Genomic DNA, 288,358 nt, shown 5'->3' with positions numbered 1-288,358 from the left:
GAAAATCCAGTTTGGGGAGCAATTTAAAGCAAAAGTAATACAGTATTTTTCTAGTGTCCATGCCAGTTATTTCATATTCTTGTTTTACTACATTTACTAAAACCTCCAAAAAATATTAATAATGGCGATAGGCATTGGTGTTTCATTCCTGAGGTTAACTGAAATGATTTTTTTTTTTTTTATAAGATACTCTCTGATAGTTTGGGGACAATCTAGGCGTTTCTCCTGTAACATCGTTTCCTGAAGTACCTTTTCTTCTGTAAACACTGCGCACAAAATAACGGGGCTTACCAGAGAGGAATGCCAGGACCTGCCCGGCGGACGCCGGGCCAGCGGCTCAGTCTGCGGCACCTGGACCCTCCTCCCTCGGGTGGGGGTTGGGCCGGGGCGCCCCGCTCAAGCGCGGAGCAAGGCGGTCTGGCGCCCCCACCGCAGTTCTCTGCGGTATGCAGCTCCCCCTGCGTGGGCGCTCCGGCCCGGGGGCAGCCTGTACCCACCAACCTTCTCCGGCATCCGGGGCGCCGCTTCCTGGGGCGCGCGGGTCTCGGCCGCACCTGGCTGCGGGCTCCGCGCCGAGGACGCGGATGGTGCGGGGCCTGCGGCTCTGGGACAACCCAGATGGCCGAGATGTGCGACCTGGGGCGGCGTTGATGTGACGCCTGCATCCGGCCCCTCCTGTTAAGAAACCCCCTCCGAGCAGAACAGACGGTCGCCTTTATCACAGCAAGAATTACCGAGTTTGGCTGCCGACTTCTAGGAAATGCCTTTTCAGCATCTGTTGATGCGTCCATGTAGGTTTTTCTACTTTCGTTTATTGGTGTTTTCATCTTTGTTGAAACAGGTTGGCATTCCGGGAACTATCTGCTTGTTGTTGACACATTACTGGATTCTCTATGCTAATACTTTGTTTAAACTTTTGACTCCATATCAATATGTGAAATCGGCACCTAGTTTCCTTTTTGCTGAATTTATTAGCCTTTGGAACTCAAGTTATTCCGGCTTCAGAAAGACTGGTTGGGTAGGGAGGAGGGTGGAGGATGGGGTTCATTTTCTTGCCGTTCTGGAAGAGCTTAACTATGGGAAATTCAGCCCGCTCTCTAAAAGGCGGATGGTGCTTGAGGCTCCCCCTCCTCTGGGCAGTTCCTCCTTCCCATCTTTACTGAGGCAATTGCTCACTTCAAATGCTCCTGTTGTTCTTGGATCCATCTGGGGACTTGGAATTGCCAGGAAATCACCCATTCCCTGCAGAGTCTCACCTGTACTGCCACAGGATTTGCATGCTGGGAGTCTTTCATCTCCACTGAAAGGAGACTCCCTTACGTCTGTAGCCGTTCTAGTCTGACTTTTCACCAAGCTGACACTCAAAAAATCTCACCATCTATTTGTGATGTGGTCAACCTTTGTTTGCTTTAATTTTGTGTGTGTGATAGTTTACTATTGGTTTTCAATTTTTCACCTAATCTAACAGTCTTTGTCTTTAATGAGTTTATTCAGCTCATTCATAGTTAAGACTGATTTTATTCTCTTACTCTGTGCTTATTACTTTAAGGATGGTTTCGCTTTTTCGTTTACCTTATTTTTCTCAGTTTAATAGAGTTGTTAATCATTCCACTTCTTCCCCTTTTATGTTCCTTTGTATGTTTTCGTCTCTTTAATCACTACAGTCCCTTTTCCCCTGCTTTTTATTTTTTGTTTGTTTTGTTTTTGTGTTTTTGAGATGAAGTCTCCCTCTGTTGCCCAGGCTGGAGTGCAGTGGCGCGATCTCACTCACTGCAACCTTCCCCTCCTGGGTTCAAGCAATTCTCCTGTCTCAGCCTCCCAAGTAACTGGTGTTACAGGTGAGTGCCATCACACCTGGCTAATTTTTTGTATTTTTAGTAGAGATGGGGTTTCGCCATGTTGGCCGGCTGGTCTCGAACTCCTGACCTCAGGTGATCAGTCCGCCTCTGCCTCCCAAAGTGCTGGGATTACAGGTGTGAGCCACCATGCCCAGCCTTCCCCTGCTTTTTAAGTCTTATCACACATGACTCTTGTTTTATTTGTAGACGAAAATACCAACTATTTTCCTCCATTGAGAACACCCCTAACACACTAATTCTTCCCTATTCCTTTTCTCTACCCTGTTCTTCACAAATGGACCCATTTACCACCCCCACCTACACACACCCCCATGGCACTTCTCGGACAACCCCAATACTTTGCAAGCAAACTTTAGCGTTATTATTTTCCATAACTCTGGATGACCATCTATTTAAATGTATTCTGATGGTGGATTAAGTGCTATAATCTTTATTTGGTTCTTTATTATCGTTTCTCTTTCTCTACTGAGATTTCCTACATGTTCATTCAGTGAGCACGTACTTTTATGTCATTCAGTATCACGTTCAAATCCTTTTCTGCTGATCCCAGTCATTGCTCCTTCTCAGGGTCTTCCCACAGATCACCTTTTCTCTTGTCTATGGCTCACATGTTCCTGTTTGTTGTTGTTGTTGTTTTGTTTTGAGACGGAGTCTTGCTCCATCACCCAGGCGGGAGTGCAGTGGTGCTATCTTGGCTCACTGCAACCTCTGCCTCCCAGGTTTAAGTGATTCTCCTGCCTCAGCCTCCTGAGTAGCTGCAATTACAGGTGCGTGCCACCACGACCAGCAAATTTTTGTATTTTTAGTAGAGATGGGGTTTCAACATGTTGGCCAGGCTGGTCTCAAACTCCTGACCTCAGGTGATCCACCTGCCTGGGCCTCCCAAAGTGCTTGGGATTACAGGCATGAGCCACCTCGCCCAGCCTCTGATATAGAGATTCTTTTAGCCTAAATTTGGCCCCTTGGGGTCTGCCCATTGTAGGGGTACAAGAGTCAGAAATGTGGGCAAAGTTTGTACACAGAATTTGCCTCCTGTTCTGAATCACTCTGCTTTCCAGGATTCCCACCTCCTCCTTTACTTTCCACCTGCTGTTTTCCCTCTAAACTGTATTGTCTGATTTTTCAAGTCAGTAAGACTACAAAGTTCTATCTGAGATTTAGTTGCCCTGGGAGTGTGATACACTTGGAAAGTGAATTTTATTTGCCTTGGTTTATAATACCTGCATCTGAAAAGGCTTTGAAATCTGTTAATTCTCAGAAAAAGTTCCCAACTTTCATGGGTTTATGGCCTTTACATACAATAGGAATGAAGGATTATGTATGTGTGTGTATGTGTGTGTGTGTGTTTAATCTTTGTAGTTAGCAAAGATTCTGTGTGATGCCTAGGTCATACAAATCTATGATTAACTTTATAACAGCTTTTCATACTGTCTTCCAAAATGACTGTACCAGTTTTTTATTTCCATGAATAATGAGTGAGAATTTCTGTTGCCCCACATTCTTAAGCTATTTTGATATTGGTCTCAGGCAGTTTTAGCTAGTTGTTGTTTTAATTTACATTTCCCAATAACAAATGATGTTGAGAACATTTATATGTTTATTTTCCAACTTCATAAAACATTTTTAGTAAAATATCTGTTCAGATCCTTTGTCTATTTGGTATTGGATTAATTTTGTATTAGGTTGATTTTTTTGTTGTTGAGTTTTAAGAATTCCTTATGCATTCTAGATATGAATGCTTTATCAGATAAATGATTTGCAAACATTTTCTCCCAGTCTGTGGCCGGTCTTTTCATTGTTTCAACAGTATCAAAAAAAGCTAAAGTTTTCCATTTTTGTAAAGTCCAATTTATATATATATTTTTTCTTCTGTGGATTGGGCTTTTGAAATTGTGTCTAAAAATTTATAACCAAAACTAAGGTCATGAAGATATTCTAGATGTTTTTCTATAGGTTGTGTAGTATTATGTTTTACATGTAAGCCTATGATCCATTTTGATTTAATTTTTGTATAAGATGTAAAGTATATGAGGTTTGAGGTTTATGTGATTTGGGTTTTTGTTTTGTTTTGTTTTTTTCAAATGGATGGTCATTTGTTTTAGGACAACTTTTTCATTACTGACTTTTCTATTCTGTTCTATTGATGTGTGTATTTATCATTTCACCAGTCTCACACTATCATAATTACTGTAATAGTCTTGAAATCAGGACACATGCATGTTCCAAGTATATTTTCCTTTTTAAGAGTTGCCTTGGCTATTCCTTTGGTTCTGTGTACATTACATAGATTGTATATATTTTATAATCTACATATTGAAACCTAGTAAAAAGTTTGTTTGGATTTTTATTTGTGTTGTGTTGCATATCTAATTTGGGAAACATGGACACCTTTCAAATATTAAGTCTTTCAATCCATGAACTTAGTATCTTTCTTCAGTCACCTAGATCTTTGTTGCATTGGTATTGTATAGTCTTCTACATACAAATCTTCCACATATATTATAAGACTTATATCTAAGTACTCTTTTAGTGTTATTGTAAATAGTATTTTTTTAAATTTTAGATTCTAGTTTTTATTAGTGATGTATAAGATTAAAAATGGCTTTTGTATGTTAACCTTATATCCTGTGACCTTGCTAAACCCACTTATTAGTTCCAGGTAGGGGTATGTGTGTGTGTGTATGTGTGTCTGTATGTGTGTGTGTATGTGTGTGTGTTTCTTCTCTCCTTTCCATTGTATATGCCTTTTATTCCTTTTTCTTGCCTCATTGAACTAGCTAGAACTTCCAAGATGATGTTAAGTAAAAGTGTTAATTGAAAACACCTTTGCCTTTTTCTGTATTTTTATAGGGAAAGTATTCAGTATCTTGCCATGAAGTATGATGTTAGTTGGAAGTTTTTCATGAACATCTTTTATTAAGTTAAGGAAATTCCTTTCAACTTCTAGTTTGTATGAGTTTTTTAAAATTATGAGTAGATGTTGAATTTTCTTGAGTGTTTTTTCTTCATTTACTGATAGGTTTTTTCTTATCTAGTCTACTCATATAGTGAGGTACATTGATTAATTTTGAATGCTGAACCAGCCCTATATTCCTGAGATAAGCCTGACTTCTTTGTGCAGTATTATCCTTTTTTATGGACTACTGGATTTTACTTGCCAATATTTTTTTTTTTTTTTTTTTTTTTTGAGACGGAGTCTCGCTCTGTCGCCCAGGCTGGAGTGCAATGGCCGGATCTCAGCTCACTGCAAACTCCGCCCCCCAGGTTTACACCATTCTCCTGCCTCAGCCTCCCAAGTAGCTGGGACTACAGGCGCCCGCCACCTCGCCCAGCTAGTTTTTTTTGTATTTTTTAGTAGAGACGGGGTTTCACCGTATTAGCCAGGATGGTCTCGATCTCCTGACCTCGTGATCCGCCCGTCTCGGCCTCCCAAAGTGCTGGGATTACAGACTTCAGCCACCGCGCCCGGCCTACTTGCCAATATTTTGTTAGGGCTTTTCATATCTGTGTTCATGAGAGATGTTGATCTGAAGTTTTCTTGTGAATATAGGAGAAAACGTGTGTATGTATGTGTGTGTTTATCTCTCTATGGATATAGAGATATATATACACACAGGTAGATATATCTCTACCAGTGCATAGTTATGCATAGGCAAATTTTAATACAACAACTCAGAGTCCACTCTAACCTTCCTCCTTTTCATATATTAACTCTCTTCTCCAGGTTCTTATTATCCACAATATATTTACTTACCCAATTTTATAATATACATAAAAGTACTTCATAATTGCTAACCCATATCTACTCACAAGAGCATAATATTTGTTTACAGTTCTTTTGGTCTTTAACCTGAGGGCATGTAGTCAAAATATTGTGTTCACTATTACTCCCATCCTCTTTCAGTGTGGTCATGTTATCCATTTAAAACAGAGCTGGGTTCGAGAGAGATTCCAAGATGGCCAAATAGGAACAGCTCTAGTCTACAGCTCCCAGCGTGAGCAATGCAGAAGATAGGTGATTTCTGCATTTCCAACTGAGGTACCAGGTTCATCCCACTGGGGCTTGTCAGAAAGTGGATGCAGCCCACAGAGCGTGAGCCAAAGCAGAGCAGGGCATCACCTCACCTGGGAAGCGCAAGGGGTCAGGGAATTCCCTATCCTAGCCAAGGGAAGCCGTGACAGACGGTACCTGGAAAATCGGGACACTCCCACCCTAATACTGCGCTTTTCCAATGGTCTTCCCAAAGGGCACACCAGGAAATTATATCCAATGCCTGGCTCAGAGGGTCCTATGCCCACGGAGCCTCACTCACTGCTAGCACAACAGTCTGAGATCGAACTGCAAGGCAGCAGCGAGGCTGGGGGAGAGGGGTCCACCACTGCTGAGGCTTGAGTAGGTAAACAAAATGGCCAGGAAGTTCAAACTGGGTGGAGCCCACCGCAGCTCAAGGAGGCCTGCCTGCCTCTGTGGACTCCACCTCTGAGGGCAGGGCTTGGCTGAACAAATGACAGCAGAAACTTTTGCAGGCTTAAACGTCCCTGTCTGACAGCTTTGAAGACAGTAGTGGTTCTCCCAGCATGGAGTTTGAGATCTGAGAACGAACAGACTGCCTCCTCAAGTGCATTCCTGACCCCTGAGTAGCCTAACTGGGAGGCACCTCCCAGTAGGGACCAACCGACACCTCATACGGCCAGGTGCCCCTCTGAGACAAAGGCTCCAGAGCAAGAGGAAGGATCAGGCAGAAACATTTGCCATCCTGCAATATTTGCTGTTCTGCAACCTCCACTGGTGATACCCAGGCAAACAGGGTCTGGAGTGGACCTCCCGCAAACTCCAACAGACCTGCAGTTGAGGGTGCTGACTGTTAGAAGGAAAACTAACAAACAGAAAGGACATCCACACCAAAACTGCATCTGTATGTCACCATCATCAAAGACCAAAGGTAGATAAAACCACAAAGATGGGGAGAAACCAGAGCAGAAAAGCTGAAAATTCTAAAAATCAGAACACCTCTTCACCTCCAAAGAAACGCAGCTCTTTGCCAGTGATGGAACAAAGCTCGATGGAGAATGACTCTGAGGATTTGAGAGAAGAAGACTTCAGACAACTGATAATAACAAACTTCTCTGAACTAATGGAGGATGTTCGAACCCATCGCAAAGAAGATAAAAACCTTGAAAAAAGATAAGACGAATGGCTAACTAGAATAAACAGCATAGAGAAGACCTTAAATGACCTGATGGAGCTGAAAACCATGACACGAGAACTACATGACACATGGACAAGTTTCAGTAGCCAATTCTATCGAGTGGAAGAAAGGATATCAGTGATTAAAGATCAAATGAATGAAATGAAGTGAGAAGAGAAGTTTAGAGAAAAAAGAGTGAAAAGAAATAAACAAAGCCTCCATGAAATATGGGACTATGTGAAAAGTCTGATTGGTGTACCTGAAAGTGACAGGGAGAATGGAACCAAGTTGGAAAACACTCTGCAGGATCTTATCCAGGAGAACTTCCTCAAGCTAGCAAGGCAGGCCAACATTCAACTTCAGGAAATAGAGAGAACACCACAAAGATACTCACTCCTCAAGAAGAACAACTGCAAGACACATAATTGTCAAATTCACCAAAGTTGAAATGAAGGAAAAAATGTTAAGGGCAGTCAGAGAGAAAGGTCGGGTTACCCAGAAAGGGAAGCCCACCAGATTAATGGAGGATCTCTCAGCAGAAACTCTACAAGCCAGAAGAGAGTGGGGGCCAATATTCAACATTCTTAAAGAAAAGAATTTTCAACCCAGAATTTCATGTCCAGCCAAACTAAGCTTCATAAGTGAAGGAGAAATAAAATCCTTTACAGACAAGCAAATGCTGAGAGATTTTGTCACCACCAGGCCTGCCTTACAAGAGCTCCTGAAGGAAGCACTAAACATGGAAAGGAACAACCAGTACCAACCACTGCAAAACCATGCCATATTGTAAAGACCATTGATGCTAGGAAGAAACTGCATCAACTAACAAGCAAAATAACCAGCTAACATCATAATGACAGGACCAAATTCACACATACCAATATTAACCTTAAATGTAAATGGGCTAAATGCTCCAATTAAAAGACACAGACTGGCAAATTGGGTAAAGAGTCAAGACCCATCAGTCTGCTGTATTCAGGAGACCCATCTCATGTGCAGAGACACAGATAGGCTCAAATTAAAGGGCTAGAGGAAGATCTACCAAGCAAATGGAAAACAAATAAAAGCAGGGGTTGCAATCCTAGTCTCTGATAAAACAGACTTTAAACCAACAAAGATCAAAAGAGACAAAGATGGCCATTACATAATGGTAAAGGGATCCATTCAACAAGAAGAGCTAACTATCGTAAATATATATGCACCCAATACTGAAGCACCCAGATTCATGAAGCAAGTCCTTAGAGACCTACAAAGAGACTTAGACTCCCACACAATAATAATGGGAGACTTTAACACCCCACTGTCAACATTAGACAGATCAATGAGACAGAAAGGTAACAAGGATATCCAGGAATTGAACTCAGCTTTGCACCAAGCGGACCTAATAGACATATACAGAATTCTCCACCCCAAATCAACAGAATATACATTCTTCTCAACACCACATCACACTTATTCCAAAACTGGCCACATAGTTGGAAGTAAAGCACTCCTCAGCAAATGTAAAACAACAGAAATTATAACAAACTCTCTCTCAGACCACAGTGCAATCAAACTAGAACTCAGGATTAAGAAACTCACTCAAAATCCCTCAACTATATAAAAACTGAAGAACCTGCTCCTGAAGGACTACTGGGTACATAACAAAATGAAGGCAAAATAATGATGTTCTTTGAAACCTATAAGAACAAAGACACAACATACCAGAATCTCTGGGACACATTTAAAGCAGTGTGTAGAGGGAAATTTATAGCACTAAATACCCACAAGAGAAAGCAGGAAAGATCTGAAATTGACACCCTAACATCACAATTAAAAGAACTAGAGAAGCAAGAGCAAACACATTTGAAAACTAGCAGAAGGCAAAAAGTAACTAAGATCAGAGCAGAACTGAAGGAGATAGAGACACAAAAAAATCCTTCAAAAAATCAATGAATCCAGGAGTTGTTTTTTTAAAAAGATCAACAAAATTGATAGACTGCTAGCAAGACTAATAAAGAAGAAAGAGAGAAGAATCAAATAGATGCAATAAAAAATGATAAAGGGGATATTACCACCGATCCCACAGACATACAAACTACCATCAGAGAATATTATAAACACCTCTATGCAAATAAACTAGAAAATCTAGAAGAAATGGATAAATTCCTGAACATACACACCCTCCGAAGACTAAACCAGGAAGAAGTTGAATCCCTGAATAGAGCAATAACAGGCTCTGAAATTGAGGAAATAACTAATAGCCTACCAACCAAAAAAAGTCCAGGACCAAACGGATTCACAGCCGAATTCTACCAGAGGTACAAAGAGGAGCTGGTACCATTCCTTCAGAAACTATTCCGATCAATAGAAAAAGAGGGAATCCTCCCTAACTCTTTTTCTGAGGTCAGCATCATCCTGATACCAGAGCCTGGCAGAGACACAACAAAAAAAGAGAATTTTAGACCAATATCCCTGATGAACATCAATGCAAAAATCCTCAGTAAAATACTGGCAAACCGAATCCAGCAGCACATCAAAAAGCTTATCTACCATGATCACGTTGACTTCATCCCTGGGATGCAAGGCTGGTTCAACATATGCAAATCAATAAACGTCATATAAACAGAACCAAAGACAAAAACCACATGATTATCTCAATAGATGCAGAAAAGACCTTTGACAAAATTCAACAGCGCTTCATGCTAAAATCTCTCAATAAACTAGGTATTGATGGGACGTATCTCAAAATAATAAGAGCTATTTATGACAAACCCACAGCCAATATCATACTGAATGGGCAAAAACTGGAAGCATTCCCTTTGAAAACTGGCACAAGACAAGGATGCCCTCTCTCACCACTCCTATTCAACATAATGTTGGAAGTTCTGGCCAGGGCACTCAGGCAGGAGAAAGAAATAAAGGGTATTCAATTAGGAAAAGAGGAAGTCAAATTGTCCCTGTTTGCAGATGACATGATTGTATATTTAGAAAACCCCATTGTCTCAGCTCAAAATCTCCTTAAGATGATAAGCAACTTCAGCAAAGTCTCAAGATACAAAATCAATGTGCAAAAATCACAAGCATTCCTATACACCAACAACAGAAAAACAGAGAGCCAAATCATGAGTGAACTCTCATTCACAATTGCTTCAAATAGAATAAAATACCTAGGAATCCAACTTACAAGGGATGTGAAGGACCTCTTCAAGGAGAACTACAAACCACTGCTCAACGAAATAAGAGAGGACACAAACAAATGGAAGAACATTCCATGCTCATGGATAGGAAGAATCAATATCGTGAAAATGGCCATACTGCCCAAGGTAATTTATAGATTCAATGCCATCCCCATCAAGCTACCAATGACTTTCTTCACAGAATTGTAAAAAAACTACTTTAAAGTTCATATGGAACCAAAAAGAGCCCACATTGCCATAACAATCCTAAGCCCAAAGAACAAAGCTGGAGGCATCACACTACCTGACTTCAAACTATACTACAAGGCTACAGTAACCAAAACTGCATGGTACTGGTACCAAAACAGAGATATAGACCAATGGAACAGAACGGAGCCCTCAGAAATAATACCACACATCTACAACCAACTGATCTTTGACAAACCTGACAAAAACAAGAAATGGGGAAAGGATTCCTTATTTAATAATTGGTGCTGGGAAAACTGGCTAGCCATGTGTAGAAAGCTGAAACTGGATCCCTTCCTTGCACCTTATACAAAAATTAATTCAACATGGATTAAAGACTTAAATGTTAGACCTAAAACCATAAAAACCCTAGAAGAAAACCTATGCAATACCATTCAGGACATAGGCATGGGCAAGGACTTCATGACTAAAACACCAAAAGCAATGGCAACAAAAGCCAAAATTGACAAATGGGATCTAGTTAAACAAAGGAGCTTCTGTACAGCAAAAGAAAGTACCATCAGAGTGAACACGCAACCTACAGAATGGGAGAAAAATTTTACAATCTACCCATCTGACAAAGGGTTAATATCCAGAATCTACAAAGAACTTAAACAAATTTATAAGAAAAAATTAAACAACCCCATCAAAAAGTGAGTGAAGGATATGAACAGATACTTCTCAAAAGAAGACATTTATGCAGCCAATAGACACATGAAAAAATGCTTATCATCACTGGCCATCAGAGAAATGCAAATCAAAACCACAAGGAGATACCATCTCACACCAGTTAAAATGGCAATCATTCAAAAGTCAGGAAACAACAGGTGCTGGAGAGGATGTGGAGAAATAGGAACACTTTTACTCAATCTCAAATACATATGGCCTAGATTTACTGTTGGTGGGACTGTAAACTAGTTCAACCATTGTGGAAGACAGCGTGGCGATTCCTCAAGGATCTAGAACTAGAAATACCATTTGACCCAGCCATCCCATTACTGGGTATATACCCAAAGGATTATAAGTCATGCTACAATAAAAACACATGCACACGTATGTTTATTGCAGCACTATTCACAATAGCAAAGACTTGGAACCAACCCAAGTGTCCATCAATGATAGACTGGATTAAGAAAATGTGGCATATATATACCATGGAATACTATGCAGCCATTAAAAAGGATGAGTTCATGTCCTTTGTAGGGAAATGGATGAAGCTGAAAGCCATCATTCTGAGCAAACTATTGCAAGGACAGAAAACCAAACACCACATGTTCTCACTCATAGGTGAGAACTGAACAATGAGAACACTTGGACACAGGAAGGGGAACATCACACGCTGGGGCCTGTTGTGGGGTGGGGGAAGGGGGAAGGATAGCCTTAGGAGATATACCTAATGTAAATGACGAATTAATGGGTGCAGCACACCAACATGGCACATGTACACATATGTAACAAACCTGCACGTTGTGCACAGATACCCTAGAACTTAAAGTATAATTAAAAATAAATAAATAAATAAATAAATAAAGTATAGCTGGGTTCATTTGTTTTTGTGTTCTACTTTTTTTAATTCCCTGTCCTTGTTGATGTTTTCTTTGAGTATATTTTCTTTTTTTTTTTTGTCTTTTTTTTTTTTTTTTCCTTTTTGTAGAGAATGGGGTCTCGCTGTATTACCCAGGCAGGTCTCGAACTCCTGGGCTCAAGCTATCCTCCCACCTCTGCCTCCCTGAGAGCTGGGATTACAGGCGTAAGCCACCACGCCCGGCAAGTATATTTTCTTTAATTAAGTATGTGAAACATTAACATGGTTCTAACATTCAGAATATATTTTTAAACTACGTCAAAGAATTGCCACTTCTTCATCATTTTTATCTTATTCTCATACTCTCACATTTTCTACCCACATCTCACTGATCAGCTTTGGTAAGCAATCTCATTAGTTTCCAGTCTATTCTTCCTAAATTTCTTTCTTTTTTTTTTTCACAAATAAGCAAAACATATATATTTTCTTATTCCCCTCCCCCACTTTTTACACAAAAGATGTATTATGGGATATATATTGTTCTATGTTTTGCTTTTTCATGTAACAATATATCCTGGAAATCACTTAAAGTCAGTCCATAGAACTCTTCCTTGTTATTTATTATACTGCATAATTTTGTCTTCTGTGGATGTAGCATAGCTTATTTAACCACTCGCCTATGTATGGACACTTAGATTGTTTCACATATTTTGCAATTGCAAATAATGCTGCAATTAATAACTGCATATGCATTTTCGCATTGTTAGCAGTGTATCTTCAGAGTAAATTCTAGATGTTCGATTGCTGAGTCAAAAGGTAAGTGCATATGTAGTTTCGTTGATTCTCCAAGTTTCCCTCCAAAATGGTTATATGAATATGTATTCCCATTTATGTTGCTTTTAACAAGTTATTTTTCTCTTTATACATTCCCCAACATCTGTAGTTGTTTTCATGGAAAGGTGGGTCTGAATAAACTATTTCAGCATTATACGGAATAATCCTTTGTGCATCACTCTTTTTTTTTTTTTTTTTTTTTTGAGATGGAGTCTCACTCTGTCACCAGGCTGGAGTGCAGTGGCACGATCTCAGCTCACTCCTACCTCTGCCTCCCGGGGTTCAAGCAATTCTCCTGCCTCAGACTCGTGAGTAGCTGGGACTACAGGCACATGACATTACACCTGGCTAATTTTTGTATTTTTAGTAGAGACTGGGTTTCACCATGTTGGCCAGGATGGTCTTGATCTCTTGACATCGTGAACCGCCTTCCTCGGTCTCCCAAAGTGCTGGGATTACAGGTGTGGGCCATAATGCCCGGCTGCGCATCACTCTTAAATATGAAATCAATCAGTGACCACTGGATGTTTCAGGCAACATTCCACATGAAGGAGACAGAGACCTAAATGGCAAAAAAGAAAAGTGGAAGCACAGATGAAACAAAGGCAATGAGGAATAGAAAATAATTTTTAAATCTTGTCATTAATATTCTGTATAAGAAAGACTATTTTGTCCACAAAGAAAAAAAACTTTATTTTTTCTTAAAAAAAAGCAATGTGTATATATATGTGACATAGAGATATATGTATATACACACACACAAGCATGCATATGCGTATTTCCTAACTCTGCCATCTGAGCTGGCTTAGAAGCAGTGATAGCTAGTAGTAATGAGCACACTAAATACCCAAATCTTGGTTTCCAAGTACCATTCTCCACTAAAACATTCAGGGCTGCTTCTAGGGGTGTGGCAAGTAAAGTACAAAACAATCCTCCAACATATTGTTATACTAGACAGTAAGGAAATCCTTAAAGAATGATGGGAGAACATGTGAAACAGGACACAGAAGCCAACTTCAAGGGGCACCCACTGGCTTCACTTGGGCAAAAATAAATAAATAGTGATGGTAATGGATTATAATCCACAGAATAAGACAAGAATATATGAAGCCATGGTGATAAAAATAAAATGAAAAATTAGCTGGGCATGGTGGCATGGGCATGTAATCCCAGCTACTCAGGAGGCTGAGACGTGAGAATCACTTGAACCTGGGAGGTGGAGGTTGCAGTGAACCGAGATCACGCCACTGCCCTTCAACCAGGGCGACAGAGTGAGACCGTGTCTCAATAAATAAATAAACAAATAAACAAATATGTATATAAGTAGAGAAGTAGAATTCCATCTAATAATTGTAGAAAGAATGATGAAATTGCCAAGCCAGGAACTGGCAACTATGAATCATCAGTGGATACCTACTAATGGGCAAAACTATGTTGTTGAGAATCAGGTTATTTACCTAAGATTAAACTATTTCCCCATGAAAGCTAGAAGTGAAATAGGAAGCCTATTCTTATCTGATAGCAAAAAAGTTATAGATCACCTGAATAAAAGTTTAACCTGAATTATAAAAACAGGCAGTCACAACCCCTCAGTCAGTTCCCAGACTTACAGAGCCAGTTTATAGGCCCAGAACCCCTTGAAGGAAGAGGCTGAGTCTCCTTGAAGAAGGACCCCAGACACTGCCAAGAATTTATATTGTTAATCTTTTTTCCCAGACTTCCCTAAAAAGACCTATGGCCTTCTATCAGGGTAACTGTGCATGGGGGAAAGGAAATAATCAGACTTTCCAGAGACTACTAGACACTGGCCTTGAGCTGACACTAATTTCAGGTAACCCACTATGTCATTATACTCCACCAGTCAGAGTATAGGTTTAGGTCCAGTGATCAATTGAGTTTTAGCTCAAGTCCAACTCACAGTTGGCTCAGTGTGTCACTGAACCCATGCTGTGGTTGTGTCACAGGATCCTTGGAGTGTCGCTTCGCCAGCCAGAAACCTCTGTGGCTGGTAGTGCCTTTGCCCAAGTTTGGCTCGGGCCCACTGGGCTCATTCCACCCACTCAGCCAGGCAGGCTGTACTTGGCTTCTGCTACCAGCCCAGATCTCATGCCTGCCAAAGGTGAGCCAGGCGCAGAGTGGCAAGGGGTATGTGAGTGAGCATGGGGTCTGGCCACTGCACACAGCCAGGCATGCCAGCTGCAGTGAGACAGGCAGGTACGGGCACTCGCACAGGTGCTGGCTCCATGCGAGGCTGCAGCTGGACCAAGCATACTGCAAGTGGCTTCCACTATGGGCACCGGGGAACATGGTACTCAGAAGCTTGGAGATGCCAGGAACTGCAGAGCCCCAAAGAAGGTGTCACAATCCTGACCCAAGGAGCTCCTAGGTCTGGGCTCCTCGACGTCCCGCAGCTCTTCTTTCCTTCTTGTCACCTGCAACATGGCAAGTGATGGGGTATGTTTCAGCCCTGTTTGTGTTACAACTTTTTCAGTCCTGTCATTTGGCACCTCCCAAGTTCTTATCCTGCATCCAGGAAGAATGAGGTATGCAGACAACTGGAGGGTAAGCAAGGCAAAGAAGTTCTTTATTGAGCAACATTACAGCTCTCAGGAGACCTGGAGTGCATAGCTCCTATCTGCACGCAAGTCATCCCAACGAGTGTCAGCTCTCAACAGAGGGGAGACCCAGAGTGGGTAGCTCCTATCCACAGGGAGGTTGTCCTGACCAATGTGCAGCCCTCAGCAGAGAGGAGACCCAGAGTGGGTAGCTCCTATCTGCAGGCAGGTCATCATGTTGTCTCTGTGAGTATGACTGAGTCTAGGGGTTTTATGCGGTTCAGAAGGGAGGAAGTGCATGCTGATTTTTTGATAGGCAGCCATGGGTGGGCCCAGAAGAAGCACCATAAGTTCTCACTCCAGGCTGCAGACTCCACTCAGCACTGACAGCCCAACCCCCATGATTCAGGTGGCCCCTGGCTTGAAGGGACTTCACCAGGGACCTGTCTCCTTCCGCCCAGGAGCCTGCCTGCCTCCTGCCACCATCTACATGTCATCCATGACACCCAGGCTGTTTGGACCAAGGGGCACCTGCAAGCCTGTGTCCACTCACCCTCAGCACTCCCTTGGCCTCCCTCCTGAGCTCATCAGTAACCAATGTCTGGAGAAGGCTGAGGCAGCAGGGGGCTGGCATGTCAGCACCACCCCAAGTGTGTGCACACCCAGCTGGGTCAGACAGCATCCAGGACTCAGCCAGAACTTTGCTCCAAAATCGGAGCTGGCACTGGGAGCAGGGAGAGGCCAAGCAGCAGGACCAGGCACTTCTAAGCCTGTGGGGAAAGGGGGTTTCCTGGGCCCCAGAGAGTACAGGGATGCCCAATATGCAGCCATGGATGAGCAGCTGCAGCTGCACCCAGGAGGGCAGTGCTCTCACCTGCCAACTTGGAAGTGGACGGGGCTTCCACCTGTTCCCGGGTCCCTGTGGCTCCATGGAGCATGCAGCCCTAGCTGGGCCTCCCCTGCTGCAGCCAGTGTCATGGCAGCAGCTGCTCCAGACAGGCTGCTGCTGCTATCAGGTGTACATCTGTTCTGGAATGCATAGTTGAAATAGATATACTCAGCAGTTGGCAGAATCCCCACATTAGTTCCCTAACCTGTGTAGTGAGGGTTATTATTGTGGGAAAGACCAAATGGAAGCCATTAGAGCTGACTCCACCTAGGAAAATAGTAAATCAAAAACAGTACTACATCTCTGGTGGGACTGCAGAGATGGTGCCACCATCAAGGACTTGAAAACCGCAGAGTGAAAGACTGCTGCCTGGCCACTGGGGATCTCCATGCCTCTGAATCAATAGACAAAAAAGGGGAGTTACTGATCTGGCTAGAGTGATTGATCCTGACTACCAAAGGGAATTGGGACTACTACTCCACAATAGAGCTAAGGGAGAGAGTGTCTGGAATACAGGAGATACCTTAGGGCTTCTTTTAGTATGACCATGCCCTGTGATTAAGGTCAGTATAAAATTACAACAACCCAATATAGGCAGCACTGCTAATGGTCCAGACCCTTCAGGAATGAAGGCTTGGTTCACCCCACCAGGTAAAGAATCACAACCAGTTAAAGTGCTTGCTGAAGGCAAAGGGAATGCAGAATGGGTAATGGTATTTGTAAGTAGTTACATATACCAGCTACAATCATGTGATCAGTTACAGAAATGAGATTGTAATTATGAGTTATCTTGCTATGAATATGTTTGTGTGCATTAATATACATATACACATATATGCAAATACTTCTGCTTTATTCCCTTTCTAATTCCCTTATGTAACATAACATGAATTAACTTTATATCATAATATTTAAATGTGATGGTTAATTTTATATATCAACTTGACTGGACCATGAGATGCCCAGTTATTTGATTAAACATTTCTGGATGTGTCTGTGAGGATGTTTTTGGGTAAGATTAACATTTGAATTGATAGACTGAAGAAAACAGATTGTCCTCCCAATCGTGGGTGAGCCTCATCCAATCCATTGAAGACCTGAATAGAATAAAAGGATGAGTAAGAAAGAATTCTTTCTCTCTGCCTGACTATCTCTGAGTTGGGACATTGGGCTTCTTCTCCCTTTGGACTCAGCCAGACTCAGACTGGAACTTACACCATTGACTCTCCTGGGTCTCCAGTTTGCCAGCTGCAGATCTTGCAATTCTCAGCCTCCATAATCACATCAGTCAATTCCTTATGGCAGAGGTGTGTGTGTGTGTGTGTGTGTGTGTGTGTGTGAGTGTGTGTATTCCTGCTGGTTCTATCTGGAGAACCCAGACTAATATGTATATATATTAAACATAAAGCTTAAGTACCAGTGTGAATGCAAATGTAATGAATGAGTTGCATTCCCCCATAAAAAGACATACACTGTCATAATGGATTTTTTTAACTTACACAAGTTGTTTACAAGAACCACACTTAAAGCCAAGGGACAAAATAAGATTTAAAATAAATGGATATTCCTGTTCTAGTATCCAGAAGATTGTTCAGAAACAAAGAAGGAATTAGATTATGGACATAAAAAGAAGTGACCACTGACAAGGTAGAAACATGTTGGAGAAAAAAACAAGCTTTCAAGTCTGTAATTTCACGTTTTTTTTAACCACATGGGAACGAGTGGAAGTTGTGCTAGAGGCATTTTGTCATGTGACTGCTTGCAACTATAATTTTATTGTGATTTAAGAACAATTTTAAAATCCTGGCTCCCCTCCTATTCAACATAGTATTGGAAGTTCTGGCCAGGGTTATCAGGCAAGAGAAAGAAAAAAAGGGTATTCGGATAGAAAGAGAGGAACTCAAATTATGTTTGTTTGCTGATGACATGATCCTATATCTAGAAAACCCCATTGTCTCAGCCCAAAAGCTTCTTAAGCTGATAAGTAACTTCAGCAAAGTCTCAGGATACAAAAATCAATGTGCAAAAATTGCTAGCATTGCTATATATCAACAACAGACAGGCAGAGAGCCAAATCATGAATGAACTCCCATTTATAATTGCTACAAACATAGTAAAATACTTAGGAATACACCTAACAAGGGAAGTGAAGGACCTCTTCAAGGAGAATGACAAACCACTGCTCAAGGAAATCAGAGAGGACCCACAAAAAAAAAAAAAAAAAAAAAAAGGAAAAACATTCCATGTTCATAGATAGGAAGAATTAATATTGTGAAAATGGCCATAGTGACCAAAGTAATTTACAGATTCAATGCTATTCCCATTTAACTACCATTGACATTCTTCACAGAGTTAGAAAAAAATTATTTTAAAATTCATATGGAACCAAAAAGGAGCCCGTATAGCCAGGTCAATCCTAAACAAAAAGAACAAAGCCGGGGGCATCACCCTACCTGACTTCAAACTATACTACAAGGCTACAGTAACCAAAACAGCATGATACTGGTACAAAACAGACAAATAGACCAAGGGAACAGAATAAAACACTCAGAAATAAGACTGCATCCCTACAACCATCTGACCTTCAACAAACCTACCAAAAACAAGCAATGGGGAAATGATTCCCTCTTTAATAAATATTGCTGGACGAACTGTCTAGCCGTATGCAGAAAATCGAAACTAGAACCCCTCCTTATACCTTATACAAAAATTCACCCAAGATGGATTAAAGACTTAAATGTAAAACCCAAAGCAATAAAAACCCTAGACTCTAGGCAATACCATTCAGGACACAGGCACGGGCAAAGATTTCATGACAAACACACCAAAAGCAATGGCAACAAAAGCAAAAACTGACAAATGAGATCTCATTAAACTAAAGAGCTTCTTCACAGCAAAAGAAACTATCATCAGAGTAAACAGACAACCTATAGAATGGGAGAAAATTTTTGCAATCTATCAATCTGACAAAGGTCTAACATCCAGAGTCTACTAGGAACTTAAACAAATTTACAAGAAAAAAAAAATCCCATTAAAAAGTGGGCAAAGGACATGAACAGACACTTCTCAAAAGAAGACATTCATGCAGCCAACAAACATGATAAAAAGTTCAATTAGAGAAATTTCTCATTAGAGATATGCAAATCAAAACCATAATGAGATACCATCTCACACCAGGCAGAATGATGATTATTAAAAAGTCAAGAAACAACAGATGCTGGTGAGGTGTGGAGAAAAAGGAAATATTTTATACTGTTAGTGGGGATGTAAATTACTCCAACCATTGTGGAAGACAGTATAATGATTCCTCAAAGATCTAGAAGCAGAAATACCATTTGACCCAGCAATCCCGTTACTAGATATATACCTAAAGGAATATAAATCGTTCTATTATAAAAATACATGCACATGTATGTTTATTGTAGCACTATTCACAATACCAAAGACATGGAATCAGTCCAAATGCCCATCAATGATAGACTGGATAAAGAAACTGTGATACATATATAGACCATGGAATACTATGCAGCAATAAAAAGGAATGAGATCATGTCCTTTGCAGGGACATGAATGGAGCTGGAAGTCATTATCCTCAGGAAATTAACAAAGGAACAGAAAACCAAACACTGCATGTTCTCATTTATAAGTGGGAGCTGAACAATGAGAACACAAGGACATATGAGGAGGGAAGAGCCCACACTGGGCCCTGTCTGGGGTGCAGGGCAAGGGACAGCATCAGGAAGAATAGTTAATGGATGCTTGGCTTAATACCTAGGTGATGGGTTGATCTGTGCAGCAAATCACCATGGCACGTGTTTACCTATGTAACAAACCTGTACATCCCGCACATGTACCCTGGAACTTAAAATAAACATTGATGTTAAAAAAAAAAAAAAAAAAGTGCTGGCGGTCCACCTCAGCCCCCAACCAGAGTATTTCTTATTTGATGCTTCACAGTAGCTTGTTTTCTTGAAACACTGTATATATTTTTAGATAACAATAGTAGGAAAATAAAAATAAACATGCTTTTCACTCAATACTTTATGGGTTCCAAAATAGTAATGGTGTAAATATTCTATCTGGTATTGTCAATGAGAATGGGCAGGTGTGTGATATAGTTATGTGGGAATAGTAGACACAGCCCACTGCTAATGATTAAATTGGTTAGAATCATAATCTAGATAGATAGATAGATAGATAGATAGATAGATAGATAGATAATGGATAGAAGATAGATAGATAGATAGATAGATAGATAGATAATAGATAATAGATGTGGTCTGCCCAGAATGTATAATTGAAGTCAGAGAGCAACAACTTAGGCAGGTCCACAGACCCAGTAGCAGAATGAACAATATTTGTTATATGTGTAGTTCTTTATGATTTACAAAACTCTCCCAGCCATTATCTTCTCTCAGCCTTATAAAAGAGCATATTTTATTATCCTCATTTACCTTCTCTAGTAAGGCTTTTTTTCTTTTTTTCTTACTAGAGATATAAGGCTTAGGAAAAAAGTGAATACTACAATAAATGAATACTAGCAAAAAGACATCACAATCACAAATTATTAATATCTGAAAACATAGATTTAAGATTAAATATCCAAAAAGAAACACATAGATACAAATAACATTAAATGAACAATGTTTAAAGAAAATATAATAAACTTGGCAAGGTGCAATGGCTCATGCCTATAATCCTAGCACTTTGGGAGGTTGAGGCAGGTGAATCACTGTGCTTAGGAGTTGGAGACCAACCTGAGCAACATGGTAAAACTCTGTCTCTACAAAAAACACAAAAATTATCTGGGCATGTGCCTATAGTCCCAGCTACTTAGGGAGCTGAGGCAGGAGGATCCCTTGAACCCAGGAGGTCAAGGTTAAAATGAGCTGAGATTGTGCCACTGTCCAGCCTGTGGGACAAGGTGAGGCCCTGTCTCAATAAATAAATAAATAAATAGGAAAATATAGTAAACAAATTTAAAAACATTACAGGTAAATATATAAATGGAAATTATTAGAAATGCAAAAAATTCTAAAAATTATATTAGAATAAGGGAATTTAATAAATCTTTCAGAATTAGATATAAAAGACAAAAATAAGAAAAGACATAATGTAATCAATCTTGTGTATAGTTATTAGATAAATCTTTGTCATTTGAAAAAGGAATATATACACACACATATATGTGTCCAGGTATTACAAAATTCCTTATTCATTTGGTCATAAACACATTTGTCTAAGTACACATTTTAGGGACACATTCTCTTAACAAACAGAAATAAATAATCAAAATGTGACTTTAAAAAATACGTAAGTATTTGAAAACTAAGAAACATCCTCCAAAATATTCCTTCAAGAAGAATTCCAAACTGAAATTACAAACTAGCTAAAAGAAATACACAATGAAAAGGAGGCTGTGTCATACCAGAACCTCTGAGTCAAAGAAGTTGTTCTGGAAAAAAAATCATTGTTTGACATTTCTTCATTATTAAAGAAGAAAGACAGAAAATATAGGCACTTCATGTTTATCTAAGGAGGAAATGGTAGCTATCCTCCAAACTCCATTCTCTCCTTTTACCACAGTGAAAGAATAGTAGGCGGGCCATGGTGTGTGTAGCTGATGCCCAACTAAACTGCAGTCGCCAGACTCCCTTGCAGCTAGATGTGGCCATGTGACAGTTTCACCAGTAAAATGTGAGTGGAAGGCTGTGTACCACTTCTTGGTACAGTAGACATGACTTCTCCACATTTCCTTTTCTCTCCCCACAAGCTGAAAACAGCCAGGACGTGTTGGTGACCCAGTTTTGATTATGCAGACTGGACACTGCCTTAGAGCAGCATCAGCAAGCTCTTCTGAAAAAGGCCAGAGGGAAAATAATTTCATTTTTGTGAGCCATAACTACTCAACTCTGCCATAACTCTCTGCCATAACTACTCAGTTCTGCCATTATAGATCAGAAGCAGCCACAGGCAACATGTAAACAAATTAGCATGGTTGCATTGCAATAAAACTTTATTTGTAAAATAAACCACAGGTAGAATTTGTCTGTATGCTGTAGCGTGCTAATCCCTATCTTAGAGAGTGGCAGCATTGTCCTGTTTGCCTGTGTTCCTGAAATAAATGTGTAGAATAGATCACCTACCCCTCCTAGACTGTTCCATGAAAGAGAAATAAAGAGGTTTTGGGATCCTTTTGCTACAACAATTTAGTCTTCATCATAACGAATACATAACCTTAAGAAATTAGGGAAAAAAGACAATAAAATGAATCCGAATAAGTAAACAAAAATAAGGTGAATTCAATGAGGTAAAAATAAACAAAAATAAATGCAAAATTAATTCATTAAACAAAAAAATGATAAAGTAGAAAACTCATGTTGATCCTTATAAAGAAGAGATTTAAAAAGATAGAGTAAAAGAATTATAAGAGACTACTAAATCTATGGAAATTATTTTCGAAATGTAGAGGAAGCTGATAGTTTTTGAGTGAAGTATTAATTACCCAAGGAGTAGAAAACTGAACTAAATTACTATAGACAAAAAAGGAAAAGTGATTTAAAAATCTATTATTTTAAAAAACCAGGACCCCATGGATAAAACTCACAGCTGAGTTCATCTAAACATGCAAGGGCATGTATTCATTCATTCCACAAATATGTACTGAGTGGTTACCACCAGCCAGGCACAATTCTGGTCCTGGTGAAAAAGCAGTGAACAGAACCCAGGGTTCCCACCCACATAGAGATGACATTTTACTGGAGCGGGACAGACAATAAAGAAACAAATGAATACATGATACATACTGTGATGATAAATGCTGTAGACAAAGACAAAGCAAGGTGTGAGAGAGAATAAATATTCCTAATGAAAGTGAGTTTCTCTTATAACACATCTTTGCATGTGATTGTCATCTGTACATCCTCATCCATGAAATGTCTCTTTTTGTCTTTTGCCTATTTAGATTGAGGGTTTTTTTTTTTAACTGCTAAGCTTTGAGAGTTCTTAATATATTCCATAGACTAGTTCTTTGTTGGATATGTGGTTTGAAAATATGTGGTTTGTGGATATGTGTTCTCTCCCAGTCTGTAGCTTATATTTTCATCCTCTTAACAAGGTCTTTTGTAGAGCAAAGGTTTTAAGTTTTTACAAAGTCTAATTTATTAACTTTTTCTTTTGTAGATCATGTTTTTGGTGTCCAGTCTAAGAACTTTTGGCATAACATTAGTTCTTGCAGATTTCTCTTATGATTTTTTCCCTAAAAGTTTTATAGTTTTACATTTTATATTAAGTCCTTGATCCATTTTAAGTTAATTTTTGTATAAACTGTGAAACTTAGGGAAACACTTTTTTTTTTGTCTGTAGATGTCCAATTGCTCCAGAAATCATTCATTGAAAAGGTAGTCTTTCCTGGGTTTTTTTTTTTTTTTTTTTTTTTTGAGATGGAGTTTTGCTCTTGTTTTCCCAGTTGGAGTGCAGTGGCGCAACCTCGGCTCATCGCAACCTCTGTCTCCCGGGTTCAAGTTATTCTCCTGCCTCAGCCTCCTGAGTAGCTGGAACTACAGGCATGTGCCACCACACCCAGCTAGTTTTGTGTTTTTAGTAGAGACAGGGTTTCGCCATGTTGGTCAGGCTGGTCTAGAATTCCTGACCTCAGGGGATCAGCCCACCTCCGCCTCCCAAAGCGCTGGGATTACAGGCGTGAGCCACCGCACTCAGCCATCTTTCCTGTTTTTAATTACTTGTGAATCTTTGTCAAAAATCATTTGGGCACATTTGTGTGGATATCTTTCTGGGTTCCCTATTCTGCTTTATTCATCTATGTGTTTATCCCTCTGCCAATACTACACAATCTTAATTGGTAAAGCTATAAAATCAGTCTTGAAATGGAGTAGACAAATTCCTCTCATTCTTATTCTTGCCTTTCAGAATTGTCTTAGCTCTTCTGATTTCTTTGCAGTTCCATCTAAATTTATAATATTCTTGTCTATATCTGCAAAAAAAGTCTTGCTGGAATTATGTTACACCTTGAATATCCATTTGGGAATTGAAATATTTACTATACTGAGTCTTCCAGTCCATAAACTATGGTATGTCTCACCATTTACTTAGGTCTTCTTTGATTTCTTTCACCAGTGATTTCAATTTTGCAGTATACAGTATACAAGTTCTGTACTTCTTTTTAGATTTACACTTTAGTATTTTTTTAATGATTGTAAGTGGGACCATATTTTTAATTTTGGTGTGCACAGGCTCATTGGTAATTACCAATGAACAATTGAAGTGCAATCGATTATTTTATATTTATCTTGTATTATGTGACCTTGCTGAACTCACTTATTAGTTCTAGGGTTTATTTTTATTTTTTGTAAGTTTTGAGGGGATTTCTACATATCTAAGTATGTCATTAGCAAATAGGAATAATTTTGTTTCTTCCTGTATGATCTTTTTGACTTCTTTTCTTGCTTTACTGTGCTGGCTACAACTTCTCATGCTATGTTGAATAAGAGTGGTAAGAGCAGACATCCTTGTATTGTTCTTGATCACAAGGGGAACATATTCAGCCTTTACCATTAAGTATGCTATTCAGTGTAGGTTTTTATAAATACCCTGTATCAATTTGAGAATATTCCCCCTCTATTGCTAGTTTTTAAAGAGTTTATCATGAATGGGTGTTGGATTTTTCAAATAGTTCTTCTACATCAATTGCTATGCTGATTATGCACTTGTACCACCTAAATCTATTTTTTAAAGTGGTCTGTTAATGATATGACATGTAAAATTGAGAGACCTTATCCATTCCCCTCACCCTGCACTGTAGTGATAAGGAAGAAATCAGGAAATCATTGTGGATAGAGCCTTGCACTCAGAACAGGGGCCTAAAATAGATGAGTGCATTGTTCCTAAGTACACAATGCATTGGCCAGCTTGCAGGTTCTCATACTGGACTTGATGAGTAACACAATCACATACATGGAGCTGAGGAGGGCAAAGCTAGAGCTGCCTTCGTGTTTCCAGAGCTGCCTAAAAGTGTCCCCTTCATTTAAATTTCAAATGAATGTCCCAAGGTATTTCTGGGGCACCTGTCAAATTCCAGCAGTTAATGGAAAAGTGATTGGGGCTATTAGCTATCTAGAATTATTGGTTTGTTTAGATGAAAACCAATTTTGGCACAATAAGTCCAAACACTAAGCAGCTCAATCCCTGCGGGTGGGAGAAGAGAGAGTTCAGTTGTCTCTAGAAAACAGCAATTTTAACGTCTATGAAACACATGTGTGTTAGTGCTGCTCCATTGACTGAGAGCTGACCCTGAAAAAATGCTGTGGTTACCACTTGTTCCTGAGTTCTATTAATTACAGGAAATTTATGATTTAATAGCAATTATAAGAGATTCAAAAGGATTATTTCCCAATTCTTAAACCTCTCAGCAACTTCACTTAAATCATCACACGAAGGCTGTGAAGACTATAAACACAGCAGTGCACACTCCTGGGGGCCACCTCTGCTCCCCACTGTGGCCTCTTGGACCCTCTGGTATAAGATGGGAAAGGGACTCTGCAGACACTCAGGGCACTATCTGTTGAGTGCAAGTCCCAAATTTAGCCTCCCTTACTCTGTAAGTACTTATTCTCCATATGGACATCAGCTTTAAGGGGTTCTGTAGGAGCTCTTCTGAACTGCCATGAGGAAGGAGAATGAAGAGAAACTGCATTCACTCAATTAGAATTGCGAGATTCCCAAATGAGACTTTCTGTCCTTTTGTTGTTGTTGTTAAATTCAGGGTCTCACTCTGTCATCTAGGCTGCAGTGCAGTGGTGTGATCATAGCTCACTGCAACCTCAAACTCCTGGGCTCAAGCAATCCGCATGCCCGAGCCTCCTGAGTAGCTAGGACTACAGGTGCGTGCCGCCATGCCTAGCTAAATTTTTTTACTTTATTTATTTATTTAATTATTTATTTATTTTGAGACAGGATCTCACTGTGTCACGCAGGCTGGAGGGCAGTGGCACAATCTCGGCTCACTGCAATCTCTGCATTCCCAGCTCAAGCGATCCTCCCACCTCAGCCTCTTGAGTAGCTGGGACCACAGGCACATGCCACCACACTCAGCTCATTTTTGTACTTTTTTCTGTGGAGACAGGGTTTCACTATGTTGGCCAGACTGGTCTTGAACTCTTGACCTCAAGTGATTTGCCTTTCTTGGCCAATTTTATTTTATTTTATTTTTTGTAGAACCAGGGTCTCACTATACTGCTCAGGCTGGTCTGAAACTCCTGGCTTCAAGCGATCCTCCCACCTCGGCCTTCCAAGTGTTGGGATTATAGGTATGAGCCACCATGCCCAGCAGAATTCCTAATCTTTTGGGCGCCGTTATCTATCTATTCCCAGTTGTGTGAGGTCATGTATCAGCATGGAATGTAAGTAACAGGATAGCTAACTTTGACTTAAGCCATAACAGCAATCAATTATTTAATATTACAGGAAATATGGAAGTAGGCAGTCAGAGCTGTCAGAATACTTGTCACCTTAGTGTGCGACTTGCTGGTTGGAAGGTTTTCGCAGCTTCAGACAGCACATCTACATCCAGGGCAGGAAGCTAGAGGGTGCAGCTGTCCCAGAAGTGGCCTGGAAGATTATCCTACATCTCTCTCATTTGCCACAAATGGGTCCTTTGACTACCATTAGCTGCAAGGGTAGCTGCAAAATAAATAAGTAAATAAATAAAAATGGGTACGTAGCCTTTTTCAGCTCCTAGACAGAGGCAGGCAAGAGGGTTGGAAATGAGTGTGTGGTTGTGCAGCTCACAGTGCCTGCCTTTGGGTGCATTTTCAAGTGTGAACCTACAATTGTATAGTTTTTAGTATGCAGATCTTACACACATTTTGTTAAATTAATCCTTATGTTCATGCTTTCTGATGCTACTGTAAATTAAATTGCTAGTACACTGCCCTTGTGTCCTGCTACCCTGCTAAACTCATTTATTTATTTATTTATTTATTTATTTTTTTTTTTTTTTTTGAGACGGAGTCTCGCTCTGTTGCCCAGGCTGGAGTGCAGTGGCCGGATCTCAGCTCACTGCAAGCTCCGCCTCCCGGGTTTACGCCATTCTCCTGCCTCAGCCTCCCAAGTAGCTGGGACTACAGGCGCCCGCCAACTCGCCCGGCTAATTTTTTGTATTTTTTTAGTAGAGACGGGGTTTCGCCGTGTTAGCTAGGTTGGTCTCGATCTCCTGACCTCGCGATCCACCCGTCTCGGCCTCCCAAAGTGCTGGGATTACAGGCTTGAGCCACCGCGCCCGGCCTAAACTCATTTATTATTTCTAGTAGATGTTTTATAGATTTTGTGAGATTGTTTATATACATGATTATTTTTTCCTAGAATAAAGTTTTACTTCTTTCTTTCCAATCTCTATGACTCTTTTTTTTTTCTTTGCCTTATTTTGCACTGCATAGGTGCTCCAGTATTATGTTGATTTAAAGACTGAAAGCAGACATTTTTGCCTTGTTCTCAATCTTTGGGTAAAATAATAATAGTCTTTTACTATTAAGCATGACGTTAGCTCCAGGTGTTTCGCAGATGCCCTTTATCAGGTTGAGGGAGTTCCCTTTTATTACTAGTTTGCTTAGACATCTTAAATGGATTTAAATGTTATGTGCTTTTTTTTATCTATTAAAATGACAATACAGTTTGTCCCCTTTATTCATTAACTTAGTGACTTAATTAGTTGACTTTTTAAAGTTAATTCAACCTTGGATTTCTGGAATAAACCCTATTTGATTATAATGTAGTCTTTTTTGTATATATTACTAAATTTAATTTGTTAATACTTTTTTTTTTTTTTTTTTTGAGATGGAGTCTCGCTCTGTTGCTCAGGCCGGAGTGCAGTGGTGCGATCTAGGCTCACTGCAACCTCCGCCTCCTGGGTTCAAGTGATTCTCCTGCCTCAGCCTCCTAAGTAGCTGGGATTACAGGCATGTGCCACCATTCTCCGCTATAGAGACAGGGTTTCACCATGTTGGTCATGCTATCCTGTGTTACTATGTTTAGACTCCACTCTAGCTCAGCACCCTCTGGTCTTGGGTAGGTATCAAAAATTAAATCTTTTTGTCTAGCCTCGGTTTCACACCTCCTTCCTTATATCTTTCCTATAACATCCAATAAGAGGATATCCTGCTTTCCTCCCTAGGCTAGATCGACTTTCCATGGGCACCACCATGTCTAAATGTCAGCAGGGCACTTCCAGCCTTCCTCAGTTTGCAACAGACCATTATAGTGCATGGTCTTTTAAATCTGCAATAGGTACACCAGGGGTGACCCCAAATTTTAATTTCCCCTTTGTGGATCCTGGAACTATGATATCCTGAAACATTTAAAGGAGGATTGTTTCATGTATACATGGAAAGATTAGGTTCTGACACAAGTTGCGAAGAATGGAACCAAAATCTCACTAAAGATGTTGAGAGAACCACTGGGAAGTCCTGTCAATTTCCTGTTCAAATGTGACTCACTAAGACCATACCCTGTCCCCATCTCACAACAGCTAAAGACCGAATAATTGACTTCCTCTTCCTCTGCCCCTAGAGTCACCTAAAATCGCCTTGAGTAGAGTTCCAACAAGTGTCCTGGTGTTCCACTTTCAAAAATGCCAACTGGAGATGCCCAGAGCTTTGCTATAGAGTGCCTCTTAATCTCATATAAAACTCAGCCTCACCAAGACTCAAGTCACATTCCGAGTGTCCTGGTGTGCTAGGGCACTTGCAGAGAACCTGCTGGTCTTGATTTACTGGTGCAGGTGATCGGTGCCCCGATTAGAAACATGCCCTACCTGGGGTTTTACAAAGTGGGCTGGCAGTCATCTTTCCTCATACCTATCAGGCAGATGGTACCTGCCATGGTGTATTGTAAAGTTTTAAAAAATAAAAAAATTAGAGCAAAGAAAAATTCAGCCTCAAAGCATTAGCACTGCAATCCTCAAGCCATTAAGAAGGCACATCCTAGAAATAATTAGAATATTTTTCCATCTAGAAAAGGCAGAATATGGCCGGGAATTGTGGCTCATACCTGTAACCTCAGTATTTTTGGGAGGCCGAGGCAGGTGGATCACTTGAGGTCAGGAGTTCGAGACCAGCCTGATTAACATGGTGAAACCCCATCTCCACTAAAAATACAAAATTCGCTGAGCATGGTGGTGCACACTTGTAATCCCAGCTACTTGGGAGGCTGAAGCAGGAGAATTGCTTGAATCCAGGAGGCGGAGGTTGTAGGGAACCGAGATCATGCCATTGCACTCCAACGTGGGCAACAACAGTGAAACTCCGCCTAAAGAAAATAAAAGAAAGAAAAGGCAGAATATTTGAACATTTTAGAATGACTGAAAATAAGTTAAGTCTCTTCTCAGATAACTCTAGACTGCAGAAGGCCAGGTGAGAAAGGAATTGTTTGTATTTCAAAAATAAAAATCTTAGTCGACTAAGAAGCATTATGAAGATACATTCTATATACATAAAGAGAAACTAGAGAAAGAGGAAAATTAAAGATTTGGGGACTAGGTTATGATAAAATCAACTTAGAGAATCACTTGGATTTATGCATTGTAAACTTTGGTATAATATAATAATATGTTGGTAGGAAAATGTTATATATTATACAAGGAAGCTCAAAGAAGAGAGAGAATAAATTGTAAAGGCTTTAATATCATTACTATTTACTAAATTAAATTGTAATGAAATACATGAAGCTATGTGGGTTCTAATATTCCCAGAAGTTGAATAGTAGAAGACAGAATTGGGTGCCATCCAGAACCTGTGCATATGAACCTTCTGCGTGTAATGTTGCACCTGGTCACTACGTAATGATCAGATAATGGCTAAATGAAATTTTCATACAGAACTGGGGAAATTCGTTTGCTTGATTTTCCCTTCACCCACGTTTCATAAGGTAGACTCAGAACAGTTTTCTACCATACTCAAAGGTTTATTATCACAAAAGAATAAAACCTTTTGGCTGAAAACTGCCACCTTCTAGGAAAACTGCCAGCTAGTTATACTGACAACCTCCCAGAACTGAAAACAAATTAATCATACATGATTTATATAAAACAAAGTCTCACAGAATGAGCTATGAGGCATGACTCTACAAGAAAATAATTTGATTACACATCTTAGTGGCATACAGTATAGGGATAAATAACTGCAAAGAAATCTTAAATTTTATTTAATAATTTTATCAGATAAATTAGTAATTAGATTAATTTGTTTGAAATCAAGCTTTCAAGTATAAGGAAAGAGAAGGAAAATAATAAAATTGAAATGCTTTAATTGGGAATCATACTGTCAGAACTGAATTAGAAATATCAATAGAAACCTATGCTTTTTAAAAGAAAAAAAAGAGTATATGTTTTTCCAATTCTGTCAGTTAAAACGAACTAATAACAAGAGAATGAACCTAATATGTGCACTTAATGCTGAGATTATGGCATCTTTCCAGGATACGCTGGAGAAATGACTGATTCTAGGAGCTATTATGAGCCTGAGGCAACTTGCTGTGTGTACCAAGAGGCAAGAAATAATTCAGATCAATGGGACTGTGTCAAAAGAACACAACAGGGCCCCCCACTGGCCAAAGTGTGTCAATTTGAGCAGCAAAAATAATTATTGCAGTTGATTAAATCACATTCAATCTATAAGAGGCCAAGAGTCCCTAATGATACGCACGAGACAATTTTGCTTAAAATTGAGTAAAGATGGTGAATTGAATAGAGTGTATTACTTTTGGATCCTTTATTCAAACATCCTATTATTTTGACACATTTATCAGTGAAAGATACAGAATTTAGTAAATACTAAATACAAAGTTAGAAAGCATTTTCTGAGGCCAGGCGTGGATCTCACGCCTGTAATCTCAGCACTTTGGGAGGCCGAAGTGGGAGGAAAGCTTGAGCACAGGGAGGTGGAGGCTGTAGTGAACTGTGATCGTGCACTCCACTCCAGCCTGGGAGACAGAGTGTGAGATGCTGTCTCAAAAAACAAACAAAACAAAACAAAAACAAGCAAGCAAACCTAGTCTGGCTTGAGGGAGGATGCCAGTGTGTGATCATAAATTGGACAAAATCATTCAAGATAGCCGCATTTCAATCAGATCAAATTTCAAATTTTCAAATATCTATAAGCATTTTATGTTCTTAAAAATATGAGAAAATTGCAAGATATCATTAAATTCAAAGGTTTCCAAAACCAGTTTGAAACATATTTGCATGTCTTAAAACCTTTTGTGAAGTTTAGCTGTATTTAGAGAAGTAAAAATGTATTTGCATATCTCGAGTCAAAATACAAAATGCAAGCGATCAGGGCAAAGTGGAAGCAACCAATCCCAACCTCCCCGCATGGAAACAGAGAGTGTGCGCTGGTCACAGCCAGGGACGTGCTCCATGCAATCCACAAATTTAGGTCTGCCCCTGACCATATTATATTGACCATATAAAAATTAAAGTAGCTTTATATGTACTTTACTGATATACAAACAAGTCTGTTATATTGCTAAGGATAAAATTCAAATTTCAGAATGTCAATAGTATAATCCCACTGAAGTAAAAAAATATATATATATGTCTCAAGTTTGACTCTATAATCTTTGTATGGGAATTTTTAGTAAAGCGTACATATTCATCGACAGCTTAACTTTTTAGTCTTAAAAAAGGCAAAAATGAAATTTCGACCATGAAATTCACGGTTGTAACCAGCAATACTAATCTCGCACGGTTGCAATACTCACACTCTTCGCACTGTAACCTCTGGAATCCACTGTAACCTCTGGAATCCGCTGTAACCGGAGATCGCTTAACCGGGCCGTCCCCTGCCAGGACTCGGGCGGCGGTCAAGGGTGCGCAGGCGCAAGCGCGGCCGCCGTCGGTGGGGTTCTGTGCGCGGTTGAGACTGCTGTGGAGTTTCACCCCTTTTAAGACTGCCTTCCAGAAGGCGACGTGATGACTCCAAAGAAAAAGGAAAATTTGTTGCGTACGCAGAAGGGCAGGCTGGGCGCACTCTGAGCGTCTTTCGGGGACCGACGGCCTCGCCCACGTGCTTCCGGGCACCAGAGCGCCGAAACCCCGTGCTCTAGGAAACGCAAAAACGCCCCAGCGGTCGAGGCCACTGGCAGCGAGGCCAGGAGGCTGCGAGGGTGGCTTGTCTTCCAGAGACTGGGGAATCAAGAAAGGCAGAGCCACCTCCTCGGCCCCAGCGCAGCAAGTGCAGGGGGCAGGGAGACCACAGCGTCCCGCCGTCCCCGGTACCCGTAGAACCCGGTGCGCGCCCAGGAAGCTGGGGCGGCTCAGGCCCAGCGTGCCCAGAAGGCCAACCACGTTGGTCAGGAGGACGCTCTCCCACGATCCGCGATCCTCAGGCTCTGATTAAAGTCCAGTTAAAAGGAGCTATCCGTTCTGGTATCTGTTGTTACTCTTGTGATAAATATGATGTTTAATACGGAAGTATCTTTATAGTCATGCTGCCAATCAAAAAACAAAACACGTAAAGCCTGTGCGCTAAGCACACGAGAGCATTTCGCTCCTCAGGAGGTGCAGTTTCTCTTTTCTCTTCCTTTGTTTCATATGTAATTCCAAGGAGAATTCCCTGTTATCAACACATTTTGCTCTTTGCCTTTGTTTAGGGGATGACATAGGCTCATTGCATTTGATCGGATTAATGTTAACCCCCTCCCCCCACTCACGTTTTTACTATATATTCTACCAGTAATACAGCAGGATTTTATATCTTTAACCTCAAAATTCAAAAGCAGAAAAATACTCACATTTTATGTTAGTTTAACGTGAAAACGAGTTACTTCAGCCCTGACAGGATACGTTTAAACCAATACTACCTAACAAATCTGTTTCTTATTCATATAAGCCCATACACATGGTTTTTTAAATGAGTTTTATAAATGATAATTAGCATTGAGGGCCTGATCTAAGTATTTGAAACTCCGTTACTCTTCACAACAATCCTGAGGTGGGCATATTTTCCTCATTTTGCAGATAAGGAAACAGGCACTGGGATGGTAAGAAACCCAGGCCATCTGGCCCCTAAGAGCCTTTTACCACCATGCTTAAAGCTTTACCCACTTTTGAGATCCAAAATATTACACAGTGCACACATATTTGGTAACCAAATCAGGATTAAACATTAAACTTAAGGACCGAGCACAGTGCCCTGTAATCCTAGCATTTTGGGAAGCTGAGGCGGGCAGATTACTTGACCTCAGGAGTTCAAGACCAGCCTGGACAACATGGTACAACCCCATCTCTATTAAAAAAATACAAAAATTAGTTGGGTGCAGTGGTGTGTGCCTGTGGTCCCAGCTACTCAGGAGGCTGAAGTGGGAGGATCTCTTGAGCCGAGGAGGCAGAGGTTACAGTGAGCCAAGATCACACCACTGCACTCCAGCCTGGGTGACATAGCGAGACACTGTCTCAAAAAGAAAAAAACAAAAGTAAAGTAAGAACATAATAAGAAATATGTTCACTGTGTTACAGGGGATAAAAAATAAATAGGGAGATAGATCCTGCTTTCAGGGTAAGTGCAATTTGCTGAGTAAAATAAATATTTTAAGATACCTTAAAAAAGAAAACAAAGGCTGTTGTAAATTGGATATTCAATTAAATATTCTTGGGCAGATTGGCAGATGATGGATCTAATGAACTTGGGGTTTATAAATACACAGAATGCCACATTTTCACCAATATCTTATGTTTTGTGTAAAGATTAAAACCAACTTTGAAAATGAATTGTTTATGCGATTATCTTAAAAATAAAGATTATATAATAAGTCACATTATCTTGCATTATGTGACTTATCTAGGGGGTTACGGCACTCTTATTCTGCTAATATTCACAGCACTATTATATAATCATTTCAGAGCCCTGAATTATAATCTCAACCCTGTGACAGTTACTGAGTAAATTTTGCAATGTAGATTTATTATAGAATATAAGTGTATTACTTTATTTTTCTCTATTCATTGGCATCCTTTTATATTTAGGATTTGACACGATTGCACACAACAATCTTTCTACTAAAATATTCCATAGAGTTGGCCAGGGATGGTGGCTCACGCCTTAATCCAAGCACTTTGGGAGGCTGAGGCAGGTGGATCACCTGGGGTCAGGAGTTCGAGACCAGCCTGGCCAACATGATGAAACTCTGTCTCTACTAAAAATACAAAAATTAGCTGGGCATGGTGGCACACGCCTGTAATCCCAGCTACTCGGGAGCTGAGGCGGGAGAATCACTTGAACCCAGGGAGTGGAGGTTGCAGTGAGCCAAGATCATGCCATTGCACTCCAGCCTGGGCAACAGGAGCGAAACTCTGTCTCAAAAAAAAAAAGATTGAAGCTCAAGCAGGTTAAATATTATAATACTATATACACACTAGATCACATACTAAGCCACACAGGTAGTACAGAATAGAAATCCTATTCCAGGGCTTCACAGACCTCAAATTGCTTCTGTAAATGGTTCATGTTTATTAATTTACCTTCTCAAAGTCAATATACTTCAGAAACATACAACTGCTATCATTAAAATGTGGTTACACATAACCTAGCACATAGGTACTTTAGAAGAAGGGAACTTTACCATTTGAATTTTTTTTTTTTCCTCCGCTCTGTCGCCCAAGCTGGAGTGCAGTGGCACGATCTCAGCTCACTGCAAGCTCCGCCTCCCGGGTTCAGGTCATTCTCCTGCCTCAGCCTCCTAAGTAGCTGGGACTACAGGTGCCCGCCACCACGCCCGGCTAATTTTTTGTATTTTTAGTAGAGATGGTGTTTCACTGTGTTAGCCAGGATGAGTCTCGATCTCCTGACCTCATGATCCACCTGCCCCGGCCTCCCAAAATGCTGGGATTACAGGTGTGAGCCACCGTGCCAGGCTACCATTTGATTTTTTAAAATATCCTAATATTTGTGTGTGTGTGTGTGTGTGTGTGTGTGTGCGTGTTTCTCATGAATATGGTATTATTGGTCCTTTTTCCAAAAATATGGTATGAAAATTAATTTTTTGCTTAGAGTCAGGGTCTTGCTCTATTATCCAGCCGGGTGTGCAGTGGCACAATCATAGCTCACTGCAGCTTCAAACTCCTCAGTTCAAGTCTCCTCCCACCCCAGCCTCCAAAGTAGCTAGGACTACAGGAGTGCACCACCACACTCAGCTAACCTTATTATTACTTTTTGTAGAGGCAGGTCTCAAATTCTTGGCCTCAAGTGGTCCTTCCACCTCAGCCTCCTAAAGCACTAGGATTATAGGCATGACTCACTGCACTTGGTAGAAAATTAATTTTCATTATAAAAATCAGAAAGGAAAAACTTCTTGTTTGATGACCAATACCCTGAATTTCATTCCAACTTCTGGTTTTCTACATTATATGTAGGTACCAGTGATTTTGTGCCATTTTTATTTCTTCAGATTTTTCCTCTTCTACAATTCTCCCATATGTGTTACTATTTGAAGCCCTGATCACAGCTCTGAATCATTTCTGTTCTTTTTTCTCCCCCAACTCTGGTTCAAAACTTCTGTAACTCATTCACTGCAAACTCTAGAATCTCTCTTGCAAGTGAGCTGACCGGGTGGGCCAAATCACCTTGGAAGGGAAGGATTGTTACAAAGTCAGTATATTGCTAAGACTTCTTGCTAATTTGCTGTGTGAGCTGCATAGACTGTCAGGGGATTCTCCTTGCCACTGATGAATTTAGCTGTGTGTTATGACCTGTATCAGTGATTCTATTTGGATTGATTAAGGTTGCAATTTTTTATCCATATGAATGTTGCACCTAGTTTTTCCCTGTAATTGGTTAAACAAATGTCTGCTGTTTGCATTTTAACTCTCAGCCAATAACTGCTGGAAGTGATTTAATGCAGCTGGAGAATGACACTAACAATCATTATAGCCTGCAAAGTGTGAAACAATTTCATTGTGCTTTGTGGTCTCTTTAGTCTGAGGACTAATAATGTGCAGCGGATGTGACTTGAAAAAAAGTATTCATTATAGTTAAACAAATAATGTAAAAGAGGGGTGAGTTCTGGGGCAGCTCCATGCTGTTTATCTGGCATGAGCTTGTTTTTATAAGAATTCACTTCAAGTGTGGAAGGGAAATGCTTTCATCTGAAAGGGATTGCTGTGCTTCATTCCGGTTTCTCCCTCCATCTGGTAAAAAGTCTTGCTGAGTGACAGCACAGATGTAGCTCATTTGAAACAAATGAAGGAAAAGGAGAAAAGGGATAGGGGTGGAGCCAAGGAGTAGTCAGTCATGTTTCCAAAGTCCCGCGGTTTCCCCTGGTCTTTTCATTCACCCCAGCGGCCCTGGTGTCCCCCTGCAAAGTGCGATGCCCTCGCCCCTGGCCCTACGCCCCCACCTCCCCAGCGAGTTTTCCCCGTCGGTGGACGCGCGGCCCTGCAGCAGTCCCTCAGAGCTCCCTGCGAAGCTGCTTCTGGGGGCCACTCCTCCTCGGGCCCCGCGGCTGCCGCGCCGGCTGGCTTGGTGCTCCATTGACTGGGAGCAGGTGTGCTTGCTGCAGAGGCTGGGAGCCGGAGGGTTTGGCTCGGTGTACAAGGCGACTTACTACGGTGTTCCTGTGGCCATAAAGCAAGTGAACAAGTGCACCAAGAACCGACTAGCATCTCGGCGGAGTTTCTGGGCTGAGCTCAACGTAGCAAGGCTGCGCCACGATAACATCGTGCGCGTGGTGGCTGCCAGCACGCGCACGCCCGCAGGGTCCAACTGCCTAGGGACCATCATCATGGAGTTCGGTGGCAACGTCACTTTACACCAAGTCATCTACGGCGCCGCCGGCCACCCTGAGGGGGACGCGGGGGAGCCTCATTGCCACACTGGAGGACCGTTAACTTTGGGAAAGTGTCTCAGGTACTCCCTAGATGTTGTGAACGGCCTGCTCTTCCTCCACTCGCAAAGCATTGTGCACTTGGACCTGAAGCCCGCGAACATCTTGATCAGTGAGCAGGATGTCTGTAAAATTAGTGACTTCGGTTGCTCTGAGAAGTTGGAAGATCTGCTGTGTTTCCAGACACCCCTATACCCCCTAGGAGGCACATACACCCACCGCGCCCCGGAACTCCTTAAAGGAGAGGGAGTGACGCCCAAAGCCGACATTTATTCCTTTGCCATCACTCTCTGGCAAATGACTACCAAGCAGGCGCCCTATTCGGGGGAGCGGCAGCACATACTGTACGCAGTGGTGGCCTACGATCTGCGCCCGTCTCTCTCCGCTGCCGTCTTCCAGGACTCGCTCCCCGGGCAGCGCCTTGGGGACGTCATCCGGCGCTGCTGGAGACCCAGCGCGGCGCAGAGGCCGAGCGCGCGGCTGCTTTTGGTGGATCTCACCTCTTTGAAAGCTGAATTCGGCTGACTGAAAACCTGGGTCAAGATAAGCTTGTGTCTGATTCTGTTTGTTTTTAAAGGAAGTGGAGATGTCGAAGAAAACATATTTGTGGGATGGAGTTTTAGAAAATAAAGTTACTAAAAACTCCTTTAGTCTGCAATGCTTTTTCTACGACACATTGCAAAGCCACAAATCTAGTACCTGTTGTCTCAGTACTGTTAGTAACTAATCTTATTCATATAGTCATGTGCTTTGCCTTCCATTGATAGTATTTCATTTATTCAAATTTGTTGCTGATAAAACACTTTGTCCAAAACAGAACTCCACTGCAGAAATGTCAAAATTTTCTATAAATCCATATATATCCCATACCTACCACATAAATTCCAACTATTAACGGTGTACTTGCTCCCACACCAAATCAGTAAAAACTTTTTAAAAAATAAGTAATGCTTTCCTACTACTCCCCCCAGTAAAACTTCTTGTTTGTAATGACCTTCACACATAAAATTCATACACTGAGGTACATTTACAGTCAAAGGAATTATAAATGACTTATTGTAATATTTTTAACTTGTGCATTGCAATGAGTAGAAACACTTTACGAAAACACTTCTAAACTGGGTCATTTTTACCTGGTATTGGAACTCAGAAGTAGAAGATAAAGATTATATGATGTGAGGGGAAAATGAAAACCCTGAGGAATCATGAAATTTAACATTTGGATGGAAGAGAACAGACAAATAGAACTAGATTGCCCACTCTAGACATCAAAACAATGGGTGTTGGTACATAGGTTTTAAAGGACGAGGTGATTGGATTTTGTCATTGGGACAACTTTGACTTTCTTTTAGCAACAGCAGTTTCTGTGCATGGTGGAAGGCAAGGCTGATGCAGTGGCTGGCAGAGGGAATGGCAAGGCCCTGAAGCAGAGGCTGTGCATGCACTGTTAAGGAGGGAGAGGCAGGAACCTTAAAAGGGGGTCAGAGACACAGAAATGTTTTCAGATTTTTTTATCTGGTTTCATTTAGTTTTAGGTTGAAAGAAATAATTTTATTTGTAAAATGAGCCACCAGAGGCAAAGATAATTGATAAAGTTTAGATACTTGTAGAAGGGATGAAGCGTAGTACCTAGGGGAAGAGATTGTCATCTTGGAGAGAAAGGACATCTCTTCCCAAGATGGGAGCCAAGGGTGGGGGCACAATGACTTTACAGACACATTTACAATAGGAAAAAGGGGACTGGGGAAGCCCACATCTGTGAGCTTCTATTTTTTTCTGTTAAGAGTGGTTGAGGGTAGGGGGGTCTACAGAGTGACACCATGGTTTGGAACTATTATTGAGAAAAGCAAAAGGGAGCTATCTGTGGCCATGTATAACATTGACAGAGTGCTGCTAATTCTGTCCAGGTAGTTGGGGGAAAAAACCACCTATATACCAATAAAGAATTCCCTTCTCTGATTATTATTATTATTTGAGATGGAGTCTCATTCCATCACCCAGGCTGGAGTGTAGTGGCACGATGTTGGCTCACTGCAACCTCTGCCTCCCCAGTAGCTGAGATTACAGGCATGTGCCACCACACCCAACTAATTTTTGTATTTTTAGTAAAGAGGTTTCACCATGTTGGCCAGGCTGGTCTCGAACTCCTGACCTCAAGTGATCCCCCTCGCCCCATGTCAGTCTCACAAAGTGCTAGGATTACAGGCTTGAGTCACTGTGCCCTGCCCCCTTCTTTGACTATTGTGGCAATAGGAATTCACGTTGGTAAGTTTAAATTACAATAGTGTCCTCCCTTCACCTGGAGACCACATAGAATGACAAGGTGAAGAAGGGGGAATAAACACTGTAGGCTCCATAATCAGTGAAACTGGGAGAGAGAAAACAAACCCTAAAATGTGATAACTAAAGACTGAATGGAGCCTTAAGGAAAGAGAGCAGGAAGGGTAAGGAGTGGCTGGCCTCCGGGCAGGGGGTGGGGACCAAGGGACCCAGCAGTGACAGATCCCAGAGAGACCTGCAAAATTAGGTTCCCTGGAGAATAAGAGCCCACTGGGAAGTGTAAATGTTGGGAAAGAAATCAGAGAACAGGAATGAGATCAAACAGTGCTGAGGTTAGACGAGTTGCTAGAAAAAGAAGGAAGAGCAGGTGTTACACAAGATTCAGCCATGCAGAGCTCAGAAATTGGTGGCAAAATTCAGCTGCTGGACAGGAGGGGGTCACCCTGGGGACAGGGCAGGGTATACTGGACAGGCACAGAAGCCTCCTGGGCCTGGTTTGCTTTGGAGAGAAAGAAGGTTGTGGCTGCATGAAGAAACCCACAGAAGTGCCATATTGGAAGGAAATAAGCAGATGAAAGAAGTCTGAGTTGTTGGAAAACCACCCTGGTGAGAGGTAGAACAGGCACATGACTGCTCCCTCTGTAGCAGCTAATAGTCAAAGTATGCTCTTTGGCATACACATCAAGTCATACTTAATATGAAGTAAAGGCATACTTAATAGTGCAAAAACAAGTATTAAGAAAGATAATATGGGCAGGTGCGGTGGCTCATGCCTGTAATCCCAGCACCTTGGGAGGCCAAGGTGGGTGGATCACCTGAGGTTGGGAGTTTGAGACCAGCCTGGCCAACATGATGAAACCCCATCTCTATCAAAAATAGAAAATTAGTCAGGCGTGGTAGCACATGCCTGTAATCCCAGCTACTTGGGAGGCTGAGGAAGGAGAATCGCTTTAACCTGGGATGTGGAGGTTGCAGTGGGCCGAGATGGCGCCATTGCACTCCAGACTAGGCAACAAGAACGAAACTCCATTTCAAAAAAAAAGAATAACATTTACATCAAAACCCGATAAAGATTGCTTTTAAAGAAGAAATGACAGGTCAATCTTGTTTAAAACTATCAGTGTAAAAAACTATCACTGTCCTAAGTGAATATTAGCATACAGAATCTAAGAGTTAATTTTTATAATCATGCACATGTTATTTTTAATCAAGTGAATTTCTTCCAAGATGCAAGAATAGTTTCCTATTAGAAAATCTATTGTCTTAATTCATATTAGCAGGTTAAAAGAGTAAGAACATATGCTGAGAATACATTTGACAAAATTAAATGTTTATTCTGGGTTTTTTAAAAGAGACTCAAAAGAAGGAGAAATAGATATTTACCTAACCCACTTAAAAAAATACATAACTAATGTTAATTTCTTATATGACTTATTTTTTATAAATGTATAAATACCATGGTTATATAACATAGGGAAAACTGAATAAAGGATATATTATATAAGAATTCTATGTACTGTCTTTGCAATTCTTCTATGTCTAAAATTATTTCAAAATAAAAACTTAAAAATATATAGAACACCACACATTTCCGCCCAATAGCCACCATATTAACAGGAAATCATTCCACTACAGTCATGAATAATGTAAGAATGCCCACTACTGCTCTTATGATTTAATGTTTTATTGGTCAGTGACGTTTAAAAAGAAAATTAAACTTGAGGTCTAAAGCTGTAAAGAGAGAAGAAAAACAAATTCTGTTTGTAGATTCTGTTTTCAGGATATATACTTGGAAAAGAAACACAATTAACAGAAAAACTAAAACAATAAAATAATTATGTAAGTTTGCAGGATATAAAATTAACATACAGAAATCAATAGACTTCAACTATGTCAACGAAAATCAGCTAGAATTTATAAAAGAAAGATTCCTTTTACAATACCATTGAAAAAGATAAAATATTCCCTTTGACACAGCCACAGACTGCATGTTTCATGATAGCAGGGCTGGAGGATGAGATACTTGGCTAACATGGTGGGGACATTAGTCATATACAGGAGGGTTAAACAAGTAAGTAAATACATTGAGGAGAATGGGAGCCAGGATTTGTAAGTGTTAGAAAAGGAAGTCACAAGTATAGAAACAAGGAAGTCTTGAATAAACTCTATTGAAATTGAAATAGGAAATGTCAGATTGAGTTTAGAAGTATCAGTGTGAACATGTAGTTTTTAATAGAGGTAGATGAAAGGAGAGAGAGGGATAGACATAGAAACAGACATTAATGTGTGTGCATCTGTGTGTGTGTGTGTACACACATACATGTATTTCCTAGCTCTGTCCTTTGACAGGGCCTAAAGTAATGACACCCTGGAGCAGATTAACACCAAACTTTAGTTCTGAATTCTGACTTTTTAGTTTCTGAATTTTTAATTATTCACAACAGGAGGAAACGGGGGCCTCTTGGAGAAGCGGCTGATTCCAGAGCAGGGAAAATATAAAATGAACCAGAACATCTTGTGCCTCCAAATAAAGAAATGCTCAGGAATGATAGAAACCTGTTATAAGGACACAGGAGCTGGCTTGAATGATCTCTCCTACTGGCTGACCTGAGATAATTTTAGCATTAAAATGATTAATGATGGTAAATCAATTAGAAATGAATAGTCGTAATGAAGGAAATAGGAATCCATAATGATATAAATAACTATATAAATAAATGTTGGAGAAAGGAAAGCTCTACCTTACAATAGAATACCAAATAATATTAATTGTGAATAAGCACAAAATAATTATCCTTACAGTGAAGAAGTCATACTGACATTATCTTACAAGTGATGTAGACAAATATACAGAAAGATATCTTACTCAAGTTAATATCACCAGTAATGGGGCAAATTGATAAACATTACACGCCTCCTGATATGATGCACTAAGAAGAACATAGCACCACTTCTGTGGTAGTGCTGCAAAAGACACATAACCTTACCCAAATCAAGAGGAAACAATTACACACTCAAATTGGCCTGCTCATGTCAGAAGTATCAAGGTCATAAAAGACAAGGAAAGACTGAGGAACTGTTCCATATAGAAGGACATGACAACCCAGTCCAACACAAAATCCAGGATTGGACTGTGGTCCCATAACAAACATTATTAGGACAACTGATGAATTTAAATGGGATCTCTAGATGATATGCGAGTATTATATCAAAATTTCTTGATTTTGATAGTTACACTGCAGTTATGTTGGAGAAAGCCATTGTTTTTAGGAAATACTCAGTGAAATGCTAAAAGAGTAATAAGGTATTACGTCTTCAACTTACTCTCAAAGGGTTCAGAATAAGAAATAATTGTATGTAGAAAGAATAAAGTAAATGTCAAATTTAACAATAGGGAAACCATTGCTGAATGAGGAGTGTCACACACATCAGTGTGAAGAGACCACCAAACAGGCTTTGTGTGAGCAATAAAGCTGTTTATTTTACCTGGGTGCAGGTGAGCTGAGTCTGAAAAGAGAGTCAGCAAAGGCAGATATGGGTGGGGCTGTTCCATAGGATTTGGGTTGGTAGTGGAAAATTACAGTCAAAGGGGGTTTTTCTCTTACAGGCAGGGGTGAAATTCACAAGGTGCTCAGTGGGGGAGCTTCTGAGCCAGGAGAAGGAATTTCACAAGGTTAATCGCTCAGTTAAGGTGGGGCCGGAACAAATCACAATGGTGGAACATCATCAGAACCGGCCATTTTCACTTCTTTTGTGATTCTTCACTTGCTTCAGGCCATCTGGATGTATATGTGCAGGTCACGGGGATATGATGGCTTGGCTTGGGCTCAGAGGTCTGACGTTCCTGTCCTCTTATATTAATAAGAAAAATAACATAAAATAGTGTTGAACTGTTGGGGCAGGGAAAGTTTTGGGGGGGTTGGTATGGAGAGATACTGGGCAATGTTTCTCAGGGCTGCTTTGAGTGGGATTGGGGGTGGCATGGGAACCTAGATTGGGAGAGTTAAACTGAAGAAAGATTTGGGGGTAAGGGGTGATATTGTGGGGTTGTTAGAAGGAGCATTTGTCATATAAAATGATTGTTGGTGGCCTGGATACAGTTTTGGATGAATTGAGAAACTAAACAGAAGGCACAAGGTCTGAATAAGAGGAGAAAAACAGGTATTAAAGGACTAAGAATTGGGAGGACCCAGGACGTCCAATTAGAGGTGCCCAAGGGGTTCAGTGTAATTACTTGCTTGGTTGGTGGGTTTTTGGGCTCTACCCTTAACGGAGTCCTTTTTTTTTCAAATTGGAGGCTGAGCTTGGTGAGGTGTGTTTTTAAAAGACCATTAGTCCGTTCTACCTTTCCTAAAGATTGAGGACGGTAAGGAGTATGAAAGTTCTACTGAATACCAAGAGCCCAAGAAACTGCTTGGGTGATTTGACTAATAAAGGCCGGTCCGTTATTAGACTGCATAGAGGTGGGAAGACCAAACCGAGGAATTATGTCTGACAGAAGGGAAGAAATGACTGCAGTGGCCTTCTCACATCCTGTGGGAAAAGCCTCTACCCATCCAGTGAAAGTGTCTACCTAGACCAAGAGGTATTTTAGTTTCCTGACTCGGGGCATGTGAATAAAGCCAGTTTTCCAGTCCTGAGCAGGGGCAAATCCCCAAGCTTGATGTGTAGGGAAGAGAGGGGGCCTGAACAATCCCTGAGGAGTAGTAGAATAGCAGATGGAACACTGAGAAGTGATTTCCTTGAGGATAGATTTCCACAATGGAAAGGAAATGAGAGGTTCTAAGAGGCAGGTTAGCAGCTTGTAACTTACATAGAAGAGGTTGTGAAATGATGACAGAATAGAATGGGCCTGTGAGGTTGGAAGGAGATATTTTCCTTGGTCCAATAACCATTTGCCTTGTGTGAGAAGAGATTGATAGGTGGAAGTTTCAGTGGGGGAGTAGGTGGGAGTGACCGATGAGAAGGAGAAAAACTGCCGTGAGGGATAGAAGTTGGAACCTAGCTGCTTTTTTAGTTACCTTATCAGCATAAGCATTGCCCTGAGTGGTGGGATCTGATGCCTTTTGATGGCCCTTGCGGTGAATGACTCCAGCTTTCTTTGGAAGTAAAGCAGCCTTGAGAAGAGTTTTTATTAAAGAGACATTAATGATGGAAGACCCTTGAGTAGTGAGGAAACCTCTTTCAGCCCATATAACAGCAAGGTAGTGTAGGATATGGAAGGCATATTTAGAGTCAGTATAAATATTGACACGTAGTCCCTTTGCAAGAGTGACGGCTCGAGTTAAGGCAATGAGTTCAGCTTGCTGAGAGGTAGTGGAGTGGGGCAGAGTGGTCACCTTAATGATAGATGTGGAAGATATCGTAGCATAGCCTTCCTTTGCTGGTGAGTGATGATTAGGCCTGGTGGAACTGCCATCAATAAACCAAGTGCGATAAGGGTGAGGAACAGGAAAGGAGGAAATATGGGGAAATGGAGTGAATGTTAGGTAGATCAGAGAGACACAGTCATGGGGGTCAGGTGTGGTATCCGGAATAATGTGGGAGGCCGGATTGAAGTCCAGGCCAGGAACAATGATAATTGTAGGAGACTCAACAAAGAGTGAATATAGCTGAAGGAGCCAGGGAGCAGAAAGTATATGTGTCAGGTGTGAGGAAGAAAATAGATTTTGGAAGTTATGAGAACTGTAGAGAGTGAGTTGAGCATAGTTTGTGATTTTGAGAGCCTCTAAAAGTATTAAAGCAGCGGCAGCCGCCGCACACAGACCTAAGGGCTAGGCTAAAACAGTAAGATCAAGTTGTTTGGACACAAAGGCTACAGGGTGCGGTCCCAGCTCTTGTGTAAGAAATCTAACCACATAGCCCTGCACTTCAGCTGTGTGTAATGAAAAAGGTAGGGATGAGTTAGGGAGAGCTAGTGTGGGAGCAGCTTTTAAAGTTGTTTTTAAGGAATGGAAAGAGGAATGGGGAATGGATTTGAGATCTATGGGGTCAGCTAGGTTTATCTAGAATAGAATAATGTGTTGTGGAGGGAGGATAGGAGAGTATATGGGTTTGGCACCACGGGGTGGATAGGCAAGACAATTTGGTTGATAAAGCACAGATCCTGAACTAACCTGTAAGACTTGTCTGGTTTTTGGACAGGTAAAATGCAGGAATTGTAAGGAGAGTTTATAGGCTTTAAAAGGCCATGCTGTAACAGGTGAGTGATAACGGGCTTTAATCCTTTGAAAGTGTGGCGGGGTAAGGGTGATTAGGTTTTAATGGGATGGTAAGGGGTGCGTGATCGGTCACCAAGGAGGGAGTAGAGGTGTCCCACACTTGTGGATTAAGGTGGGGAGATAAAGGGGAGGATGCGAAGGAGGCTTTGAACTGGGGAAAAGGGTAGCAATGAGGTGTGACTGTAGCCAAGGAACAGTAAGGGAAGCAGATAATTTAAAGTGTCTTGACCTAATAAGGAAGCTGGACAGGTGAGGATAACTAAAAAAGAGTGCATAAAAGAATGTTGTCCAAGTTGGCACCAGAATTGGGGAGTTTTAAGAGGTTTAGCAGCCTGGCCGTCAATACCCGCAACAGTTATGGAGGCAAGGGAAACAGGCCCTTGAAAAGAAGGTAATGTGGAGTGGGTAGCTTCTGTATTGATTAAGAAGGGGACAGACTTACCCTCCACTGTATGAGTTACCCGAAGCGTCTGTGATGGTCCTGTAGGCTTCCAAGGTGATTGGGCAGTGTCAGTCTTCAGCTACTAAGCTGAGAAGATCTGGGAAGGAGTCAGTCAGAGAGCTTTGGGCTGGAGTTCCAGGGACTCGGGGAGTCGCTGCTGGGTTGGACAGTCCAATTTCCCGTGGGGTCCCACACAGATGGGACATGGCTTAGGAGGAATTCCAGGCTGTGGGCATTCTTTGACCCAGTGGCCAGATTTCCAGCACTTGAAGTAAGATCCTGGGGTAGGCGATCCTGAAGGAATGCCTGGCTGCTGTGGTTCAGGCCTTTGGAAGTTCTTGTGTGCCGGAGATGTGTCTGGGGTTTGTCCCACAGTGGAGGCAAGGAATTACAATTTAGAAATACATTGCTACTTGGCTGCCTCTACTCTATTATTGTACACCTTGAAGATGAAGTTAATTAAGTCCTGTTGTGGAGTTTGAGGGCTGGAATCTGATTTTTGGAGCTTTATTTAATGTCGGGAGTGGATTGGGTAATAAAATGCATATTGAAAATAAGACGGCCTTCTGACCTTTCTAGGTCTAGGGTGGTAAACGTCTAAGGGTTGTTTCCAAATGGGCCATGAACTGGGTTGAGTTTTTATATTTGATGAAAAAGAGCCTAAATGCTAAATGATTTGGGAGAGGTCAGATAAAGAAAAAGAAGCATTAACCTTGGCTATGGCTTCAGCTCCAGTCACCTCTTTAAGAGGAAATTGCTGGGCAGGTGGGGAGGGCTAGTCGTGGAAAGAAACTGTAAGCTGGACGGGGTGTGAGGAGGGGGTGATAAAAGGATTATAGGGTGGCGGAGTGGAGGCTGAGGAGAAATTGGGACCTGGCTCAGCCTGGCGAGGAGCAGCCTGGGGAGGAGGCGAGAGGTCAGATGATTCTGTAGAAAAGGAGGATTCAAAGGACTCAGAGCTTGGGGTGGAGACTGAAGGAACAGGCAGGAGAGAAAGAAGAAAGCTTTGTGACAAGTCGCATTGGGAGCAGAGACTAGGGAAGGACCAATGTGTAAAAGAATGCCTGGACGTCAGACACCTCAGACCATTTGCCCATTTTTCAACAAAAATTATCTAGATCTTGTAGGATAGACAAATCAAAAGTGCCATCCTCTGGCCACTTGGAACTACTGTTGAGTTTATATTGGGGCCAAGCGGTATTGCAGAAGAAAATAAGACACTTAGATTTTAGGTCAGGCGAGAGTTGAAGAGGTTTTAAGTTCTTGAGAACACAAGCTAAGGGAGAAGGAGGAATGGAGAGTGGAAGTTTGCCCATAGTGAAGGAGGCAAGTTTAAAGAGAAGGGTAGAGACACGGAGAAAGGGGGTGGGGAGCAGCCCTGGGCTGCAATGTGGGTGAGCAACCAAAGCAGTGGGTCCCCGCAATTGACTTGCCACCAAGGGAATGTGGGTGAATGATCAAGGCAGGCATCTCTGCGGTGATCAGACATCAGTAGAACGTGGGTGAATAATCAGGCAGGCATCCCCGCAGTGATTAAATACCAAGGGAAGACTGTCTTCCCCAGTCTGTGACTGGCGCTGGAGTTTTGGGTCCACAGATAAAATGTATCTCCTCTGTCTCTACTAGAGAGGAAAAATAACTGGAATTGCAAAGGACAGGGAAATTGAAGGGTAGCGAGAGAGGGAGATTGAAGGGTAGTAAGAGAGACTGGAGAAGAAAGTGAAAAGACTGCTTACCCGATTTGAAATTGGTGAGATGTTCCTTGGACGGGTTGGTCTGAGGCCCGAGGTCGTAGGTGGATCTCTTCACTGAGTGAGGGTGAGGACAGGGGACTGGTCTCCCAAAGGAGTCCCTCTGACCCGGGTCTTCCGCACCACATATCATACATGTCCGTGTGAAGAGACCACCAAACAGGCTTTGTGCGAGCAACAAGGCTGTTTACTTGCAACCAGTCTGCATTTGGGTGCAGCGGACTGAGTCTGAAAAGAGAGTCAGTGAAGGGAGATGGGTGGGGCTGTTTTATAGGATTTGGGCGGGTAGTGGAAAACTACAGTCAAAGGGGGTTTTTCTCTTATAGGCAGGGGTGAAGTTCTCAAGGTGCTCAGTGGGGGAGCTTTTGAGCCAGGAGAAGGAATTTCACAAGGTTAATCGCTCAGTTAAGGTGGGGCAGGAACAAATCACAATGGTGGAATGTCATCAGAACCGGCCATTTTCACTTCTTTTGTGATTCTTCACTTGCTTCAGGCCCTCTGGATGTATACGTGCAGGTCACAGGGGATATGGTGGCTTGGCTTGGGCTCAGAGGCATGACAAGGAGAATTTGGGAGATCTTTGCAATAACCTTGCAACTTTTCTGTAAGTTTGAAATTATTTCAAACTGAAAGAATACAAACACCTAGGTAAAGTTTAGTAAAAATGTGCAAAATCTTTAGGGCAAAAACTTAAAAATACTAGAAAGGTACATAAGAGGCCTCAAAGAAATGAAAAGCCGGCTATATACTTGAATAAAGATTCACCATAGAGATGACTACTCACCCTAAGTTAACATATATTTAAAACAATTCCAATTTTATATATAAATTAATATAAGCCAGTATTTATATGTAAATACAAAACTGATGTGTTTAATTTGGAAATGAGACAAGTTGATTGCCAATTTTTTTTTTTTTTTTTTTTAGAGACAGGGTCTCACTCTGTCACCCAAGCTGGAGTGCAGTGGTGCGATCTCAGCTCACTGCAACCTCTGCCTCCCAGGTTCAAGTGATTCTCCTGTGTCAGCCTCCTGAGTAGCTGGGATTACAGGTCCACATTATCACACCCAGATCATTTTTGTATTTTTAGTGGAGATGGTGTTTCATCACGTTGGCCAGGCTGGTCTCAAACTCCTGACCTCAACTGATCACCCACCTCGGGCTCCCAAAGTGCTGAGATTACCAGTGTGAGCCACTGCTCCTAGCCATAAAATTTATATTAAATAATTTATTTGTTTAAAAAGATCAGGAAAGTTCAGAAAGAGACAAGCAATGAGTGAGCACTAGCTCTATCAGATATTAATATGTTCTATAAAACCTAGATAATAAAAATACTGTGGCATGCTATATGAATAGACAGATCATTTAAAGAGAATAGGTTGACCATGGTGACTCATCTCTGTTATCCCATCACTCTGGGAGACTGCGGTGGGCAGATTACTTGAGGCCAGGAGTTTGAGACCAGCCTGGCCAACATGGTGAAACCCCGTCTATACTAAAAATACAATACAGGAATGGTGGCGGGCCCCTGTAATCCCAGCTACTCAGGAGGCTGAGGCATGAGAATTGCTTGAATCTGGGAGGCAGAGGTTGCAGTGAGCCAAGATCGTGCCACTGCACTCTAGCAGAGTGAGGTTCTGTCTCAAAATAAAAATAAAAATAAACAGAATAGAAGTCCAAGAAGTCAGTCACAAGCACATATGGGAATTCTGTCCACAATAAAGATGGTGTCTTGAGTCAGTGGAGAAAAGATGGACTGTCTTTTTTTTCTTTCTTTTTTTTTGGAGACAGGGTCTACCTCTGTTGCCTAGGCTGGAGTGCACTGGCACAATCTCAGCTCTGTGCAACCTCTGCCTCCTGGGTTCAAGTGATTCTCCCACCTCAACCTCCCAAGTAGCTGGGACTATAGGCACACGCCACCACACATGGCTAATTTTTACATTTTCTGTAGAGACAGGGTTTAGCCGTGTTGCCCAGGGTCGTCTCAAACTCCTGAGCTTGAGATCCTCCTGCCTCAGCCTCCCAAAGTGCTGGGATTACAGGCACGAGCCACTGCACCTGGCCAAAAAAGATGGACTGTTTAATAAAATTATTCTGGGAAACTTGTGTGACCAACTACCAAAATTAGATCTAGACCTCACATCACTTATTAGTGTATTAGTCTGTTCTCACATTGCTATAAAGAAATACCCAAGACTGGGTGGTTTAAAAAGAAAAGGTTTAATTGGCTTACAGTTCCTCGGGCTGTACAGGAAGCATGATGCTGGCAACTACTCAGCTTCTGGAGAGGCCTCAGGAAACATACAATCATGGTAGAGGCGAAGGGGAAGCAGGGATGTCTTACATGGGTAGAGCAAGAGCAAGAGAGAGACTGGGTTGAGGGGTGGGTTACATACTTTTAAACAACCAGATCTCATGATAGCTCACTCACTTACTGTCATAAGAACAGCACCGAGAGGATGGTGCTAAACCATTTACAGAGGATCCACCCCTATGATTCAATCACCTCCCACCAGGCCCCGCCCCAACTCTGGGGATTACAATTGAACATGAGATTTGGGTGGGGACATAGATTCAAACCATGTCAATTAGGATAGGTTGTCAATGCATCAAAGACTTCAGTGTCAAAAATGAAGTCATAAGAAGTACCAGAAGAGAACAGTAAATTCCTTTATAACATCATAGTAGAAAAGTCTTCCTAAAGCCATAAATAAAACAATTGATGCTTTCAACTACAAAAACAAGGAACATGTCTTCATAGAAAGAAAATTAACAATATAAATAAAGATTAACGAGAAATAACAAACTGGAGGAGAGGATTTGTACCTCATATTACAGCAAAGGGTGAATCCCTCTAGTGTAAAAAGAGTTTCTGGAATTGGACAAGGAAAAGATCAACAGATGAATGATTAGCTGACAGACATAGAAATATGAGTGATTCTTAAATATATAAAATTGCTAATTAAAACTACCTTTCAATACCATTTTCCATTATGGCCAAAATCCAAACATTTGACAAATATAATTGGTGAAGTATGAGGACCATGGAGAAATGCCTAGGCACTCTTGGATATTGCTGGTGGAAGTACAAACTTTAGGGAAAATAATCTGGGAACATCTATTAAAATTACAAAATCGCTGGTGTGATTCTGTACTGCATGGCTGCTCTCTTGAGCTGTGGTCATTGATCTCCATCCACCTTCTCTCCCACCTAAGTGTGTGCTGCCACCTGATGGAAGATTTGATGGACAGGGACATGAGTCCCCTGAGGCCCCAGAACTATCTTTTCAGTTGTGAACTAAAGGCTGACAAAGATGATCACTTTAAGGTGGATAATGATGAAAATGAGCACCAGTTATCTTTAAGAACGGTCAGTTTAGGGGCTGGTGCAAAGGATGAATTGCAAATTATTGAAGCAGAGGCAATGAATTACGAAGGCAGTCCAATTAAAGTAACACTGGCAACTTTGAAAATGTCTGTATAGCCAACAGTGCTTTGAAATAACACACCCAGTGGTCTTACGGTTGAAGTGTGGTTCAGGGCCAGTGCATATTAGTGGACAGCACTTAGTAGCTGTGGTAGAAGATGCAGAGTCAGAAGATGAAGAGGAGGAGGATGTGAAACTATTAAGTATATCTGGAAAGCAGTCTGCTACTGGAGGTGGTAGGAAGATTCCACAGAAAAAAGTGAAACTTGCTGCTGATGAAGATGATGATGATAAAGATGATGATGATTAAGAAGATGATGATTTTGATGATGAGGAATCTGAAGAAAAAGCACCAGTGAAGCAATCTATATGAGATACTCCAGTCAAAAAAGGACAAAAGTCAAATCAGAATGGAAAAGACTCAAAACCATCATCAACACCAAGATCAAAAGGACAAGAATCCTTCAAAAAAAAACAGGAAAAAACTCCTAAAACACCAAAAGGACCTAGTTCTGTAGAAGACATCAGAGCAAAAATGGAAGCAAGTATAGAAAAAGTGCATTGAACAATCCTGGGCACTACTGGTAAATTAAGCCCAAAGATGGGGAGAAAGGAAAAGGAGAGACAAAAGATGGGGAGAAAGGAAAAGGAGAGACAAATATAGTCCATATTCAGTGTCAACAATCCAGACTGAAGTCTTCTATTTTAATCCCAATCCACTTCTCTGATTTGCTGCCCATGCCTCTTCAGGTTGGAAACAATCTCACTTTCAGTTCTCTAAAGCACTTTCTTCTGACTACTGTGATTTGGCGAACCTTGCCCTTTGCTTTCTATTACTTGCACATTTGCCTCACCTCTGACCATGTTTTTTGTTTGTTTGTTTGTTTGTTTTGTTTTTTTGTTTTTGAGACATAGTCTCGCTGTCTCCCAGACTGGAGTGCAGTGGCAGGATCTTGGTTCACTGCAAGCTCTGCCTCCCGGGTTCACACCATTCTCCTGCCTCAGCCTCCCAAGTAGCTGGGACTACAGGTGCCCGCCTGCACACCTGGCTAGTTTTTTGTATTTTAGTAGAGATGGGGTTTCACCCTGTTAGCCAGGATGGTCTCGATCTCCTGATCTCGTGATCCACCCACCTCGGCCTCCCAAAGTGCTGGGATTACAGGCATGAGCCACCGCGCCCAGACCTCTGACCATGTTTTAAACCACCTTTGCATCTCCTTAGCTGCTCAATAAATATTTGAATGAATAAAAAAAAATTACAAAATTATTTACCCTGTGATCCAATAATCCTACTTCTGGAGATTTATTTATGTAGACATATGAACAAGTTTATTCATTGCAGCATTTTGGTAAGAGCAAAATGAGAGCAGGTCAATTAATAAGAACTGGTTAGATGGTGATATATCCATATCATAAAACACTGTGTACATGAGAAGAAATAAAAAATAAGCCTTTTAGTGTTACTGATAAAGCTGCATAATATATTTTTAAATTAAAAGCAAGATGTAAGATGATAATGAATGCAACTGAGTATGTTACAATATGCTTCCTTTTGTGAAGGAAAGAGGGGAAATAAAAACAGGTATTCATAATTTTTGCACTTGCATAACACCAGAAAGGAAAAAAAAAAAAAAAGTCATTATCTGTGGTAAGGAAAAGAGACAAAGCAAGGAAAGGAATGAGAGTTTTCACTGCATACCATTTATATTTGATTTTATGTCAAAGTATTGCTTGCTCAAAAAGAATAGAATGTAATAGTAACAAATATTGAAATGTAAAGTTAAGCCTCAATCTGAACAAGCCTGCCTTAAAGTGCCTTTAATCCACTTCCCTAACTGTTCCTTGCTCCCGTGTATCACACTACTTGCCTTCCCTTTCATCCAGTTTTCTCAAGCTAACTGAATCATGGTAAACATGCTTTTAACTGTGCCAGGAATTCACTTTTCTCCAGCCACTTTCTAAAGTTGAAAGTAGAGGGCAGCAGGCCGGGCATGGTGGCTCACGCCTGTAATCTCAGCACTTTGGGAGACTGAGGTGGTTGGATCACCTGAGGTCAGGAATTCAAGACCAGCCTGGCCAACATAGTGAAACCCCATCTCTACTAAAAATACAAAAATTAGCAGGCATGGTGGCAGGCGCCTGTAGTCCCAGCTACTCAGGAGACTGAGGCAGGAGAATTGCTTGAACCTGGGAGGCAGAGGTTGCAGTGAGCCAAGATCATACCACTGCACTCCAGCCTGGGTGACAGAGCAAGACTCTGTTTAAAAAAAAAAAAAAGGCAGAGAGCAGCTAACAGGGCCATGAGGGAAAAAGACTAAAATGCACCCGTCTAAGTTATGCCCCTCTGGTAAATGTTTCTGTGACACTACACTTCTCCTTCATAACACCCATCACTCTTGTAATTACTGTCCTCACGGTTCAGAAAAACTCATCTCTTTTTGTTATTGTCATAGCTAAAATTTATTGAGAGTATTATAATCCAAAAACTGTAAAGTGTTTTACATAGACTAAAATCTCACAACTAACCTATTTACTATGATTATTTATTTAAAGATTAGGAGATTGGGCCGGGCGCGGTGGCTCAAGCCTGTAATCCCAGCACTTTGGGAGGCCGAGACGGGCGGATCACGAGGTCAGGAGATCGAGACCATCCTGGCTAACATGGTGAAACCCCGTCTCTACTAAAAATACAAAAACTAGCCGGGCGAGGTGGCGGGCGCCTGTAGTCCCAGCTACTCGGGAGGCTGAGGCAGGAGAATGGCGTAAACCCGGGAGGCGGAGCTTGCAGTGAGCTGAGATCTGGCCACTGCACTCCAGTCCGGGCGACAGAGCGAGACTCCGCCTCAAAAAAAAAAAAAAAAAAAGATTAGGAGATTGATACCCAGAAAGAGTAAGTAACTTGGCGGAGGGTCACGTAGCCAAATGACAGGGCAGAACCTACGTCCTTAATCCTTACACTCCGCCACCTGGGATAGTGATGGTGGCAGGAAATACCCTACTTTCACTTTCATTATTTTAAATATTTAAACAACTTATTTTATCTAATCCATTAAAAAAAGAAAATTAGTGTCTAAGGCATTACTTGATACAAATATTAGAATAGTGTAATTGAGAAAAAGAAGTTACATGAGAAATATAATGTGGTGCCTGAATTAGGCCATTCTTGCATTGCTATAAATAAATGCCTGAGACTGGGTAATTTATAAGAAAAGAGGTTTGGCTGGCTCATGGCTCTGCAGGCTTTACAGGAAGCACGGTGCAGGCATGTGTTCAGCTTCTAAGGAGGCCTCCGGAAGCTTACAATCATGGCAGAAGAGAGAGCAGGCCCTTCACGTGGTGAAAGCAGAAGCAAGTGAGAGAGTGTGGGGGAGGTGCCACACACTTTTAAATGAACAGCTCTTGTGTGAACTCAGAGCAACAGCTCACTTATCACCAAGACGATGGTCCAAACCATTCATGAGGGATCCATTCCCATGATCCAAACACCTCCTACCAGGCCTCACCTCCAACATTGGTGACTACACATTTTAACATAAGATTTGTGTGGGGGACAAATACCCAAACTATGTCAGTGCCCTATGCTGAAAAGGAAATAGTTAAGTGTATACTTATTCCTTTCCTTCACATAAATCTGATCATGGCCAGGTGCGGTGGGTCACGCCTATAATCCCAGCACTTTGGGAGGCCAAGGGAGGCAGATCACAAGGTCAGGAGTTCGAGACCACCTGACCAACATGGTGAAACCCCATCTCTACTAAAAATACAAAAATTAGCCAGGCGTGGTGGTGGTGCCTGTAATCCCAGATACTCAGGAGGCTGAGGCAGGAGAATCACTGGAATCTGGGAGGCGGGTTGCAGTGAGCCAAGATCGTGCCACTGCACACCAGCCTGGGTGACAGAGCGAGACTCCATCTCAAAAAAAAAAAAAAAAAAAATTCTGATCATAAAATAAATCTTATTCCCATATTCAGCAAGCATATATTTCATCACCCACTATATCCTTAGCATCATGCCAGGAACACTGGGGAAAAGCAAAAACATACATAGACCCAAGATTTGATATTACAGTCTAGTATTGAAGAGATCACACAATACTAAATTGAACTTAAGATTTTTATAGATACTTATTTAAGTTTAAATTCACAGGATCTGGCAACCAAGCTAACACCCTCCAGGCAGGAAAATATGAATAGTCCAAGAAAATAGACATAAAGATACTGATGATGGATGCTCCCCAGCAAAACAGTAGGATAACTGACAGTGAAGCTTTCATTCTTAAAGGTCCGTCCACATGTGCAGAGTTAGCAATCAGCTTTTAATGCCTTACTTTGTGTGTGTGTGTGTGTGTGTGTGTGTGTGTGTGATGGAGTCTCGCCCTGTTGCCCAGGCTGAAGTGCAATGGTATGATCTTGGCTCACTGCGACCTCCGCCTCCTGGATTCAAACGATTCTCCTGCCTCAGCCGCCTGAGTAGCTGAGTTTACAGGTGCTGCCACCATGCCCAGGTAATTTTTGTATTTTTAGTAGAGACAGGGTTTCACCATTTTGGCCAGTCTGGTCTCAAACTCCTAACCTTGTGATCTGCCTGCCTCGGCCTCCCAAAGTGCTGGGATTACAGGCATGAGTCACCATGCCCGGCCCACCTTACTCTTAAATAGAAGCAACCAGCCTAATTTATTTCTGAGTAAAGGCTTTAATATTAAAGAGGAAGATTTTTTAAATCTTAACCATCCTTGGAGATATGTAAAAGGAATGTTGACTATGTGAAACAAACATAGTATTTTTTAAATCTAGGAAATAGTAAAGAGCTCTTGGAAGTTAACACTATAATATAAATAAATAATTTGTTAGAAAAATTGATACATAAAGGTAAGGAAATACCTCAGAAAGTAGAGGAAAAGTAAAATAAATTGAAAATAGCAAAAACAAGACAATCGGAGGATCAATCTGAGAAGTCCAACATCTAACTAACAGAAGTTCCAGGAAGAGAAAATATGAAAAACAGAAGAAAATTATTAAAGAACCATTTAAGAAACAAATGTTTTCCGTTTGAAAGGATGTACTGATTGCCCAAACAATGAATGAAAACAGACTATGAGAAAGTATATAATCATGAAAGTTTGAAACAGTGGAGACAATAGCAAAGTCCTAAAAGTTTCCAGAATTTAAAAGCAAAAACAAGTCACATACAAAAGATAAGAACACTAAAAGACAGTGGAGAGCATTGCTTCCAAAATTCTAAGCAAAAATCACTTTCAACTTAGAATTCTATACCCAGACAAACTATTGATTGTATGTGCAAGTTGACTAAAGACCTTTTCAGACATGTCTGGTCTCAAAAATTTGTATCTGTGTACCCTTTTCAGGAAGTTACTTGATGGGGTTCATTCCACCAAAGCAAGAACATAATCCAAGAAAGAAGAAAACAGGAACTAGGCAACAAACAGGACTCAATAAAGAAACAAAGGGAATCCCCAAAGACGATGGCAAATAAAACCATGAGCTGTCAGTTGTGCACCAGTACAGATTAGAGCAGGTCCAAAGACTGAAGATAAAACTAATGAATCCCTGTGTTTGAGTGGACTGAAAGAATATTTCCAGAACTTGAGGCAAGTTGGGGGTTAACTTAATGATGAGTATAGAGAAAACAAAGCAAATGAAACAAAAAGTTTATTAACTTTAGGAGAAACAAAAAGTTGGGCAACAAAAGGAAAGCAAACATTGCATAAGGAATGGAACGATCCCAAACGGCTTTACATAGATGTAGTACTGTAACATCATATATTGATCTAATCAAAGTTATAACTTAACTATGATGGAAAGATGGAGGGGAATTGTGACCAGATGTACTGGGGATAGGAGTGGAAAAAAAGTAAATCCTCATTTTCCAAAGAGGAATGTCAATAGATAATGCTGAAAACTATACTAATAGTAATAATAATAATGATGAAGTAGTCATATAAGCATGCTATATTTAGAGGTATGAAGTTAAGTATCAAAACCAACAGCACAAAGGAGTTGAGCGTGGTTGGGAGACTCTAAGAATTGGTGTGGCACCCTAGAGGTCAGCTTTTCTATGAAATAATTGGAGTGTAGCTATTTGACTCTTTAACTGATATTCACATACAACTGATGAAAATTAAAACTAAATTTAAAGAATTAAAAGAGGAAAATGTATGTATGGGTATGTTTTTTAAAGCAAACAATATCAAAAACCTTAAATTTTTTTATTACCTTGATATATGTGAATCAACTCACGTGAAATTTATACTTTCCTTATAAAGAATATTGAAATAATACAAGCTCCCATGAAAGGGGAAAACTGAAAAGATGAAACAAGCCACACATTCAGCTAAGGAAAGCAGAAGCAGTTGAGAAGGACTAAACTAAAGCAAGACAGCTTCCTGAATACTGCTGAATAGGGCATCAAATTACAAAGAGGGAAAACCTAAAGGTCTATGGAATAATAGAGTGCAGCCAGGAGAAATTTAAACAGAAGGGAGAAAAAACTTGACAGAATAATGGCAACCAATGCCAGAAGCACATCCCCTCACAGAGGGGTCAAGTTACAGAATTTCCCTGACTGAAGAACTGGAAGTAGATTTTCCCACTTTCAGAAATGGTGAACCATATTAGAACATATTGTACAGTCAGTCTGAGCAAACATTTGTCCAACGTTGAGTAATCTTTACTTTAAGGCCTTAAGAAATTTTAATTCTGCCACAAAACAATCTGAAGAATAAATTGTTTAAAAAGAAAGAATAACCTGCCTTCTCTCATATTCAAGTGAATGTTGTGACAAGGGTCGTGCTAGTCTACTATGGTAGATGGTCTATTATTAAGTGTCTACTGGAGTATATCTTTCCATAATTATCTTATAATTTCCTGCTCTTTTAACTTGAGCTAGGATAAACCCACGGCTAGGACAATTCTGTTTCTGAATATAGAGTCAATTGAATGTAGGCTTGAGTATGCAATTAGTGGATTGTTCAGGATTTTCCCTGCTGGCTCTCTTGCCACTATGTTTTGGCCATTCTGGTACTCAGTACTTCTGCCGGGGTGGTAGGAGAGAAAATAATGTAGATACATTCAACAATTTGTTTTTCTGTTTTCTAACAGGACTCATCTCCAGTGTTGGCTTTAATTAGAGTTGAAGACTACTTGTAGGTTTCATTTATTTGAACTCTCCCCCATCTTCTTTTATAGATTCCTCCTTAGGGACAAAAATTCAATTTTAAAGTTTTATGTTTTTTTCTTTTCTTTTTGAGACAGAATCTCTCACTGTCGCCCAGGCTGGAGTGCAATGGTGCGATCTCACCACACTCCAACCTCCACCTCCCGGGTTCAATCGATTCTCCTGCCTCAGCCTCCCAAGTAGCTGGGACTGCCACCATGCCCAGCTAATTTTTGTATTTTACTTGGGACAGCGTTTCTCCATGTTGGCCAGGCTGGTCTCGAACTCCTGACCTCAAATGATCTGCCAGCCTCAGCCTCCCAAACTGCTGGGATTACAAGCGTAAACCACCGTACCCGGCAAAGACCTGTAATTCTAACTCACAAGCTCAGGCATTAGTGTGAACAGCAGGAAATCCTCATTGGGATTTTATTTGTACAAAGCTTCAAAGACTTCCTGGGCGGGACGCGGTGGCTCACACCTGTAATCCCAGCAGGCCGAGGGGAGCAGATCAATTGAGGTCAGGAGTTCAAGACCAGCCTGAGCAACATGGTGAAATCCCGTCTTTATCAAAAAGACAAAAAGTAGCCGGGCGTGGTGGTACATGCCTATAATCCCAGTTACTTGGGAGGTTAAAGTAGGAGAATCTCTTGATCCCAGGAGGTGGAGGGTGCCATGAGCCGAGATCAGGCCACTGTACTCCAGCCTGGGCGATAGAGCGACACCCTGTCTCAAAAAAAAAAAAAAAAAAAAAAAAAAATGGGGCTAATAGTCGGCCTCCAACCACAATCCCTCTGCCTCTCCATATCTAAAAAAGAAAAAGGCAACCAAGAAATAATGGCTTCTCCTTAACTGAGGAGGAGCTGTTCAAATGAAGAAGAAATTTACCCTCAGAGCAATGTCAGAGCAAATTAGCCTAAACTACCCCAGCGACTGAATCAGTTCTTTTGAGGCGCCTTCCAGGAAAAATGACCAGTAGAGAGCGTGGAGCATTGTGTGAACAATTAAAACGAAAAAGGCGCCAGGGGGCGCTGCTGGCTCAAGGCTGGGCAGCCCCCGGGAAGGTAGCCGTTTCCGTGCTTCTACAGAAGCTCATGGGGGAAGATGTCTACAAGGGACAGGAGACCAGCAACCCCTGGGAGATGTCATGACACCAGCAAGGGGACAGGTGCTTGGTGTCTTCCAGCAGAAAGAGCAGATGGAGGGAGTGGAGACCCATGTTTTCTGAATGCAGCTTAGGCTGCTGGAGCCTGAGGAAACAAAAGCTGCCTTTAGTGATTCTTCTGCTTGGGAAAGTCAGGGAAACCCAAGAGTGAATAAAACATGTTTCCTGTTTGCAAGGAGTGTTTAGCCTTCCACCATTGGTTTTACTAAAATTATATGTTTTTTCAATAAATACTTTACATACCACACACCAAAATCGCTTCCAGATGGATTAAAGAGCATATATAGAATTGAAAAGTTATTCAACGAACAGAGAAACTTCAAAACAATGAAAAAAACTATGAAGGAGATTGCCAGATTTAATTACAAAAAATGGTAACTTCTGATTATTAAAATATGAATAAACTACAGACAATGGGTAGAGAAAAATATTTGGTCAAAATGTGACAACAGGTCAATATTTTTATTATATAAAGAACACATACATGGCTGGGATCAGTAGTTCACGCCTGTAATCCCAGCACTTTGGAAGGCCGAGGCAGGTGGATCACTTGAGATCAGGAGTTTGAAACCAGCCTGGCCAACGTGGCAAAACTCCGTCTCTACTAAAAATATAAAATTAGCCTGGCGTAGTGGCACGTGCCTGTAATCCCAGCTACTTGGGAGGCTGAGGCAGGAGAATCACTTGAACCTGGGAGGTGGAGGTTGCAGTGAGCTGAGATCGCACCACTGCACTCCAGCCTGGGTGACAGAGCAAGACCCTGTCTCAAAAAAACAAAAAGAAGAAAGAAAAGAGAAAGAAAGAAAGAAAATAAGAAAGGAAGGAAGGAAGGAAGGAAGGAAGGAAGGAAGGAAGGAAGGAAGGAAAGAAAGAAAGAAAGAAAAGAAAGAAAGAGAGAAATTAAAGTGTTACTTTAATACTGAGGAAATCAGATTACAATAGTCCCCCCTTATCCAAGGAGGTTTAAGTTAGGACCTCAGTGGATGCCTGAAACCAAGGATAGGACTGAGCTCTGTATACACTGTTTTTTCACCCATGTATACATACATATGATAAAGTTTAATTTATACATGAAGTACAGTAAGAGAATAACAACTTCTCTTTGGCCAATGATGTGAGATTTTATCACGCTACTCAAGATGGCATGAGATTTAAAACTGACAAATTGTTTATTTCTGGAGTTTTCCATTTAATATTTTCGGGGTGCAGGTAACTGTAACCATGGAAAGCGAAAGGGCAAAGAGGGGGACTGCTGTATAATGGACTCTCAAAGGGACCTGGGCAATGCGTGATTCGACGGTGCTTCTGTTTTGCCTATGCTCTTGCAGTGAACACCTCCCAGGTTCAAGTGATTCTCCTGCCTCAGCCTCTGGAGTACTGGGATTACAGGCACCTGCCACCAAGCCCAGCTAATTTTTGTATTTTTAATAGAGATGAAGTTTCGCCATGTTGGCCAGGCTGGTCTTGAACTCCTGACCTCAGGTGATCTGCCTGCTTTGGCCTCCCAAAGTGCTGGGATTACAGGCATGAGCCAACACGCCTGGCCGTGTCTTGTCTTTCATTGTATTCCCAGTGCCTGGAACCCTGCCTAGACACTGTAGCCAGCCCATACATGTCTGTGAAAATAATAGTCTTATTAAAAGAACTAGAAAAAAAGGCAATCGCTAAACTTTAAGTGGGTTTCGGGTGACATGTCTGTGAAAATAATAGTCTTATTAAAAGAACTAGAAAAAAAGGCAATCGCTAAACTTTAAGTGGGTTTCAGGTGACCAAGAAGTTAACAGTGAAGAAGCTCAGATTATGATTAAGAATTTGACTTTAAAAGAACTGTACCAGAGGTATTGAAATGACTCTGAGGTCACCCCCCAGCCTACCGTGAAGTCGCCAGAGACGGACAAACTGGAGGACGACTCTGCACCTGATGTTTAAGAGGAAGTGCAGCCTCCATGCTGCTGGAAGGTAAACAATGTTCCAGAAAGGCAGGAAGAAGGAACTCCAAGGGTGAGTTCTCACACCATCAGCCTGCAGTCCAGTGTTCCTATTTCTTTACACCAGCTTGTGACATGTAAAGCCTAGCTCACATAGTCAAAGCCAAGCTGCAAGGGAGTCTGGGGAAGTGAGCATCTCGCCTTTTTAGCTGTGTAACAGAAGAGAATAACAAATGTCTACAGAGGGAAGAGGTATTAGAGGAAAGGCGGAATAACCAGGAGGAACCAGCCATGCAGTAATCTGGGGGAGGGGCTTCCTAAAGAGGAAAGAGCAGATGCAAAGTCCCTGGGTGGAGCTGAGCTTGCTGTGTTTGCAGAACAGAGAAGGCCAATGCAGCCGGGCGCGGTGGCTCAAGCCTGTAATCCCAGCACTTTGGGAGGCCGAGACGGGTGGATCACGAGGTCAGGAGATCGAGACCATCCTGGCTAACACGGTGAAACCCCGTCTCTACTAAAAATACAAAAACTAGCTGGGCGAGGTGGCGGGCGCCTGTAGTCCCAGCTACTCGGGAGGCTGAGGCAGGAGAATGGCGTAAACCCGGGAGGCGGAGCTTGCAGTGAGCTGAGATCCGGCCACTGCACTCCAGTCCGGGAGACAGAGCGAGACTCCGCCTCAAAAAAAAAAAAAAAAAAAGAAGGCCAATGCAGTTCAGCACAGTGAGTGAGAGGAGGGGAAGGAGATGAGAAAGAAAGAAGTCAGGGGCCAGGTAATGTAGTACCTTGTGAAGTAGGATTGGGAACTAAGCACAGTGGGAAGATGCCTATACTAGTTTCCTAGGATTACTGTAAAAAATTACCACAAACTTGGTTACTTGAAACAACAGAAATTTATTCCCTCAGAGTTGTGGAGGCCAGAAATACAAAATGGAGGTGTTGGCAGGGTTGAGCCTTTTGAAGGCTTCTGAGGGATAATCTGTTTCATGCTGCTCTCCTAGCATCTGCTGGCTGCTGGCAACACCTGGCATTCCTTGGCTTGTAGACACATCACTGCAATCTCTGCTTTCATCTTCACAGGGCCTTTTCCGTGTGTGTCTGTGTCAAATCTCTCTCTCCTCTCTAAGGACACTAGTCACTGGATTTGGGGCCCAACCTACATCTAAGACTGAACTCATTCTGAGATCCCTAACCTAATTAAATTTGCAAAGATCATATTTCCAGGCCAGCTACTCAGGAGGCTGAGGCGGAAGGGTCCCTTGAGTCCAGGAGTTTAAGGCTGCAGTGAGCTGTGATTGCACCACTGCACTCCAGCCTGGGTGAGAGAGGGAGAGCCTATCTCTAAACAACATAACACAGTATAAAACAACACAACACCACACTGTGCAAAGACCATATTTCTAAATATTCATAGGTTTTGGATGTGAGGACTAGGACATGTCATTTGAGTGACACTAAGGATTTTTGGCAGGGTGGGTGGGGGATGTGATTATATGTAATTTTAATTTTTATTTATTTGTTTTGAGATGAAGTCTCACTCTGTCGCCCAGGCTGGAGTGTAATGGTGCGATCTCTGCTCACTACAACCGCCACCTCCTGGGTTCAAGCAATTCTCCTGCCTCAGCCTCCTAAGTAGCTGGGACTATAGATGTGTGCCACCATGCCGGGCTACTCTTTTTTTTTTTTTTTTTTGGTATTTTTTTTTTTTAGTAGAGACAAGGTTTCACCATGTTGGCCAGGCTGGTCTTAAACTCCTGGCCTCCAGTGATCTGCCCACCTTGGCCTCCCTAAGTGATAGATTATAGGCGTGAGCCAACACGCCTGGCCTGGTTTACATTTTAAAGAGATGAACTATAGGAGGATAAGAGTGAAAACAAGAAGGTAGTAGCCTTTTGCAGGGATGTAGGTGAGGGGTGACCTTGGTGAGGGGCACAAAAGTGGAAACCTTGAAGGTAGAGATAACTAGAGATTGGAAACATTGTTTGGATGTGTATTCCATATGCTTTGCTAATGGGTTGGATGTGCATAGTGAGGAAACAGGAGGAATCAGCAGTGACTTTTGGGTTTTGAGCCTGATGAACCAGGCCATTTACCAAGATGGGGAGGCCTGAAGCAGGGACAGATTGGGGGTGGCAAATGGAGGGTTCTGTCTTTTTTTTTTTTTAAACTGAGCTTGCTCTGTTGCCAGGCTGGAGTGCAGTGGCGCGATCTCGGTTCACTACAAGCTCCGCCTCCTGGGTTCAAGTGATTCTCCTGCCTCAGCCTCCTGAGTAGCTGGGACTACAGGCACACGCCACCCCGCCCAGCTAATTTTTGTATTTTTAGTAGAGACGAGGGTTCACCATGTTGGCCAGGATGGTCTTGATCTCTTGACCTTTTGATCCACCCTCCTTGGCTTCCCAAAGTGCTGGGATTACAGGCATGAGCCACTGCACCCAGCCAGAGAGTTCTGTCTTAGACGTGTTCAGTCCAAGATGGACATTAGATATCTAAGTTGTGTGCACTGTGGTTACTGAAAACTGAGGAAAAAGGAAAAGTGAGTAATACTGATGCCGTCTTCATTTAAAATTGTGTTTTTGCTTGTCATAGCTTGTTTTGCCTTGATTTTGACGTTTAAGAGAATGCATTCCAATATTATTTACCTCTGTTACTGGGTTTCTTGCCACCCCCTTAACTACTAAGCCCAAAGCCTCATCCTGGTCCTGGCTCTGATGGGTGCATGTAAGAGAAGCTGCCTTAGTGCAGCACAGGGGACCCTGGGGAGAAGTTGGATGACGTGCTGGAGTGCTGGCTCAGCCCCTTATTGGGCATGCCCCTCACAAGAGTCATCATCTCCATGGGTCCCCATTTCCTCCTTTGTGAGAGGAAGGTGATCAATCAGATGATCTCCCAACTTTGAAAGGCAAGGCATGGAATTGAACAGATCCAACGGTAGCTCCCCACCACCAACATACTGCTAGACATGTGAGATGCCTTCTGCCTTCTCTGTCCCTCCTTCCTGCTCCCCAGCACTAGAGTTAGGTTTAGGATCCACAGGGGGAGAGTTTTGAAATAGCAGAAGAAGCTCCATTCTCCCTATTTCAAGTCCTTCCACCTAGGGTGACCATTCATCCAATATGGCCAGGGTAGCCTCAGCACATGACCAAGGTATCATTATTATTATTAGTGCTGACTTTCACTCAAGTGTGTCCCAGTTTCTATTTTAAATTATATAGTCTATTTACTCAAGCCACAAGTGTAACCACTGATAGTGGAAAGGAAAGCATTGAACTGGATACCACTTTAGGGTTTTAAACTGAACTGGACTGGGTTGTAATAATCTAAAGTTACCAGAAAGTATAATAATAGATTTCTTCCTAGATTTTTATTAAGGGATGGGAAAAGATGCTTTGATACAACATAATTCGAACCAGTAATAGGAAAAAAAAAAAAAAAAAAAAGACTTTTTTTATGGTGTTCCATGAAAAAAGAGGCTGGTTCAGCTTGCAACTCAGGTCACTAGTGCTTTTCCTCCAAACAATCATAAAACAGCTTGTAGCAAGCACCGTATGTGTTCTTCCCATTTGATCACATAGACTACTAAAAGGGCAAGAATCAAGATTTAGCAAAATCTGACCAGGTGTGGTGACTCATGCCTATAATCTCAGCACTTTGGGAGGCCAAGATGGGTGGATCACCTGAGATCAGGAGTTTGAGACCAACCTGGCCAACATGGTGAAACCCTGTTTCTACTAAAAATACAAAAAATTATCTGGGCATGGTGGCAGGCGACTATAATCCCAGCTACTTGGGAGGCTGAGGCAGGATGATCGCTTGAACCTGGGAGGTGGAGGTTGCAGTGAATCGAGATCATGCCATTGCACTGCAGCCTGGGCAACAAGAGAGAAACACTGTTTCAAAAAAAAAGAGATTTAGCAAATGTCATGGCTTTTACTGCTTGCCACTAATTTTAGCAACCACTCAACCACCCAAAGTTGTGTTTCTATTACTCAGAGTGAATTAAGCATCGTTTCATTTATTTAAGTCATTTATATTTCCTTTTCTGTGAATTGTCTGTTCATATCTTATACCAGTTTTTTTCTATTAGGTTATTGATATTTCAACTCATTGATTTGGTAAGCGCTCTCTGATATGGAAGTTAGCTCTTTTTTTTTTTTTTTTTTTTTTTTTTTGAGACGGTGTCTCACTCTGTCACCCAGCTTGGAGTACAGTGGTGTGATCTCGGCTCACTGCAACCTCCACCTCCCGGGTTCAAGCAATTCTCCTGCCTCAGCCTCCTGAGTAGCTGGGACCACAGGCGTGTGCCACCACACTCAGCTAATTTTTTGTATTTTTAGTAGAGACGGGGTTTCACAGTGTTAGCCAGGATGGTCTAGATCTCCTGACCTCCTAATCCTCCTGCCTCGGCCTCCCAAAGTGCTGGAATTACAGGCATGAGCCACCACACCTGGCCGAAAATTAGCTCTTAATCTGTGATCTGAGTTGCAGAAATTTTACTTCAGTCTGTCAGTCTGTCTTCAATTTGTCAGTTGCTCATCATGATTGTTACTATCAAGAAATTTTATTTTTGTTGTTGTCAAATTAAATAATCTTTTCTGCTTTGGGTTTTGGGTCATCTTTGTCTCTCACAACTTCATTTTTTAAAAAATCACCATAGTTTTGTTATGGCACATCTGAGTTTTCATTGTCTACGTTAATTTCATTGATCTTTCTGACAAGTATTCTGGTGTAAGATATTAGGAGATTCAAATTATTTTTTCTAGATGTTTATCTAATTGTTTCCACTCTATTTTTGTAAATCTTTTTTTTTTTTTTTTTTTTTTTTGAGACGGAGTCTCGCTCTGTCACCCAGGCTGGAGTGCAGTGGCCGGATCTCAGCTCACTGCAAGCTCCACCTCCCGGGTTTACGCCATTCTCCTGCCTCAGCCTCCCCAGTAGCTGGGACTACAGGTGCCCGCCACCTCGCCGGCTAGGTTTTTGTATTTTTTTAGTAGAGACGGGGTTTCACCATGTTAGCCAGGATGGTCTCGATCTCCTGACCTCGTGATCCGCCCGCCTCGGCCTCCCAAAGTGCTGGGATTACAGGCTTGAGCCACCGCGCCCGGCCGTAAATCTTAGAATTTATTGTGCTGTCGCCGGGCGCGGTGGCTCAAGCCTGTAATCCCAGCACTTTGGGAGGCCGAGGCGGGCGGATCACGAGGTCAGGAGATCGAGACCATCCTGGCTAACATGGTGAAATCCCGTCTCTACTAAAAAATACAAAAAAATTAGCCGGGCGAGTTGGCGGGCGCCTGTAGTCCCAGCTACTTGGGAGGCTGAGGCAGGAGAATGGCGTGAACCCGGGAGGCGGAGCTTGCAGTGAGCTGAGATCCGGCCACAGCACTCCAGCCTGGGCGGCAGAGCGAGACTCCGTCTCAAAAAAAAAAAAAAAAAAAAAAAAAAAGAATTTATTGTGCTGTCTTACGTATGAAAAAAACGTCGTCAGCAGTTGATGGCTAAACTCTGAGTGGTGCACAGGAGTGTGCTATGTGTTACGTGCTTTTCTGTTTAAAACATGATTATCTTTATCTTACCAGTGTTGACTTAAAATAGTGATTGAAATTGAGCCCGTTGATGTGCATTTATTTTTGTTTTTGTTTTTAACAGCTTTATTGTGGTATAATCACATACTGCACATATTTACTAGATTATTTTATTTTAAAATTTCACAAGTAGACATTTCCTGGTTCTGTCCACTGAAGAGGCCTAGGGGTAATGATAACCCAATAGCCCAGAGCACAACTTGTGTCTGGATTGGAGTCTCTAAATAGCATTTCCCACTAAAAACATTAGGGCACACTGGAGGAATGCTTGATTCTAAATCTGGGTAGGAATTTATAAGATGAGTTAGGGACATATTGTTGTGTCAAAAAGCAAGGAAGATTTATGGATTATGTCCAAAGAACAGGGGCCAATATAAAGAAACTACCATTAGACAATTATGAAACCATTTAAGCATCAAAAAGAATTAAGACTAGAATTGATAGATATTGAATACATAAAAGATAAATAAATTTATGATAGAATGATATCAAAAAGAGAAGAATAACTCTAATAGCTCATTGGATGCCACAGTAAATAACTAGGACACCAATTCCTTACTCTGAAATTTGATAATTAAAAGGAGAAAATTAGCATTTACCTAACTTTCTTTCTTTCTTTCTTTTTTTTGAGACCAAGTTTCACTCTTGTTGCCCTGGCTGGAGTGCAATGGCACAATCTTAGCTCACGGCAACCTCCGCCGCCTGAGTTCAAACGATTCTCCTGCCTCAGCCTCCCAAGTAGCTGGAATTATAGGCATGCACCACCATGCCCTGCTAATTTTTTGTAGAGATGGAGTTTCTCCGTGTTGGTCAGGCTGATCTCAAACTCCCAACCTCAGGTGATCCACCTGCCTCAGCCTTCCCAAAGTGCTGGGATTACAGGCATGAGCCACCGTGCCTGGCTACCCTAACTTTCTTGTACATACTGCATATCCACCAAATAGCTCTATTTTATGTGGAAGAGTTTTTTTTTGTTTGTTTGTTTCTTTAACAGATTTCCAAATACTAAATAGGATAGGAATGATAAAATTAGGATTGCCTCATTTTGTAAGTCCTAAATAGTTGAGTCATGTGATATGTAATGGATGGAACCATTACATGAGAGAAAGCTGGAGAATGCCCTTACAATAGACAGATTTACGGAACCCCTTGATCCATCTCATTATCTCTGAAGGCAGAAAAACTAATGTATTCTTCCTGAGGTTAGGCACACAGCACCACATATGAAGGATTCTTCCCCTAAATGTTGAACCTGAACTTAGTCAAGTCTCTAAAATCAAATGGGGGCTAATAGAAAGATTTCAATGTCACCACAAAGAAGCTGACAAAGTTTGGATGTTTTGTCCCCTCCAAATCTCATGTTGAAATGTGACCCCCAATGTTGGAAGTGAGCCTAGTGGGAGGTGTTTGGGTCATGGGAGTGGATCCCTCACAAATAGCTTGGAGCCATCCTCATGGTAATGAGTGGGTTCTTTGAGTTCATGTGGTATCTGGTTATTTAAAAGAGGCTGGCAGCCAGGTACGGTGGCTCATGCCTATAATCCTAGAATTTGGGGAGGCCAAGATGGGTGGATCACCTGCGGTCAGGAGTTCAAGACCAGCCTGGCCAACATATTGAAACCCCCTTCTCTACTAAAAATACAAAACTTAGCTGGGCATGGTGGTGGGCACCTGTAGTCCCAGCTACTTGGGAGGCTGAGGCAGGAGAATTGCTTGAACCCAGGAGGGGGAGGTTGCAGTGAGCCGAGATGAGACCACTGCACTCCAGCCTGGACTACAGAACAAGATTCTATCTCAAAAAAAAAAAAAAAACAGAGGTTGGCACCCTCTTCCTGGCTCTTGCTTCCTCTCTCACCATGGGATGCCAGCTTCTCTTTGCCTTCAGTCCTGAGTGGAAGCTTCCTAAGCCCTCCCTAGAAGCAGATACTAGAGCTATACTTCCTGAATAGCCTGCAAGCCTGTGAGCCAAATAAACCTCTTTTCTTTATGAATTACCTACTCTCAGGTGTTCCTTTACAGCAATGCAAAGGGACTAGCCCAGAAGCCAATAGGCAAACCCAGTATGTAGGACATTTAATAGAAAATAAACCTGGTTTGGCCAGGTGAGGTGGCTCACACTTGTAATCCCAGTACTTTGGGAGGCCGACGTGGGCAAATCACTTGAGGTCAGGAATTCGAGACCAGCCTGACCAACATGGCAAAACTCCATCTCTACTAAAAATGCATTACTTGGGAGTGGTGGCTTGTGCCTGTAGTCCCAGCTACTCGGAGGCTGAGGCAGGAGAATCACTTGAACCCGAGAGGCAGAGGTTGCAGTGAGCCGAGATCATGCCAATGTACTCCAGCCTGGGCGACAGAGCAAGATTCCATCACACACACACAAAAAAAACCATAAGAAAAAAGAAAATGAACCTAGTTTCTGCAAACAGGCAAACAAACAATTGGGTGGGGGGAGGAATCTAGATTAAAAGAATACCTAAAAGAAATGTGTGCATCTTATTTAGATCTTGATGTAAATAAAACAACCATAAAACATATTTTGAGGCAATTAGGGAAATTTGATTATTGATAAATCATTTGATATTAGTGAAAAATTGTTAATTAAGAGTGATAATGACATTATGGTTATGTAAGAAAGTGTCCATATTTTAGAGATGCTAACAGAAGGATGAAGAAATAAAATGATGTGACTTTTGTGTTTGTTTAAGTTACTTTGGTAAAGAAAGAAATAATAAAAAAGAACTAAATGAAACATTTGTTGAAGATCATTTGACCATATACACAAGAGTTTATTTCTGGGCTCTATTTTATTCCTTTGGTCTATTTGTTTGTTTTCATGCCAGTACTACACTGTTTTGATTACTATGACTTTGTAATATACTTTGAAATCAGGAAGTGTGAGTCATTTAACTTTGTTCTTTCTTTTCAAAATTGTTTTGGCTATTAAAGATCTTTTGATATTCCATATGAATTTTAGGGTAATTTTTTTTTTTCTGCAAAGAAAGACATTTAGATTCTGAAATAGGATTCCACTGAATCTATAGGTTGCTTTGGGTAGTATGTACATTTTTACAATATTAAATCTTCCGGCTGGGCACAGAGGCTTATGCCTTTAACCCCAACACTTTGGGAAGCCAAGGCAGGCAGATCACCTGAGATCAGGACTTGGAGACCAGCCTAGCCAACATGGTGAAATCCTGTTTTTACTAAAAATACAAAAATTAGCCATGCATGGTCGCGGGCACCTGTAATCCCAGCTACTTGGGAGGCTAAGGCAGCAGAATTGCTTGAACCCGGGGGGCAGAGGTTGCAGTGAGCCAAAATCGCGCCATTGTACTACAGCCTGGGCGACAAGAGTGAGATTCCATCTTCCAATTCATAAACACAGAATGAGGCCGGGTTCGGTGGCTCACGCCTGTAATCCCAGCACTTTGGGAGGCCGAGGCGGGTGGATCACGAGGTCAGGAGATTGAGACCATCCTGGCTAACACTGTGAAACCCCGTCTCTACTAAAAATTACAAAAAATTAGCCGGGCGTGGTGGCGGGCGCCCGTAGTCACAGCTACTCTGGAGGCTGAGGCAGGAGAATGGCGTGAACCCAGCAGGCGGAGCTTGCAGTGAGCCAAGATCATGCCACTGCGCTCCAGCCTGGGCGACAGAGTGAGACTCTTGTCTTAAAACAACAACAAAAAAACCACACACACAGATGTCCTTCCATTTATTTGTGTCTTTTTTCAGCAATGTTTTATGGCAATGTAAAAGGCTTTCACCTCGATTAGGTTTATTCCTAAGTATTTTGTTCTTTTGATGCTATTGTAAACGGAATTATTTTCTTACTTTCTTTTTAGATTGTTCATTATTAGTGTACAGAGAGGCAAGTAATTCTTGTGGCTTTTTTTTTTTTTTTTTTTTTTGAGACGGAGTCTCACTCTGTCGCCCAGGCTGGAGTGCAGTGGCCGGATCTCAGCTCACTGCAAGCTCCGCCTCCCGGGTTTACGCCATTCTCCTGCCTCAGCCTCCCGAGTAGCTGGGACTACAGGCCCGCCACCTCGCCCGGCTAGTTTTTTGTATTTTTTAGTAGAGACGGGGTTTCACAGTGTTAGCCAGGATGGTCTCGATCTCCTGACCTCGTGATCCGCCCGTCTCGGCCTCCCAAAGTGCTGGGATTACAGGCTTGAGCCACCGCGCCTGGCCTCTTGTGGCTATTTTTTAAATTGGTGTTTATATTATAAATAATTTCTAGAAATTGGAAAACAAGAAAAGTTTTTTTTTTAATAAATAAATCCACAGCCTTCCAGACAACTAGTCCCAGACAAACAAAACTTTGCTTTCAGTCTTTTCTCTGTATGTTTTAAGAAAAATTTGATTTTTAAAATACACTTATATCAAACAGTGTATAATTTTGTACTCTGTCCCATTTATTGAACACTATAGTACAGCCATTTCTGTTATCACAATCGTCATATCCTTTGGAACCAACTGTTCCATTGCAATTTATTTAGCTAGTTTAAAACATTTATCTTTCTTTGAATTTCTTACCAGAATAAATGGCTCTTGGTGATTTTTTTCAATTAAAATTCTTATTCTGTAGTATTTCATAGGATGGATGTCCAGAAGCAGAATTACTGAATCAGTGAATATAAATATTTCTGAGGTTCTTGATACACTGCCAAACTGCAGTTATTTTCCAAAAAGCTTTAATAATTTATGTTGTCATTAGCAGTGGCGAGATCTTCTTTTACCACAACTTCATTCAAATTAAGAATTGTGTATGTAAGGGTGTTTCAAAAAAAGATACCTTAAATTTGCAATTCTTCAAGTACTTGTGAGATCACATTTTCCTGTTTTTCATATTTGTCTCCTAAAAGCATATTCTTTATTATGAATTGACTTTTCAAGATTTTTGTTCATTTCTCTATTAGGGCATGATGATTTTTCATTTGTATGTGTTCTTTTTCAATTATTCTTTTCTTTTTCCTTCCTTCCTTCCTTCCTTCCTTCCTTCTCTCCCTCCCTCCTTTTCCTTTCTTTCTTCTTTCTTTCTTTCTTTCTTTCTTTCTTTCTTCTCTTTTTCTTTCTTTCTCTTTCTTTCTTTTCTTTCTTTCTTTCTTTCTTTCTCTTTCTTTTCTTTCCCTTTCCTTTCTCTTTCTCTTTCTTTCCTTCCTTCCTTCCTTTCTTTTCTTTCTTTCTCTTTCTTTCTTTATTATAATCTGATTTCTTTCTTATTGTAATCTGATTTCCTCAGTATCAAAGTAACAAATTACCACAAATTTAGCAACCAGCACACATTCATTACCTCACAGTTCCTGCGAGTCACGAATCCAGGCATGGCTTAGGAGGGCCCTCTGCTTCAGGGTCTGTCATTAGGGCTTCAATCAAGGTGTTGGCCAGTTCTGAGGTCTCATCTGAAGACTCAAGGATCTGCTTCCAAAGCCATGTCATTGTGGGTGTAACTTCAGTTCTTTTCAGGCTGTTGGGCCGAGAGCCTCAGCTCCTTTCTGGCTGGGCCACCAGCCACCCTCATGTCCTTGCCACATGGGCTTCTCCACAGGGCAGCCTCCAACATGGCGGCTCCTTCCTCAAGGCTAGCAAGGGAGAGTCCACTGGCAATACAGAAATCAGATTCTTATTTAATCTGTTTGTGGAAGTGACATCCCAGTACTGTTGCCAAATTCTAATGTTTGGGAGTAGTCACGGTTTCTCACACTCGGAGAAGGAGTTTTCACAAGGGCATGAAAAGCAGGAAGTGGGGACTCTTGGGGCCATTTTTGAATCAGTCCGAAGCACAAAAGCAACACAGCAGAATTAGTATGTGGGGAGAGCCATAAAGTCCAGTCTTCTCACAAAGGAAGGCAAATAGTAGAAATATTTCCTAAAGAGTTGTATTAATTCTGTAGAACATGAAAAGCACAAGCCCAGCAGAAGTGACTGGTAAATCACATATCCCTAGCTTTCCCACATGGTGTCAGGATCACAAAGCTGTGTCGTGGAAATCTTCTGCAGGTTCTCTGCTAGAGCTAGGAAGCAGTTCTAGCTGGGACAGGAGGAGACCAGTGACTTTTCAGATTTTATGCAGGCGGGGGAGCAGGACAAAGAGAGGGGACAGGAGGTACTAGTGAGGCCTGTGGGCAGGACATTCAGTTCCCACCCCCACAGAGAATTCTGTGAGCTCTGCCACTAAATATGATTGTAAATTACTAATCTATCGTATGTTCCATATGAATCATTCTCTGTTGAAAGATGTTATTGTATCCCTAGTTCTGTTCTTTTGGTCACTTTATTTAGTAAAATGATTTCAATGAGCAAATAGGGTTGAATGGCCTTGGTATCTATGGAACTTCAAATGAAAGGATGAGAACATTAAAATGAGCATTCTACCTTACAATGGACACAATAGTAGCTCAATAAAATTTCTAACCTCATCGCTTCTCAGCCTTTTGGCTAAGATCAAGTGTAAAATTTCTAACCTCAGCCATAGGGAAATGTATAAAGCCCTTCTATGCCATGTTCTTTAACACAACAGGATTCTGTATCTCTCAGACATACTGCCACTGCAAATGATAAAGATGACTTGCTAACAGCCGGGCGTGGTGGCTTACGCCTGTAATCCCAGCACTTTGGGAGGCCGAGGAGGGCAGGTCACAAGGTCAGGAGATTGAGACCATCCTGGCTAACATGGTGAAACCCCATCTCTACTAAAAATACAAAAAATTAGCCAGGCGTGGTGGCGGGTGCCTGTAGTCCCAGCTACTCTGGAGGCTGAGGCAGGAGAATGGCATCAACCCGGGAGGCAGAGCTTGCAGTGAGCTGAGATTGCGCCACTGCACTCCAGCCTGGAGGACAGAGCAAGACTCCGCCTCAAAAAAAAAAAAAAAAAAAAGATGACTGCTAACGTACACTGACAGTACAGAGGCTAAGAGTGCAGGCTCTAGAGTTGGACTGCTTTGATCCAAACACTAGCTGGGACTACAAGCATGAGTCACCGCACATGGCCTGGTGCTGGCTACTCTCATATGCTGAGTACTGTTCTAAATCTTCACATACTCTCTCTGGTTTTTATTCTTAAATTTCAGACTGAAGAAGTTTAATACAAAAAAATATGTATTTAGATAAAAAATTCTGCAAATAAAGTACAGGAGTTCCCCCTTAACCACAGAGGTAGTGCCAAGCCCCCCAGTAGATGCCTGAAAGCATTTCAGACTGAAGAAGTTTAACATACAAATGTTGTATTTAGATTTTTAAATTCCACAGATAAAATACAGGAGTTCCTCCTTATCCACAGAGCTGGTGCCAAGACACCCTGGGTGCCTGAAACCACAGATAGAACCAAACTGTATATATACTACATTTGTTCCTGTACATACACACCTATGATAAAGTTTAACTTGTAAGTTAGGTACACCAAGAGATTAACATTATTTTAAATATTTTAATAATCAAATAGGACAGTGGTAGTCATATACTGTAATAAAAGTTACATGAATGTGGTCTCTCTGATTTCAAAGTATCTTATTGAACTGTGCTGCAGGTAACTGAAACCTCAGAAAGTGAAACCAGGGATAAGGTGGGGACTACTGTTGTGTCTAAACAGACTCATCCACATTCATTCAACAATTTACCTTTTTAAATGTGATTCAGACATTTCCACATGTGTACCATGAATTCAGTAGTTTTTGACCGCCGTAAATTTCCTTTTGGAAAAAGTAGGATGACACTGTCATTGCAGTGAAAGACCAGTAGATGGCCATCCACAGACCCACACAAATACCTGCAGTAAAAGTCTTTACAAGATAATTTTAAAAGATCTGCAAACATTAGTAAAGAAAGGCTATAGATAGAGATATTGAAAACACAAATTTCATAAAGTTGTTAGGAATATTTCAAAAGTTAAAATGAACCTGATATCTAATTCAATGTTTTTCACACTGAAATCCTCATTTGGCTGTTGGAGGAAATATCTATTTGGGTACAACCTTCCCAGAGGGCAACTTACTTAATACCAAAGTATTTAAAATGTGCTTATTCTTTGATTAAGCCATCAGAGGATAAGTTATTTAGTAACTGACCTAAGGCATTAAGTAGGAGCTAAAATATTCATCTACAATAGTGGCTGTCAACCGGGCATGATTTTTACCCACAGGGACTATTGACAATGTCTGGAGGCATGTTTGATCGTCACCAGTGGAGGAGTGGGGTTGCTCCAACACCTAGTGAGTATAGAGGCCAGAGATGTCGCCAAACCTCCTAAACGCATAGGACAGTCCCCCAAAGCAAAGAATTATCCAGCTCCCAAAATGTCAATTGTGCTGAGACTAAGAAACCCTGATCTACCGGAATTTACCTCATGATATTGTTTATAAGACCGAAAAATGGGAAAACAAGCCTAACTGCCTAAAAACAGAAGACAGGTTCAACAAATCCTAAAAGAACCATTCATACAATTCATGATAACACCGTCATTAAAAGACATGTTGGTCAGGTGCAGTGGCCCATGCCTGTACTCCCAGCACTTTGAGAGGCTGAGGCCGGTGGATCACCTGAGGTCAGGAGTTCGAGACCAGCCTAACCAACATGGCAAAACACTGTCTCACCTGAAATACAAAAGTTAGCCGGACGTGGTGACAGGTACCTGTAATCCAGCAACTCAGGAGGCTGAGGCAGGAGAATCACTTGAACCTGGGAGGCAGAGGTTGCAATGAGCTGAGATCGTACCACTGCACTCCAGCCTGGGCAACAGAGTGAGACTGACTCCTTCTCAAAAAAGAGAAGAAAAGAAACATACATTGAATGATGGAGTTATGTATTTTCTTCTTATTTTTGGCTTATTGTTGTTACTTTTTTCTCCAATGGATAGCTCACATTTAGTATTCAAACATAACTGTTTTTTTTTTTTTTTTTTTTTGAGACAGAGTTTTGCTCTTGTTGCCCAGGCTGGATTCCATGGCGTGATCTCGGCTCACTGCCACCTCCGCCTCCTGGGTTCAAGCAATTCTCCTGCCTCAGCCTCCCGAGTAGCTGAGATTACAGGCACCCGCCACCACGCCCAGCTAATTTTTGTATTTTAGTAGAGACAGGGTTTTACCACATTGATCAGGCTGGTCTCGAACTCCTGATGTCAGGTGATCCACCCACCTCGACCTCCCAAAGTACTGGGATTACAGGCGTGAGCCACTGCATCTGGCCCGAATATAACATTTTAAAGAGAAATTGGGGGCCAAAGAAGCTGCTGGTTTTCAAGAGAAAAATATGGCAAAGTATTTGAAACTTAAACTAATAAACTTTAAAATTCCCAAACCCTACTAGATCCCACCTCCTGACTCTAGTAGTCTACTGTCTGTTTCTACAAATTTGACTTTTTTTTGACTCCACATATAAGTGAACTCACACAGTATATTTACCTTTAGTAGAGACAGGCTTTCACCATGTTGGCCAGGCCAATCTCGAGCTTCTGACTCCAGGTGATCTACCTGCCTCGGGCTCCCAAAAAGCTAGGATTACAGGTGTGAGCCACCATTCCCAGCCAGAATTTTCTTATTTTTTGAGGCTGAATAATATTGATCCATTCAGGCTGGGCACGGTGGCTCACGCCTGTAATCCCAGCACTTTGGAAGGTTGAGGTGGGCAGATAACCTGAGGTCAGGAGTTCGAGACTAGCCTGGCCAACATGGTGAAACCCTGTTTCTACTAAAAATACAAAAATTAGCCAGACATGGTGGTGCCCACCTGAACGTCCAGCTACTTGGGAGGCTGAGGCAGGAGGACTGCTTGAACCCAGAAGATGGAGGTTGCAGCGTGCCGAGATTGCACCACTGCACTCCAGCCTAAGCAACAGAGTAAGACTCCGTCTCAAAAAAAAAAAAAAAAAGATCCATTCATCTGTTGCTGGATGCCTAGGTCATTTCCTGACCTTAGCTACTGTAAATAATGCTGCAATAAAGTGCAGGTATCTCTTCAAGATACCAATTTCATTTTCTTTGGGTATATACCCAGAAGTGGGATGGCTGGTTCATATGAAAATTCCATTTTTTAATTTTTTGAGGACCCTCCATACTGTTTTCCAAAATAAAAAATAAAAAATTTCCATTACTTTTGTCTAATATTAACTGAATCATTTGTTTCCTTAGTTCTAGTCACATCAGCTATTTTTCACATACCTGCTGAGCCACATTTTGCTTTTCTCTATAATGAAATTTCCTTATTTATGATCAAAGTAGTTAACTTGTTCACCAGTTCCTCAAATACTTAAAGGATGAGGTAAGCCTAAGAAAAAGATGTACCAGATTTGTTTTTTTTTTTTTTTTTTGAGACGGAGTCTCGCTCTGTGGCCCAGGCTGGAGTGCAGTGGCCAGATCTCAGCTCACTGCAAGCTCCGCCTCCCGGGTTCCCGCCATTCTCCTGCCTCAGCCTCCAAGTAGCTGGGACTACAGGCGCCCGCCACCTCGCCCGGCTAGTTTTTTGTATTTTTTTAGTAGAGACAGGGTTTCACTGTGTTAGCCAGGATGGTCTCGATCTCCTGACCTCGTGATCCGCCCGTCTCGGCCTCCCAAAGTGCTGGGATTACAGGCTTGAGCCACCGCGCCCGGCCCAGATTTGTTATAAAAAAAAAAAAAAATCACACTTGTACAAAAATTACAATTGTACTTCTCAATGAAATTCCTTCATTGAATTTCCAGTCATCTTTGAGCATTAGAAAACATGAATGCTGCTGTATATGTTCACTTAAAAGATGCACAGTCACCTCCAGGCAGTACTACAGTGGTGGCTGACCACACCCCAGGGAGCAGGGCAATTGTGCTTTTGTCTATTTGTTGCACATAGCCATTCCAATAAGTTAAACCTCTAAGTTATGAAGTCTCAATTAGGTTACAGCTAGCACAATAAGAATGCAGGCTTTCAGATTTTCTGCTAAAAATTCTACTAAAAGAGTACTTACAGACAATGGATTACATTTAAAAATAACTGAACTGGGGCCGGGCGCAGTGGCTCACACCTGTAATCCCAGCACTTTGGGAGGCCGAGGTGAGCGGATAAAGAGTTCAGGAGATTAAGACTATCCTGGCTAACACGGTGAAACACCATCTCTAGTAAAAATACAAAAAATTAGCTGAGAGTGGTGGTACGCACCTGTAGTCCCAGCTACTCGGGAGGCTGAGGCAGGAGAATCGCTTGAATCGCTTGCGTGAAAAGCGTGCCACTGCACTCCAGCCTGGGCGACAGAGCGAGACTCCATCTCAAAAACAAACAAACAAACAAACAGAAAACCCAAAAAATGGAACTGGAAAACATCCAAATTTGAAAATTTAAAGTAATTGTTAAAATGGCAGCAAAAACCCTCATATGTATCGTGAGCCAAAGAAACCCAGTTATTAGTTATGTTCCAGTTATCACCAAATAAGACAATGCTATTATCTGATTAAAGTTTCAAAAATAATTTTCTACCAAGGAACAGAAGACAAAACCTCAAGAAAGAGCCCTGATGGGCCGAGCGCTGTGGCTCACGCCTGTAATCCCAACACTTTGGGAGACCGAGGTGGGCGGATCACCTGAAATCCTGAGTTTGAAACCAGCCTGACCAACATGGAGAAACCCCGTCTCTACTAAAAAACAAAACAAAATTGGCCGTGCACGGTGGCGGATGCCTGTAGTCCCAGCTACTCGGGAGGCTGAGGCAGGAGAATTGCTTGAACCCAGGAGGCGGAGGTTGCGGTGAGCCGAGATGGCGCCGTGGCACTCCAGCCTGGGCAACAAGGGGGAAACTCCGTCTCAAAAACAAACAAAAAATAACAACAACAACAAAAACAGGCCTGGAGGGAGGCATCAGAGCTCTGTCCCTCCCCAGTTCCAAGTGTTTGAGCAAATAACTCTTTTGGCTCAGAGCTTCAGGTGGAAAGTAGTATGAGATTATTTTACTCTTCCTTCTGCCCTGTATCAAAATCCATCTCAATGATTTCCATGTATTACCCCCGGCTTCTTGCTCAGGTGTAGGTGAGCTCATCCTGCGCTCGCTCCCATTGCTCAGCCCGGTTGACCATTCGAGTTTGCGAATATTTGGTCACTTATGTGATTATGAACAGATGTTCAGTATTAAGAAGACCCTGGGGGATCTTATCCAATGACTTTATCCAACAGAAAGGAGATGAGGTATCAGGACTGGGTGGCTAGCCAGGTACCAGGCCGGGCCTCAGGGTAGCTGCGCAGCCTGGCATTTTCACCTCACTTTCCAGAGGGACGAGAAGCCAAGTTCAGGTCCTTTCCAGAAATAGATGTAGATACCTCTGCTGGACTGGGAAGCCAGGAGCTGAAATATCACAAAAGGACGTTTCAGGCTATGAAAAATAACTGCTTACTAATGCTAACGTAAGGTGTCCAGTTTACGAGAAGCATTTCTGCCATTGCTCATGTCAGCTAAACTCAGAGAAGTTACCTCATCCTCAGAGAACAACGAGTGGTATGGTCTGTGTAGAAAGCAAAATTTGCAACGTAAAAACCAGAGTTCGTGTGCGCTTTACGAGGGAGAGGGTTAAGTGCACCAGACAGAGGAGTTTCTCAGGTTTCCGTCTTGCCTGTTCTCTCGGCCGGGTGGCCATCTCCGCGCAGGCGGGGACTCCACTCTGCGGGACTTCGGTTCCTCCGTGCGGACAGGGGGCGCACGCAGCCGTGCCTTTCCTGCCAACTCCACGAGTGCTCCAGCTCGGCCTTGTGCGACCGCCTCTAGGGTCCGGGACATTTCCTGTTCCGGGGCGTGTGGGACCCGGATGTAAGCGTGCTATATAAGCGTTGCTCAAGTCCCACCCCTTTCTTTTCGAGGAAGACGCGGTTGTGGGACTTGCGGATCTTTGGTTCGCACGCTCCTGCTCCTGACTCACCGCTGTTCGCTCTCGCCGAGGAACAAGTCGGTCAGGAAGCCGCGCAGCAGCCATGGTGAGGCGGCAGTCGGCGGCGGGCTGCTCAACGCGGGGCTCGGGCGCCTGGGGGACTCCGGTTTCGAGCTCGTGCTCCTGTAGGGCAGATGCCGGGGCGTGTAGGGGCGGAAAGGCGCTTCTGAAATGGTGGGGGAACCCGGGAAGCTTCCGGAAGCTGCCGTTCTCCAGAAGTGGCAGACCATTTTTGGTTTATTGTTCTTATGTGTCTAACAATAGGCTTTTAAGGATACCGGAAAAACACCCGTGGAGCCGGAGGTGGCAATTCACCGAATTCGAATCACCCTAACGAGCCGCAACGTTAAATCCCTGGAAAAGGGTCAGTGCAGTCATGCGGTGGGGGCGGGAATTGGACAAAAAGCGACGAGCTTTACTCGTTAATGTTAGTGTACAAGGCGGACTCCAAGAACTGAAGTGACAAGTTGCTTGCTTAAAAAGGTAAAGCATGGTCTAAAACTGCTTTCATTGTCATACAGCTGGCGATGAGGAGGTACCTATTGTGTTGAGTAACGGTGATAGTTTTATACGCTATTCTGAGCCAGTAGAAGTGAAGGTCTTAAGCCGATTTTAATTGTTTTGCTTGTACTGAGAGGTCTTTTTATTTCCTGCAGTGTGTGCTGACTTGATCAGAGGCGCGAAGGAAAAGAATCTGAAAGTGAAAGGACCAGTTCGAATGCCTACCAAGGTAAAGTAAATCGGAGGGGCAGGAAGTAGGAGTTGCTCCTGGATGTTGCCTAAATTCAGGTTCTTTAAGGGGTTTGGCTGCCGAAATTGTTAACCCTGATGCTATCTACAAACGCGTGTAGAAATTGGTGGTAGATTTCGGTTCCTAGTAAGTATCTAATGTTTAGATATGATCGTTTAATTATTGCTGTTGTGTTCTTGGTGTGGTTTGGTGCTTAACAGGCGCAAGCTCTAAGGGTGGTGTCTAGTACAGTGAAAACAGACCTGGCATTTTCAACCCATGGTACTTGAAAATCTGTTAGTGTAAATAGGAATCATGCCAAAGGGAAACTAATGAGATGATTAAAAGTGTTTTTCCAGATGTTCTAGGGATAATTATAAAGCCATAAACACTTGGTTTCCTTTGTCTTTTGTTGCAGACTTTGAGAATCACTACAAGAAAAACTCCTTGTGGTGAAGGTTCTAAGACATGGGATCGTTTCCAGATGAGAATCCACAAGCGACTCATTGACTTGCACAGTCCTTCTGAGATTGTTAAGCAGATTACTTCCATCAGTATTGAGCCAGGAGTTGAGGTGGAAGTCACCATTGCAGATGCTTAAGTCAGCTATTTTAATAAATTGATTACCAGTTGTTAACTTTTGTTGGTTTTTATTCAGAATACTAGCAGATTTTAGGAATATAAAAGTGTACTATGAGACTGGAATATATGGGTATCTTAGAATGGTCTATCCTGTTTTCATTGTCGTTTGAGTCATTTGAAAACTGAATTCCGTTAACTACATAATAATGTGAGACCTGACCACTTGTATTGGACACTGTCGGTTTATAACATTGGCATACCCTAGGAATTCTGATTGGTCTGGGGCGTTTGTAATACACAGCCGTGACTGAGAGCCTAGTGCACTGGTAGGCAGGTGCTGAAAATTAGTGACTAATATTTTTAAATTAACCAAGCTTATCGTCTTTAAAAAAGAATTGGCAGAGGCAGGACTAAAACTAAGTTTTAGGGTTTTAGGAACTAAAACTTAGTTTTAAAATACTTACATTTTCAGTGTTTTATATTTTAAATATAAAAGTTTCATGGCATCTTGCTCTGTGGCCCAGACTGGAGTGCCATGGTGTGATCCTGGCTCACTGCAACCTCTGCCCCCCGGGTTCAAGCAATTCTCCTGCCTCAGCCTCCCAAGTAGTTGGGATTACAAGTGCCTACCACCACGCCTGGTTAATTTTTGTATTTATAGTAGAGATGGGGTTTTGCCCTGTTGGTCAGGGTGGTCTCAAACTCCCGACCTCAGGTGATCCCCCTGGCTGGCCTCCCAAAGTGCTGGGATTAGAGGCATGGGCCACCATGCCCGGCACATTTTCACTTTTATACTTTTTAAAAATACATTTTCAGTTTTTGAGACGGTCTCACTCTGATCCAGGCTGGAGTGCAGTGGTGGTGTCACTGCAGCTTTGACCTCCTGGGCTCATGCCATCCACCTCAAACTGCCTAGTAACCAGGACTTAACAGGCATGTGGCTACTATGCCCAGCTAATTGTTTTTTGTAGAGGTGAGGTTTTGCCTTGTTTCCCAAGCTGGTCTAGAATTCTTAGACTCAAACCATCAGCCTGCATTAGCTTCTCAAAGTGCTGGTGTTACAGGACTGAGCCACCCACCCAGCCTAGAATTTATAATTAGATACCCTTACACATTTGCTAAATGTATTGGGGAAAGTTTCTGTAGATTTATTTTGGAAAAATAAAACATCTATAAACTGTTAAGATTGCCTTCAGAAAATTTTTGAGATTTTTAATAGGATCAAAGTTGGGTAATTCAAGTTTGTCTTTGGATTTGGGCCTAAGCTTTCATGCTGAACTCTTCAAATTGACCTTCAATTGAGATTTCTGTATACAACCAACTGCATCCGAGGAACCTGCAACTCACAGCTGAAAAGCTAATGTGTCTGAAATGAAATCTTCCCTCCCAGAAGCTCTGTTGTGTGTTCCGTGTCTCAATCCATTGTCCACTGAAGTCTTGACAGTTCAAACATTGGAGTTACTCCTTGCCCCTCCCCTGCTATTACCCAACATCCAATTCTTTTTGAGTCTACTTCAGATCTCAAGAAGACAAACCCAGTTAACATCAAGGATTTGAATGGAACTGAGTCTGGAATGAATTATGCCACATTGCTAAATTTAAACGAGTTTATCTTTGGGAGCTGTTTAGGTAGCAGTTAATAAGACCATTTTAAAATGGAATACCTGTTCACATGTGGCCCCCAGACAGAAATACCTAAGAACTTTTAATGCAGCATAGCAGTCTTTGGAGCACACGTGTCTTGAGAACTGACTGAGGAAATAATTCTGAAAGCAATGTCACTAAAGTCCAGAGAACATACACTGAAAAATAAGCTTCAGTAAATCAGTAGTGGAAGGACAGCTTCATGGCTTTCCCTAAATTGTGAACTTTCACAATGGTGAAAGTGTTGAATTAAAGTTGTATGTAATTGAGAACCTGTATTACAGCTAAAATAGCACTTAAATATTTGAAACTGCTACTCTCTTCAATTTCTCAAACACTTAAAAATACCTGCATGGAAATAAAACTGCAGGGCCTTTGAATATAGGGAATTAAGGGTAGATTAAATAGTGGTAACGATGCCAATAATTCTATGCAAGTTACAGGCTGTCTTGTATGGATGGGGAGTTAGGAAGGTTGAAAATAGGATATCTCTCCAGTGCTTGCTTTATTTGGATTTGGAGAGTCGTGCTTCTGGTGTAGAAATGTAAACTAGCAATAACCAAGGGAACAAACCACCATAGCTGTTCATTGCTGGGTCAGATTTCTTTTTTTTTTTAATTTGAGACAGTTTCGCTCTGTCACCCAGGTTGGAGTGCAGTAGTGTGATCGTGGCTCACTTGAACTCCCTGGCTCAACCGATCCTCCTGCCTCAACCTCAGGTAGGTGGGACTACAGGCTCGCACCATGACACCATGACGCCTGGCCCGGCTAATTTTTTTTGTGGAGATGGGGTCTCGCCATGTTGCCCAGGCTGGTCTCAAACTCCTATGCTCAGGCGATCCACCCTTCTCGACCTCCCAAAGTGCTAGGGTTATAGGCAAGAGCCACTATACCCAGACTGGATTAGATTTCTTCGCATGACATGGATAGAGTGCCTGTGTGTATGCTCTGTGGATATAAAATGAACAGGCAAGAGTATAGAAGTAGAATCTCTAGCCATGCAGTCAGACAGACGGCTCCAAAATTAGTTACTTGGTTAGGGAGACTTTTATCAGGTTACTTGACTTTGAGCCTCAGTCATGTGCCAAATGAGCATACTAATAGTATCTCTCTCAAATGCATATATGGGTGTTCACTGTCCCTCTGGGAGACATTTTCCAAACAAACCAAGACTAACGTGTTAAGGGAATAGATTTCTCTCACTGGCACAGGATGTGCTCTAGCTGACCCATGATACTGCATTGAATTACAGTGTTTCTTAGGTATCTGTGTGGGATCAGTTCAGTACCTCTCTTGAATACCAAAATTGAGGAAGCTCAAGTCACTGATACAAAATGGCATAGTATTTGCATATAATCTATGGCATCCTCCTGTATAATTTGTCATCTCTAGATTGATTACTTGTAATACCTAATACAATGTAAATGGTATGTAAGTAGTTGTTCTGCTGTATTTAGGGAATAATGACAAGAAAAAGAACGTCTATATATGTGCAGTAGAGACTATTTTTTTTCTATATATTTCTGACCTACAGTTGATAGAATCTACCCATGGATACGGAGGGCCAGCAATACACTTTGAGAAGTGTATTTGAATCCCCGGGGACATGTCCTTTTCAACTGCATTCTCCTCTGCCAAAAAAGTGACCAAGCAGGTTTTGTTTAATTGTACTTCAGTCGATGCAAATGAAATTTTATCTTTTGAAAGTAAGAGGAACTACGGCTGGGTGGGGTGGCTCACGCCTGTCATCTCAGCACATTGGGAGGCCAAGGTGGTTGGATCACCTGAGGTCAGGAGTTCAAGACCAGCCTGGCCAACATGGTGAAACCCCGCCTCTGCTAAAGATACAAAAATTAGCCAGGCGTGGTGGCAGGCACCTGTAATCCCAGCTACTTGGGATGCTGAAGCAGGAGAATCTCTTGAACCTGGGAGGCAGAGGTCGCAATGAGCCACTGCACTCCATCCTGGGCAATAGAGCTAAACTCAATCTCACAAAAAAAAAAAAAAAAAGGAAAAAGTAAGTCAGAGGCACAAAATCGATCCTTATTTCCTTTATCCTAGGAATAATAGCATATTTCACTTTCATAGAAAAACTCTTCCTTTAATTTGTGGAAACGAAGATTAAACCAAATCTTTCTATACCATTTGTTGTGTAGACTGCTCTTTATTTACTTATTTTTGCCTTACATATTGTGCATATCTTTCTAAATTAACTTAAAAAGAACTCACCCCATGGATCATCTGAGGGCAGGAGTTCGAGACCAGCCTGACCAACATGGTGAAACTCCATCTCTACTAAAAAATACAAAATTAGCCAGGCATGCCTGTAGTCCCAGCTACTTGGGAGGCTGAGGCACGAGAACCGCTTAAACCCGGGAGGCGAAGGTTTCTAGCCTGGGCGACAGACCGAGACTCTGTCTCAAATAAAAAAGATATTTTCACCAGAGAATATGGAAATTTTTAATTTTAAGAAACACTATCAAATTGAGGCTTTCAAGCAACTGTGCACATTTGTATTCCTCCCAGGAGTCAGTACAATATCATATATCTGATGTACAAAACAAATTGCTCATTATTTTAGCCCTACCCTCCATTTGTCTCTTTTCTTTCTGGGACTCCTATTGATTGCATGACCTTCTGAAGGACTTGTGTGTTTCTTACCTTTCTTTCATAACTTCTCTTTTTTTTTTAGACAGAGTCTTGCTCTGTCACCCAGGCTGGAGTGCAGTGGTGTGATCTCAGCTCACTGCAACCACTGCCTCCTGGGTTCAAGTAATTCTCCCGTCTCAGCCTCCTGAGTAGCTGAGATTACAGGTGTGCACCAGCGTTCCCAGCTGATTTTCGTATTTTATGTAGAGAAGGGGTTATACCATGCTAGCCAGGCTAGCTAGTCTCAAACTCCTGAGCTCAGGTGATCCACACACCTCAGCAAATCTTTTAAATTATACATTTGTGATATTTCCTTGACTTTGTTATCCAGCACTTCTATTGATTATTTTTCATTTTGATAATTTTGGGTTTTTAAAAACTCCTTTATGATGGAAAATTCCAAACATACACAAAAGTAGAGAGAGAATGGTATAATAAACCCACTCAGTTTTAAAGATTGCCAATTAATACCAGTTTTATTTCATGTGTGACTCCACCACCTTCCCCAACCAGCCTTCAGATTATTTGGAAGCAAATTTCAGACATCATATTTTACTCACACATTTTCTAATATCTAAATCTGAAAGATAAAGACTCTTTTTTTAACAGTTCTGTAGCATTAATTATACTCATACTGTTGTGCAACAAATATCCAGAAGTCTTTTATCTTGTGAAACTGAACCTCTTACCCATTAATCACTAACTCCCTTTTTTTTTTTTTCACCCTGAACCCTTGGCAACCACAATTTTACTTTCTTTTTCTATGAGTTTGATTACTTGATACTTCATGTGAGTGGAATCATATAATATGTGTCTTTTTGTGACTGACATTTTATTTAGCTTAATGTCTTCAACTTTGACCCATGCCGTATCATGTGGCAGGATTTTTCTTCTTTTTTAAGGCTGAATGATATCTCAATATATGTATATATACCACTTTTAAAAAATTCATTCATCTGTTGGACATTTAGATTGTTCCTACCTCTTGGCTGTTGTGAATAATGCTACAATGAACATGAATATGCAAATATGTATTTGAGATTTTGCCTTGAATTATTTTGGATATATACCAAGTGAGATTGCTGGATCATATGGTATTTCTATTTTAAATTTTTTAAGGAATCTCTGTACTGTTGCACCACTTTGCATTCCCATCAGGGGATCCAGTTTCTCCAAATCCTCACCAACACTTGATTTTTTTTTTTTTTTTGTAGTAACCATCCTAATGGGTGTGAAGTGATATCTCATTGAGGTTTTGATTTGTACTTCTGTAATAATTAATGAAGTTGAGCATCTATTTATATGCTTGTTGGCCATTTCTTTCTTTTCTTTCTTTCTTTTTTTTTTTTTTTGAGACAGAGTCTTTGTCTCCCAGGCTGGAATGCAGTGGCACGATCTTGGCTCACTGCAACCTCTGCCCCATGGGTTCAAGCAATTCTCCTGCCTCAGTCTCCCAAGTAGCTGGGATTACAGGTGCATGCCACCATGCCCAGCTAACTTTTGTATTTTTAGTAGAGACGGGGTTCACAATGGTGGCCAGGCTGGTCTTGAACTCCTGACCTCGTGATCTGCCTACCTCTGCCTCCCAAAATGCTAGGATTAAAGGTGTGAGCCACTGCTTTTGGCAAGCTTGTGGGTCATTTCTATATCTTCTTTATAGAACTACCTATTCAAGTCCTTTGCCCTTTTCTTTTCCTTTTTTTTTTGAGACAGAGTTTTGCTCTTGTTGCTTAGGCTGGAGCGCAATGGCGCGATCTCGGCTCACCGCAACCTCCACCTCCTGCGGTTTAAGCGATTCTCCTGCCTCAGCCTCCTGAGCAGCTAGGATTACAGGCATGCACCACCACACCCAGCTAATTTTTTGTATTTTTAGTAGAGACGGGGTTTCACCATGTTGGCCAGGCTGGTCTCAAACTCCTGACCTTAGGTGATCCACCCGCCTTGGCCTCCCAAAGTGCTGAGATTACAGGCGTGGGCCACTGCGCCTGGCTGTTTGCCCATTTTTTTAAAGTGGGTTGTTTTTGTTTTTGTGAATTGTATGAGTTCTTTATATTTTCTGGATATTAAACCCTTATCACGTAGATGATTTGCAAGTATTTTCTTTCATTTTGTAGGTTGCCTTTTTACTCTCTCAGCTATGTACTTTCATGGACAAAAAATTTAAAGTTTGGTATAATGTAATCACATCAAACTTTAAAATCTTTGATTTCGTTGCCTATACTTTTGGCATCATATCTAACAAATCATTGCCAAATCTCATGTCATGAAGTCTTTCCTCTATGTTTTCTTCTAGAAGTTTGATAGTTTTAGGTCTTACCGTTTGGTTTTTAATCCATTTTGAGTTTATTTTTGTATATTGTGTAAGGTAAGCGTAATTTTTGTGTATCATGTAAGGGTTCCACTTTATGGCTTTTGCCTGTAGATATCCAGTTTTCCCAACGCCATTTGTTGAAGAGACTGTTCTTTCTCCATTCAGTGGACTTGAAACCCCTGCTAAAGACAATTTTACCACATACACAATGATTTATTCCTGGATTCTCTATCTTATTCCACTGGCCTATTTGTTGTTATGCTCATGCTACCTACAAGAGCTTTAATAATTGTGGCTTTATAATATGTTTTGAAATCAGAAGTGTGAGTCCTCCAATCCTATTCTTTTTCAAAACTGTTTTGGCTATTTGTTACCCCTTGAGAGTCCACGTGAATTTACAGATACATTTTTCTATTTCTGCAAAAATGCCATTTGTACTTTGATAGGTATTGTGTTGAATCTGCAGATGGATCTCTTTGGGTAGTATTAACATCTTAACAATATTCAGTATTCTAATCCATAAACATAGGATGTCTTTACATTTATTTGAATCTTATTTCTTTTAGCAATATTTTGTGGTTTTCAGTGTGTGAGTCTTTCACCTCCTTGGTTAAGTTTATTCCTATGCATTTTATTCTTTTTGGTGCTATGGAAAATTGGATTGTTGCCGGGCGCGGTGGCTCACACCTGTAATGCCAGCATTTTGGGAGGCTGAGGCAGGGGGCTCACAAGGTCAGGAGTTCAATACTAACCTGGCCAAGATGGTGAAACCCCATCTCTACTAAAAAATACAAAAAAATTAGGCGGGAGTGGTGGCAGGCGCCTGCAATCCCAGCCATTCAGGAGGCTGAGGCAGAGAATTGCTTGAACCCAAGAGGCAGAGGTTGCAGTGAGCTGAGATCACACCATTGCACTCCAGCCTGGGTGACAGAGTGAGACTCCATCTCATTAAGAAAAAAAAGAAAAAAAAAAAAGAAAATTGGATTGTTTTCTTAGTTTACTTGCCAGATTATTTACTGTTAGTGTATAGAAATGCACCTGATATTTGTATTAATTTTGTGTGCTGCAATTTTGCTGAATTTGTTCATTAGTTTTCAATCTTTTGTGATATAATACTGTGTCGTCTGTGAATAAAGATAACTTACTTCTTTCCTTTCAGTTTGGATGTATTTTATTTCTCTTTCTTGGGTAATTGCTCTACCTAGGACTTCCACTACTATGTTAAATAGAATTTGCAAGAGTGAGCCATCCTTGCCTTGTTCCTGATCTTAGAGGAACAGCTTTCAATTGTTTACTATTGAGTGTAATATTAGCTGTAAGCTTTTCATATATAGTTTGTATTACGTTGAGGTAGTTTCCTTCTATCCTAATTTATTGAATTTTTTAAAATCTTAATTCTCCTTAAAATGTTTTGTAGAATTCAACTGTGAAATCCTCTGGTCCTGGGGTTTTCTTTGTTGGGAGGTTTTTGGTTGCTGATTCAATCTCCTTACTAGTCATAAGTCTGTTTGGGTTTTTTATTTCTTCATGAATTAGTTCTGGTATGCTGTATATTTCTAGGAATGTGTCCATTTCTTCTAGATTACCGAATTTGCTGGTGCATAATTGTTCATTGTATTCTTGTAAATCCTTTTAATTTCTGTAGCATCATTTATAATGTCCCATATGGCATTTCTAATTTTAGTTATCTTCTCTCTTTTTTCTTGGTTAATCTAGCTAAGAGTTTGCCAATTTTTTGACCATTTCAAAAAACCAACTCTTAGTTTCATTTTTTAATTTCATTTATATCTCTGTTCTAATCTTAGTTATTTTCTTCTCTCTTTTACTAACGTTGGGTTTCATTTTTTCTCCTTTTTCTTAAGGTTTAAAAGGTTTTCTTGAGGTATAAAATTAGGTTGTTTCTTTTGGCCATTTCTCCTTCTCTTTTCTTAGACATACAGTATGGCTCTGTCACCCCAGATGGAGTGCAGTGGAAGGATCACTGTTCACTGCAACCTCGAACTCCTGGGCTCAAGCAATCTTACTACCTCAGCCTCCTGAGCAACTAGAACTACAGGGCCACTATGTCTGGCTATTTTTTATTTATTATTTGTTTTTTGTAGAGATGGGTACTCACTATGTTGCCAGGCTGGTCTTGAACTCGTGGTTTTAAGCAATTCTCCTACCTTGGCCTCCCAAAGATCTGGGATTACAGGCATGAGGCACCACACCTGGCCTGTTTCTTCTTTTTTAATGTAAGCATTTACAGCTATAATCTTCCTTCTTGATAATGCTTTCACTGCATCCCATAGGTTTTGATATATTGTATTTTCATTTTCATTTGTCTCAAGATATTTTCTAATTTCTCTTGTGATTTTCTTTCTTTTTTCTTTTCTTTCTTTCTTTTTTTTTTTGTGGCAGAGTCTCACTCTGATGCCCAGGCTGGAGTGCAGTAGTGCAATCTTGGTTCACTACAACCTCTGCCTCCTGGGTTCAAGCAATTCTCCAGCCTCAGCCTCCCGAGTAGCTGGGATTACAGGTTCCCGCTACCACACCCGGCTAATTTTTTATATTTTTAATAGAGACGGGGTTTCACTGTTAGCCAGGCTGGCCTCGAACTCCTGATCTCAAGTGATCTGCCTGCCTCAGCCTCCCAAAGTGCTGGGATCACAGGCGTGAGCCACCGTGCCTGGCTTAGAAATGGGGTTTCACCATGTTGGCCAGGCTGGTCTCAAACTCCTGATCTGAGGTCATCTACCCGCCTCAGCCTCCCAAAGTCCTGGGATTACACGCATGAGCCACTGTGCCCAGCCTCTTGTGGTTTCTTCTTTGACTCATTGGTTGTTTAGTAGTTTGCTGTTTAATTTCCACATATGTGAGGATTTTCCATTTTCCTTCTGCTGCTGATTTCTAGTTTCATTCTATCGTGGTTGGAAATGATACTTTGTATGATTTCAGTCTTCTTAAATTTGTTAAGACTTGTTCTGTGGCCTAACCTGTGATTTATTCTGGAGAGTGATCTCTGCGCTTGAGAAGAATGTGTATTCCGCTCTTGTTGGATGGAGTGTTCTCTATATGTCTATCAGGTCTAATTGGTCTATAATGTTCAAGTCTTGTTTCCTCATTGATCTTCTGTCTGGATGACTTAGTCTACTTTGTCTGACAGTAGAATGGCCACCTCTGCTCTCTTTTGGTTACCATTTGCATGGACTATCTTTTTCCATTTTTTCACTTTCAGCCTATGTGCATCCTAGATCTAAAGTGTAAAATTGTATCTCTTATATGAAAGCATATAGTTGGATCTTGCTTTTTTTTTTTTTAATTCATTCAACCAATCTGTGTCTTTTGATTGGGGAGTTTAATTCATTTATATTTAAATTAATTACAGATAATGAATGACTTACTATTGCCATTTTGTTGTTTTCTGTGTATCTTATAACTATTTTTTCTCTCTTCCTCTTGTACTGCCTTCCTTTGTGTTTCATTAATTTATTATTTATTTATTTATTTTTGAGATGGAGTTTCGCTCTTGTTGCCCGAGCTGGAGTGCAGTGGCACGATCTCAGCTCACTGCAACCTCCACCACCTGGCTTCAAGTGATTCTCCTGCCTCAGCCTCCACAGTAGCTGGGATTACAGGCATGCACCACCATGCCTGGCTAATTTTTTGTTTTTAGTAGAGACGGAGTTTCACCATGTTAGCTGAGCTGGTCTCGAACTCCTGACCTCAAGTGATCTGCCCACCTCGGCCCCACCAAAGTGCTGGGATTACAGGTGTGAGCCACCTCGCCCAGCCTCATTAATTTTTGTAGTGACATGCTTTGATTCCCTCCTCTTTTCCTTGTGTGTATCTTCTATAAGTATTTTCTTTGTAGTTACTATGGGGATTATATAAAACATCTTAAAGTTATAATAATGTATTTTAAACTGATACAACTTAACTTCAATCACTTACAAAAACTCTACTTTGTTACATATTTGTCTGCTGGTGAATTTTTCAGTTCAGCTAGTTTTCTACTCCAGATTGTGTGTTTTTCTTTTTTATAGTTTTCATTTCTTTATTGATATTCTCATTTTATTCATGCATTGTCTTTCTGACTTTGTTGTCTATTTGTATTCTCTTTTAGCTAATTGAGCTTCTCTATAATGATTATTTTTAATTGTTTATCAGCTAATTTATAGTTCTCCACTTCTTTAGAGTTGCTTGCTGAAGATTTATTTTGTTCATTTTATTGGGCCATTGTGTTGGTCTGTTTCTGTGTTGCTACATAGAAACACCTGGGGCTGGGTAATTTATATAGCAAAGAAGTTTAATTGGCTCATGGTTCTGCAGGCTGTACCAGCATGGATCCAGCATCTGCTTCTGGTGAAGGCCTCAGGAAACTTAATCAGGGTGGAAGGCAAAGTGGGAGCAGGCACATCACATGGCAAAAGTGGGAGCAAGAGAACAAGGGGAGAGGTGCCACACACTTTTAAACAACTAGATGTCATGTGAATTCAGAGTGAGAAATCACTTATAACCAAGGGGATAGTGCTAAACCATCCATGAAGGATCCACTGCCATGATTCAGTCACCTCCTACCAGGCCCCACCTCCAACGCTGGTAATCACATTCACATTTCAACATAGATTTGGAGGGGACAAACATCCGAACCATATCAGCTATGTTTCCCTCTTTTGTATGTCTTGTGACATCTTGTTGGGATTGTCTCTTCCAGCCCATATGGACTGGCTTCATATAGGAGATCTCCACAAGAAGCCTGACCATAGATGGTGGGCGACTTCTCAAACTTTTCTTGGGGATGCATTTTCTTTCTTTATTATTTATGTATTTATTTATTTATTTTGAGATGAAGTGTCATTCTGTCGCCCAGGCTAGACTGCAGTGGCATGATCTCTGCTCACTGCAACTTCTGCCTCCCAGGTTCAAGAGATTCTTCTGCCTCAGCACCCCCGAGTAGCTGGGACTACAGGCATGCGCCACCATGCCCGGCTAATTTTTGACTACAGGCACGTGCTACCATGCCCAGCCAGGGTGTGTAATTTTCTTTTATTTATTTTTTATTTGTAGAGACAAGTTCTCACTATGTTGCCCAGGCTGGTCTCAAAACTCCTGAGCTCAAGCCATCCTTCTGCCTTGGCCTGCCAAAGTGTTAGGATTATAGGCATGAGCACGTGTGTGTGTCTCTGTATGTGTAATGTTCTAGTTAAAAAGCTTGCCCCTGTTTTCTCAGGAGTTCATGATCTCTTACTCCCTCTGGTGTCTGTCTTCAGTACTGTAGCTTTCCTGTAGCAACTCATGTGACACTTAGTTTTGTTCAGTGGTCCCCAACCTATCACCCAAACTATGCGTCTTCTGCTCTGAGTTCACTGAGTCAGGCAAGGCAGAAACCAGCCTGTTGGACGGCCCCCAGAAAGCCAGGATGTTGTGCTCATGTTTCATTCTTCTTTATCCCTTGGCTGGGAGTTGGGAGTTTTCTTCCACTCCATGTTGCACTGGGAATGGAGAGGGGTTAGGGTCAGCTAAATGTAAGACATTTTCCTACCCACTTTGATGGAGTTCTTCTTGGCTTTGTACGCACCTGAGTGCTGCGACCTCTTTGGTTTCTGGAGCTGTCACAAAGGCTATTTGGTCTGCATATTGTTGTTAAGTTGGTGTCTCTTTGGGAAAACGGGACTGGGGTTTCCTATTCTGCCACCTTGCTATTATCACTCTAATGACCTTTTTTTTTGAGACAGAGTTTCACTCTTGTTGCCCAGGCTGGATTGCAATGGCGTGATCTCGGCTCACTGAAATGTCCGCCTCCTGGGTTCGAGTGATTCCCCTGCCTCAGCCTCCTGAGTAGCTGGAATTACAGGTGCCCGCTACCACGCCTGGCTAATTGTTTTGTATTTTTAGTAGAGATGGGGTTTCACCATGTTGGCCAGGCTGCTCTTGAACTCCTGTCCTCAAGTGGTCCGCCTGTCTCGGCCTCCCAAAGTGCTGGGATTACAAGCGTGAGCCACCGCACCTGTCTCGAAGGACTGTTTTAAAAACATAATTGCATATCATTATAACAGCTAACAGTAACAATTCTTAATTTTTTTTTTTTTTAAATGAGATCGGGGTCTTGCTCTGTTTCCAAGCCTAGAGTACAATAGTGTGATCATAGCTGACTGCAGCGTTGACCTCCCAGGCCTCCTGAGTAGCTGGGACCTCAGGCGTGTGCCACTATGCCCAGCTAATTTTTTTTTTTTTTTTTAAGAGATGGGTTTCTCAGTATGTTGCCCAGACTGGTCTCAAACTCTGGCGCTCAAGCTATCCTCCCACTGTGGTCTCCCAAAGTACTGGGATTACAGGCATGAGCCACTGTGCAGGGTCAACAATTTTTTTTTTTTTTTTTTTTGAGACGGAGTCTTGCTTTGTGCGCAGGCTGGAGTGCAGTGGTGTGATCTAGCTCACTGCAACCTCTGCCTCTCAGGTTTAAGCAATTCTCCTGCCTCAGCCTCCCAAGTAATGGATTATAGGCGTGTGCCACCACGCCCGGCTAATTTTTGTATTTTTAGTAGAGACAGGGTTTTGCCATGTTGGCCAGGCTGGCCTCAAACTCCAGACCGCAGGTTATCCACCCACCTCAGCCTCCCAAAGTGCTGGGATTACAGGCATGAGCCACTGCGCCTGGCCCTCAACAATTTTTAATATCATGAAATATCCAATAGTGTTCAAATTTCCTTGAGTGTTTTTACTTCTTATTTGTTTGAATCAAGACCGAATAGGTTGATGTGTTTCTTAAATCTCTTTTAATCTAGTAGTTTCTTTCCATATAAGAAGGCATATAGGTACAGACAATCCTCATTTTGCTCAGTAGTAGGAGACCAAAGAAGATAACTATACAGCCAGGCGCAGTGGCTCATACCTGTAATCCCAGCACTTCGGGAGGCCGAGGCAGGGGGATCACGAGGTCAGGAGTTCGAGACCAGCCTGGCCAACATAGTGAAACCCCCGTCTCTACTAAAAATACAAAAATTAGCCAGGCATGGTTGTGCTCGCCTATAGTCCCAGCTACTTGGGAAGCTAAGGCAGAAGAATCACTTGAACCCGGGAGGCAGAGGTTGCAGTGAACTGAGATCACACCACTGCACTCCAGCCTGGGTGACAAGAGTGAAACTCTGTCTCAAAAACAAAAACAAAAAGCAAAAAAAAAAAACCATACAAACTGAGAATATGCAAAAGGATCATAATAATAGGGAAATTTTTTATTGTTCTATGACCTGTAAAATTTTTGTGAAAACATTAAAAATCCTCTTACTAGGAGGGGGGAGGGATAGCATTAGGAGATACACTTAATGTAAATGACAAGTTAATGGGTGCAGCACACCAACATGGGACATGTATACACATATAACAAACCTGAACGTTGTGCACATGTACCCTAGAACTTAAAGTATAATAATAGTTAAAAAAAAGTCTCTTACTGTGAGTTATCAATGTAAAGGGAAATGGAAAATAATAAAAAAGTAAAACTAATATTTAACACACTGTCATCTAATACGTTAGCAATATTGAGAATTAAAGCATTATATTTCTTTTTTTAAAAAATTCAGTTTTTTTTGAACAGTGTTTGCTTTCTCTACTCATCGTGTAACTTATAAGAGTTTTTTAGGCCAGGCGCGGTGGCTCATGCCTGTAATCCCAGCACTTTGGGAGGCCAAGGCGGGTGGATCACCTGAGGTCAGGAGTTTGAGACCAGCCTGGCCAACACGGTGAAACCCTGTCTCTACTAAAAATACAAAAATTAGCTGGGCATAGTGGTGTGTCCCTGTAATCCCATCTACTTGGGAGGCTGAGGTGGGAAAATTCCTTGAACCCAGGAGGTGAAGGTTGCAGTGAGCCAAGACCAAGCCATTGCACTCCAGCCTGGAAGTTTAAAAAAAAAAAAAAGAATTTTTTTCCATGCCTTGATGAACCATCATACTATTAACTTTGAATCAGCTTCCAACGTTTTATCCTTTGTGCTTTCAATGTCATGAAATATTTCTAGATTTTCATTAATATAAAGTTTGCTGATAGTGTCACTTCTTCTGGGTCATTTTCTTTTTTTTTTTAGAGACAGAGTCTTGCTCTGTTGCCCAGGCTGCAGTGTAGCAGTGCGATCTCGGCTCCCTGCAACCTCTGCTTCCCGGGTTCAAGCAATTCTCCTGCCTCAGTCTCCTGAATAGCTGGGATTACAGGCATGTGCCACCACTCCTAGCTAATTTTTGTATTTTTTTTTTTTTTTTTTTGGTAGAGATGGGGTTTCACCATGTTGGCCAGGCTGGTCTCAAACTCCCGACTTCAGATGATCCACCCGTCTCAGCCTCCCGAAGTGCTGGGATTACAGGCGTGAGCCACCACACCCAGCCTCTTCTGGGGCATTTTCATTCTTTTTATCATAACAACTTTCCTCATTCATGTCAATAAATCTGCCCTCACTAAGTTCCTCTGGCTACACATCTAGAATTTCTCAGATGTTAGTAGTATCCACATGCTCATGGTCAACTATTTTTCCTAAATTCCATTTACATTTGATTTAAATTTCACTTCCAGCATTATCACTTTTTGTTTCTGAGATATGCCTTTGTCTTTGTTGTCCAGTTCCCTGTTCTGTTCATTTTTGTGAAATGTTGTGTGGGTTTATCACTAGGAGATAAGGAGGTAACACAACTACATGCTTTTCTATCTTTGCCGTCTCCATGAGAACTGAATGACAGATGTGTGATGACCAGATTTGAAAGAAGTGACATGATCATGATTGATCACTGATCGTTATGTGTATGTTATTTACTTAGTGATTTGTGGACTGAAAAACTAGCCATGAAATTTGTACTTTATGCAGTTACTCATAATTAATATACCATGCTAACTGATGTTTGAAATGTGTTGTTGAAGGACAGGTATTATTTACCTAGACTATTATAATTGAAATTCATGTTTATCAGAACTTTGAAAAGCAAGGAGTGCCTGTTTTAGGATTAGCTTTGATTCTTCAGGGGCAGTTGTCTCATCTGGCTTTTCTCTCTAAAGCTGCTGTTTTCCCTATATTTCTGAGAATCTTGCATTTCTTTTATTTATAATTAAGCATTAAAATTAAATTTTTCTTTCTAGGAACAGGTTTGGATTTTCCCTGTCCTTATGTAGATATACCAGGTTCTCTTATGTGTCCTCCTCCGACATTAGGATTTGCATGGACTTCCCTTTCGGGTACACCTGTAGGAAGCTCTATGGAGGATCCCTCACAACAGACACCATGAAAATACTAAAATGAAGAGCAACAGTCCTCACACTTGAGACTTAGCCCTTCCCAGGGTTTTTTCAACTTATAAATGGGCACAGCTTCCTTTAACCATGGTGAGGCTGGGTCTTGTGGCACAGGCTACCTGGCATAGGTATTTCATTAACACACTGCAAAATCTTAATGTAAGCCCCTGTTTTCAGCCTCCTTCTAACTCCTACATTCTGCACCAGACTTATCCCCACCTAGAGCTGCCAGAGCCCCAGGAAAAGCACTTCCCACCACCACAACCCAATCTGAGCACATTCTCGGGTGTGGCCTCCTTCGCTCTGTTTCATCTTTCACCAGGCCTTCCACAACTTTTGAATTCCAGACAGTTGTTGAAATCACAAGTCTGTATCCATTCTCTTTGTTACTGATTTATTCCTTGGTTTTCCTCTGCAAGAATTTCAGTGAGGTCTCCAGGCAGAGAGAAAGCAAATATCATTACTGAGTCTGCAATTCTAGGCTGAGATTTAATTGATTCTTAAAGTTTCTCAAGTGTCTCTTTTATGTAGATAACTCCTCTAGGACCCTTCTCATTATGAAGAGAGGGAGGGTAGCACAGTGCTTAAGGGTAGAGGCTCCTGAGCCAGACTATGTGGATTTCAAATTTGACTCTGCTCTGTCTCAGCTGAGACTTTGCCTATGTTACTTACAATCTTGTACCTCAGTTTTCTCATCTATAAAATAATGCCTCATGGAATTGCTTGAAGAGTAAATGAGCTAATATTTTTAATGTTACCAAGGACAGTGCTTGGCAGAGAGTACGAGCTATGTAAGTATTTGAAAATGAGGCTGGGCCAGGTGGCTCACGTCTGTAATCCCAGCACTTTGGGAGGCCAAGGCGGGTAGATCACTTGAGGTCAGGAGTTCGAGACCAACCTGGCCAACATGGCGAAACCCCATCTCTAGCAAAAATACAAAAATTAGTCGGGCATAGTGGTGCATGCCTGTAATCCCAGTAACTTGGGAGGCTGAGGCAGGAGAATCTCTTGAACCCAGGCCGGAGGTTGCAGTGAGCCGAGTTTGCACCACTGCAGTCCAGCCTGGGTGACAAGAAGAAAACTCTGTCTCAAAAAGAAAAAAAGAAAAAAAAAAGAAAATCAATGAATTTGAACTTAAAAACAAAATGTATCTGAAAATGCAATGCCTTGAATTTCTTGTCTTGCTCCTATCTGGTACAGCATTCACTGAACACAAGAAGGTTACATTTTTTCTTTCTGCTTAGAAATCAACCTGGGATGACTGCTTTTGCAGTTAAGTAGGTGGTTAATAAAAACTAAATTTTTCTCTATTTGAATAACTATGTGTATCCCTGATAAGACACTCAGGCACCTTGGTACCCACTGAAATGAATTCACCATAAGTCCAACTAATAGAAGCGAGAGAAACAATCTGGCGGAGAAACAATGAAATAAATTCCAAACATCCGTTTCCTTCTATTTGTATTAATCATTGCATTCTCACACTATTTCAGCGACAGCCTGGGGAAAGTGAGAACTCTACCTATTTAAGTTCAACAAAAAGCCCATCATAAAATATTTAGCACAAGACATAGTTCTAACAAAACTGCAATTAAAAAAAGAACTGTGCATTGTTTTCCTATAAGTGATTTGTCGGATGTTTTAAAATTATATATTTCTTATGATTTGTTCACTTAAGATTTATCACTTTGTATATTAATGAAGTCTCGAGTGTTTTCATCGCCAAGAGTCACACTGTGAGCTTGAATCTTTTTCAAAGACAAATCCATTAAGCTTTGCTTTAAAGAAAATAAGGGAAAATTCACAGGAGCAAAAAGCATTTTGTCTCTTAAAATTGAGGAAAGAGGCCGGGCATGGTGGCTCATGCCTATATTCCCAGCACTTTGGGAGGCTGAGATGGGTGGATTACCTGAGGTCGGGAGTTCAAGGCCAGCCTGGCCAACATGGTGAAACCCTGTCTCTACTAAAAATACAAAAATTAGCTGGGCGTGTTGGCGGGGGCCTGTAATCCTAGCGACTCGGGAGGCTGAGGCAGGAGAATCATTTGAACCTGAGAGGTGGATGTTATAGTGAGCTGAGATCACACCACTGCACTCTAGCCTGGGTGACAGAGCAAGACTCTGTCTCAGAAAAAAAAAAAAAAAAAATGAGGGAAGAGAAATAAACCAGTGCTATAAAAGCTGTGAGCCTGATGTATCACAGTTCATTTACCACAATATCAGAAAATAATCTTGACAAGCACAAGTTCTTTAAAGATTCTTCTTTTTTTCTTTCAAAACAATCTCAAATTTACATAAAAGCTGAAAGAACAGTACACAGAACATTTTTCTCAGCCATTATGTATAAGTTGCTAACATGATGCTCCATCGTCCCAAACACTTCAACATATATTTTTACAGAAACATGTATTCTCCGTTCCAACCCTAATGCAAACATAAAAATTAGGAATATTACAATGACACATTGCACCTAGTCCTCCTTATTCAATTTCACCAATTGTCTTTGACTTGCCTTTAGAGTGCAAGGATCCAGATGAGAATCAAGCATCACACTGAGTTAACAGGTCTCTTTAGTCTCATTTGGCTCAGAAGAGCTCTTCTGCCTGCCTTTGATTTTCCTGGCCTTGACACTTTAGGAGACGACAAGGCACTGTCCCACTTGGACCCCTTCCTAGTACCACTCAGGTTCTAGCCCCTCACTCAAGGCTGACTCTTTGTCCCCTTTTCCCATATAGGCAGCCTTTTACCCACTGGGGCACCAGCAGCCTGCACCTGGGAGCCCCTTCCACAGCTATCCACTTGGGCCAGCTCAGGCTCTGACACTGCAGCAGGGCCACTGCGGCTCCCTACTGCCCTGTAAGGATGGTCAAATGCAGAGGCTGAATTGCTGACAGAGGGAAGGGAAGGGGAAGAAAAAGAAAAGGAAAAGGGGCTGGGCATGGTGGCTCAGGCCTGTAATGCCAGCACTTTGGGATTTGGAGGAATGGACTAGCAGTTGCAATAATCATAAAAGGACTCCTGTGGGAACGGACAGTTTGCCATTACAGAATATAAATCCACATTTCAGAATCTTTTACTACTTTAAATGTATTTATACAATAATTTAATGATTTCATTTAGTTTGAACAAGGTTGATAGAATATCACTTTTGTGTACACATGCCTGTTTAAGACATGTGAATTCTGTGTGTGCTTTTAGTCAACCATGACTTTTTTTTTTTTTGAGACAAGGTCTTGCTGGGAGGCCCAGGCTGGTGGATCACTTGAGGCCAGGAATTCCAGATCAGCCTGGACAACATGGCGAAACCCTGTCTCTACTAAATATACAAAAATTAGCTAGGCATAGTGGCATGCGCTTATAATTTCAGCTAATCCGGAGGCTGAGGCATGAGAATCTCTTGAACCCAGGAGGTGGAGGTTGAAGTGAGCCGAGATCATGCCACTGTATTCCAGCGTGGATGACAGAGCGAGACCCTGTCTCAAAAAGAAAAGTCATGATTGACTATGATTATTAAAAACACAGAAGCCGCATACCTTAAACGTGTGTGTACACAAAAATTATATTCTCTCTACTTTGTTCGAACTGAAATGAAATCAGTAAATTATTGTATACATACATTTAAAGTAGCAAGAGATTCTGAAATGTGGATTTATATTGTGCAATGGCAAACTGTTAGTTCCCACAGGAGTTCCTTTGTGATTATTGCAACTACTAGTCCACTCCTCCAGAGCCTCCTGCCTGGGCTGCTGCAATGGCTTCTTTGCTGGTCTTCCGGCTTTCACCCTTGCCCCCATCCCCAGGCTCATTCTGTGTTTTCAGTGGATGCTAAACTTATCTTTCACATATTTAAATCAGATCATATAACTTTTCTGTTTAAACTTCTGTAATAGAGACTTCTAGTTTCTGCTCACAATATACAGAACTAGAAAGGGAATCACCTTCACCTGAACGAACTGCAAGTTTGTGACTTTTCTTGAACCCATAGGGGAGTTGAGGTTGGTTTGTTGTTGTTGGTTTTTGTTTTTGTTTTTGAGATGGAATCTTGCTCTGTCGCCCAGGCTGGAGTGCAATGGTGTGATCTCAGCTCACTGCAACCTCTGCTTCCCCAGTTCAAGCAATTCTCATGCCTCAGCCTCTTGAGTAGCTAGGATTACAGGCGATCACTATCACGCTAATTCTTGTATTTTTAGTGGAGACAGGGTTTCACCATGTTGACCAGGCTGGTCTTGAACTCCTGACCTCAAGCGATCTGCCCGCCTTGGCCTCCCAAAGTTCTGGGATTATAAGCATGAGCCACCACATCCAACCATGCTGTTGTTGTTTTGAGATAAAGTCTCGCTCTGTTGCTCAGGTGGGAGTGCAGTGGCATGACCTCAGCTCACAAAGCCTCTGCCTCCTGAGTTCAAGCGATTCTCCTGCCTCAGCCTCCTGAGTAGCTGGGACCACAGGTGTGTGCCACCACACCCGGCTAAGTTTTGTATTTTTAGTAGAGATGGGGTTTTGTTATGTTGCCAGGCTGGTCTCCCACTCCTGGCCTCACGTGATTCGCCTGTCTTGGCCTCCCAAAGTACTGGGATTACAGGTGTGAGCCACCACGCCTTGCCAAGCTAAGATCTTAAGGCAACCAACTAGCTTGAAATCTAGGGAGAGATGGGGGCCTGCTGAGAGACAAAATGCAATCATTTGCTTCCCTAGGCCAGATGCAGTTGCTAAGACAAATTAAATATTTTTCATTCTTTGTAATTTCCAAGTTTCCTCTGTATTTTGTAATATTTACTATGTAATCATATAGTAATTTGTATAGGTCAAGTTATAAGCAAGTTCGGTGTCATGAGTTTAATGTAAATCATCTGAATAGTCAATAGTTAAATACATAAACACCTCAATTAGGGAATATTGCATTCTGAAAAATAATTTTTCAGACAAAGTTTAATCCCATAATTTCCAAAGCTTTGTTTTTATCAATTCCCAGTGGAACGCTTCTGAAATGTGCTATACTTTTCCCTGCTTTGTTAAATAGAGTATACCAATAATTACGTGTGTATAGGCTAGCGGATCCTCTGAACTTTCACTGCTGCACTGTGCTTGAAGACCATCGTGTCCTTAAGGGCCACTGCACCAGGAGAAGCCCTTGAATTCATTTAAAGATATGCTAATCTGGATATTATTTTCTTACTTCAGGAAAACCTCTAAAGGCCATCTTCTGTAATGACATAATGCCTAGCGGATTACCCTAGCTCTCAAATGGAATGGAGCAGTAGAGCAAGTAGGAGTGGAGTGGACTAGAACCCATGGAGGTCCCTGGTCAGCCTTGAGGACAAGGCTGCCCTTCCAAGGCTTTGAGGGCATATCTGGGGCTGCACAGCCACTCAACTCAGGAGAGTGTTCACGACCATCCAGGCCCAGCCATAGGCTTTCTTAGTATTCTTTTTTTTTTTGAGACGGAGTTTTGCTCTTGTTGCCCAGGCTGCAGTGCAATGGCATGATCTCGGCTCACCTCAACATCCGCGTCTCAGGTTCAAGCGATTCTCCTGCCTCAGCCTCCCGAGTAGCTAGGACTACAGACATGCGCCACCATGCCCAGCTAATTTTGTATTTTTAGTAGAGATGAGGCCGGGTGCGGTGGCTCACGCCTGTAATCCCAGCACTTTGGGAGGCCGAGGCAGGCGGATCATGAGGTCAGGAGATCGAGACCAATCTAGCTAAAACGGTGAAACCCCTTCCCTACTAAAAATATAAAAAAATCAGCCAGGCGTGTTGGTGGGTGCCTGTAGCCCCAGCTACTAGGGAGGCTGAGGCAGGAGAATGGCGTGAACTTGGGAGGTGGAGCTTGCAGTGAGCCATGATCGCGCCACTGCACTCCAGCCTGGGAGACAGAGCAAGACTCCGTCTCAAAAAAAAAAAAAAAGTAAAGATGGGGTTTCTCCATGTTGGTCAGGCTGGTCTCGAACTCCCAACCTCAGGTGATATGCCTGCCTCAACCTCCCAAAGTGCTAGGATTACAGGCATGAGCCACTGTGCCTGGTCACTTTCTTTGTATTCTGTATGGTACTGTACCTTGAGCTCTTGTTTGACAAAAGGCTTGTAACTTAGGATCTTTGGATCTCTATAAATTGTGGATGGACTTCAGTTAATTCACTTTGAGATTATAGATAAAAATAACTGATTTTACTGCATAGAAGATCCAAAACTTTCACTGGATTCTCAGAGGGAATGAAATGGGCTGAGATGTTACTCTTGTAACTCCTAAAAAAAAGAAGTGATGGCAAAAGCGGCCCTAGTCTTGTGCACTAGGCTTAGTCTGAGCTGAGCATGGGGCATAGCTAAATTCAGAGTGAAATGCAACTGCCCACTATGGAAATAGCCCCTGAGGCTTGTATCACACTCAAATTATAGCACTGTCTACACACATCCTGCACTTTGCTTTTTTTCACTTAATGTATCTTGGAAAAATCTTATTTTTGTGTTTATAGAACTCTTCTTTTTCAGTGATTACCCAGGATTCCATTGTACGATTAGAGCACAATTTATTTATCTGGTACTCTGCAACAGACTGAATGTTTGTGTCCCTCCAAAACCCCTATGTTGAGATCCTAACCCCCAAGGTGATGGTATTATAATGGAGATGAGGCCTTTGGGAGATGATTGGGTCATGAGGGTATAGTCTTCAGGAATGGAGTTCACACCCTTATTAAAGAGGAGTGGCTCATGCCTGTAATCCCAGCAATTTGGGGCCGCCTCGGCCGAGGCGGGCGGATCACCTGAGGTCAGGAGTTCGAGGCCAGCCTGGGCAACATGACGAAACCCTATCTCTACTAAAAATACAAAGATTAGCCAGGCGTGGTGGCACTCGCCTGTAATCCCAGCTACTCTGGAGGCTGAGGTATGAGAATCGCTTGAACCCTGGAGGTGGAGGTTGCAGCGACCTGAGATCGCACTACTGCACTCCAGCCTGGACAAAGGAGCAAGACTCTGTCTCTGTTAAAAAAAAAAAAAAAAAAAAAAAAAGACTAAAGGAAGAGAGAGAGAGAGAAGAGAAACCTGAAGTTGGAAGGGAAAGAGAAGCCTGAAGTTGGAAGGGAGAGAGAAACCTGAAGTTGGAAGGGAGAGAGAAGCCTGAAGTTGGGAAGGCCATCACAAAAGTTCAGGCCAGAGCTGAATGCAACTTGAACTAAAATAGTGAGCGTTGGGATACAGAAAGTGCTATTACTATGAGATGTTTTCAGAAGTATAATCTACTATATTTGGAAATCAGTTGAATCTGAGGAAGACAGATAAATGAAGAGTGATGCAGGTGTGGGGACCTCGCACAAGGATGATAATGGCGGTACCGAGGATGGACAAGTGGCCCTGGAGGCTTGTGTCGAATAAGATGAGAAGAGGGGCTGAACGAAGCCCTGCAGGGCACCAGTCCTGAGAGGAAACAAATGCATAAGTGTAATGGAGAAAAACTAAGGGATTGCGGAATGAGGGAAGCCAAGGGACATATTTCAAGATGAGCAAGGTATCAATTGGGTCAGATAAAGTACAACACAAATAAGAGCCTTAAATTTAGCAATAATTTATACAGAGATAATGTCAAAGAGGTCTGGGGATGGGAGGTAGACAGAAGAAGACTGAGAGTGGGAGGAAGCTGAGAGAATGGAGAGAGAGTGCACAAAGAAATCCTTTGGAATGTTTGGCTCTAGAGGAGATAAGAGATAGAGCAAGAGGCTGGGCGCGGTGGCTCTCCTATAATTCCAATTACTTGGCAGACTGAGGTGGGAGGATCGCTTGAGCCCAGGACTTCAAGGCCAGCCTGGGCAACATAGCAAGATTCCCATCTCCGAAAGTAAATTAATTAAAAAAAAAAAAAAAAAAAAAAAAGAGGGCAAAAGCTGGAAGGCAACAATGCAAGATTTGTGTTTTTCAGATGAGGTTTTAACTGTTTAAATGCTGATGGGGGGCCGGACACAGTGGCTCACGCCTGTAATCCCAGCAATTTGGGAGGCTGAGATGGGTGGATCATTTGAGGTCAAGAGTTCAAGACTAGTCTGGCCAACATGGTAAAAACTTCTCTACTAAAAATACAAAAATTAGCCAGGTGTGGTGGTGGGCACCTGTAATCTCAGCTACTTGGGAGGCTGAGGCAGAAGAATCACTTGAACCCAGGAAGCGGAGGTTGCTGTGAGCTGAGATCGCACCACTGTACTCCAGCCTGGGCGACAGAGTGAGACTCTGTCTCAAAAAAAAAAAAAAAATTGCTGTTGAGGAGGGAGTTGGGAGATAAGAGGTGAACAGCGTGGAGAGTAACGGAGTGAGCCTCCCGAGAATGTGGTGGGGATGGAATCTAAGTTGGCAGGGGGATGAGCTAGGAGAGGAGGGGTATACCACAATCCCTTTCTGGTAGGAGGAATGAGGTAAGGACAAGGCCTGTGGCAGGTCAGTTCACTTGTTTATGCCCAGAGTTCAGAAAGTTCTCCTATGTGATTCTCAGTGTCTCTGTGAATAAGAGAAAGCCTCAGATACTAAATTAGGAGGGGTCTGGTGGGATCTAAGATTGGCAGAGCATGCAAGAAGTTTGAAAAAGCTTGGGGGTGAACAGGAGTGATATAGAACTGATCAGAAAACAGAAGGATTACTGGGATATATGACCTCATTTTTACCGTGGCACCAATATGAGCAACTTTGTTATTTTTTTTCTCCAGTTGCCCTGAGTGATCAAGATTTAGAGACAGGGCGGCTGGGTGCAGTGGCTCACGCCTGCAATCCCAGCACTTTGGGAGGCTGAGGTGGGTGGATCACCTGAGGTCAGGAGTTGAAGACCAGCCTGGCCAACATGATGAAACCTCATCTCTACTAAAAATACAAAAATTAGGCAGGCATGATGGCAGCTAATCCTAGCTACTCAGGAGGCTGAGGCATGAGAATCGCTTGAACCCGGGAGGTGGAGGTTGCGGTGAGCCGAGATTGCGCCACCTCACTCCAGCCTGGCCAACATGGTGAAACCCTGTCTCTACTAAAAATACAAAAATTAGGCAGGCATGATGGCGGCTAATCCCAGCTACTCAGGAGGCTGAGGCAGGAGAATCCCTTGAAATTGGAAGGCAGAGGCTGCATTGAGCCGAGATCATGCCATTGCCCACTGCACTCCAGCCTGGGCAACAGAGTGAAACTCCGTCTCAAAAAAAAAAAAAAAAAAGATTCAGACACAGGGAAAGCAAATTGTTGTATGAATCCAAGATTGGGGTTTACTACATTATGGCAATGGTGAAAGAAATGACAAGGGAGTGGAGAATATTATCAATGATATTACCAAGTGATGGACCGTTAAATCAATGAACAAAAGGAAAGATGCCCAACAGAGGCAGATCCTGATAATTATATCCTGGTAGAATGAGAGAGCATTGAAGTACGTGTCGATAATATAGCAGCAGCATTCAAATTGTGATTATATATTTGTAATCAAACATGCAACATGGAGTTTTTGGATCACAAGATCTGGTATTGAAAGACATGGGTTCCAGTTCCTGTTCTTCCCTCAGGTTGGTCCTTCAGCAAATCATTTCACCTCTCTGGGACTCAGATACCTGCTGTATGAAGGTTTAAACTAAATGACCTCAGAAGTCCCTCTCAGCTTTGAAATTCCAGAATTCTATGATTATATTGAAGATAAATCATTTTTCCATGATCCCAAGTGGATGTGATGCCTATTTTCTCTTCTGGCTATAAAACACAATTAGTGGCCAGCACGGTGGCTCATACCTGTAATCCTAGCACTATGGGAGGCCAAGGTGGGTGGATCGCTTGAGTCCAGGAGTTTGAGACCAGCCTGGCCAACATGGTGAAACCCTGTGTCTACTAAAAATACAAAAATTAGCCAGGCCTGGTGGTGCACGCCTGTAATTCTTGGGAGACTGAAGCACAGGAATCGCTTGAACCCAGAAGGTGGAGGTTACAGTGAGCTGAGATTGCACCACTGCACTTGAGCCTGGGTAACAGAGACAGACCCTGTCTCAAAAAAGGAAAATAAAAAGAAAAAAACACAATTAATAGGGGTGATGTTATTATGCTCTATGAATAATTACAAGAGGTCTTACTGTTTGAATTCTGACTAGAAAACTGAGAGTATTGGCATTAACAAGTTTAGAGAAGTGTTACAAGTTTTTATTTTAAAGTAGCCATAGCAAAGAGTCTAGTAACATTCAATAAAACAAGTTTTTGGGGTTTTTTTTAGCCTGGGCAAAATAGAGAGGCCTTGTCTATAAAAAAAATAAAAATGAAAAATTAGCTGGGCATGGTGGAGCACTCTTGTAGTCCTAGCTATGTGGGAGGCCGAGGTGGGAGGATCCCTTGAGGCTGGGAAGTGGATGTTGCAGTGAACCCAGCTAGTGCCACTGCACTCCAGCCTGAGCCACAGTGAGGCCCTGTCTCAAAAACAAAAAACAACAAACAAACAAAACCAAGAAGGCACTGAAGAAGAAATTAAGCAAAAATTTATACAGAAATTAATCAAGAAGAAATTAAGCAAAAATTTGTATGGTTGTAAACACTGCATAAGGACAGATTTTTTTTTTTTGGAAACAAGAATCTCATTCTGTCACCCAGGCTGGAGTGTAGTTGCGCGATCTTGGCTCACTGCAACTTCTGCGTCCCGGTTTCAAGCAATTCTCCTGCCTCAGCCCCTCGAGTAGCTAGGATTACAGGTGCCCCGCACCAAGCCCTGCTAATTTTTGTATTTTTAGTAGAGACACGGTTTCACCATGTTGGCCCGGCTGATCTAGAATTCCTGACCTCAGGTGATCCTCCCGCCTCGGCCTCCCAAAGTGCTGGGATTACAGGCATGAGCCACCTCGCCCAGCCAGGACAGAAGTTTTATGTCTTAGAACTAGGAGGTTCCCCAATCCTATATACTATATAGAAGGTGCATACCCCATGGCCCTGTCCACAAACCATTAGGCCATCATTTATACATTCAGGTGAGACTAAAGATACTAACCATTTTATTAGGTTGGTGTAAAAGTAATTGCTGTTTGAGCCCAGGAGTTGATGTTCCCGTGGTATGATCACGCCTGTAAATAACCACTGCACTCCAGTCGGAGCAACAGACTGAGACCCTATCTCTAAAAAAAAAAAAGAAAAGAAAAATAATCATTAAAATGAGAAAATACATTTACAGTACTTGATCTAAGTTTATCTTGTCTGTTTATAAGATGAATTGTCTGTCTAAAATGGCCTACAACTGCAGCTGTAGACCTCAATCTATGGTACATATCAAGCAATTCAGCTTTTTCTTGTAATATCATCACTTTTGTCTGCTTCCTGGGATCATTTACATCATCACTAGTAGCATTTTGTATGGGTCCCATGGTATTATTCAAGGCTTACAGTTTTGCACTAAACAGGATAAAAAATACAAGAGAACCACGAGAGATCACTTTTTACTGCTACATGCAATTTACTGGAGAGACTGCTCATGGGAAGACGATTAGCGGGACAGGGCATTTTAAGTGGATACTCACACACTTGAGCTCAATGCAATAGCAACAGAAGGTTGTCTGAAATTATTAGAGTAGTACAGCATGTACTGTAGTTAATTTTATGTATTTATGATTTAATACAGTATCTGTACATTTGTTTACATTTCTCTCAACTGTAAATGGTGCCGTGTATGGTCTGTAAGCATATGCATGTAAGTTTTGATAGATTTTTATAATAGATTTGTGTATATTTTATGGTAGCAAATAATAAAATCGAATAGTATCTACATGCGTTTTATGCATTCATGACATACCTATGTTTTTCTTAAATTTTTTTTTTTTTTGAGATGGAGTCTCACTCTATTGTAATCCTGGCTCACTGCAACCTCTGCTTCCCAGGTTCAAGCGATTCTTCTGCCTCAGTCTCCTGAATAGTTGGGATTACAGGCATGCACCACCACGCCTGGCTAATTTTTGTATTTTTAGTAGAGATGGGGTTTCACCCTGTTGATCAGGCTGGTCTCGAACTCCTGACCTCGTGATCTGCCCACCTTGGCCTCCCTAAGTGCTGGGATTACAGGCGTGAGCCACTGTGCCTGGCAGTTTTTCTTAATTTTTTGATATTTCTAGGCTATGAGGTTCATCTTTGAGTTTTTCAAATTTTCACAAATTTCAAAATAATTTTCATATATATATGAAAATTATCTCTCTCTTTCTAAATATATACATATACACACATATATCTAGATATAGACAGAGAGAAAGAAAGAGAGAGAAAGAGAAAGAGAAAGAAAAAAGAAAGAAAGAAAGAAAGAAAGAAAGAAAGAGAAAGAAAGAAAGGCAGGCGGACGGCCAGCCACAGTGGCTCATGCCTGTAATCCCAGCACTTTGGGAGGCTGAGGCGGGCAGATCACGAGGTCAGGAGTTTGAGACCAGCCTGGCCAACATGGTGAAACCCTGTCTCTACTGAAAATACAAAACTTAGCCGGGCATGGTGGTGGGTGCCTGTAATCCCAGCTGCTCGGGAGGCTGAGGCAGGAGAATTGCTTGAACTCAGAAGTCAGAGGTTGCAGTGAGCCAAGATAGTGCCACTGCACTCCAGTCTGGGTGACAAGATCGAGACTCCATCTCAAAAAAAAAAAAAAAAAGAAGGGAAAGAAAGAAAGGAATGAGAAAGAGACGCAGTGTGTCGTTATGTTGCCCAGGCTGGTCTAGAATTTCTGGCCTCAAGCAATCCCCCTGCCTTGGTCTCCGAAGTAGCTGGGGTTACAGGCACACACCAGTACACTGGCAAGCAATATATTTTGGACCTTTGCAGTGTAAACCTGTGTTGTTCAAGGGTCAACTGTATGTGACGGAAATGTCCACAGAAATATATGACTTATGGCGGTTCTTGGCTTAATTGGCTTAAGATGGTTCTCTCTTGTGTGATTCTGGGAGTGACTGGTGAGGCTAATCTTGGACTCTCGGATATCCTTTTCTCTATAAGGACCCTGGAAAAAGCTCTACCTTCCTTAATTGAATGTAAACATTCTATTGTTCGTCAATCCATCCTATAAAGCTGATTTGGTCAAAACAAAGCAAAGCATAAGAGCATGCCTGCTATGAGCCTGCAGCCCATATTGATAAACGATTAGCTTTTCTCATCCCTTCTTTATTATTCCACTTTTACTTCAAAAAAATAAAATAAAAATCTTTTCATTGCCACGTCAGCTCTTCCCTTCTTAAAAAAAAAGAAAAGAAAAAGGACCAGGGGCAGTGGTTCACACCTGTATTCCCAGCACTTTTGGAACCAATGCAGGAGGATTGCTTGAACGCAGGAGTTCAAGACCAGCCTGGGCAACATAGCGAGACCCTGTCTCTGTGAAAAAATATAAAAATTAGCTGGGCATGGTAGCTCACACTCATGGTCCCAGTTACTTGGGAGGCTGAAGCTGGAGCCTGAGTCTGGGAGGTGGGCGCTGCAGTGAGCTCTGATTGCACCACTGCACTCCAGCCTGGGCAACAGAGAGAAACCCTGTCTTTAAAGAAAAATAAAAATAAACAGTTAAAAAAATAGAAAAACTGTTTTTTTCTTTAATTTGATAGAACATAGATAAGTTCTCATCATAAATCACTTACCATAGTTCCTGACATAGGGCGGATGAACTGCACCTGTTGATTTCTATCCCCTTCCCTAGAAAAGATTAGAACAAAACCCAACCTTCTTGCTTTCTGGCTCTGCTGATTCCTCTTGAAAGAAGGTTCATCTGATTTTGTCAGGAGCCCTTCTCTCTAGGCCTTCGCATGGCTCTGGGGCACCCATGGGCTGCACCCATCTCAGCCCAGATTGAGTTTTCCACACTTTCAGAGGTCGGGGCGGGAGCCTGTCATTGGCTGAGCCTGGCCTCTGGCCTGTCTGTCAAAGCGCTCTTCAGATGATACCACTCTCTCCTCTTCAGCCTCTTCTGCCCCGTCATGGACTTAATCCTGAGGAAGAATTTTCCTCCCACTCTCTTCACTCAGGACAAGTCTTTCAAAAAGATGCTTTGTTTGATGAGAATGTAAGTTGTTATGCGATTTCAGGGGGATACAGACAAACCCAACTTTGCACTGGTGTTTTATTCCTCCGCCCAACACACTCACTTCATGTAACCTGATGGTGGCTTTCAGTGCCTCTGTCACCTTTGCGAAATCCTTAGGCCAGGATGGAGTTTGCTGTGCCTGGACATCTCTCTTTTCTTTCCTTCCTCATGCCAGGCTGGGAGGGAGATCTTTGAAAAGACAGAGAGTAGAGTTGTCCAAGTTATGCTGAGAGAGTCCTAGAAGTCTTCTAGAGGCTCCCTTCTGAAGAACATGCAAGACCCCTTCTGCTCTGACCCTGCAAGTCAGCCAGCTGTCAACGTGACTGGGGGACTTTTGCAACCATGAGGGTAGGGTTGCCAGAACCGTGATGAAATCTGAGGGCCACAGGGACCCAGGAAAGGACAGGTGAACCCCCAAGTAATTTTTCCCTAAAAATGAAGCAAAAAGTCTGTGCACCCTATGATTTCATGTCTGCAAAATTTTAGAAAAGGCAAAAATATGGCACGGAAGATAGAGGGACGGTTGCCTGGAGTGGGATGAGGGTGGAAAGTGGAAAGAAACAGGGGGGAACTCTTTGGGATGATGGAAACATTGTACATATTGATCATAGTCGCAGTGACATGATGGCACAGACAAGTCAAAATATCGGATTGTGCATGTAATCAATAATAGAAAGCGAAAATGCCCTCACGTGAAAACAGCTGGGAGAGCCATGGGGAGCAAACAGAACTGCCTGTCTGTAATTCCCTCCCTGCATCTCCTGGGCTGTGGATTCCTTTGTTGGAAATTCATGGTCCAATGTCCTGGATTTGACCAAAGAGAAGAAGCCTCACTCAGTGGAGCCAATTGCTTTGCTTATTTTTTTTCTTTCTCCCTTGAGGCTCCCAGGGTGCTGTGGAGGGTGTCTACAATACACTGTAGTAACAAAATCAATCTGGAATTGAGGGCATCTTTCTCCTCCTTCTCGCTGGATCTGCCCAAGAACCACGGGAATCAGACCAACACCCCAGCTCCATTTCCCGCATTCTCTAAATAGGGTGCTCAGGCTTTCCTTCTCATGTGCCGTTTTGCTGGGATCGCAGACTACGGTGTCCTGTGCTGGCACTCTCTGGCCCCTCACTGGGAGTGGGGTTTTAGACCAGCTCTCAAGGTCCCCTCTCCCTCTCCACCCATCCTGTTTCTTTGAAATGTCTCTAGTTCCTCAGCCCCCAGAATTCACTCACAGCACTATCTACCTTTCTATGTTTTTATTAAACCCAGGGATTCAGGATTGGTATAACATTTATTAGAACACATGTAGATCATTGCACAATTTAATTTCAACTTTGAAGAGATTCCTGAGGGGGATGTTTTTTTCCCTGAAAATTTAATAACATAACCCTGGGTAAGGAATCTGCCCGAGCAGTCAGTGGAATGTGTGCACACCTGTAGGGAGGCACACTCCAGACCTCATTCCATTATAAATCTCTGGGACCTCAACCCACCTACCCGTGGCACTGAAAGTCATCACAACGCTGTAATGTTTTTAATCTACCCCATTCTTAAGGGACAGCTTTATAACTTCAGTTGTGTGTGACATTTTGTAAAACCAGTGAACAATTTCTGAAATTATTGTTCAACAAACATCAAAATGGTGAGTTTCATTACAACTGAAATCACACTTCATTCATAAGGAAACACTTTTGCTGTCTATAATTTTTACTTATTTTTAAATTGACTTACAAGTTGATTTATAAAAGGATATGACCATATGTCCTTTCATAAATATCCTTATAATTTTTTTTTTCTTTTTTTTGAGACAGGGTCTGGCTCTGTCACCCAGGCTGGATCACACTAGTGGTGTGATCTTGCCTCACTGGGTGGGATTTTGGCTCACTCCGCCTCTGGGGCTCAATTGATCCTCCCACCTAAGCCTCCCAAGTAGCTGGGACTACAGGCACATGCCACTACACTTGGCTAATTTTTGTATTTTCTGTAGAGGTGAGGTTTCCCCATGTTGCCCAAGTTGGTTTCTGAGCTCCAGTGATCCACCCGCCTTGGCATCCCAAAATGCTGGGATTGTAAGCATGAACCACTGATCTTGACCCTTATAAACATTTTGTAAAGAAAATTCCACTAAATGCACCTCACCTTCTGATGTTGAGAGAGAAGGGAGGTGTACTTGTTGAAAGCTCACTGTCTCAGGGGACACAAAGGGACAGCCCAGGTCCACTGGACCTTTTCTCTGTTGACTCAGAATTTGGGCACTACAGAGCAGCAGCCACTATGTCAGGAGTTTGTGACTATTTCATCATTTTTGTTCCTCTATGATAAGAAATCTTTAAAGTAGAAAGGGCCTTGTATTCATCTTTGGAGAGAGCAAGAAGCGGGAACTGAGGAGAATCCTGTTTCAGAGGCCAAAAGCCCAAAGCCTGAACTCAGCGGTGGCACCATTGAGAGGAATTCATTCTTGGGTATCCCCGATGCATTCTGCAAAGAAGAGAGGAGATGACAGGGAGCTGCCTGGGCGTAAGGAGCAGGTGAGCAGTAGAAAGTGCTCCCCACGCCATGGCCTGAGGGTGCTTGGTTGCCTTGTGGGAAACAGGGGAGGTCATATTTCACTTGGCTGGAGCCCCACCTGACAAAATATGCCTACTGGTTGCTGTATTAGTCAGAGTCCTTCAAAGAAACAGAACCAACAAGGTGTGTATATAAATACACACACACACACCCCACACACGTTTATTCTGGGAATTGTCTCACACAGTTATGAAGCCGAGAAGTCCCATGACGTGCCGTCTGCAACCGTAGCTGTTCTGAGGTTTCTGGTTTCAGTCTCGGACTCTGAAAACCCAAGAACCAGGAGCTCCATATCTGAGGGCAGGAGGAGATGGATGTCCCAGCTCAAGAAGAGAAAGCCAATGCGCCTTCCTCTGCCTTTTGCTCTGTTCGGGCCCCCAGCGGATCGGCGGCCCACCCGTGCTGTGAGGGGAGCTTCTTCACTCAGCCTTCCCCATTCGAGTGCCAGCCTTTCTAAAGCTCCTCACAGACACACCCAGAAATACGGTTTTCCCCACGATCTGAGCTTCCCTCAGCCCAGTCAAGTGGACACAAAGTTAACCAGCTCAGTCCTTCTCTTGTCCGCTTCTTACCGACTCCTTAAACCATACTTCATCTCCAAATAAAGACAGTAACAAGCTCATACTTGGGTCTAACATGATGCAACTCCACTGCGTACCAGGAGAAACACACTAACTCCTTCCTAGGAGGAGGCAAAGTCCTACAGTGACGTTTACTCTTCTCCTGATATTTCATAAATTAAATGCTATGACATAAAATTAACAATACTTAAACATTGACATAAAGTCAATACATTTATTTATTTATTTATTTATTTATTTATTTATTTATTTATTTTTGAGACAGAGTCTCGCTCTGTCACCCAGGCTGGAGTGCAGTGGTGCAATCTCAGCTCACTGCAACCTCCGTCCCCTCGTCCCCCAGGTTCAAGTGATTCTCCTGCTTCAGCCTCCTGAGTAGCTGGGATTACAGGTGCTGCCACCATGCCCTGCTAAGTTTTGTATTTTTAGTAGAGACAGGGTTTCACCGTGTTTTTCAGGCTGATCTCGAACTCCTGACCTCGTGATCCGCCCACCTCGGCCTCCTAAAGTGTTGGGATTACAGGCGTGATCCACCATACCCGGCCTTAATTTTTTTTTTAATTGAGACAGAGTCTCACTCTGTCATCCAGCCTGGAGTACAGTGGCGTGATCTCAGTGTCATGATCTCAGCTCGCTGCAACCTCTGCCTGCCGGATTGAACAAATTCTCCTGCCTCAGCATCTCAAGTAGCTGGGATTACAGGTGAGCACCACGATGGCTGGCTAAGTTTTGTATTTTTAGTATAGAAGAGGTTTTGCCATGTTGGCCAGGCTGGTCTCGAACTCCTGACCTCAGGTGATCCACCCACCTTGGTGTCCCAAAGTGCTGGGATTACAGGTGTGAGCCACTGTGCCTGGCCTAAAGTCACTGCATCTTATGTTACATGATAAGGGAACAAGAGAGGAAAGAAATAATCTATGTACACAGACACACAAACATACAACAAAATAACGAAGACATACTCATGACAATGATAGCCTGGCATTACTCACTTGCAAGTATCTTTATCATCACTTTCTTAGATATGAAATTTACAATCTTTTTTGAGTGCCTGTTCTGTGTCAGGCCCTGTGTTAAATATCTTCACATGCACTGGCCCCTGAGTATGGCCTTCTGAGGTAGATGGCTTTATCCCCACTTTAGAGATGGGGTGTAACCAACAAAATGCAGTAACAACAAATGTCACCTCTGCCCTTGGTGGACGGTGATTGGAGAGTCCCACGGAGCCCACGCGTCACTGCAGGGAGCCCTGTGGTGTGCCCCTTGGGCTCGCTGCTGCATCTCATCATGGCCTGGCAGCTCTCCTGGTTCTTTGCTGGCTCTGCTCTCTGATGAGGAGATTAATTCTGTCTTCCTCACCAAGGACCCACTCACTGTTCTTAGTAAGCACAACTTGGCACAGCAAAATGCCACTCCCCACAGGCCTTTCTTCTTGAAGTCCCGACCAGTACACTTCGTTGTTTTCTATTTCTGTGGGACTTGGCTGTGGAGTCTGTCTCCATCTCACAACATTTTTCCTTTCCGTCCTGTACACCTTTCCCAGCCCAGAAAAACTGCCTCTCCATTGCATGCATTGGAGGCTTGTTTCATTTTCTTCTCCACGTGCCAACACTCTTGACACCAACAGGTCTCAAGGTTTGGAAACCCTGAAATCAGTGGAAACCATCAGAGTACAGAGCATTTACAACACTGCTTCCACAGAAATGCACCTTCGCCCATGCTTTTATTAGCCTGATAACACACAAATAGTCCCTGTCTTTTCTTTACCGTGTCCTGGACTTTGAGGAAAAAAAGCAAACTCTTTATACTTATAAAACCTGTGTTACTGTAAAACAAAAGTTCTCTATCTTCGGTCATCATAAAACCCAGGCTCTATTCTCCTTCTGGGGCCTAGAGGGTCAGTCTCGGGAGTGTTTCTTGTACCTCGGGCAGTTGTGAGCTCTGTCAGGTATTGGCTCCAGCTTATACCTGGACCTGCTTTAGCTCAGGAGGGAGAGCAGCGTGATCGAGTGTTGATAGTTGTTCTGATGTGTTCATGTTGTGAAAAGGAAAATGTTTCTGGAAGGACTTAAAAGAATTGTGCCCCGGGAGAAGTTGGTAGGAGGAAGCCCTTAGATCTGTGTCCCTGGGGACTTGTCCGGAGCATTGGTACAAACAGGGCCTTCTGCCCAATAGCTCTGTTGCAGGTCACCTGTGTCCTGTGTGTAGCCTTTTTAGTAGTTTTACCTGTCGTTTGCACTGTTTAGAGCCTTGTGGTAAAAGATTTGTCAATTGCTTCTTGGTTTTTGCAGATTCCTAGTGCGTGTCAGAGACATTGCCCAGCCAGACAACTGACTTTCCCATACCCTTATTTCCTCAGTCAGAGGCATCACTTTCTCAGATGGCTTCACTTTTTGTTCATTTCTATAACCAGGAAGACTATTCAGCTTTCTCTTTATATATCAGGGAAAACTAGCTTTGTTTATACCATCTGGTAAATGTCACCATGAATAAGACAAGACCTGGAGAACGAAGAGTCACTCATCCGGCACTGTGGACAGTGGAAAGGCACCTGGCTCAGGGGTGTCTCTTTGCAGTCCTGATTTCAGGGTGGATCTGGGTGGGGTGGGAGTCACCCTGAACGGGGAGAGTGAGTTGCAAGCTCCAGGTAAGAAGGGGTTCAGGGCAAGGGCATAGTTGGAGAGGAAAAATTTCCAGTAATCATCATGTTTGTCTGTCAAATCAACTTTGTCCAAATTCTTGTACTGTGGTAATACTTAGTCACCCTATTGTGCTGATGAACACTAGAAATTACTCCTTCCATATCAATAGATTTTTGTACCCTTTAACCAACTCCTCTTCCTCCACTTCCCCACTATCCTTCACCATTCTATTCACCACGTCCATGAGATTGTTTTCTTATTAACCCCACGTACAAGTGAGAACATGTGATATTTGTCTTTCTGTGCCTGGCTTATTTCACTTAACATGGTGTCCTCCAGTTTCATCCATGTTGCTGAAAATGACAGAATTTCATTGTTATGGCTGAATAATATTTCATTGTGCACATGTACCACGTTTTCATTATCCATTCATCTGTTGATGGATACTTAAGTTGCTTCCATATCTTGGCTACTGTGAATAGTGCTGCAATAACCATGGGAGTGCAGACATCTCTTTGATACATGGATTTCCTTTCTTTGGGGTATATACCTAGCAGTGGGATTGCTGGATCCTATGGTAACTCTATTTTTAGTTTTTTGAGGAACCTTCATACTGTTTTCCATCGTGGTTGTATTAACTTACATTTCCATCAGGGTACAAGGCTTCCCTTTTCTCTGCATCCTTGCCAGCATTTATTACTTTTTTTTTTTTGATAATACCATTCTAACTGGGGTGAAATAATATCTTATTGTGATTTTGATTTGCATTTCACTGGTGATTAGTGGAGCATTTTTTCATATACCTACTGGCCATTTATATGTCTTTTTTTTTTTTTTTTTTTTTTTTTTTTTTTTTTTGAGACAGAGTCTCACTCTGTCGCCCAGGCTGGAGTGCAATGGCACGATCTCAGCTTACTGTAACCTCTGCTTCCTGGGTTCAAGTGATTCTCTTGCCTCAGCCTCCTGAGCAGCTGGGATTTCAGGCACGCACCACCATGCCCAGCTAATTTTTAGTAGAGACAGGGTTTCACCATGTTGGTCCGGCTGGTCTTGAATTCCTGACTTTGTGATCCGCCCGCCTCAGCCTCCCAAAGTGCTGGGATTACAGGTGTGAGCCACTGCGCACGGCCTTTATGTCTTCTTTGGAAAATGTCTGTTCAGATCTTTTGCCCATTTTAAAATTAGATTATTTGTTTCTTTGCTATTGAGTTGAGTTCCTTATATATTCTGCTTATCAATCCTTTGTTGGATGGGTAGTTTGCAAACATTTTCTCCCATTCTGTGGGTTGCCTCTTCACCTTGTTCATTGTTTCCTTTGTTGTACAGAATCTTTTTAGCTTGATGTGATCTCATTTGTCAATGTTTGCTTTGGTCACCTGTGCTTTTGAGGTCTTACTCAATAAATCTTTGCACAGACCCATGTACTGAAGAGTTTCTCTAATTTTTTTTCGGTAGTTTCATAGTTTCAGGTCTTACATTTAAGTCTTGAATCTATTTTCATTTGGTTTTTGTATATAGTGAGAGTTCGGGGGTCTCATTTCATTCTTCTGCATATGGATATCCAGTTTCATCGACACTGTTTATTGAAGATACTGTCCTTTCCCCAACATATATTCTTGGTGCCTTTGTCAAAAATGAGTTGGCTGTAAAGGTGTGGATTTATTTCTGTGTTCTCTGTTTGGTTCCATTGGTATATGTGTCTGTTTTTATGCCAGTTTCATGTTGTTTTGATTACTCTAGATTTGCAGCATATCTTGAAGTCAAGTAATGTGATGCCTCCAGTTTTTCATTTTTCTTAGGATTGCTTTGGCTAGCTGGAATCTTGTGATCCTGTGAATTTTAGGATTTTTTTTTCTATTTCCAGGAAGAATGTAATTGGTATTTTGATAGGGATTGCATTAAATCTGTAGACCGTTTTAGGTAGTATAAACATTTAAACAATATTAATTCTTGCAATTCATGAGCATGGGATACTTTTCCATCTTTCTGTGTTGTCTTCAACTTGTTTCATCAATGTTTTTCTTTCATTGTAGAGATCTTTCACTTCTTTGACTAAGTTTATCCCTGGGTATTTTATTTTATTTTAAAGGAGTTTCACTCTTGTTGCCCAGGTTGGAGTGCAATGGCATGATCTTGGCTCACCACAACCTCTGTCTCTTGGGTTCAAGCGATTCTCCTGCCTCAGCTTCCCGAGTAGCTGGGACTGCAGGCGTCTGCCACCATGCCCGGCTAATTTTTTATATTTTTAGTAGAGATAGGGTTTCACCAAGTTGCCCAGGATGGTCTCCAACTCCCGACCTCAGGTGATCCGCTGACCTCAGCCTCCCAAAGTGCTGGGATTACAGGCGTGAACCATCAAGCCTGGCTAGGCATTTTATTTTTTTGTAGCTATTGTAAATTGGATTGTTTTCTCAATTTCTTTTTCAGATTACTGGCTGTTGGCATATAGAAATGCTACTGATTTTTGTATATTAACTGAATAGTTTTAATATTTCCAGGGCAAAGATGTCAGCTAATAGCACAAATTATTAGCAGACACATGTCATTATTTAAATTGGGCAGTAGGTTTCTTGCTTTCAGGAAAACTTTTTAAACCTTCAATCTAAAATAAATTATTATGTGAAGAGCCAAACCAAAACACCTAGAATAACCTGGACACATTGCTAGCAATGCCTTTAGGCTCTCTACCAACTATTAGTGAAATCTGGAAAAAAAAAAACCAATAATAATAAAAAAACTTATTTGAAGATGATTTCCTACACATGGGTACACCTCTTAGTCCAAAGTGTGATGGAGGTAATCTCTCTCTATTTTTTTTTTTTTTTTTTTGACACAGAGTCTTGCTCTGTCGCCCAGGCTGGAGTGCAGTGGTAGTGTGATCTCGACTCACTACAACCTCCACCTCCTGGGTTCAAGTGATTCTCCTGCCTCAGCCTCCTGAGTAGCTGGGATTACAGGCACCTGCCCCCATGCCCAGCTACTTTTTGTATTTTTAGTAGAGATGGGGTTTCACTATGTTGGCCAGGCTGGTTTCGAACTCCTGACCTCAGATGATCCTCCTGCCTCAGTCTCCTAAAGTGCTGGGATTACCAGTGCTGAGCCACCAGCCCGGCCAGAGATAATCTCTTTAAGGGCCTATCTCAGTATGCCACTGTGGTCAGAAGAAGGCAAGAAGCAGCACTCAAATTAACTACAGTGCGTTTTTTTAAATTCCATATTGCCAAGTGCATAGGAAATAAGGGGAAAACGTCAATTCTTGCCATTTATGTTGTAAGCAACTGCTGCATTGGCTACACTGGTAATTTGCAATTGCCAGGTGCCAGTTATTTCAGCTGCGTTTCTTTCTTTCATGACATATTTTGAAAATTATTCAGGTTCAATAAACAATATATATTAGCTAACCATTTGATTTTTTTCATTTGTGTGTTTTAGACTTTGATCAAATTCATTTTCCTCTTACTGTTTATTAATAAAGGTTTAACTTTATAAATAACAATCTGATATTAAAATAACCATGCAGTTATTAAGCAAGGGAACTTTATGTGAGTGTTGGATTAAAGTTAAATACCAACGTTAACTTGTCATAGCTTTACAGTTTCTAGAACTGACTTTTGTAATTGAGATCAACTATCTTATAAAGCTTAAGCTATTTTGTAACTTTAAAAAATTGACTCGGTGGGGCCCAGTGGCTCATGCCTGTAATCTTAGCACTTTGGGAGGCTGAGATGAAGGGATCGCTTGTGGCCAGGAGTTTGAGACCAGCCTGGTCAACATAGAGAGGCTCCCATCTCTATTTTAATAAATAAATAAATAAAAATAAAAAATAAAAAAGTGACTGTATTAATTATATAGTAATATGCTATTACTATATTACTTTTTTGTGAGCTTGTGTTTCTGATTCACATTATTTTTGTACTGGATTTTTGAAAATAGAAATAGGTATTTTATAAACAAAGATTCTAGGATGAAGTGAATAAATCCAAGTAATATAAATTTAATTACCCAGCAGTTATTTGAAATTATGAATGCTTTCTGGGGGTATGGAGGGAAACACATTTTCGAATCATTCTTTTCACTTTTGAAGAGGGCTTAAGGTAATGTACAGCCGTGGAAAGTCAAGTAACCAGAACCACCGTCGGTTATTTATGTGATAAAACACTAGGTGGCACTGCTCCTCGAAGGAATTGACTAGAATTGCATACCAAGAGTCTTTTTTTTTTTTTTTTTTTTTTGAGACTGGGTTTAGTGCTCTGTCACCCAGGCTGGAGTGCAGTGGCATCATCATGGTTCACTGCAGCCTCAACTTCCTGGGCCCAAGCAATCCTCCCACCTTAGCCTCCCAAGTAGCTGAGACTACAGGCATGTGCCATTGGCTAATTAAAAAAATTTGTTTTGTAGAGGTGAGGGTCTCACTTTGTTGCCCATGCTGATCTCAAACTCCTGATCTCAAGCCATCCTCCCGCTTCGGCTTCCCAAAGTGCTGGGATTACGGGCGTGCTCCCCAGTGGTTGGCCTCATTCATTATTATTAACTGAAGTCCACACTTTATTCAGACCTTCTTAGTTTTTACCTATTGTCCTTTTTCTGTCTCAGGATCCCACATTACATTTGAGTCATCAGTCGTGTCTCCCTAGGCTCAGTAGGGGCAGTTTCTCAGACTGTTTTTGATGACTTTGCTGGTTTTGAGAGCTACTGGTTGGGCATGTATGCCCCTCTATGGGAGCTTGATGTTTTTCTCATGATTAGCAAGAGGTTACAGGATGAAGGTGGCAGAGGTAAAGTGTGTCTTCATCACATCATGTCAAGGGTGCATAGTATCCACGCGACAGATCACTGTTGATGTTGACCTTGATCACCTGGCTGGGGAAGCGTTTGCGGGGTTTCTCCACTGCACAGTTACCGTCCTCCCTCCCTCCACACTGGAAGAAAGCCAGTTTGCACAGTGAGCACATAAGGAGCAGGGAGCTATGCTTCAGCTCCTTGAGGGTGAAATATCTACATTAATTATTTGAATTCTTCTGCATGGGAAATTTTTCTCTTCTCTCCCATTTATTTATTTATTTATTTATTCATTCATTCATTCATTCTAGTGTGGACTCGTGGATATTTATTTTACACTCCGGATTATAATCCAATACTATTTTATTTATCTTGTTACTCAAACTGTTCCACGTTTGGCCCCTGGAGACTCTTTTACTTGGCTCTTGTGTGCCATCCTGTGTCCCATTGACAAATCCCTGTCATCATGGATTTTTGTTTGTTTTAGCAATTTGTTTACTTTTTAATAAAGAGTTTTTGTTTAGTCTACAAATAGAATTTAGCCCTATTGCTGTATGAGCATTTCTCTTTTCCATTACTAGAGGGCTATATAATCATGAAAATTGAAAGACATATGAAAGGAAGAAGAAAAATATTTGTTATTATTTCAGTGTGTTCTTTCGAAATGTTTTATTTTTCTTCTCTTATTTTCTGTTTTCATTTGTATTACTTGGCATACTTTTTAACTTTATTTTAAAAATAGGTACAATTATTTTTTCTAAATAATGTGTATTCTGATTATTTCTATTTAACAATACACTATGAACATTTTTCCACTTTCTTACACTTATATACAATATTCTACATAGTTCAATTAACCTTCCCTTTATAATTGACTAACATTGGCCCTAAAGTATCCTCAGTACATTGCATGATTCTGGACACATAGCTGACTTTTACTACATAGTGATTGGATGAATCAACTAAATTTAGAGAATTTCAGTTTTGTTTTGTTTTGTTTTGTTTTTTTGAGACAGAGCCTCTCTCTGTCACCCACTCTAAAGTGCAGTGGTGTGATCACGGCTTACTGCAACCTCTGCCTTCCAGGCTTAAGCAATTCTCCCACCTCAACCTCCTGAGTAGCTAAGATCACAGGTATGTGCCACCATACCTGGCTAATTTTTTTTAATTTTTATTTTTTATAGAGATGGGGTCTCACTTTGTTTCTCAGGCAGGTCTCAAACTCCTGGGCTCAAGCAATCCTCTTGCTTCGGCCTCCCAAAGTGCTGGGATTACAGGCGTGAGCCACTGTGCCTGGCTGTGTTTCAATATTTTTGAATCATAAATAGTGATGCAATTAGTACGTCTGAGCCTAGAGTTATTTAAGCAGTTGTACATTATTTTGCATATTTAATTAAGATTTGTAGAAGGCGAGCTGGGTCCAATAATAGCACCAATTTTTTAAACCTTTTGATTCATAGTTAGATTTTACAAATGGGGTAAATTGTATGAGACTAACCCAAGGAAAGAAAGGGAAGAATATTGTCCAGTCTATGCAAATAAGCAAAGGGTCAGTGAGTTGAGAATCTAAACAAAACCAGCTGATTAATTACAGATAACACTTCCTAGAAAGTCTAATTCAAAGCCTGAGCACTGCCCTTCTCAGCTCCCATTCTCACTGCTATGCTGAGACTCAAGGAAATTTGTGCAGCTGATTTAATTCAACTCAGTTCAACAAAAGACAAGAGGAAAATAACCCATGTCCTGTGCAGCACGGGTCGCCGAGCCTCTCCACAGCTCTCTCAGGTGGGCAGAACAGTGGAGGCCAGTGTCAGTCTTCACTGAGAATTCCCTTTCTCCCTGTGATCTCTGCCTGGCTGTCCAAAATGTTCATTACAAAGTTAACATGTATGCCTGAAAATACCAGAGAGGCCGGGCGCGGTAGCTCACACCTGGACTCCCAACACTTTGGGAGGCCAAGGCGGGAGGATCACTTGAGGTCAGGAGCTCGAGACCAGCCTGGGCGACATGGTGAAACTCCTGTCTCGATTAGGAATACAAAAATTAGCTGGGCATGGCGGTAGTGCACCTGTAATCCCAGCTACTTGGGAGGCTGAGGTGAGATAATCACTTGAACCTAGGAGGTAGAGGTTGCAGTGAGCCGAGATCGAGTTCCGAGAACTCTGGAAGCTAAACTTGTACATTGGATAGGAGCTGGTATATCAAAGAAATGAAACAGATTTCTTTCTGATTTTTTTAAGTATAAAAAGTATTCTTTTCTTAAAGATCAGTCCAGTCCTTGTTTGGCATTCCTTGGTGTAACAACATGGGAGTTTCCTTGTGGAGTTTTACATTCACATTTACATAATATTTTATTTTATTTTATTCTATTTATTATTATTATTATTTTTGAGACAGAGTCTCACTCTGTCGCCCAGGCTGGATTGCAGTGGCGCAATCTCTGCTCACTGCAGCCTCCGCCTCCCAGGTTCAAGCGATTCTCACACCTCAGCCTCCCAAGTAGCTGGGATTACAGGCCCCCGCTCCCAAGTCCGGCTAATTTTTGTATTTTTAGTAGAGATGGGGTTTCACTATGTGGACCAGGCTGGTCTCAAACTCCTGACCTCCAGTGATCCACCCACCTCAGCCTCCCAAAGTGCTGGGATTATAGGCCTGAGCCACCCCGCCTGACCTATATAAGACTTTCAATCTCATGCTCGCCGTTAAATGTTGGTTTGGGATGTGCGTCTTGGGAAAAATCATCCCCCTCAGGTTCTCCTCTGTGAGGAGCTGCGGGGGTTTTTCTTTCTTCCTCAGCCTCAGGCTTAGGCTGTGTCCTAGAAAGAAGGCCCTATTGTCTCAGTCCATAGCACTTGCCTGGAAGTTTGTGTATCTGTGAATTCACTTCCTAAAGGAATGCTTTGTGACTTTATTAATTAAGAAGAAGAAAAGTATTTTTTATCTGACTTTTTGGAGTTGACAGTTTTAATCTAATTATCTAGTTTTTACGTTTTTCATACTTCCTTTTCCTTTATTTCCTACCAAGACTGCAGAGAATGTAGAATATGGTTCCAACATATATATATATATATCTTTTAAATATGAAAAAAATATATATCTTTTATATATGAAATATATATATATATATATATTTTTTTTTTTAAGACAGAATCTCACTCTGTCACCCAGGTTGGAGTGTAGTAGCACAATCTTGCCTGACTGTAACCTTCACCTCCCGAGTTCAAGCGATTCTCCCGCCTCAGCCTACCAAGTAGCTGGGATTATAGGTGTGTGCTAGCACATCTAGCTAATTTTTGTATTTTTAGTAAAGACGGGGATTCACCATGTTGGCCAGGCTGGTCTTGAGCTCCTGACTTCAGGTGATCCATCCTCCTTAACCTCCCAAAGTGCTGGGATTACAGGTGTGAGCCACCGGGCCCAGCCTGGTTAGAATATTTTTAAAGACAGATTGGAAGCTGCTATTCGGAGAGCTAAATAACGTAAATCACTGTGGGATTTTGTGTATATGTGTGTGTGTGTGTGTGTGTGTTGGGGGGTGATATTTGTGCCTAGGTATTCTTTAAAATACAGCCATGTGTCACATGGATACGTTCTGAGAAATGTGTCATTAAGTGATTTTGTCATGTGAATATCATACAGTGTACTTACACAAGCCTAGATGGTCCTGCCTACTGTACACCTAGGCTATGTGGTACAGCATATAGCTCCTAAGTTGCAAAGCTGTACCTCAGGCTACTGTACTGAATACTGTAGGCAACCGTAACACAATGGTAAATGTTTGTGTATCTAAACATCTTGAAATATAGAAAAGGTCCAGTAAAGATATGGCATAAAAGATAAAAAATGGTACACCTGTCTAGGGCACTTACCACGAATGGAGCTTGCAGGATGGAAGTTGCTCTGGGTGAGTCAGTGAGTGAGTTGTGAGTGAATGTGAAGACCTAGGACATTACTGTCCACCACTGTAAACTTTATAAACACTGCACACTTAGGCTACACTACATTTATGAAAACAATTTATTTCTTCAATAATAAATTAGCTCTGGTTTACTATAACTTTTTAAATTTATAAACTTAACATTTTAAACTCTGACTCTTTTGTAATAGCTCTTAGCTTAAAATATAAACACATTGTACAGCTATACAAAAATATTTTCTGTGTATCCTTATGCTATACGTTTTTTCTATTTTTAAATTATTTTTTAAAAAGTTTTAACCTTTTAAACCTTCTTGTTTTTTTTAACAAGAAGAAACAAACAAACACATACATTATCCTAGGCCTGCACTGGGTCGGGAATCATCAATATCACTGTCTTCCACCTCCACATCTTGTTTCGCAGCTACACATGCAGCTGTCATCTCCTGTGATAACAGTGCTGTTTCTGGACACCCCCTGGAGGATCTGCCTGAGGGAGAAGGAGTATATTCTAGAGTAATGATAAAGGCTGGGTGCAGTGGCTCACGCCTGTAATCCCAGGACTTTGGGAGGCTGAGGCAGGTGGATCAATTGAGGTCAGGAGTTCGAGACCAGCCTGGCCAACATGGTGAAACCCTGTCTCTACTAAAGATACAAAAATTAGCTGGGTGTGGTGGCAGGTGCCTGTAATCCCAGCTACTCAGGAGGTTGAGGCAGGAGAATTGCTTGAACCCGGGAGGCAGAGGTTACAGTGAGCCAAGATGGCGCCACTGCATTCCAGCCTGGATGAGAGAGTGAGACTCTGTCTCTAAAAATAAAATAAAATAACAATAAAAAGTATAGTACAGTAAATACAGAAAGCAGGAGCTGTTGTTTATTATCATTATCAAGTATTATGTGCTGTGCACAATCCTATGCACTGTACTTTCTTTCTTGTTTTTTTTTCTTTGAGACAGAGTGTCCCCTTGTCACCCAGGCTGGAGTGCAGTGGCATGATCTTGACTCACTGCAACCTCCACCTCCAGGGTTCAAGCGATTCTCCTGCCTCAGCCTTCTAAGTAGCTGGGATTACAGGCGTTCACCACCATGCCAAGCTAATTTTTGTATTTTTGGTAGAGACTGGGTTTCACCATATTGGTCAGGCTAGTCTCGAGCTCCTGACCTCGTGATCTGCCCACCTCAGCCTCCCAAAGTGCTGGGATGTAGGCGTGAGCCACTGCGCCCAGCCACACTGTACTTTCATATGACTGGCCATGCACTAGGTTTGTTTATACCAGCATTGTCAGAAACAGGTAAGACAGACATTATGACGGCTATTTGTCAGGTCCTTTGTATTCTTACGAGACCATCATCGTTGACCAAAACAGATTATTATACCCTAAATCACTGTACATTCCAACTAGTCCCATCACCCAGCACAGGGCTTGGCACACAGTAGGTCATCAATGAATACAAGCTGGGGACAGGGGCTCACAACTGTAATCCCAGTGCTTTGGGAAGCTGAGGTAGGAGGATTGCTTGAGCCCAGAAGTTCGAGGCTGCAATGTGGTACGATTGTGCCACTGCACTCCAGTCTGGATGACAGAGTGAGAACCTGTCTTAAAAATAAATAGCTGGGGACCGGGCGTGGTGGCTCATGCCGTAATCCCAGCACTTTGGGAGGCTGAGGTGGGCAGATCACCTGAGGTCAGGAGTTCGAGACCAGCCTGGCCAAGATGGTGAAACCCCATCTCTACCAAAAATATAAAAATTAGCCAGGCTTGGTGGCTCATGCCTGTAATCACAGCTACTGGGGAGGCTGAGGCAGGAGAATCACTTGAACTCGGGAGGTGGAGGTTGCAGTGAGCCAAGATCGTGCCATTGCACTCCAGCCTGGGTGGCAAGAGTAAGACTTCATCTCAAAAATAATAATAATAATAAAATAAAATAAATAACTGGGTGTAGTGGTCTGCTTGTAGTTCCAGCTACTTGGGAGGCTGAGGGAGGAGGATCGCTTGAGTCCAGGAATTCTGGGTTGTAGTGTGCTATGCCTATCAGTTGTCTGCACTAAGTTTGTCATCAATTTCATGTCCTCCTGGGAATAGGAGACCAACAGGTTTCCTAAGGAGAGGTGAACCAGCCTAAGTTGGAAACAGAGCAAGTCAAAACTGCCGTACTGGTCAGTAGTGGGATCTCATCTGTAAATAGCTACTGCATTCCAGCCTGGGCAACATAGTGAGATCCTGTCTCTATTTTAGATAATAAATACTTGTTTTTTTCTTTTTTTTTTGAGATGGGGTCTCTCTCTATCGCCCAGGCTGGAGTGGAGTGGGATGATCTCAGGTCTTTGCAACCTCCACCTCCTGGGTTCAAGCGATTCTCGTGCCTCAGCCTCCCAAGTAGCTAGGATTATAGGTGTGCACCGCCATGCCTGGCTAATTTTTGTAATTTTTTTTTTAGTATAGATGGGGTTTCTCTATGTTCCCCAGGCTGGTCTCAAATTTCTGGGCCCAAGTGACCCACCAGCCTCGGCCTCCCATAGTACTGGGATTATAGGCGTGAGCCACTTTGCCTGGCCAATAAATAAATATTAGTTGACTGAATAAACTGATACATGAAATTATGGCATTCTATTGTTATACATTTTCCATAATTGAGAACGAATCACTCCTATTTCCTGTCCAAGAGTTCTGGTTTCTTTAGGAAAGGTAAATGGTTTCAAACAAAAACACTGACAACAAAATACGCAGTCTCTGAGGATTGTGCCAGAAAATAATAGCAAAGAGTTCTGGCTCCCAAAATCATTTTATTTAAAAAAAAAAAAAACAGACGGGCGGATCACAAGGTCAGGAGATCGAGACCATCCTGGCTAACACGGTGAAACCCCGTCTCTACTAAAAAATACAAAAAAAAAAAAACTAGCCGGGCGAGGTGGCGGCGCCTGTAGTCCCAGCTACTGGGGAGGCTGAGGCAGGAGAATGGCGTGAACCCGGGAGGCGGAGCTTGCAGTGAGCTGAGATCCGGCCACTGCACTTCAGCCTGGGTGACAGAGCGAGACTCCGTCTCAAAAAAAAAAAAAACAAAAAAAACAAAAAAAACAAAAAAAGCCTGGAATATTTACATGCCCATTGGAATAATGACATAATGGAAGGTGATCACACGGGACAGTAATTACTACCTCTGCCTATGTAGGTGCAAGAATGTGACTGACACACGTGTGTACCTAGTGTTTTTCCATGACGGGAAGAAAGATGAGTGGCTATCAAGGGGGTGGCACAGCCCTCGCCCAGTTGCGACTCCACCATCCCATTTGAAGCTGGGGTCCTGCTGCCTGAGGAGCTGACAGGCCCAGCGGGGCACCTGCTCAGGGAGCCAAAGGAGTATTTGAGGTGATGCTGCCCCTCTCTTGCTTCTCTCTCTGGCTTAAACTGTCCTGGTTTTAAGCCCCCACGAAGCAGCCAGTGAGGCCGCACCACCGCACTGGCCTCCACAATCATATTTCCTTCTTGTAAACTGTATCACTACCCAGTGCTTGCAGTGATTTTAGTGATACCCCTTTCGACTTGCTAGGAACAACATAATCCAATGTGCACTCACCAATCTTTTATTTTTTGTTTTTTGAGATGGAGTCTTGCTCTGTTGCCCAGGCTTGAGTGCAATGGCGTGATCGTGGCTTATTGCAACCTCCACCTCCTGGGTTCAAGCGATTCTCCTTCCTCAGCCTCCCCAGTAGCTGGGATTACAGGTACCTGCCATCATGCCTGGGTAATTTTTGTATTTTTGTATTTTTTAGAGATGGGGTTTCACCATGTTGGTCAGGCTGGTCTTGAACTCCTGACCTCAGGTGATCCACCCACCTCGGCCTCTCAAAGTGCTGGGATTACAGGCATGAGCCACCGTGTCTGGCCTCAAATCATTTTTCTGAGTTGAGATGCAACAGTCCCCAAACCAGGCAGAGCAAGTCTTCAGTAAACCCAGGTTCAGGGAGGCTCACATGGGCCAGCCAGGCCCAGGGCCTGTGGCTGGGCTGCAAAAGGGGCCGTGGCAGTGACTAGGCTGTGAACTGTCCCCACAGGAGGCTAGGGCTGAGTTGGGGAAAGCTTGGCGTCCTCACGCTCTGGCGTAGTCTGATGTGCTCTAGTTGCCTCTGTTTTCTGAGAGACTGGGTGTTGTGGGCTGAATGTGTCCCCACAATTCATACATCAAAGTCCTCAGCTTCAGTGCCTCCAAGTGTGACTGCAATTGGAGATCGGGTCTTTACAGCAGTGATTTAGCTCCTGTGTGGTCTGACTTCCATGCAACAAAGGAGCATCTCTTCGTGCGCGTGGCCTTTCAGCGCTCCTGACGTAGCCCAGGACTGCGCTTCTTCGTGGTCTGAGCTCCCATAGCATGCTGGGTGCTCTTGTGGTCAGCTGAAACCACCAGATTCACCCCCCACCTGGACCGCTACATCTCAGAGTATGCCAGGGCAGTATTTGATCAGAGATTATATGGTTAATAGCATACACATATGATTATCAGCGTACATGTTTTTGCATTTTTGAATGTGGATACATAAAATGGGTTTTTCTGGACCACAATCTGGATGTCCTCCGTTTGAATCAAATCCACCCCTGAGACTAAAAGGTCTTGCATATTCTTCAAGCTGTTGGGGTGCAGGTCGACATGCCTTTATCCATAATGCTGAAATCCAAAAGACTCTACAAACCAAATGATCTTTTAAGAACTCATTTGGTGGCAAAAGCTGAGCCGAAGCTATTTATAGGCTAGAGTCATTCCACTTAGTGTGAATATTCAGGCATTTTTATGCAGATATGTTTTGATTAAAGATTTCTTCCTCGGCTGGGCGTGCTGGATCATGCCTGTAATCTCAGCACTTTGGGAAGCTGAGGCAGGTGGATCACCTGAGGTCAGGAGTTCAAGACCAGCCTGGCCAACATGGTGAAACCCCATCTCTACTAAAAAATACAAAATTAGCTGGGCATGGTGGCACATGGCTGTAATTCCAGCTACTAGGAAGGCTGAGGCAGGAGAATTGTCTGAGCCCGGGAGGTGGAGGTTGCAGTGAGCTGAGATCTCACCACTGCACTCAAGCCTGGGCGACAGAGCAAGACTCCATCTCAAAACAAAACAAAACAACAAAAAAGATTTCTTCCTCAGTGTTCACTGAGGCTTTACCACCAAATATTCAATATACTCACTGTATTAATTTTTTTGTTTTTATTTTTATTTATTTATTTATTTCAAGACGAAACCTTGTTCTGTCATCCAGGCTGGAGTATAGTGGCATGATCTCAGCTCACAGCAACCTCCGCCTCTTGGGTTCAAGTGATCCTCCTGCCTCAGCCTCCTGAGTAGCTGGCATTACAGGCACGCATCACCATGCCCAGTTAATTTTTTTTGTATTTTTAATAGAGACGGGGTTTCATCATGTTGTCCAGGCTGGTCTTGAACTCCTGACCTTAGGTGATCCACCAGCCTCGGCCTCCTGAAGTGCTGGGATTACAGGTGTGAGCCACCGCGCCCGGCCCTAATCTTTTTTTAAAAAACCTGAAATCAAAAACATACCTGACCCTAAGGGTGGCAGATACAGGATAAAGGACCTATTGTCAAAGCCCAGCTTAAGTCTAACAATAAAAAAAAAAAAAACAAAAAAAACCAGATCATTTTCTTGCCGTGTGACATGGTATCTATTTTGGGGGCTGTAGATTAAGGCCTCTTTTATTTCTAAAAGTTCTGCATTAACATTGAACATTGGCCAATCTAGATTACTTCTAAAGGCCTTCCAAAGACCTAGAGATAGAGGCCGCCACGATTCCCTGTCATTTCCCCCTTAAAGAGAAATATTCAAGATCCGTGAATATCTGTGGCCATCTTGGGAATTCTGTGACACTTTTTGGCACTCTGACTTGAAGTATTTAATAGAGGAAATTAAATTGGAAGGCTTTCCTCTTAACATGTCTATCAAGTTAAAACTTTTTGGGATGAAATTTTTATCAGTTTTAGTACATACTCATGTTATGAAATGGAACATAAATGTTATTGAAACTTAACTTTTTTTTTTTTTTTTGAGACGGAGTCTCGCTCTGTCGCCCAGGCTGGAGTGCAGTGGCCGGATCTCAGCTCACGGCAAGCTCCGCCTCCCGGGTTTACGCCATTCTCCTGCCTCAGCCTCCCGAGTAGCTGGGACTACAGGCGCCAGCCACCTCGCCCGGCTAGCTTTTTTTTTGTATTTTTTTTTTTTGAGACGGAGTCCCGCTCTGTCACCCAAGCTGGAGTGCAGTGGCCGGATCTCAACTCACTGCAAGCTCCGCCTCCCGGGTTCACGCCATTCTCCTGCCTCAGCCTCCTGAGTAGCTGGCATTACAGGCACGCATCACCATGCCCAGTTAATTTTTTTTGTATTTTTAATAGAGACGGGGTTTCATCATGTTGTCCAGGCTGGTCTTGAACTCCTGACCTTAGGTGATCCACCAGCCTCGGCCTCCTGAAGTGCTGGGATTACAGGTGTGAGCCACCGCGCCCGGCCCTAATCTTTTTTTAAAAAACCTGAAATCAAAAACATACCTGACCCTAAGGGTGGCAGATACAGGATAAAGGACCTATTGTCAAAGCCCAGCTTAAGTCTAACAATAAAAAAAAAAAAAAAACAAAAAAAACCAGATCATTTTCTTGCCGTGTGACATGGTATCTATTTTGGGGGCTGTAGATTAAGGCCTCTTTTATTTCTAAAAGTTCTGCATTAACATTGAACATTGGCCAATCTAGATTACTTCTAAAGGCCTTCCAAAGACCTAGAGATAGAGGCCGCCACGATTCCCTGTCATTTCCCCCTTAAAGAGAAATATTCAAGATCCGTGAATATCTGTGGCCATCTTGGGAATTCTGTGACACTTTTTGGCACTCTGACTTGAAGTATTTAATAGAGGAAATTAAATTGGAAGGCTTTCCTCTTAACATGTCTATCAAGTTAAAACTTTTTGGGATGAAATTTTTATCAGTTTTAGTACATACTCATGTTATGAAATGGAACATAAATGTTATTGAAACTTAACTTTTTTTTTTTTTTTTTGAGACGGAGTCTCGCTCTGTCGCCCAGGCTGGAGTGCAGTGGCCGGATCTCAGCTCACGGCAAGCTCCGCCTCCCGGGTTTACGCCATTCTCCTGCCTCAGCCTCCCGAGTAGCTGGGACTACAGGCGCCAGCCACCTCGCCCGGCTAGCTTTTTTTTTGTATTTTTTTTTTTTGAGACGGAGTCCCGCTCTGTCACCCAAGCTGGAGTGCAGTGGCCGGATCTCAACTCACTGCAAGCTCCGCCTCCCGGGTTCACGCCATTCTCCTGCCTCAGCCTCCCGAGTAGCTGGGACTACAGGCGCCCGCCACCTCGCCCGGCTAGTTTTTTTGTATTTTTTAGTAGAGACGGGGTTTCATAGTGTTAGCCAGGATGGTCTCGATCTCCTGACCTCGTGATCCGCCCGTCTCGGCCTCCCAAAGTGCTGGGATTACAGGCTTGAGCCACCGCGCCCGGCCTTTTTTTGTATTTTTTAGTAGAGACGGGGTTTCACCGTGTTAGCCAGGATGGTCTCGAACTCCTGACCTCGTGATCCGCCCGTCTCGGCCTCCCAAAGTGCTGGGATTACAGGCTTGAGCCACCGCACCCGGCTGAAACTTAACTATTTTTTTCTTTCTTTTTTTTTTTTAGAGACAGGGTCTCATGATGTTGTCCTGGCTGGTCTCAAACTCCTGGCCTCAAGTGATCGTCCTGATTCAGCTTCCCAAAGTGTTGGGATTATAGGTGTGAGCCACCATACCTGGCCAAAACATTTTATTCTGAAGTGTAGTCTCTACAAATTGTCTTTAAAAAAAGTGTGAATGGCAAGTTAAAATCTCGCATGACTTTTCTTCCCAAATAAAATTACTTAAGGAAAAATTTCCCCTCCCATCTGTGTGGGCTCAAGTAGTACATCTTGAAAGTAATACCCTTGCCTACTCAGAACACTCAACGGAGTCAGGGAGATTCTACACAAAGATGTTTCACTGGTTTTATTTCACAAGGAAACAATATGAAGTGAAGCCAGTCTGTTCCTTCTGTGGCTTTAAACGCTCCCGATCCTCAGCTGTGAAACAGCGATAGCATTGTCCAGATCTTCCTGGGTTGTTGTGTGAGTTAGAGATAATTTTTATAATTTGCCAAAGTACAGGAGGGCCCTGAGTAAAGGATGTGTGTGTGGGTATCTTTGTATGTTTATAATTACCATTTCCATCAGGAAATACAGCAAGACTTCACCTAATCTGAAATATCTGTGGCGTTAAAATATAGGGAATAGAGAACTACAATCTCTCTTCCACCAACCAGAAGTGGAAAATAAAGGAAGATGCTAACAGGAAAGCTGGGTGGTTTGATCTCATCTGACAGGTGTTCTTGGCTGAGGAAGCAGGAGACGTCTGAGAACCGGCTGTAGAACCTGGCAGTGACAGACAGAAGAACTGGGGAATGAGCCCTAGGACCAATATTTAATTTATTTGAAGGTGTCAGAAGCTGAGGTTGCAGAATTGGGTCCTTTTCAGCAGCTACTGCCCCTGGATGTAGTTTGTGAGAGAAAGGGGAATAAAGAGAAAGCAGACCCCGGCCGGGCACAGTGGCTCATGCTTGTAATCTCAGCACTTTGGGAAGCCGAGGCAGGCGGATTGCCTGAAGTCAGTAGTTCGAGACCAGCCTGGCTAACATTGTGAAACCCCATCTCTACCAAAAATGCAAAAATTAGCCAGGCGAGATGGTGTGTGCTTGTAGTCCCAGCTACTAGGGAGGCTAGGGCAGGAGAATCGCTCCATCCAGAGAGGGGAGGGTTGCAGTGAGCTGAGATCGCACCACTGCAACTCCAGCCTGCATGACAAAGTGAGACTCTGTCTCAAAACAAAACAAAACAAAACAACAACAACAACAACAAAAACAGAGAGAAAGCCGACCCCACAAGCTGATTTGGAAATGAGTTTATACTTACGATGCTCTCAGTGCCCTCGATCTATCCCTGGTGTAGGCAACAAAATTAATTCCCTCCTTTTATTTATTATCCTTTTATGCACCCTTGGGACAGCCAGGGCTGCTGGCTTCTGTGGCAGTGAATTTCCCCTAGAACGGGGATTGGACAGTACACGTTCCCAGTGGCTCATCAGAAGTACTTTCTGCAAGGGGATTCTGCAGAATCTCGGGAGGTATGCCTGGAGGAGCCACGGAAGCCCCATGTGGCCCCTACTACTAAGGACACCGGTTTTCAGCCTGTGAGTCTCCTTTAGGTTCAGTGAGCTTTGTGTTCACCAGAAGGAAGGCACATTTTTTTCCTCCTTCCTTCTCTTCCACTCCCCTTTGAGAAATGAAACCATCTGAGGAAAAAGAAGGCTGGGCTTTGCAATATGGGTCAAACTAAGTGGTGACTCTCAAGACTGAGCATACATTATATTCACCAGGGAAGGGATTTTTGGTTCTGGGTTTTTTTTTTTTTTGAGACAGGGTCTCACTCTTACTCAGGCTGGAGTGCAGTCGTGTGACCATTGCTCACTGCAGCCTCGACTTCCTGGGCTCAAGTAAACCTCCCACCTCAGCCTCCCAAGTAGCTATGACCACAGCTGTGTGCTACCACACTTAGCTAATTTTTAAAATTTTTTGTAGAGGCAGGGACTTGCTATATTGCTCAGGCTGGTGTCTAACTCCTGAGCTGAAGTGATCCTCCTGCCTTAGCCTCCCAAAGTGCTGAGATTACAGGCATGAGCCACTAAGTCTAGTTGACTGGGGAAGCTTTTAAAATAGACTGACATACATCCCCCACTGCACAACAGCTAAGTCAGAATCTTGGAGGTAGGGAGTATGGATTCTGTCTTTCCAGTTCTGTACGATAACCTGAGGTGTGATGACATGAGCCATTTTGCACACCATCGGAGACCCTAAAATGCTACAAACACCTACTCAGCCCCTCATTATGCCTGTCTGTCACAGGGAGGCTAGAAACCTATAGCTAAGGAAAGAGACTGTGTGTGCTGTTCATCAAGGGAACATGTGACTTCCACACATGATGGACACCAGAGATGAGGCCCAAGCTGGTGACAGGCCCACATGGAGGGAAGGATCACATGCTTGATTGAGAGGGAAAGTCAAGTGGAAAATGGTAAGAAGAGGAGGAAGTGGGAGAAGAAAAACAAGGTGAAGATAAATTTAATAATTTTCTTTAAATAAATTTGTTATGCTAAAAAAAAAACTTTAGTCATTTTCTAGAGACTTCTTTTTGCCTTAGGGATTCTGTATAGTTCCACTCCATGTAACATATTGGGTAATACTTGTGATTCTGAAATAAAATGCGAGCAGGGGGTGTACACAGAAAACTTACCACCATGAATCCAGGGACCAACTGTGCAGACATTATGTAATGATAATATTCTATCGTTGTGAACATGGCACTTGTGAATCAATAATTTTAGAATATTTTAGAAAGGACATTTAAAAAAAATCACATAGGAAACGAAGTTAAAATTTAGAGAAAAGTAGAATATTTTATCCCATCTTCTAAGCACCTCAAGCCTAAACAAAACACACAGAATGAAATTTTAATGATGCTTGTTAAGCCTATTTGAAAACAAATTCTATCTGGCCCCCATAAACGGATGTTCAGGCGTTGAGGTGATCAACTCCTTGGTTCTCCAATCTGAAATGCTCAAAGGAAGGAGGTAGAACTCGGGCAAGTTTAAAGCATGTAGCTCTACTGAATCACTTCTAACCACCCCACCCCCAGCTGATGACCAGTTTTTACACTGACCACAGCTGAAAATGTAAACACAAATAAAAAGCTTGAGATGTTATTGGACGAGGTGTATTAAAATAAAATCAAAAATAGAAATATTAGGTATGTACACGACGGCATAAGTGAAACACATAATGTGATACAGAAGTTTCCATTCAAAGCTTACAGGAGAAAAATTCAGTAAACAAAACCGCTTGAACCTCCCGCCACCGTGGCTCACTAGAGCCTCCTAGTCACTTACGTTCCTTCATGTCCTTGGGTATAAATAGTCTCATACACATGCTACACAATTTAGAAAAGATTGCTGAATCATAAAAATAGCCCCAAATGTGGCACTTTAACTTTCTAGAGTACAACTAAAATTAATACTTGATCTTTAACATAATGTTCAAATCTTTGAAGCAACAAAGGAAACTCTTATGTTTTAGAAGGCCCTATAAGGTTCTTCAGAGATTAGAATCTTAGTTCTTCTAAACTACACTGTCAAAACAAATCTGGATATAGGAAATTGTGGAAATGAAAAAGCTGGACCCTTAAAAATATTCCTTCTAAACACAGAGCAGTTTCTGAGGCTCTTCTCCCTTTCCTGGGAGGTCCAGGTGAGCCCGGTGCCCTCAGGTGCACATTGGACGGCACAGCAGCTGTGTGTGCTCACGGGCTCTTCCTGCTGGAAGAGACAGAGATGTGCACGCCACTCCTGTGGCATGTCTAGCAGGTCTGAGCAGTGTTCATGGAAGAAAAATGTTTAACAGTCTCAGATTTTGGGAGGTAGGAAAAAAAAACAACATTGAAATCTGGAAAAGACATTTTTAAGCTGCTGACTTCACCTGCAAAATCTAACAGGTTGGATTAGTAATTTTTTTTTTTTTTTTTAACAAGTAAGCCAAAGCATAGAGAAAAATACAAAGAAATGTCATGCTATGTATCTGGTTATTTTAGCTTTATAAATGAGTTTAGTTCTGATATTATTGGGGATTCATTGCAATGGTCTCTGAAACTTTGAGTCCTATGTCCATTTGTAAACACAGAGCTAGCTGGGTGTATTTTTGGAGGGAATAGGTGTTTTCTTCTCAAAAGGCTGCACTCAGACGTTGTCAAGGAGAGTAAGATTACCAGCTGCTGAGGACAAGTCCAAGTTGCAACTGGGTGAAGCATCCATCTAAGAGTACAGAATACTTTCCCATGTAGAGGGTGTTCTTCCTGAGTAATTTAGCCTCCATTTCAGGATCCAGGCATGGCAGAAGATCCCAGCACATGAAATAATAAGTGCAACCAGTGATGGTTACTTTTCCTCTCTAAATGAGGCAGCCACCCCTGCCAGACGGACAGGTTTCCCTGTGCTCTAAGGCTGCTGCTGGTACTGCCCTTCCGTGGCTGTGTAGAAATCATCCAGGACGCTCTGTAAGTAATCAAATGTTGGTCTCTCTTCTGCCTTTTCTTTCCAGCACATTTTCATAATGTCATAGAGCTCATCTGGGCAGTTCTCCACACGGGGCATCCTGTAGCCCTGGGACAGGGCAGTCATCACGTCGGCATTAGTTCTCCCTAGGGTGGGAAAAACAAAAACAAAAACAAAAAACCATGCCGTTTAGAAACCTGGCAGAGGGTCAGGTACTGCAGTGGTTTTTTGCTCCTCACGTCCTGTAACCATGATTGAAACAAGCTTTACTGAGGCTGTTAGGGGTTGCACGGCATCCTCCCAAAATTCGTAGCTTGAAGTCCTAACCCTCAGTACACCTCAGAATTGACTGCACCATATTTAGAGATAAGGCCTTCATAGAGGTAACTAAGTTAAAATGAGGGCCAGGCACGGTAGCTTATGCCTGTAATCTCAGCACTCTGGGAGGCTGAGGTGGGGGGATCACCTGAGGTCGGGAGTTTGAGACCAGCCTGACCAACATGGAGAAACCCCATCTCTACTAAAAAACACAAAATTAGCCGGGCGTGGTGGCGCACGCCTGTAATTCCAGCTACTAGGGAAGGCTGAGGCAGGAGAATCCCTTGAACCCAGGAGGTGGAGGTTGCGGTGAGCCGAGATCGTGCCATTGTACTCCAGCCTGGGTAACAAGAGCAAAACTCCGTCTCAAAAATAAATAAAATAAAATAAAATAAAATAAAATAAAATAAAATAAAATAAAATAAAATAAAATGAGGCCATTTGGGTGGGTCTTAATCCAATATGACTAATATTCTTATAAGAGGAGATTAGAAACACAGATTACTACAGGGGAAAGGCCATGTGAAGACACAGGGAGAAGGCGGCCATCTAAAAGTCTAGGAGAGAGGCCTCGGGAGAAACCAACCCGGCCAGCACCTAGACCTTGCACTTTGAAACTCCAGAACCCTGGAAAAATAAATGTCTGTTGTTTAAATTACCCAGTGTGTTGTATTGTTATGGCAGCCCTTGCCAACTAATATAGAAGCTAAGGAAATTTCTGCAAGCAACTCAATAAATAAGTTTTAGTATGGAGGGGATCAAGACAGCATTCAGTTTGCCAAAATTTGTTAAGTAGGAGCCACAGCCAAGTTCTCTTTAATAACAAAAGGATATTGGACTTGCCCGACATTTCACATAAGTCACCTAAATTCAATCCTAACTCTCAACTTTAATTACGTTTGTGGGGTAGCATTCTCTCAGCTTCAACCTGTAGTGTATTTATAAAAAAAAAAATAATTTTACCATATATTTATCTTATACAGACATTTTTCAAAAATTGGCTTTTCATTTAATAATTGGTATTTTCATTTACTTAAAGTCAACATCCTTAAGTCAGCCTGACCAATTGATTACATACTTGCCAAATAGTTAAAAACTTAGGGATTAATTTGGAAAATAATGATGGTTCAGTTAATCTGAAGGACACTTGTCTGTAGTTTGTGCTACATAACTTGTGGATGTCACTGTCTTTTAAGAGCAAGATATTAATTGAGGAGGAAAACTGAACCCCAATCATAGTCTCAAGTGGAGCTACTTCACAGACACAGTTAACTGTTCCAATCTGCAGTACCTGGCCAGAGTGACAGCTCACTCTGACTCTGGATTTGCATATTCTTGACCTCCAGGAGAGAAGTAAGGTGCTCATTACTCCTCTAGAGCTCTGCAAAAGGCCTGGTAATAGAGGATTTTTTAATGTGGTCAAATGTCTCAGAGTAATTCAGAAACTGAACTGTCAATCTTTGATCCTGAGAATAGCTTTAAGGGGTAAAAAAGATTATAATAATAACATTTTCCTGCATGATAAAGGGGATTAATCCTTTAATTATATCCTTATCTAGCAGTACCTATCCACACCTGTATGTTTTGCATATTTTGTGGATACCCTGTTCTGTAGGATGTGAACTTCTCTAGAGAAGACTGTATTTCATGCAAAGTATATACAATTTCTGCCACATGAGAGGGGCTCCATTCCTCACAACTAATTTCCTTTCCATAGCTAGCTCTTTTTCAAAGCTGTGTATTTTACCATCCGTGGTCACTGGAAGGATTCAAAATAAGTGGCAGCTTTAGGGGAAATGGTTTCTACCAGATTTGAAACAGAACCTTGTTTTGAATGTATTCTGTAATCAGTGTTTTCCAAATTGCGCAGCACTATCCGCATTTGGGATCAACAATTTGGGATCAACAAATTGATTTTTTTAGGGTACTACTAGTTTTTTTTTTTTTTTTAGGCAGAGTCTCCCTCTTTCACCCAGGCTGGAGTGCAGTGGCGAGATCTCGGCTCACCGCAACCTCCGCCTCCCAGGTTCAAGTGATTCTCCTGCCTCAGCCTCCCAAGTAGCTGAGCTTACAGGTGCCCACTACTATGCCAGGCTAATTTTCGTATTTTTAGTAGAGACAGGGTTTCACCATGTTGGCCAGGCTAGTCTCAAACTCCCGACCTCAAGTGATCTGCCCATCTTGGCCTCCCAAAGTGACGGATTAAAAGCAGGAGCCACCGCATCCAGCCAACTACCAGTATTTTTAAAAATGAATTATAACAGAATAAAACAGAAAAGGTCAGAAAGCACTGCACGTAGGAAAGGTCAATATGGTTTTATGAAACATTTGCTTTATATACAGAGTAGGTTTCTGTGTATTTCTCACAATGCCTTATGGCTAGTGAACTTTGAGATCCTCTGCCTTTAACTTACCTTTTTTCATCTAAGGACACAGTGACCTTTCCTGAATTTAAACCCCTGAAAGAAGACATGATCATTTCTGTCTTGGAAGACCCCTTGTTTTTGAAATTGAAAGATCCACACAAACTTTATAATGATTCAGATCTCTTGAGAATTATTTATATAGCGAATCAATTTTCTTGAGTCTAATTCTGAGTCTATCTTCAAATATTTGTGTGACTAGAATTTTCTAACTAAAAGACTTCATTTGATTCTCATTGCTCAAAGCCAAAGACAGATTTGTATTATCCTCTTTATTTGGAAGTTTTAGTCTCTGTAAAATGATACGGCCTCAGCATTGCTCTGGCTCTTTTAACTAGCCAAGCTCACTTGGATAAATTTCAGAAGAAAGATCTGTGTATACATCTACTTTCTTGGGTGAAATTCTGGGATCATGGTGGGAGGACTAACATCCAGTATAATATAAATAGCAACTGGACCTGCAAACTCAGTTTGGAGTATCTCTTACACTTCCTTCCTGGAGAAACCTCATTTGCATAAAAGGTCAGAATGCAGCCACAGCAGAAGATAAAAAGCTTTCTAGGTCACCCTAGCCCAATAGCAGGCTTTTTTCTTCCTGGTTTCAGTATGTTCTCCTAGCTCTGAAGGACTCTCGATGATACTGGTAAAGGCTGGCCATGCTCCCCCCTGTTCGGGGAATTCGACTTCATAAGAAGAATTGGAAGAATGGAATCTGAAGCCTATCTTTTTATGTACAAGTAAAGCAACAAATGACATCCGCTATTAAATGACAAGTCTTGTGAAAGAAAGAAATAGAAGAGGAGAGGGACCTCAACCAGACCCTAAGATTACATGTGATAGTTGGCGTCGGCCTGTTGCTAAGTTAAAGAAAGTAAACACCCGTTGGCTGGTGATCTCCTTAGAAGGAACACAGTTTCACTCTCCATCCTTCCTCTTTTCGACAAGCACTTACTGAGTGCTCACTGTGGGTCATGAACTAGCACTGAGCTCTGAGACATGCAGAGATAGTTAAGACAGAGCGTTGTCCTCAAATGACACACAGCCCAGTCGGGACAGTGTCCTCACTAGAAGGAGGTGGTGGGGAGCAGGGGGTGGCATCTGGAGTGCGTAGAAATCAGCAGAGACTACAAGTTGGTAAAGGAGCAGAAGAAAGAGAAAAATGTGGCACAGCAGAGAAAAGGAACAGACAGCTAGCGACAGGGAGGAGCCCAGCTGCACCACAAACTATGACAATCTTCAGTCACACAGGGCCCCCTGCGTGTGTGTATCAGGAAGAGCCAGATACCCTGGGACTACAGTCTCCCACCCAATCACACTCCTTTCAAAAGGGCAAATTATTATTACTATTATTCTTTTCTGAGTTTTGCTTGTGAACACAGTGAGCGTTTGTGGCAGGACAAATTTTTTGATTCTCATTCAGCTGGCATTAAGATGCTAGATATATCCGGTCAGAAACAGCCAGAAAAGACATGCTGCTTCAGAAGATTTTTTCACTTTCAAACCTTTCGCTTTGTATAAACAAAGTAAAATAAGACCCCTACCAGGACCCAACAAGACACCCCCACCCTTTTTTTGAGACAGGGTCTCACTCTGTTGCCCAGACTGGAGTACATGGTGCAATCATAGCTCACTGCAGCCTCAAACTCCCTGGGCTTGGTGATCCTCCCACCTCAGCCTCCTGAGTTGCTGAGACTACAGGTGCATACCACCATACCCCGGTAATTTTTAAATTATTTTGTAGAGGCAGGGTCTTGCTATGTTATCCGGGCTGGTCTCAAATTCCTGGCCTCCAGAAATCCACCTGCTTCGGCCTCCCAAAGTGCTGGGATTACAGGCATGAGCCACCATGCCCAGCCAGACCCCTCTTTTTTTCTGTATAAAATTTATAGAGAAATATAATCATAGTTTTGGTTTTAAGATAATGAAGTAAAGATCTTTTTGCCTCCTCCCCACTTTTTTTTTTTTTTTACTGTAATTCATCCCAAAACAAAAAAGAGAACAAGAAACAGAAATTTAAACTCCATCTCTGATGATGCTAAGAGACACCTGGCAGCCAGAGGAAGAAGTGGTCTGAGCCAAGAGGAAGAAAATGCAACCAACATGCCTGCAGAGAGGGGCACTGACAACAGGCAAGGTGTCCCATCCCAACTCACCCCGGGAAGGTGCACACTGTGTGGCCAGCACACACCACGAGGGAGGGAGGCCAGTGCCGAGGGCAGGACAGTACCTGGAGCCCACTTGGCAGTGCCCAGGTGAATGCTGGAAGAAACAATGGAGAAGCTTCATGCAGGGAATGCTGGGCCCAAGTGGAGGTGGGGAAAGCATGGTATGGAAGACCAGGAGTGAGGAGAAAGGCTGAAGACATGGACCACACCATTCATGGACCTTGAGGGTTATGCTGAGTGAAATGAACCAGACACTAGGGAAAACTGTATGACTCCCTTTATAGGAAGTCTCTAGAGTAGAAACTGAGAACACTGGTTGCCTATGGGGAGAGAATCATGTGGCTGGGAATAAAGTGGAGGACCTTTCAGCTTATACCTCTTTGTATCTCTTGAATTTAACACCATGTGGCTGGCCAGGCATGGTGGCTCACACCTGTAATTCCAGCACTTTGGGAGGTTGAGGAGGGAGGATCACTTGACCCAGGAGTTAGAAACCAGCCTGGGCAACATAGTGAGACCCTGTCTCTACAAAAAATTTATAAATCAGCTGGGTGTTGTGGCATGCGCCTATAGTCCTAGCTACTCAGGAGGCTTAGGCGGGAGGATCACTTGAGCCCAGGAGTTAAAGGCTGCAGTGAGCTATGATCATGCCAGCCCAGGTGACAGAGCAAGACCCTGTCAAATAAACAAATAAATGAAAAATAAAAGTATGTGGCCATATTCTTATCTAATAATAACTGGAAAAAACTTAAGAGATAAAAGTTATGAGTAGAATATTTGGAACTATATGCAGCAAATGCTAGAATAAGGAATCAAAATTCCTGAAAGTAGATTCCTTTGAGGAGCATCCGCAGGTGTGGAGCAGTTTTTCATTAGAAGTGTTTTTGTGACCAGGTGCGGTGGCCCATGCCTGTAATCCCTGCAGAGGGGATGAGGTGGGTGGATCACCTGAGGTCAGGAGTTCAAGACCAGCCTGGCCAATATGGTGAAATCCCATCTCTACTAAAAATACAAAAATTAGCTGGGCGTGGTGGTGCACACCTGTAGTCCCAGTGACTCGGGAGGTTGAGGCAGGAGGATTGTTTGAACTCAGGAGGTGGAGGTTGCAGTGAGCCAAGATCGCACCACTGCACTCCAGCCTGGGTGACGGAGAGAGACTGACTCAAAAAAAAAAAAAGTCTTTCTGTACTACTTTTTAAAAGTGCATATATTACTTAGATAAGAATAAAATATTTAATAAAAATATCATTGTAAAAAAATTAGAAATTTCAGAAATTCATCAAGAAGAAAATTAATATAATCTATTGTCTCTTGACCCAAGGTTAACAACATTTTGGTATATTATATTAGTCTTTCTTTCTCCTCTAAAAATGTGTTTGCTTTGTATGTGACTTTCTTTTTTCTTTTTTGTTTTCCCTGCTTTCTTTTATTTCCTTTTTATTTTACAAAGCTAAGTATATGATATGGCTTCTTCTTCTTTTTTTTTTGAGACAGAGTCTTGCTTTGTCACTCAGGCTGGAGCACAGTGGCGCTTCTTGGCTCACTACAGCCTCCGTCTCCTGGCTTCAAGCATTCAAGCGATTCTCTGCCTCAACCTCTCAAGTAGCTAGGATTACAGGCGTTGGCCACCATGCCAGGCTAAATTTTTTTGTATTTTTTGTAGAGACAGGGTTTTGCCATGTTGTCCAGGCTGGTCTCAAACTCCTGGCCTCAAGTGATCCACCCAAGTTGGGAATACAGGCATCAGCCACCACACCTGGCCTGTATAGCTTCTAAAGTACTTTAAAAACAAACAAAACATAGCCAGCAGTTTACTGGGTAAAGAAAATACTTTCAGATAATTCCATTAATCAGTGGATTCTCTCCCATACGCAGTTTTATAACAGTGTGGAAAATGGCATGTTTTGGCAATGTTTACCAATTTCTATGCTCTCTATGAATTAAGTCCTCTCATATGAAGTAAATAGGATTGCTTATGTTTATAAACCTAATGGTAGAGGCTCTTGTAACATACAACTCTCGTGCCTAAAAAATTTACTGATCCAGATCTCCTCAAGACATCTCACATTCCCAGTCCTTCCACGGACAAGCCAATCAGGGAACAGAGCAGTTGATGGATTCTGGTGGGTTCTTCCATATAGAGAGAAATATATTTTTGTGATTCTGACCATTTTTCTACTGGTTCTTTTTTTATTATTTTATTTTTGGATGGAGTCTCGCTCCCATCACGTAGGTTAGAGTGCAGTGGTGCGATCTTGGCTCACTGCAACCTCTACCTCCTGGGTTCAAGTGATTCTCCTTCCTCAGCCTCCCGAGTAGCTGGGATTACAGGCGTGTGCCAGCCCGCCTGGCTAATTTTTATTTTTATTTATTTATTTATTTTTATTTTTTTTTGAGACAGAGTCTCACTCTGTCACCCAGGCTGGAGTGCAGTGGTGCGATCTCAGCTCACTGCAAGCTCCGCCTCCCAGGTTCATGCCATTCTCTTGCCTCAGCCTCCCGAGTAGCTAGGACTACAGGCGCCTGCCACCACCCCTGGCTAATTTTTTGTATTTTTAGTAGAGACGGGGTTTCACCGTATTAGCCAGGATGGTCTCGACCTCCTGACCTTGTGATCTGCCCACCTTAGCTTCCCAAAGTGCTGGGATTACAGGCATGAGCCACAGCGCCCGGCCTAATTTTTATATTTTTAGTAGAGATGGGGTTTTGCCATGTTGGCCAGGCTGGTCTTGAACTCCTGACCTCAGGTGATCCACCTGCCTTAGCCTCCCAAAGTGCTAGGATTACACGTGTGAGCTGCCCGCCTGGCTGGTCCTTTTTTGAAAAAAATGACTTTTCACCCCACATATTTCCAAATCCTGGGCATTGCTCACATCAGCTGAGGGGTCTTGTGAGGCACACGGATCTGGGGCTCAGAGCAGCTTTGCCACCAGCGAGGGGTTCAATCACCTTCTCAAGCCTCAGGGGCCATGGCAGCACGTCACATGCAGCACACCACACATATCACAGAACATTCTTTTATGAGATTATATGTTTATTTTATCAGGTGTCCGATTATATACCTAATCTGACTATATAATCTTTCTCTACAGACAGATTATAGAAAGAGATGTAGGCATAGATGGAGATAGAGATATATAACATCAGACATCAGGGCTGATTAGAAATATATTTCCTATTTTGCAGCAATACTAATTCATTAACCTCAGTGTCTAGAGCAGCTGGAAGATGAAATGCTGGCACTAAAGGGATTTCCTGGGACAGCCGGTCCACTGTGCAGGCAGACACCACCTAAAGGCTTTCAGCTGCGAGCTGGTCCCTGCCCCAGTTTCTCTGTGGCTCATCCCCACATGCAGCAGTAGTGATGGGAGCATGCAGACTGTGTGGCTGCTTTGTCTAAAAGCCTTGCCTGGCTTGCATCACAGCAGAGTAACAGGGGCTGCTCTTACATGGCCAGTAAGTCTCTCCCTGAGCCACTCTAACCCTCAGCTCCATAGCCTTCTGCTTTCTCATCCGTTGACTGTCTAGAGATCAAATGGCCTAGGTGAGTCATTCATTCATTCATTCATTCACCCATCCATCCATCAAATACTCACAGAGGCCCAAACCACGCTGGCCTCCTGCTCCTGTTGGTCAAGTCCATGCTCTGGCTGCTCTCCCCATGGGGACATGCAGACCTCAGAGAGCCCAAGGCTCCCTCCCTCACATCTCTGAGTCCCTGCTGCTGCCAGGACCATGGAATAAAACCAGCAGCTCCCCACCCCGTTCTGTAAGTACTTGTCAATCCCTAAGCTACTCCATGCAGGCTCCACATCACTCTCACCATCCTACAAGCTGCTGTGTGTTTGACAACCATCAGTCTCTCCCCACTACAACATTCACTCTGAAGGACATGGGCAGATACCGTGGCATCCTAGCAGCTGAGAGTGCCTAGCATACTCAAATATTTTTTGAATAGGAGAATGATTTAAATATTAAAAACTTAATTTTAAATTCCCCTCATGCAAACATTTTGTTAATAGTCAAACATGAATGAAAATATGAAAGCTCTGGGAGAAATCCCTCTTCTTGGTTTTTTTTTTTTTTTTTTTTTTTTTGAGACAGCGTCTCACTCTGTCGCCAGGGCAGACAATGATCTCAGCTCACTGTAACCTTGGCCTCCCGGGTTCAAGTGATTCTCCTGCCTCAGCCTCCCGAGTAGCTGGGATTACAGGTGCCCAACACTACACCCAGCTGATTTTTTGTATCTTTAGTAGTGACGGGGTTTCACCATGTTGGCCAGGCTGGTCTCAAACTCCTGACCTCATGATTCGCCCACCTCGGCCTTCCAAAATGCTGGGATTACAGGTGTGTGCCACCGCACCTGGCCGAAATCCCTCTTCTTAACCATGCCAGCACAGACCATGGAAAAAGGGAGGGATGGACAGAATCTGGCTCTGCAGGCTTCAGGTGTTAGGAATCTGGAAATAAATACTGAATGATGCCCTCACTGATACCAGTATGTTAAAGAGCAGAAGGGCCTCGCACTGATAAACAAAGGTGGTTATTTCCTGAAGAGAGAGAGACTCCAGGGCACTTATTACAAAACCAATTGTGAAGCAATGGAAATCCTCGTGTCCATGTGGGTTTCCTCCTCCATCAGGGGGACTGCCTTGGAGGAGCCTCTGTGTATATCCATCCTCATCTCAATACCAACAACCATGCCAGGAATATTCTAGTATGTGGTGGAATTAATCAGTGCAGAAAAAGAACACACAATAAAATAAGAAGGCAAAGAAGTGTCTAAGCACTTTTAGAACAATTTATGCTAAAGATAGTGGAAATAAAAATCAAGTCTTTTTTTTTTTTTGAGACGGAGTTTCACTCTGTTGCCAAGGCTGGAGTACAATGGCGCGATCTCAGCTCACTACAACCCCCACCTCCCGGGTTCAAGCATTTCTCCTGCCTCTGCCTCCCGAGTAGCTGGAATTACAGGCGTGCGCCACCATGCCTGGCTAATTTTGTACTTTTAGTAGAGACGGGGTTTCTCCATGTTGGTCGGGCTGGTCTCAGACTCCTGAACTCAGCTGATCCGCCTGCCTTGGCCTCCCAAAGTGCTGGGATTACAGGCGTGAACCACCACTCCTGGCCCATGACAATCAAGTTCTGGCTCGCTTATTCTTTGCTATCGGGTAGATGAAGTTATTATTACTTTTTAATGCCTTCATGCAACCTGACTTTTTCTCATTTATACCGCTTGATTGTAAATAGCTAAGTAAACCATACCTGGGTAGGGAATTTTCCCATAGGTGACGATTTCGTATAGAAGGATTCCAAAGGACCACACATCAGACTTAATAGTGAAACATCCAAAGTTGATTGCTTCTGGAGCCGTCCACTTAATAGGGAACTTAGCACCTAAGGAAGAAGATATGTGGTTCTTACTTGGGTATTTAAGCTTAAACAAAAAAGTCATGAACATGTGACCCCATATTTTCTTTTCTTTTCTTTTCTTTTTTTTTTTTTTTTTTTTGAGGCGGCGTTTCACTCTTGGCACCCAGGCTGGAATATAATGGTGCGATCTTGGCTCACCGCAACCTCCACCTCCCAGGTTCAAGCAATGCTCCTGCCTTAGCGTCCCAAGTAGCTGGGGTTACCTGCCACCAGGGCCAGCTAATTTTTGTATTTTTAGTAGAGACGGGGTTTCACCATGTTGGCCAGGCTGGTCTTCAACTCCTGACCTCAGTTGATCCGCATGCCTTGACCTCCCAAAGTGTTGGGATTACAGGCATGAGCCACTGCACCCAGACCATTCTTTCTTCTTTTGATTTCTTTTTTTTAAATTTCAATTACTTATTTTGAATAAGTAACACATACACATAGTATAAAATACAGAATGAGCTCGTGATGAAACCACACTTCTCACAAGGAGCTGGTGAGGCCAACTGACCAGGGACAGGCAGACCCAGCCCAAGGGAACATGCAGGGTCCCCTTGAGGAAGGCAGGGACTCAGGCATAGGCTGTTACTCTGGCACCCTGGAAGGCTAGGGGTTTCTACCTACCACTTAAAAAATTTTTTTGCCTTTATTATGCCTTTGCTTAACATTTTTTTGGTCCCCAACACAAATTAGAAATTGGAGTAAGAACAGTAAGGACAGTAGAGAATCTCCTGGGTGTCTGTTGTATGCGAGGCAATGGCACACATTCCTGCATTACCCACTGCCTGCCTGGAGCAGCAGTGTGCAGAGACAGCAGGCAGGACCATGGCTGGAGCTTGGCTTGGGCACCCCACAGCCCTGGTTTGAATCCCGCATCTGCTGTTTTCTGCTTGGTGTGATCCTGGCAAGTCACTTGCTGTCTTTGTGCAGCTTTGGTGCTTCCATGTGTAAACTGAGGAAACAACAAAACCTTCCTAGGTTGCTGTGAGGATTAAATGGGTTGATCTGTGGGCTTGGCACAGTGTAAACACCAATCAAGTATGGTAATGAAGGTACCAATGAATGGTACTTACCAATGAAGGTAAGCATCATTATTGTCATCCTGAGATATGCCAGGAAGAGGATGCTGTTAGATCTAGAACATGCACTCTGCACTAAGCCATGGTCTTTGCCTGAGAACAGTTATTTTTGTGAAACTCTCAGCTTGTTAAATTCAATAAAACCAGTGTAATCAATTCTAGTTCAGATACTTTGAAGTTAGATTTCCCGGCTTTGAATCTTAGCTCTGTCACTTACTGTGGAACCTCAAAAAGTTGCAGAATCTCTGTTTCCTCCTCTGTAAGTTGGGAATAGTGACGATAATATTAACATCTATCATATGGGATTATTGTAAAGATAAATGAAATAATGTATGAAAAGCCCATTTACACATCATAAATGCTCAATACATTTTAGCTATTATTATTTTTTATTTTTATTTTTTGAGATGGAGGTTCGCTCTGTCGCCCAGGCTGGAGTGCAGTAGAGCAACCTCTGCTCACTGCAAGCTCCGCCTCCAGGTTCATGCCATTCTCCTGCCTCAGCCGCCCAAGTAGTTGGGACTACAGGTGCCCGCCATCACGCCCGGCTAATTATTTGTATTTCTAGTAGACACGGGGTTTCACCATATTAGCCAGGATGGTCTCGATCTCCTGACCTCGTGATCCGCCCGTCTCGGCCTCCTAAAGTGCTGGGATTACAAGCGTAAGTCACCACGCCCGGCCTTAGCTATTATTTTTTTAACTCCTTTTCTTTAGATCATTCTCCTTTGCCTGCCTTTTTGCTAGAGATAATCATTAAGGTCAAGGATAAGTTAATCCACGTTCAAGAACATATGCTTGAGGCAGGAGGGGAACCATCCTACACATGATGGAAGCAGGAGATGTTCAACAAATCAAATCAATCTGCTTATTACCTCTTCCAGAAATAACAAACATGTCATTAAAAAAATAATAATCTTGCCGGGTGCAGTGGTTCACACTTGTAATCCCAGCACTTGGGAGGCTGAGGCAGGTGGATCACCTGAGGTTGGGAGTTCAAGACCAGCCTGACCAACATGGAAACGCCCCCCCCGACTGAAAATACAAAATTATCCAGATGTGGTGGTGCACACCTGTAATCCCAGCTACTCGGAAGGCTGAGGCAGAAGAATTCCTTGAACCCAGGATGCAGAGGTTGCAGTGAGCCGAGATCACGCCATTGCACTCCAGCCTGGGCAACAAGAGTGAAACTCTATCTCAAAAAAATAAAATAAAATAATAATAATCCTTGTTCAGCAATGCTTAGGAATTTCAAGAAAGTGCTTGTTTCTTCCAGAAGAGAGTGAGCACTGCAAAAATATTGGCTCAGCTCTCATGGGTGAGAGCATAAGAATCCTCAGTCATAACCACATGGACAATCCTAGCCCAAGAAAGGCCTGTGCAGTTCCGACCGTGCTCGGCCCCCGGACAGTGTGCCACAGGCTGGGGAACTTAGGCCTCTCTGTGCATTTTTGATTCCCATATATAATACAGAATGTGGGAAAATAAAGAAGTAGAATTTTTGCATTATATTTAGTTCTGTGTGTATGATAATGTTCATGTTTTAATTTGTAATTAAAAGGCTGGAATAAAGAACATAGAATTAATGTTATAAATATTTTCTCCACAGCCCCATATATTCATTGTTTGAGTGAAAACTTTAACAATGTAAAATAAACAAGAATCTTGATCTTGCTGAATCTATTTGTGTTTTGTATTGCTTAACTGAAATACAACTGATAGCATTTGTAAGCCTAACAAAAGTATCATGTGGAGTTAATCAAGAGAGTACCTTCTAGAAACTATTAGAATAGAACCGTAAGCAGACAATTATGGTACAGCTTAAATGTTGTACCAAACAAGTTTTTCTTAATGATACTATTGCAACTGCTTTGTCAAAAACAGACAAAACCAAAATAAAACACAATAATAAAACATCTAAAGATCGTTACTGGAACATACCTTCCCTTGCTGTGTACTCATTATCTTCAATTACTCTAGCAAGGCCAAAATCTGCAATTTTGCACATGAGTGACTCGGAGACCAGGACATTAGCTGCTCGCAGGTCCCGGTGAATGTAGTTCTTCCGCTCGATGTACGCCATTCCCTCTGCAATCTGAAAACAGAAATAGGCTCTCATTTTCATATGTAGGGTAGGGGACTGGAAAGGGCCATCAAGGAAAACCAGAAAACTTATGAATTACTGAAATCTTTTCATGTATACTATTTTGATCATTCAGGTTTTGAAGACAGTGGGTAATGGCAATCACCATTTGAGCCCTTTCTAAAATAACTGACCACCCCCCGCCAAATCTCCAATAACGGTCATCCTTAAAAAAAAAAAAAAAAATTAGCAACAAGTCTTAACATTTTCTAATGTGTGAAGAATCTTTTTAAGACCCTCCTAAATTCATCCATGTAGATCTATAGATGTCATTATGCCAGTTTTTCAAATCAGAAAACTGATAGTACAGTCTGAATGTTTGTGTCCCATTCCCTGCCCCCTACCCCAAAGTTCAAATGTTGCAATCCTGACCCTGGGGCAATAGTTATTAGGAGGTAAGGCCCTGCAGGTGATTAGATCATGAGAGTGGAGCCCTCACAAATGGGATTAGTGCCCTTGTAAAAGAGACCCCAGAGAGCTGCCTTGCCCCTTCCACCATGTGAGGACACAGCTATATGGTGCCATCTATGAACCAGGAAATGGCCCCTCATCAGACACGAAACCTGCCAGGGCTTTCCTTGCTCCCAGAACTGTGGGAAATAAATGTCTCTTGTTTAAGCCACCCAGTCTATGGAATTTTATTATGGCAGCCTGAACCAACTCTAAAAATAGAGTTGGAGAAAGTGACATGCTAATACAAATAAATTATTAAGTTATCAAGAACAGGATGTCCTTTCTGTCAGGTTAATCAACAGCCCATGGAACTGGTTCTCCAAGTTCTCTCTGCGTATTCCCTCCAGGATAATCACAAAGATTCACTCTTTTTTTTTAGATGGTGTCACTGTGTCCCCCAGGCTGGAGTGCAGTCACGCGATATCAGCTCACTGCAACCTCCAGCTTCCTAGGTTCAAGTGATTCTCCTGACTCAGCCTCCCGAGTAGCTGGGATTACAGGCATGTGCCACCACACCTGGCTAATTTTTGTGTTTTTAGTAGAGATGGGGTTTCACCAGACTGGTCTTGAACTCCTGGCCTCAGGTGATCTACTCGCCTCAGCCTCCCAAAGTGCTGAAATTACAGGCATGAGCCACCACGCCCGGCAAGATTCACTCTCATGACAAAGTATGACAGCAGGAAACAATCCAGGATTTAAACACAACAATAACATAGGGAGGCAAAACTACTACTCGTTGCTCAATAGAAGTGTAGTATCGTTCCAAAGTCAGGTTTCTAAGGAAGACATTACCAAATTATAATGTTAAGGAGAAGAAAGGAATAAAGTAAAGGAAGGAGGGAAGGAAGGATGGAAGAAAGCAAGCAAGGAAAGAAGGAAGGAACAAGGAAACGAAGGAAGGAAATAAGAAAGGAGAGAGAAGGAAGGGAGGGAAGTAAGAAGCAAGAAAAAGGGCAAGAAGGAAAGAAAGCCAAGTAGTAGTGTATCTGGTAAGCAGTTAGAGAAAACTCTGATTCGAACTTTTCACACAGGAATGAATGTATTCTGCCAGATTCTACCTTGAATTGCAGATGGCTCAGCTTGGAGGATCTGACTTTCCCCAGTCATCTGCAACAGCATCCCTAGTTATCAAGCAATTCAGGCAGCCAGTTGCAGACCACGTTGCTTAGCAAAAGATTAGCTCCTTAGTACTGGGTCTGCCTTTCCTTCCCCTCTAGGCCAATCCCTGGCCTTACCTTCTGCCCCATGGGCCTTCCCTGAACTCCCCTTTACTTGCCCTAGACGGTCAATGTGTACAAAAACCATCTGCAGCTGCTGATCACAGCTTTGTCATTATTTTTATGCTGTTCAATGCTCTCAGTGTTGTCATGTTGGCCAGTCGATAAACACCTCCAGGGCTGAAAATATCTTTTCTATTCTCACTTGTACACATTGGAACCTTCAAACTTGTGACCAAACCTCTTATCAGAGACAAAGTAAGTCCTTAGGGAAATGGACTGGTGTTTTCATATGACCAGAATACTATCTTGTTAGCCCACTACTGCAGGGATTTGGCAGATGACATTCTCATGGTCACAAAAATCTCAAGTAAAATAATCAGTGTGGCCTACATCCATCTCAAAGACTGTTCAGTCCAGTATTTCACTTCTGAGTGGAAACAAAGAATGTGGTCCAAGCTCCTTTGCACTGCTGCCAAGGCCCTGTATGACCCGGCCCCCGCTCAACCTTCCACTTCCTCACCATGACCCCCTCTTTTGTGCTTCTACACCCCCCGCCTCTGTGTGGAACATTCATTCCCTCCCTGCCCCTTTCACCCGATCTAAGCAGTCTGCCTGTCTCAGCTGAGATTTCACTTCTCCCAGAAGCCATGCCTGGCACACCCTCTCCTGTGAGGTGTGTGTGCATCCCCAGCGCTCCCTGCTCCTCACCTGACTACTTGTCCACAATTTCTGCAGGAATATGAACCCAAGGAAGGTGTAGGGCATGTGCATTCCCGCATCCCGGCACTGAGCACAGCAGGAGGCTTGATTTCATGAGGAACTTGAGAAGTAGGACAGGGGCCGAGCAGAGCAGAAACCACACAGATAGCAGGAAAAGGACAGGGCAGGTTCGGAGAGTAGTGACCTCATGTCCCCTGCCTTTCTCCTAACTGTCACAAACTGAGCACTGGGGAGATGCACAACTTTTACCTGACCCTGGAAAAGATTCAAACAGCCTCTTTGGGAAGTCAACAGAAGGTGGGCAGTGGTGACAATCTGGTAAGGGCAGAGCTCCTCTGAGTCTGACTTGCTCTAGGCAGCCAGCAGGGAGTGGCATGGTGAGGGCATCAGGAAGTTCAGGATAGCTCCTTCTAGAGTGGGCACTAATGAAACGGATGATACGGGGTGGCAATTTTGGTGGCGGCTGGGAGAGAGGAGCCCTGCCTCTGTTTCCTTTTGTCTGCTGGTAACCCAAGTTCAACAAAGACTTGTTAGAAAGAGCCAGTAACAATGGGAAAAGTGGAGAGCGAAGATCAGGCTGAGCATGTGTGAAAGAAAGGAGTGTATGATTATAACCAAGTAGGCTTTTGGCGATAGAGCCACCATGCCTGGCTCAAACAGACCAGAGTTGGTTATGGGAGCCCAGATGAGACAGCAGCAATCGAGCAGTCACAGCTGACTCTGTCCCAGCCTCCCGGCTCCACTGCGTGGTAGTGCAGCCTTTAAAAATTCTTAGTTCTTAGACACTTATCTACCTAACATTCCAATAATTATATATAAACTAGGCCAAGAACCCGAAGAAGTCAAAGCTGGCTGAAGTCCCAAATTGGGCCTGAAACCACAGTTGACAATAGCAACCAGGAACCTTGTGCTGGCCCCTCTCCCAAGGCTGTTGATTGGCCACACAGGTGGGTGCGGTGGCAGGGACCGAGCCTCCCACACGGCAGCAAGGACACACATGGCCCTCCTTCTCGGAAACAGATTTTGATGATCAACTCATTACAAAAAGCACTCCAGGGACTTGTTAGTAAGGCTTTTGTCACACCTACCCACATCCCGTATTTGCATAAATCTGAGTGCTTTTAAAAAAATGATTCTCAGAAATAATAACAGACTTGCAACAAGCCTAGTGTATTTTGGCCTTCTTTTCCATGCCAGAGTGCTTTAAGGAGCTCAGATTCTAAACGGTAATAAAAGCATTCACCAAGGCAAGATTAGAAACAATAGCATTAGCCAAGTAGAATAAATAATGAATATGGGAGCAAAATAAAAGCTCTCAGATATGATTTGCTTTTCAGATCATAAATATCACAACTCTTCTCTTACATAAAATTAATTCATTCTCTTTATTCTTTCCCTGGTCTTTGTGTATTGTTCTTCCTTGGTTTCTTTTTTTAAAAACCTTAATTGTTGTTGTTGAAATCGGTCTATTTACTACAGCTAAAGTAAATCCAGCTCTATTTCAAACAGCAGGAAGAAATTGGAGACTCCTTTGGCTAATTGAATGTTGGGTCAACTTTTCGTGGAATACCTTCTTCCTCTTCCAGGGCCATGTAGCGTTCAGCACTGCAGAAAGAGCTGTCACATAAATACATAAACCAAGGCTCAGCTGTCCCCAGGGACTCCCACTTCCTATTGTTCCAGCAGGTTGGAAAGCCTGACTTCTGTGGGAATTACATAGAGTTGGTCATGCTTCATGAGAAGAGGATGTGTTTGATTCAGAAGGCTGTTTTGTTGTTTTTTGCCCACAGACATTTTACTAAGATGACGATGATATGTAGGTGGGTAGGTAGATGGATATTGATAACCACCATTTCCCCCCCACTAATTGAACACCTACTATACACCAAACACTGCTTCACATCCTTTACACTCAATTCATGTTTCATCTTAATAGCAAATGGACCAGGTAGGTTTTACTTCCATTGTACAGATGCAAATGAGGCTTTGAGAAATTAAAGAACCAGTTGAAAGCTGCAGAGTGAAGGGGAATGCTCCCATTTACACCAGGTGTGTCTGACCTCCAAGTCCACATTCCTAACACCACACTCCAGAATGTCAGACCCACAAGAGAGCTCAGTATCAAGAGTTAACTAAGTGCTTCTGGAACCCAAAGACTTCATTGAGAGAGTACTTCTTCTCTGAGAAGATAAAAAGAGACTTCTGAGGTTTCCTCTCATTGCTGTTAAGTCCAAATTTCACCCCTCAGAAAGGGAATCACAAGCTCTCCCCAGGCCAAGTTCTGGTTCCCATTTCAGGAAGTACATGCAAAGCTTTGTTTAGGTTGTCTCTGTCTAGAACATTGTTTCTCAAACTTTTTTTCCATTATCATTCCTCCAGGAAGAATTACTGAATTAAAATTAAAATTTTAAGTTAAGGCATCCTTAACAGGAGAAATTAAGTATGAGGAAAGAAGGTTGTATTAGGTAGGTATGAACTTTGGAGGGCCACAAACTATTGTAATATCTAAGACTTTCTCATCCCCAAGGGATCAACTTTCGCTCCCTTGGGGGCAATCTTACTCCGATTGCAAATGCATGATGCTATGGTCTGAATGTGTCCCTCCAAATTCATGTTGAAACTTAATCTCCAATGCAATCGCATTAAGAGGTGGAGCCTTTAGGAGGTGATTGGGTCATGAGAGATCCTCCCTTATGAACTGGATTAAGGCCCTTATAAAAGAGGCTTCACACAGAGTTTGACCCTTTTTTTGCCCTTCCACCTTCTTGCATGTAAGGACACAGAAAGAATTACCTCGCCAGGCACTGTATCTACTGGTGCCTTGATCTTGGATTTCCCAGCCTCCAGAGCTTAGAGTTTGAGAAGCACAGCACTAGATCATAGGTTTGAAAGCTTAAGCTATTTTAGGATTGCAATAAAATCTTAGTCTCAACATGCTGCCTTTGAGCAACCTCAGAGGTGGACTGTTACCCTTGTAATGGTTGGAGAGAAAGTCCGAATGCAACTCAGCTTAACGAAAGAAGGATTAAGATGTGTAGAGCCAGCATAAGGAGCCTAGGCCAGGGAGGAGGAAGCTCCATGTGGAGATGAGGTGAGGGAAGGGGCAGGTAAGGAAGGTTCTCGAAACACCTTGGAAGAATTCCTAGCCCATCAACTGTTTGGAACACATGGTTTGAGCTTGTTTTTCCTGCAACTTAGGTCAGGACTCTGTGGGCCTCATGGCTTGGAGGCAGGGGATACAGTGTCAGGCCCCAGCTCCTCTCCCTCCCTATCATGGCTCTGGGCCTGCAGCTATTACTCACAGGGCTTGGGAAACCGATACAATCTTTTGGTTCTAAACCAAATGAGGAGATTCTCTTCATCCTAGGCTATGTGATTCTCTTCATTATAAGGTCAGGCCCAGGGGTGAACAAAGACAAGAAAATCCCAACTTTCTGAACCACCTGCTGACACCAAAGAACTAATTTAAGCTGCCTCTTTCATCCGATGCTGATGTCTAACTGTCTTAGAAAGTTGATGTGTGAAGCTACTAGAAATCTGAAATAAAAAGCATCCCCATTACCAAGAATGAGACTAATCATGTAAAGAGACGATGTCAGTGAGGTTTCCGTACTCTTGACTTAAGCTGAGATGTGCTGATGTTTCGCATGCTCTTTGGCTCAAATAGCATGGCCAACGCACATTTTTTAGTTTCTTTTCTTGCCTTCAGTGAAAACATATGATGGTATTTTCTACCTTTGCTGTTTCTGTGTTTTTCATTTTCATTTTTAAAAAGCGGTTTACTGAGCACAGGGATAAGGGAGCCTGTGGGGGTGCACTATGACCAAAACTCTGAGTGTGGAGCAAGGCAACTGTTTCCTGAAAATACCTGTGCCTGAAGCCAACGACACAGAAGACCATGCTGAGACCATTGCTGTCCTGGGAGGAGGCAGAGAACTACTGGGTCAGAGAGCAAATCCTAGGGGTGGGGGGTTCTGGTGAAATTCTTGGTATCTTGTACACAATGAAAAGTCTAGGTACACAGAACATATTAATAATAATGTTTACTGAGTTAACAGGCAGCCTTATCTTGTTTCGCTGGATAGATAGATTTCCAGTCATCCAGAATGGCCTTTCTAATGTACAATGAGAAGAAAAGGAGTTAGTAACCAAGTGTCTGCCTCTTCCTCCACTGCCAATCAGCTGAACAGATGCCTTCCACAAGTCAGGTCTTTGAGGCAGCTAGAGGCACACGTGGACCAAAGAGAGAAGTAAGGTCTTACCCAACGTTCTGACCCCAAAGGGGCAGGACTTTCTCCCCCACTGCTGGTGTGAAACAGGAAGTGTCAACCCTTCAACAGAGACACCCTTTGGGCCACAGCAGGTGAGAAAAGGTGCCACTTCCTCCAGGTAGAGGCAACCCAGCTGTCAGGGTTGGTGGCAGAGTGGGAACAGGGATAGACCTTAGACCCCAATCAGCATCTCAGAGGTCACTAGGGACACAGTTGCTTAAGTCGACATGGTAGTCCTGCCAGCGTGTCTCTATTTGTTGGTATATTCACATCTCTAGTATGATTTCACACACACAGAGACACACTTACATAGACAAACACTTATGCTGGGCAGGGTGGGGACAGAATACAAAATTTAGAGTCCTATTTACTTTGCAAATAACTTTTCCCCAGGGTATGACGTTCAAAATATGTAAACCAAAATTAAAATTCTAAGCCTCTTAAACCAACTGGGTAGATCCTCCTTTTGGCCCAGGGAATTTCAAAGAAACCTGAAAAACTAGTTCAGGCCATGATGAGAAGGGGGAATTGGACATGACTCATTGTGCTCTTCTTCCTTTTGGAGTGTAGACATCAATGACCAGCATTTACATGAAAATAGAGATCCTGAGACTGATAAAGCAGACTCTTTGTAGCAATAAGATACTAAATTCCAACCAGACTTTAGTATATCATCACATGACAGATAACAGGTTCTAAAGAAGATCAAATTATTTTACCTTAATATATATTTCTTTGACATATTTTGAAATGGCCCTGCAAAGTCATCATGGGGGAAATTCATATTCTGTAGAGAATCCCATTCCCTTTCCAGGTTTTTTCCTGATCCAGGAGAGATTTAACTGACACCTTTTAAGGTCCCATAAGAGACATTCACATCTGTTCTCTCTGAGGTCTGCTACCTGAAGGCTTCATCTACATAACAAGAACCTTTGCTTCTACAATCACCACTTCCTATACCTTAACCCAAGCTTACTACAACTCTTCAGACAAAGCTTAACTCCTCCAACCAATGGACAACTAGGAATTCTTTTTTTTTTTTTTTTTTTTTTTTTGAGGCAGAGTCTTGCTCTATCACCCAGGCTGGAGCGCAGTGGCACGGTCTCAGCTCACTGCAACCTCCACCTCCTGGGTTCAAGAGATTCTCCTGTCTCAGCCTCCTGAGTAGCTGGGATTACAGGTGCCCACCACCATGCCTGGCTAATTTTTATATTTTTAGTAGAGACAGTGTTTTGCCACATTGGCCAGGCTGGTCTCAAACTCCTGACCTCAGGTGATCCACCCACCTCAGCCTCCCGAAGTACTGGGATTACAGGCATGAGCCACTGTGCCTGGCTAATCAGGAGATTTTTGAATCCACCTAAGGCCTGGCAGCCTCCCCTGCCAGCTTCAAGACGTCCCGCCTTCCTGGGCTGAACCAATGTACAACTTATGTGTACTGATTTATGTCTTTGCTTATAACCTCTGTCTCCCTAAAATGTGTAAGATCAAGCTGTAGGATGTTCCTAGGATCTCTGGTGGCTGTATCATGAGCCATGGTCCTCAACCTTGGCAAAATAAACCTCTAAATTGATTGAGACCTATCTCAGATAGTTTTTGGTCTGGTTAAATCAGACCAAAGTTTTAGAAAACATTTGAGTGGAATGCACTCATTTAAATTCCCTCTCCTCTAACAATGTTAAAGCAGAAAGTCCAAGTTGCTATTTCCTGAATGGGGAGTGCCCATGTGAGTAGGCTCAGCAAGCCCCATCCACATGCACCTGCCTGGACCGCCTCGAGAAAAGGCAACTGGGCTCTCCCTCATGAAGGACTGTGGCTTTGTGTCATCAAACACACCCACTGAGAAGGGGGTTGCCTGTGGCCACGACAGAAATGGGAAATTCCTAACCACCAAGGCCCTAGGTAATATATCAGATGGACTTCTTTTATGCAGATTTGATGGAGAGGGAAATCTCAATTATGTTTTACAAACCCAAGCAGAGCTCAAATAATGCCCCTGCTTAGTAGCTTCCTAGTGATGACCATCCAGGTCATTCATCTTTTCCTGCTTTTCTCAAAGGCCCAGTGAGAAATCTGTCAACCCCAGCACCCCACACAGTGAAACCGGCTTCCAGCAAGCTCTCTCCCACCCGAGCCATCACCAGCCTTGCTGGGCATGTGCCCTGTAGACTGTTTGCTCAGCACACATACCCAGCTGCTACCACCAGAGAACATGAGCAATGCTTTGGACAAATAATGAAGTGTTGTGTGGATGACCTCACTCTGGAAATCTTGCTTTAGTGCTCTTCTGTTCATCCTAATTACTATTGCTTTTTGAGAAATTGGCAAAGACAAGCAAGGCTATCTTGTTCGGTGAAGTTTTTTTTTTTTTTTTTTCCACTTTAATGAGAAGAACCCCCATTTCTGTCAGATGACTGAGGGAAAAAAGGGATCAAAGGAACCTTACTGAGGGGCTGAATGTGATCTCTCAAGCAAAGCTAAAATCTACCCCCAGGAAATTCCAGCCTAAATGAGAAACTGGAACTGAAAATGCAACCTGTCTTAGAACTGGCTGCCTGGAAAACATTTGTCATCTAGACAAGCAGTGAGAAAAATTAAATGAGAAATCTGTCAAAAAGTAGGAAAAATGAAGATCTGATTTTCCTGGTGCTTTACCTGTTTCAGTAGGCACTGTTTGCCTTACTCTCTAAGGATGTATTGTCTTCCTATGCTTGAGAAAAAGAATTCACATAATTAATGATATTCAAAAGCCCTAGAAAGCCTATAAAATAACAATATTAATAAGTTGGAACTGAAAAATAAGTAGCAATTGAGTAAAACCTACAGTCTCTCTAAAGGATTTTTTGTAACAGGAAGCCCCTGGAGTCAATCCAAAACTGACCTAAAAAGACCATTTAATAACAACAGAAAATAGAATGTAAACACACACACACACACCAGGGAGTTAGCAAAAAGAAAGTTTAAGAACACATCTTGTCTGTATTGCAAATATGACAGCATTTGTTTTATACCTCTCAACAGTTGTCACAGAAATACTTTTCTACTTGTTAATATTCATTGATTCCCCAACACTAGATCTCTCTCATCTTCAATCCATAATTTGGATGGAGGAAAGGGACGTAACAGAGAGCTCATGCATTCTTGTTTGTACTCTACATTTTTGGGATCAAAATTTCTTGGAAATTTTATTTTAGCTTTATTTGGTTATCATAATAGTCTCCTCTTCCAAGTATAACTGCTAAGAAATAGTGAAATCTATACTTTGATGATGATGATGATAGTTACCATGTATTAGCTACTACTTGCCCAGGCACTTGCTAGGCATGTTAATCATTAAAACAAGCCCATAAAGTAGGTTATATTCATAGTAATAAGGACGAAGCTGAGTCTTGGAGAGGTTACAATTTCCCTAGAAAGGTCAGAATTCCAACCTGAGCCTGGTTGGTCCAGGCTTAAGAGTCTGTGCTCTTAAGCATTCATCCACACTGGTTCCTTCCTTTAAAAAGAAAGATTTGAGCCGGCCATGGTAGCTCATGCCTGTAATCCCAGCACTTTGGGAGGCTGAGGTGGGTGGATCACTTGAGGCTAGAAGTTCGAGGGCCAACACGGTGAAACCCTGTCTCCACTAAAATACAAAACTTAGCTAGGTGTGGTGGCGGGCACCCATAACCCCAGCTATTCAGGAAGCTGTGGCTTGAACCCAGGAGGCGGAGGTTGCAAGACAAGATTGCACCACTGCACTCCAGCCTGGGCAACAGAGTGAGACTCTGTCTGAAAATAAAAAAAAAACAGAATATATATATTTATATTTATATATATAATTTTGTTATTTTTTAGATGAAGTCTCACTCTGTAGCCCAAGCTGAAGTGCAGTGGCCCGATCCGATCTTGGCTCACTGTAATCTCCGCCTCTGGGGCTCAAGCAATTCTTGTGCCTCAGCCTCCCCAGTAGCTGGGACCTACGCGCTACCACACCCAGCTAATTTTTTGTATTTTAGTAGAGACGGGGTTTCATCATGTTCCCCAGTGTGGTCTCAAACTCCTGATCTCAGGCGATCTGCCTGCCTCGGCCTCCCAAAGTGCTGAAATTACAGGCATAAGCCACTGCACCTGGCAAGAAAAGATTCTTTTTATTCTATTCTAAAAATACAATGCTCACCAAGTTGGCAGTGGAAAAAAAGGAGGCAAAAAGAAATAAGAAAACGCGATAATTTAAAAAGTGGTCAACTTAGGCCGAATATGGCGGCTCCCACCTGTAACCCCAATGCTTTATGAGGACACGCAGGAAAGATCTCTTGAGTTCAGAACAGCCTGGACAACATAACAAGACCCCATCTCTACAAAAAAGTTACAAATCAGCCGAGTGTAGTGGCACATGCTTGTAGTCCCAGCTACTTAGGAAGCTAAGGCAGGAGGATTGCCTGAGCCTATGAGTTTGAGGTTGCAGTGAGCTATGATCACCTCCACTGCTCTCTAGCCTAGGACAACAGAAAGAGGTCCTGTCTCTAAAATAATAATAATCATAACAAACAGTCAAGTTAAAGCTTGCAGTCTGTAGACTACCTTCATAGCTAAAAGATGAGGCAGTGTTTGGCATATCCAAGTTTAGGGCTGGTGGAGATTTCTGTGACTGCTCAAAATCTAGTCAATCCATCAGCATGCAAGGACCCGCAATGCCTTGGGGAGAGATGATTTTCAAAATGACAGCTTCACCAAATACCCATATTTAAATCATTAAGTGTCCACGAAACAGAATTACCTTCTTTAGAAAACAGGAAGAAAAGTTTGTCAATGAATACCCGTTTACTTTCTCTTGCAAAAACTCACTGGACTATGTCATTGGGATGGATATTTCGAAACTCACTGTACTACCTTGAAGATGGATATTATCAAAACCCAGAAAATAACAAGTGTTAGTGAGGATATGGAGAAACTGGAAATCTCACACACTGCTGGCAGGAATATAAAGGGATACGGCTGCTATTTGTAATGTCACTAGGATGCTACGCCATGACTACTCACTTAGTGCATATATAAGGTAGGAGTTTTTAATTTTTTTATTTTTTTTGGGGGGGGGATTCTGGTGGGGTTTTTTTGTTTTGTTTTGTTTTGTTTTGTTTTTTTTTTTTTTTGAGACAGGTTGTCACTGTGATGCCCAGGGTGGAGAGCAGTGGCAGGATCACAGCTCACTGCAGCCTCAACCTCCAGGACTTAAGCAATCCTCCCACCTCAGCCTCCTGAGTAACTGGGACCACAGGTGCTCACTGCCACACAGAGCTATTTTCTTTTTTTTTTTTTGTAGAGATGAGGTCTCACTATATTGCCCAGGCTGGTCTTGAACTCCTGGGTTCAAGTGATCCTCCTGCCTCAGCCTCCCAAAATGTTGGGATTACAGACATGAGTCACTGAACCCGGCCACCCTTAGTATATTAAAAGACTGAAGGTCAAGGTATCTCCATTAGCTAACGAGAACTGACATCCCCTTCCATCCAACCACACACAGTCCTGTCTGTATGCCACAAGCCCCACCCAGTTGCAGGTCCACTAAACACAGTCCTTGCCTTCAGAGTTTACTTTTGATGGGGGAAGACAGAAAATAATAATTCAGCACATGAATATACACTATGTCAGATAGCTGAGAAGAAGAAAATACATAGCAGGCAGCTGTGTTATATTTCAACTAAGACAGATGTGTGTTAAGTTAAAGAACTTGACGTGTGTTATTCCAAAAAGAATTCCTGTGCAAAGACAGGCCTGGCCTCCGAAAACAATTCCTGACTTATTTGTCCCGTGACAAACTTAAAGGAAATCTGTAACAAGATCTAAGAAATTCCAAGTATACCCGAAACAGATTTGCTATCATCTTTATTTATATTTCAACCCCTTTGAAGTGTGTTTTCAAAATACCGTGTGTTTGCGAGGGAAGTCTGTGACATCTGCTCTCTGTGGCTGCTCCTGCATTTTCCTTTTCCTAAGGATGTGGGGGCAAGAGTGGGTGGGGGTGGCTGCAAGGGCTGAAGCTGAGGAATAAGCAAGGTCAAGCATTTTGCTCACCAGGTAGGATTTGTCCATGCCTAGTGATTTGGGCAAACAATTACTGGGCTTCACTCACTTAGAGCAATGAGAGGAGCACAGTTCCTCCCCAGCACTGCAGCTTTCTAATGAGGAAAAGCAGCATTCCCCTGCAAGATGCGTGACCTAGAAAAAGGATCACTCGCTCGGTTCAGCAACTTCTCAATGACAGTGTTTCCCGACTATCGAAGCCCACAGGACCCCTGCGGCTTATTCAGGGCCCTAGTCCTTCATGACTGCTAACAGGGAGAGGGACCTACCTAGACACCTGCAGATTTTAAACAAGAATCCAAGGTGAGTTTAATGATAAGCATATGAAACCCTGAAACATAGATTTCCAAACAAAGAAAACAATAAAAAATGTATGAAAAGGAGTAACTTCTGAAAGCAAATCTACATCATGACTGACACACACCGCAGGTAAATGGCCATTATGGGGGCTTCCCCTTGCATTCCGAGTGAGGCCAAAAGGAACTGGAGGGCTGAGAGTGAGGGGGTTATCTGATTTATGCCTCAAAGCATTGCTCTGACTGCTGTGTGACCACTGGGCTGGGGGAAGCCACAGCTGAGCACAGGAGTAGACGGCCAGCTCCTAGATTATTCACTTGGAGTGGGTATTCAAGTTGGGTCAGAGTGACTATGTACAGGAGTGAGGAAAGTGAATCTACTTTGAGGGTGGAACCCCAGACTTGCTGAGGAATTGGATATGCAATGTAAGAGGAAGAGAGTCAAGAATGACTTTGAGTGTTGGGACCTGACAACTCCACGGACAGAGCTGCCATCAACAAAAGGGAGAAGATGGCAGCTGGTACAGGTTTTGGAAAAGGGGGTAATAGGCACTGAGCTGGGGTGCGTTGAGTTTGACATGCCCAACACACATCTTTGGGCAGATGCTGAGCTGGCAGGGGCTCACTGGAGCAGTTTGGGCTGGAGCTAGAAGCTTCGGAGTGGCCTAGCGGAGTCTAGACAGTTGTGCTGGATTAACTAAAGTCCCCCGCAAACTCACGACCACTCGGGACCTCAGAATGTGGCCTTATTTGGAAATAGAGTCTTTCCAGATTTAATTAAGGATCTCAAAATGAAATCCCACCCTGGACTTAGGGTGGGTCCTAAATCCAACCACTGGTATCTTTATGAGAGAATGGCAGAGGAAGGTCTGAGACACAGAGACGCAGAGAAGGCCACAGGAAGACACAGGCGGAAGAGGAGCAGTGCGGCCAACAAGAATGGAACACCGGAGCTGCCAGGAGCTGGAAGAGGCACAGAAGAATTCTTCCCAAGACCTGGGAGCACAGCCCTGCCTACACCTTCATTCCAGACTTCTGGCTTCCAAGACTGTAGGAAAATACATTTCTGTTGTTTTAAGCCCCCTGACAACCCCAGGAAATGAATACAATACCTTCAGTGGAATCACTTAGGAGACTTAGTGTGGAGAAAAAAGAGGTTGAAAGACTGAGTTCTAGGACATTGCAAGGTTTAACCACTGGGCAAATGAGGAGCTGGCTGGTGAGGGGGAAGGAAAAGCAGAGAACAGTGTCCCAGAAGCCAAGTGAGGAAAACGTGCCATGGGGGAGTGAGACCCATGGCAGCTGGTGGGCACCTAGGAAAACGCTGAGAGATGGGTGCCCTTTGGATGTAGTGTCCCGAGGGTCACTGCTGACTTGCACTGCTAGGGTCGAGTGGTGGGAGGTTCAAGAGAGGGCGGGTGGGGGAGAACTGGGGAAACTGAGCATACTCCTGCAAGCACTTTTGTCATCAGCGGGAGGAGACATCTGGAGGCTGAGGTAGCTGGAGACGGATGTAGGGGAAAGTGAAGGCTTTACTTTGATTTCTATAGAAAGTGCAGAAGTGAGGGAAAACCCTAATGTGGAATTTCTAGAACAATGTCTTGAAACAGCAAGAGAGCACAGGACCCGGTGCATGTTGGCGCTCTTGACTGACAGCTTCTCCTGTCTCAGGGAAAGAGACAGCAGGGCATCCACAGAGAGAGAGGCATGCAGGGGAAGGTTTGAGGGCAGAGAAGGGGAAGACGGGCCATTGTTTCTAGCAGGCAGTGAGAGGGAGTGGACTGGGCACATGCTGGGGTTCACGAGGCTCCTCAGGCTGGTGCTCTTGAACTGGAAATGCAGAAAGCTGCTAGGTACCTCAGTGCAGGTCACAGCTATTGTGTGGACATGGGGGCAAAATAGGTGAAGGGTTGGACTTCCATAGGGCTGGGATTTTGCCAGGTGCATATGACGTGGGAGAGGGGCAATGAGTGTCTCCAAGCTAGGGGAGGAGAGAAGAGAAGCAGGAGTGGAGGGGAGGTAGGGACAGGCAGGTTCAAGGGACGGGAAGTACTGGCAAGAGGCTGAGGCTGTAGGGGCTGGAGCACTGGAGGGTGAGCAGACAGAAGGGAGGTGATGGCTGAAGTGGAAACCATCAAATGAAGCAAAGGGCAGTGGAACTGGTCAGCCTGCAGAGTGGCTCGAGGGGAGAGGACAGAGTCTTGGAGGGAAAGAAGTCAAGACACAGACAAGCTGGCATTTGAAGGTGGGGATGGCTACAAATGATGGAATGATGACAGGGCTATGCTGGGAACAGCAAGCCAGCCGGAGCTGAGAACAGCAAGGAGGAGGAGTGGTCAGGGATCCAAGGACCACAGCTGAGAGGTGAGTCAGACTGGCACAGTCTGATGGCGTGGACTCCAAAGCTGGGGGTCCTGGGTTGGGGAGGTAGAAGGTCTGGAAATGGTAAAGAAGATTGAGCCGTACAGCTCCTTGTAATGCATCAAATATACTTCAGCACACCATTGGTCCCACTGACAATACTACAGGTTGAACATACCTAATCCAAAAACCCAAAATCCAAATTGCTCCAAGATTCAAAACTGTTTGAAATGGTTAATCAGTAAGTATAGTGCAAATATTCCAAAATCCAAGGATTAAAAAAAAAAAACAACAACCCAAATCTGAAGTACTTCTGGACCTAAGCATTTTGAATAAGAGATACTCAACCTGAAGTATAAATGTAATCTTAATAACCATGAAAGTAGTTGGCTCTGTAACATCTAACATTGCCAGGTAATGATGTTACAGACACTGGGGGCGCCGGGTGGATAATGAACAAGAGCTGGAAATCCTGACTTTGTGAAGAATCTGCCAGCCCATCACCCTGGGAACTCCAGCATCGACCTCTGCCAGCAGGTGCTGAGAAAGGGCTCTGTTCAGTGCCCAGAGAGAGGCCATGAGAGGCCCTGCATGACACTGGGGGAGGACAAACCTGTTCAGTTGTGGGGTTTTTTTTTTTCCCTCCAAATTAAGCGGAATGCATCTGCCATTGGCTTCAATGTCAAATACTTCACTTAGAGTCTGTCATTCCTCCTGGTGTTCTTTACGCCACAAGGAATGTGAAACAAAGGAGCACTTTGTTTTTCCCACAGGCCCAGATACTTATATTCCACATCCTTCTTCTTTTCTCACTTTTACTTCAACCAATGAGGTAAGTTTTGTGCAGGAAAGTAAACCCATAGATACAGGAAGGGGAAGAAGAAAATACTTTACGGTTAAATACACCTGAATAATGACTCAGAAAACTTTTTTTTTTTTTTTTTTGAGACAGACTCTTACTCTGTTGCCTGACCAGGCTGGAGTGCAGTGGTGTGATTTTGGCTCACTGCAAGCTCTACCTCCTGGGTTCCTGTCATTCTCCTGCCTCAGCCTCCCAAGTAGCTGGGACTACAGGTGCCTGCCACCACGCTCTGCTAATTTTTTGTATTTTTTAGTAGAGATGGGGTTTCACCGTATTAGCCAGGATGGTCTCGATCTCCTGACCTCGTGATCCGCCCGCCTCGGCTTCCCAAAGTGCTGGGATTACAGGCGTGAGCCACTGTGCCCAGCCAGAAAATCTTTTTAAAAGCATGTGTTCTGGCAGGGCACGGTGGCTCACACCTATAATCCCAATACTTTGGGAGGCCGAGGTGGGAGGATTGCTTGAATCCAGGAGTTCAAGACCAGCCTGAACAACATAGTGAAACCCTATCTCTACATCTAAAAAAAATGTTTAAACACACAAAAAGTATGTTCTTCCAGTTACTCATTCAGAGCTGTATGAAACAGAGAATAAACAATTTGTTTTAAACTGAATATAGTCAATCCCATTTTAAGTGGCCAATATAGTCATCCAACAAGCATTTTTGAGCATCTACTGTATATAAGGCACTGCACTAAGTGCTGGGGATAAAAAGGTAAACAAGAACTTATCAAAACATTCAAATTGCAGTACATGCTATGGAAGAAATGGGTGGGGGCCGAGACTGAGGAGAATGGAGTAAGCAGGAGTTGGGATGGAACTGCTTCAGAAGGAAGGTCAAGGAAGGCGTCTTTTGATAAGAGGTGTGGTGTGGCTCAGAACAAAAGGTGGCAGCTTCCAGGAAGTGGGCTCTGAAGAGGCACTGGGATAGGGAAGAGTGTGGTGGGCTCAGTGCTGAGGTATCAGTCACATGCACAGGTGTTGGGAGTCTCTGTGGGGATAGTTGGAACCCACTGAACGGAGCTAAGCAGGGATGCAAAACCATCCAGTCTATAAGATTCACAGAGACCGAGAATAGCACGGCGGTGGCCAGGGGCTAGCAAGTGGCTGTGGGGAGCTGGCATTGAGTGGGCACAGAGTTTCTCTCTGGGAAGAAGAAAGAGTTCTGCAGGTGGATGTTGGTGATGGTTTCACAACAATGTGAATGTTCTTACTGCCAACAACCATAGACTTAGACATGGTTAAAAGGGTGTAATTTGTGTTTATTTTACCACCACAATTTTAAAAAGGCAAAAATTTTAAAACCATTCAATTGTCCCTGCCTACTTTGTGGACCCTGGAAAGAGGGTAGTCAAAGAGACAGGAGGGAGGCCCATTAGGAGCAGGGCTGCCTGGGAAGACAAATGGGCACCCTTCTGTTAAAAGCTATTGTTTATCCAAAATCCAAATTTGACTATACCTTGAATTTCTTCTGTTTGCCAAGCTGGACAATACCAGTTAAGAAGCAACTGTGGGGCCAGGCACGGTGGCTCACGCCTGTAATCCCAGCACTTTGGGAGGCCAAGACAGGCGGATCACGAGGTCAGGAGATTGAGACCATCCTGGCTAACACGGTGAAACCCCATCTCTACTAAAAATACAAAAAAAATTAGCCGGGTGCGGTGGTGGGCACCTGTAGTCCCAGCTACTCCGGAGGCTGAGGCAGGAGAATGGCGTGAATCCGGGAGGCGGAGCTTGCAGTGAGCCGAGATCGCACCACCTGCACCACTCTAGCCTGGGCGACAGAGCAAGACTCCGTCTCAAAAAAAAAAAGAAGCAACTGTGGGGCACGATGGTGTGTGCTGGTGATCCCAGCTACTTGGGAGGCTGAGGTGGGAGGATGGCTTGAGCCCGGGAGCTCTGGGATGCAGTGTGCTATGCCCAGCCGGTGTCTGCACTAAGTTCGGAATCAATATAGTGACTCCTGGGAGCGGAGGACCTCTAGGTTGGTTAAGAAGGGACGAACCGGCCCAGGTCAGAAGCGGAGCAGGTCAAAACTCCTGTGCTTAGGAGTAGTGGCATCATGCCTGTGAATGGCCACTGCACTCCAGCCTGGATAACATAGCGAGACCCTGTCTCAGAAAACAAAAAGTAGCAACTGCAATAGTGCAGATGAGAGACAATGGTGACCTGGAGGAGGGAGATCTATCTTGGAAGAAGAAATGAGAGGACTTGCTTATGAGTGAAGAGGGCTGTGCAGACCATTGGCTGAGAAAGCTATGGCTCGGAGGGACCCTGTGTGCCCACCTCCCGGGGACTGTGGCCTGCCTAGGTGGAATGCCGCCTGTGCACATGGGCTCTGAGCCCTACTGAGGCAGGGCCTCTGGAGGGCTGTCAGCTGCAGGCCTCATCTCCAAGGAACAGGTCTTGCTGTGGGGAGGGGATGAGGCCAGGAGGCAGCAACTGTGGCAGGAGCTCTGTTGGGGTCTTCTGCACCAGGGTAGGTGGCCCTCTGGCAGCCCTGGAGACGCTGTGGCATCCCTCTGAGCCTTGGGCAGGGTGTCAGGCTGCTGCTTGGCAGAGAGGAGCTGCCTTAGAAACCATACGAAGGAACCCAGACACATCATTTCCTGGGGTGACACAGAATCAGGGTGAGATCTGCAGAGCTGTGCTGGGTGGAGGCCTGAGATCCGGACCTCAGTGAAACCTGGGGAAACACATTCCAGGCACCAAACTGACCTCAGAATATACATTTAAGTCAAACCGGTCTTAACTGGGGGCCAGGGCTACTTTTGGTGACTAAGTTTTTAAATGCTTCTCATTGTGTTTCACAAAGCCCCACGAGCTGCATAGCTACAGACACAAACACTTCCAGCACGTGCTCCGAGGGTGGGCGAAGAATGCTGTGTTTCTACAGAAGTCTACAAAACCATATATTTTTAAAAATCCATAATTTAAATTCCTCTCTCAGTAATTTTATTTCATTTTATTCCATCACAGAAGAAGGCCAGTATGAACCTACTTTAAAAAATAAGAATGAGGCCTGGCCGGGCGCGGTGGCTCAAGCCTGTAATCCCAGCACTTTGGGAGGCCGAGACGGGCGGATCACGAGGTCAGGAGATCGAGACCATCCTGGCTAACACGGTGAAACCCCGTCTCTACTAAAAATACAAAAACTAGCCGGGCGAGGTGGCGGGCGCCTGTAGTCCCAGCTACTCGGGAGGCTGAGGCAGGAGAATGGCGTAAACCCAGGAGGTGGAGCTTGCAGTGAGCTGAGATCCGGCCACTGCACTCCAGTCCGGGCGACAGAGCGAGACTCCGCCTCAAAAAAAAAAAAAAAAAAAAAAAAAAGAATGAGGCCGGGCATGGTTGCTCACGCCTGTAATCCCAGCACTTTGGGAGGCTGAGGTGGGCGGATTACCTGAGGTCAGGAGTTCAGGACCAGTCTGGCCAACATGGTAAACCTTATCTCTACTAATAATACAAAAATTAGCTGGGCGTGGCACACGTTTGTGATCCCAGCTACTCACAGGCTGAGGCAGGAGAATTGCTTGAGCCTAGGAGGCGGAGGTTGTGGTGAGCCGAGACCGTGCTATTGCACTCCAGCCTGGGTGACAAGAGTGAAACTCTGTCTCAAAAAAAAAAAAGAATGAGAAGTGCACGGTTCCATTTAAGTACAAAGAGAAATCACATTTTTTTTCAAGAATGAGGTGTGCTAAGTGGTCAGGGAGGCATGGAGAGAAAAGCGGCAGCAGAGGAGAAAGAAAAAGAGGAAGAGGAGTCAGGCAGGGCTAGGGAGAAGGCTGTGCAGGCAGAGAACAGGGTTCTAGGAATCAGGAAGAGGGAGAGAGGCCGAGGGCTTGGCTTCCACCCAAACCATGTCACTCAGGAGGGTCCGGTCAGGTTCTCAAAGACTTCCCTGTCGCAAAGTTCCGTGGCAGTTTCCCTGTTCTCTGACTGCGCGTCAGAACTCCCTGTCACCTGCGCTGCAACCCCACCTCCTCCTTACAGGCCACTGTGCTTCTGGTGTCCCCAGCCTACTCTCTGACTTGTCCCCCTCAGCCCTTTCTTTGGGGTCTGTCTGGGGCTGTCCTCTGTCCCTTCCCACACTCTCTAGGGGGCCTCATCCAACCCCTATTTATATGACTGTCTGCGGCGCCAGCCTCCCTGAAGCCTCTAGCCCCAGACCCCTACACTAAAACGCCTGTCCATGCTAGCTGCCCATCTGTAGCTGATGTTTCATGGCACTTCAAACCCAGTATAGCAAAACTAATTTCATCAGCCACCTCAACCCCGTGCCCGCAATGGCAGTCCTCAGTTGCCCCACGCACATTCCTTCTCTATTTCTATGTGCCTGTGATAGGGAACACTGACCTCGATCAGGCCCATCCTCCCTCCCTCATCCCTGGACTCTAGCTTTCACCCCTTCTAATCATTTTTGTACACGGTGGCTGGGGCAATTTTTAAAGAACAAGTCTCATCCTATCACATTCCTGCTGAAATGCTCAGTCGATCCTCATTATCCCCAGGCAACTCACCTCAGTTTCATAACTCAGGCCTCACACCTGCTTCAGGGGCAGCACCAGGAAAGCCACTTGGTTGAGAGGTTTAATTATCTCCACACTTGGGCTGAACGCCTTCGGGTGCTTCTTGGCTTTAGTGAAGGGGTGGGGAGAGGGCCTAAGAATCTAGCTCTGAATTGAAAAAGCTCAGAATAAGTCCTGTCCGTTTCAGGGTGTACCCTTTAGACACGAGCTCTGTTTGCTTTTGTTTTGTTTTTTTAGAGGCAGGGTCTTGCTCTGTCACCTAGGCTGGAGTGCAGTGGGCATGATCATAGCTCACTTGAGCCTCAACTTCCCAGGTTCAATTGATCCTCTCGTCTCAGGATCCTGAGTAGCTGGGATTACAGGCACGACCATCACGCCTGGCTAAATTTTTTTTGGTAAAGATAGGAGTCTCACTGTGTTGCCCAGGCCGGGCTCAAACTCCTGGCCTCAAGCAACCCTCGCACTTCAGCCTCCCAAAGTGCTGGGATTACAGGCATGTGCCCGGCAGAGACGAGCTCTGGGCTAGAACGCAAACTCTCCCATTCCTTTTCCATCCCACCCATCCTGGTCTCAGTTTTAAAAAACAAAACAAAAACAGCAACAAACACAGTAATAAAACAAAATCTTACGAGCATGAAAAGCTGAGAACTCTGTGATTCTCCAATAGTCAAAACAGACCAATTTCTACAAAGAACACCTTGGTGTGTTGAAGGAGAACAGAGGTAACATGAATACATATTACAGTAAATACAAAAAGCATCCACTAATGACTAAAAGGCATACTTTGACTAAAAGGGTAAAACTGTAAGTCCTGTTGAAACTATTTGCTGAGTACAAGCATTTTTATTTTGTACAGATACATTTTTTAAACTAGAGTTATCTATAAAACAGTTTACTCTTCCACAACTCAGAGTGAACAGGTCTAGTTTTTTTTTTTGAGATGGAGTTTTGCTCTTGTTGCCCAGGTTGGAGTGCAGTGGCACGATCTTGGCTCACTACAACCTCTGCCTTCTCGGTTCAAGCGATTCTCCTGCCTCAGCCTCCTCAGTAGCTGGGACTACAGGCACACACCACCACACCTAGCTAACTTTTGTATTTTTAGTAGAGACAGGGTTTCACCATGTTGGCCAGGCTGGTCTCGAACTACTGACCTCAGGTGATCCACCCACCTCGGCCTCCCAAAGTGCTGGGATTACAGCTATGAGCCACTGTGCTGGGCCTAGTTTCCTTAAGGTCCATGTCTCTCAGAGTGCCCCCCACGTTGTTCTCTCCATATACCCCCACTTGCACCCCCATGTACTCCTTTTCTGTGCCCTTATGCACCAGGTTCCTACAACTGAAGACCCATCCCTGCATCCACACCTCTTCCCAAGCAAGCAGGGCTAATCTTGGCTCTCAGGGTCACCTCCTCCAGAAAGCCCACCTTCCGCCTGCTAGCCCACCCTACTACGCTCCCTTCTCCCCCATGTATTCTGAAAGTAGCATGTGGTGCCTGCTCTGACAGCCCTTGCCGTATCCCGGGGCTGTACCTTGTCTTTGCCTGCAACTTACCTGCCCCCAATTCCATACCATGTGCCCTTTGCTCATCCCTCCTGACACAGTGCCTGGCTGTGCTCAGGACAGGTGTGTGGGTGAAAGGGAGGGGGCCACACCAAGAGGGTGAAGGGGGCTCAGGGAGAGCAAGCCATGTGCTGGAGACAAAGGTCAGCTGGGATTTACCCTCCACTGCTCCCTTCAAAATGCTTTCTTTCCTTCCTTCCTTTCTTTTTTTTTCTTTTTTTTTGAGATGGAGTCTCACTATGTCACTCAGGCTGGAGTGCAGTGGCGTGATCTTGGCTCACTGCAACCTCTGCCTCCTGAGTTCAAGTGATTCTCCTATCTCAGCCTTCGGAGTAGCTGGGATTACAGGCACGCACCACCAAGCCCGGTTAATTTCAAACTGCTTTCTTTTTTTTTTTTTTTTTTGAGACGGAGTCTCACTCTGTCGCCGGGGCTGGAGTGCAGTGGCGGGATCTCAGCTCACTGCAAGCTCCGCCTCCCGGGTTCACGCCATTCTCCTGCCTCAGCCTCCCGAGTAGCTGGGACTACAGGCGCCCGCCACCTCGCCCGGCTAGTTTTTTGTATTTTTTAGTAGAGACGGGGTTTCACAGTGTTCGCCAGGATGGTCTCGATCTCCTGACCTCGTGATCCGCCCGTCTCGGCCTCCCAAAGTGCTGGGATTACAGGCTTCAGCCACCGCGCCCGGCCTCAAACTGCTTTCATCTCCACTTTTCAACTGTGACCAGCTGGTGATAAACTTGGCCCACTCCTAAACCACTTCAGTTCTATTCTAGCCTTGCAAGCTTCCGTGATGAGTACCTAAAGAGAATAGTATTTTGTGACTTACGGTAGCACTCACCAGAAATTGCCACCTCTGGTCAAAGTAACATTAAGATAAGAGACAGATCTTGCCTGCAGGCCAAAAGCGCCACCACCTCCGACATACACTAACCCAAAGCTTCCCAATCAAATTTAAAACAAAAATAAATTCTGCCTTATTTGCTATTTTAACAGCCAGTCTTGATTCCTCTTGCTTAAATATGCAAAACAGCCCCATCCCTACCTTAACAACAACAAAAAAAAGAGTTCCTGTTTCATACTATTTTTAAATGACAGTTTCCTATTCCTTTGGCTTTTTCAGAAGGAAACTGCATATGATCCACTTTTGCAATTCTGACAGTAACTCTAGTTTCATTTGTCCGTTTTCTAAGTTTTCATGGTCAAAGTTTAAGCTGAAAACATAACACTCATTATTCAAAAAAGATAAATAGAGCATTTAAGTGCCCAACATGTGGGTACTGCATTAACGTGATATATTTGTGTTCCTTTATTTAGAACAATGTTAAAATCTTATATCAATGTCATCTGCATAGCCTCAGAATCATTAGTTGCAACTTGTGGTGACGATTCACATAGATAGTCTAAATAGAAGGAGAGGTCCCTAGTCATGGAATATTAGAGCTGAGGCTGTGGGAAACCTAACCCATGCCTCCCATCTCAAAGATGAGGACACTGGGGCCCATAAAGTGATTTTCCCCATGCAGAAGTAGGTTTTCCGGTTCTTGGCTCTGATTTCTCCATCATTAACATCATCTAGGCTCCATTTAAAAAATCACAGCAACGAGAAAGAGCTAATCACCAGTTGTGTTAACATTTGTATACTGAGAAAGCTCCAAGCGATGCCCACTCAGGGACCACCACATCCTGACCACTATGTGGCCCCTGTATCCAGAGCGGCACCCGGCTCAGATTCCTCTATGAAATTCATGAATGCCTTCTTCAGTGCTGGCTGTTTTTCTCTCTAAAGAGGCTCTTGTGCTTGAAAGAGTGATTGGGAATGTATAGGCCTCAGTAAGAGTCATGTATGAGAATTTCCACATGGAGGGGAGATTATATGTGGAGTGGGGAGCAGATCTGGTCTCCTGGTTAAACCACAAACCACGTCAATCACCTGCGGCTTCCACTTGCCATCACATCTGACTCGACATCTCAATGCAACTCTCCTTCCAGTTTAAGTGAACTAAACAGGAGGATGCTATCAATCAAAGGTTATTACTAATAAAAGCTTTGAAGATAAAGCAGATGATTCACTGAGATTATAGCCTTGAGGTGGAATATGAGCATCTAACACATCTCTTACATTCCAGACAAAGAGACAGAAGAAGAGACTCACTTTGGATGGTATTGGCAAATCTTCTAGAAACTTCCCCCTCTAGACCCTTCAAGCCTGATTTACCACCAACATACTGGTGAGTTTCAACCAAGAGATATTACAAGGGATTCCAAATCTATACACTGTTTTCTCAGTAGCTACAACTATGAGGATGTGCTCAGAAAGCTCTGCTGTTAAAAGGCCCTCCTACTCAAAAAGGTCAAGAACTTCCTAGACAGAGTTTTCCTACCTTCCTCATTTTACCAATTTCCACTTTAAAATGTAGCTTTAAATTTAATACTGGGGGCAAAATATACCTTGAGCATAACCTCTACCTTGGCAATAAAGACTTTTGAGGTGGAAAAAGCTGAAGAAAACATTAATTTTGATGGTCAAAATCCATAACGGGGAAAATGCATATCACAGTAGTGTTGAGTGCAAAATGACCATAGCAGCAACTGTAACCATGAGACAACAGCAGGCTGCAGAGGAAAGAATCAGTTATCTTGAGTCAGAAGTCCCTGGATCAAGTCCCAGCAATTCTGCATACTAGCTCGGTAACCTCGGACAAGTCCAAGTTCACCTCGTTATCTGTAAGAGGTACTAAACAACAAAATATATGCTTTCAAGGCTGTTGGGTTCAAATTAGATAATGGAAGTGTAAGTGTCGTATCAACCAGAAGAAACTAAAATAAATGTTACTTGTTGCCATGATAATAACAACAACTCTGATTTTGCAATTTTTTTGTTTTGCTTTGTTTTGTAGATTCTTGCCACATTGTCCAGGCTGGTCCTGAATTTCTGGCCTCAAGTAATCCTCCCGTTTCAGCCTCCCAAGTAGCTGAGATCATAGGTGCATGCCACTTTTCTTGGCTTGATTTTGCAGTTTTTACTGACTCACAAACAATTGTTTCATTTTTAGTAATTTTTGCACTTCAGAGATACTGCCACCAAAGAGTAATAAATGCTTTGATTCACTTGGTCTGGATTACAAGATGATTTATTTGCTCTCCAAACTGCAACTGTAAATTTTTCACTTCTATTTTCTCTCAATTTGACAAGTCTATGATTCCATCTCAGCTTCTGATGAAGGAAATCCCCACTGGTTTTAACCCCTTGTCTTTCCAAGCTCATTTTTTCTTCTCTGACATGGGGCCTAAAAGCTGGAAGGGAATTATGCAAAGTCTCTCTGCTCTGAAAGTATCAAACTTCCTTTGCAAAGAGGTATTTTCCTATTTCAGCACAAAAAGCACTAAATTGCTTAATTTAATACAAAGAGAAAAGCAATGGGTAAAGCTGCTCTAGTCAGGATTTCTTAATCTATGTTGAATGGGCTATGGATAGTTGGAGAGTGTGGATTATTACACTTGGACTCAGACAAGTCTTTCAGAACTCATCCTGCGACAGGAAGTGATGAAATCAGCTCTCACATGAACTGTGAGGCTGTCATGTGCACTAGCCACTTCCTGTCTCAATGGGCAACAGGGGAATGAGGACGGGAGAGTAGGGCATGGGGAAGTGGGTAGTGGGGAGCGGGAAGAAGAGGCCAAATGTAGACGGTGGGAAAAGTCCCAACTCTGCCCCTCACAGTTTCCCTTATTCGTCTAGGGCTGGGATTAAGTAAACTGGGTTATTTCTACTCCCAATGACCAATCTCTCATTGTGAAAATCTGCTGAATTTAACTACCCCCTGTGAACCTTCAATTTCCCAACGCTGATGCTATTGACAAGGGTTGTGGAAGACAGCAAGCTGCATCATTATTGCATAGCATACTAACTGTTTAGTTAGAGCTAACATAGCAAATGGACTTCTGTTAATTCCTCTTCTGCTTTATCCCTAAATTCCCACCCTAAAGAGTAAAGTGGGGGGAAGGTATAGAAAAGGTTGGATTATCGAAGTATCTGGGCACCAGCTATCTCTGTCACCCTTGGGTATTATTAAAGTTTTAATAATACTTACTCTTGTCATGATATTCACTATGGAAAAGTGATAGAGTTAATTAGTGGCACATGATAGAGAAGGAAAGGTAAGATAATGCAGAGATAGCCTTCTTGGCACAGACAGATCATTTCAGAAAGGTGTGTGAGGGAGGAGGAGGAGCACTGGGCAGCAGTGGTCATCAGTGAGGGCATTCCAGGGGGACAAGGGAGCAGGTGCAGTGAGCAGAAAGTGGAAGTGGAAGGTATCGGATTTCAGGCTGAAGCTGAAGCGTACAGGCCCTACTCCTTGTTGCCAAGGGTAAGACCCCCTTCTCAAATTATCTGTATTATAATAAGAAAAGCCACAGGTACAAGAAGCAGATAATGATTAAGGATGGAGAACAGGTGGTCTCACCAGCGCCACCTTGAGGGAAGGGCTGGGAAAGAGTCTGAGTGAGGTTTGCAGCTTGAGCAAAGATGAACTCAAAAGGAGCCAGTGCTTAGTTGTAAAGAAAATGAATTTTGTGCTGAATGAACACACTTAGGGTCCTGCCAGCTGCTGCTGACCCGTGACTCTTCCAGTGACCCTAAGCAGTTCATGCACTTGAGCCAGATGTCCCATGGGTTCCACGAAGGGGCCACTGCTAGGAAAGAGACCCTGGACCTGTGAACATAAGCTCACCTGGCATGGGCTGGATTTGGTAAACTGGCTTGGATGGAGACTAGTGGTGCTGGCCTTTATTGCCCCTAGACCCTCCTGTCACCGAGGGGCCTCAGCCCCATCAGAGTTGACAGGAGAGTCAACGGAAGCCCCTGGAATCCACAGCACAATGGTCACAGTCAATGCCAGGCTCTGTGGTAACCTTCCTCATAAGCTATGAAGGTCTAGAAAGTAACTTCTCTCCCTATTCATTTCTAGGTTAGAAAAATTACTCTTCAAAGTAATGGTAGTAATTCACTAAATTAAAGACTCAGCATAGAGGCCTTGACTTGAACCTTAAAAGTTTTGACTATGTCAAGATAAAGTCTTATGAGATAAGCCATGCAAAACCCAATACAAAATATCGATGTGACAAAATAAAGTCATTCTCTGGGTATAGTACGTACCCAAATGTGTGTAATTTCTACCCTAAAGAACTGTGGGCACAGATCAGACCCCCAGCAGATGGAATGGCTGTGACCACTCAGGCCCTCCAGGCCATATGTCCCAATGTTCCATAGCCCTGTCCAAGTGTGACAAGCCTTTGTTACACTCCTCAAGTCTCTTGACCCATGGGGACACCCAAATCACCACCTGAGTAGAGGGCCTCATTGATCCGTGTACGTATGACCCAAGTTTATCAGACCTTCCGCTTTCTCCATTTCCTGATCTGTTTTCTACACGGGTTCTAGAGCTGTGCCCAACCCCACTTATTCCTCTTACTGCAGAAAGGTGGTTTTCAAACTATAGTTCTGGAAACCTTGGAATCCCATGGAGCATCCCAGGGGCCAGCATAGACTTTGAGGACAGGGTTAAAAAGGGAGGGCTGCTGGGTCCTTTCCTTACCCCTCTGTTCCACCACAGCAATTATGCTTCTTTCTTATTAGATGTTGGCATTTCAGGGCACACTTGAATTTCCAACTCAGATGAGGAACCTGTTAGGCTTGCCGAGTCCCGGAGGCGGAGAGGATGCCTGAGCAGTGTGACTCACCCATCACACACCTTTACTGGAAGGATGGGCACTGCCCTCCCTTGGGTTTTCCCAGCTTCCACCAGCAGGCTCTGAGGTGCTTGTGTCCGTGCCAAGCATGTGACACAACAACATCTGTGTTTGATGTGACCCTCAACAACATCTCCTTAAAGTAGGAATTACCATTCTGCTTTATAGGCGAATAAAGTAGCCCAAATAGGTAAAGGGCTTCCGAAATTGAAGCAGTGTGGCTATCGAGTGGCAGAGCTAGGACACAAACTCCAGTCTCCAGGTTCTGAATGCCAGCTTAGCCCACGATGCTCTATTACAGAACCTGTGTCCAGCCCTACCTTACGTGAGGTGCTTTACCTCTGTACTCACGCATTCCTTGGATCTCATATTCCCAAGAAGGCTGTAGCGATTTCCTAACTAAAAGAGGGTGTGAGGGAAGAAGTGGGAGTAAAAAAGGAAGACTACAGGGACCAGCCTTCCCTAGAACTTCTATAAATCTCTTGCTACATACACTGGGCTTCATGAAACCACCCATTGCCAATACTGAAAAACAAGCAAGCAAATTACTGAACATGACTAATAGACACAATGAAAGTAGTAAAAGTCAGCAGCTGGCATCATTCAAGTGTGCATTTCCTTGATATTTTGGGCACATGGCGGGGCTTCTAGATAACTTGCTTCTGCTCTTAAATATACTTCAGGAAACATGTTATTCCAAAGTAAATAAACAGGCAACTCCTAGACTAGTTCTAAAAATAGTACAAATGAATATTTCACAGAATCCTGATGGCACATCCAATGAGAACGAGCGAGAAGAAGAGTAGCAGGAAAGGGACATAGTTCTTCCATTTTCAAGAATACGGAAGACTTAAAAGTATGCATACATTCTATTCGTAACTTAAATAAAACGTATGCATCATTTAAAAGCTGCGGTGCTTACATAGTATGGAACTGCCTCTCCCAAATGCTGAGAAAGTGATTGATTCAACTGCACTGTTTCTGTGACTTGTGAAATGAACATAAAGAGGTTGACTTGGCTTATAGAAGATGATATTCAGGTCAAAACTCAACATGTGCACACAATCCATGTGAATCTCCTATTACTATCTCCAAGAATTGTACCGTGGAAGGTCTTTTTCTCATAACTGCTGCTGGGAAACATTCAACAGAAATTCCTTCTCCCTGGAACAATAACTCCTTCATGAATTTGACGCAGGGAAGTCTTTGCAAATGCACATGCACATGGGGCTTTCTGAATATGTTACCTGAGCAGAAAAGTCAATGAGCTTTGGAAGCAGCACTTTGCCACCTTCATCGCTCTTCAGGAAATCCAGCAAACTGCCTATAGAGAAAGAAAGAACAAGTTAGTGCAGTTCAAACACGCAAGAAAAAATCCAAACAAAATTCACATCATCATTATTATTACAGGGGAACCTCCCACACTATGATTGGCTTTGCAATTCTCTATGGTTAAATAAAACCTTTTCCTGACATTGGTCAAACCCAGTCCCCTCTAATCTGTTACTTTTGACCTGATGTGAAACATAGCATGTGCTCCAGGTGAGAATGTGGGTGGATACCACTTTTCTCACTACAGGTATCTGAGAACCATGCATTTCAGAGTACTTGCCACCATGATCCACTCACTGCAGCCTCCCAATCTTTAGCGAGCTCACTGGAAGGCCTACCCTCTGCAGACACTTAGCCAGGTTCACTCCCATCTGTATCCAGCAAAAAGCACAGAACTTGGCACATACTGTAGGTGCTCAATGAATGTTTTTTGAGGCAGGGTCTTACTCTGCCACCCAGACTGGAGTGCAGTGGCATGATTACAGCTCACTGTAGCATCAGCCTCCCAAGCTCAAGCAATCCTTCCACTTTCAGCCTCCCATGTAGCTGAGGGTACATGCCATCACATCCAGCTAATTCTTTTATTTTTTTGTAGAGATAGGATTTCACCATGTTGCCCAGGCTGGTCTCAAATTCCTGGACTCAAGCAATCCTCCCACTTTGGCCTCCCAAAGTGCTGGGATTACAGGTGTGAGCCACCACGCCTGGCCTCAATGAGTATTTGATGAGTGAACTGCGCTTTGGAAAAAGTAAAACCTACCTAAGAAGGAATGTGCTGCTGAGCAAACTCTCCAACCTCCATGGCTTCATCTCTAAAACAAGACCTGTTTTTCCCCTAGAACTTTAAGTACCAGCCTCACGGGTAGCCTTGGTCAAGTTGTTTAACCTCATCTAGGTCTCTGTAAAATGGGCATGTACTAGAGGCTATATTAGAGTTTTGGGGAGGTTGGAATCAAACGTTGCATCCAAAGCACATACCATGATGGTTGGTAGGTAGCAAATGCTCAGTAAACATTATGCAATCTCATCCATGACACAGAACAATAGTACTTAGCCCTCAGGCTGCTGAAAAGACTAAGTGAGATCACCCATAGAAAGCACCAAGAGCAGTCTGGTGTATAGTAAGTGCTCAGTAAATATTAGGCATTGTTGGCCAGGCTTGGTGGCTCACGCCTATAATCCCAGCACTTTGGGAAGTCAAGGCAGGTGGATCATCTGAGGTCAGGAGATCAAGACCAGCCTGGCCAACATGGTGAAATCCTGTCTCTACTAAAAAATACAAAAATTAGCTGGGCATGGTTGCAAGCACCTGTAATCTCAGCTACTCAGGAGGCTGAGGCAGGAGAATCGCTGGAACCTGGGAGGCAGAGGTTGCAGTGAGCTGAGACAGTGCCACTGCACTCCAGCCTGGGTCATAGAGAGAGACTCTGTCTCAAAATATATATATATATATAGCATTGTTACATAGGAAAACTCATATTACCATCTATCATTCAGAATACTCTAAGTTAATTAATTCAACAATATTTACTGAACTCCTATAAGGTGTCCGGCTCTGAGCCTGAATTCTGAGCTATAGCAACCCAAGCCACAAGAGCTAATTGGTTTGTTTGCTTTAAAACAAACAAACAATGTCCTTGTTTGGAAGGACTCTGAGTGACTGATATTTTGAAATACAGATATTAAATAAGAAAATATAATATCCATCTTTTGAATCTATTCAGCTATGACATCATACTATCATCTCCATTGTGCATGAGATGATTCTTAATCCTGGATCATTGCTTATGTTTCTTCATCACTTCTGAGGACTTTTAAAAAAATAATTTGGCAGTTTATTGATATGTTTCCTGAACTGGAGGGGAACACAGGAAGAAGGATGTTGGTTCGAAGTCTTCTATATGAAGGTGATCACAGTAGAAGAAAAATTGATTGCTTGAAGTCTATTCTCCTGCAATTCTGTGATTACATAGGACTTTAACCTCCTCAAGTTTTAAAAAACGTTAATATTTAAAAGTGACACCCTGAACATTTAGATAATGCTGGAAAGGAAAATGAATATTAGATAACGCTAAGGAACAAAAAGAGGTGGGGTGCTCACGCCTGTAATCCTAGCACTTTGGGAGGCCAGGGCGGGCAGATTGCCTGAGCTCAGGAGTTCGAGACCAGCCTGGCCAACATGGTGAAACCCCATCTCCACTAAAAATACAAAAAATTAGCTGGGCATGGCAGGATGTGCCTGTAGTCCTAGCTACTAGGGAGGTTGAGGCAGAAGAATCGCTTGAACCCGGGAGGCAGAGGTTGCAGTAAGCAGAGATTGCACCACTGTACTCAAGCCCGGGCAACAGTGTGAGACGTCTCCAAAAAACAAAAACAAAAACGAAAACAAAAAACAAAAACAAAAAGAGAGAGGAATTTGGTACTGAACAATCTGTACTAAATCTGTAGTATTAGAATTCCGGGAACTCACATTTTAAGCATATGACAAAAAATATTCCTTTTTGAAATACATAGTAATTCATTTGATAAATATTTATTGGGGGGTGACTAGATATGGGGTACTATTCTTGGGGCAATAGGTACATGCAGGTAGCTGCAGAGAAAACAGGAGGATTAGATTTCAATTCTGTGACATGGGATTACTTTCTGGTGATTAGGTTTATAAACTGCTTTGTCTTCCCATATTTCCTGATTTTTCAGTAGTGTGTACACTGTTTGATAATTAAACTATTTGAGTGACTCTGAACAATTACACATTTTACTTTTTGAGTTTGAAACCCTTGCAAGCTCTGGGCAGTGAGAGGAACTCACCCTTGGCCATGTACTCGGTGATGATGTAAATGGGCTCCTCCCTGGTGACCACAGCGTACAGCCTCACGAGCTTATCATGCTGCAGGGTCTTCATGAGGTTGGCTTCTTCCAGGAAGGCTTGCACAGACATAGTGCCCGGCTTCAGGGTTTTCACAGCCACCTTGGTACTGTTGTTATAGTAACCTAGGAAGAAAAAAGAAGGTGGGTATGCTTTATAAGACAGAAAATTTAGCTGGGGGCAGTGGCTCATGCCTGTAATCCCAGACTTTGGGAGGCTGAGGCGGGTGGGTCACCTGAGGTCAGGTGTTCAAAACCAGCCTGGCTAAAATGGTGAAACTCCGTCTTTACTAAAAAAACAAAAATTAGCTGGGCGTGGTGGCGGGTGCCTGTAATTCCAGCTACTTAGGAAGCTGAGACAGGAGAATTACTTGAACAAGGGAGGTGGAGGTTGCGCTGAGCTGAGATCGTACCATTGCACTCCAGCCTGGTGACAGAGTGCAACTCTGTCTCAAAAAAAAAAAAAAAAAAATTTAAAACTTCACTTTGTAGATGCAGAGTTAGCAAAAAATTTAGTTACAGATAGAAAAAGCCTGAGTTAAAACACTATGTAGTGATAAAATTAGGGAGGCTAGATGAAAAGTATCTAGGAATTTTCTTTACCAAAAAATGTTTAAATTATTCAAAAATCAAAATATTTCTATGAAATAATAGTAAAAAACATTTTTATTGGTACTCTACCATGAGGACTAATATTTGTCCTCTATTTATTTATTTATTTATTTTTAGACTAAGTCTTGGTCTGTCGTCCAGGCTGGAGTGCCGTGGCACGATCTTGGCTCACTGCAACCTCTACCTCATGGTTTCAAGTGATTCTCATGCCTCAGCCTCCCGAGTAGCTGGGTTTACAGGTGCCCACCACCACACCTGGCTAAGTTTTGTATTTTTAGTAGAGATGGGGTTTCACCATGCTGGCCAGGCTAGTCTCAAACTCTTGACTTCAAGTGATCCGCCAGCCTCGGCCTCCCAAAGTGCTGGAATTACAAGCGTGAGCCACTGCGCCCAGCCGAGGACTAATATTTTTCTCTAATAATAAAATGTTCTTTATCCAAGGCCAAAAAAACCCCAAAACTCTATATATGCTATAATCCCTGACATACATATACATACACACACAGGCATATACTCACATTATAATCCCCATGTTAAAATGCAGACATATTTTATAGATACACAGACACACACATATAAACAATGGTCTGGAAGAAAATACACCAAATGCTGGTTATTTCCAATGGTGCAATTATGAGTGATTTTAATTTTGCTTACCATATCTCTTAACTATTTACCAAATTTTCTTTAAAACAGATGTTCTTTATAAAAATTACTTACATATACTATCTTTAAAGTACAATATACTAGAGTCAAACAAGCACTTCCCAAAATTTGCAGACAACTGGACTTGGGTGACTATTAGTGAAAAAGTCCCCACTGAAAGGACAGGGAGCCCCTCCCTCCACTCCTCCCCCACCCAGGAGATGCAGCAGGTGCCCTGGGAGGCCTTCAGGGGAAAAGCCTGCCTTTGTTCACCCCAGCATTTCCTCCACTTTCTTGACCTCAGAACACTTGTTCAAGTAGCCTCCTACACCACATGGAACACGCTCTGGGCAATATTGACTCCTTAGTATGGTCCCCCTGAGGCACCACCCTTCTGGGACTGGGATTGAGCACTTTAACCCTGACTTTCTCTTGAGAAAGCCTTTTCTCAGTAATTTGGCAAAGCAGAAATATTAATAATCATATTCTTCCTTTCTGTCCTCTCTTCTGTTTCCACCTTTCTCTTGCAACGTAAAAAAAAAAAAAAAAAAAAGAAAAGAAAAAAAAAGTGGGGAAGGGAGTAGCAGCTGGTGGTGCCACTGCAAATCTCCTTGCAGGTTCGGCCGGGCGCGGTGGCTCAAGCCTGTAATCCCAGCACTTTGGGAGGCCGAGACGGGCGGATCACGAGGTCAGGAGATCGAGACCATCCTGGCTAATATGGTGAAACCCCGTCTCTACTAAAAAATACAAAAAACTAGCCGGATGAGGTGGCGGGCGCCTGTAGTCCCAGCTACTCGGGAGGCTGAGGCAGGAGAATGGTGTAAACCCGGGAGGCGGAGCTTGCAGTGAGCTGAGATCCAGCCACAGCACTCCAGCCTGGGCGACAGAGCCAGACTCCGTCTCAAAAAAAAAAACAATGGAATTATGAATATATTAAATTGTTCTGCCATCTAAATGCATAATTACAAGCAATATGGTATTTTCTGTAGATCTTAAGAGTTATTTTAAAGTACACTCCACCAACAAAAGACTTTTAATATTACATTTAAATCAAAAAGGGTTTATTATAAATTTTTTAACGTTTATAAACCCTTACCCTAACCCCAGCCCTAACTCTAACCCTAAGTTACATGGGCATATCCATAGCAAATCACAACAGGAAAATACATGATATAAAATATATGAAAATACATAAAATAAATGATACATATAACTGCCAGGAACTGGCATCCAGAATATATAAAGGATTCTCACAAATCAATAAGAAAAATCAGAAGAAATAGGCAAAGGCTTGGATGGGCATTTCAAAAGAAGAAATTCATATGACTAATAAACATGTGAAAAGTACTCAATCTTCTTAGTAACCAGAGAAATGCAAATAAAGTCATGAGAAACCACTGCCGAACTTAGCAAAAATTTTAAAAGTCTGGCAATATCAAGTGCTGCTGAGCACCTGCCCCTTGGGAGGGACTCTGGGGCAGCTGCCCTAGGCCCCATTCTGTGTTCTTTGCTGAGCATCGCTGAAATTCAATTGCAGAGCTTCTGTGACAACATCCAAGGTGCCTGTGAAGGATGCGGAGTGCATAATTCCTTCCGGATAACCACCTACGGCCTGTGCTGCCTTGGGGCCCACATCTCTCTAAGTACAGCTCTGCTAGTCGGGAAAGGGGACATGGGGACTGGCATATTGCTGGTGAGAATCTAAGCTGGGACCAGCACTTTGGAAAATAAGTTGGCAATAACTTAGAAGAGCTGAGGATTCATACACCTTATGATCCAGCAAATCCACTCCCACTCACCCTAGAGAAACTCACGCATGCTTGGACCAGCACAAAAAGATGCAGCATATTGTTCATAGCACCCCAAACTGGGAACAACTCTGATATAGTCTGGATGTTTGTCCTCTCCAAATCTCATGGTGAAATTTGTTCCCCAGGGTTGGAGGTGGGGCCTGGAGGGAGGTATTTGGGTCATGGGAACGAATCCCTCATGAATGGCTTGGGGCCATCCCCGTGGTAAAGAGTGAGTTCTCACTCTATTAGTTCACAAGAGAGCTGGTTGTCTAAAAGCATGGCACCTCTTTTGGTTACTCTCTTGCTCTCACTGTGTGACATGCTCCCCGGTTTTGCCTTCCTTTTTGAATGGAAGCTTCCTGAGGCTTCACCAGAAGCAGAGACAGGTGCCATGTTTCCTGTGCAATCTGTAGAACCATAAGCCAAATAACCTTTTTCTTTATAAGTTACCCAGTCTCAGGTATTCCTTTAGCACAGCAAAATGGACTAACATGAACTCCAATTTCATTAGTAAATGGTGAAATAAATGGATAAACGATCATATATCTTGAAAACACATGCAGCACAACACAATACAGCATGAAGATGAATAAACCATAGCCACACCCAAAAGTATGGATGCATCTTACCAACACCATATGGAATGAAGATGAATGAACCATAGCCACAGATGCATCTCACCAACATGACATGGGATGAAGATGAATGAACCGTAGCCACACCCAAAAGCACGGGTGCATCTCACAAACACGACATGGGATGAAGATGAATGAACTATAGCCACACAAAAGCACAGATGCATCTCACCGACCATAGGAACTGAAGATGAATGAATTGTAGCCACACTCAAAAGCACTGATGCACCTCACCAACACCATATGGCATGAAGATGAATGAACTGTAGCCACACCCAAAAGCATGGATACATCTCACCAACACGACATGGGATGAAGATGAATGAACTATAGCCACACCCAAAAGCATGGATACATCTCACCGACCATAGGGACTGAAGATGAATGAATTGTAGCCACACCCAAAAGCACTGATGCACCTCACCAACACCATAAGGCATGAAGATAAATGAACTGTAACCACACCCAAAAGCATGGATACATCTCACCAACACGACATAGGATGAAGATGAATGAACTGTAGCCACACTCAAAAGCACAGATGCATCTCACAAACATGATATGGAATGAAGATGAATGAACTGTAGCCACACAAAAAAGCATGGATGCATCTCACCAACACCATATAGAACGAAGATGAATGAACTGTAGCCACACCCAAAAGCACAGATGCATCTTACCAACACCATATGGAATGAAGATGAATGAACTGTAGCCACACCCAAAAGCATGGATGCATCTCACCAACCCGTTGAGTAAAAGAGGCAAGACATAAAAGAGCATATTTGGTATAATTCATTCATATAAAGTACAAAAACAGGCAAAACTGAGCTATATTTTTGGGGGATACATACATCCCCATATACAAAAGTGGTAAAATTAAGAAGAAAAGTCAGGAAACCATCAGGAAGGTTGGAATAGCTGTTGTCTTTGGGGGACAGGTAGGGTGTGGGTGGGAGGGGATGGGTGGAGGGTGGGGGTTTCTGGGGCTAGCAAGTTTCCTTTCAGAGGTCCGCACACCAGTTTTTGCTTTGTAATTATTTGTGAAATTAGATATTTGTGTTTGCATTTTCTGCTTGCTTGTTACATTACGTAGCAATAAAAGTTAAAGAAACGAAACCATTTCCCTTTTGCCATCATAAAAACAATAGAGCTCATGGAGACTCTTATACAATAGAAAAGTATGAGTAAAGGATGACGGAAAAAAAAACGCTTTCCAAGGTTGGGGGGAAAGTTATCAGGAAATATTGCAGCTGCAGATATTTTAAATACTGATAAGGAGTTTGAGCTGAGTGGTAGATAAAGCAGCTGTGTCAAATATGGTCCAAGAATGGCAGCAGCTCCCAGATGATCTCTTAGGGCCGTGACATTGAAACAATAGGGTGGTTTTCATCCCTCTGTTAAAGGCATGATTTTTATTCAGTGCTAGGGATCAAATCATAGGTTTCCAAGATACTCTCCGGTAGTTTGAAGGTTCAAATTAACCTAGTCATGGAGATTTGGGTTGTTAATATGGATGAAAAATTATGTTAAAAAAATCTTTTTGAGCTAGTAAAAAGTGTCTTGTGGAGTGCCACTTTGCCACAGTTAAAGAAATCTGATGTGGCACCTTGAGAGCGCTCTAATACCAGCTGTGACTGGCTGGCTAAAAAGTGCCCACGTACCGCAAAAGGGAGAGTGATTTTTAAAAAATGCATGCAGTTGATTTTGGAAGTGGGTTGGTGATTAATCTCAAGGCAGTTGGTTCAAATGAGAATTTATCTAGCAAAATTCAATTTAAAATAAGTTTCCTTCCTTCCTCAGGGTCTCTTCATAGACCAAGCAGTCAGAGGAAATATCGTCCTTAGCCTAGCTGCCTAGTTGATTCCCTGGGAACAGGACAATCCGCAGAGGAAGCATGTCACCCAAGTCAGATGTCACAAGGATCACACAAACAAGAGGAAACAGCTTGAAGCAGAGACACCTCTTTCTTTTATCCCCACCCAGCCCCTTCCCCCAAAGAACAGGTCACTTCCTAGTATTTGTTCACTGCATTTCAGGCCAAAAAAATGCAGACCATAAAATGAAACGGGTTGTCCGTGAACAATTCCTTATGTTTAATAATATTAACTTACTTGGTTAATAGTGATAGAATTTTAATTGTTATTTTTCTATCAATGAGAAAAGCTGGCCTGCTTATCCTTTGAGAAACTAAAAAGGATAAGAGAAAACTAAATTCTGGCAGCTCAAAATTGGGAGAGGGGGTATCCTTCAGCCTGTTTGTAATATAAAATCACCAATCACAACTCTTTTGGTTGTATTCCCAATATTCCCCTGCTATGTGTATTCAACGTATTTAAATTATTTCAGGAGTGAAGAAGGAGCTCCCTGACTGACAGGCAAACTCAGTCCCTACAAGCAAAAGATCCCATGTCAAAATTTTCTATTTTTTTCTCTTCTATTTTCTTTTCTTCACCTTCCCTTCTTTTCCTTCCTTCCTCCATTCGACATAAGACTGGAAGAAGGCCGGGGGCAGTGGCTCATGCCCGTAATCCCAGCACTTTGGGAGGCCGAGGTGGGCAGATCACGAGGTCAGGAGATAGAGACCACGGTGAAACCCTGTCTCTACTAAAAATACAAAAAATTAGCAGGGCGCGGTGGCAGGTGCATGTAGTCCCAGCTACTCAGGAGGCTGAGGCAGCAGAATGGCATCGAACCCAGGAGGCGGGGCTTGTAGTGAGCCGAGATCGCGCCACTGCACTCCATCCTGGGCGATGGAGCAAGACTCTGTCTCAAAAAAAAAAAAAAAAAAGACTGGAAGAAAAGCACAATTAAAAAATGAACACTGATCAATGCCAATATCCTGGTAGTGATGTTGTACTATAGTTTTACAAGATGTTACTACTGGGGGAAACTGGGTAAATGGTACATGGGATCTCTCTGTATCATTTCTTTTATATATTTGCCCACTTTATTGAAATATAATTCATATACCATGCCATTTACCCATTTAAAGTATATAGTTCATCAGTTATTTGCATATTCAGAATTGTACAATCATCACCACAATCAGCTTTAGAATGTTGTCATGACTCCAAAAAGAAATCCCATGCTCATTAGCAGTCACTCCTACCAAACTCCCAGCCCCGCAGCCCTAGGCAACCAGTCATCTACTTTCTAACTCTAGATTTGCCTATTCTGGACATTGCACATAAATGGAATGGTATAATATGTGCTCCTTTGGGACTGATTTCTTTCACTTAACGTAGTGTTATTATACGTCATCCATAAAACAACATGGCATCCATGTTGAAGCATGCCAGGTCATTTTTTTTTAATTGCCAAATACTCCATTGTATGAATATACCACATTTTATTGACCCATTCATCATCTGATGGACATTTGGGTTGTTTGTACTTTTTGGCTATTACAAATAATGCTACTATGAACACTCATGTACAAGTTTCTGTGTGGACATATGTTATCCTTTTTGTATTATTTCATACAATGACATGTAAATCCACAATTGTCTCAAAATAAAAAAAATTAAAAAGCAAAAATACAAACAACTTCTATTTAGTGGGGAAACCCTGGGCAATTTCTTTCCTCTACTGTATAGCCTTTGCACTAATATGACACATTTTCTTTCTAAAGATATTATTTAATAACAGCACTTTGAATGCTGTCAGTTGAACTTACCTGCACAATTTCTTTCAATTGTTATGCAATCCCTCTGAGACAGGTTCCATTAAACCCCACTTTAGATGAGGCTCTACTGCCTCTGTCATTTAAAACATTATTAGTAAATCAAGTAAAAAACACAATTTAAAAAGTGAGAAAAGGACTTGAACATAAGTTTCTCCAAAGGAGATGTAGAAATGACCAGGAAGGACATGAAAAGAGGCTTGGTCACTAATTATTAGGAAAACACAAATCAAAACCACAGTAAGATACCATCTCACATCTATTAAAATGACAACTATCAAAACAGCCAACCAGCCAACAAAAAAAATCCCCAAAACAGAAAATAACAACTGTTGGTGAGGCTGTGGAGAAACAGAACACTTATACACTGTCAGTGGGAATGTAAAATGGTGTAGCCGATATAGAAAACAGTACGGCAGTGCCTCAAAAATTTAAAGATAGAAGAATTACAGGATCCAGCAATTCCACTATTGGATTTATACTCAAAGGAATGGAAAATAAGGTCTCAGAAAGGTATCTGTGCACCCATGTTCACAGTGGCATATTCACAATAGCCAAAATGTAGAAACAACCTAATTGTCCATCAACAGATGAATAAACAAAATGTTACGTATGTATATAAAGGAATATCATTCAGCCTTAAAAAGCAAAGAAATTCTGACACATGCCACGACACAACATAAACCTTGGAGACATCACGCTAAGCGAAGTAAGCCAGAGCCAAAAAGACAAATACTGTATGATTCTAATTATTTGAGGTACCTAAGGTAGTCAAATTCATAGAGACAGAAAGTAGCATGGTGGTTGCCAGAAGCTGGAGGGAGGGGGATCAGGAAGTTGGTGTTAAAGAGTACAGTCTTTCAGTTTTATCAGATGAAAAGAGAGTATAGAGATTGTTTGCATAACAATGTAGATGCATTTAACCTACTGAACTGTACACCTAAACATCGCTAAAAAGCAAATTTTATGTCATGTGTATTTTACCACAATTTTTAAAAACAGAATGAGCAAATCTATTCAAATGATGTATTTTCTCAAGATTTTTACCCTGTTTCAGACAGTCTAAAAAGTAACAATTTGCATAGAACAATCACATACTTTCCAACACCCCATTCTCCTCTCTTCTAAACTTGTTTCTCCCGGGCACTACCTGATATATGATAAGCAAAAGTTATCTAAAATTAAGGTTGTGTGCAGGAAAGGAAGAGAAATAGACAGGGGGATTTGGTGTATCTGGAATTAGAAGCAAGGAGGTTTTCCCAATCCCAGAAAGGACCAATGTTCTTAAGCTCCAGGCGCACAATTTTAGTGCAGACTTGCACCTTACAACAGAACAGGGGATGTAGTAAGCAGGTCTGCTGAGGTGTGCGCGGCAGGCTGCCTAGATCCTGACTTCTCGCCCCCAGCCTCACCAGGCACTCCCTGGCGGATGCACTGACATCACAGCTGACAGCAGCACTTTTGATGCCAGGCATCCAGGTTGGCAGCAACTGCATATTTATTTATTTATTTATTGAAATGGGGTTTCACTCTGTCACCCAGGTTGGAGCGCAGTGGTGCAATCTCAGCTCACTGCAGCCTCCACCTCCCAGGCTCAAGTGATCCTCCCACCTCAGCCTCCTGAGTAGATGGAAACACAGGTGCAAGACCATCACGCTCAACTAATTTTCTTTGTATTTTTGGTAGAGACAAGGTTTTACCATGTTGTTCAGGCTAGTCTCGAACTTCTGAGCTCAGGCAATCTACCTGCCTCGGCCTCCTGAAGTGCCAGGATTACAGGTGTGAGTCACTGTGCCTTGCCAACAACTGCATCTTTAATAACAGTGTTACTGAGAAATAATTCACTCAAGCAGTTGGATTTGAATGTACTTGGTTCACTGTACTTACCTCTTAGGTACAAACAGCATGCAATTTGATGCTTTATCCTGGCTTCACAGCTGAATAGGAGAGGCTGGAACAAAATTCCAAGCCATCACTTTATATGCAGACTACTGATTTAGGGTGAACCAGTACATCCTGGTTAACCTCCCTCTACATTTCTTTTCATGACAGACATGTTAATTACTTTGCCAGCAAATATCCATAGGAACGTCTAATTGGATTATTTATAGTTCTGTTTTATGATTAAAGTTGGAGAAAAGGCATCAAAATATAGCTTCCAATAACTAGAATCAAATACAAAAAAGTGACGATAATAAAAATAGGGCACATGGAGTCAGACTCTGGGAAACATCCTAGGTGCATAATCTCATTCTTCCTTTGAACAACTGATAAGATAGGAGTTTGTCCATTTCATTGATGTGGAAACTGAGGCTAAGGAAGTCAAATTAACTTAGAAACAGTATAGCAAATAATTGAGTCCAGGGTTCCCAGATGCCAGAGCAGCCTGGCTCTCTCACTGCCTTGAATGACCTTGAGTAAGTTGCTTATCTGACTCTCAGTGATGTTTATCAAATGATCACAGAAATGCCTGTCTCATTCGCAGTGCTACAGCAATGAGTATGTGAGAATGTCAATGCAAATGCACTTAGAGCAGGGCCTGTAGAGCTTGTACACTCTTTTTTCCCTTCCTCCTGTCTTCTCCTCCTTCTCCCCACGCAAAGTCACAGTAAGTACTCAGATGGACTAAGAGCACATTTAACTGTGATTGTGATCCTGGTTTTCCTGCCAATACTCTCAGTGAACAGACGGGGAAGCTGGGAAGAGAAGGCAGAAGTCCCTGGTTCTTGATGTGAGCCAGTGGGGTTGGAACAGACATGTCCAATGAGCAGGGAGGAGGACAGAAAGGACTGCAGCTTTATAGAGAAGTGTCGGCTTCTAAGAGGGAAGAGAATTCGCAGATCGTGCTGAAACCATTTGGAGAAAGTTCTTTTTACACAGTCTTAAAGAAACTTCCCACAGAGTATTTATTTATTACAAAAGGGAGTAAAAAGTTGCCACGGAGAAACTAAACTTAAATGATCCATTTAAACTTTTGGATCTAAAAACTTTAAATAAAATTGATGGTGGATCACTGTAGACAAAATCAAATAGAACATCATTAAGAATAGGACCGGCTAATACTATGCCTCCTGACAGGTGCACTGAGAACACAGCACTGCTTAGGTGCTTAGACACTCTTCACAAAACTCAGCAAGTCACATCTGCACTTAGTCTCAGGTGGTCAACGACAATAATAACATCTATGTATGTGTACGTAAATAAAAGAACAAGAAAATTAGGACAATATTAACAACCGGTGAATCTACGTGAAGGATATACAATATTCATTATATTATTCCTGCTCCATTCTGTAGATTTGGAGAAAAACAAATATAAACATCATCGGAGGAAAAAAGAAGCCAAGTCATTTTTTTAATGAGCAGATAACAGTTTTGTGGTTCTTCAAAAAGTTCAACAGAGGCTTACCATATGCCCCAGCAATTGAACTCCTAGGTTTATACACAAGAGAAATGAAAATATGTCCACATAATAAATTGTATGTGAACGTTCATATAGCATTATTCATAACAGTCAAAAAAAGGTAAAAACAACTGAAAGGTCCACCAATGGATAAGTAGATAAACAAACTCTGGTATAGTCATGCAATGGAATATTACTCAGCCATAAAACAAGAACATTCTAATACGTTCTACAACATGGATGAACCTTGAAAACATGCTAGGTGAAATACGCCAGACACAAAAGGACAAATAAATGATTCCACTTATACGAGGTACCTAGAGTGGTTAAATTCATAGAGACAGAAAGAATGGTGGCTGCCAGAGGCTGAGTGGTGGGAGAAATGAAGAGTGATTGTTTATTGGGTACATTGTTTCCTTTTGGGATGATGAAAACATTTTGAAAGTAGATGGAGGTGGTGGCTGCACAATATTGTGAATGTACTAAATGTCACTGAATTGTTCGTTTTAAATGATTAATTATGTCATGTGAATTTCATGTTAATTAAAAAAAGAGCACATAGAGAAATGAGGAGGAAGATGTTCCAACTTAGACAATAGAGTGTTCATGGGAAGAGACAACATTCAGAGTGAGCACTCACACCCATGAATCTGCTGAGTGGAACAGAAACGGACGACCTGGTTTGTACTGCCAACCAGTTCTGACACGTGCCAATCCAAACGGAGAATGTGAAGTCATGTAATTACAGTTTACCTGAATTCTGCAAATATGTGCAGAAAGACTTACAGTGCAGTAAGAATTAATGATAGACTGGCTCAGTATGTGCCATGTTTAAAAGACACTTCGGCTCAAGAGGGGCCAACAGGAGAAAGTGAGCAAGGCTGTGATCCCACAGGCCAAGACTGTAGAGGGAAAACCTGGATGCAGAGGTGACATGCCCACGTAGCTGCAGCTTCTGCTCTGCCGGGGCTGGAGAGTGTTTAAAAGCCATCTGCCCCTTCCATTTAGAAAGCTGGCACAGAAAAAGTGACCCAGTCAGATGTGTGTGACCTAACATGTTACCCTTTCCAGAAATAACCACACATTCCATTAGAACCATTAAAAGAATGTTATGCTTTAGCATTTTTGTTCTAAAAACCTCTTATCACTAAAGAAATTCACATTCACTATGAAAACATGTATTTATTTATTTATTTATTTATTTATGTATTTATTTAGAGGCAGGGTCTCACTGTGTCACCCAGGCTGGAGTGCAGGAGTGCCATCTCAGTCCACTACAGCCTCGACCTCCTTGGCTCAAGTGATCCTCCCACCTCAGCCTCCCAAGTAGCTGGAACTACAGGCACACACCATGGCACCTGGCTAATTTCTTTATTTGTAGAGACGGGGTCTCCCTATGTTGCTCAGGCTGTTCCCGGCCTCCTAGGATCAAGCAATCTTCCTGCCTCAGCCTCCCAAAGTGCTGGGATTACAGGCATGAGCCACTGTTCTCAGCCCACTATAAAACTTTTTTGAAAGTAGGTAGATGAAAAGAATCCCTTGGAAAAAGCCACTGCTATAATCTTGCTGCACTTCTTGCCAGCCTGAGAAGGCAATACTTAATGGTAAGAAATGATTTATTCAGGATGTGACTTTGAGAACCTCAGAAACTGTCTTGGTGACCCTCAAATTATAATACATTGAGGCTTTCTATTAAGCCAATGGGTCCGAGCCCTAAGATAACCTTTCCCAGAGATGGAAGCAAATTTCTTGCGCTTGAACTGTGCATCCAGAGAATCTGGCGATGAGGGAATCATGAAGAAATGGGCAGATGATCAAGATAAATACCCATTACTCCCCTCCTTACAAACATTAAAAGAATTACTAAGTCGCAAGAAAGAGCAAGAGCTGAAGTAAATAGATTTTGCAGGCCAGTTCTCAACCCCGATGGACACAGGAAAACAAAATAAATGATGCTTCTGACATAATTTAGTGTCTAGCTCAGAAGCTGATCGAAATTGGCTTGAGCCTTTACTTCTTCTGTCACGATCTCTAGAAGGCCATAGGCCCCCAAGCCACGCACTTACCCATCCAGACTTCCCCAAACTGCCCAGCGCCGAGCCTTTTCACCAACTTGATGGACTCCCGGGGGATCTCCCAGGCATCTTTATCCCATGGCTTCTGTGGCTTGGGACTAATACAAGCCTTCTCCAATCTTCTGCACAAGCCATCTGGCTGCTCTAATTTGAAAGGGAAAAATTAAGGTTAAGAAATGCAATACTTTAGACTTCACCTGTGTCTATAAAGAAGAGTTTCAACTAGGAGCGTTATAATGTCCAACCTGCCGCAGTCTGTGAACTAAAATGCATCCTTCACATACTTGTGACTTTTGAAATTTGTGGGGTTTTTTGTTTATTTTTCTTTTTTTTGAGACGAAGTTTCACTCTTGTCGCCAAGGCTGGAGTGCAATGGGCGAGCTCAGCTCACTGCAACCTCCGCCTCCTGGTTTCAAGCAATTCTTCTGCCTCAGCCTCCCAAGTTGCTGGGATTACAGGAGCCTGCCACTATGCCCAGCTAATTTTTATATTTTTTAGTAGAGACAGAGTTTCATTACGTTGGCCAGGCTGGTCACGAACTCCTGACCTCAAGTGATCCATCCGCCTCAGCCTCCCAAAGTACTGGGATTATAGGCGTGAGCCACCAGCCTGAAATTTGTATAAGAAAAACCATTTAAAACATACTTGTTTGTATTCATCAGCACTGCTAACATACATGAACAAAAATAACAAAGCCAACAGACAACCACAGGCTGACAGGTTGTCACACTTAATAAAATGTGATTTCAGATTACTGAGCCTACATTAAGCTTCATGGGATACCATAGTGGGGAGTCGGTCATGTCACCACTGGACCCTAGGCCCCAGAACAGAGCCAGAGCACCACAAGCTCTCAGCATGTGCAGGATGCACACAGGAATGGGAGGGCGGAGGGAGGCAGGAATTTACAAAATCGGAAGCACGTTGCTCTCTCCATGTTTTGGGACTCAAGCAAACCTATAATATGCATTCCTTCAATCAGGTCATAGAAAGGAGCTGGGGCAACAACCACTCAACTGACTCCAGTCACACAGCAAAGGGACCCAGAGTTTCAGGCCCAGGCTTTGCAGGGCTGCAAAGTGGCACTGGAGACAGGGACATTGACCTGCCACTTCTAAATATTTCAGTGGTAGTGTCATTTCTGTTTGACTTTACCAAGAATATATATTACTTTTACACACACACACACACACACACACGCAAACACAGATCTGCAAATCTGCATTCCTATTCCAGATATTCAGATGTATTGTAAAAATATATGCAAAGATAACATATATTTTTCTCTTGGTAATTTTGGAACACTGAATGCCAAACAGCAGGTACTACTAGGTGGGAAGGACTGGGAGGATCACAAGGATCAAATCTTACTTTGTGTATTTAACTTCAGATTAATTAATTACTTTTATTTTATTATTTGTTTTTTGAAACAGAGTCTTGCTCTGTCACCCAGGCTGAAGTGCAGTGGGGTGATTTCAGCTCACTGCAATCTCTGCCTCCTGTGTTCAAGTGATTCTCCTGCCTCAGCCTCCCGAGTAGCTGGGACTACAAGCACATACCACTATGCCTGGCTAATTTTTTTTTTTTCTGGTAGAGATGGGCTATCACCGTTGGCCAGGCTGGTCTCGAACTCCTGACCTCAAGGAGTCCACCTGCCTTGGCCTCCCAAAGTGCTGGGATTACAGGCATGAGCCACTGTGCCTGGCCTAACTATAGATTAATTTAGAATCATTTATAGAATATGACCTGCAACTGTATCTAAGAGAAATACGATGCCTAAAAAGTTTTAATATAAAAATAGTGTGTGACGTCTTATACATATCATAACAAATATATTTTGTCTTGTTGAATGTTCAGTTTTTACTTACTTTGGTAATGTTTAATCATGTCGCTGATACAGGGAAAAGTGATTCGTGGAGAGATGTAATAGCCCCCATTATCCAGACTTCTAATTTTGTAGTGCTTAATAACATCCCCATGCACAGGGTCAAAGTCTCTGACAGACAGAGAGAAGCTTCCTATGGGGGGGAAGGTATAAGTAAATGTTTATATCTCACAAATAAGATTTGCATTATACAACATCTGCAGTACGCATTTTGTGATAAAAATATGCAAAATATATATATGAAGTTTGTATAAAATGCACAATTTTAAAAGTCCTATAAAAATTCTACTTGACAAATGAAGCCACGTTTTGTTTGCTGTGTAGCTTGCCAACATACCATTTTCTTTCTTCATGATAATTTTTAAAAATTATTATTTAGCTACATTAAAAATTTTTTAAGTTACTTTGATTTTCTTTTCCTTTTTTTTTTTTGTTTAACAGGTTCTTGCACTGTCACCCAGGCTGGAGTACAGCAGCACAATCATAGCTAACTGCCGCCTTGACCTCCTGGGCTCAAACGATCTTTCTACCCCAACCTCCGAAGTAGCTGAGACTACAATCATGCACCACCACACCTGGCTAATTTTTAAATTTCTTATAGAGACAGGCTCTTGCTATGTTGCCCAGGCTGGTATCAAACTGCTGGGTTCAAGTGATTCTCATGTCTCAGCCTCCCAAAGCATTGGGATTACAGGCCTGAGCCACCATGCCCAGCCTAATTTTCTTTGTCTTAAAATTTCAGGATTTATTCTAAACAATAATGCAAAAGCCTCAGCAAACAAAGCATGGTAAGAACTGGCCACAATCATGTGTGCTTTCTGCCGTACTTTTTTCTTTTCTTTTTTTTTTGAGACAGTGCCTCACTCTGTCACTCAGGCTAGCTAGGAGTGCAGTGGCATGATCACAGCTCACTGCAGCCTACCTTCCCTGGGTTCAGGTGATCTTCCTACCTCAGCCTCCAGAGTAGCTGGGACTATAGGCATGCGCTGCCAGGCCTGACTAGTTCTTTATTTCTTGTAGAGATGGGGTCTTGCTATGTTGCCCAGGCTGGTCTCCAACTACTGGACTCAAGTGATCCTCTTGCCTCAGCCTCCCAAAATGTTAGGATTACAGGTGTGAGCCACCACACTCAACTATATTACTTTTAGTAGTACAACGAATCATTGAAGTTTGTTATTTTTTATCAAACTATAAAACTTTTACTACCAGAGCATACTATATCCTTTTTTCCCCTTGAGTAATTCTAGAATAGTTTCTAAAAATAATTTCCTAAATAGTGTTTTAAAAGAGGCCTTGAACCATTTCCTACCTTTTAACGTTTCACTTTCTCTAATAAGGAAAGCTCCAGCACTATTTCCTGGTGCCAAAAGCTGCCTTTCTGCGTCCTTCCTGGTTATATCCTTGAAAAACCACCTGTGAAGACATTTCAACATTTCGTGCATATTATGTTCCAGAGCAGGAAAAAGGTGAAGAATATTAACAAGAAATCCAATGTGGCAAACAAAGCCACCAAGATGACAACACATGAGGACTCACTCTTCTGTTTCTAAGGTGTTGAGTTTGGCCACATAGTTGCTAGGGATGAAGCCTTCTTTTTTTGTTAAAAGGGACTTTGCTTTCCACCATTCTCCATGCCTAGAATAGAAATACACAACAAAAAGAAGCTAGAAGATTACATATTCCATGCATGTATCAAAATATCACAGATATCCCATAAATATGTATTTATGTACAGATACTATGTATCAATTAAAAAATTAAAAATAAAGAAAACATAGAGTTACCACAGGACCCTGCAATTACACTCCTTGACCTATACCCAAGAAAGATGAAACCATAACATCCACACAAAACTTGTACATGAATGTTCAAAGCATCATTATTTGTAAAAGCAAAAAGTAGAAACAACCAAAATGTCTATCAACTGATGAATGGACAAAATCTGGAATATCCGTCCAGTGCAATATTACTCAGCAGTGAAAGGAATGGAGTGCTGAGAGATGCTACAACAGGGACGAACTTTGAAAACATTATGCTAAATAAAAGAAGGCAGCCATGAAGGACCACATATTGTATGATTCCATGTATGTGAAATATCCAGAATAGGTCAGTCTTCAGAGATAAAAAGTAGATTTGTAGTTTCCTAGGGCTGGAGAGAATGGGAGAGTGGAGGTGACAGCTAAGGAGTCCAGGGTTTCCTTTTGGGGTATTTAAAATGTTCTACAATGGATTGTAGTGATAGTTGCACAATTCTGTGACTACACTAAAAAAATCACTGAATTGTACACTTTAAATGGGTGAATTGTGTGGTATTGTGAATTCTCAATAAAGCTATCAAAAAGAGAGAGAGAGAAAGAAAAGAAGCTGGGAGTGAGGGTTTTGAATGTTCACAACACAAAGAAATAATAAATGTTCAAGGTGATGGATATGCTAATTATGCTGATTTGATCCGTACACACTGCATATATGTATCAAAATATCACTCTGTATCCCATGGCTGCATATAATTATTCCATGTCAACTAAAAATAAAAGGAAAAAAGTATTTATATCCAAGACTCAACAGCTACAATAGCAATTGTCTCAGGATGTTTGTTTAGGAGGGTGAAGGTGGGTGGAGAACATCTCTGGAACCCCAGAATCCAGTGGGAAAATTCACTCTTTGTGATGGAATTAAAATATGTTTAGAGACAGAAGCAAAGGAAAACAGACTTACAACTAAAGTATGCATCACTGTGATCAGGGGTGCACAAAGAAGAGTTGGTACAAATGGCTCCCATCTCACAGAAGCAAAAGGTTTGTAACTTGCCCCAGGATAGCTAAGTAATGCTTTCAAAGCCTTATAGAAATGACAGTTAAGGGAATACTGGTCCATAGTTCATGCATTATAAACTCCTTTGTTCAAACATCTAGTTATCATAGAGATGGACACCATGAAAAAAAGAAAACCATAAGACAATTCCAAGCAAGTGAGCCTCATCACCATGCTTGAGTCCTCAGCAGAAAGGACTCCAGAAAGGAGCCAGGGAGGAGGAAGGAACCAGCACTGGAAGAAGCAAGCAGGTAAGCCAGTAATGGGGGAAGGAATGGGTCCCCTTGAGCCTCAACTGCATTCCTCTATAAATTCCACACACAGACAGGATCCTTGTCTGTAAGGCATGAAGACAACTAGAACTAATACTAAGCTCTGCCTCCTCTTTGCTTATGTTATGTTTATACACATGCATCATGCTCACATCAACCCTATGATCTAGGTACTGTCATTCCCATTTTATAAGTAAAGAAACCAAGGTACAAAAGTTTAAGGGTCTTGTCAAGGTCATACAGTTATCAAGTGGCAGGGCCAGGATCAGGTTTAAGTTCATGTTCAACCCATAAGCAACATTGCTGTCAACCACGGAACACCTTGTCCTTAATAAGGGGGTCTCCCCCTCAAACTCTATTTGGCAGGTCATAATGACATTTAATGCAAGATTAGTAAGAAAAACACGCTAGAATTAAAGCAACTGGAGTTTCTTATTCTGAGCACTGTCCTGCATGCCTATGGCCTGACACTGTCACATGTCTGAATCAGCAAGAGGGGATCGAGGAGATGATGACACTCAAACATCCTCACAAAAGCATGGCAGCTGCTGAGTCGAGAATTTTCCAACACGGCTGCTGTAGCTCAGCATCCTTAGAACTCAAACTTGGCTGGGCCCATGAACCCAGTCTAAACATGAGTAATATAACAAAAGAAAAGTGCCATTTCTGCCGGGCGCGGTGGCTCAAGCCTGTAATCCCAGCACTTTGGGAGGCCGAGACGGGCGGATCATGAGGTCAGGAGATCGAGACCCTCCTGGCTAATACAGTGAACCCCGTCTCTACTAAAAATACAAAAACTAGCCAGGCGAGGTGGCGGGCCCTGTAGTCCCAGCTACTCGGAGGCTGAGGCAGGAGAATGGCGTGAACCCGGGAGGCGGAGCTTGCAGTGAGCTGAGATCCGGCCACTGCACTCCAGCCTGGGCGACAGAGCGAGACTCCGCCTCAAAAAAAAAAAAAAAAAAAAAAGAAAAGTGCCATTTCAAATGTCACGCATGGGCCACACAGACCCAAATTTCTTAAGGTGGCAAGAGTAGATAAAGAAAGAAACCAGGCTAGGTGTGGTGGCTCACACCTGTAATCCCAGCACTTTGGGAGGCCAAGGCAGGAGAACTGCTTGACAGCAGGAGTTCAAGACCAGCCTGGGCAACATATCAAGATCCCATCTCTACAAAAATTTTAAAAATTAGCCAGGCATGGTGGCACATGCCTTTAGTCCTAGCTTCTCAGGAGGCTGAGGTGAGAGGATTGCTTGAGCCTAGGAGTTCAAGGCTGCAGTGAGCTATGATCACGCCACTGGATTCTAGTCTGGATGACAGAGAGAGATCCCATCTAAAAAAAAAATTGTTTTAAAGAAAAACCACGGCCGGGCGCGGTGGCTCAAGCCTGTAATCCCAGCACTTTGGGAGGCTGAGACGGGCGGATCACGAGGTCAGGAGATCGAGACCATCCTGGCTAACACGGTGAAACCCCGTCTCTACTAAAAAGTGCAAAAAACTAGCCGGGCGAGGTGACGGACGCCTGTAGTCCCAGCTACTTGGGAGGCTGAGGCAGGAGAATGGCGTAAACCTGGGAGGCGGAGCTTGCAGTGAGCCGAGATCCGGCCACTGCACTCCAGCCTGGGTGACAGAGCGAGACTCCGTCTCAAAAAAAAAAAGAAAGAAAGAAAAACCAGCATCTGTCTTCAAAGGGAAACCCCCTGCAGAGTGCTCACAGACGGACTTAAAAGGAAAATCCCTTTGGCTCTGTTCCTTCCACTGCCCACTCCCTGTGGATAGCAAGGAGGCCTCATGCCCGTTACAGGAAGGGAGCTAGGCTATGGCTGTAGCACCAGAAGCAAGACAAGAGGACAGTCTGCAGGGCTCAGTGGCCTGAGGAAAGGAGCAGCCATGGCATGCTTGAGAGCACTTACTCCTCCAGGACTTTCATCTTCTCTCCTTTCTTGAAAGACAAGTCGTCCGGGTGGATGCCATCATACGGGTACAAGGCTACCACAATGTCTCCTTGTTCCTCTGGATCTAAAGATGAACACAAGAGAACATCTGTAGGAATCCATCAGCAGAAGCATTTTAACAAACCTCATGGGGCACAAAGGATGAGAGGAAGCACTAAGAGAGGGGTGACTGCAAGAAGGACATGTGCTTCCTGCCAAGTGGGCTCACGGTCTGCACGCCCACAGAGAGTAGCTTGCTGTATACACTGTGTCCAGTATTTGTTATTGCAAATCACTTAAAACTAAAACTATAATATAACTCCATATTTAAGAAATGATACACCCATGTTCACAGCAGGATTATTTCAAATAGCCAAGATGTGGAAATAATGCAAACGTCCATTGATGGAGGAATGGATAAACATCATGGCGCTTTTTTTTTTTTGGAGATGGACTCTCAGTCTTGTCACCCAAGCTGGAGTGCAATGGTGCAATCTCAGTTCACTGCAACCTCCACCTCCTGGGTTCAAGCAATTATCCTGCCTCAGCCTCCTCAGTAGCTGGGATTACAGGTGCCCACTACCACACCCGGCTAATTTTTTGTGTTTTTAGTAGAGATGGGGTTTCACCATGTTGACCAGGCTGGTCTCAAACTCCTGACCACAGATGATCCACCTGCCTTGGACTCCCAAAGTGCTGGGATTACAGGTGTGAGCCACCGCACCTGGCCAGGGCATATACTTACAAGGAAATATTCACCCTTAGAAGGAAATAAACTCTAACACTTTCTACAGCATGGATGAGCCTTGAGAACATCACACTAAGTGAAATAATCCGAACACAAAAGGTCAATTACTGTATGATTCCACTTCTAGGAGGTACCTAGAGTAGTGAAATTCATAAAGACACAAAGAGCGGAGGTTGCCAGCGGCTGGGAGAGGAGGCAATGGGGACTTATTGTTTAATGGGTATGGAGTTTCAGTTTGAGAAGATGCGTTCTGGAGATGGAGGGTGGTACTGGTTGTACAACAATGTGAATGTACAAAATGCCGCAGAAATGTATACTTAAAAATAGTTATGAGGGTAAATTTTTATGTTATATATGTCCCACAATAAAAAAATAAAACATTTAGGACAATCACTTTATAGAAGCTCTAATAGTAAAGAAAAAAAATTTAACTATGTTGCTATGAAACCATACCTTTAGCTTGAAACCTCTGTCCAGGTAAAAGCTGAGATTCTGGAACCTATGAGAGAATATTTGTTAGAAAAAAAAACACTGGTTAGCTTTTCTTACTCACATTCATGTTGTATATATGATTTTTGTAACAGTAGCAGATGCTGTTAGATGGGCTCATTTATTAAGTTAGAAAGAACAGGAGCACAGAGGGAAAAACCTGTCGAGGTGCATCCTGCCCTGCTCGGCCAGTGACAGGGCTCTTTACCACTTGCTGTGGGTGGCAGGAAGGGAGCAAGGTTCTGGGCAGGGGCTGCTAGGTGCTCACCTCATCCTAGCTCCTCCTCTTATTTGGTGACAGAACCCTGATATTATTTGGGGTGGCAGTTTGCCCAGCTCAATGAGTGTGCTTCCAAACTCTCTAGCCCTGGGCAGAAGGCGGAGGGAGTTTTGGTCCGCAGATCAGCTGGGCAGGGCTTTGCTGTCAGCTCCCCTTTTCCCTTGCCTCTTTCTCTCCCCCTAGAAACAAGTGAAGGCTGGAGTCTTCAAATAGAAACCAAACATCAGCGGCAGGAGGATGGAGACGGAAGTGGTGGGACCCTGGTGACTTGGTGGAGTTGCCGTCCCAGCCCGGGACTGCCCATCCAAGGCTTCCCCAGCTGTATAAAATTGCATGGTCAGGGCTCTGTCCCTGGAGGCTGAGAGCAAGTCCCATCCCATCCAGGCTTTCTTGGGCTGACCCTGACTCCATCGCAGGGACAGATGGCATCCCCTGTTGTTTCAGTGGGGAGGTGAGTTATTGGAAAGGATTTGGTGGCACAAAAGTCCACCTCAATTACCTTTAAAATCAAATTCCTTTTCCTAACAGTGCCGCGTGAGGCTGTGTGAGGCCTCTGGGCCTCTTGTAAGATAGATGCTGTTAGAGGCCTATACCACAAGCCATGTAACTTTTCTGTTTCTCTTTGATTAAAGTGGCTTCATAGAATGGGACCAAAACAGTTTGTACTGAAATTTAAATTTCTGATGAAAGCCCATAAAATCTCCAGTTCAGTGAGGCAGGGAAAATTACTACATTGTGGTACCAGAAAAACCCATGGCTGCATACTATCCTTCAAATATTTATGTCAGGAAGTTTTATGTTGATTTTTTAGTCATTCAGATTTGCATAATTTGGATATATGATCTATTTTATGTGATTTGGAGGAAATAACTAGAAAACTAGAAACTAATTACAATCATTTTAAAAGCAGCAAGCTGATTTTTCAAATATCAAAAAGCCCTTAACTTACAAACATTTTAATATGCTTCTTATAAGACCAAAACACATATATGCAACACATATACTACTGCTCTAGATTTTTCCTTAAAATGGCTTTTTCTAGAATGTTGTTGAATTTGCATCAACTCTATCTCACCTTCTCATCATATTCCCTTTTTAATCAATCCATAGCATACAGTTTGGCATATCCGGCCAGGGCTGAGAGTGTTGGTTATGGCCATGGAATAAGGCCAAGCTAACTGGCTCATGAGGTGAGGGCATCTGTGACCACGGAAGGGAAAAACTGAAATACCTATGGTATACAGGAGGGAATTGAAAGGCTTCAAGCACAGTTACTACTTCTGCTTTCAAACTTGATTTTTAATCCCCTTTACTTTGATCAAGAGGAAAAAATGGTGCATGGGTTTGTACACTATTCTCTTAGACTTTTCTGAATAAAGGACATCTTTGTTCATTTAAAAACAAAAAACAGGCTCGGTGCGGTGGCTCACGCCTGTAATCCCAACACTTTGGGAGGCCGAGGCGGATAGATCACCTGAGGTCAGGAGCTCAAGACCAGCCTGGCCAACATGGTGAAATCCTGTCTCTACTAAAAACACAAAAATTCGCCAGGAGTGGTGGCACATGCCTGTACTCCCAGCTACTCGGGAGGCTGAGGCAGGAGAATCGCTTGAACTCAGGAGGAGGTTGCAGTGAGCTGAGATGGCGCCACTGTACTCCAGCCTGGGCAACAAGAGCAAATCTCTGCCTCTAAATAAATAAATAAATAGAGGCAAAACGAAAAAACTTGTGTTTTAAAACATATAAATCTATGGCATACGGTATGAGAAAAATCAGATCCTTTTTTGAGAACTCTGATGTCTATGAGAAAACTATTTGTGACTCTAATTTCTCTTATTTTACTATTAGTCATATTTATATATTATATGGTTCGATATCTGTATATACTTATGTAATCTTTTTTCACTGCCTGTAATAAGTTTTTAAATTTTATATTTATATTTGTCACACAATTAAATGTATTATTCTTATACACTTTAAGTACATATATTTTCTATACATAAAATTACAATGCTAATTTATCCAGAAACATCATGTATGATAGTATGATAACTTAATAGCATGATACATCCACTCTTTATCTCCACTTCCTCTTTTTTTTTTTTTTTGGAGACTCTCACTCTGCAGCACAGGCTGGAGTGCAGTGGTGCAATCTTGGCTCACTGCAACCTCTGCCTCCCGGGTCCTGGTTCAAAAAATTCTCCTGCCTCAGCCTCCTGAGTAGCTGGGATTACAGACATGTGCCACCATGCCCAGCTAATTTTTGTATTTTTAGTAGAGACGGGGTTTCACCATATTGGCCAGGCTGGTTTTGAACTCCTGACCTCAGGTGATCCACCCGCCTCAGCCTCCCAAACTGTTGGGATTACAGCATGAGCAACTGTGCCTGGCCTGTCTCCATTTCTTAAGAAGACCGACGTTGATTTCTTCGTCTCAACAATGACATGTGACTTTGATACATGAAAGATACTTCCTACCTTCAAGATAATGGGGACACAGTGAGGGGAGGGCAGGCAGAAAGCCTTGATAATGGGAATATATTTCTAAAACACCCAAGCATTTAAATACATGTCAGACTAGAGAAACTATAAAAACGCTTTTTTTTTTTTTTTTAAAGACAGAGTCTCACTCTGTCACCCAGGCTGGAGTGCAGTATTGCGATCTCAGCTCACTGCAACCTCTGCCTTCCAGGTTCAAGCGACTCTTCCGCCTCAGTCCCTTGAGTAGCCAGGACTACAGGCGCGCACCACCACACCCGGCTAATTTTTGTACTTTTAGTAGAGCCGAGGTTTCACCATGTTGGCCAGGCTGGTCTCAAACTCCTGACCTCGTGACCTCCCAAAGTACAGGCATGAACCACCGCGCCTGGCCCAAAAATTCTTAATAATGGCATTTGGGCTAATCTGGAATAAGCTGTTTCCAGCTTAAATGCTGCAGAATTCCATAGAAAGAAGGCTATGGGCGATATACATGTATAGAGTGAGAGAATACATATATAAAGGATATAAGCTTTGAAATGAAGTCGATTTCAGGTTATAGTTGTTCAAAGTTCTGTTCTTCCTTTCCATAAAATGTGATGTTAGTTCTTTCTTTGCCAAGTATTTCCAAAATACACCAAATAGCACATCACTCATAAAATATTTCTAGTTCAGCTATTTCTCTAAGGTTAGGGGACAGAATTAGAGGTGTTTTTCCTTAATATTTTAATTCACTAAAATAAAAAGACGACAACTTCAGGATCTGTACTATTTTGAATTAATTGAAGAAATGACAAGACAGGATAATGTAGGATACAACAAAAGACACATTAGTTCCTATTTTAGTTTCTGACTTGCATCCCGCATTTCCTTTTGCTTCTAAACCACTGAGCTAATCTCACTACGTATCTTTTTTTTTTTTTTTGAGACAGAGTCTTGTTCTGTCACCCAGGCTGGAGTGCAGTGGCGCTATTATCTTGGCTCACTGCAACCTCCGCCTCCCATGTTCAAGTGATTCTCCTGCCTCAGCCTCCCGAGTAGCTGAGATTACAGATGCCTGCCACCATGTACAGCTAATTTTTGTATTTTCAGTAGAGACGGGGTTTCACTGTGTTGGCCAGGATGGTCTCAAACTCCTAACCTAGTGATCTGCCTGCTTCAGCCTCCCAAAGTGCTGGGATTACAAGCGTGAGACACCACGCCCGGCCTCTCACTACATATCTTGAGTCACACAAACCTATATATATATAGTGGGGTCTTTGCACCAGTAATATGAAAGATGGCTTTCTTCACACATAAGAATGTGACCAAAGACCCCTTTATTGCACAATGAGTGGCCTAGTTATCCCTAAAATGTTTATACGTTCTTCAAAGGATTAAGTTACAAAGCATATCAAAAATTATTTGAGGACCAATTAATCAGTGGGATTTTTTTGCATGCACACATTACAGATTGGTGTTTAAATTATGCAGCCATGCTTTGATCTTGCTGTGGGAATTCTCCCCTGAGACTATCTACTTACTGGCCTTTGCTGTTTATTGGACGTTGGATCTCTCACATAAATAGTTCTTTCAGTATTACGTACTGGTTGAGTCTTCAAATCTACTCCATCGTCATTCAAGCTGTCTTTCCCTTTTGATTTTATACATCCCATATTTCCTGTTGAAATACAAAAGCAACAACATTGTTTTACCATTCCAGAACTGCTTCAAGTCATCAAAATCTCTCCATTAAAGAAGAGTAGAAAAAAATACACTTTTATTCTTTATCATATATAGAGTAATAAACTCAAATGTGAATACTATTCCCAAATAGGTTTTCCTGTCCATTAATTCACTCAACAAATATTTATTGAGCATTAATTTTCCATCACCCAGACAAAATTCAGCTCTAACTCTGTTCATATTCTTGTGGCAAAGATGTGTAAAGACTCGATGACAGAGGACCCACAGGATCTAAGAAAGGACATGTAATTCAGGCAAGAGGAAAAGGAGGTGGTCAGGGAAAGCTTCCTAAAGGAAATGCTCTGTGAGTTGAAATGGGAGGGATGGCAGCCAGGTTGCAAAGTCAGCAAAGAGATTCCAGGAAGAAGAAACTTCATATGCAACCACCATGAGCTCAAGATAACATGGCCCCTTCCGAGAGCTAGATCAACCTGATCTCTCCAGAAAATGAGCTCTATCTACAACACTATAAACACTGTAGTCAAGGAGCAGGTAGGGAAGGTCAGGAGTCAGGGCCAGAGAGGGAGGCACATGTTGGATGCGATGCTGAGTGGTTGATTTTTTACCCTGAAGACAAGTGACACATCCGATCTGCAGTGTGCAAGGTGGAGTGGGGTGGGGGGCCTTGAGGCTTCAAGGGCAGGTGATGAAGAGCTAGAATCTATAGAACCCGGTTCCAGCTAAACATAGCTAGGGGCCTAGGAAGATGGCCTGACTTTCATCAAGACTGGAAATGAAATGAGGAAACACAGTTACGGGAGAGAAGATGCTTATGAAAACATTCAGATGATCAAATCCAGTAGGGCTACCCAGTAAGCTACTTGAGTCAGGAAACCAGGAGTACTAGTGGAGGTAAAAGCAAAATGATGGCCTCTGCAAGCCATGCTAGGACTGTGGAGGAAAGCCACCATGGCAAGAAGGGGGCTGGTGCCTGACCAGTGCAAAACAACACAGGGTGCACATCTAAACACCAACTCTGTCATCCAGTGATTCCCTTAACGAAGGACGGCTGAGCATTACACACACACTCTGGGGATGGCAAAGGAGATTTTGAACATTTGAATCAGACGCAGTTCTTGTCTTACAGTATAGCCTTGGGGTCAAATCTATGCATTAAAAACAAAACAGCTGGGCGCAGTGGCTCATGCCTGTAATCCCAGCACTTTGGGAGGCCGAGACGGGCGGATCACGAGGTCAGGAGATCGAGACCATCCTGGCTAACACAGTGAAACCCTGTCTCTACTAAAAAATACAAAAAACTAGCCGGGCGTGGTGGTGGGCGCCTGTAGTCCCAGCTGCTCGGGAGGCTGAGGCAGGAGAATGGCGTGAGCCCGGGAGGCGGAGCTTGCAGTGAGCTGAGATCCGGCCACTGCACTCCAGCCTGGGCGACAGAGCGAGACTCCGTCTCAAAAAAAAAAAAAAAAAAAAAAGAGATGGAGACCATCCTGGCCAACATGGTGAAACTCCGTCTCTACTAAAAATACAAAAATTAGGTGGGCGGGGTGGTGCATGCCTGTAGTCCCAGCTACTCAGGAGGCTAAGGCAGGAGAATTGCTTGAACCCGGGAGGCGGAGGTTGCAGTGAGCCAAGATCACACCACTGCACTCCAGCCTGGGCGACAGAGCAAGATTCTGTCTCAAAAAAAAAAAAAAAAAAAAAAAAAAAAATCTCATAAACTTCATTAGAAGGTAGTTCTCACCGAATAGATTCTCTGGACACTGTCCGAGAAACTCTTTTGAGGCACAGTGGGAGCATGGTGCTCCCCATATGATGTGTAATTCTGAAGTACTGCCAAATCTGGGGCCTAGGGCTTAGAGTTAGGTCTAGAGGAAAGAGAGATGACAGGAGTTTGGGGAAGGGGGAGAGGTGGTGTGATTAGGCAATACCTCGTGGGGGAGGAATTGTGCTAAGAAACCTCAAGAGCTCTTCTGGGAACTCGGCCCTCTCTCTCCCACAGCGCTGCCACACGCCCAGGCCTGCGTTGTCCTGAAGGCTTCCAGTTGGTCCAGGAACTTCGACTTGTTTATCATTTCATTAGTTGAGGTATGAAGCCTCTAAAGAGCAGCCACACCTCTTTCTGAAACTAGCGAGCTGCAGTTCCCAAAATAAAGGGGAAGCAAGCACTTCTTTGATTCAAAACAGCACATTTTTTTCATAGGCTAAAGTTTCTGAAACGGCCATGGGTTTAGAGTTGATCTCTAAGTAAGTATGGGAGTTCTTTTTTCACCAGTCTCATCCCTCCCACGCCCCGCCACCCTCCCCGAAAAAGCGGTGTTTAACTCATCATCCCTTAAAATCACGCTTTATAAATGGGCAAATACGTTAATAGCAGCGCGAGGACCCTGCGCACACCGTGAGCTCCGGGGGCAGGAGCCCTGCATGGGTGCGGCCAACCCACAGAGCACCAGGCCGCTCGTGACCGAGCTGCGCTGCAACCAGGGCACAGGGAATCCCCTGTCCCCACCCCAGCACGCCTGGGCGGGCGGCGCTGCCCCACCGCGTCCCTGTGGTTCCCCTGCCCTGGTTGCTTGCTCCAGCGTCCCCTCGCTCCATCTCTCTCTCTCTCTCTCAGATCCTACAGGAATGTTATCACCCCAGACAGGTCTGCACTAATTCTCTCTTGTCTGGTTACCACCCACGTTCCATCATGTATCAGTTTATTTTAGGGTCAGCTCCCTAAGCTAGCATCTAAGCTGACTGGGACAGCTTCCCTCTACTTTGCTCACTGCAGTACCCCCAACCTAAAACAGCCCCGCTCCACGCAGGTGCTCAAAGAGTAAGAATAAACACATTTTGGGAGGCCGAGGTGGGCAGATCGTGAGGTCAGGAGTTCGGCACCAGCCTGGCCAACATGGTGAAACCCAGTCTCTACTAAAAATACAAAAAATTAGCTGGCATGGTGATGGGCGCAGGTAGTCCCAGCTATTCGGGAGGCTGAGACAGGAGAATCACTTGAACCCAGGAGGCAAAGGTTGCAGTGAGCAGGGATCACACCACTGCACTCCAGCCTGGGTGACAGAGCGAGACTCCATCTAAAAAAATAAAAAGAAAGGATGGAGCAGCTGTGGCTGGTGGGCTTGGGACTTCCACAAGCCCATCAATACCCCTCCTGATGATGGTGAGAGAGGAGAAGGAAAGAAGGCAAAACCCACCTGGGTCTGTTGTTCTAAAACAGACAGAAACCTCTAAAATAACTTCTAGTTTATGGGAAATACATGGAAGAGAGGAACAAGATAATCAGAAAAACTCATAATGTGCCATTTTCTACAGAAAACTTGCCTGGATACTCCAGCTAGAGGGAGGGATGGAACCATTCCATATCAGAGAAGACCCAAGAGACAAGGTACCAACCTTGATGGAAATCTTGGGGGCTTGAGGGGGACACACAGCTGTGATACGTGACAACTGGGGAAGTTGAAATTGACTTACACATGAGATTATGATATCAGGGAACTGTTGTTGTTTTGTAAGTGCAATATGATGGTACCGTAGTTATTCAGGAGAACATCCAGTGTGCATCAGATGCACACTGAGGTGGATGGGGGTGAGGGGTCATGGTGTCTGCAACTTTTAACACTTCAGCCAAAATGAGAAGGGAGAAAAGGAAGGGACAAATGTATCAAAATGTCTTAAAATTAGTGATTCTAAAGAAAGTGATCTCTTTTTCTGTAGATTTGAAATTGTCAAAATAAAAGTTGGAGGGTAGAAAATAAGAGGATATGATGGACAACTTTACGCCAAAAAAAAAAAAAAAAAAAAAAAAGAAGGTAGAAACCCCAGTCATGCACAGGAAGGCAGGGGATGCGTTAGCAAAGCGCGTGGCTAGAGGCTAACTGTGGTGGCGTGCCAGGTAGTGCTGGCTTCACTGCATTCAGCAGGGAGCCTCGGAATGTTTTCCTTTTCCTTTTCTGTTCTTTTCCTTCCTTCCTTTCTTTCTCTTCTTTTTCTTTTGAGAAGGGGAGGGGGGGGTCTTCCTGTGTTGCCCAGGATGGTCTCGAACTCCTGAACTCAAGGGTCCTCCTGCCTCAGCTTCTGGAGTAGCTGGGATTGGCAGAACATTTTTCCAATTGTGAAATGACACGTTGAGATCTCTATTTCTGAGCAGAAACTCTGTAGGAAGTGTTTGGGGGAGAGCGAGCTACTGTAAAGAAATCCATCCCCTAGCCTCTAAAGGGGACAGAGGATAAGATGGAGGCGACGTGCAAGGGCAGTGGTCTTGGGAAGAGGAAGGATGGAAACAAAAAACAGGTGGATGTGGGTGGGGTGGCGACATCCAAGACAGGAAGATGGATAGATGGTCATTTATTTATGCTTATTTTCTCCCTGCCATTGTCATGGATAATTTAACATCAAATGTATGTACTGTAAATGAAAAAAATTAAAGCCATGTGGAGAGTTAGCATGGCCTCACAGCTCAGGCAGCGCCAATCTCTGCTCACAAAGTGTGTGGGGTTCCCCATTCAGATACTCTCCCACCAGAAACCTCCAGAGAGGTCCTCCATGTGACATGAGGATGAGCAACCCAAACTCAGAACAGGTCTTGCAATTCCTTATGCTGTATGAAAGTACCAGGAATGTAGAAAACACAATATACTCCTGACAAAAACTGAGAGTGGTTACATGTTCCAGGTGATATGAGCTACACTTTACAATGATTTCCACCTTAGTATTCTTCTATTACACATTTATAATGTACTGAGCATCTCATTTAATCCTTGAAGAAACCATATGGCCAGATGACTTTACAGAGGAGAAAACTGAGGCTCAGAAAGGTTAAATGACTGGCGCACAGCACAGCTGGGAGAGGTGGGGCTAGGACTCACATGGGAATGCGCTCTCAAGTCTAAGTCAGAAGCTAGGTCTACAGCCTGGGCTCTTACCACTTTGCCATACAATGGCTATTTTGATATGCATGTTTCATCTATTTATTAACAATGCCAAACAGATTATTTTTACAGGCTATCTCTTTCTCAGAGAAAAAGCTTTAAAATGTTTTACCACAAAAGAGTCAACAATGAAGTTAATAAAATAAAACCAGAAAACCAGAGCCAAGGCAATGAGAAGAATGCGAATGTGGTAACATTGTGGGGAACAGGTCTGTTGTAACTGACCTGCACATTTGCCCTGGGTTTTCTGGCAGGAAGGGACAGGGACATCGTGAGTCACAGCAGGAGAGAGGAAGCAGACCAGGCTCCTGATGGGAATGTGTGTCCCCAATAGGAATTCCAAGTTTGCTTATAATGCACTTTATATCAAGTGCTGTGGATGATGTAGTCAGCAGTGCCTTCAAAACCATATTTTGAACAGTAAATAAAGACATATTTTATGGGTAGAGACTTCTGGTTAAAACAAGATAGTAACTGAGGCTTTGACATGCAAATACAACTCTAGGCTGTTCATTGCAAAAGTTCTACAATATGGTCTAAAGAGACACAAACGGCCAGGCAGCCTTTTGACTACAAAGCAACATCCACTGACCCATCCAGAAAATGTGAGGCTGGAGATTTCTCTTTCTAAAAAGTCTTTCTTTCATTGGAACGAATACCCATTAGGGGTGGCTCATCCTCATTTAAGAGCCTTAGAATATTAGAAGAGTGATTTTAATCCCTCTTTTATTTTATTCCCAGACACTGGGATAATTTTTTGGTTTTTAAAAATCACTCTTACCTTGGCCAGGTGTGGTGGCTCACAAATGTAATCACAGAACTTTGGGAGGCTGAGGCGGGTGGATCATCTGAGGTCAGGGGTTCAAGACCAGCCTGGCTAACATGATGAAACTCTGCCTCTACTAAAAATACAAAAATTAGCCGGGTGTGGTGGCACTTGCCTGTAGTCCCAGCTTTTCAGGAGCCTGAGGCAGGAGAATCGCTTGAGCCTGGGAGGCAGAGGTTGCAGTAAGCCAAGACTGTGCCACTGCCCTCCAGCCTGGGTGACACAGCAAGACTCCATCAACAAAACAAAACAAAACAAAACTCACTCTTACCAGAGGCAGTAGGGTTTTGTTTTCATAAAATCACTCTTACCAGAGGCGGTAGGGTGATAAACTGTAACTCCTAGTTACCGCCTCTGGTAAAATCTAGCAATGCCTTACCATTATCCAGCTGCTCAACAAAGATGCAATCTTGCATTGGAATTCCACTTCTCGAAATCTGTTCTTTAGATACACTGCACTGGGGCACAAGGAGGTTCCCACTAGCATGACTTATAGTAGAGACAATCTAGATGTCCTCATGAGGGGTTAGTTCTTTAAGTTAGAACAAAGTGACACATTATCAGTGGGTTAAAAAGATAGATTTGTGTATTTGGACATTCTTAAACAATCAAGAATGGCTGACTGAAAAAATTATATATACATATTTAAATTAGGCTGATGCAAAAGTAATTGCGGTTTTTGCCAATTACTTTTGCACCAACCTAATATATGTACACAACCCATATATATGTATGTATATTTAATGTCCACAGGAAAAAAATCTAAGAGGACATCCACCACCTTGTTGGTTAAGTTCTAAAGTCCACTTGTGAGGTAAAAGATCCTGTATAGAAATTTTCTATTGAAATTCCTTTTTTTTTTTTTTTTTTGAGACGGAGTCTCGCTCTGTCGCCCAGGCTGGAGTGCAGTGGCTGGATCTCAGCTCACTGCAACCTCCGCCTCCCGGGTTCACGCCATTCTCCTGCCTCAGCCTCCCGAGTAGCTGGGACTACAGGCGCCCGCCACCTCGCCCGGCTAATTTTTTGTATTTTTAGTAGAGACGGGGTTTCACCGTGTTAGCCAGGATGGTCTCGATCTCCTGACCTCGTGATCCGCCCGTCTTAGCCTCCCAGAGTGCTGGGATTACAGGCTTGAGCCACCGCGCCCGGCCTGAAATTCCTAAAGAAGACACTATACAATTCACAAAATATTCTGAAGTAAGGACTATGGAGTTGGATTGCTGAACTCAACTGCTGGGTTTATTGCTTGACTTTGCAATATCAACTGGTCACACACCTAAAGCAAACAGAGTAGCTATAAATGTCTGTGAGGGTCAGAGACAAAATACGTGGGGGTAGAAAAGGGATAAACACATATGTGCCTACTTTGTCCTTGGTACTTCGTGTATGAGGAAAGTAAAACCCAGAGATGAACCTGTGCTAAGTAATCAAAGGTCTCAGGTATGACTGGAACTTGGTCTGGCTTCAAAGCTGCATTTTTTCTCTTTTTGTTGCTTTTATTATTTTTAATTTATTATTTCTTTGTGTTGCAAACATTCAAAATTTGCTCTTCCAGCTATTTGGAATATATAATACATTGTGTTTAATTATAGTCACCTACAGTGCTGTAGAACCTAGAACCTATTCCTTCTATCTAAAAGCTGCACTTCTTTTTTGTTTGTTTGTTTTTTGAGATGGAGTCTCACTCTGTCACCCAAGATGGAGTACAATGGTGTGATCTCGGCTCACTGCAAACTCTGCCTCCCGGGCTCAAGCAATTCTCCTGCCTCAGCCTCCCAAGTAGCTGAGATTACAGGTGCCTACCACCACACCCAGCTAATTTTTGTGTTTTCAGTAGAGACAGGGTTTCACCATATTGGCCAGGCTGGTCTCAAACTCCTGACCTTAGGTGATCCTCCCGCATCAGTCTCCCAAAGTGCTGGGATTACAGGCATGAGCCACCGTGCCCAGCCTAAAAGCTATACTTCTTTACTGATGCAAGGTCTTGCTGCCTCTCTATGGAGGGAGCTCCAACTCCAAGAGTTTTCTGAATTAGAGAGCTTAGAAAGACAACAGGAAGAGAAAGAAAGCCTGGGGAAATAGAGGTGGGTGGTGTCTATCTGAAACAAAAGTGATCTTGAGTTTCAAATTAGGTCCAAGCCTGGTTCAAGCATCATTTATAGGAATTTGTCCCTAAAAGTATGTCCCCTACACACTTGCATTCCAGTATCAGTTCTATAACTCAAGAGATTTACTTTGCCCACCAACACAGAAACCTTTAGATACACTTTAATTGTCCTTCTTACTTTACTTTCGGAAAGGAGACTCAGATCAGAGAAACAAAGTCTTCAGAAGAGTAGAATGCTTTCTCCAAACTGCTTATCAAAGTGACATGGGGACACGATAGCCTGGTTAGCAGCCTCAGCAGTGTTGGAGAGACTTGGAGAGGGCATTAGCACTAAGCTCCACCACCAACCCCATTAATTCCCAACTCGAGCAGCTCAATCTTGCGTTAATTTTCCCAAATTCCGTTTCTGTCTTTTTTTTTTTTTTTTTTTTAGGATGGAGTCTCCCTCTGTTGCCCAGGCTGGAGTGCAGTGGCGCCATCTCGGCTCACTGCAACCTCCGCCTCCTGGCTTCAAGCGATTCTCCTGCCTCAGCCTCCTGAGTAGCAAGTAGCGGGGACTACAGGCATCTGCCACCATGCCTGGCTAATTTTTGTATTTTTGGTAGAGACAGGGTTTCACCATGTTGGCCAGGCAGTCTCCAACTCCTAATCTCAGGTGATATGCCCGCCTAGGCCTCCCAAAGTGCTGGGATTATAGGCATGAGCCACTGCACCCAGCACCTAAATCATTTTGAAAAGAGAGAAAACTGAAAAGGACCTAGCCAGACTGTCTTTATTTAAACAACTAAGATTTTTTGCCTTACATACCATGGTCATTATTTTCAAACATTCTCCAATATTTTTCCTCAGTAAAATCTCCCAGCAGCCAGGGTGGGCACAGTTGGTGAGCTGGTAGCCCAGGCTGGCCAAGCTCCATACCACAGCTTTCTCTATCTGACCAGCCTGCAACGTAAGGCCCTACTTAAGGCTTTTTCGGTTTGCTTTTGCTTTTGTTTTTTTCTTTAGGCAACCTAACATTATGAACATAACTCCCTAAAGTTTAAATGTCATGTGTAATAGAAACAGTGTTTGGGGGCAATTAAGGCAATGCTGTTTTGGTGCTGGGATCCCTCAGATCACAGAGCTGCCTCCATGGTGTGGGCGTCACCTCCAGGCTATGACCATGGCCCATGGAGCTGCTTGCATCCATGGTGTGGGCATCACCTCCACCACAGAGCTGCTTCTGTGGTTAGGCGTCAGCTCCTGTCTGTGACTAAGTTGAGCCATCAGGCTCCCTATAGAAGGGAGGAGGATATGACTTAGGAGAAGTGAGAAAGAGGTGTCTGAAGGAGTGTTGGAAAGAGTAAAGATTGGGATAGAACCTGTGTCCAAGGTGCCTGCCAGCCTTCATCCACTTTGACTATTAAGGGTCAATTGCGAAAGGGGAGGTGGGAAGTGGGCTTAAGACCAGCTAGTCAGTTACAGGGTGCACCTCTCTCGACACAGGAGGGATGTCTCTGGGTCTGAGGAAGGAGTTGGCTCTTCTCTTCTCTTCATGTCTCATGCAGGGTTGAGCACTGAGGAAAGGGGTGTCAAGATAAAACAGCCAGATGCTGTCTCAGGGCTCCCCTCATTCTGCCTGTCAGGGTTTCCAGGGGATCCACAAGTTTCCCAGTTGCATGCACTTGCATGGTGGATGTGCACTTAACATCCTTCGAATCAGCAGTGCCCAGTCAAATCTTAGCAGGCCGGTGAACGGCATACACAGAATATGGAGAGAACCTATGGCTTCTTTCTACCAAATAGCACAGCAGCAACCCTGTACCTACCTAAACACCAGATTGGAAAGGAGTAGTGGGCAAGAAGAAGAAACAGTCATGATGGAAGACAGACTACATTGGAAAATATTCAAACCCTGTTGGCAAACTTAAGCTGTTTTCTCACCTGCTGCTATCCAGAGGGCTGAGAAGAGAATAGTCACAAAATCTAAAGTGGTTTTTCTTTTTCTGCATAGCTGAATTACAGTGTATATATTTGCTACACATAAAATTACGGTGTATATATTTGCTACACATAAAATGCAGTGGATTCTGGAAAAAGTGCTGCCAGTATACAATGTTAAGAGAAGTCTAAAAACCACAGAATTGGATACTTTAAAGGGGTGACTTTTATGGTATACAAATTTTATCAATACACAATTAATCTAAAATGTCCCCTACCCCCCAAAAAAGAGAGAGATAATACAGTATGGCTGATTTATCTATTTTATTCATTTTTTAAATTTAACAAAAGAAATTTTTTCTCCCACTCTGTTGCCCAGGCTGGAGTGCAGTGGTGCAAACACAGTTCACTGCAGCCTCAACCTCCCGGGATCCAGTGATCCTCCCACCTCAGCCCTCTACCTCAGACTCCCGAGTAGCTGAGACCACAGGCGTGTGCCACCATGCCTGCCAAATTTTTTTATTTTTTGTAGAGACAGGATCTTGCTATGTTGCTAGGACTGGTCTCAAACTTCTGGGCTCAAGCAATCCTCCCACCTGGGCTTCCTAAAATTCTGGGATTACAGGCATGAGTCACCATACCCAGCCTTAAATTTTAAAATATTTAATTGACAAAGGTTGTATATACATATTCAGTGGTTTCCTGTTTATTAATTTTGTTTATGCCTTTGTGATTCAAATCCAACACATTTTATCTTCTGTTTGCTGTATTTACCTGGTTTGAAGCCCCTTCTTTTTTTTTTTTTTGAGACGGATCTCGCTTTGTCGGCCAGGCTGGAGTGCAATGGCGCAGTCTCGGCTCACTACAACCTCCGTCTTCTGGGTTCAAGCGATTCTCCTGTCTCAGCCTCTTGAGTAGCTAGGACTACAGGCGCCTGCCACCATGTCTGGCTAATTTTTGTACTTTTAGTAAGACGGGGTTTCTTACTTATGTTGAAACGGGGTTTCTTACATGTTTGTAAGAATTTTTGTACTTTTAGTAAGACGGGGTTTCTTACATGTTGGCCAGGCTGGTCTCAAACTCCTGACTTTGTGATCCACCCACCTTGGCCTCCCAAAGTGCTAGGATTACAGGTGTGAGCCACTGTGCCTGGCTGAAGCTCCTTTTTTATTGTCTGCCACAAGACATAAGCACAGCCATAGGTAGAACCAGGGGTCATGTAGTCATCCAGGACATGAAGGGGTAGCAGCACTGGGTACAGTTTTAATCACTGCATTTATTAGAATGTTTCCAGAAAAGAATTGCAAGACAATTAAAGAGGTATATGAGGGTCAAATACCTGGAAGACTGGCATCTAGAGCAGAGAAAATGAAAGGGAAATGTGGCTCTGCCTGGAAGGGAGTGCGGAGAGGACAATGAGACAGTGGTGAACTCAGGAAGCCTGTCTGTGGAGTCCAGCCTTGACAGTCCTGTAATTATCGACAAAACCACTCCTTTCTCTGGACTCTAACTGCCTCCCCATAAAATGAAATCATTGGGCTTGGCATGAGAGGGTAAGTGATACAATCTTTAACTTGACAGTACATATTAAAGTCTGTTAGAATGCATAACTTCTTAAGCCAACACGACCACTTCTTGAAATAAATTACTTATAAGAAAATAACTGGGGGCTACACAAAGTTCTATACAAGAGAATACTTATGGTGGGACTGTTTGGAATATCATAGAGAAACAGGCTTGTTTGCCAGATTATAGGTCAGCGGTTAAATAAATGCAGATCAGCTCTCAAAATTCACATCATCAAAGCCAGTTCTGTGAGGGTTTTCAACTTACAAGATGATCAGTTCACCAAAATTTGTACCTTTTAATTATTCACATTTATGTAATTTCATATTAGATGGGATAGTTTTAACAGCTTAAGTTTATAACAGTTTGTATTAGTTGTGGTGCTTTCATAGCTGAAGAGTATAATAATTATTTTTTAAAAATAATTTCAGCTTTTATTTTAGGTTCAGGAGTACGTGTGCAGGTTTGTTACATGGGTATATTGCAAGATGCTGAGGTTTGGGGTATGGATGATCCCAACATCCAGGTAGTGAGCATAGCACCCAATAGTTTTTTAGTGAATGTCTCCCCTTCTCCCTCCCCCACTTTAGTCGTCTCCCGTGTCTATTGCTCCCATCTTTATATCCATATGTATTCAATGCCTAGCTCCCACTCATAAGTGAGAGCCTGCAATTTGGTTTTCTGTTCCTGCATTAATTCACTTAGGATAACAGCTTCCAGCTGCATCTGTATTGCTGCCCAGGACATGATTTTCATTCTTGTTTATGGCTGTGTAGTATCTGAGTAGTATATTTAATCAAATATAATTGTTTTAGGCCTGGTGCAGTGGCTCATGCCTGTAATCCCAGCACTTTGGAAGGCCGGTGCAGGAGGATCACCTGAGGCTAGGAGTTTCAGACGAGCCTGGCCAACATGGAGAAACCCTGTCTCTACTAAAAACAGAAAAATTAGCCAGACATGGTGATGCGTACTTGTGATCCCAGTTACTTGGGAGCTGAGGCAGGAGAACTGCTTGAACCCAGGAAGTGGAGGCTGCAGTGAGCCGAGATGGCGCCACTGCACTCCAGGCTGGGCAACAGAGTGAGGCTCCATCTCAAAAAAAAAAAAACTATATATATATATATAGTTATATATATATATAGTTATATATAGTTTTATATACACACACATATATATATACATATACACACACACATAATATATATACACACACATATATATGTGTGTGTGTATATATATATAATCGTTTTAAAAGATTTTGAAGAGTTCCTTTTGACAAATGTTCTATTTGTTAAAAAGCTAAGGATTATTGAGTCTTCTTAGGACTATATTAACCTGTTACTAGTAATTAGTAGCTTAAGTTTAATGTGAGATATGGTTGTTTCTGTAGTTTCTTAATTCACTTCTTGCTTTACTTCTCCATACATTTTTAGGATTTTAATATTTTAAAATTCTTCAACCTTAATGTCATCTTTTATTACATTTGAGATTCAAGTCTTCTGCTTCTTTCTGGTATCCCTATGCACAGGAACACTTCCCTTCCATATTTCAGGATGGTTCTATCCTTTCATCTCACATGGTTTTGCAAACAGCTGCCAGGTTAACACATCCTAATTTCACCTTCTCAGAAATTAAAGTTTAAGCACGTCATATGTGTTGGAAATGCTTTGGTCACTTACAATTTCTTTTTGAGGCTGATAAATTTAAATTTAAATTTTATTTTTTCTAATTGCAGAAACAATGTTGACATGTCATTTGAAGAACTAGCAGAAGCACAATAAAAATGCATAAGGTTTTTAAAATAAAAATAATATTCAAGTAGTTAAAAGAAACAAGTCTTCTGGTACAGCGTAACACTTGAGAAATCATCAAATTGCCCTTCTGGTAATTGGCTTTTGGAAAAGGTGATCTAGAACATGATACCTCAACACAAAAGAATATTATGTGACCATTAAATTATAATACATATATATTTATTGACATAAAAAGATATTCACAATATATTTCAGTGAAAAATGTAAAAACAGTATATACAGCATGATCGGATTTTGTGAAGGGAAAAGGTACAAATGAATAGAAAAAAAGGATGAAAAGAAATATGCTGAACTACCACAATGTTCATCTACAGCTATTTTTAGTTTTGCCCTTGCAAATTTTTAATTTTCCCATCACATATACCTTATTTAAAAGGTATATTTTATGTACACACATATAATTTTATATATGTATAAAATCAGAGTTTGGAGGCCCTTAGGTTTTGTGCTCAGTTCCCCTTAGGCTAAAATTTTAAAAATGTTTTCCATTGTGTACAAATTATGTATATATACAAGTATACAATGTATTTTATTATAATACATAACACATAGACAAGTTACATATGTATATATAGTATAATAGGTAAACAATATACATATTATGTACAACATACAGGTTATGTATAGGATACATTACATATAATATATGCTATGTACAAGTTGTATATATTTAAAATAATATTTTACTATATATAAAGTAACATATACAAGTTATGTATAAAACATATATACACACATATATGTGTATATAACATAGAAAAATAAAAAAGTTTTTAAAATTTTGAAGCAAAATAAGATAATCTGAGCCCATGGCCTAAGGTCCTTCAAATTCTAATCGTCTGTGGGAGTAAAGAACTTAGAGAGGGGCCATGCATGGGAGCTCACACCTCTAATCCCAGCGCACTGAAGGCCAAGCTGGGAGGATTACTGGAGCCTAAGAGCTTGGGGCTACAGTGTGAGGTAAAAGAAACAGGCCCTGTCAAGGTCCTGGGATGAGCTGAGGGCCACAGCAGGAGATGGTATGACCGGAATGAAGCCAGTTGGGGGAGGAGGAAGAGGCAAGACCAGATCTTGGTCCCCCATCAACATGCTGCAAGAAGCCTCCACCACGTGCCGCATCCCCATTTGCATAACTCTTAGTTGAGCAGTTTCACAACAGGGCATTGCTGAAACAAGTGAGGTTTTTTGGTTTTGTTTCTCTTAACAATAAAAGGGAACACTATGAAAACAAGATGAGCTCATGGAAACTTATGTAAGGTAGGGAAATAGATCATTTAAAGGACCAGAAGGGGACATTCAAAGCAGAGTCTGAATTATGTATATCCAGCCAACCAAGGAGAGTTATTAAACATCAACTTTGTTTCCAGATTCAGATTTCTATGATCAACAATCCAGTCACCCATATTCAGAAACATACATCATAGTGTATTTATGTCCCACTTTAAGAGTTGTCAGCTTATCTAAATGCATGTAACAAAATAGAAATTATTATGAAAGTGCAAAAAGTGAAACTCGGCCGGGCGCGGTGGCTCAAGCCTGTAATCCCAGCACTTTGGGAGGCCGAGACGGGCGGATCACGAGGTCAGGAGATCGAGACCATCCTGGCTAACACAGTGAAACTCTGTCTCTACCAAAAATACAAAAAACTAGCCGGGCGAGGTGGCGGGCACCTGTAGTCCCAGCTACTCGGGAGGCTGAGGCAGGAGAATGGCGTAAACCCGGGAGGCGGAGCTTGCAGTGAGCTGAGATCCGGCCACTGCACTCCAGCCCCGGTGACAGAGCAAGACTCCGTCTCAAAAAAAAAAAAAAAAAGTGAAACTCAGCTCGAGACACCTAAAAGAAGTGGAATGTTGTATCACACCATAAGCTTCTGCTGCTTATTAGCTATAGATGGCAAATCATCAGGAGTCTAGGTTAGCTAGAGCAGCAGCCCCCAACCTTTTTAGCACCAGCGACCGGTTTCATGGAAGGCAATTTTCCACAGAGGGGCATTGGGTGGGGGCCAGTGGTTTCGGGATGAAACTGTTTCACAAGGAGCACACAACGTAGATCCCTCCCAGGCACAGTTCACAATGGTGTTTGCGCCCCTATGACAATCTACTATGGCGCTGATCTGACAGGAGGCAGAGCTCAGGCAGTAATGCTTGCTTAACTACTGTTCTCCTCCTGCTGTGTGGCCCGGTTCCTAACAGGCCATAGACCAGTACCAGTCCATGGCCCAGGGGTTGGGGATGCCTGATCTACAGGACAAGGCAAAGAGGAAAACATATCCATGGATATAAATAAATCTGCTTCTCTACAACAGGGTTTCTCAACCTCAGCACTACTGACATTTCAAGTCAAAAAAGTATTTGTTCTAGGGGGCTGTTCTGTGTATTCTAGGATACTTAGCAGCATCCTTGGCCTTTACCCACTGGATGCCAATAGCACCTCTCCAGGTCTCCCAGCTACCAGTTGTGGCAACCAAAAATGTCTCCAAACATTGCCAAATGTCCCCTTATGAAAGCTTCATGCCAGGAAATCTGATGTTTTAATCGCTGGTAATAACTCAATTATTAGTATTTTCTGTTACAGATTGGAGCAAAATAATATGCTTTCTTACTCATTCATGAATGATAAGTTTAATATCCTATTATAAAATATAAAGAACATAACCAGAAATCATGTCTAAAGAGATGTCTGCCACTATGCCTGTATACACACAGACAGACACAAAGACACGTACACAGATCTGGTATCTGTTGGAATAAACCCAGAGACTTTCTTTGAGAAAAGCATCATCCCGACTGTATTCTTAGACACAAATTAATCTCATGCAATAAAGATGGAAGAAACAGTAAGAATGATCTATTCTGTGGATCCCAGCTTCTCATGAGGAAACTAAGAGTCAAAGTTAAACCAAGATTAGCTACAAATAGAGTTTATCTTCACTGAAAGAACAAAAAGACTCAGTACATATGAATAGAATAAACAGCCCAGAAATAGAATCACACAAATATAGTCAACTGATCTTTCAAAAACAGCAAAGACAATTCAACACTGAAAAGATATTTTTTTCAATAAGCGGTACTGGAACAACTGTATATCCACATGTAAGTAAATAAATATGTAAATAAATAATCTAGATCCAGATCTTACATCTTTTACGAAAGTCAACTCAAAATGAATCACAGACCTAAAGGAAAAATACAAAACTATAAAACTCTTAGGAGATAACATAGGAGAAAAGCTAGATGACCTTGGGTTTGGTGATGACATTTTACATACAACATCAAAATGATCCATGATCATGAAAGAAAAAATGACCCATGAAAGAAAAAATTATAAATTGAACTTCATTAAAATCTAAAACTTCTGCTCTGTGAAAGACATTTTCTCAAGAAAATAAAAAGACAAGCCACAGATTAAAAGAAAATCTTTGCAAAATACAAAATAAAGGAATGGTATCTAAAACAGACAAAGAACTCTTAAAATCAATAATAAGAAAACAACCTGATTTTTAAAATGGACAACAGATCTGAATAGAAACCTCACCAAAGAAGATCTACAGATGGCAAATAAGTACATGAAAAGATGCTCCATATCTTATGTCACCTGGGAATTGCAAATTAAAGCAACAATGAGCCCGGCATGGTGGCTCACGCCTGTAATTCCAGCACTTTGGGAGGCCAAGGTGGGTGGATTACCTGAGGTCAAGAATTGGAGACCAGCCTGGCCAACATGGTGAAACCCTGTCTCTTCTAAAAATACAAAAATTAGCCGGGTGTGGTGGCACGTGCCTGTAGTCCCAGTAACTCCTGAGGCTGAGGCATGAGAATCGCTTCAACTCAGGAGGCGGAGGTTGCAGTGAGCTGAGATTGCACCACTGCTCTCCAGCCTGGGCAACAGAGGGAGATTCTGTCTCAAACAAAACAAAACAAAACAAAACAAACAAACAAAGCAACAATGAGATATACTGTACCACTATATACCTATTAAACAGCAAAAATCTAAAACACTGACTACATACACCAAATGCTGGCAAAGATGTAGAGCAACAGATACTCCAATTAATTGCTGGGGAATGTAGAATGACCCAACCATTCTGGAAGACAGTCTTGCAGTTTCTTATAAAACTAAACAATACTCTTACCATATGATCCAACAACTGTGCCCCTCGGTTTTCACTCAAGTGAGTTGAAAACGTATGTACACACAAAAACGCGAACACAGATGTTTATAGCAGTTTTATTCCTTCCCTCCCGCCCCCCACCCGCCCCGCCATGGGACAGAGTCTCACTCTGTCACCCAGGCAGGGGTACAGTGGTATGATCTTGGCTCACCGTAACCTCTGCCTCCCAGGTTCAAAAAATTCTCCTGCCTCAGCCTCCTGGGTAGCTGGGCATTACAGGCACCTGCCACCATACCAGCTAATTTTTGTATTTTTAATAGAGACAGGGTTTCACCATGTTGGTCAGGCTGGTCTCGAACTCCTGACTACAAGTGATCCGCCTGCCTCAGCCTCCCAAAGTGCTGGGATTAGAGATGTGAGCCACCGCACCTGGCCAGCAGCTTTATTTCTAATTGACAAAACTTGGAAGCTACTGAGATGACCTTCATTAGGTGAATGGATAAATAAAATGTTTATCCATTTTATATCCAGACAACAGAACACTATTCAGTGCTTAAAAGAAACAAGCTATCAACCATGAAAGGACATAGAGGAACCTTAAATGCACATTACTAAGTGAAAGAAGCCAATCTGAAAAGGCTACATACTGTGTGATTCCAACTGTGTGACACTCTGGAAAAGGTAAAACTGTGGAGACACTAAAAAGATCAGTGGTTGCCAGAGGTTTGGGGAACAGGGGAATAAACATGCGAAGAACAGGGGATTTTTAAGGCAGTGAAACTATTCTATATGACTATAATGGTGAATATATGTCATTATACACTTGTCAAAATTCATGAAATGTACTACATCAAGAGTGAATCCTAATGAAAACTGTAGATTTTAATTAACGTATCAACATTGGCTTATCAGTGATAACAAATGTACCACACTAATGTAACATGTTCATAATAGGAGTTAATTATATGTTAATAATAAGCTAGTTGAGGGTAGGAAGTCAGTGATGGCTAGATGGCAATTATCTGTATTTTCTGCCTAATTTATCTAAATCTAAAACTGCAACTCTGGGTGCACTGCCTAGGAGTTAGCCGGGCTCCACGAGGAGCAGTAAAAAATAGACAAATGTTAAACTGCTGTAAAAAATAAAGCCTATTAATTTTTTAAAAAGTATATCATGGCAGTACAGACACCAATCCACATGCTTGGGAATCAGTATTTCAGAAAAGGGATCCTCCATTTTCAAAAAGAGGGCTGTCTGAAAATATTCTATGAGAAGTTGCATGTATCCACATAATGTGCCTCTTCTTAACACCCAGTAGTCTTTACAATTATCAAGGGTAGGCTGTTACCTGCTCTGTTTTAATAATTATAATTTAAAATACAATAGAATTTCATTAGATCTTCTTGGCTTAATTCCCAAACTTCTTCAATTTTAGGTTTGGAAAATAACTGATAAGAGCTGGGAGATCTATTAATGTTTAATAATAAAGTCATTACTCCTAATCTACCCAGAGCCATTTATGATAAATGAAATGCACAGTTATATTAGGCTTATAAAAATGGCAAGGCAAAGTACATCTGATAATTTGGCTCTGAACTTACACATCTAGACATGCATAGTGAACACGCCTTTATTAGCATTTAGTAATCCTGCAGAACCATTGCTCTCAATCAATCATTCAATAGCTCAATTAAGTAAACACAGGATGGGCAGCAGGTGCATAAACTGCATGATGCCATTCAATGGATATCATAGAGCCACTGAGTTGAAGACAAGAAAGTGGTTGGATCTCGGGGTAAATCTACGTGGGAGGGGCTTCAGGAAGATGGGGCAGGAATCTGCTGTTTTATGTTAAAGCTGTGTAGTTACTTGGTTTTTAAATTATGTGCAAGAATCACCTTGAAAGTGAGAAAAATTAATTTATTAAGGATGGCTAAAAGAATTGCATAATTAAATAAAAAATGCTTATAATGTAATTTTTGTAAAACAAGATAAAAAGTTTTATATACATTATGATTACATAATAAAAATGTTTGGAAGCAATACTAAAATCAAATTAAACTGAATCAAAAATGCTTACATAAACACTTTTATGCTTCTGTGGTGAGTTGGTTTTTCTTTTTCTTCATTGCTAAAGTGTTCACAATGAGCTATAATGATTTACTTTTATAAAACTATAGTTATAAAAATTAAAAATCAAACACAGCAAGACACTTATTTATACCAGTCACCAGCGTCCAGGGTGTCCTCAGGAACCTGGCCATAACTGTGGACAGGCAGCACCTCTAGGTGGTGTTTCCGTTCCATTCTGATGCCTTGGCGTTACCACCGGCCTGCTTCCTCATCCATGAAAAGGGTTAATGATAACGCCCATCCCCCTACTGCTGTGGTGGAGTTTAAATGGGTTCACAGAAGGCAAAGACATAGAAAGCCCTTCTCCTTTAAGGCCTGGCACATCCATGAGCTTGTGGTAAAGTATGAAGGTCAAAAGTCAGGCAATGACTTTTGATAAAAAACCTAGCCAAGGATTTTTAACGCAAAAGAAATATGGTGGAGGAATGAGAACTGGAAAACATTCTGGCGGAGCGCAGTGGCTCGGACCTGTAATCCCAGCACTTTAAGGGGTGAGGCGGGAGGATTGCTTGAGCCCAGGAGTACAAGACCAGCCTGGGCAACATAATAAGACTCGTCTCTACAAAAGAAAATCTAAAAATTAGCCAAGCATGGTGGTGTAGGCCTGTGGTCCCAGCCACCCGAGAGGCTGAGGTGGGAGGATTGCTAGAGACCAGGAGTTTGAGGCTGCCGTGAGCGGTGATTGCACCTCTGCACTCCAGCCTGGGCAACCAAAATAAGAACCTGTCTCAAAACAAACAAAAAAAGGAGGCCAGGCGCGGTGGCTCACGCCTGTAATCCCAACACTTTGGGAGGCTGAAGCAAGCAGATCACCCCAGCCTGGCCAACAGGGTGAAATCCTGTCTCTACTAAAAATGCAAAACTTAGTCAGGCATGGTGGTGGGTGCCTATAATCCCAGCTACTCGGGAGCCTGAGGCAGGAAAATCCCCTGAACTCGGGAGGCGCAGGTTGCCGTGAGCCAAGATCGCACCACTGCACTGCAGCCTGGGCGACAGAGAGACTCGTCTCAAACAAACAAACAAACAAACAAAAAAAGAAACCATTCTTTGGAACTAAGTTCCTCTGGCTTCAAGGAATTAAGCTTGAAGCCAAAGCAGTGACTTATCAAGTGACGTATCTGCAGTATATGACACTAGAAGTGAACTGGAGAGTCACTGTAAACTCACTCTAGGAGTTTAAAGGTGAAAAAGACGAAACGGAAAGTCATGGCTGGATCCAGTTATTTTCTTAAAAATGAGGATGTAGCTGGGCACGGTGGCTCACACCTGTAATACCAGCACTTTCGAAGGCCAAGGCAGGTGGATTACCTGAGGTCAGGAGTTCAAGACCAGCCTGGCCAAAATAGTGAGACCCCCGTTTCTACTAAAAATACAAAAAGTAGCCGGGCATGGTGTGTGGATGCCTGCAATCCCAGCTACTGGGGAGGCTGAGGCAGGAGAATGCTTGAACCCAGGAGGTGAAGGTTGCAGTGAGTCAAGATCACGCCATTGCACTCCAGCCTGGATGATACAACAAGACTCCATCTCAAAAAAAGAAAGAAAAAAAAAATGAGGATGCCAAGAAGCGCCATAAAATTGAGGAGAAAGAAAACAGATGGTATAGAACAGGCCTGTACCATAATTCCCAAACTGTGTTTTGAGACCCTCCAGGGTGCCATGGTGAAGTCACAGGGGTGCCCTGGGATATTTCAAATTTTCAAGGGAAACACAATGACATCTCTCACACATCGTGAGAGCTACTCACTCAAGGTAGTACTGTTTCAGCATTAGATCATGCTACCTTCCTTTCAACAGCATCATACATTTGTAAAACTGGGTTTTCTATGGTTGCTATAATTAAAAAAAGAAAAAAGAAAAAAGAAAACAAGTACCACCTGAAAATCAAAATGGGGCAGAAAGTGAGAAAGTGGGTGTCCAATATGATTCTAAGGTTGGAGAAGTTGTGCGGCAGGGTGTACACATCCCATTTGAGAATAACTGCGGTCATTTAAGAATAATATAAAAACATGTTTTTCTTTCAATGTATATACATACATTGAAATATATATATAAGTATATTCAAATGGCACTAAGTCATTATAACAAACATTTATTAAGTTGTTTGACCTTGGCTGGGCACAGTGGCTCATGCCTGTTATACCAACAATTGGGAGGCCGAGGCGGGCAGATCACTTGAGGTCAGAAGTTCGAGACCAGCCTGGCCAACATGGTGAAACCTTGTCACTACTAAAAATACAAAAATCAGCTGGGTGTGGCAGCAGGCACCTGTAATCCCAACTACTCAAGAGGCCGAGGCAGAAGAATCGCTCGAACCCGGGAGGCAGAGGTTGCTGCGAGCTGAGATTGTGCCACTGACTCCAGTCTTGGGGGACAGAGCAAGACCCTGTCTCAAAAAAAAAAAAAAAAAGTTGTTTGACCTAAATACTCACTAACTGAAACTCTCCTGCATTTCTTCTGCTCTCAGGTTGCCTTGAAAAAATCAGACACTCAGAGTACTGTGAAGCAAGCATACTGGGGAATCTGTGAGCAAGTAAGAAGTGGGAAGCAGTGGAAGGCAGGTTAGGACAGAGCAGGTGTAGCTTGAAAGGGAGGTGGAAACTGGAAGATGTGTTGGGAAGGGGAAGCAGGTCTCCTGGCACCAGGACCCACCGGCTTTACCTCTCACCTTGCCCACACTGCCATTAGGAGAAACTACTGACTCTCGGAAAGGATCAGTACCTTAGAGGCCACCCCAATTTGTTTCAAAAATTTTTTAAATTACTTAAATAGTATGACAGACAATTCTATTGAATTTCCGTCTTCCTTATCAAAAATTGTTTTTTCTCACCATCCCAGTCACCCGAGGCTCAAACCCTCAGTCATCTTGTCGCTTTCATGTCACATTTTACTCATTAGGTCCACCCTCCCTCAAGCCCTGTCAGTTTTGCAATATAATTGCACTTGGATTCTAGGCTCAGGAAAAGCATGGAGCAGATAGTGAATTTTGATTTCTTTTCCCTATATTGGTCTCCTTTCTCTACTAAACCCTACCTAATATTAATTGCTACAACAGCCCTGCTACATCTAACCATCCCAGGTTGCTGAGGTTGCCTCCCAGCTGGCACCCTCCCGTTTTGCTACACTCATCTTTATGAATTCCATTTTCATCACGTTACTTTATATTCAAAAATCTTTTTTTTTTGGATGGAATTTCGCTCTTTTTGGCCAGGCTGGAGTGCAGTGGCATAATCTCAGCTCACTGTAGCCTCCGCCTGCTAGGTTCCAGTGATTCACCTGCCACAGCTCCCCCAGTAGCTGGGATTATAGGCGTGTGCCACCACTCCCAGCTAATTTTGTATTTTTAGTTGAAACCGGGTTTTACCATGTTGACCAGGCTGGTCTTGAACTCTTGAGAGTTCACCCACCCCAGCCTCCCAAAGTGCTGGGATTACAAGTGTGAGCCACTATACCCAGCCTATATTCAAAATTCTTCAGAGACTGTCTTCTACCTATTATTTACCCAATTAGATAAGTTAATACACTGGCACACATAGAACCAGGCTTTAAAATTGTGATGTCAGTCAGGTGTGGTGGCTCATGCCTATAATCCCAGCACTTGGGGAGGCTGAGGCAGAATTGCTTGAGCCCAGGAGTTCGAGGCTAGCTTGTGTAACACAGTGAGACCCCCTCTCTATAAAAAATCTAAACACATTAGCTGGGCATGGTGGCACATGCCTGTAGTCACAGCTACTCAGGAGGCTGAGGTGAGAGGATCACTTGTGCCTGGAAGTTTGAGGCTGCAGTGAGCTCTGTTTATGCCACTGCACTCCAGACTGAGTGACAAAGTAAGACTCTGCCCAAATTAAAAATAAAAATAAAGAAAACTGTGATCTCCCTTTTCCATTCATTCTCTACCCACTCCTGTCCTTATGCTTCCCTACAGCACCCACAGAAGAATGTACCTATTTTATCATCTGTCCATCTCTCCTCTGTTACTGTAAGCTCCATGAGAGCAGGGATTCCTGTCAGTTTTGCACCACCTTGTATTATCAGTGCAAGAAACATTGTTCTGCACTTGTAAATGTTCTGTAAATATCTGTGGAATAAAGAGTATCCAGTGGAGTAAATGCTCAATAAATTTTAAACATTATTATTACTAATATACCATCATTTGTAATATTGCTATCAACACCCCTGCCAACAGGACAAAATCTGAAATATTCAACCTGCCCCTCCCTGCCTCTCCCAGGCCGGCCTCAACCTGCCTCACCATCACCTGTGTTACTCCAAATGTAAGACTCCTAATTGGCATGGTGGCATCACCTGCCTTCTCATCTTGGCTCATGCACTCCTACCCATTTACACAAATCTCACCTGTCTTCCAAATGTAACTCAAAACCCATATTGCCTGGTCTACAATAGCCCACATCCTTCTCTCCTCGGATTTCTTCTCTCCACAATCAATTTGGAATTTTGTCCCAAGCCCCAGAACAACTCTTGTATAGTACAACTTTATGTCTGTTATGTAACTCTAGAGCTGTCTATCCGTTAATGTGTGTATAGCTGTCTCCTTGATAGACTGTAAACCCCTTGAGGACAGACACCATCTATCCCGCTTCTTTGTAGACAACTTGCTTCAATAAAACATACACAGTGGACTACCTGGTTACCAAGCCAGCAACAAAGCGCCATGTATTGGATTAAAGTGAACTTAGAAATTCCATGGGCTTATTCCATAGTTTGTGGTCAGCAGCAATTCCATAAGTGGAATATATTTTAATTATTAGCTACAATGTATTTGGTTTATAATAGATGATTAATAAATGTTAACTCCCAAAATTGTTTTTGTTTCAGACATATTTAGACCACGAAAACAAACAAAATGTCCCCCATTATCTGAGAATCTGTAATCATTCAATGAATGTAGGCTGAAAATCTTTTACTTAAAAATTTCCTGGCTGGGCGTGGTGGTTCATACCTATAATCCCAGCCCTTTGGGAGGCCGAGGCAGGCAGATCACCTGAGATCAGGAGCTCAAGACCAGCCTAGCCAACATGGCGAAACACTGCCTCTATTAAAAATACAAAAATTAGCCAGGTGTGGTAGCACGTGCCTGTAATCCCAGCGAAGGCAGGAGAATCACTGGAACCCAGTGCTGGGGTGGAGAAGGGTGTGGGGGAGGGGCAGAGTTTGCAGTGAGCCAAGATTTGTGCCACTGCACTCCAGTCTGGGCAACAGAGTGAGACTCTGTCTCAAAAAAAAAAAAAAAAAAAAAAAATTCCTGAAGTAAAGTAGCAAAGGGCTTTGGAATGAGGGGAAATTGGGTCTATCCTTGTTCTTCATTTATTAATAGACATACAAACATCAGCAAGTTACTTCGTTAAACTTCATTTTCCTCATCTGTGAAGTGTAGATAATAGTCCTCCATCAGGGGTCACCACAAGGATTAAATGAAACAGCATATGTTAAATGCTCTCCTAGAGGAAGTAAACAATGTGTTCCTTCCCATTATCCCTCCCTGTCCTCCGAAACAAGGAAAGCCAGGTTATAGTGACATGATCACACTTAAGAAAGGCTCCTGTGACATTCTGCATGAACAAAATTGTTAAACAAAAATTGCTAAAGAGGCTTTATGAATGGGAATCCTGCTAAAAAAGAAAGCAGTGTAAATTTTCACAGCACTCCAGATAATGTCTGATGCGTCCCCAACTCCCACAGCTTCACCTCAATTCTAGCCCTCTCTTCACTTTACTGGAATTCTGGTGGTCCAGGTTTCAGATTCTTCCCCACCTAACACTGGCCTTCCCACAATTAATCTGCTGAATTATTTTACTATATTTACAGCCCATGCTCACATATTTGGGAGAAAAATTAGTTCTGTGTTTGCAGATATGTCTTTTTCAATTGGCATTGACTTTTTTCTCTGATTTTGTCACTGAGTAAAAAATGAGGAATTCTGTTTTTCAGCCTCAAGGCATGTTAAGTTGGAGGACAGACAAAGAAGCAAAGAGGGGGGCCACGTGACAAAGCACCGCCCCCCCCCCCCCCCCCCCCGCACACTCCCCCCGCCCAACCCTTCACTTTCCCAGGTACAAAGAATTATAAAGACGCTGCCTACAAGCAGTGTCTTTGCCTGGAGAGCCATTTCCCGAGCCTCACACCTCAGCCAATGCACATTCAACCGCTCACCCAGACGTGCGCATTCTCCCTCCCCAGGGCCCGTTGTGGCTTCTTGGATGCCCCAGCCAGCCTCCCGCTGAGAAGGGAAGGGACTTGGCCTGGTGAGAGGAAGATTAGGGTTTTCAAGCAGCCCCAGGAGGAGGAAGTTACTTGTTCCCACGGGCATGGGTTTTTCTTTTTGTGGGTGTGTTTTTTCTTTCTGAGACCAGGAAGCTAAATTTGCCTAATGGTTAAGACCAAAAGGATTATAGATTCTTTCTTCAAACCCCAGCCTGTGGCCCATCCCATCCCTCCATGGTAAAATCAGTCGATTTCTAAATCACCCTGACAGAGGGAGGGTTTCCAGACGCGGTAGTGAAGCCTATTCTATTCCATTATTTCTGTGAAAAGCACTATAGGGATAGAGCATTCATATTTTTGTTCCTCATTCTTCTCACTCAAACTCTACACTAACTTAAAGTACAAACACTAAATTATATCTCAATTTCCTAAAAAGACAAAAATCAAAACTTCATTTCCCTCTCCACTCTTTCTCTTCTTTTCAATAAACTACTGTTAGGTTTAGATTCTCACACATGTTCATTTTTCCTATTTCCTTTAATTAGCCCCGAAAGCCCAGCAAGTTCTGCTTTTCTTGAAATAATTGAGATCCTCTTTCTCCCCTATTATTTCTGCTTAAAATGTGTTATCTCCTGGTGACACCGCCCAACATTCAATAGTCCTGCCTTTTGGGAATGTCTAACTACTATCTTTTTTTTTTTTTTTGTAGACACAGGGTCTCCCATGGTCTTGAACAACTGAGCTCATGCAATTCTCTGCCTCGGACTCCCAAAGTACTGAGAATACAGGTACGAGCCACTGCACCCAGCCTGTTCTTGCTGCTGAAGTCCACCTCCCCTGGGTACCACACCTCCATGAAGGTGGAGAAATCTCACCACCACTTTTGCACAGCCCGTCATGGGCACCCATAAGGAGCCGGTCAGAATCCCCGTGTAGTTGGCTGACCTGGTGGTGGGATTTGCCAAAGAACTGTGGGCATACACTGAGCCTGAATCCCTCCACCTCAGTGACTAATATGGACAATGAGGACACTGCTCCCTCCCCCACAAGGCCATAGTAAGGTTCAACCGAGCACCTGGCACCACTCATTCTGGGAGGTCTCTGGTCAGCATCACTTATGTGTGGTGATAGACAAATGCATTATTATTCCTTAACAATTGTTTCTAGATCTGTCTTCTTGATTCACTTAAACATGTATTTTGCTGCACATTTTGATTTGTCCTGTCGATGCAGAAGGCAATGATTCTTAATCCTGGTTGCACATTAGAACTTGTAAGAAAAATGCACATGTCCCGGCTCCATAGCCCAGACTAGGTTTAATCAGAGTCTCTGGGAGTTAGGCCTGGGCATCCGTGTTTTTACATCTCCACAGGGGAACAAACACATAGGCTTCTGCATGGTGATAAGTGCAATTAAGGAAATAAAAGCAGGTTAACAGGAGAGGGAGGAAGGGGGTGGTCTGTCTGAGAGGCCTGTGGGAGGCTGGCTTGCTCCCACTGAGGCCTTGTGGAAGGAAACAGCCACACAAAGTGTCCTGTCTGAGCCAGAGACAGACAGCAGAGAGTGGAGAGCTGTCTGAGATGAGCAGCATCAGCAGTGGGAGATCTGCAAGCTGCTGCTGCCGCTACCACCGCCCACACCACCATGGTTCCTTCTCAGTGCGGCCTTGCTTAGTCAGCTCTTCATTCAACTTTGTGCAGTTTGGTGCAATATCTCAGCTTCCTTCCAATAAAACCCCCATTTCTGCTTAAGCTAGGAATAGGAGGTTTCCACAGAAACCCAAAGAACTTCTATGAATACAACACGTCGTTACATTTAAATTAATCTTTTACACAGTCATGTTTGACAAACACAGAACTTCACATCAGGAGATTTGGGAGTATCTATTCCACCCTCTGCCACTGAATATCTCAAGCATATTCCTTAACTTTTTCTGGGTCAAACAAAATATCTATCCCTTTTAACTCTAATTCTATTCATCTCTGATTCTGGTATCCTTCTTGAACACATTATAAAATAGACACTGGAAGAGTAAGTGCCTAAAAGGCAAGGCCCTGGCTCCATGTGAATGGAGGACACCCAGTAGGAGCTTATTTAGGGAACTTTTTTCTTTTCTTCTTTCTAGCCCCTGTCACAGTTCATTAGCACTATCCTCCCCTTCCCCACTCTCTCCACTCCACAAGTTGGACAAAATGCTATTAGTGTATCCAGAATATAAACACTTTTAAACAGCAGTTTTTGGTGGTTCATGCCTACAATCCCAGCACTGTGAGAGGCTGAGGCAGGAGGATCAGTTTAGCCCAAAAGTTCAAAATCAGCCTGGGCAACATAGCAAGACCTTGTCTCTACAAAAAATAAAAATTAGCTGGGTGTGGTGGTGTACGCCTATAGTCCCAGCTACTTGGGAGGCTGAGGCAGGACAATCACTTGAGCCTAGGAGTTCAAGGCTGCAGTGAGCTACAATCACACCACTGTACTCTAGCCTGGGTGACAGAGCAAGATCCCATCTTTCACTCTCTCTCTCTTTTTTTTCTTTTTTTTTGAGACAGAGTCTCACTCTATCACCCAGGATGGAGTGCAGTAGTGTGATCTCGGCTCACTGCAGCCTCTGTCTCCCGGGATCAGGTGCCTCAGCCTCCTGAGTAGTTGGGATTACTGGCATGCACCACGGCGCCTGGTTAATTTTTGTATTTTTAGTAGAGATGGGATTTCACCATGTTGGCCAGGGTGGTTTTGAACTCCTGGCCTCAAATAATCCACCTGCCTCAGCCTCCCAAAGTGCTGTGATTACAGGTGTGAGCCATTGTGCCCAGCCCCATCTGTTTTTTAAAAAGAGAAAAAATATAGCAGTCTCAAAATAATAACTCTCCCTGACCTCACTCATCACCCAAAATTAACAAAAATATGATGTTTTATTTTTCTGTCTGACACACACAGCCTAAGGTGCCATTGCAGTATTAGGCATGGGGTAAAGAGCAATGCTGCCATTCCCACACACGTTTCCAGGATGGAGCCAGAGAGAGGTCAGCCTGGGCTCCACTCCCAGGGGAGGAGGGAGAGGCACTGTGGAATTCAGGACATGGTGAGGGATTTATATCTTCCTTTGCATCTGGCACTCGGGAATCGTCATCAGACACAGGCTGGCTATCTAAAACAGTTGTCGCAGTATAGCCCACATTGCTGTCCTCGGTGTAGGTACACGTTTTCACTGCTTTTGTGAGCCATATTCACACGCACCCTTCCAGAGCAGTATTATGTATGGAAATCTTTCAAAATCACCCAAAGTAACCTGACAGAGTCCAGAAGAAATTGAAGGTTTAGCCTTAGATGCACTATTTTTAAGTTAGAAAAAGGACCATTTAACAGTAGACAATAGGAAACAGCCTCATCAGATGCAGTTTGCAGATGTTACAAGCATAACATTGAACACAGTCACTATTTTTCCTCAATATTCACTTTCCCCTCAAAAAACAAAATAAGGCCGGGCGCGGTGGCTCAAGCCTGTAATCCCAGCACTTTGGGAGGCCGAGACGGGCGGATCACGAGGTCAGGAGATCGAGACCATCCTGGCTAACACGGTGAAACCCCGTCTCTACTAAAAAATACAAAAAACTAGCCGGGTGTGGTGGCGGCGCCTGTAGTCCCAGCTACTCGGGAGGCTGAGGCAGGAGAATGGCGTGAACCCGGGAGGCGGAGCTTGCAGTGAGCTGAGATCGCGACACTGGACTCCAGCCTGGGTGACAGAGCGAGACTCCGTCTCAAAAAAAACAAAACAAAAACAAAAACAAAATAAATGTTTCTGTAAAACCAATAAAATACTACCATTTTTAAGTCAATGATCAACTCAATAAAATTTTTTTCTGAAGATTTAAACATGAAACTATCATGAGATAATTTACCATAAAGGGGAATTATCAAATTGACTTACTCAAAGTTCTATATTTACTGAACTTAAGATAGCTGTAATTTTTATACCATTATTTTATATGCTTTTAAAACAATGGCTACCCTTTAAAATATTAAGATGCCATTATTTGTGAGTTTAGAGGTATTAAAATAGAAACATACTCATATCATATCTTAGAGCTTATGGTGTATAGTAAGTACATGCTTACTGAATATCCATTCCTTTTTTTCAGAAATCATAATCTTTGTTCTCTCTTATCCTCGATGTCTCTCTCTCTCTCTCTTCCTCTCTTCTCTCTCTCTCTTTCCTTCTCTTTCTCTCTCTCTCTTTGGCAGCACTGCTTCATATGTTTTATATGTAAGGAGAATTTACTTTTTTTAATTTTTCATTATTTTTTGAGACGGAGTCTTGCTCTTGTCACTCAGGCTGGAGTGCAATGGCACAATCTCGGCTCACTGCAACCTCCGCCTCCCAGGTTCAAGAGATCCTCCTGCCTCAGCCTCCGGAGTAGCTGGGATTACAGGCATCCACCACGATGCCCAGCTAATTTTTTGTATTTGTAATAGAGACAGGGTTTCACCATGTTGACCAGGCTAGTCTCAAACGCCTGACCTCAGGTGATCCACCCGCCTCGGCTTCCCAAAGTGCTGGGATTACAGGCGTGAGCCAGGTCCAAGATCATAAAATTTAAAGATCCAGGACCTCAAATACTTCTTCTTTGTTTGGTTCTGGTTTCACAGAAGTATTTGTTTTTTTAAAAAAATGAGTTTAATAAAATACATTTTAAAAAACTATAGTTAATGTAAATAAACCTGGATAGCAGAGGCTTAATGGTATCTGGGATTGCAGTGTGTATGTTCACAAAACATCAGGCAAAGAACCTTATGAGTTGCAATATGGAAGGCAGGCAGCATCCATTCTAGAATGCCAGAGAGACTGGACAGCTGCAACACAGTGATGGAAACTGAAATAAAAGAGATTTTCAAAAGGAAGGACAGATAATAGATAAGGCTTTAACACAGAGTACAAGCAGCATCATCAGCCCATGGTTAATACAGTAAGTATTATAAAATGTAACTTTTTAATCTAACAAAACCATTTGTACTCTCCCAGTCTAATTGGCAATTATTAAATTAACCTAATTCAAAGCAGGTGAAACCCCAGGCACACAAACAGATGGCTAAGAGGCAATTTCAAGTTGAGTTGTCCCTGAATCCCATCTGAAACACATCATTAGCAGTGCTCACCTTTTCTACATTTGTTTGAAACTTGGCTCCACTGTTACAAACCAAATGAACAGGATGGGTGGGAGTGAAGAGAACAGCAACTTCCTTGGCCTTTCTTATTTTACCAGTTAGGTAAATCTACTGGATGTTGTAGTGAAACAGTGTTTTCTCATGTCTGGAAGGGGAAGGTGAGGGAGGCTGATGGAAAAGAGGTAGGAGGAACATAATCATCAACTATGGCCATTCTGTTATCTGGGTTCCCAAGAAAATTCCTGAAAACGGAGGCCTCGGGAAAGGTTCCAGAGATTGGGCTGATCCTAGAAGGCATGCGGCCGGCCGGCAGGGCTGTGACCTACCCGGGCCCCTAGTCCCAGCAGCTGACCTGGCTTGATTACTGCACAGTGCCTCTCTGAGCTCTGAAGGAACTCTACACAGCTCACATGAGCAAATAAGAGCCTTCTCCTTTTCTCTTCTTCCACTCTCACCTTAGGGGAGCATTTGCACCCTAAAGCATGGGGGCCGCCTCAGTATATTTCATGTCAAATACATAAAGCGCTTACAGGGAGCAGCAGGGCTGGCTGCCTTAGAACACAGTGTCTCCCTTCCCCTTAGATTAGTGTCTGAGTCCTCAACCTCTTCTCCACCTCGTGGCCGACCTCCAGACCCTCCTGGACCTCACCGGCCATCCTAAAAACCCTCTGACCTGGCCTGCCTTTCTCTTATTTCCCATGCCATTCATAGTCCCTCTTCTTTCTCTCTCTGTCATACGTGCACACACACACACACACCAACAACCCTCCAGCTCGCCATTCTCCATGCTGCAGGCTAGTCCACTTATCTTTCCAAAAGCAGCCATGGTTTTATCTCTCCCCTGTTTCCTCGCTCGTTACTCGTCTGATAGAGCTTAGCAAGTCACTCCTCCACAATAACCTGTCTTCCTGGTTTCATAAGCTGCTCATCTCTTCTCATACTCTCTCCCAGCCACAAGGAAGCCTAGTACTCCACAGCCCTTCATACCTTCTGGTGCTCTTGCACCTGCTTGCTTCCCAGAATAACCCACCCCATAAGCAGCCTCCTTCATGTTTCAAATCACCCATTTCACAGACCACATCCTCTGTAAAAACTGTGCCGAATCCCCAGACAAAACTACACGTCCCTTCTTCCACGTCTGTGCTTATTTCAGGTAGAGCACTTGTCTCATGTCCTATTGTCTCATGTCCTATTCCGCTCAGTACCTTCAGCACCCAGGACACTGCCAAGCCCATTACAGGCGTTTACACTTTGCTAAATCATTTCATTAATAAAATAATTGATGTGCAATTATTTCTCCTCCACCACTGGTACCTTTAAAGTAGTTGAAATTCGGCAAGCACAACTTTAATCGTTTTATTCAAGCTGGTGTTTTCTAGATTTGCGAGGTCCAAGAATGACCAGAGTACTTGTAAAAAATACAGATTCTTGGGCCCTGCAGCAGGCAGCTCCCGAATGACACTTTACCTGGGGGCTGTGGGCATTTGCATTTGTAGCAAACAATATAGGTAATTCTTACACTCACTTGACTTAGGGTACATTTTTGTCCCCTACTAAAATCTGAATACCTTTGGAAAGAAAGCAACATAGCAAACTTTAAAACTATTTATATTTCAATGCGAATTATTTGGTAAAACCTTTTTGCTAAAAGATTTTAACAGAGGGGCTGGGGGAAAGGAAACGGTCATGGGGTATATCCAGTTTTGATTTTTTTTTTTTTTTTTTTTGAGACGGAGTCTCGCTCTGTCGCCCAGGCTGGAGTGCAGTGGCCGGATCTCGGCTCACTGCAAGCTCCACCTCCCGGGTTCACGCCATTCTCTTGCCTCAGCCTCCCAAGTAGCTGGGACTACAGGTGCCCGCCACCTCGCCCGGCTAGTTTTTTTTGTATTTTTTAGTAGAGACGGGGTTTCACCGTGTTAGCCAGGATGGTGTCGATCTCCTGACCTCGTGATCCACCCGTCTCGGCCTCCCAAAGTGCTGGGATTACAGGCTTGAGCCATCGCGCCCGGCCAGTTTTGATTTTTGCAAAATTTTTTTTAATATGAGGCCATTTTATATTCAACCCCTTTGTAATCACAATACTTACCTAGTAAAATGGTTTCAACAGGCTGACTTCCCACTAACTCTGTTACATCATTTGTCATTTTTAATAAGTAGCATCATCAATTCTTCTAGTGGTTAAATATTGATAATACAAAATATAGATTTAATTATGAAATTTCATTACTATATAAAAGTAAAGTCAAGGAGAATAAACTTTTTACATAAAGGCCATTTTAAGAGAAATTATAATATTTATAGTCCATAAAAAATATATTTTTAATCAGGAAATATAATATTGTAACTGTGCTTATGTGTATTTCTTTTTTTCTTATAATGAAAGAATTTCTTTTCTTTTCTGTTTTGTTTTTTTTTTTTCTTTTGGATGGAGTCTCACTCTGTCACCCAGGCTGGAATGCAGTGGCGTAATCTCGGCTCACTGCAACCTCTGTCTCCCAGGTTCAAGCGATTCTCCTGCCTCAGTCTCCTGAGTAGCCACCATGCCCAGTTAATTTTTTGTATTTTTAGTAGTGACGGGGTTTCGTCATGTTGGCCAGGCTGGTCTCAAACTCCTGACCTCAGGTGATCCGCTCGCCTCGACCTCCCAAAGTACTGGGATAACAGGCAGAAGCCACCATGCCCAGCCAAGAATTTCTTATTTGGGTTAAAATTTCCAAAACTACTTAAGTGCAGGCGTGATATGGTCTAACCGTAGTGTTAGATTTTATAAAGGTTGTGACTATGTTCAAGCCTGATTTCTTTCCTTGACTGGCTTTCATTGCAAAATAACCACTTCATTGGGAAAAACATTTTGTTTCATTATGCCTAGCAACACATCCTAAGAGATACATTGCAAAAGGGGCACACAGAAATCTGTTACACAATGAAATATTCTTTAGTCAAATTCTGTTGAAGTACATTTATTTTTACCATCATTTCTTTTCTTGTAGCAGTCTAGCTGGTGTTTAAACGATTATCTTGAAGGTAGCTTGCCCCAGTTACACTGTGCTCTAAGCTGTGCCTCTCTCCTTCCATTTGAGCAAGGGAACACTAGATGGGAGAAAGCGGGGAGAGAGCTAGAAGGGATGTGGTAGAACACACCACGATGATCTTGAGCTCACTCAGAATCAAACTTCCACATCTCCATTTGGACGCCCACCACACCCCGTCAATAAGACCTGTCCATATCACAACACACTCGCAACCCACTCCTCTCCCATCTTCTCCATCTCAGTAAAGGGCACCAGGTGCCGAAGTTTAAAACCAAGAAATCGCCCTTGATCCCTCTGTTTCTCAATCTTCAAATCAAATTCATCAGCAAGGCCTTTCCACAGACATGCAAAACCTATCCCCAACTCATGTCGCTTTGACTACCTGCCACAGTCTCCAGGACAGGTGCCCCACAGCTCACAGGACTGCCCTCAGGGTTACCAGATAAAATACAGGACACCCTAGTACATTGGAATTTCACATATGTATAAATACTTCCCCAATTCAGACTTCTTTCCACCAAGTAGTGAATGCACATTTCCACCTGCTGCCCCTATGAGTTCAGGGTCACCAGGAGAGTAATCTCAGTCTGTACAAAAGAGATGGTTGATGCAATTACTTGAGTGTTTCATTGTATTTTAACCTTGTAATTTTAAAAATTTAGTAAAAAGCCAGTTGGGTGCGGTGGCTCACACCCGTAATCCCAACACTTTGGGAGGCCAAGGTGGGCGGATCACTTGAGGTCAGGAGTTCGAGACCAGCCTGACAAGCATGGTGAAACCCTGTCTCTACTAAAAAAATAAAATAAAATAAATATACGTATATATATATATTAGCTGGGCATGGTGGTGGGTGCCTATAGTCCCAGCTACTTGGTCGACTGAGGCAGGAGAATCGCTTGAACCTGGGAAGCAGAGGTTGCAGTGAGCTGAGATTGTGCCACTGCACTCCAGTCTGGGTGTCAGAGCGAAACTCTGTCTCAAAAAAAAAAAAAAAAAGTTAGTAAAAAGGCAAAAAACCAAGGTGTTGATACAAAAACTACAAAAAGCAGAGATGCCACAAATATAATTCAACTGCAACAAGATGAAAATCACAAGGCAGGCTGAAAGCAGGGACTCTTTAGCTATAAGCAAAACAATTTTTGACTTAAGCTTATAGCATTATTGGGAAGAAAATACATAAAATTAAAGAACAAAAATGAAACCTGAACATATCTTGAAAATTATGTCAGGCCAGACGTGGTGGCTCACGCCTGTAATTCCTGCACTTTTGGAGGCCGAGGCGGGTGGATCACGAGGTCAGGAGATCGAGACCATCCTGGCTAACACGGTGAAACCCCGTCTCCACTAAAAATACAAAAAAAAAAAAAAAAATTAGCCGAGCGCGGTGGTGGGAGCATAGTCCCAGCTACCCAGGAGGCTGAGGCAGGAGAATGGCGTGAACCCGGGAAGCAGAGCTTGCAGTGAGCCGAGATTGTGCCACTGCACTCCAGCCTGGGCGACAGAGTGAGACTCTGCCTCAAAAAAAAAAAAAAAAAAGAAAGAAAGAAAATTATGTCTAACAACCCCAAAATTCATATGGAACCAAAAGAGAGCACAAATAGCCAAAGCAATCCTGTCCAGAAGGAGCAAAGCTGGAGGCATCATATTACTTGACTTTGAATTATTCTGCAAGGATATAGTCACCAAAACAGCATGGCACTGGCATAAAAATAGATACACAGATCAATGAGACAGAATAGAGAACCCAGAAATAAAGCCACAAATCTACAGCCAACTGATCTTTGACAAAGTCAACAAAAACATACACTGGGAAAAGGATATCCTTTTTAATAAATGGTGCTAATAAGGGAGGAGACCACCCCTCATATCATCTTATGCCCAATTTCTGCCTCCAAAGAAAGAAGAAGTAAAAACTAAAGGCAGAAATGAAATCCACAGGCAGACAGCCCGGCGCTGCACCCTGGGCCTGGTAGTTAAAGATCGACCCCGACCTAATCAGTTATGTTATCTATAGATTACAGACATTGTATAGAAACGCACTGTGAAGGCCGGGTGCGGTGGCTCAAGCTTGTAATCCCAGCACTTTGAGAGGCTGAGATGGGCAGATCACGAGGTCAGGAGGTCGAGACCATCCTGGCTAACATGGTGAAACCCCGTCTCTACTAAAAAATACAAAAAACTAGCTGGGCATGGTAGCGGGTGCCTGTAGTCCCAGCTACTCGGGAGGCTGAGACAGGAGAATGGCAGGAATCTGGGAGGCGGAGCTTGCAGTGAGCTGAGATCCAGCCACTGCACTCCAGCCTGGGCGACACAGTGAGACTCATCTCAAAAAAAAAAAAAAAAGAAATGCACTGTGAAAATCCCTATCTTGTTTTGTTCCAATCTAATTACTGGCACATTCAGCCCCCAACTCATGTACCCCCTGCTTGCTCAATCATCACGACCCTCTCACGTGCACCCCCTTAGAGTTGTGAGCCCTTAAAAGGGACAGGAATTGCTCACTCGGGGAGCTTGGCTCTTGAGACAGAAGTCTTGCCCATGCCCCTGGTCAAATAAACCCCTTCCTTCTTTAACTTGGTGTTTGAGGAGTTTTGTCTGCCTCCTGTCCTGCTACACTACAAAAACTGGTTGCCATATGCAGAAGAATGAAACTGGACTCCATATCTCTTACCATGTACAAAAATCAACTCAAGATGAATTAAAGACTTAAATGTATGACCTGAAAGCATAAAAATACTAGAAGAAAATCTAGGGAGAACACTTCCGGACATTGGTCTAGGCAAAGAATTCATGACTAAGACCTCGAAAGCACAGGCAACACAAACAAAAGTTGACAAATGAGATTTACTTAAACTAAAAAGCTTTGCACATCTAAAGAAATACTCAATAGGAATGAACAGACAACCTGTAGAATGGGAGAAAATATTTGCAAACTATGCATTCAACAGAGGACTAATAGGCGGAATTTACAAGGAACTCAAACAACTCAAAAAAAAAAAAAAGCAAACACAAGCACACACACAAACAACCCCATTAAAAAGTGGGCAAAGAACATGAATACATGTTTTTCAAAAAAATACATACAAATAGCCAGCAAGCATATGAAAAAAATCCTCAACGTCACACATTGTCCATGTGTGTAGATTATTTAGCTCCCACTTATAAGTGAGAACATGCAGTATTTGACTTTATAAATTGTTTCACTTAAGATAATACTGCATGTTCTCACTTATAATTGGGAGCTAAATAATCTGCACACATGGACACAGAATGTGGAACGACAGGCAATGGAGACTTTAGGGTAAGAGGCTGGAAAGGGTAAGAGAGAAATTACTGCCGGGCGCGGTGGCTCAAGCCTGTAATCGCACTTTGGGAGGCCGAGAGGATCACGAGGTCAGAATCGAGACATCCTGGCTAACACGGTGAACGTCTCTACTAAAAATACAAAAAACTAGCCGTCGAGGTGGCTTAGTCTAGGAGGCTGAGGAGAATGCGTGAAACCCGGGAGGCGGAGCTTGCAGTGAGCTGAGATCCGGCCACTGCACTCCAGGGGCCAGAGCAAGATCCGTAAAAAAAAAAAAAAAAAAAAAAAAAAAAAAAAAAAAAAAAAAAAGAGAGAAATTACTTAGTGGGTACAATGTGTGCTACTCAGATGATGGTTACACTAAAGGCCCAGACTTCACCACTGTGCAATATATCCATGTAACAAAACTGCACTCGTACCTTTTAATATTGTATAAGTAAAAAAGAAAGAAAATTATGTCTAAAAAGGAATGTGCAATTATAAATGGTTTAAACAGCCTGGGTGTGGTGGCTTAGGCCTGGAATCCCAACACTCTGGGAGGCTGAGGTGGGCAGATTACCTGAGATCAGGAGTTCGAGACCATCCTGGTCAACATGGTGAAACCCTGGCTCTACTAAAAATACAAAAATTAGCGGGGCATGGTGGGGGGACACCTGTAATCCCAGCTACTTGGGAGGCCAAGGCAGGAGAATCGCTTGAACCTGGGAGGCGGAGGTTGAAGTGAGTCGAGATTGTACCACTGCCCTCCAGCCTGGGTGGAACAGTGAGACTTCGTCTCAAATAAATAAATAAATAAATGGTTTAAACAGCTTAGCTGTCTGGGAATTGATGCCCTTATCACCTTTAATTCTATTTTTAGCTTTCAAGCTTAGGAGGAAAAAACGGGCTGCCTGCAAATCATCCATGGCATGGCTAACGAGCAGTGTGACCAAGTCCTCAAGCAGCATATGCTAATCCCCCCAGGATTTTATAATCCTCTTTATTCATTAGAACTGTTGGAGTTTCTTTTTTTTTTTTTTTTTTTGAGACGGAGTCTGGCTCTGTCGCCCAGGCTGGAGTGCAGTGGCCGGATCTCAGCTCACTGCAAGCTCCGCCTCCCGGGTTCACGCCATTCTCCTGCCTCCGCCTCCCAAGTAGCTGGGACTACAGGCGCCCGCCTCGTCGCCCGGCTAGTTTTTTTTTGTATTCTTTAGCCTCGTCGCCCGGCTAGTTTTTTTTTGTATTCTTTAGTAGAGACGGGGTTTCACCGTATTAGCCAGGATGGTCTCGATCTCCTGACCTCGTGATCCGCCCGTCTCGGCCTCCCAAAGTGCTGGGATTACAGGCTTGAGCCACCGCGCCCGGCCAGAACTGTTGGAGTTTCTAAAGAAGTAAAACTTGAAGTTTTGGTTTCAACCCTTACGATCTACTAAAGTAATAAACTGTTTGCAACAGTAATTCCGCCCTTTCTCTTATTTAAATATACATTTTTTAAAATTTGTGTTTATTTATTTTAACTACTTACTTATTTATGTGAAACAGGGTCTCACTCTGTCACTCAGGCTGGAGTGCAGTGGCCGTATCACAGCTCACTGCAGCCTCAACCTCCCAGGTCCAAGCAATCCTCCCACCTCAGCCTCCCTAGTAGCTGGGACCACAAGTGTGCACCACCACGCCCTGTTAATTTTTTTATTTTTGTAGAAACAGGGTCTCCCTATGTTGCCTAGGCTGGTCTTGAACTCCTGAGCTCAGACAATCTGCCCACCTTGGCCTCCCAAAGTGCTGGGATTACAGGTGTGAGTCACTATGCCCAACCAAGTTTTATTTTCCACCAAAAAAAAAAACACCTACAATGAAAGGTAAAGATCCTAACTGTGCTGACATCAGTTCTGATAGATGTATGTGCCCACGTAATCACCTTCCAAAACCAGACACAGAGTTTTCTTGCCACCTCGCAGGCCCACTGTGCTCCTTTCTAAGGCATCCCCTCTCATGACCACTGTTCCTGAACTTCACAGAAATGAAGTGCATATTCTCATCTGTTTGACTTACTGTATTGAAAATAATGTTTATCAAAGAACACATTATAGGTGAAAAAAAAGTTTTGAGATTCAATCAGTGTTTAATATATCAGTGTCTCATTTTTTGGTTGAGTAGTATCCCATCTTATGAATATATCAAAATGTTTTGAACCACTCTTTCGATAATGGACATCTGAGATATTTCCAGAGTTGTATAATATTATGAATAAAGCTGCCATATATAGAACTGTACATGTCTTTTTGTGGACCTATGTTTTTCTTTCTCTTGGATTAATACCTAGAAGTGGAATCCCTTGGTCATGAGGCAGGTGTATGTGGATTTTCTAAGAAATGACCAAAGGGTTTCCTGCAAGTGGCTATACCTGTTTATACTCATCTCCCTGATCCTTGCCAGCATTTGGTCAATCTGTTTTGTAAGGGATGGCAATGGCTCCCTGAGCAAGCATCCATGATCCAGGAAGAGGAAAAATCAATAGGAGAGGGTTATTAAGGACAGGACTCTCAGCTTACAGGAGGGCTGCTCCTTCTTCCTCCATCTGGAGGGTGACACCTCAGCTCAACTGTTGTTTAAATGGGGTTCATTTCATTTATTTTCTCTGTCTCCTCTCTCTTTTTTTTTTTCTTTTTTTGGTAGAGACTGGGTCTTGCTATGTTGCCCAAGCTGATCTCAAATTCTTGACCTCAGCCAGGTGCAGTGGCTCATGCCTGTAATCCCAGTACTTTGGGAGGCCGAGACAGGTGGATTACCTGAGGTGACGAGTTCAAGACTAGCCTGGGCAACATGGTGAAACTCCGTCTCTACTAAAAATACAAAAATTAGCCAGGCGTGGTGTAGGCGCGTGTAATCTCAGCTACTTGGGAGGCTGAGGCAGGTGAATCACTTGAACCCAGGAGGTGGAGGTTGCAGTGAACCGAGATCACACCATTGCACTCCAGTCTGGGTGACACATTGAAACTCTGTCAAAAAACAAAACAAAACAAAACAAAAAAACAAATTCTTGGCCTCAAGCAATCCTCCCACCTCAACCTCCCAAAGTACTGGTATTACAGGCATGAGCCACTGTGCCTGGCCCACTTATTTTCTTTTTTATCAAAGCACTTTCATATACTCTTTCACAACCGACCCCTATTAAATCCTGATGAGAAATTCTAACAGATGGCAAAAGATGACTCAGAAATGGAGTAATTTGCCCAGAGTTTACAGGGCGACCTCACCATCCCAGCCCTCTAACTAAACAGGTGCTGCATATCTGCACATATCAGATGAACTACTCTATGGAAAAAGAAAGAAAAAGAACACCATCGAACTACTGAATGCTGCGAGTTATGTAGAACCATGCTGCACTTGGCGGTTTCCAACTACATGCTCCTTTATCACCATGGGCTTCTTTCCACAAGTCATGATGAATGGGCGACCTCTGGGACTGCCAGAGGTGTGTGTCCCAGGAACAGAGGAGTGGGTTCTTTGCATGGGAGATGCTCCAGGCCTGAACGGGAAGTCCCTGGAGCAAGGGAAGCTGCACGCACTCACATGATGCATATGACACAGGAAGGGCAACGCTGTTTTGGTGAGTGAGGCTCTCCCAACAGATGGCAGAGGAGTGAGGCTCTCCCTGCTCCCCTGCCCACCCCAAAGGCCTCTTAAGTGTTTGGGGGTGACTGGGAAAAGAAAGGACTCCAACCCTGGGAAATATCCATCCTCTAAACTGGGACCTTTGTAGTTTCCTTTTCTCAGGATGAGCTTGCGGTAGCTTTTCTAGCTGGGTAGCTGCAATTCTGGACACATCTCAGCACTCCAGGACATCTGACATTCAGGTGGGAACTGACTGGATATTAACAGGGCCACCTTAATTCACTGATCACCATGTTTTCTTTTCCCTTTCTTTCTTTCTTTCTTTCTCTCTCTCTCTCTCTCTCTTTCTTTCTTTCTCTTTCTCTCTCTCTCTCTTTCTTTCTTAGACGTAGTTTCGCTCTTATTGCCCAGGCTGGAGTGCAATGGCACGATCTCGGCTCACTGCAACCTCCACCTCCCGGGTTCAAGTAATTCTCCTGCTCAGCTTCCGGAGTAGCTGGAATTACAGGTGCCTGCCACCATGCCTGGCTAATTTTTTGTATTTTTAGTAGAGATGTGGTTTCACCATGTTGGCCAGGCTGGCCTTGAACTCCTGACCTCAGGTGATCCACCTGCCTCAGCCTCCCAAAGTGCAGGGATTACAGGCATGAGCCAACACGCCCAGCCAGATCACCATGTTTTCTAAAATAGCCCAAAGACTCCCACATAGCTGAATCTAGTAAAATGATTCTCATCCTTGGTACACAAGCAGAATCACCCGGGGAACTCTAAAAAATACTGATGCCTGGGTCCTCCACCATTCCCATTTCATTGGTTAGGGAACAGCTTGGGCATGGGGAGGTTTAAATGCTCCCCACTGATTCTAATAGCAGCCAGGGTTGAGAACCACTAGTGACATCCCACACTACAGCCTTACCTGCTTTTGAGAAAGGGTAAAATGCACAGTCCAACAATGTAGGGAACCTTGTCAAACCCTGAGCTCCATCTTAGAATGGAAATCAGAGCAATGGAAACCATCTATGTTTCTTTATCTTTTTTTTTTGTTTTTGAGACGGAGTCTCGCTCTGTTACAAGGCTGGAGAGCAGTGGCGCGATCTCGGCTCACTGCAAACTCCACCTCCCAGGCTCAAGCAATTCTCCTGCCTCAGCCTCCCGAGAAGCTGGGATTACACGCTGAGTCACCGTGCCTGGCCATGTCTTTATCTTTTATAGGTGCATGATCTGCAGGGTAACACATACAGAAATGATCTTGTGTGGCATTACAATTCCAGCCCTATTAAAGAGTGGGGACTCGAATTTATCCACTGCCAACCTAACCCCATACCTGAACTCAGAACAGAAAAAATGTTCAGAAAAAAGGGTGAGCTGTGATTGACAAATAGAACCCAGGATTGTAAATACATTTGCTGGTGTTCAGTAAAGTTTAGTAAAGTTGAATTTCATATCATATTTCATATCATATTCTAAGAAATTTATTTTCGTTCCATCAACCCGACAGTCAAATAACTGAGTTACTTACTCTTGAATTTGGTTACACTATAGCCATAAAGAAAATGGTAGTATTTACAAAGTATTAGCTTCTGGGTATATTTTATTTAAAAAATTGTTAATTGTACTTATTTCAGACTTATCTATAAAAGTCCTGCTGTTATTTTTTTAAATTTCAGGAGTCATTCTACCTCATTGTTTATCAACTTTCAGAGAACAAATTTTTTACAAGTGATAAAGTAATTCTACTTTATGTTTGAAACTCCAAGCTCTATATAAATGATATAACACTTTTCTTTTTTTAGACACTGTCTTACTCTGTTGTAATGGCACAATCACAGCCCAATGCAGCTGCGACCTCTGAGGCTGAGGCAGATCCTCCCATCTCAGTCTCCCAAGTAGCTAGCTGGGACTATAGGGCATGCCGGCATGCCTGACTAATTTCTTTTTATTTTCTGTAAAGATAGGGTCTCTATGTTGCCCAGGCTGGTGTCAAACTCCTGGGCTCAAGTAATCCTCCTATCTTGGCCTCCCATAGTGCTGGGATTACAGATGTGAGCTATCATGCCCAGCCTGGATAAAACACTTTAAATTCTACATTTAGAGTAATAGCCAGGTTAATCATACATAGGTAACAAGTTACTTTCAAAAGGAAGGTCGCAATAAACCTAAATTATTCAAATTAGATTATCAGTATAGAAACAGAAAAAGCTTACAGTGAAAACTATCCTTCCAGGAAATGATTTATCCCTGATGTTAAAGGAAAAACTTGGGAAAGCAGCAAACTTTCAACCTATTCAGTTCATGAAAAGTTGGTAATCAAAAGCACTCAAGTAATTTTTTAGTCTCTTGTTGACGTTTATTTCGTCTTTGTCTGCTTTCCCTCACAGGGCATGATACAGAAGCCTTAATATTTTCATTGTTCCCTACTGGAATCTCTGTTCTTTTGAATACTTTAAATAAACACCTCAAAGAAGAGCTGCTCACAATGAAGACAACTTCCCATTCAAGAAAGTACAAGGCCCAGCGCAGTGGCTCACCCCTGTAATCCCAGCACTTTGGGAGGCCGAGGTGGACGAATCACTTGAGGTCAGGAGTTTGAGACCAGCCTGGCCAACATGGTGAAACCCCATCTCTACCAAAAATATAAAAATTAGCTGGGCATACGCCAGGCACAGTGGCTCACACCCGTAATCCCAGCACTCTGGGAGGTTGAAGTGGGTGGATCACGAAGTCAGGAGTTTGAGATCAGCCTGGCCAATATGGTGAAACACTGTCTCTACTAAAAAATACAAAATTAGCCAGGTGTGGTGGCACGTGCCTGTGATCCCAGCTACTCAGGAGGCTGAGGCAGGAGAATCGCTGGAATCCAGGAGGTGGAGGTTGCAGTGAGCGGAGATCGCACCACTGCACTCCAGCCTGGGCAACAGAGAGAGAGACTCCGTTTCAAAAAAAAGCCTCATTCTAGATGAGAATGGGCATTGTTGATCATGGTGTCCAAAAATAGTTAATGTGGCTAAACTGAGACAGGTTATGCTTCCATCACAGTATGCATATTGCAGTGGTGACAATGAGACCTGTAACATTTTGCCATGCTTATGAGTAAAATATATAGAAGAAAAATGTTGACTTTTCAATATTAGAAACAAAATAACATTTAAGTAATAAGGAATTTTCAGTTCTTATCTCATAGGACTACTTTTTTTTTTGTTTTTGTATGTTATATATTGACTGAAACATTGTAATGTGGTACATGACTGTGTCTTGGATCAGGTGTCAAAATATAAGTGTACTTTGTACAATTCAACTTCTAGAAAAAAAAATAGCTGGGCGTTGTGGAGCACACCTGTAATTCCAGCTACTTGGGAGGCTGAGGCAGGAGAATTGCTTGAATCTGGAGGGCGGAAGTTGCAGTGAGCTGAGATCACGCCACTGCACTCCAGCCTGGGCTACAGAGCGAAACTCTGTCTCAAAAAAAAAAAGAAAGAAAGAAAGTACACTGTTACAGCCAGGCGCAATGGCTCATGCCTATCATCCCAGCACTTTGGGAGGCCAAAGTGGACTGATCACCTGAGGTCGGGAGTTCCAGACCAGCCTGACCAACATGGAGAAATCCTGTCTCTACTAAAAATACAAAATTAGCCAAGCGTGGTGGCACATGCCTGCAATCCCAGCTACTCATGAGGCTGAGGTGGGAGAACTGCTTGAACCTGGGAGGTGGAGCTTGTGGTGAGCCAAGATCGTGCCATTGCAGTCCAGTCTGGGCAATAAGAGCGAAACTCTTCTCAAAAAAAAAGAAAAAGGAAAAAAAAAAGAAAGTACACTGTTAAGTTTTTTAGAATGATGATACATCATTACTGACTCACTTGGCTTCCGCAACCAGATCCTTTCGTGTGTTTGTGCAGTCATGACTCCATTGCTGTCCTGAGGTAGTATATTAACTCAAATCACAGTCCAAATGTCATTTTTGCTTTAGGTTCTTCTCTATTTATCTTTGGTTGAGCCAGGAAATGCAACTTGATAATGACTCAGCACAAGCTATTCAGCTGGGAGCCGGTTCCTAGCCACATCCAGCTCTGCGTTGGAAAGGTCTGAAGTGGTCAGTCTAGGATAGAGCAGTGCTGCTGTAGCTCCCAGGCAGGGTTTCCTTAAGTGTATGCCCCATGCTCTTTCTGAATCAGCACTGAAAATATTCATTCAGGACCTCCCCCAGCCCTACCCGACCCCACAGAGCAGGAGCAATACATTCCTCTGCCTGGCGCCAGGCCCTAGGCTGCCAGGTTTGGGGGATACTACTAAGTCCAGGGAAACCACCAGAAGTAGTTCCAGGGAGGTCACAGGTGTGCAAAAGAAGGATCCCATGCATGAGCCCAAGAAGAAGTCCAAGGCCTGGCCTTGAGATTAAACAGTTCAATCAAACAGTTCCTTTCATATTAAAGTCAATGTAAAAACACCTCCACTTAACACTGACTTCATCAGACAAGAGAAAACTGGGGTTTTGCTTAACGAATCATCTGACAGCCTCAGTAATGAAATGAGGTGGGGGAATTCGATCAGTTTTCCTGTTTTAAAGGACGAGGTGAGTCTTATCCATTTTGTAACTGCTATTCTAATCAGAGAATATTCAAAAGTGGAAATATCTATTTATAAAGTATTATGGGGGGAGGGAGAGGAAAAAAAAGTATTAAGAACATCATATGAGACACACAGCCATGAAGGACCCGAGTGCTAACTGAGCAAAAGCACTGGCAGTATGGTTTCCATCACTTCCCAATAAACTAGTTTTGCTCAGGCATCATAGAGGCACTGCTGTAAATGCCACCAAGAAACCAGAACAGGAAAGGGGCTCTGTGGCTCACTCAATCCACGTCTTCTTTGCCAATTATCCTCTTTTTTGTTGTTAGTAAACTCTCAACTAGAACCTTAACAACTTTTCAATGTCTAAGGTTTTGTAGCAGCATTTTAAGGTAAAGAGTTAGGAGAATATAAGATTTCCAAGAGCTACTCTCCTTAATGTGGAAAACAACGCAAGTGTTTAGCAAAAGAAAAGTATGAGATACATACTGAAGAAAAGGTTTAATCCAAACATAATTAAATCTTAGCTATAAAATAAATTGTTAGCTTTGCTTTGGCAAAAGAAGAAAATTAAGCTGTGTACAATGGCTCACACTTATAATCCCAATACTTCGGGAAGTCAAGACTGGAGGATTATTTGAGGCCACGAGTTCAAGACTAGCCTGGGCAACATAGTAAGACCCTATCTCCACCAAAAAAAAAAAAAAAATAGCTGAGCATGGTGATGTGACTCTGAAGTCTTAGCTACTCGCGAGGCTAAGGCCGGAGGATCACTTGAGCCAAGGAGTTCAAGGCTGCAGTGAGCAATGATCACATCACTGTACTTTAGCCTGGGCAACATAATGAAATACTATCTCTAAAAAAAATTAAAAATAAAAAAGAGGAAAATTATTTTTTCCCCAACAAATACTGACATTTATAATAGATATAAAGTAAGTTGTCAGCTGAAGTTAATGCAGAAAAGCTCAACTGGCTTGACACTCATCATGCTTTAAACTTGACGTAATGTTTAAATATTCATTGCAATTCCAATGAATTTTTTTTCTTCTTCATTGTTCCAAGCTATGGTTATAGTAAAAATTGCACCAAGTTGGCAGAACCGGGGGCTCTCTTGTTTTGGCCATGCTGACTGGTTTTCAGTGTCTGAGTTCTTGTCTTCCTCAAATCAAAGTGGCGGCACATTAGATTCCTGGAGCAGGAGAGTTAAGCTTGAGCCAAACATCCTGGGTCCAAGTTCCAGCTCCACCTCGTACAGGGACATGACACTGGCAAGGCAATTAATCTTTACTTATCTGCAGAAAAGGGATGATAAGGCTGTGCATGGTGGCTCATGCCTGTAATCCTAGCACTTTGGGAGGCCGAGGCAGGTGGATTGCCTGAGCTCAGGCATTTGAGACCAGCCTGGGCAACATGGTGAAACCCCATCTCTACTAAAATATAAAAAAATTAGCCGGGTATGGTGGCATGCACCATATTTTTTTTATTAAGTGAGCATAATATTTATTATCCCTAAGCATCTGTTTCCTTATCAATAACAAGAATATCAATATTACCCTTTTTAAGGAATTGACTACCTAACAGAAGACAAATATTTAATAAAGGATTGCTATTTTTACTATATTTTCTGTGAAAGGTAATTATTGCCTGTAAAGTAAAACAAGTGGTAATTGTTCCGGCATCATTGTAAAACTCTTCCAACTAAGAAAGAAACTTAGCTGAGCGCAGTGTATCATGCCTGTAATCCCAACACTTTAGGCAATATATGGAGACCTCATCCTTAAAAAAGAATAAAATTTAGCCCGGCACAGCGGTGTAACACCGGTGGTCCTAGTTACTCGGGAGGCTGAGGCAGGAGGATCACCTGAGCCCAGAAGGTCGCAGGCTACAGCGATCCGTGATTGTGCCACTGCACTCCAGGCAACAGAGCAAGAAACTGTCTATTTTAAAAAAGGAAATCATTAAAACCAGTTTCCTGGAATTTATTATAGAGATAGAAATAGATTAGTGACTGCCTAGAACAAGGCGAAGAGAGTAGTGAGGGCTAAAGGGTACAGAATTTATTTTCGTATATTAAAAATGTTCTAAAATTGATTGTGGTAATGATTGCACAACTCTGTGAACATACTAAAAATCACTAGATTGTATACTTTGAGGGAATTATACAATATGTGAATTAAATCTCCATAAAGCTATTATTCGGCTGGGTGTGGTGGCTCACACCTATAATCTCAACACTTTGGGAGGCCAAGGCAGGTGGATCACTTGAGTCCAGGAGTTCAGGACCAGCCTGGGCAACATGGCGAGACTTTGTCTCTACTAAAAATACAAAAATTAGCTAGGCGTGGTTGCACATGCCTGTGGTCTCAGCTACTTGGGAGGCTGAGATGGGAGGATTGCTTGAACACGGAAGGCAGAGGCTGCAGTGAGCCGAGATTGCGCTACTGCACTCCAGGCTGGGTGACAGAGTGAGAGTCTGTCTCAAAACAAAATTAAAAATATAAATAAAGCTGTTATTATGAAAGACAACAAAATGATCATATACAGTATGAATCTATTTATACGACATTACAGAAAACACAAAACTATGGGGACAGACAACAGGTCAGCAGTTTCCAGGCATTGGGGTAAGGGTGGCACAAGAAAGTTTTTTTTTAGGGGGGGTGACAGAACTTTTCTGTATTATTATGAAAATAATTCAGTGAATCCACACATGTATTAAAATTCATAGAGCTGTACAGCAAAATTTTAAAGTTGATTTTTAAAATATTTTATTAAAATCATCTATTTTCATTTTAATTTTTTCCAAAGAAAAAAATTGCTTACTAATCTTTAAAAGATTTTATTGTTGTTGTTGTCATTGTTTGTGAGACAGGGTCTCACTGTCACCCAGGCTGGAGAGCAGTGGCGCAATCTTGACTCACTGCCGCCTCCACCTCTCAGGCTCAAGCAATCCTCCCAACTCAGCCTCCTAAGTAGCTGGGAATACATGCCACCACTCTTGGCTAATTTTTTAAATTCCTATAGAGATGAGGTCTCACTATGTTGCCTAGGATGGTCTCAAACTTCTGCACTCAAGTGATCTTCCTGCCTTGGCCTCCCAAAGTGCTAGGATTACCGGTGTGAGCAACTGCGCCTGACCTTAAAAGTTATTCTGATGGCTAAGCGTGCTTATATCCCTTTACTAAAGATTTTGAAATATTTTAGATACATATGAAGTAGTAAGTTTTCCGTTAAAATAGAGGAAAAATTGAGGTAGAAAAGGCAAATTTGCTCAGTAAGACAGAACTGGTACTAGACTCTGGGGGTCTTGGGCAGTTAACTCCTCGAAATCACCATGTGCAAAGTCGGAGGTGTGCTCAGGGTCAGAATGCTTCTTCCTGATCTCCTGATCTCAAGTCTTGGTAAAACTTTCAGAAGCATGTAGTTTATTATGAGGAGGAGGAGGGAAGTATCTTTTAATGTACAACAGAGAAAGATTTACTGTTCTTAATCTAAACTCTGAATTTTCATTTATATGGCATGACAGGAGTCACATGAATCAAAGTTCTAATGTACTATTGCTTGATTTTTCAGCTCCTTATCAGGAGAAAGTAGGTCAAGATTGTAATGTGATCAATTGGAAGATACCTGTGGACAGTGAACCTGCATAAAGCCGGTGTTTGGGTGAGTAACATGGTTCTCCAACCGGCTCATTCCATTGCAGTTATTTCCTCATCATGTAAATGAAGGTTAGGCCAGGCGTCGTAGCTCATGCCTGTAATCCCAGCACTTCGGGAGGCCAAGGCGGGAGGATCACCTAAGGTCAGGAGATTGAGACCATCCTGGCCAACATGGCGAAACCTCGTATCTACTAAAAATACAAAAATTAGCTGGGCGTGATGGCGGGCACCTGTAGTCCCAGCAACTCAGGAGGCTGAGGTAGGGAGAATCGCTTGAACCCAGAAGGCAGAGGTTGCGGTGAGCCGAGATCGCGCCACTGCACTCCAACCTGGGTGACAGAGAGAGACTCCGTATCTAAATAAATAAATAAATAAATAAACGAAGGTGAGGAGCTTGCAGGGAATGCCTCTCTTACTAAATTAGGCATGGTTTTTATTCTTTGTTTCTTTTTTTAAAAAAAATTTATTATACTTTAATTTCTAAGATACATGTGCAGAACACGCAGGTTTGTTACATAGGTATACATGAGCCATGGTGGCTTGCTGCACCCACCATCCCGTCATCTATATTAGTTATTTCTCCTAATGCCATCTCTCCTCTAGGCCGCCCACCCCCTGACAGGCCCCGGTGTGTGACGTTCCCCTCCCTGTGTCCATGTGTTCTCATTGTTCAGCTCCCACTTATGAGTGAGAATATGTGGTGTTTGGTTTTCTGTTCTTATGTTAGTTTGCTAAGAATGATGGTTTCCAGCTTCATCCATGTCCCTGCTATTCTGTTTCTTTATTTATAAACTTGCTTTTGTTTCTTTGTTTGATGTTGTTGTTTCTTTTTCAGAGATGAGAGTCTTGCTCTGTTACCCAGGCTGGAGTGCAGTGGCATAATCATAGCTCACTGCAGCCTCCAACTCCTGGACTCGAGGGACCTCTCGCTTCAGCCTCCAGAGCAGCTAGGATGACAGGGGCATGCCACCATGTCTAGCTAAAACTTTTTTTTTTTTTTGCTTTTGCTTTACCCCTCACAAGATGCTTAAGGATGACCTAATGATAAGAGAAAAGGTGTTATCTTTGCTGTTTGTCATAACATCTTCAGAAGAATGAAAGTGCACCTGGTATGTACACCAAATTTCCACTTCCCCACAGGACTGGTGATGATGCATGAGTGAATCTACTGAAACAGGCCAGGGGTACCATGAGTGGGGAGTGGGCAGGGATCCTCCAAAATCAAGAAAAGGCTCAGGGTAGTACAGTTTAATCCAAAACAACAGCCAAAACTGGGGAGAAAATTAGACTCTTCAAGGAACTCCCAGGTACATTACCCCATTTAATCCTTGAAACAACTGGATGAGATACCAAACAAAAATCTGTTATTACTGTTTTATGTATTAGAAAAATGAGGCCTGAAGAGCTTAAGGAACTTCATCTAATGTCCCAAGACTGGTATTTGACAAAGCATTGACTAGAAGCCAATTCCTTAAAAAAAAAAAAAAGAAAAAAGAAAAAAGAAAAAAGAAAAGAAAAAATTGTAGAGATGAGGTCTCACTATGATGCCCACGCTGGTCTTGAATTCCTGGCCTCAAGTGATCCTCCTGCCTTGGCCTCCCTAAGTGCTGGGACTACACGTGTGAGCCACCACACCCAGCCCAGAAACGAATTCCTGACTCTCAGTTTGTGACTATGACATCATGCTGCTCCTCAGACACCCCAAAGTTCACAACCTGGAATATTTTTCATTAGCTACTACAGTGTTACTAATCCATACCTATATTCTTCACCAAGATTAGTAAGGAATTCAGTCAAGTTACTTCCCCATCTCATCCTATTTTATTTCCAACTGAGGGACTCACTTCTTCACTTGGAAATTCCTCTGCTCTGGTCAGTCTCTTTGGTCCAATATTCTCTCCATTCCCAAGATTCACTCTTTGTTCAAATCCTCTGTAGCATCCAGCCGTTGCTAACAAACAGTTAAAATGCAGAGATGCCAAGCATCAGGAACTGTGGCTGAAGGAAATTAAACTGGAGGTTTGGGGGCTGGCTGCAGTGGTTCACGTCTGTAATCCCAGCACTTTGGAAGGCTGAAGCAGGTGGGAAGATCATTTGAGCCCAGGAGTTCAAGACCGGCCTGGGCAACACAGTGAGATCCCCATCTATACAAAAAATTTTAGGCTTGGCACTGTGGCTCATGCCTGTAATCCCAGCACTTTGGGAGACTGAAGCACACGGGTGGATCACTTGAGCACAGGAGATTGAAACCAGCCTGGGCAACATGGCAAAACCCCATCTCGACAAGAAATACAAAAATTAGCCAGGCAGGCCAGGCATGGTGGCTCATGCCTGTAATCCCAGAACTTTGGGAGGCTGAGGCGGGTGGATCACCTGAGATCAGGAGTTTGACACCAGCCTGGCCAACATGGTGAAATCCTGTCTCTACTGAAAATACAAAAAAATTAGCTGGATATGGTGGCAGGCACCTGTAATCCTAGCTACTCAGGAGGCTGAAGCAGGAGAATTGCTTGAACCCACAAGGCAGAGGTTGCATCGAGCCAAGATAGCACCAATGCACTCCAGCCTGGGCAACAGAGCGAGACTCCGTCAAAAAAAAAAAAAATTAGCCAGGTGTAGTGGCACATGCCTGTAGTCCCTGCTACTTGGCAAGCTAAGGTGGGAGGATCACTGGAGCCCAGGAGGTTGAGGCTGCAGTGAGCCAAGATTGAGCCACTGCATTTCAGTTTGGGTGACAGAGCGACCACTGTCTCAAAAAAAAAAAAAAAAAAATTAAAAAAGTTAATCTGGCACAGTGGCAGGTACCTGTAGTCCCAGCTACTCAGGAGGCTGAGGTGGGAGGATCACTTAAGCCCAGGAGGTGGAGGCTGCAGGAGCCATGACCATGCCACTACACTCCAGTCTCAGCAACAGAGCAAGACCCTGTCTAAAATAATAAAAAATAAAATAAAAATAAAATGGGGGATGCAGACAGGCAAACTACAGGTTCAGCATGTTCTCCTGGGGTATGGTTATTCCCTGCATGGTGCAGACTTCACTTGTGACTTTTTCACAGAAAGATGGGCCCCTTAGTGGGTCCCACAGAAAGATGAACCCACAGATGGGTCCAGTGCCTGTGCATGTCTTTCATGTCTTGTATGGCATGAAAATTTACCCTCTAAGCCAGGTGCAGTGGCACATGCCTCTAGTCCCAGCTACTCGAGAAGCTGAGGTAGGAGGATAGCTTGAGCCCGGGAGCTCAGGACCGTAGTGTGTGAGTGATAATCGTGCCTGTGAATGGCCAGTGCTCTCTAGCCTGGGCAACATAGTGAGCCCTTGCTTCTAAAAAACAAAACAAAACAGCAACAAAAATAAAAGGAAAATTTTCTTAAAAAAAGTATACTCCTAGTTTTTTTAAGCATTTTAACTTTCTGAGTATATCTGAAACAGTTTTGCTATTGAGAACTCACGGCTTTGACTGCAAGTCATATGCATGCATATTCAAGAGTAATGAGTATCCAAGAACTGTTTTCTGAATGATGCATAAGTGAAGCATGACTTCATGGATTAACAAATGCCACAGGTCAATTATGCCTCTCTCTGTCACCCCCAACAAAAATAAATATCAAAACTACATGAAGCAGAAGTTGAAATAACAGTCCGTAACAAAGGTGCTGTGTTCCTTAACATCAGAAAAATGAGTCCTTATTTTACTGAAGAATAGCATCACTGAATTCACAAACCCAGTCAGTACTTTCAAATGCCTATGCACAGACTGGCACTGTGTCATATAACAGGATGTTTGATTACATGTGGGTCAGTGGAAACCACCCTTATCACACCCACATATTTGCATTTATAAATTTACTTGGCTGTGCAGAAAAACCAGCTATATATGGCTTGTGCCAACTAATTTTACTAATGAATGGATGAATAAAAAGGTATTTAAATAAGGCTCAGATCAAACTCATGTGTGAGAATTTTAGCAACTGAATTGCCAGGGTAAAACAGGAAGAGGTCTTGCTCTCCAGTTGAATTGCAAGTAAATTCCACACACAGAGAGATGCCGGTGGTAGCCAAACCCACAGCTTGAAAATCTGTTTATTTGCCAAACCAAATGGCTTTGTACTGCTTTTCAATTCCCTACAATTTATTGTTTAAAAGCCTACATTGGAAATTAAACAAAAACTAGAAGCAGAATGGCAGATGCCTTTCAGGGGAGTACTGCTTGGGGGAGGGTCAACATCATTCTGCTTTTTGATCTTGGGGGTGGTTACACAAGACTCTGCATTTGGCTAGATTCTTCTGTTTTCTGCACTTTTCTATGTAAGTGTCATACTTAAATTTTAAACACACACACCCACACACACACATACACACACACTCCTGCATTGGGAAAACTTGCTGAAAAATTCCTTCAAATCCTGTTAGAAAGAACTCTGTCAGAAATATTCTTTCTTTGGCAAGGCACAATGGCTCATGCTTGTAATCCCAGGAATTTGGGATCCCGAGATGGGAGGAACATTTGAGCCCAGGAGTTCAAGGCTGCAATGAACTATGATGGTGTCACTGCACTCCATCTTGGGTGACAGAGCAAGACCCTGCTTCAAAAAAAAAAAGATACTTTCTTCTTATATAATTTAGAGTCAATGAGTGCGTGGCTAGAAATATTAACATAACTATCATCAAATCAGAAAGCACCTTTTAGAGCCATCTAATGCAACTTCCTTTTTTTTTTTTTTTTTTTGTGGAGATGGAGTCTTGCTCTGTCGCCCAGGCAGGAGTCCCATGGTGTGGTCTCGGCTCAATGCAACCTCCACCTCCTGGGTTCAAGTGATTCTCCTGCCTCAGCCTCCTGAGTAGCTGGGACTACAGGTGCGTGCCACAACACCCAGCTAATTTTTGTATTTTTAGAAGAGATGGGGTTTCACTATGTTGACCAGGCTGGTATTGAACTCCTGGCCTCGTGATCCGTCCGCCTCAGCCTCCTAAAGTGCTGGGATTACAGGTGTGAGCCACCATGCCCTGCCTTAATGCAACCTTTTCTAAAAGGTCTTGTAAGAATCTCTTAGCCTTGGCCGGGCGCGGTGGCTCAAGCCTGTAATCCCAGCACTTTGGGAGGCCGAGACGGGCGGATCACGAGGTCAAGAGATCGAGACCATCCTGGCGAACACGGTGAAACCCCGTCTCTACTAAAAAATACAAAAAACTAGCCGGGCGAGGTGGCGGGCGCCTGTAGTCCCAGCTACTCCGGAGGCTGAGGCAGGAGAATGGCGTAAACCCGGGAGGCGGAGCTTGCAGTGAGCTGAGATCCGGTCACTGCACTCCAGCCTGGGTGACAGAGCGAGACTCCGTCTCAAAAAAAAAAAAAAAAAAGAAGAATCTCTTAGCCTTTGCTGACAAACGTTTAATGATGGAGAAGGACCCTTCTCCAGGACCCATGCAGGCAGCTTTGATTGTTAGAAGTTTTTCCTTTTTTTTTTTTTTTTTTTTTTTTTTTTTTTTTTTTGAGGCAGAGTCTCGCTCTGTCGCCCGGACTGGAGTGCAGTGGCCGGATCTCAGCTCACTGCAAGCTCCGTCTCCAGGTTTACGCCATTCTCCTGCCTCAGCCTCCCGAGTAGCTGGGACTACAGGCGCCTGCCACCTCGCCCGGCTAGTTTTTGTATTTTTAGTAGAGACGGGGTTTCACCGTGTTCGCCAGGATGGTCTCGATCTCCTGACCTCGTGATCCGCCCGTCTCGGCCTCCCAAAGTGCTGGGATTACAGGCTTGAGCCACCGCGCCCGGCAGAAGTTTTTCCTTACTTTGTAATCCACGATCTCTGCCTTTGTAAATTTCTCTATTATCATTCCTTCTCCTACATCACAGTCATTTCAATATACTGTCAGCCAGCAATCCACGTGGCAATGTATTAAATGACAAAGAGTAAAGATCCTGTTCCCTCTCTGCCAAAAAAGTGAACACCCATCTGCTTGGTAGGTAAATACCCAGCCAGAAGAAGAGCAATTTATCAAACTTAATGAAATATCCTCAGGGACACCTCTGTCTATTTGTACACATTTCTGCTCATCAAGCAACTTTTTTTTCATTCTTTAAAGTTGTGGTAAAATAAACACAATATAAAATTTATATCATAACTATTTTAAGTGTATAACTCAGTGGCATTAAGTACATTCATATTCTTGTATAATCATCACACCATCCATCTACAGAACTCTTTTCATCTTGTAAAACTGAAACTCTGTATCCATTAAGGAGTAACTTCCCATTCCTTCCCCCATCAAGCCCCTGGAAGACACCATTCTGTTTTTGGTCTCTATGAATTTGACTGTTTGAGGAACCTCATATTAGTGGACTCATACAGTATTTGTCTTTTTGTGTCTGGCTTATTTCACTTAGCATGATGTCCTCAAGTTTTGTCCTTGTTGTACCATGTGTCAACATTTCCTTTTTTTTTTTTGAGACGGAGTTTCGCTCTTGTTGCCCTGGCTGGCTGGAGTGCAGTGGCTGGATCTCGGCTCACTGCAACCTCTGCCTCCTGGGTTCAAGTGATTCTTCTGCCTCAGCCCCCCAAGTAGCTGGGATTACAGGCATGCACCACCCGTTCGACTAATTTTGTATTTTTAGTAGAGATGGGGTTTTTCCATGTTGGTCAGGCTGGTGTCAAACTGCTGACCTCAGGTGATCCGCCCACCTCAGCCTCCCAAAGTGCTAGGATTACAGGCATGAGCCACCGCGCCCAGCCAGCATTTCCTTTTTTTAAAGGCTGAATAACATTCCATTGTATGGCTGGGCACGGTGGTTCATGCCTGCAATCCCAGCACTTTGGGAGGCCACAGCAGGTAGATTGCTTGAGCCTAGGAGTTCAAGATTAGCCTGGACAACATGGCAAAACGTTATTTCTACAAAAAATACAAAAAATTAGCCAGGCATGGTGGCATGCACCTGTAGTCCCAGCTACTCAAGAGGCTGAGGTGGAAGGATCACCTGAGCCCAGGAGGTCAAGTCTATAGTGAGCTGTAATGGCGCCACTGCACTCTAGCCTGGGTGACAGAGTAAAACCCTGTTTCTTTTTTTTTTTTTTTTTTTTTGAGACGGAGTCTCGCTCTGTCACCCAGACTGGAGTGCAGTGGCGCGATCTCAGCTCACTGCAAGCTCCGCCTCCCGGGTTTACGCCATTCTCCTGCCTCAGCCTCCAGAGTAGCTGGGACTACAGGCGCCAGCCACCTCGCCCGGCTAGCTTTTTGTATTTTTTAGTAGAGACGGGGTTTCACCGTGTTAGCCAGGATGGTCTCGAACTCCTGACCTCGTGATCCGCCCGTCTCGGCCTCCCAAAGTGCTGGGATTACAGGCTTGAGCCACCGCGCCCAGCCTAAAACCCTGTTTCAAAAAAAAAAAAAATTCCAATGTACGTATAAACCACATTTTGTTTCATCCATTGATGAACATGAGTTACTTCTAATTCTTGGCTATTGTGAATAATGTTACTATGAACACAAGTGTACAAATACCTCTGAGACCTCACATTCAGTTCTTTGGGGTACATACCCAGAAGTAACATTGCTGCATCACATAGCAATTCTATGTTTAACTTTTTGAGGAACTACCATATGATTTTCCATCATAGCTGCAGCATTTTACACTCCCACCAACAATGCACAGGATTCCAGTTTCTCCATATCCTTGGCACCACTTGTTATTTTCTGATTTTTGTTTTTGTGTTCTTTTTCAACATGACATGATTTCATCATGATTTCTCATTTTTTTTAGCAGCCATCCCAAGCAACTTTCTTTTTATTATTGTTATTATTATTCTACAAACAGGCTGTTGCTCTGTCACCCAGGATGGAGTGTGGTGGTGTAATCATTGCTTACTGCAGCCTCAATCTCCTGGGCTCAAGCAATCCTCCTGACTCACTCTCTTGAGTAGTTGAGACTATAGGCTCACATCACGGCACTCTGAGTAATTTTTATTTGTTTTTATTTATTCTTATTTTTTTTTCTATAGAGACAGGTTCTCACTTTATTGCCCAGTCTGGCCTTGAACTCCTGGCTTTAAGCAATCCGCCCGTCTCAGGCTCCCAAAGTGCTGGGATTATAGGTGTGAGCTGCACCCAGCTGCTTAGCTGTACCCAGCTAAGCAACTTGCTTTTGATAACAATACCAGTGACTACCATTTAGCTATGTGCTTCACTTGTGGCTAGTTTGGAATCCACTGTAACCTAGAACACTCACAACAAACTGCTGAGGTTTAAACATGAGAACTCTGCGGCTAGCAAGGCCAGCACCTTGCCAGCAGCAGCCCACAGTTAGGAAGGGACAGACCTGGGATTTCAGCCCTCACATGCAATTAATTCGACACCCTGTGCTCTACTGCCCTACCCTGCCTTACTTTTGACCATTCAGAGTGATTTCTGGGCTCTCATTTGGGTGCCAGGGATCTCCTGAGCAAGTTGCCCACCCACAACCCCAGCAAAGTCATTGATCAGCATTCTGGTTTGTGAACAATCCAGAGAGAACAGAGCACAACAAATTCCTCTAGGATAGAAACCTCCCATTTACTTATGTTGGTATTTCCCCAAACCACCCACTATCATGACTAACATACACCACTCGATAAACATACATGGGCTGGCTGCGGTGGCTCATGCCTGTAATCCTAGCACTTTGGGAAGCTGAGGTGGGTGGATCCCTTGAGCTTAGGAGTTTGAGACCAGGCTGGCCAACATAGTCAAACCCATCTCTATAAAAAATAAGCCAGGCATAGTGGCACACACCTGTAGTCCCAGCTACTTGGGAGGCTGAAGTGGGAAGATGGCTTTCGTCCAGGAGGTCAAGGGGTGCAGTGAGCTATGACTGTACCACCGCACTCCAGCCTGGGATTGCAGCCTGGTCTCAAATTCCTGAGCTCAAGTTATCCTCCCGCCTTGGCCTCCCAAAAAACCACAAAAATTAGGCAGGCCTGGTGGCGGGGTCTGTAATCCTAGCTACCCAGGACTGAGGTGAGAGGATGGCTTGGGTCCAGGAGGCGGAGGATGCAATGAGCTGAGATTGCACCACTGCACTTCAGCCTGGGCGACAGAGCAAGACCCCATCTCAAAACAAACACATAAACAAACAAATAAATAAATAAATACACATGAGGGAAAAAGTTTGTTATCTACATTGGGCATCTATCAAATTTGAAACAATACAAAAAGCCAATGTGGTTCTGAAAGACAAAAATCAACTGCTATGGTGCCACATTTCATTATACTAACAACCATAAATTCCATATTAAAATTTTGCTCAAAACCAGGTATACGGCCAGGCGTGGTAGCCAAACCCCTGGTGAGTGAGATCACGCCACTGCACTCCAGCCTGGGTGACAGAGTGAGACTCTGTCTTAAAAACAACAAAACACCAGGGATTGTGCCCATTACTGTATCTGTCACTCTCCAGGTCATTTAGGGGAGGTATCAAGTACCTACTTGTGGATAACGCTTACAAGCTTAAGCCTATTGCTGTCACAGAAAACAGAAATAAAGGTTACTTTCTAGCTTCAAATTAATCTCTAGAGAAGTAGCTTTGAGTCATTCAACTCTCCACGTACTCAAAGCATTAAGTCAGTGTTCAATGTGTCTTCACTCTTGGCTATGTCACAAATGCCATATTGTAAAAGAGTCTAGACAAGAAGTTGCCTGTGATGGACAAAAAAATTAGCTTCATACTAAAAGGCTCCAGTGATTCTCCTTCATTGATGCCATGAAGTCCAACATTTAGTATTAGGGCCAAGCACCCTCCAAGCCTGCGGGTGGAGCCTCCCACTGCCTCTCTGGAACAAGCTCTGGTAATGTCCAGTTGGGCTGTCCTTTCTCAGAAAAGCCCCTTCTTCCAGGGTGTGTGGCTGACTCCCTTCAGGATTTCCACCAACACAGCAGGCTTGTACCCCAACTCCTAACACTGTGGGATTCCCAGTAGCTACCCAGGAAAAGTTTGCTAAACTGAATACTAAACATAGCAGTGGAAGGTTCTTTAAGAAAATATTCTATTTACAACATTTACAGCACATCAGCTCTCCTGAGACAGAACTCTTACAATTAGATCCATCAAGCATCCTTCAAGCCACTCTAGCTCCAAAGTTCCTGTCTGCTCCCACCTGCCCTCTGCAGTCCCACTGGCTTCATTCCATTGCTTCTTATATCCTGCCATTTTAAAATCATATAAGGAGCTAGGCGCAATAACTTACGCCTATAATCCCAGGATTTGGGGAGGCTGAGGCGGCCGGATAACTTGAGGCCAGTAGTTCGAGACCAACCTGGCCAACAGAGCAAAACCCCATCTGTACTAAAAATACAAAAAGTAGCTGGACGTGGTGGTGTGTGCCTGTAATCCCAGCTACTCAGGAGGCTGAAGCACAGGAATCACTTGAATCCGGGAGGGGGAGGTTGCAGTGAGCCGAGATCACACCATCACACTCTAGCCTGGATGAGAGAGCAAGACTCTGTCTCAGAAAAAAAAAAAAAATATATATATATATATATGTATATATAGTTATATTTATATACAGGATTTATATATTTATATATATATGAGATGCTCATTCTTTTAAATATAAAGACATACAGAAGAAAAAACAGCATTCAACTGTCAACCAGAAATAATCACTATTAAGACCTTAGTATAAAAATTGTTTGAAATGCAGAGCTTATAGATGAAGTGTCCATATATGAATATTTTATGTCAGAAATGGTATCATGTCATCTACTAGTTTGTGTTCAGCTCTTTTGCTGTTGTCTGTTTGTTTGAGACAGGGTCTCACCGGGTTGCACAGGCTGATTTTGAACTCCTGAGCCCAAGCAATCCTCCTGCCTCACCCTCCCCAAGTGCTGGAATGACAGGCAAGAGCCACTGCTCCTGGCCCTGTTCAGCTTTTGAAAAAATGTTTTTCATATTAGTAACTGTAATTGAACATTTTATCTTTTAAGATATTTACAAAGTATCCCATTATATGAATGTGACTTAATTTGTGTTTGTTTAATAAACCTCCCTGCTGGACTGCCCACCTCTGTGCATTGGAAGAGGGGGATGAAAAAATGTTGATTAATGGATACAAACATACTGTTTGATAGAAGAAATAAGACCTAGCAGGGTGACTAGAGTTCACAATTAACTATCGTGCATTTCAAAACAGCTAGAAGAATTCAAAAGATTCTAGCATTTAAAAAGAAAACAAATATTTAAGGTGATGGCTATCTCAAATACACTGATTTAATCTTTACAAATTACATGAATGTATTAAATTATCACATGTGCCCTGAAACTATGTATATCTATTATGCATCAGAACAAACAAAGAACAAACTCTAATGGAGTTGGCCAAGCCTACCTCAGAAAAGCTGCTCCAGGCCACATTCCCTAGCAAGTTAAGGGGAGGGGCTCTTCCACCAGATTGTATTTTTCTTTTTCTATTTTGTTTTGTCTACAGATAGATGCTTATTGAGCACATGGTAAAATGTTTCTTGCTATGGGTTGTGGTCAACAAGTTTAACAGGTGGGCACCGTGGCTCATGCCTGTAATCCCAGCACTTTGGGAGGCCGAGGCGGGCAGATCACCTGAGGTCAGCATGGTGAAACCAGTCTCTACTAAAAATACAAAAATTAGCCGGGCGTGGTGGCGCATGCCTGTAATACCAGCTACTCGGGAGGCTGAGGCAGCAGAATCCCTTGAACCTGGGAGGTGGAGGTTGCAGTGAGTGGAGATCACACCGCTGCACTCCAGCCTGGGTGAGAGTGAGACTCCATCTCAAAAAAAAAAAAAAGAAAAAGAAGATGTTTGACAGCCACTGTTCTATCCCAAGAATTTAACAATTTTTTAAATAGTCCTGAATTATTATAGTTAGTATTTAAAAATTATTATGTAGCCTGAACATTAAAAGATTTCTAAACATCTACCCAAGAGTTTCATAATACTTTCCATGACGGTGAATTTCAAAATGTACATTTTTTCCATTGCTGAAAAAGTCAGGCATGGCCAGGATAGGCTTTCAAAGCAGGCTCTGCACTTATGACTCCAGACTCCTCCTCTCTCCCATCCCTACCCCACCCCTCACTTAAGGGCAAACTGAAAATTCAGAGGGCAGCAGAGGGTAGAAAGAACCCCGAGGAAAACGCAGCCTTGGGTGGTAAGGAAGGTGGGGCTGCAGGCAAATGACCCAGGCCGGCCCGAGGCCTGGGGAGGAGGAAGTATCACTTCCTTGCCTGCCTCCTCTGGGGCCTTCTCCGTCCAGCATCGGGCTACAGTTCTGCTCTCCGTGACACAGCTTCCCCCTGGAAAGCAGAAGTGGTCCTCCCTCTCCAGAGAGCCTCTCTGAGACAAGCTTCTCCATTCCCCTCATCTCTGTGGGGGTTAACATTTACAGGAAGAGTGGGGGCACCCAGAGGCACAAACACCAACATGACGTCATTGCTTCAGTGGGAGGTAGAATGAACACACAGCCATCTCCCCAGTCTCACTGTACCAGCGCCCAAGGGTAGGCCCAAAGACTGGCAGAAGACCTCTCCACCAGCTGTTTTACCAACGGAGACAGGAAGGTGGGGACTGGAAAGAAGTTTCCAACCAGTATGGTCTGGTGTCAATAAAGAGGAGTGAGCGAGATTTCAGATGCTCACAGAAAGGTGTGGGCAGGCAAGCAATAATATAACTTTGTCTGAAGCATGGACTGTAGAAAGGAAATGAGACCAACTAAAAAACTCTCTGAGCTATGAAGACTTCTTCCCAGTGTTCTACAACCCAAAAGCAGAGCCTCAACCATCAAGAAACAGCCACTGAAATGGTTCTTTAAATGTATCCCAATTCATGCAGTTCTATAGGATGTCATTTAAGTAGCAGCGTTCTGAACACTGAGCATTTACAATAATGAGATTAACTGACAATCTCTTCCCCTACACGGTCAGCTCATGCCAATTCCTGGATGCAGAAGGCTTTGTAAGATGATAGGGAAAGAACTGGGGAGAGCAGAAGAAGGGATACTGGAAACCTGAGGGTTAATAAAGGCCAGTGAAAAAGCAATGCCATGGAAGAGTTCTATACCAAGGAAAACTATACCCTGAGTGTAAATACAGCTTTCAAGAAATAGCTCTGTGGCAAATAAGGAATGCTGCCAGCTAATTCAGTAATGAGAGAAAATGAAGTACAGAACAGGATGAAGAAGATAAACAACAAAGGCTACTACAGGCCCCTGCTCTTGTCACCATGGATGAGGCTTTTTAATACATCATCCCAAATAATTATTTAAACTTGCTCTTCTAAATTACAAGAGAGGGCCAGGCACGGTGGCTCACACCTGTAATTCCAGCACTTTGGGAGGCCGAGGCAGGCAGATCACCTAAGGTCAGGAGTTCGAGATCAGCCTGGCCAACATGGTGAAACCCCATCTCTACTAAAAATACGAAAATTAGCCAGGCATGGTGGTGGGCACCTGTAATCACAGTTACTAGGGAGGCTGAGGCAGGAGAATCATTTGAATCCGGGAGATGGAGGTGCAGTGACCTGAGATCGCACCAAAGCACTCCAGCCTGGGTGACAGGAGCAAAAACTCTGTCTCTTCAGTGGGAGGCATAATAAAAAATAAAGAGAGCCCTTCCAACTAACTTAAGCCAAAGATACCCCAGAGAGGCCAGGCGCAGTGGCTCACACCTGTAATCCCGGCACTTTGTGAGGCCGAGGTGGGAGGATCACTTGGGGTCAGGAGTTCAAGACCAGCCTGGCCAACATGGTGAAACCCCATTTCTACAGAAAATACAAAAATTAGCTGGGTGTGGTGGCATATGCTTGTAAGTAATCCCAACTACTTGGGAGGCAAAGGCAGGGAGGATTGCTTGAACCCAGGAGGTGGAGATTGCAGTGAGCTGAGATTGCACCATTGCACTCCAGGCTGGGCGACAGAGTGAGCCTCCATCTCAAAAAAGAAGAAAAAACAAAACAACAACAACAAAAACCTCAAAAGCTCCAAGTCTTTAAACTAACTGTTACAAAATTTCTAATCCCTCCATTGGCAGATTTCCATACCATTTTCTATGCGTGGGTGTTTCCCCCGAAAGGGAACTTATTCAAAATAAATTTTAGAAATGATAATGGAGTGAACTCAAAGTTTCACAATTTAAGTATCAGGAAACCAGGCAGCTGTAAGAAATTTTTCAGTATTTCTGACTGGAAAAAAAAAACCCAACTTCCTCTTCCATGTTCTTCTCTGCATTATCAGCCTTAAAAGATGGGAGGCAATGTATATCTATACTGTTGGCCTAGAACAGTGCCTTGCACATAGCAGGTACTCAAAATGATCAAGTGTTTTCAAGTGTGTCCTATGAGCCCTGTCTCCTTAATTTATATTTTCACTTGAATGATGTTCTCACTGATAAAACAACCATACAGGAGGCTGGTAAAGTTTACAGGGAGACACTTCCAGCAGAGGTGGGGGAAAGTCCTTTGCAAAGTATTACTCAGGTAATTAACCAATAAGCAACTGATTGCCCCCAAGACAGTCACTAGAGCTGCTCGGATAGCAGCCAGTATAGGTGTCATCTTAGCAGTTACTGGGGACACCCTTTCCCACCCCCAAGCAAGAAACAGTGTTAAAAAGCACAGAAATTCATTTCTAGAAGACAGCTTTACGTGCTCAGCTTGATGGTGCATCTGCTGTGTCCTGAGCAATTAGCCACTTAGTTCAGAAAATTACCAAGTGATAAAAGAAAATTAACTCGTGATTTCATTTTTAAAATGCTTGTTAAATGAACTATTTATTTGCTTTTAAGCACAGATGGTCCGCAACTTAATGATTTTTCAACTTTACGATGGTGCAAAAGCATTAGGCATTCAGTAAAAAGTGTACTTCAAGTACCCATACAACCATTTCATTTTTCACTTTTAATACAGTATTCAATAAATTACATGAGCTATTCAACACTTTATTATAAAATAGGCTTTGTGTCAGATGATTTTGCCCAACGGTAGCCTAATGTGAGTGTTTCGACCATGTTTAAGGGAGGTTAGGCTAATCTATGATGTTTAGTAGGTTAAGTGTATTAAATGCATCTTCTACTTTCAGTATTTTCAACTTACGATCGGGTTTATTGAGACACAGCATCATCTTAAGTTGAGAGGCATTTGTAATTGAGCACCCACTACAAGTCCAAAGGTGGACAAGTAGAAAGAGTCAAAAAACATACCTACTACGCCTAATGGTACCACTTAACCAAGCCCGTGACCTTAGACAACTCCCTGAATCTTTTTCTTTATCTGTCCTTCTCCATCCTATAGGAGCCACAAGAGGTTCAAATGAAATTCGAGTTCAGGAAGACTTCAGAGCCCTGAACTAATGAAAGGTGCTAACACCTTCACCATCATCGCTAGGAAGAGCCAGAAAAGGTCTGAGGCTATCTCTGCTGTCAATATGACATTGATTGATGTCCTGACTAATGATTGTGGTGGCCTTTCAATGTTAACACTCATCCATGCATCACTGAGATCATCAGTAGGAGTGAGCTTATAACAACGTTCCCTGCTGTGGGCATGTATTTATAAAGTTAGTATGGGTTTGTACATGAATAATATGATTTAATTTTGTTAAGTTACAACTCCACATAGTCATGTGAACCAACTGGAATCTCAGATGTTTTTGGTGATTTATTTCTAAAAACAAATACTACAGATAGAAGTAAAAGGCTTTCAAAGTCATTGAACAGTGCTGGACCACTTTTCTGCTAAAAGAAAGCTATTGGAGGGGTGGGGCCGGGGCGGGATTACAAAGTTTCCACCTACCTTTGTAACACCAATGACTCTAAAATAATGTGGGTCTTCTGGATTGGGCCAACTACCTTTGCAGGAAACATCTTAACCACCCCACATCAGGACTTCTCTTCCAGTGATAAGTAGAGAAGAGCGGTGCTGAGTGGAGACTCTCATTTAGAACACTAAATGTGGGTAACTCAGTGCTGGGTAACTTTACAATCAACAAAGCCTCTCAAATCCCCGTTTTAGAAACCACAACAGAAAGGGCCAGTAGGCTTCAAACGCTTTAGGGACCAGCTCTATTTCTTCATCTCCCTATGTCCTCAGTTTTGCATAGGGCAAGCTCACAGGAGGCCTTCATTCCTTCTTCCAAGTAATCTCGAACTGAGCACCTACTATGTACCAGGCACTGGGGCTATCATTCTGGACAAGACAGATGAAGCGGTTTTCATGGAGCTTCCACTGTAATGGTGAATACAGACTATCAACCTGCAGACAAATCAATATAAATCTGACTGCTGCTATAAAGGAAATTTTGGCTAAATAAATGACCCAAGTGGTTTACCCCAAATCACAGTATATTAAATGATGGAAGAGGCCAAAACTCAAGTTTCCTGGCTCCCATTTTCTCTCCCCTTACATCTGCTGCCCTCTATTCTTCACTCAGCAAAAGGGCCACACATTTACATCCAAAGAGGCCCAGTCACCAAAGACTCTATGATCTAATGAAATTTCTTCAGGCCTCAAAGCACTTACCTGCTTACCTCCAAATGAGAACGGAGGGACTAACTGGATCCCACCCTTTCCCAACAAAGCTTACTCTTACAGAGAAGGGCTTAGTAAGGTCTAGGCTCTTGCAGTGCCTATTCCCCAGGGTATGGCTTTAGGTGTTGGCTGTAGAGAGAAAACATCTCTGTAGCCCACCAGTTTATTGGCTAGTTCTTTTAGGGCAAGTCAGACTACTGGGCCCTGCTTTGGGACAGCAAATCCCTCATGTATTTATTAAGCAGATTTACTAATAAAGTCAGATGGCTAAATCAGACACGGTAGTCTTAGGTTCAATATCACCAGGCTGCAAAGAATCAAGAAGCCTCGTTTATATGAATAGAAGTCACTGCAATAAATAACAGTAACAAAGTTTATGAAATGTCTGGTATGTACTAGGGGCTCTGCGGTACTAAACAGTCCCTGAGGTATATATGCTCTCTCAAAGATGAAGAAACTCAAACAGGGAATTTCAATAATCGGTCCCCTAAATATACAGCCAGAAAAGTGCAAGGCCTGGATTCTGAGCCAGCGAAGAAGGGCGAATTTGGGATAATTAACACACACGGATATACAAAGAAATGAAGATACAACCACTAGTTCACACGACAGGCAGGCTGTTGGAAAGTTACGAATGCACCGCAAGCAAAAGATGCCACCATGGGCCCAGAGAATGCAGGAAAGTGGGAACTGACTCTTACGCCCTTCCCCCAAGGCGAAGGAAAGGCAACCCCTGAATTCTTAAAATAACTCTCGCTTCCTCTCAGCCGGCAAAAGCACCGGACTGCTCCTCGGCAGGCCGAGAGGCGCCACAGCGGGAGGGTGAGCTCCAGCCTCCGCCGCAGACCCTCGACGTCACGCTCCTGCCCCAGGCCACCAGGGAGGGCAGCTGTCCGCGGGCCTCGAGAGGGCGCCGGCCGAGCCCCATCTCCCACTTCCATTGTACCCAGGGTCCAGAGGGGAAACCAGATTGCACAATCCGAGGAGTTCTCTCCAGTATCCCCGCCGCGCGCCCGCTCCGCAAGGGCAGGGGCTTCGCCGCCGTGCGCGAGGAGCGGCCGGAGCGGGGACAGCAGCCGGCCCTCGGGTCCTCGCCGGGAAGGACCCGCGGTGAGCCCGCCCCCGCGCCCGCACCTCCCACCGCTCCCCTGCGCGGCTCCGCCGCTGACACCTGCGGAGCCTCGGTCCCCGCACCCTGGCTCCCCCGGGTCCGGTCACCAGCCGGCTGAAGACATCTGAGCGCCTTCGCCGCCGGGGCCCGGAGGCTGTGCGGCCAGGAAGCCGCCGCGGGCCGCGCCGATGCCCCCGGCCCCGAGTCGACCCTGCGCCCGGGACTCTGGCTGGTGGCACAGCCGCGGCCCCTGCACCCACTGCCCGCGTGCCCGCGCCCACACTTGGGTTCGCGCGGAGGACTCACCCGCTCGCGGTGAAAGTTTCGGGGCGGCGGAGCTCCACGGTGACTTGAGTTCAGAGCAGGGGGCGCGACGGGGCGGCCCAGCAGGACCTGCGTAGAGGGAGGCTGCTGGCTGGGAATGCGGGACGCGCGGCGAGGGGCTGCTGGCGCGGGGCCGGGGTTGGAGCGGCCGCCCCGCTTGCCGCGGGCTGGAGGCTGCAGCGCGTCGGGCCCGGAGGCGCCACGGCCGGGGAGCGAGCGGCAGCGCGGCCCGGCGCGGCGGGAGAGGAACTGGCTGTCTCTGGGCTCGGTCGAGAGGTCCCAGCTACTTCCTGGTGCTCGGATTTGCATATTGAGCCCGGAGGGCGGGGAAGTGACCGTTTGGTCCCTGCCCAAGGTTTGGGTGTTTGGTGTGGCCGTCGCGCAGGGCTTTGAAGGCACAGAAACCTGGCGACTCAGTCTGCAGCTCCGGGGAGTGGAACAGCCTGGGCCAGCCTTCTACTGTAGGGAAGGATCTCCGGAGGAGCCTGGGCTTCGCAGGCACATCGATGATACCTCTCGCGTCTCCTTTCCTTTCCTTCCGACCTATCCCCAAGGTATTAGGAAGGGGGTGCTCCCGGGAGCGGAGGAGGTGCGCTCTGATGCCTTCTAACGTTTGGGGTTCTCTAGAGAAAGGACGCGCGCGATATGCCGAGGTGATGTTCGGGGTCTCGTTGAGTTCTTAATAATATTACGAAGTAAGTTCCTTAAAGGTGTACAGGAGGCTGTTCAGGGCATTGATGTGGGAGGGGATGACATGGAGTCAAAGGGCCCGGCAAGTTCTCCGTTTCTCAAAGCCTCAGTTTCCTCCCAGGACAATGGATGTAAGGATGCCTATCTCGTGTACCTTTCTGTACAGGACACGCACTGCCCACATGCAGGAATGCTGGCGTTATTTCATTCCTACTACAGCAGCATCCCAGCATGTAGGGCAGTGCTTGCACGTAGCAGGTGCCTGACCAGTGTTTGCTGAAAGAATGTGTGACCGCGTGCTTAAGCTCATGTTCAACTCAATAAATGCCACTTACAAATCCAAGATGTAAGATTAGGCGCGGTCAGTGGATACCCACTTCTTCTACGCCAGATTCTGTTCACTGGGATCCCAGCATTGCAGTACCTTGAAAAATTTACAAGGAAACAAATTGAATACTGTGGGAGACTTGGTCTTTGCATTAATAGCAAACATTTACAGAGGGCCTGATGGGCCAGAAGTGCCCAAAGCACTTCCTTTCTCTCATTAACAATGTTCTGAAGAGGCTGGCCCCAGCTGCAGAGCAATAAGTCAAAGCAGCTGCCTTGTGACACAATCTGATACAGCAGTCATTTGTTACTAGGAAAGGAATACTAAAGTTTGCATACTAATTCCTGAAAAGAAAAAAAGAAAGGTGGTTTATACCTGTGATGTTCACTGGTAGGTAGTCGTTAGTTTACTGCTGAAGAGAAGGAGTGGATTACCCATAGGAAGGTGTGTGATTGAAACCTGTCAAGAATCCTATGGAGAAAAATAGAAAAATGAAAAAAAAGAAAAAAGAAAAAGAAAAAACAAAGAATCCTATGGAATAATTCACTACCTGAGGGCCTCTTGCCTGGACTTTTCTTAAGAATGACCTCTCAAATATATTCACCCTACATTAAAGTATCTGCTGCTACTGAGGAATTCTTCAGATCCTGGCTAAACGTGTGTGGCTAATAAGAATAGGATTCAAAACGTTTGGTTTTAGTTAATCTATCAGGAATATCTGTCAGTGTTTTTGGTAAAACATCTCTCAGGGTAAGGAACAAAGCATCATCAGGCAGACCTGAGCTTGCGCCCAGCTCCCCAACTCCCTAACTCCTCACAAAAGTGTCCTCGCTAAGTTCATCTCTTCATTCTTATTTGGAAAAAAACAATACGATGCTAATTTCCACTTCTTAGGCTACATTTATACTTGCTGAATACTTCATTCGATCATTCTCCATATCTGTCTTTCCTTCTTAATGTCCCATGAAAGTTCTATTTCTCAGGAAAGTTTTTTTTTTTGTTTTTTTTTTTTTGAGACGGAGTCTGGCTCTCTCGCCCAGGCTAGAGTGCAGTGGCCGGATCTCAGCTCACTGCAAGCTCCGCCTCCCGGGTTCACGCCATTCTCCTGCCTCCGCCTCCCAAGTAGCTGGGACTACAGGCGCCCGCCTCGTCGCCCGGCTAGTTTTTTGTATTCTTTAGTAGAGACGGGGTTTCACCGTATTAGCCAGGATAGTCTCGATCTCCTGACCTTGTGATCCACCCGTCTCGGCCTCCCAAAGTGCTGGGATTACAGGCTTGAGCCACCGCGCCCGGCCAAGAAAGTTTTATTTAAAGCTCCTATTGATAGGCGACTTTTTAAAGCATCTGTAGCATTTATGGTGTGCAACATTCTTTTAAGCTAGACCTAGGTAATTTTAAGCATTGTTTGCCCATCTTAGCCTTTTCTGCTCAACTACTGGTAAACTCCTTTTGGGAAGGCACTGCTTTTTATATTTATCTATTCCAGAAACTATGCTTAGCAACAAATTATACTAAGCACCTCCCAGAAATTGTGTTGGGTTATTTAAAATACTTCATTAATATTGATTGATTAGTTAATTGATTGATTGACTGATTTATCTCACCGGTTTTCTCTCAATTGAGCACAGAAGACAGTGATCAGAGGCAAGGTGCAAATCAACTAAGGCTCCTTGACAGAGTAGGTGGGGCTTTGAAGAAAGGAAGGAATACCATGGTTGGGACAAGAGAAGGAAGTATTGGAAATATATTATGTACAGTGTATCCTCATTTTTGCAGATACCATGTTTGTGAACTTATCTACTTGCTAAAATTTATTTGTAACCCTAAAATCGGTGCTCGAGGTGTTTTCCCAGTCACTCATAGCCACGCACATCCCAGAGCAGTAAAAATCTTGATTTGCCCCCCACACACCCTCCCAGCTATGGTGGGACAAGGCGATTCTCTGCCTTCTTGTATCCTTTTTGCTGTCCATTTAGTTTATGCTTTCCACACTTCTGTACTTTTCGTTGGTGATTTTGCTGTTTAAAATGGCCCCCAAGTGACCAGGCGCAGTGGCTCATGCCTGTAATCCCAGCACTTTGGGAGGCTGAGGTGGGAGGATTGCTTGAGCTCAGGAGTTCAAGACCAGCCTGGTCAATATCGTGAGACCTCCCTCCCCATAAAAAAAAATAAAAATAAAAAATAAATGGCCCCAAGCATAGAGCTTACTGAAGTGCTATCTGTTGTTGCTAAGCACCAGAGGCTGTGGGGTGCCCGCTGGAGAACCGTCCTGCAGGCAGGAGCTACTATGCTATTGGCTGTGAACTCAATGTAATGAATCAGCCATATATTAAATAAGGTGTCCATTAAACAGAAACACACACCATGTATGGTTATGTATTAATCATAATGTAATGAAAATGTTGTGTCCAGAGACTCACAGGAACCTAAGAAGCAGTGACTCGGTATTCGCTAATGCAGTGTTCACAGTGACTATAGAACGTAACTACCACAAATAATGGGACACGACAGCATACAAGAGCATCCCATCATCCATTGTGGGAAAATGAAATATCTGACCCCTAGGAACTTCTTCATTAGCACCGCCATCATCATCTCAGGCGTGGTCATGGCGCTTAAGGCCACGACTGGTCATGCTGCTCACCTGTTCATGTCGGTCCACCAAATCATCTGTGCTGCAACCCATCCCACTGCCACTGTGTGGGTTGCCTCTGCTGCCTCTTCTACTCTTCTTACATCCAACTCTTGCAAACTTAGCCACAGACCTAACTACCAAGTAACAAATAATACAGAGTAATGGTGCTCAACCCTGGCGGCACATTAGAATCACCTGAGCTGCTAAAATATCTCCATGCCCAGGCTCTACCTAGACCAGTTTTTGGGGGATGGGGATGGTAAGGGGAGCCCCAATTATCAGAGACTGAAAACCTTGCCAGGTGGCTCCAATGAGCAGCCACGTTTGGGAACCACTGGTGGAGTGTGCTCTGCCCTCCCCTAGCCTGGAGCTCACCTCTCTGAACAATGTCCACCTTCCTCAAGCCCTCACGCCCCCAGCTCCTCTATCTTTAAGAGAGTAGCATGTGGCTGGGCGCAGTGGCTCACACCTGTAATCCCAGCACTTTGGGAGCCTGACGCGGGTGGATCACCTGAGGTCAGGAGTTTGAGACCAGCCTGGCCAACATGGTGAACCCTGTCTACTAAAAATACAAAAATTAGCTGGGCGTGTTGGCTCACACCTGTAGTCCCAGTTACTCGGGATGCTGAGGCAAGAGAACTGCTTGAACCCAGGAGTCGGAGGTTGCAGTGAGCTGAGATCACGCCACTGCACTCCAGCCTGGACAACAGAGTGAGACTCCGTTTCCAACAACAACAAAAAAAGTAGCCAGGATATGTGCCTATGTGTCAGGGTAAAGTGGTAAGGATTGAGAATATTAAACCTGTATTACTGGGGAAAATGGGTGACTGTAGCACAAGTGATTATAGATACAAGGAAATTAATAAAGAAAAACAGAAAAATTGCTAAGAATTATTTTAGGCTACAAAAAAATTTTAACAACTGCATAAATTTTTATTTATACATAAATTGCCACAAGGCAGATTTTTAAAAAATGCTTATCCATTATTAACAGGTATTACATGGAGAAAGTATTTATGGTCAAGTAGGTTTGGCAACTTTTTGAGCTGAACCCAGTCTCACAAAGCTCCTTGTCGCACAGTGATGTCAAGGTCAATCTCCACGAAGGGGCTAAGTGTGTTTTTGTCCCAACTCATATACCCAGGTGATGGATTTGCTGAAAGCTGCACCTGGGACCAGCTGTCAAGCAGAAAACACAGCTATTAATGTGAATAGAGACTTCTCAGAGCCACCAAGCTGGCCGTTGTTTCATCATCATCCTAAACTAAATTCAGAAATGCTGAATGTTCATACACGGCAAGACAGCTGAGAATGGGCAGGAATGTCATGCATCACTGCCATCTGGCACTAGCAGAGCTCCTGGAACTGTGCTCGCTGATGTGCTGCTGCCTTGGCCACTGGCATAGGCATCACAGAAAAATAGTGGGGTTTTGTTTTGTTTTGTATGTGTGTGTGCACGCACGTGTGTTTTATTTATATTTATTTATTTATTTATTTAGAGTCTCACTCTGTCACCCAGACTGGAGTGCAATGGCACGATCTCGGCTCACCACAACCTCCGCCTCTCGGGTTCAAGCAATTCTCCTGCCTCAGCCTCCCAAGGAGCTGGGATTACAGGTGTGTGCCACCACGCCCAGGCTAATTTTTTTGTGTTTTCAGTAGAGACAGGATTTCACCATGTTAGCCAGGATGATCTCTAACTCCAGACCTTGTGACCCGCCTGCCTTGGCCTCCCAAAGTGCTGGGATTACAATTACTATTTTTTGAGATGGAGTTTCACTCTTTTTGCCCAGGCTGGAGTGCAATGGCATGATCTCAGCTCACTGCAACTTCTGCCTCCCAGGTTCAAGCAATTCTCCTGCCTCAGCCTCCCAAGTAGCTGGGACTACAGGTGTGCGCCACCATTCCTGGCTAATTTTTTATCTTTAGTGAGACAGGGTTTCACCATGTTGGTCAGGCTGATCTCAAACTCCTAACCTCAGGTGATCTGCCCGCCTTGGCCTCCCAAAGTGCTAGGATTACAAGTGTGAGCCACTGCACCTGGCTGACAGCAAAATAGTTTAAATTGTGAGCATGGAAGTGACACATGTGGGTGCCTACACTCCTTTCCCAGCATGAGGGCAAACCCAGCCTCCTTCATTGAGCTTTACATCACTCTATGGGGATGGAGCTTGTCCAAAGTAACCTTTCTTTTTTTTTTTTTTTTTTTTTTTTTTGAGGCAGAGTCTCGCTCTGTCGCCCGGACTGGAGTGCAGTGGCCAGATCTCAGCTCACTGCAAGCTCCGCCTCCCGGGTTTACGCCATTCTCCTGCCTCAGCCTCCCGAGTAGCTGGGACTACAGGCGCCGGCCACCTCGCCCGGCTAGTTTTTGTATTTTAGTAGAGACGGGGTTTCACCGTGTTAGCCAGGATGGTCTCGATCTCCTGACCTCGTGATCCACCCGTCTCGGCCTCCCAAAGTGCTGGGATTACAGGCTTGAGCCACCGCGCCCGGCCCAAAGTAACCTTTCATGATGAACTATCAGGGACCTTTCAGGGTCCAGTCGGGACCATTGCCTCTCATGTATTCCTTGACCATTTGAGCCGACATGTTTCCATTCACTCATCACCTCCTGTGTGCCAGGAACAAGATGGGGTCCCATATTCAATTATACAAAAGCAGTTTGGTAACAGCCATCAGATGATGATGGAGCCAGATGAGGATGTTTGTGTAATATTGATAATGATTTTATGTTCTGGTAACATCGTCTGCCTTGTTTGATGTTGTATTGTTTTCATGTATGTATGCGTCTGGTTTGGTAGCTGTCTTGGATGTTCAGTTTCTGTCTATGGGGTTTTGTGTGTGTGTGTGTGTGTGTGTGTGTGTGTGTGTTTGTTTGTTTTTGAGATGGAGTCTCACTCTGTCACCCAGGTTGGAGTGCTCTTGGCTCTCTGTAACCCTCACCTCACCTCTCAGGCTCAAGTGACTCTCCAGCCTCAGTCTCATGAGTAGCTGGGATGACAGGCATGCACCACCATACACAGCTATTTTTTGTATTTTTAGTACAGATGGGGTTTCACCATGTTGGCCAGGCTGGTCTCTAACTCCTGACCTTAAATGATCCACCTGTCTTGGCCTTCCAAAATGCTGGGATTATAGGCATGCGCCATTGCACCCAGCCTGTCTATGTATGTTGCCTCTGAATAAACTTCAAATGCTGCTTCTAGTTTTTGGCTTGGTCGGAGGCATTGACTGAATCCCTCCTAGTTCTTAAGCCTCATAGCATGATGTAGTTATTACCACTTCTTGTATGTGGCCAGCATTGCTGTAAGACAAGAGATATTTCACAGAAATCGATAGAGACCTCTCAGAGCCACCAAGCTGGTTGTTGTTTCACCGTCACCCTAAACTAAATTGAGAAATGCTGGATGTTCATACCCCATAAGACAGCTTGAATTATGGGTAAAGAGGTGTAGGTATGCTTTCATATGAACCTCGTTGGCTGGATTTCCCAGACTCATAATATCATGTGCCCAGCAACAGTGCTAAGGACACCTTGATGGCTTCATTATAGTCACTTTCCATTTCTTACTTCCACCTCCAAAAAAGTCCAGAAAATGCAGAGCATTGCTCCAGGTGACTCAGTAAAATCTCAGCTACCCTCTACAAGGTAAAGCTTATTCCAGGGTGGGCTGTGGTTTTCTCTGACTCTGGGCACGTCCTTTCATTGATCTGAATGGTTTATGTGTGTCTGCTCCTCGGAAGTCCTGTTTATCTTGATTAGTTACTGTTAATCTCCAAGAATACTACTATCCTAAAAATACAACTGTCCTATGATGTACAGTATTTGGTTCTTAGTTAGGGATTCTTCAGATCAGATTGTGGACAGGATGCAAAATTATAAATGGAGAAACTTGCACTCATAAAGTCAGAAAGGGAGCTATATTCATTTGCCTTCCAACCCAGCAAGAGAGTTTTGACTGAACTAATATGATTTTGAACCTGAATTGCTTGCTTACATGACCCAAGGATGTCAGAAGAGGTTCTTTCTGTACCTGTGATTACTGGAAAAACTATACTCAACAGGACCCTGTTTGCTCATCTATAAAATGAGCCACATCTAGCTCGCACAGGTGCTGGGAAGGCAGCCAAGTGGCCCAGTGTTCCCAATCTCAGGAGAAAAGTGATGGAGTGAGGTAGAGGATGAGGTGGAAGGAAGAGTAGGAGGTTGACTAATATTATGAGTATACACAATATTGAGAGTATTTTGGGGTGGCTTAGGCCACAACAACAGACACCTTTATGCCTTTGTTTTCACTCTCTGCCTTTCTTGACCTCCATCCTCACACAGCTGGGTCTTACCCATCTTTCAAAGACAGTGTAAACGCCACCTCACCAAGGAGGCCTTCTGCAGACATAGCACATCTCTTCCTTCCTTGAAATCCCACAGAAAGGTCAGGCACAATGACTTACACCTGTAATCTCAGCACTTTGGGAGGCAGAGGCAGGAGGATTCCTTGAGCTCAGGAATTGGAGACCAGCCTCGGCAATATGGCAAAACTCCATCTCTACAAAAAATACAAAAGGCCGGGCGCTGTGGCTCACAACTATAATCCCACCATTTTGGGAGGCCGAGGCAGGTGGATCACTTGAGTTCAGGAGTTCGAGACCAGTCTGGCCAACATGGTGAAACCCCATCTCTACTAAAAAATACAAAACTTAGTCGGACTTGGTGGCACATGCCTGTAATCCCAGCTACTCAGGAGGCTGAGGTAGGAGAATCGCTTGAACCCGAGAGGCAGAGGTTGCAATGAGCCGAGATCATGCCACTGCACTCCAGCCTGGGTGACACAGCGAGACTCTGATTCAAAAAAAAGAAAAAAAAAAGAGAGAGAAAGAAAGAGAGAGAGAAGGAAGGAGGGAAGGAAGGAAGGAAGGAAGGAAGGATCTCATGGAAAGTGATGTCTAGTTCTTGTTGACACTTGTCAGTTTATACCTTTATTCTAGTATTGTTATTTATCTACACAGAGTTCTTAATACCAGATGGTGAACTCCTGAATGAGGATCTGGGCCTGTCTGTTTGGTTTCGTTTTGATTATTGTTTGTTACCCTAAGCATTCAGTGCAGTGCACATAAGCAGAAGGCACTCAGAGCGAGTTTGCTAAATGAAAGGTTAGCATGGTGTAAGGGGAAACGCCTACTGTGTTGGAACCTAGAGAGGCAATATTTTGCTTGGTTTGTAGTGAAAAACCTGCTAATGGTGATTGAGTCTTCAGTCTGCCTAAGGGGCTGGGCAAGTCACTTCTGTACATTTTATACACACACATAATTCTCACAGTAGTCTTTGTGGAACATGCTATTAACCCTGTCTTACTTTCAATGCAACTGAATCACAGAAGGGTTAAGAAAGTTTCACAAGATCATACAGGTTACTCACAGCTAGTGAGTGATCGAGTCAAGATCTGACTGTGGGCTTAACTGGCTAGGCCTGTGGCCTTTCTACTCTGCTGCCACGCTCCCTCTCCTCATCTCCTTCCATTGTACAGATTCTTCTGGAGCTTTCTGGGATGTTAGCTACCTTGAGAGCACTCATACATAGGTCCTGTGTATTCTATAAAGTGGGAACTGTAGGAATATTCAGGCTCAACCCTAATACTTGCGGGCAATTTGTGAGAGTGAAAATGGAGGTCCAAATACCATGTGTCTCATCTATGTATATCAAGTGACAAAAGTTTTGTTATTGTTGTTGTTCTTTTTTGTTTTTTTGTTTTGTTTTTTGTTTTATTTTTTGAGACGGAGTTTCACTCTGCATGATCTCAGCTCACTGCAACCTCCGCCACCTGCGTTTGATTCTCCTGCCTCAGCTTCCCGAGTCACTGGGATTGCAGACACCTACCACTATGTCCTGCTAATTTTTGTATTTTTAGTAGAGATGGGGTTTCACCATATTTAGCAAGCTGGCCTTGAACTCCTGACCTCAGGTTATCCACCCGCCTTGGCCTCCCAAAATGCTGGGTACAGGCATGAGCCATCACGACCAGCCTTCAAGTGACAAAATATTAAATAAAATATGGTCTATCATTCTACTTGGACAATGTACCCTTTTTTTTTTTCAGATGGAATCTCACGCCCACCACCCAGGCTGGAGTACAGTGGCGCAGTCACTGCTCACTGTGGCCTCAACCTCCTGGGCTTAAGTGATTCTCCCACCTCAGCCTCCCAAATAGCTGGGACTACAGGTGCATGTCACACATCACTAGGCCCAGCTAATTTTTGTATTTTTTGCAGAAACTGGGTTTCACCGTGTTGCCCAGGCTAGTCTTCAACTCCTGGGCTCAAGTGATCTGCCTGCTTCAGCTTCCCAAAGTGCTGGGATTACAAGCATGAGCCACTGCCCAGCCTTAAATGTACCTTTGTATTAGTTAAGGCTCTCCAGAGAAACAGAATCCATAGGAGATATCTCTGTATCTATCTGTCTATTCAAAAGAGAGAGATTTATTCTAAGGAATTGACTCATGTGACTTTGGGGGTAGTGAGTCTGGCATCTACCAGGCAGGCTAGCTGGCTGGAGACCCAAGGCTCAGTTGATGTTGCAACTCAAGTTCAGAGGCAGTCTACTGACAGAATTCCCTCTTCTTCATAGAACCTCAGTCTTTTTCTCTTGAAACCTTCAGCTGATTGGATTGTACCATGTTATGCAGGGTAATCTGTCTTATTTAATATTTACTGTATTAAATGTTAATCTCATCTACAAAATACCTGGTCAGCCCACAAACACATGGGCAGGGACTTTGGGGTTTGTCGTGCATAGAGCATGGACTGGGAAGAAGGTTCATGAGCTCCAGAAGAACACAAATCCACAGACTCCTCTCCTGACAGGAGGGCCTATGCAGAGCAGGGCCCTTTATGATGTAGGGAATGGGGCCGGGCTTCTTCTTGTAAGCTCCAGGAATGGAACACATTCGTGCCAGCTCTCTTGTTGGGCATGAGAACCTGAGATTCCAAGAGCTTCGATGACTGCCTCAGGGACTCAGCTCATTCGGCTCAGGGCAAGCACCACCACTGCCATTTTTACAAGTTAAAAATGATTGAACATTGGCAAATGTACGTGGTTCAACATAGTACAAAAGTATTGTACTTAATGCTAAATTTATTTCTATTATAAATTTAGGCCAATCTTTGAATAAGCTCCCTGAGAAACAAAACAAAAATACAATCTTGACAAAAGTAGACTGAAGATGAAATGCAATTACTATGTAATCTGTGTTGGAGCTTAGTAAATGAAAAATTAACTGGACCAATAGAGATGCGGTCAGGAACATAGAAACACAACTTCAGACTTGGTTTAAACTCCTACCTGTTACTTTTTCTGGTCTTGGTGGGCTTTAAGGCTGGTTGGGGCAGCACAGATGGATTTTGTTTAAGTGGTTGGAATGCTTGGACTGGAAAGAAACAAGGAGTAAGATGGTGGTTGTAATAATATTGGGGCAAAAGAGACTAATAGTTTACAAATTATTTTGGAATGTATTATTTCAATAATCTTGATAAATCCACAAGGCTGAGAGGGTGGATGTGATTTCCACTCAGTTTTTCAACAAGGGAGAAAGTAACTAACATTTATTGTGTGATAAGTATCATCCAAGGGGCATTACATGTATGTCATTTAACCCTCAAAGCCACACCAGTGTGGCTACTCTGTCCCTCATTTTACAGATGAAATGATAAGACTTGCTCAAGGTCACACAGCTGGTGAATGAGAAGCTGCACCTCAATTCAGGCCTCCTGAGCCAGAATCAGGGTGCTTCCCAGCAGTCTCTGTGCCATCGTTCAAAGACGAACCACCTCATCTGTCATTTCTTTACCTCACATGCACATGGCACATGGCCACATCCTAAGTCAGGGTTTCACAGGCACATCCAAGAGGATCCTGAGCTTTTAAAGTTGAGGACAGATCCTTGCCCGCCTTTACATTCCTGTGCCTGGCTCGGTGCCAGGCACAAAAGATGTCCAGTGAGTGTCTGTTAGATGAATGCATTTTTCAGTGTATTAAAGATTAATTTTACAAAGTAATTTTATGGTTTTATAAATTGATTAAAGCCTAAGTTCTCTAGGGTGTCAGTCAGCCACAAAAATAACCTTTCTTTGAGTAAAAGAATGTTGTATAGGAATTATAAGATGTCAGTGCTGGCCCTAGCTCCACCATGTATTAGCTGTGAAACCCAGATTTGCTCATTTTTAAGAGGAGGGGTTGGTCCGGATGGCATCCGTAGTAACCTCCAGGTCTCAAATGCTATACTTCTTAGAGGAACACTGAGTGTGAGGACTTTCATTGCCAATTCAGGGAATTTTACCCAAGAAAATGATTCACTGTGCCCTGGAGCAATGAATTGGGCAGTATAAAGCAGTCATTTTGCTTAGGTCAATTCGGAAGCTGCTTTTCAATAAGGAAAAACAGTTGAGGGGCATCTGCATACAAAAGCAGTGGTAAGAAGATTGCCAGGATGAAGAAACTTAAACCTCTGCCATCCTTTATGAGCCATTCCAACTAGATACCTGTGCTAAACAAAAGAAGATCTTACAGGGACTAGAAAACTAACATGACATCTTCTAAAGTTCCTTTAAGAACATTTTGTGATCTGAACCTGAAAACTTAGAATACTGCTAAAATATATAGCTGAATAAGGCACATTTCTGATAAAGTATAAATTAGTTGTAAGAGAGTATTTTTCAATTTTAACTTATCCCTTTGGCAGTACCCAGTTTTCAAC

The 288,358-nt window shown here is 43.0% G+C and overlaps 3 protein-coding genes, 3 non-coding genes and 1 pseudogene across 9 annotated transcripts; 6 read left to right on the top strand and 1 right to left on the bottom strand.

Annotated features, from left to right (window-relative positions):
- The first annotated feature begins 28,965 nt into the window (after positions 1–28,965).
- On the top strand, positions 28,966–29,076 carry LOC117079694. The gene has a single exon (XR_004435549.1). It is a non-coding gene; the product is annotated as a small nucleolar RNA SNORA3/SNORA45 family (small nucleolar RNA).
- A 7,552-nt stretch (positions 29,077–36,628) lies between these two features.
- Positions 36,629–37,775, top strand: MOS (MOS proto-oncogene, serine/threonine kinase). The gene has a single exon (XM_033202715.1). It carries the CDS (start codon positions 36,629–36,631, stop codon positions 37,667–37,669), a length of 1,041 nt encoding a protein of 346 aa, XP_033058606.1. The 3' UTR covers positions 37,670–37,775.
- Positions 37,776–51,070: 13,295 nt separating this feature from the next.
- LOC117078970 lies at positions 51,071–51,830 on the top strand (annotated as a pseudogene).
- A 28,002-nt stretch (positions 51,831–79,832) lies between these two features.
- On the top strand, positions 79,833–81,349 carry RPS20 (ribosomal protein S20). The gene is made up of 4 exons (XM_033203589.1): positions 79,833–80,028; positions 80,247–80,346; positions 80,639–80,712; positions 81,131–81,349. The coding sequence occupies exons 1-4, from the start codon at positions 80,026–80,028 to the stop codon at positions 81,311–81,313; spliced, it is 360 nt and encodes a 119-aa protein (XP_033059480.1). The 5' UTR covers positions 79,833–80,025; the 3' UTR covers positions 81,314–81,349.
- On the top strand, positions 80,505–80,571 carry LOC117079724. Its single transcript, XR_004435575.1, has one exon. It is a non-coding gene; the product is annotated as a small nucleolar RNA U54 (small nucleolar RNA).
- A 55,119-nt stretch (positions 81,350–136,468) lies between the features above and the next one.
- Positions 136,469–276,225, bottom strand: LYN (LYN proto-oncogene, Src family tyrosine kinase). 4 transcript variants are annotated; one of them, XM_033202869.1, is made up of 13 exons: positions 234,646–234,723; positions 208,912–209,048; positions 204,596–204,641; positions 203,374–203,479; positions 199,918–200,016; positions 199,691–199,794; positions 198,365–198,514; positions 196,488–196,640; positions 183,593–183,775; positions 180,697–180,773; positions 151,165–151,318; positions 147,992–148,123; positions 136,469–137,966 (listed from the first exon to the last, which is right to left on the bottom strand). In XM_033202869.1, exons 2-13 carry the CDS (start codon positions 209,041–209,043, stop codon positions 137,764–137,766), a joined length of 1,539 nt encoding a protein of 512 aa, XP_033058760.1. In that variant the 5' UTR covers positions 209,044–209,048; positions 234,646–234,723; the 3' UTR covers positions 136,469–137,763. The 4 variants fall into 4 exon arrangements, with proteins under 4 accessions (XP_033058760.1, XP_033058762.1, XP_033058763.1 ...); XM_033202871.1 differs by having other exon boundaries at positions 208,975–209,048; positions 234,646–234,664; XM_033202872.1 differs by lacking the exon at positions 234,646–234,723 and adding an exon at positions 275,941–276,225 and having other exon boundaries at positions 136,475–137,966.
- On the top strand, positions 252,733–252,865 carry LOC117079697. The gene has a single exon (XR_004435552.1). It is a non-coding gene; the product is annotated as a small nucleolar RNA SNORA1 (small nucleolar RNA).
- Positions 276,226–288,358: the final 12,133 nt, after the last annotated feature.

The sequence above is a fragment of the Trachypithecus francoisi genome, unplaced genomic scaffold, assembly GCF_009764315.1.
Source record: "Trachypithecus francoisi isolate TF-2019V2 unplaced genomic scaffold, Tfra_2.0 Lachesis_group7, whole genome shotgun sequence".
NCBI lineage: Eukaryota > Metazoa > Chordata > Mammalia > Primates > Cercopithecidae > Trachypithecus > Trachypithecus francoisi.
This window is presented reverse-complemented; position numbering and strand designations above follow the sequence as displayed.

Bases quoted from the DNA above. Each gene is read 5' to 3' on its own strand.
- RPS20 (XM_033203589.1), top strand. The intron at 80,347-80,638 runs GTCAGTGCAGTC...TATTTCCTGCAG, and splicing joins CGTTAAATCCCTGGAAAAGG to TGTGTGCTGACTTGATCAGA. The intron at 80,713-81,130 runs GTAAAGTAAATC...CTTTTGTTGCAG, and splicing joins CAGTTCGAATGCCTACCAAG to ACTTTGAGAATCACTACAAG.
- LYN (XM_033202872.1), bottom strand. From the start codon at position 209,043: ATGGGATGTATAAAATCAAAAGGGAAAGACAGCTTGAATGACGATGGA. The intron at 198,515-199,690 runs GTAGGAAATGGT...TCCCCCCCATAG, and splicing joins AGAAAGTGAAACGTTAAAAG to GAAGCTTCTCTCTGTCTGTC. The intron at 196,641-198,364 runs GTAAGTAAAAAC...CTTTCAAATTAG, and splicing joins CATGATTAAACATTACCAAA to AGCAGCCAGATGGCTTGTGC.
- MOS (XM_033202715.1), top strand. From the start codon at position 36,629: ATGCCCTCGCCCCTGGCCCTACGCCCCCACCTCCCCAGCGAGTTTTCC.